Source organism: Eretmochelys imbricata, chromosome 12 (assembly GCF_965152235.1).
Source record: "Eretmochelys imbricata isolate rEreImb1 chromosome 12, rEreImb1.hap1, whole genome shotgun sequence".
Lineage (NCBI taxonomy): Eukaryota > Metazoa > Chordata > Testudines > Cheloniidae > Eretmochelys > Eretmochelys imbricata.
Window position 1 is genome coordinate 16,080,436 of NC_135583.1, and position 288,358 is coordinate 16,368,793.

At 41.3% G+C, this 288,358-nt stretch overlaps 2 protein-coding genes and 1 long non-coding RNA gene across 3 annotated transcripts; 2 read left to right on the plus strand and 1 right to left on the minus strand.

Moving 5' to 3' along the window:
• Nucleotides 1–3,968: 3,968 nt before the first annotated feature.
• Nucleotides 3,969–15,979, plus strand: SNX20 (sorting nexin 20). The gene is made up of 4 exons (XM_077831017.1): nucleotides 3,969–4,074; nucleotides 8,678–8,850; nucleotides 10,702–10,853; nucleotides 15,027–15,979. The coding sequence occupies exons 2-4, from the start codon at nucleotides 8,685–8,687 to the stop codon at nucleotides 15,693–15,695; spliced, it is 987 nt and encodes a 328-aa protein (XP_077687143.1). The 5' UTR covers nucleotides 3,969–4,074; nucleotides 8,678–8,684; the 3' UTR covers nucleotides 15,696–15,979.
• A 6-nt stretch (nucleotides 15,980–15,985) lies between these two features.
• On the plus strand, nucleotides 15,986–35,830 carry LOC144272724 (uncharacterized). Its single transcript, XR_013347652.1, has 3 exons — nucleotides 15,986–16,989; nucleotides 34,296–34,429; nucleotides 34,812–35,830. It is a non-coding gene; the product is annotated as an uncharacterized LOC144272724 (long non-coding RNA).
• A 61,846-nt stretch (nucleotides 35,831–97,676) lies between these two features.
• Nucleotides 97,677–238,437, minus strand: NKD1 (NKD inhibitor of Wnt signaling pathway 1). Its single transcript, XM_077831350.1, has 10 exons — nucleotides 238,413–238,437; nucleotides 238,237–238,269; nucleotides 237,863–238,014; nucleotides 151,954–152,011; nucleotides 121,448–121,554; nucleotides 118,750–118,845; nucleotides 107,226–107,373; nucleotides 105,729–105,813; nucleotides 99,303–99,433; nucleotides 97,677–98,251 (listed from the first exon to the last, which is right to left on the minus strand). Exons 1-10 carry the CDS (start codon nucleotides 238,435–238,437, stop codon nucleotides 97,677–97,679), a joined length of 1,410 nt encoding a protein of 469 aa, XP_077687476.1.
• Between the last annotated feature and the right edge of the window lie 49,921 nt (nucleotides 238,438–288,358).

Sequence of the window (288,358 nt, forward strand, 5' to 3'; positions counted from 1 at the left end):
AGACTGTATCATAATGCACATGCAGAAGGAGTTCAAATTAAGATTTCACAGGCAACCTTAAATCTGGTATTTCCTAATTTTTCAGAGCTTGACTTTGCATCCTTAATGTTCTTTTAATGTGTTTTTTTAATGTAATTTAGCAATTGTTGCAACACAGCATTAATTTAAAAAATCCTTGGGGCTGTCCTAGTTTATGCTGAGTACTTACTGTACTGGTCCTCACAGGTCTCCAGAACCCAGTAGATGCAAAATTAACACACAAGCAACAAAAAGCTCAGCTGCAGCCAGAATCACGGCTTGAGAACATAACTGTGGTAAACGTTATGGACTGAAAAATGCCCACGTTTAGGTAAAATGGAGAGAGGGCACAAGTAAGGACCCTCGGTTATTGTGATGATGTGTGAGATGGACTAAATTCAGTCTGAATGTCAGAATCCAAGGTGAGTTGGGTTGACTGCTTGTAAGGAAAAATATGTTTTCCTTACAAACGGATAAAATTTGTTGTGTAATTAGTGAGACACAATGAATATACAACCTCACCACAGTATCATTTTACACAATCACTTTTTAGAGTAAAATTGCACTTTAAAGTCATATTTACTTTATCAAAAATAGACAGTGCTGAAAAAATAATAAGATTTGTGCAGTATGTTTCCTTCATTTTGCAAGCTAAAAGCACATAATAACACCAAGTTATACTCTGTTAATGCTCAAGATGGCTATCTATACAAAGCAACAGCATTTTTCTTCATTATTAGGGCTCCCTTTGTGTTGCTATAGAATGCATCACTATGTCCATTATAAATCCTATTATCCCAAATTTCATGGGGTTTATAACTTGCCAATAAATACATTATACTGGGAATTTGGCATATAAATCTTAATCCGAGTATATCTTAATCACATTTGAAAATAAAATTGGATTGTTTGTTAAAGTTATAAGAATGAACCATCTAAAATATTAGGAGTGATTGCCTTTCCCATCTGTACTTCAGTAATTCAAAAACAAATTGAATATTTTGAAAATAAATTTGTAGTCCAACTACATTATGGACTGATCCTTTCAGGTATTTTGGGAGGGAAATGACTACATTATTTCATTTAGCAAATCTACTTTCTGTATATAGAATAGCCTCACTACTCAAGCTAAATTTAATGACTTCTATCACACAGATTTAAAGATCATAAATTTTAGCTGTACTTTTATGAAAAAATCACAGAAGGAACAAGGCGCCTGATTGTTATTTTACAGAACATTAAGGCCCCTTTATATCACTCTGGCAGAGTAAGTGGGCCTTAAAGTGAGTACATTATTAAATTAATCCCACTTTAAAGGCCCCACCTTTGTTTTAACATTGACACAAGAACACACTTTCCATCAAGGTGTGTAAATAAATTTCATGAATCACATTCTTGATGAAAGGAAGCGGACTACACTGTTTCTTTTACAATCTTAACTGAGTCAAAACAAATCTCAGTTTCAAATTAAACAATATTATACATTTAAACATTATACAAGTTAATATGAAGTCATTTTTTGTTCTGTATTGGCATTGTAGTTTGACACACACTTGTCACAATTTAATCAATGTACAGCAGCTGAACTTTTCTGTTTCGTCAGATACCTTGCTGCATTAAAAAAAAAACACAAAGGCAGATTTCTGGGGGAAACATGTAAGGTGACAGTTCCACACTATTTAAATATCAGTAATGTGATTTTAAAAGGGCTTCAGATAAATGTGTTGGGCATTTCTGCCTCATCTTGATTTTTCTGTCACTCAGTGTCTAATGAATCATGATATTGATAAACAAGGATTAGTTACACAGTTTGAGCCATAAAAGAAAAAAAACAATGGACACTCAAGTCATGTTTGCTAAGAAAGGGAACGGAGTGAGTACTGTTTGGTAATACAAATATCACAGCCATGAATTGACTGAGACATGGACATGGCTCCAGTAAACAGGATAATTAACATGTCAGGATCCTCAAAATATTAGCACAATGTTAACTTGCTATGCTCATTACAGGAAGATAACATTTTCAGAAAACTAGTGTCTTCACAAAATGTACAAGCTGCTTGTCTGAGACTTGTCTGAGACAAGCTGGCACCCACTACACTGTGTATTCTATATTTAAATATTTTTATGAATTTGAATCTGAATGGACAAATGTAGTCAGATGGCCAAATAAGATTTTTGTTCTTACTATCCCCAGTGGACAATAGCAGAATATGGAACAGATTTTTTTTTAAGAGTGAGGGCAATTTTCCATTGAAACAACTTACTAAGGGTTGGGATGGATTCTCCATCACTGGAAAGTTTAAATCAAGACTAGATTTTTTTCTCAAAGATATGCCTTAATTCAAACAGGATTAGTTCAGGGAAGCCCTGTGGTCTGTGTTACACTAGAGGTCAGACTACATGACCACAGTGGGCCTTTGGGCCTTATAATCTATGAATAACATGATCTCTAATGTGCACATGCTTGAATACAGCAGTCAACATAGCAGCTGATACCCCCAAGCCTCCCTCACTGGAACTGTCAGGTTTTTCTCCCTAAAATGAATACCACATTCCTTCCAGCAAGCTGAACTGCGCGATACAGTCTTGACATCTCCTATGGACGCTATTTTTATGTGCTGAAGTCATATGGACATAGGACTAGAAACATACCATTTGTCCAATAATACAATATAACATCACAATTATTTCTATAGTCCTAGGTACACCTGTATCATCTTTTAGTAGTGTGCACTAATCGGTATATACCAGACAAATGAAGTGAATGGAAGTATTTCATACAAAATGCATGATGAATGAGCCAGTGCATGTGGATCCAGGCATCAATCACTACTAACTTTCCATAATTTTTAAGTAGTCAGCTAAATTAACCTTTTAGAAAATCTTTTCTTCCCTCAGAATGTGTGCTACCACTATCAAAATTGCACTATTGTTCTGCATGTGAAAAATCAAAACCAATGTTTCACCAGAACACTCAATGTACCACTCAATACAGGTTGCAAGAATTATATTTTTTTTACAATAAGAAAAGGGTTCCCCCCGCCCCCACATGCTCCTCGTATTCCCAAACAGCTAAACTTGCTTAAACTTTAAAAAAAATTCACATTTAGAGAGAACTTGTTTAATCTATTTTTGTGCTCTTAAATCCATTTCTCATGCTTCATTTGATTATTTAAATGAAACTGGGGATATAAAGAGACATATTATTACATATTTATTCTGTTGATATTCAGAGTTTCATTGATATGCCAATTTTATTGTTGTTAATTTTATGAGATTGCTAATTATCATTTTGACAGGTTTTAGTAATCAAGTCAAAGTTTGAAAAATTATTTTTAGAGTCAATGAACAATGCTGGTAATAACAATGTGCTTATATTTCTGCAGGGTATTATATTTGGAGTTCCTTCTCTTGAAATAACTGAGCACATAGGTCTTAAAATGCTGAAAGAGATTATTTGCCACTTTCCTTTAGCAAGACCAAAGAGTATTCAGACCCTTGAGAACCATAAAATAATATGGCTACACATAAACTGGCAGATTTAAAATTTGAAATTCTCATATAGCTGTATATTATCATCATGAGTGAAAAAATCTTGTCTCCATTGAAGTCAAGGATTTCACCCATGGTTGTCTGTTCACAATGTAAGCAAATACATACCCATCTAACTTTAAAAGAGTTAGACTTGTGACAGAAACCAAGACAATCCAAGTTAAAGTTGGCATTATCTGTAACTTGCAGTGTTGTTAAAAAAAAAAAATTTAAAAAAAGAGTATAACAATGGGAACGGGATTAGGTTTATCCTGCTTGTAAACTATATGAAAAACGACTTAAGGCAGATAGCCATTTTCATTTTGAGGTAACCACCCACTAAAGCAACAAACCAGCTGAATGAGGAAGTCAGATTTAAGCAAGACTTCCTCCTTCCTTTTTGTAAAAATAAAGAACTTGTCTGCTGCAAGACAACAGACATGTTTTTCTGTGTTCTGAAAATAAAAAGCAAGGCTCCCATTGCAATCTCATCACCCTTGAAAACTCTTCAGAAGCTCAAAGGTCTGTATTTTGTGTGTTATATTTTATAATATTAATAAGCATTCAGTTAAATAACTTTGAATGGTATTTTTCAGTATAAATATTACCATGGAACAACCTGTTCAAAGCAACAGACTCTCTTTGTGCATGGTAGTGCAGATTTCACTTCATTGTGCTTTTAGATGTTAAGGTAAATAGTAGTTTAATAATTAGTTAAAATAATTTAGATTAATTTTTGTATGTTACAATGATAGACTATTCCTTCATATATATATATATATATGTAGTACTATACTTCTGAATACAATGAACAATGAAGTTTGGGCCTATTTAATCACCAGGGTGGCACCTTTAGAACCATTATATTTATGAGCATGTCAGCATTTCCGTTATACAATTATTTTTTCAGAGGTTTATATCTTGAACATAAATATCACTCTGCTGTAGCTCATCAAAACTTGCAGCTCAGGAGGAATATCTAGTTTAAATTTGATCAGCCATTTTTTAGTTTACAGGTGTTTAAGGTAAGTTTTATAATTTAATCTGCTTTTTTGTGATTCTTATTGTCACATTCCCATTTTTAAAAAGTAAGGTTTTTCAAGTATATAGTCTATAAAATGAACTTGTTTCTCTGGGATTTCAATGTAATAAATCAAACTGGTTGACTAACTGAACATTAAATAACTGGCTATTCTGAATGTGCAATGAGCAGTGGTTGACAAAGACTGAAAGAGCAGTGAAAACATTCATAGAACATAAGAATAGCCATACTGATCAGACCATTGATCCACCTAGCCCAATATCCTGTCTTCCAACAGTGGCCAATGCCAGGTGCTTCAGAGGGAATGAACAGAACAGACAGTCGTTGAGTGATTCATCCCCTGTCATTCAGTCCCAGCTTTTGGCAATCAGAGGCTAGGTACATTCGTAGCATGAGGTTGCATCCCTGCCCATCTTGGCTAATAGCCATTGATGGACCTATCCTCCATGAATTTATTTAGTTATTTTTTGAACCCTGTTATAGTTTTGGCCTTCACAACATCTGCTGGCAAGGAGTTCCACAGGTTGATTGTGCATTGTGTGAAGAAGAACTTGCTTTTGTTTGTTTTAAACCTGCTGTCTATTAATTGGGTGAGTCCTGGTTCTTGTGTTATGTGAAGGGGTAAATAAATTTTCTATATTCATTTTCTCCACACCATTCATGACTTTATAGTCATCTATCATACGCCCTCTTAGTTGTCTCTTTTCCAAGCTGAAAAGTCCCAGTCTTTTCAATCTCTCCTCATATGGAAGCTGTTCTACCCCCTTAATCATTTTTGTTGCCCTTCTCTGAACCTTTTGCAATTCTAATATATCTTTTTTGAGATGGGGTGACCCGAACTGCATGCAGTGTTCAAGGTGTGGTCATACCATGGATTTATATAGTGGCATTATGATATTTCTGTCTTTCCTTTCCTACAGGTTCCTAACATTCTGTTAGCTTTTTTGATTACCGCTGCACATTGAGCAGATGTTTTCAGTGTACTATTCACAGTGACTCCAATATCTCTTTCTTGGGTGATAACAGCTAATTTAGACCCAATCATTTTGTATGTATAGTTGAGATTATGTTTTCCAATGTGCATTACTTTGCATTTATCAACATTGAATTTCGTCTGCCATTTTGTCACCCAGTCACCCAGTGTTGTAAGATATCTTTGTAACTCTTCTCAGTTTGCTTTGGACTTAACTATATTGAGTAATTTTGTATCATCTGCAGATTTTGTCACCTCACTGTTTATCCCTTTTTTCAGATCATATATGAATATGTTGAACAGCACTGGTCCCCATGCAGAATCCTGGGAGACACCACTATTTACCTCTCTCCATTCTGAAAACTGGCCATTTAGTCCTACCCTTTGTTTTCTGTGTTTTAACCAGTTACTGATCCATGAAAGGACCTTCCCTCTTATCTGCTTACTTTGCTTAATAGCCTTTGGTGAGGGACCTCGTCAAAGGTTTTCTGAAATCCAAGTATACTATATCCACCTGATCATCCTTGTCCATGTTTGTTGACCCCCCCTCAAAGAATTTTAATAGTTTGGTGAGGCATGATTTCCCTTTACAAAAGCCGTGTTGACTGTTCCCCGACAAATCATGTTCATCTATGTATCTGATAATTCTGTTCTTTACTATACTTTCAACCAGTTTGCCCAGTACTGAAGTCAGGCTTACCAACCTGTAATTGCCAGGATCCTCTCTAGAGCCTTTTTAAAAAATTGGCATCACATTAGCTATCCTCCAGTTATCTGGTACAGAAGCTGATTTAAATGATAGGTTACATACTACAGTTAGTAGTTCTGCAATTTCATATTTGAACTTCAGAACCCTTGGGTGAATACCATCTGGTCCTGGTGACTTATTGCTGTTTAATTTATACATTTGTTCCAAAATCTCCTCTGTTGACATCTCAATCTGGGACAGTTCCTCAGATTTATCACTTAAAAATAATGGCTTCGTTGTGGGAATCTCCCTTATGCTCTCTGCAGTGAAGACCAATGCAAAGAATTCATTTAGCTTCTCCACAATGGCCTTATCTTCCTTGGGTGCTCCTTTAGTATTTCAATCATCCAGTGGCCCCACTGGTTGTTTGGCAGGCTTCCTGCTTCTGATGTACTTAAAAAAAAATTGCTGTTAGTTTTTGAGTCTTTGGCTAGTTGCTCTTCAAATTCTGTTTGACCTGCCTAATTATACCTTTACACTTGACTTGTCAGAGTTTGTGCTCCTTTCTTTTTTTCTCAGTAGGATTTTACTTACAGTTTTTAAAAGATGCCTTTTTGCCTCTAACCACTTCTTTTATACTTTGTTATTTAGTGCTGCTGGCACTTTTTTTTGTCCTCTTACTATGGTTTTTAACTTGGGGTTTACATTTAGTTTGAGCCTCTATTATGGTGTTTTTTAAAAGTTTCCATGAAGTTCGCAAGTATTTCACTTTTGTGACTGCACCTCTCACTGCATCAGGGGCTTGATCCAAACCTTTTTTAAGCCAATGGACTTGGAATCAGGTCCCTGCCAAGGAGAAGGGAGAGTTTTGTGGAATGCTGCTTGCCCAAGCCAGGGAGCAGAGGCAGCTCTCCCTCCGCACTTTCAGTAGAGCTGGGGAAGCTGCATTCTCTTCAATTCTGCTCCGCCTTACTGTCAGGGCGGGGTTAAAGTAAGTGCTTTTGCAACCTTGTAAATGTCTACTGACACAATAGACTGCAAGAGAGGCCATGAAGGAATTCCCCCACCTCTAAGTACAACATTGCATGATTGTACACAAAGATCCCTAAATGATGCAGAAGTGAGAACCAAGCAGTCTTGAGTAGCTCCCACTTCCTAAACATACTGCACCAGTTCACTCTTAATAACATCTTTCACTAATATTTTGTTTTACTGCAGGAATGGGAGCTGTGACTTTTTAAAGTAACCTATATTATTTGTCTTTCCGTCTTTTTTAGCCAAACTGTGAGCAAAAAAGTTCATCTCACATAACTGATCAAACACCAATCATTGACAAAGTTGTTACAAGTTTTTAAAACTCTTTCTTCACAATGCTATTATAAATAGTTATTTATATTATAGTAGTGCCTATAGGTCCCAGTTAGGGAGCTGTATTGCAGTACTGCCATATGGGAGCTAAGGCCCTATTATAATAAGCTCTATACAAACGTATAGTTTAAAACACACACACAAACAAAACCCAAGCCCCACCCCAGAGAGTTTACAAATCTAGACTGTGACAAGACTCAGCAAGCAGCTGAAACAGACAAGCAATGGGGACAGGAGGAACATGCTATTACATAATAAATAGAAAACTTAGTAATTTCACCTGCCTAGCCATTGACAGATTCAGGGGTTCATCTCCAATGCAGCAGGAGGGGTAACTTCCAGTTCAGGTCGACATTCACATGGACTGACTGAGCTAAAAACCAGCAGTGTTGCTGTGGTGGCAAGGCAGCAGTTTGCCCAGATACCTAAGCTTTCAGATGTGATTCAATGTATTTGGGCAGCTAGCCTGAGCTCTTGCCTATGCAGCTAGGACTATTAAATCTTGGGGGGGTAAACTCTCTAGCAGTTTGGCTCTTTCACTTAAGGGCTTCCAGAATTTGTTCCCGTCAACAACTAATCTGTGGCCAAGTCCAGAAAACTTTGAGGCAAAATACAAGAGGTGAAAGTCTGGCCCCAACGGCAAACATCCCATTGGCATCCGATTCAGGATTTCACCTTAAATACACATTTTATTTGGCACAAGAATTTTATTTGGCATAAATTCTTGCTTTTGTCTGTCTGATCTTAATTCCTGACAAAATGACCATGTAGGTACCAGAAATCTTACTGGCAGCTGCACAATTCCTTTATTGCTATCCCTTATGGATATTTGTATACAATGTCTGTTTCTTTAACTTTGTGTCAAAGCACATAGGTGTTGAGGAATTCGCAGCTCTGTAAGCTGCGGCCCACTGACTTTTTATTTATCTCAGTGGGAGTCAAGCCCTAACTCAGTGAAATAAACAATTATCTAGAATAGACTTTGGGAGACTTTTAAAGCTCTTAATATGTCTGATGATGAGAAGTGCATGATTTTGTATTCCTCCTGCGACAGCTTTGCAATGGACAGAGACCAGCACCACACCACAGAAGGAGGTCAGCGGGAGTGGGTAACAGACATATCTACGTGTTCTGCAGCCGCTCAGTCAGATGAAGAACAAAATGAAACCGAAGCTGAAATTTCATTTCAAGTGAACAATGACAACCCAGAAACTGCTGCTCTCTCAGGTTAGGCCCCACCATTCATTCTACATATTTTTCATGGAGCTATCAGTGCTATGTGTCTCATGAGTTACAAACAGTGTACTTAATTCACTCCTGCATTACTCCAGTTTTACACTGGCATCATTCTACTGAACTTGGAGCTACACAGGAGTAAAGCAATGGCAAATCAGGCTCTCTCTCTCTCTCTCTCGCTCTGTCTCTATGAGAAACACAAACTTTTCCTTTCAAAAGTCTTCTTCAAAAACTTACTGCGTTCTAAGCTACACAGGAGTGATCAAAGTTAGTTACCATCTGGTGACTCTTAGGTGGCCGAAATGAAATAAATTAGTGCTCTCAGTTTAGTTCTCACATACACCACAAAAATGTGCCATCACATTGCACAGAGACCAAGGAGAGAACAGGAATGAAAAGTGAATGACCATTTCCATTCCAGTGGTAGTCTCTTCAGGCCAGGGTGAAGGCTCGCTGTGGTATGGTGTGTGGGAACTTTTGCACTGAACTTGTACAATGGGTAAGCACTCCAATGCTGTCAATTGTGCAAATACATTTACTGGTAATTTTTTAAAGGTATGGGTTTTATTTAAAGGAAAACTGACTATTCATGTTTCTTTCTGTAATGCTGTTATGAACAGCACACCTTTCTTAAAACCATACATTTAGGAAAGACTGGGCCAAACCCTGAGGAAGTGAAACTCGTTTTAATGATATTTTAACCTAAATAGCAGGTTAAAACAAATCCAGCTATGTAAGGGCCTTTCTGGGCACCTACAATTTTAATGTGAAAAATATAAATGTTTAGTGATTTCCTTCTTATCCATTTGTGGCAATGCATTTCCATTGTTTGCAATGCTGAATAATTTGCTCATAATGATCTAGGTTGTCTAGACAAATAATTTCAGTGATGGAAAGTCAAGATATGCCTATACAAAACAGCAGTTGTAGTGGTGTCCCACGTTGTCCACACTGCTGTGCCGTAGTTCACCTGAGCAAAATTATCAGGACTGGATTCCAAAGACAGAGAAGTATCTTTCATTGCTAAAATCTAGTCCCAATTTCCCTGCAAGTTAACTTCCCAGCCTATTATACCCCATTTTTACATTTATTCTGGCTTTGGTTATGACCTAACTACTGTGGTCTAGATTGTAGCTTGGACCATGTGTACACAAAAAGGAGTTGGGGCAGTAAGAACTCCCTTTTTGCTCCTGCACTGGCTACCTGAAGCTGAAAAAAGGGCAGAGTATGGAAGGAATCTTGGCCTCACCCCACCCCCTTAGTCATCAACCCAGAGCACGTGACGAGGTGCAGGGGGTTTCAGAATTTGCTGCAGATATGAGTCAGCCATATAGTACCCCTTCCCTTTCTCCCCTGCCTTTCCCCACCCCCCTCCCCACCCCCCGCACTGGCCCAGCAAGAAGTAAACAAGACAACAGTGTGACTCAGAGGCACGTGTGAGTCGTGACCTCCCTGTGGCTACTCCTGAGAGAGTGCAGCCTGTTCACCTATAGTGAATTCACAACCTAGCTCTGCAATATGCTTGTAGGATATTTTTTTCACCACGTTTTCTTCAGGCAAAGTTATTGTCATCAGGATTTTACTAACAAGCCTTCATATTTTACAGTGGACTGGATGAGTTTAATTTTGTGTAATCAGTTCATTTTCTTTCAAATTTCGGAGCAACAGTGTTCACAATTAGATGTTCCTATTAGCCTTTATCAGTCTTAAAGGTAGTGATATACACATTATTCATGCAAAATCGTATCAGAAATTCAATTCTCCACTTTCCTGGTGAATGTAGACGGATTTTCTTCCCAGATGCACTGGCTACAACATGAGATATTAAACATATTGTTTTAGATACCAGTAAATCCCCAAGTCCCAGCTCTTCAATGACAACTAAGCAACTTCAGGACTACTGGAGGAATGAGAAACGTCGCTGTAGACAAGTCAAACTCCTTTTTGAAATCCCATCAACCAGAATCGTAGAACAGTATTTATCTAAATATGTGGTAAGCTAATAAATGAATTTGTAACATAATTTCATTCACTTTGCAGATGTCTGGACAGCATGGGTCTTTACCTGAAAGCCTCACTCAGGGCCAAATTTTGCAACTAGGGTGACCAGGTGTCCAGTTTTCGACTGGAACACCCGCTCAAAAAGGGACCCTGGCAGCTCCGGTCAGCATGGCCAACTAGGCCGTTAAGGCAGGCTTAGTCCCTACGTGTCCTGGCACTGCACTGCACCCCAGAAGTGGCCAGCAGGTCTGGCTACTAGGTGGGGGGCCTCAGGGGGACCACAGGGCTCCATGTGCTGCCCCCACCCTGAGCACTGGCTCCGCACTCCCATTGGCCAGTTCCCAGCCAGTGGGAGCTGGGAGGAGGCAGTGCCTGGGGGTGAGAGCAGTGCTTGGAGGCTCCTGGCCTCCTGATAGGCAGGTAGCCTGCCTTAGCCCTCACACTGCGCCGCTGACCAGGAGCTGCCCACGGTAAACCCATGCCCCAATTCTGAGCCCCAACCTCTGCCCCAGCCCTGAGCCCCCCCCCAACCCAGAGCACCCTCCTGCACCCCAAACCCCCCATCCCTGGCCCTACCCCGGAGCCTGCACCCCTCCTGCACACCAACCCCCTGCCTCAGCCCATAGCCCCCTCCTACACCTGGAACCCCTCATCCCCATCCCCACCCCAGAGCCCTCAACCCCCCCCCCCGTACCCTAACCCCCTGCCTCAACCTGCAGCCCCCTCCCACACTCCCAATTCTTTGGTCCCACCCCCCCCCAGCCTGGAGCCCCCTCCTGCACCCCAACCCCTCATCCCCAGCCCCACCCCAGAGCCTGCACCCTGAGGCAGAGCCCTCACCCCCTCCCATGCCCCAACTCCCTGCCCCAGCCTGAAGCCCCCTCCCACACCCTGAGCCCCTCATTTCTGGCCCCATCCCAGAGCCCTCACCCCCAGTGAGAGCCTTCACCCCAAACCCCTGCACCAGCCCAGTGAAAGTGAGTGAGGGTGGGGGAGAGCAAGCCACCGAGGGAGGCGGAATGTAGTGAGTTGGGGGTGGGGCCTCAGGGAAGGGGCAGGGAAGGGGAGGGGCCTCAGGGAAGGGAAGGGGCTACACTGTTGGGTTTTATGTGACTAGAAAGTTGGCAACCCTATTTGCAACCTTTGTTCACATTGGGTAGTACCTACTCTTAGAGTAAGATAGTACTTAAAGCAAGCATGGTTGGCAGAATATTGTCCTAAAAAAAGCCCTTCAACAAGCAGTTCATAATAAAGACTGCATCAGTGGGAGGAAAAACATTAACAGAGCTAGCAATTTGCAGGCCTTGTCTTCATTATTGTTATTTGTATTAGTAGCACGAAGCACCCCCAGTCATGTGCTAGGCGCTGTACAAACAAAAGAAAGAGACAGTTCCTGCCCACAAAGAGTTTAAAATCTAAGACTAAGACAAGACCTAGAGTAGGAAATTCATGCTGGTGCAAGCACATCAAAGCTACACTGGTGTAAGCCTCACATTGTGGCTGTATAACATACCTATAATTGGAGGTTTGCACTGGTGTAAGTACACATTTCCATATGCAGACAAAGCCTAAGGTTCCACTCCTACAACTAGACCAGCTTTGGACTGGATCCTCTTGCACACACAGTTCTGCAGTAGAGTATTTATTTTTTAAAGCATGAGTGAGAGGGGCAGGGACAATAGCAAGTGAATGAGCATGCATTTCCACTGTTGTGACATTTCAGATCTATTTATCAACAGTAAGGGAAAAAATCCCCTATTGATCATATCTAAAAACCCCCATGTTTTTATTAATCACATTTTCCAAGTAGTGTAAACAATTTGCTCTTTCATCTAACATTTGAATGTCAAGAGGGGAAAACCAACCCAATGGGCCAGATTCTGATATTCTTACTTGCTGTGCTGAACTCTCAGGAGACCTGGCTTCTATTCCCAGCTCTGCCACTGACTAGCTGGATGACTGTGGGCGAGTTACTCTGTGACTCAGGTTACTATTTATCTCCTCTGTAAAGTGAGGTAAACAGATGAAAAGTGCTGAGAACTATGTATTATTATTATTCACATTGGTGTACTGATCCCAGCGGGACTCCTCTTGGAATAAGGTGCTATTTAGCATGTGAGTAAAGGTTTCAGAGTCTGGCCTGGTATGACCTTATATTTTCAAAGGAGGTTTACATGCTCTACATGTTCTAGTTAGATTCTGTTACCCTTGCACAGGTTGAACAATATCTGATTTCCTGAGTAGTCCCACTGATTTCAATAAAAGTGCTCAAGGAATAAAGGTACCACATAGCGTGTGTGAGGATTGTAGAACTTAGCTCCAAGAGCTCACTAACTACTTAAAGATTTTTCACCTTAAAAAAATTGCTGCACAAATTTGAATAATGTCTTTATTAGAGGAAACCACCTTTTGCTCATGGACATTCCCTAAACCAGGGAAGAGGGGATAAGGGATGAAGTCATCTAACAGATTGTTTGTTGTGAATTATTCACTCAGCTGCCCTTGGTAGTCAGACTTCTTAAATCATCATTTTACATTCTATGCAATTTTCTTGCTCTCTTGCAATGTTGTTACGAATCTGCATAACCAGTAGGTCCTTTATTATCAGCAGGGAGCAAGGCAGAGTATAGGAAAACGTCACAGTGTTAATGAATGACAAGAGATCAGAGCAGTGGCACCTCAGCATTAGGAAGCTACAGAAAGCTTGCTAAAACTGATGATTTATCAGGCTTAAAATCAAAGGACAGAGAATGTATTTTATAACAGAATGAGGGAGATTCTTATGCTAGTATTGGTTTGTAACATCTAATGCCCATTTCCACAAAGGAGCAGTTTGACTTAAGCAAACTGTGGGCCTAAATCCATTTAATTCACTGGGAACAGGATGAGATTGTATGTGAGTAACGTCTAGACCCAATCTAAAACCCATTCAGCTGGTGTAAATTGGCATAGCCCAACTGACTTCAATGGAAGTACATTGATGTATACAGGCGGAGGATCTAGCCTAATGAGAGACTTCTTCAACTTCAGTGGGTTTTGGATTAGGCCCTGGGTGGAAATCTATTTGAAGAATATGTAGCATCAAAATTTTGTTTTGCAACTCTGAGGGGGGTGTGTGTGTGATGTTTACTAAATTCATTTTGCTATCAAGGTCAGTGCAAAATTCAGGGAAATTTATTCTTGAATACTATTAAATTGTGAATTATTGTATAAGAAGTGTTTCTGCTAGAGGCTGCTGAAGGATCTTGGATAGCAAACAGATTGTTTTAGAAAGGTGGCAGTCACTCTTGCAGTATTTACATAAAGTGGTAGGCTTTGCATAATAGGACAATGATTTAGAAAAAAATATCTCTGCAGTTGCTCCATCTCATTTTTGCATATACCAAATGTCCCCTCCAGCTCTCTCCTCTTCCTTCAGAGCATTAATAATGCCCAGTAATAGCTGATGCAAATATTTCTAACAGTTATAACCAATGAAAAATATATTAAATTCAATATTAGGCCTGGGAAATCCATTCAGTTGCTATGGATGATTGTTTGTAGTAACCATATGTGTTATTAAGGAGTACAGTTATATGAATGAACCATAAATTATTTAAAGGGCTCCTTCTAAACCTTTACAAGCAATTTGCTAATTTACCAGATTAAGGACCCTCAAGGTGCTGAGTGCCTTCTTACTGAAATCAAGTCCCTAAGGTGCCCAATATGCAAGCGCTACATGCAAACACTAAGTATTAGTCACAACAATCTGAAACAGTAGTGGTTAGGAATTACTGACTTAATGGACACCTATCTCAAAGACCTTGTTTATATTGGGAATGTGCTCTAATTCTAGCAATTGATGGTTAGTCACTGATGTAGCAGAACCAGTGCTGCACGCAGTCATCTAGAATGCAGATCAGCGCAATTAGGTGTCAATTGGTGCAATTTGCAGTGGGGGCTAGGGGAGGCTTTTTCAAGCAGGGACAAACTCCATTGGTGCAAATTGTGGCTTTCCTTGTCTACATTTGCACCTGCCTCAGTGTCAGTCCTATCAGGGCAAAATCCCAATACAGACAAAACCAAAGTAAAGTTTAAAATATGTTTGTCAACATTCAGCAAGACTACAGTTTTATGTAACAAGACTGAATATTTCTTGCTATTTGCTTTTTTTTTTTTCCTGCCAGTTGTATAAAATCATCATCATCCAGACAGGCAGTTTTGATGGCAACAAATCTGTAATTGAGCGTCGATATTCAGATTTTGAAAAACTGCACAAAAATCTTTTGAAGGACTTTAATGAAGAAATAGAAGATGTGACCTTTCCCAAAAAGTGCCTAACTGGAAACTTCACAGAGGAAATGATCACTGAGAGAAAATTAGCCTTCAGGGACTATCTGGGATTTCTGTATTCTATGAAATGTGTCCGGAGATCCAAAAAATTTATCGACTTCTTAATAAGACCAGAGATGGAGGAAGCTTATGGCTGTCTGAGGGGAGGCCAATATACCAAAGCTTTGGAAATACTTGTGCAAGTCATTGCTCTGCAGGAAAAATTAACCAAACACAGCCCTGTTTTAATAGTCCCTACACTCTGTGCTTTAGTTGTGTGTCACAAAGACCTAGAGAACCCAGCAAGTGCCTATGAATATGGAGAGAAGGCTTTACTTTGCCTACAGATGCATGGTGGGCACAGGTATTATGTTCCATTGCTAGAGACAATGATCACTTTGGCATATGAACTAGGCAAAGACTTTCTATCCTTGCAAGAGAAACTGGAAGAGAGCAAGGCAAAAAGAGACCAAATAAAAGTGTTTACCCTAAAAGAACTTGCAGTTCGAGAGTATATACAATGAGTGCAAGAAAAGATCACTGATCGTATTTCACTGAATAGCAAAAACGTGTGATCATGCTCCCATTGAAGAACATAGACTTCAAAATGTGTTTTTAAAGCAGTTTTGAATGGAGAATGCAGCTTACAACTACAGACAGCTAAAGTTAAGATTCTGATATATTTTACCATACTTTTTTAAGTTGAAAGCTAAAAGGGACACTATCCCATTTCTTTCAGAGTAACAGCCGTGTTAGTCTGTATTCGCAAAAAGAAAAGGAGTACTTGTGGCACCTTAAAGACTAACCAATTTATTTGAGCATGAGCTCACGAAAGCTCATGCTCAAATAAATTGGTTAGTCTTTAAGGTGCCACAAGTACTCCTTTTCTTTATCCCATTTCTGTAAGACAATGCTTACTACATTGTTACAAGTAACACCAATGCTTACTAAAATGGGAAGTAATTTGTGGCAGGAAAAACCACTTTTTTCAGTTTGTTTATTTTTGACAGTATTTTGTGTATAGCCAGTTTCACGGTTTCATCTGTATAGTCAGTTAAAATGGAACCACTCATATAAATAAAGTTATGCGAGTGTTTACATATTTACAGGATCATGGACTTTGTTACTAAAAAAACCCTTATGAACAAAGAAGGAAGGAGAAAATGTTTTTAAAATAAATTTTCAGGACCTATTATTTAAAGACCATACTGTCAGAAATTAGCTCTTATTTTTTTCTGCAACTATGATCAAAGCATTTTCAAAGACTACTCAGAAATTCACAATCATTTTCTGACTTTTAATACCATGGGGTATACTCCCATTGAAGTCAGTGGATAGTTTACAATTTACTTCAATGGGAGCAGCAGCTACCAGTGGTCATCATTTCACTGGGGATGGGAGTTACTTTTAATTTCCTTTTTAAAGCTGATATGATTTCATGACTTGCATTGAAACCACATTCCTGTTATTGGCAATTTTTAACAGAGCTCTTACTTGAGAGGAAAATTCATACCCCATGCAAAATACACCTAATGAAAAGGAACCACAAAAGAATGCTGTAGAGGGAACATCTGGCTAATACAATGGTGGCCTTTAATTCTGATCAAGCTGCAATACACATGGTTAGGATTTTGTTTAAAGTTATAATGCATTCATTTTAGAGCCTGTTATGACCTAGGGAAATGTCACAACTTAGCACTGACATGACAATTCTTTCAGGAGCCCCACCCACAGGTGAAGATGTTGAGCTCGCCGTGGTCCTGGCATTTCTGTGAAAGCTTCTGAAGTGGAAGTTTGAACACACTCGGAACTGTTCAGGTGTGTCACATAGTGCCTATGCTGCTGACAGATTCTCTTGGGAGGGACAGGGGCTGTTCTACCTACAGGCAAACTAGGCCGCTGCCTAGGGAGGCAGATTCTGTCTAGGGTGGCAAGGGCACAATGCACTCACACAAATTTGGCCTGGTCACCCCTCTGTCATGACCACCAAACTATCAGCAGGCTCCCTATGAACTCCCTATGCACCCCATCCGAGCTGAGAACCTCTGTTCTAGCGGATAGGAGTGGCACACTGTAGTTTTGCCTAGGGTAGCAGATTGTCTTGAGCAGCCTCTGGGGAGGGACCTGCACTTTTGGAACAGAAGGAACTGAACTCTATCCTTGCTGTCACCCTTAACCACATGGTGACCATTCTGTGAATCATCATGGCATACATGAAGTTCATATGTGTTCATGGATGTTTACAGCATGTAGATCAATATTGGGTGGCAGTGGTGTGGTCTGTTGCATTGAACACAGAATGGGGAATCAAGCAATAAAGAGTTAAAATCCCAGCAGTTCTGAATATTGAGTTCTAGACATTGAGGCTCAGATCCACAAAAGCACTGAGATCCTCAAAACCCCATGCTCAGCTGCCACCTAACTTTGGAGGTGCCTACATTTTCACAATAAAAGTCCTCCAGGTGCCTACGTTTCTGCCACTGGGCATGCACACAATGCCTCAGTGCCATCTCATGCTCAAGCCCCAGCACCAGCCTCAAGCCAGGTGAAGATAGCCGTTCCCTCGCTGGGTCTGCTCTGGTAGGTGTTATCAGAGCACACCTAACTCCACACAAAAGGGAGGTGGATTCTCCCCTTACAACCTGTATCGCAGTGATTAGGGAACTCACCAAGCAGGCTGGAAACACCCACTCAATTCTCTGCTCTGCCTGATGGGGAGAAAAGATTTGAAGATGGGTTTCTTCACTCTCAGATGAGTGCCCTAACCTCTAGACTACAGAATCACTCTCATTGGCTCTCTGGCCCAGTACATAATTATGTAATAATAATGTTAATATTATTAATAATAATATAATATAATATAATATTATTAATAATAATGTTAATATTCCATAATAATGGAACAGCTTCAACAGGAGAGACCGAGGGAGACCCATATTAGAATATTCCAGAGACTGGTGGAATTCTACCCCCCGCCCACCCACTCCCCAGAGATAACTTGGGGATATGCCTACATAGCCAAATGGAGCCTTCAGGCCCTAATCCTGCTATTGACTATATGTGGGCGTACATGTTGTATACTAATGAACATTACAAAAAAAGTCCTGCTGGAGAAAGGAAATAACAGATCTCAATTAATGCCTATTCTGTCTACACCCCTGTTGTGATGCCATAGCTTCCGTCTTCTGAAAGGGTACAGCTGATCATGCAGATAGAAGCCACGTCTACATTGCAAACTTTTACCAGCATAACAATGTCAGTCAGGGGTGTGATCCCTGGCCAATATAGCTATGCTGGCAGAAGCCCCTGCACTTCGGGGTTGTGGGGAAAAGGAGGGAATAAGCTATGCTGGCAAATGGCATTCACACTAGGAATGCTTTGCTGAAACTTGTAGTCGGAGCAAGGTGTTCCTGGTCTAGACCTGGCCCTAGCCTCAGGCCATCCATCATCAAGTGTCTTACAAAAGAGACACCAGTTCCCCTGCCTTATGGAAAAACTGTGCTCTAATTAGTAACTGAATTCAGGACATAGGCAGAAGAAAGAGCAATCTGTTCATTGTGTAGTTCTCCCATTGCGAACATCTTTACATGAAAGGCATTTTAATGTTGCCTATGTGCTAACTGATTGGCCAGGACTTTTATCATTCCCTAGAGCAGAAGTCATTCATCTCGAGTGCTATTCAGAGAGAATGTATCAACTGTCTAATTTAAAGTGCTGATTTTATTTTCTGCTGCTTTGACATTTCCAGTCAAGGAGCTTCTCATATGAATCGGCAAAACCAACTGTGCACAAATGGCACAGGGTCAGTTATGAGCCCATAAAAGGCTTCAGCTCAGTTTATGACCTCACCTCCAGTTGCCACAAACAAACCAACCAAATGCTCCCCACAAACTAAAGAAATACAAATATATTCCCTCTCCGGAAATGCTGAGACTATAGACCTCTGGTGACAGCACAAGCTGCTTATTAACAAATTCAAGGTGGACATTAAAAAATAAATACTTGAAAGAGAAAGGACAGTATTGTGGCTTGGGCACTGGATGAGGCAAATCAAGGGACCGGGATTCTACTTCCAGCTCTATTGCACACTTCATGTGCAATTTTTCACAAGTCACTCAACCTCTCTGTGCCACCAGCTAAAAAAAAAATGGAAAAATAATATTTCATTTCATAGTTTTTTTTTAAATGAGGCTAAGTTCATTAATGGGTTGAGAGATATTATGGCAATGAATGCTACACAAAAGTCTATAAAATATACAATAAAATAACTCCAAACTTTAATCTAGAAATGAGCATTAAGGAGAAGATAGTTGAAACCTATACAGGCCTTTTGCATTTATTTTAGTATTTTCTTAAACAGGAAAAAAAGAAATTCGCAGGCAGTAAGTCACCAGTCTAGGAGCCTATTGTTGATTCTATGATTAATAATTTATTACTAGTACAGTCTCATTTTAGAACTGGACATTGCTCTGGTTTCTACACTTACAAAAGTTACAAACTATTTATTTATGGCATTGGACTGGGGTTATTCCCTGATGCTGAATCAGGCTTATACAAAATAAACTCCTCCTAATTTCAATGCTATGTACTCCCAGGTTCACAGATACCAAGGCTTGATGAGACTATTATGATCATCTCTTCTGACCCTTTGTATAACACAGACTATAGAACGTCCCTGAAAAAAATCCAAGAGAATTTTTTTTATAAATCACATTTTCATTTAAAAATTGCCAGTGATGGAGAATCCACCATGATATTGGTAAATTGTTGCAATGGTTAATTACCGTCACTGTTAAAAATTACAGGTTTCAGAGTAGCAGCCGTGTTAGTCTGTATCTGCAAAAAGAACAGGAGTACTTGTAAAAAGAAAAGGAGTACTTGTGGCACCTTAGAGACTAACCAATTTATTTGAGCATGAGCTTTCGTGAGCTACAGCTCACTTCATCGGATGAGGGGGTATTGTTTCATGGTCTCTGTGTGTATATAATGTCTACTGCAGTTTCCACGGTATGCATCCGATGAAGTGAGCTGTAGCTCACGAAAGCTCATGCTCAAATAAATTGGTTAGTCTCTAAGGTGCCACAAGTACTCCTTTTCTTTTAGCAAAGACAGACTAACACGGCTGTTACTCTGAAACCTGTCATTATGCAAGAAGTACTTGTGGCACCTTAGAGACGAACAAATTTATTTAAGCATAAGCTTTCATGAGCTACAGCCCACTTCGTCAGATGCATAGAATGGAACATATAGTAAGAAGATATATATACATGAAAAAGTGGAAGTTGTCATACCAACTCTAAGAGGCTAATTAATTAAGATGAGCTATTATCAGCAGGAGAAAACAACTTTTGTAGTGATAATCAAGATGGCCCATTTAGACATTTGACAAGAAGGTGTGAGGATACTTAACATGGGGAAATAGATTCTCTTTGTGTAATGACCCAGCCACTCCCAGTCTCTATTCAAGCCCAAGTTAATGGTATCTAGTTTGCAATTTAATTTCAGTTCAGCAGTTTCTCATTGGAATCTGTTTTTGAACCTTTTCTGTTGCAAAATTGTCTCCTTTAAGTCTGTTACTGAGTGACCAGAGTGGTTGAAGTGTTCTCCTACTGGTTTTTGAATGTTATGATTCCTGATGTCAGATTTCTGTCCATTTATTATTTTGCGTAGAGACTGTCCGGTTTGGCCAATGTACATGGCAGAGGGGCATTGCTGGCACATGATGGTATATATCACATTGGTAGATGTGCAGGTGAATGAGCCCCCTGATGGCGTGGCTGATGTGTTTAGGTCCTATGATGGTGTCACTTGAATAGATATGTGGACAGAGTTGTCATCGGGCTTTGTCGCAGGGATAGGTTCCTGGGTTAGTGTTTTTGTTGTGTGGTGTGTGGTTGCTGGTGAATATGTGCTTCAGGTTGGGGGACTGTCTGTAAGCGAGGACTGGTCTGTCTCCCAAGATCTGAGAGAGTGAAGGATCATCTTTCAGGATAGATTGTAGATCTTTGATGATGCGCTGGAGAGGTTTTAGTTGGGGGCTGATGGTGACGGCTAGTGGCGTTCTGTTATTTTCTTTGTTGGACCTGTCCTGTAGTAGGTGACTTCTGGGTACTCTTCTGGCTCTGTCAATCTGTTTTTTCACTTCAGCAGGTGGGTATTGTAGTTTTAAGAATGCTTGATAGAGATCTTGTAGGTGTTTGTCTCTGTCTGAGGGATTGGAGCAAATGCAGTTGTATCTTAGAGCTTGGCTGTAGAAAATGGATCATGGATGGAAGCTGGAGGCATGTAGATTAGTATAGTGGTCAGTAGGTTTCCGGTATAGGGTGGTGTTTATGTGACCATCACTTATTAGCACAGTAGTGTCCAGGAAATGACCAGTCTGCTTGTGTGGACTGGTCCAGGCTGAGGTTGATGGTGGGATGGAAATTGTTGAAATCATGGTGGAATTCCTCAAGGGCTTCTTTTCCATGGATCCAGATGATGAAGATGTCATCAATGTAGCACAAGAAGAGTAGGGGCATTAGGAGATGAGAGCTGAGGAAGCATTGTTTTAAGGTAGCCATAAAAATGTTGGCATACTGTTCTCACCCACAACTATTTCACATGTGGGGACAATGTATACCTTCAAGTCAGGGGCATGGCCCCACACTATGCCAACATATTTATGGCTGACTTAGAACAACAGGATCTATTTTCCAAAAATCCATGTTGATTGACATTAATTATGGTCCCCTCCTTTAATTCTTGATTAGTTAAATCCTGCATCAGCTGCTCTGTTATCTTTCTCAGGATCGACATCAGACTCACAGGCCTATAATTACCTAGGATTATATCTTGGGTAAATCTTGTTTACCCTTGTGTGCCAATATTTTAAAAATTAACTATTTCCAGTCTTGTGGAACTTCCCCAGTGTTCCAAGTCTTATTGAAAAATCAACATTAATGGTCCAACAAATTCCTCACCAGGTCTTTTAAAACTCTTGGATGAAAGTTATCCGGAATTGCTGATTTAAAAAGGTCTAACTAACAGCAGCTCTTTAACATCCTCCTAAGATGCTAGTGGAATGGAAAGAGTGTTATTATATGATAACTACATCATGTTTTTTGGAAAATACAGAACAGAAATATTTATTGAACACTTCTGCTTGTTCTGCATTAGTATTGACAATTCTATCATTTCCATCTGATAATGGACCAGTAACATTGTCAGGAAGCTTTTTGTTCCTAATATACTTTTAAAAACCTTCTTTTCCTCTGTTCTACTGGCGACAGATTTCCTTGTGTCCATTTGCATCCCTTGTCAATTTTCTGCAGTTCCTAGCTTCTGATTCATATTCATTATTACAAACTTCCCCTTTGTTCCATTTGTTATATATTATTTGTTAATTTTTTATAGCTGCCTTTACTTTTCTTCTAAATCAATCATGGCTTTTGGGGCTTTTGATAAAGTGTTCTTAAACAATTCCCAATTTTCATTCACATTTTTCTGATTAAATTCTTCCTCCCATTTGATTTGGTTCATAATTGTTTTCAGCATTGTGAAAATATGTGGTTTGGACTTTATTCTGTTTACACATTTATAAGCATTTACAAGTGCGACCAAGTTATGATCACTTGTACCTAAGCTACCATTTAATTTTTAACTGTGATCAGTTTTTCTTTGTCGGTGTTACACCTCTTCTTGACACAATTCCCACATGTAGGATGCAACACTTTTTGAATTAGGAAATTATCTATAATATTTAGAAATTCCAAGGATGTTTTAGTACTGGAAATATGAGACCTCCAGCAGAGGTCACTCAAATTAAAGTCCCCCATGATTATGGAGCTTTTTTCCTTACCCATTATAAATTGTTGCATAAGGAGCGGGTCATCCTGTTCCCTAGTATGATTTGGAGGTCTGTAGCAGACACTAACTAATACCCATCTTGTGTTTCACCATAACCATTAAAGAGCATTTTCTTCTGAGTTATCAGTGACTCTGAAACAGGTAATGTCATTTTTGACAGAGTGCTACTCACTCTTCCTTTAGAGAATTGTCCACTCAATATTTCATGGATAGGTTATAACCATTGATTATAAAATTCCAATCATGAGAATGATCCAACTGGGTTTCAGTAAAACCAACTAGATTGAGTTTATTTTGCAATTAGCAATCCTAGCTCTGTTTGTTTGTTACCTAGACTCCTAGCATTGGTGTATAGGCAATTAAGCAATTTCTTCCTTTCATGTCCTTTGGTTCCTAAATTAATTTTGTTCTCAACATCTTGATTTCAGGTCAAATGAGTGCTCACATCTTCCCTCTTTTTACCTTCCCTTCTTATTATGTTATTAGCTTAACATCCTTCTAACTACTCTAGCCAGCCTGTCAAGGGGAAATTGGTTCTAACTATACAGCCCCCAGAAGTTCTAACTATTCTCTCCCCTAGAAGGTGGACCAATGTTCCAAAACCCCCAAACCCTACACAACTTACCTAGCCAGCAGTTCACTTCCAGAATCTTCTCCCTTCTGTCTTCTTTCACTCACAGAACAGGAAGGATCTCAGAGAAGATCACTTAGACATTCTTATTTTTAAGTACACTTCTGAGCTCCCTGAAGTCATCTATTATCTGCAAGCTATCCCATGATGCAATGTCATTAGCGTTGATATGAATCATTACCAATGAATCCTTGTCCATCAACTTCAGAAGCCTATCTGAGATCTATTTAGCACTTTTCATCCATAGATCTCAAAAGCACTTAACAAAGGCAATCAGTATCATTATCCCCATTTTGCAGATGGGGAAACTGATGAACAGGGAGGTGAAGCGATGTGCCCAATATCAGCCAGTAGGCCAAAGGAAGGCCCAAGAATAGAATGTAGGTTTCTTGAGTCACAATCAAGTGCTGTAACCACTGCACAACACTGCCTCCCACACATACAAGCTATGTATTATTGGTATCACCACTCAACAAAAACATCCTAACGTTTAGGTATTTTTCAGGGTGCCCTAAATCAGTGTTTCCCAAATGGTGGGTTGCCTAAAGTATTCCAGCTTGTAAATACACCTCTTTTGTGAACAATCACACTAACCAACACAGCTCAAATTTTTCTCGTATCAAATACTTGCAGCCAACTGCTTGTGATAAATCTATAAAAAGGGGGGAAAAGTTGAGTACATTTAAATTGATAAACGTGAAGAAATAGCAAACTGTTTGTTCAGGGAGGATTGTTATGACTATCATCCAATTACAAATAGATGAGAGAGAAAGTTAAGTGTCAGAAACACATTTAGAAATACAGCTGGTCAAAATTTTTCAGAAAATCTAACATTTTCCACAAGCACAAAAAAAAATAGACAAAATCTCTTTGCAAAAAACTCTAAACAACTCACCTTAGAGTGGTGGCATTCCTTGCGTCACTCCTGTAGGCATCATTTCAACACTGGAGAGTAATGTGACTATTTGCAATAACATTTTCTTAACATGTAACGCAGGTATGTGCTGCATGATGGATTTGACCCTTCCGGCATGATTTTACTCTTTTCACTGTTTGATGTTATTGGTGGCTCCTCTCTTTTCTTTAACATACCTATAAAAACTGTCAAGCCAAGTACAGAGCAAGAACATGCTAAAAATGGTATATTTTAAAAAAAAAGATCATCCAACCAACATCTGTCTGGTGTGTCTAGCAAACCGCACACTGCACAAATACACACAAACTAGGGAAAATTTTAAATAAAATCTGGGCAGACCATCCTTAAAAGTCCATTGAGAATTGCATACAATCTATTGAGCTTTGGCCCATTTCCATATCAATTATTAGATCATTTGGGGGCATTAAGTAGATAATACCCTTTACACAATTTACTAAAATAACTAGAAAAGCCCATGAGGATGCCTCGTTACTTATGAAACATATGCAGACAGGATGCTCCCTGTGCAACGCAGCATCTTGTTTACAGGAAATCCTGTGATCTTCCTTATCACATACTTATTATTAACTCTTGTTATCTGCTGCATCGCTAAAGGATAATATCTGCTTCCTTGTAGCTTAATAAGTATTAAATACTGTCACTGAATTTCAACAGCTTTGCACAGGCAGCACAAAATTCAATCTCAGGACATCAGCTGGACTTTAGAAAGACCATGGGCCCAGCAGCATCTGAGCAAATCAAGTCAAGAATGTTTATTTTCTGATAAGATCAAAGACGGGGACAAGACGTGTTGAAAAATGATATATCAGTTGTAATGGTGTAAAATACTGAATCTCAGCTCCTGTTTGTATGAGGAGAGCATCCTAAAAGACCGACCTGTTTACATTAAGATCATATTACATAAACTACACACAAACCGCGTACTGATTCAGATCTCATGCCAGTGTAAATTAGGAGTAACTCAAATGAAATTAATTAAATTACAGTGTGAGAGCAGAATCAGGCCTACTTTGTCTATAAATACATGCACAAGACACTTATTTTTAAAATGTATAGAGTGGATCGATATGAGATGTAGGTATAAGATATCATGAAACTTAATAAATATTTGCTAAGCACCTTAAGATCCTCGGATGAAAAGAACTATAAGATGTCAAATTTTATAGACATAGATTTTTTTTTATTTTATATATATATACACACACACACACATACATTTTTAAATGTAATAGTTTCTTACATTACAAATAGACAAGTGCCTATAAATCTATTGTTTGACAATGAAAATACTAAAGCACCCACTTTGGGTTGTGTTTCATACACTAGTATCTCTAAAAAAAATCAAACGCTGCTATATCCTAAAACTGTGTGTGAATTTTGACCGATAATAGCTCACACTGCACTGATTATCTGAAGTAAATTCTGAAGGATTTCACTGAAAATGCAGAATGTTAAATCCTTATCCTTTTCTTAATAATTACTGTTTCAAAGAGGTTTGTCTTTGCTCTGACAACTAGCAATGATACCACTAGATGGAGCTGCAGCATTTGCAAGAACACATACCTGGAAACTTGCACCATATAAAATGAATGAAAAAAACTTTTTTAAACAACAAAAGGATTAAAATGTCTGGAAAAAAAAATTTCTACTTAGAAAAGTCTAACATTTAAATTTTTAATGCACTTAAAATTAAAAAAAATAAATTGCATGAGTTTTAGAGCATAGTTCCTACCTTTCTAGTTGTCCTTAAGGACAATTTAGCATCTCTTTATCAGGCAGCTATATGAGCAGAGTAGAAAGCTGAAAGAGAAAATATTCTTGTCGGCTTTTAGACCTGGTGAGTTCAAAGACAGAGTCACTGCAGTGTCTCAGTTCCTACAGTAACTTTTCCTTCTGATCAAAAGGAACCGAGTAAAACTCGCAACTGTTAAAAGAACTATCAAATAATGGGGGGAGGGGAGTAAAACAAAATGAACCCATAATGCATTCTGAACAGTGCTAGGGGGAGTGAAAAGACTGTTCGTTTATTGGTTCCATTTTGCTTGTCAACATTCTCAGTTTTGACCCTGGGTTCTGATCAGGTTCTGGTTTTAGTTACTATAGAATATTTTTAAAATTCTATTCAATTATATATACACACACAATACACTCTCATTTATCCAAATGGCCTGGGGGATATCTGAAACTTTCAGATAAATGGAAGTGCCATTAACTATCATAGGCCTACGTGGGGCACACACGGGGATTCGGATAACAAGGATTTTCAGGTAAAGGGAATTTGGATTGTACTGTCTATAATTTCATCTTTTTCCCATTGTTACTTATGCTGAAAAGGAAGAGACCTCAAATCTGGGCAAGACTGATTAGATTCACCACCCACCCGTTTCTCCCTTGCTTTAAGTAACCAGACACCATAGATGTTCTTGGCACAGCCACTGAAAAATGTCAAATTGTGTAGGTTTAGGTGCAGTGGGCCTAGCTTTTCATGCATTGTGCTTGTGATTTCAGTGAGTTGCTGAAATGTCCTAGTTTTTGATGCTGCTTCCTTTCCCCCCTGCGTGCTGGCTGCAGACAAAGTTTGAAAGCATCCCCCTGCATCAAGATTCTTTTCTTTTTTTCTTTTTTTTTTCTTTTCCCCTTTCAAAGACAGTTGAGGCTGCCAGCTTTCAGAAGTGCTTAGGAGTCAGCGCGAGGAGACGGGGCAGTCCGGTACCAGGGGAAAAAAATCATGAAGACGATGTAAGAGTCTTTGAAAGAAGTCCCTTGGGAGGTGAAATCTTTGAAGGGGGTCTCCTCCTCCTTCCTATGCAATTTCTTCCTGCAAACCTGAAAAGACAGATGTAATCTCAGAAATCGGGAGGCAGGTTTGACTGTGACTGTCACCGTACCTCACCTCCATGAACAGCAGCTCAGGAGGGACTTCTGTGAATTCATTAATAATATACAGCACTTTTTGTAGAGTCTTACATGCTCAAAGCTCTTTACAAATCTCAGGCTAGATTAATCCAGGATTTATGTCTGCATGAACCGTGGCAAAGGGCTCTGGTGCCCAGGAGATTAGAAGGCCTGCTATGAAACTCAGTTCTGATGACATAAAGAGGACACACAGAAGGTGGACAGCCAAAGAAGAAACCCTGGGGAAGGGAAGTGGATAGTCAGAGAAGTGACTTTCCCAAGTGAGGGGAAGTTCACAGTTCTAGAGAGCAAAGAATTCTGGGAAGAAGTGAACAAGCCACTTTGGGCAAGGAAACAGAAGGCCACTGTTCCCTCTAAGCTGTGCACATATGCACGCGCACACAGATCCTAAACACCGCACACATGGTGAAACACCGCACGCACAAAAATTTGCACAGAAGAAATTTTTTGCGCACACGGCCTGTCAAAAATTAGAGGGAACATTGCAGAAGGCTCAAGCGCCAAGCCAGCTACTTACTTCCTTTTCCAGGACCCAAGGTAGGAGCTTCTGGGAGAGGGGGGACACAAGTTCCTTTTCATTTCTTTACATTCAGGTGCAAAGATATGCAAAAATCCTCCGATAAGAGCCTATATCCCAGAGAAACATGGGGAAGAAGAGAGTCTGATAAACCTTGTTTATTTAGACTTTCGTTATGCCAAGAGAGGAAGGGTGGAAGTAGCTAAACATAAAATAATGGTGTAATTTATATATTCCTGCACAACTGTGAACCTAGCCCAATAACTTCAGCTCCAAGTTAACCACAGATTCATTTGATCCTGTGTTTCCATTTGACTGTTCCTCTCAGGAACCAAAACCGGCATATTGATTTGTATTGTTTCTTCACAGCTTATTTTAAATCACGATTGGTCCTTACTGCAAGGAAATTTAAATCAGAACTGATTGAATTGGCCATTTAAAATCTATCATATTGTACAAGAAGCAGGATATCAACTCATGTTTGGAGGACAGTGCATTCTCAAATTCACTCTGTCATCCGCTCAGCACCTTAAACACTCATCACCTGCAGTCAGAGGCTGAGCAGGATCTGAGCTCCATCCTAAGAGGGTAAAGATACAATAGAGCAGAGATTAGACAAGGGAGAAATAAATACCACATACAAGAAGAAGATTGGGAACTGAGACATTAAGTGACTAGATCAAGGTTACCTAAAGTGTGTGCCAGAGGTAGGAATTGATCCACAAGCCCATCCACCTTTTACACAAACCTACAGCCACTATTTTGCTACCCCTTTTGTAAATGCCTCCCCCTTCTCTTTCCACCTTAGCAATTGAATTGAAGCTTCGGACAGTTCACACACTGGATCTTAGGCTTTGTAGCTGGACACATCTGTGGATACATAGAGTGGCCCAAATTTGTGTGAACTGGTCCTGAAAATAGCTATGAAATCAACACATTTTCTGTAACCTAAATCTATAGTGTACCTGTGCAGAAGTTCAGAAGAGCCCATTTAAATGGTAACTCAAAAAACATTTAAAATAAATCTAGATTTCCAGTGCACCAAAAGTAGGGTGACCATATTTCCCAAAGGGAAAACAGGACACCGAGCAGGCTGTCCAAAGGGTCTCCCCCGGCTCCCCAGGTCTAGCCCCAGTTGCTCGCCCCAGGACCCCCTACTGTAGGGCTGGCCCCAGCTGCTCGCCCGAGATGCCTCCCCCAGACTATCACTGGTCACTCAAACCCTGCCAGCCCCCTGCTTGAGGTTGTCACTGGTCACTCGAACCCTGTTGGCCCCCCCATTCGAGGCTATCGCTAGTCGCTGTAACCCTGCCGTTGTCCCCCGCCCCACACACACACACACTGGAACCCTTCTTCCTGTCCCATCCAGTCCAGCCTCCCGCCTGCACTGGGCTGGCATCTCCGCTTGCCCCCGCACTTTTTTGACAAAACTGGGCATTTGTCCCGTTTGCTCTTGCCTTACTGGCAAGAGCAAACGGTTAAATGCTCACTTTTGTCAAAGAAGTCGGGACAGCTGGGACAGGGCTTACAAAAGTGACCATCCCCACCAAACGGGACGTATGGTCACCCTAACCAAAAGGTATAACACAATAGAACAGAGCCTTTCTCTTCAGTGTTACATCTTCCTCTGAAAGGACACACCATTTCTGCTGCCAGTGCCGGGGTATCTTTATGTAACCCACGCCCACTCAGTGTGGGGCTCCATTCCCTTTTAGTGGTGCCTGGGCCAGGCGTATGAACCTGCCAGAACATTAACTAACAGAGCTGAGTCTTTTAGCTCAGTCATTAGAGGCTCATGCTTTAGGATGCAGGGCCCTGTTTCTATCACCAATGCTCACAATTCACCCAGGGCTGCAGGTTACCTTAATTCCCAAAGATGTACCAGAAAGCTTTGCACTGGCTGCAGGAGATGCAGAGGATTTGGGACAGCACCTAAAACCAAAGGCACCCACTGAACACCAGTGAACAGAGACAAAATCACAAGAGGTCGTGTGGGGCTGGAATGCTGCAGGCCCAGAAGTGGATCAGGATGGTGCTGGTGGTGAACAATCAGGGCAGTTCCAATACCATTCCTGTGAGAGATGGTGCCGTTAGGCGGTTGTCTATTTAGATTATGCCTAATGCTGCCCTGTCTGGCGATGCTCAATAACATGGTGGTAAAAACAGCTGCAGCACCACAATGGAAAATAAATTTACTCTGAAAAAAAAGTTTCCATCTGGCTCCAGCCTTGGCCACAGCAGAGAGTGTATTTGTGAGCACCAGCAATGGTCACCTGAGTTAGGTTGGTTCGCATCTAATGCATTGTTCCCCCAACTGCAGCATCTTGACTTACATCTTACTGGGTTTCCAGCTCTGTTCACTGCTGATTTTCAGGATGTGTTGACCAGACTGTGGCCCAGGTAATTCTCCATTTTTTCAGGTTTCTGGTTTGGGCCCAGTTGCTTCAATAATAGTCACATTTCAAATGCTCAGTATCCCCATTTAGGTGTTACAGGGAGAATTATCACTGTCATGCCAGCAAAACCACACTATCTACTGTACAACTTGAAATAACTGCTGTACATTGATTCTTCTCTGCATTCACTCATTTGATAAATCAGCAAGAATGAATGCCCTGTAATTATGTCTAGCAGCATGGAGCACGGCTTATCAGAGGCCAAATCCAAAGTCCACTGAAGTCAATAAGAGTCTTTCCACTGAACTCAAAAGGCTTTGGATCAGACCATAGTAGAGTCTATCCAGAAGCTGGTAGGTAATGTAACACATATATATGGCCAGCATTTTTATTTTTTTTTGCACTATAATAAACAATTCTGCCAGAGTTTACTTTTCCCATTGCTACAGCCCAGGTAATCTCTGTTTTGTTCTTGTTCCACTCACATTTTTCTTCATACTAAAGAACTTTAACAAGAATTCTGCTAAAACATATTGCTCAGACTTACATCTCCTGGACTTCAAGCCTGTCCTGTCTAATGTCACTATGTTTTTGGGAAAGCTGCTGCATTCGTATCTTTAATATTTGACAAAAACCTACAGCCTTAGAAAGGGCTTTTTATGTTTTGTATAAATTTACAGTAAATAAACGTGTGGTTCAGGCTATACATAGTTGTCACGCTGTCTGGAGTGGTTCTCAAACGTGGATGCTAACCTTAGGGCAGACCGTTACAAACCAGGGCACAAAGCCCAAACTGGTTGTGTGTTCTATAATTAGACTTTGCCAACCCAAGTATCCGCTGTGAACTCCTTAAGCATTATAACAGCCTTAACATGGAGTCACAGACAGCCTTCTTGGGAACTCCAGCTATCTTGCCACCCAGGCAAGCCTGGCTTTGTGATAGATGGTCCCTTACACCAAAAATCATAATATTCAGGTTACTCCCACTCCCAAAGGACCAGTCACTTACTCCAGTCAATTGTACCTTAGCTATCTCACCAAAGGTAACATTTGTAGCCAATACTGTAATAAGCTAACTGAAAATTTATTAACTAGGAAAAAGAAATAGGTTATTTACAAGGTTAATGCAGGTAAACACACAAACACACACTATCAGTTTAGTCTTAGGTTCCAAAAAGCAACAGAAGCTGCTGTAATGTGTGAAGCTCTATGTCCTTAAGAGCTAACCCAAGCTAAACAGCTTGGGTATCCCTTGCTTATGTTTAGAAATATTGCCCTCTCCAAATTCCCAACAGCAAAGTGATACAGTTCCTTCTGGTCAGGGATTTTTTTTCCCCTTCCCCCAAAGTTCAAACTGTGATGGGACAAGAGTTTGTGTATATCCTCTCTTATAGGTGTAGGGGCAGCAATCAACAAAGTCTTGTTCACTGATGTTCCACAATGGTTCGTTTGGTGTCTATATGTCTTCTTTTGTTGAGCAGGAGATGACACCTCTTGTGGTAAACTAGCATTTCACACTCCTTGACTATTTCCAGTTTCATAGCAAACACTTAGCTATTACCTTATAACCTGGGATGCAGATATTATAAGTGAGATTGATGCATGCAGCAACTCAGAAGCAGTTCAAAAAATGCAAACACTAAGCAAATTCTTATAAACTTAACAACTGTTTTAACAATAAAAAGAAAAGGAGTCCTTGTGGCACCTTAGAGACTAACCAATTTATTTGAGCATGAGCTTTCGTGAGCTACAGCTCACTTCATCAGATTCATCAGATTTGAGCTCATGCTCAAATAAATTGGTTAGTCTCTAAGTTGCCACAAGGACTCCTTTTCTTTTTGCGAATACAGACTAACACGGCTGTTACTCTGAAACCTGTTTTAACAATGAGAACACACAGGTGAGCCAGACTGGTTTTCAGCTATGCATTGGTCAGTGTTCATTGAAGCTTAGGGGCCTTGGCATGGGCCAGCATCTGGCCTGTCAGAGTCACAATGGTAACATATGAATCTGCCCTTCCTAATATGCTATGACTGTAGCTCATCCTGGCATTGTGGAAGCCAGTTGAATACATGATCTACACATGTCAAGTGGGTCACCGAGCACATGCATACAAGACATTCCAATAACCCACCATAACTGTACTGAAACTTGACCTCACCTTGCTCATTACATATCAGTAGTCTTAGATTAATACATAACAGCTCCTTGCCATCACAATAGGTTCAATCTCAAAGTCTGTTCGCGTAAGGGCCAACTGGTTCAGTCTCTCCTGTCAGTTCCTCCAATGTAACAGAGCTGTAGTTGGCCCTCTGCCTGTTGTAACTTCTAACTAGACACATGCATTAATAGCCCATATTTAGCTTTTTTTTTTTTAAATGACTCTTTTAGGAATTTGTTTGTAGTTCAGTGCTAATTTTAGCTTGATCAGAAAGTGCTCTGGGGATACTTGCATAAAAGGTGCCACAGAAATGCACAGCAGCTGAATCAAATTCAACACCATTTAAAATTAGCTACAGTAATAAAGAATACTACAGGGATTAAGCTGGCACGGTGTCTGCGTTGTAAGAAAATACCTGCATAATTGTGGCCTTTGTAGCTATGCAAACTGAGATAAAGGGAATGAAACCTCATGCTTCAGGGTGCAAGGTGATCCTTTGGTCAGGAAGGGATTTTGTGAGCATTACACAAAGACGCTACCACTCAAAAGCACAGGTGGGGTGCAAGACTAAAAATGGACAAGTGTGCAGCTATACTAAAGGTGCCAGGGTGTTCACAAAGCTGTGGAGGAAGAGGTATGTCCCCTTTATTCTCCTTCCTTTTGCAGGGGTCATGCCTGTATTGCACATTTTGGCAAGGTATATGACGAGAAGCCAGCTCTGCAGGCAGCATGTCAGCTGAACCTGTGGTCTGATCCTGTGAGACAACTCTTATCTTCCTAAACACGGAAGAAGAAATGGCACTTTGAAGTCAGAATGGGCAGTTAATGGGGCAGGGAGTCATACATGGAAAACTACAAGCTTTCAAATTTCTATCAACAATTTTCACTAACATCCAATAACTATTACCAACACCGAATGCCTCCTTAACAGATTCTTGAACATTCTCCCATGAGAGCCACTTTTTTGCCCCAATCCATTGTGCGACTGCTACAACCTTATTTTTATTTTCAACAATTGTCACTGCCTCACAGAATTCCTCTCCGACTCAGCTCACCTTTTAAAGATATTTTCCAATTGATCTAATCCATCCTTTCTACCTAAGAGCTTCTTTGCCTGTTTAAAAAAAAAATATCTAAGGATGCATGTAGAATGTAGCATCATTAACAATTCTTTAATACATACAAGCAAATCTGGCAACTTTATATCATGTTACTTCTTTGAAACATGCCCACAGACTGCCTTTTCCACTTTCTACTTAGCAAATCTTCATAGGGTTTTTAATACTCTTTCTACTTTTGCCATGATCAAAGGAATTGCTCTCCGTTTGCTTGTTCCTCTGATAAGTGATAAAAGATGTCAGTGAGACTAATGAGAGCTGCCTCCAGCTTCCTTCATAAAGCCCCGTAGAAAAGAAATCACAATGCATCGTCAAACCTGCTAGTCTTTTAGGAAATAAAGTGTGGGAAATACTAGGCACAAAGGCAATGGCCGGGGGGGCGGTGGGGGGGTGGGGGGGAGGGGGGCAAGGAGGGACTTTTACAAAAGAAACAAAAAAACAGGACAATAATCAGTAGAAAATACTTCTATCAAGAAACTGCATCTAGGTAAACTCCCAAATAGCAGTCTAGCGAGACTGTCTATGGAAGATGTTAAGAGTCTCATTGCTTTGTGTAATAGTATTCACTTTCTCTTTCTCTGCCCCCACCCCATACTACAGATGCTGAAACGTATTTAGCCAAGTATTTATGAAACAACAATGCTAAAACTTGAACCTAGATCCTGCAGTAGACCTTTGCACTTCTCTGTTGCATAGCTGGACACCATACGTTACCTTTTCAGGATCTGCAAAAGGTAAACTGTCATTGACTTTAGTGCGTATTTTGCATGAGTAAAGGCCACAGGACCAAGCCATTAATATAAATGTTTCTTAGTTTAAGAAGTAAGGCCCCGAACCTGCAAGAACTGAAAGCAATCAACACATCCCTGGATTGGGCCCTAAATCACTTATGTGTCCCTGGTCACACACCTTGGGATGAGGTGGGTGTGCCAGGGATAAATCCAATCAAGCCTAAATGGTCAAAGTTGTGAGTGTACTGAGATAAACTTCTAAATAGATGGCTAGGTTTTAATCTCAGGACTGAGGGGGGCAACTGGCTTTCTGAAAGAATGACTTGTCTAGTTTGCTGTTTCTAGGTTGCTTTGCAAACATCTTCTCTATGTTTTTGCTTCCCAGGTTGCTCCCTGCATTAAATCAGAGGTCTCAACCCAGCTTAGAAGCATAGGGGAAAGCAAAGAAGAAAGGTTGCCAACCCTGGTTGCTCATCTGAAAAGTTATCAACATTTTACCCCAAAGTCCTACTCGAAGGGAGCAGTTATGCACAAAGGAGAGGATTGATAAGGGAGATTCTGCAGAATCGTACCATCATCAGGTGGAAATATCTAGTTCTCGGTTGCTCTCTCTCTCTCTTTAACTGAAGCAATGGCTGAATGAAAATAAGGGAATGGTTTAGGGACATAATATGCTGAGCTGGGGGAGGCTGAATGGCAGATGCTAGTTAGAGACTACTCCCAGGGCTAGAGGTTACCCTGGTTCATCTTGAAGTCTCACCCAATAAATGTCCCCTACTTACATGATGTGTTTTCCCTTTTAAAAATGATGAAACTGGTGTCCCATAAAGAGGTACTTTTAGTTGAACAAGACTAGCTCCAAACATTTTCTCCATAAGGGCTGTGATAAATGAAGGGGGCGGGGGCCTCCCTTTTATAGACACCCAGCCAGCCAGTTATAAAATCCCTTTTTGTAGCTGTTCTCTACTTGCTTTACCTGTAAAGGGTTAAAAAGTCTCACTGCTATGCATAGGCAAAGGAAATGAGTGGGCACCTGACCAAAAGAGCCAATGGAAAGGCTAGAACTTTTTTAAATTGAGAAAAAGCTTCCCCTTTGTCTGTCTGTTTGTTCTCCCAGGGAAGAGGGGATCAGAGCAGTGATGCTGTAAGAAGCTTGGGGTCAGATATGAAAAATCATCAGTTATCATACCCAGAAACCACTCATTTGAAACCCCAGAGATGTAAGTAGATCAGGAAATGTCTAGGAAGACACAATTAGGTTTATCCCTTTTATTTCTTTATGGCTTGTGGATTCCTCTATGCTAACCCCAGTGCTTTTGTTTTGCTTGTAATTTTTAAGCTGGACCTCAAGAAAACTATTCTTTGTGCTTAATCCTTGTAATTGCTCTTTAAAAATAGCTGAGTTCCCAAATGAATTTTCTTTCCTTTCTTTTTTTTAAATAAAATTTACCTTTTTTAAGAACAGAATTGGATTTTTGTGTCTTAACAGGTTTGTGTACATGTTGTTTAGTTAGCTGGCGGCAACAGCTGATTTCCTTTTGTTTGTTTGTTTGTTTTCTCAGCTCTTCCCCAGAGGGAGGCTTAAAGGGCTTGAGGGTACCCCACAGGAAGAAATTCCCAAGTGCACCTTCCTGGTCTCTCAAAGGGGTTCTGTACTTGGGTGGTGGCAGCATCTACCCATCCAAGGCCAGAGAAAAACTGTAACCTTGGGAGTTTAATGCAAGCCTGGAGTGGCCAGTATTAAGTTTTAGGGTCCTTGAGGGTGCCCACCTTCTGCACTCGAAGTGCCAGAGTGGGGAATCTGCCTTGACAAGGACAATCTGAAAAAAATCTAACAATTGGTTCAGCTCCTCCGAGACAGAACTTTTTGTTACCTCGCCTCATCCCCACCTTCTTGCTCCTTCCATCACTAATGGCCTTGACAGCGGTATGCCCTTCGTTTTCCAGTTGAATTGATGTATCAAAAGGTCGTAGCAACATCATGCTTTCTGTGGACAACCTGCGCTTCAGCCCCCGGCTCTTCCAAATGCTTTGCTGATCTCACAGTCCTCCACATTGACTTAGACCTGCACTTTTCAGCAACAGCTCTCTTAAGTCTGCAGGCAGAACAGCCTGGCTGAGGGGTGGCCGCTGCAGGAGGAAATATGACTCTGTGGTAATGTGGGACTCATCTTGAAGAAATGCCTTTTCTGCTGCTGCTGTTCCTGACTCTCTTCATTAAGGGGAGAGTAACGCTGATGCCTGAACAGAAGAGAACGCTGATCTTTCTCCTGGGGCTATTTCTCCTTTATACTAATTATAAATAGAAAGCTTCTACAGAATCTCAGATACTGGAAACACATTTATTTTTCCAGGCAGGTTGAGGGAAGGTATTAAACTGGGCAAGTAGGCTAGGGGAGTGTAGATCTCCATAAACAGACAGACAGCAGAGGCAGTTTCTATGGCCATTAGCTTCACTGGGCAGAAACACCAATTAACACCATAGGTGAACTTAGCCCATGCCTCTGAGGCCACCACAGAACAAATTCTCAAGGTGTGTTCTCCTTGTAAAATGATGACACTGATAATAACTGTGCGACTTCATGAAAAGCATAAATAACAGATACACACAGGTTTTTCTTGCGGGATCAGACAGCAACTCTTCCCCACTGAAGAACAGAAGGATGGCTTCTGCCAACCTTCCTCACCATATTCAGTAAGTTTAGCCAATCAGTAAAGCAGAAGAAATACCATGCAATACGTCCCAGCTAACCCATTGTAATTCAAAGATGCACCATGAGAGTTGTATTGACATCCTGAGATGGGGCAAGAAAATCCCATGCACAATTTCAACAAAACTTGCACGGGTGCAAAAAAAACTTGCAAAAGAACACTCTATCACAAGCTCAAACCTGGGCAGATTTTTAGTGTTTTGAATTCTGGATTGACTATTTCATGCAATTCTAGTAACCAGTGGGGATGGATCCAGGAAACAAGACAACAATGTGACAGAACCTATGGATCCAAGTCTACAAATCTCAGTGAAGTCAACGAGGATTGAGGGCATTAGTAGTTAGCTGACAAGAGGTGCTCAGAACTCAGGATTGGACTCTATCAGGGAAAGGCAAACCAGTTTGAATGAAATAAGAACCAACTCAAGTCTCTGCCCAAAACTGGAACCAAACCTTTGGGGTTAAAAAAACCCCAAAAACCACACAGCTAACTTTTTAAGAACTATTCATCACTTTGAGATTTGTGATCCTATGTATTTTTGGGTCCTGTCCAGGATTTCAAAAACGCTAAACTACTACACAACTGACAGTTCTCGTATCTTTTCCATTCTACTTTTGCAGACAAAATAAGGGTCTTGTTTTGCACCTGTCTCTAATAGACAGAAGTTTAAACACCTAACTTAGTTTGAAATACAACTTAGCTTGATTCAACAAAATATTGCAGGGCATGTCAGGAGGACACTGACTCTGTTTCATGAAAACCATGTGCTTAATTTCCATACCTACACGGCAAAACTGACCACAGTAGATCCAGAGAGAACAGAAGCTGAAAATGAACCAGGGGCACAGCAATAGTAATAATCTCATTCTCAGAAGAATGAGAGGAGGCTGACTACTGGATTGGCTTGCTAAGCATGTTAAGCCTGTCAAGCAATCAGATAGACAGCTAAGTGTTTTTGGATGTTGACAGGCTGACCTCATATTATGCTCCTGAATTCTTGCCTCTACACAATTCAGTGATTCTATTGTTTACAGATTGCAACGCTAAACAAAACTTGGAACTAGCTCACTTTCCAAAAAGAAAACAAAACCAACAATTAATGCCTGTTAACAGTGATGCTGAGATAGCTGCTTTGGAATTAGAATCTCAGAACTCTTGTGGATTAGTGGATTCAGATTTAAAAGTATACCCTGGGTTTTTGATATTCCCGATTCAATCCATCAGCATTTTCTGTCCTCTGCAGTTTTATCATGAAAAATCAAGGGCACAGCTGTTCTCCCAGTACAGCAGCATCCAGCAGAAAAGAAAAAGAATATGGGAAGGTGTGGGGAGGAGACAAAGAAGGAAACTCAGGAAAAAATAGATTAAAGGAAAAGTGAAAGCAAGTGAGTTAGGATATACAGAAAAAACTAACACATAAAGAAGGCATTAAAAAGTGACCCTAAGATAGTTATAAAAGGTAAGAAATAACAGAGTTGGAATTGCACAGGAGGAAGCAAAGTACAAAAATTAAAAGAAAGGAGAGAATAATGAAACAGGGTCAAAGAATTAGAAGTTAACGAAATTGAGTGTAAAAGGAAAACGTGCATTGGAAAAAATAGGGAATAAAGTCTAAAAAGAACCAAACAAACAAGGAAAATTAGAAAAAGGCAGGAAGTAGCTAGAAAATTAAATAATAAAAGGTCTCAATTAATGTGAATTTCCATGTGGGACCCTGGAATGGTCCTCTTGATGCTTCTATGCATTGTGTATGTTGATACTCAGTAGTCAGTTTATGGCTTGTCCACAACTGACATGCTAGAGCGGCACAGCTGCACTACTGCAACACTTTGGCATAGGAAGCGTCTACACTGACGGGAGGGATTCTCCTACTGGTGTCGGTAATCCACTTCTCCAAGAGGTAGTAGCTAGGTTGACAGAAGAACTCTTCGGTCAACCTAGCGTTGTCTACTCTGGGGGTTAGGTTGACTTAACCTTGGATTTTTCTGACCTCTGAGTGATGTAGTTAAGCCAACTTAATTTTCTAGTATAGACCAGGCCTTAGCGATGTAACTCCCTTTTTCATTTTCATAAGGTAATTAGCAACTCTTTGAATTTACATAGCCCTTTTCACTGAACTATCTCGAACACTTTACAAAGGCAAATAAGTATTCTTTTTAGAGATGCCTGAATTTTTCAAAATTTGGAGTTTTAAATTATTTTTTTGTTAAAAACGTAACTTTGAAATAGGAAAAAAAAGTTTGGATTTTTTTCCTAGTTGCTTCTAATTATTATTCCCTTTTCATAGGTAGGGGATCTGAAACACAAAGCAGTTGAATGACCTTGGGCAAGGTCACACAGTAAGTCTGTGACAGAGTTGATAATAGATCCCAGGTCTCCTGACTCCTAATCCAGTACATTTGCATTTTTCTTCATTCAGGTAAAATACAGAACAGTACCTTCAGTAACATCTATGAGAAAAATTCTAAGACTATTGACTTAAAATTGTGAACAAAGGAATTGTTGAACAAAGGAATTGATGCAGTGGAAATGAAAAGCGAAAGGTGCTAGTGTTTTTCTAGGGGGTTGGGGCTGATTTTCTTATTGTTGTATTTTAAATCATTTCAAAGGCACCCAGAGTAGCTGGGACACACCTTTTTTTGTTGTATAAATTTAAAGAAATAAAATAATAAATTAGTATTTTCATGTAAAAGGATAAGAATGCTTGTAAGTCAGTACCAGAGATTCCACATACAATATCACAAAGACTGATATTTCAAGTCAAATATTAGCCAGAAGAGTTTATAATAGCAGTGTCATTGAAATGGTTATTCTTGTGAAAAGTTACATTTGATGGCTATTAGTTGGATATCTTGAGATAATTTAGGGTTTTTCTACATGGGGACACTCAGGAAAATTAATCTGAATTAACTAAAAGAATGAATTTAAAGTGGATTAGTCAAACCACATTAAACTCTTGTGTGGAATGAGTGTCCATACAGGGGTTTAATGCAGTTTAACTAATCCACTTTAAATTCAGTTTTAGTTAATTCAGATTAACTTTCCTGAGTGTCCCAGAGTAGACAGCCTGTAGGATTTACCATGTCACATCACATTATGGCTTGGGTGGTGCTGTGGCCCCTTCAATGCATTGGTCTTAGGTACTTAACAATGTGTTACTGTAGCTTAACATTTAGCACACATAGAGCACTTTGCCTCTTCAATGTTTCATTTAGTTTAACTTTTATTCTGTTTTAAACATTTCTAGCCAGACCTATATGTTACAGAAGCCCAATGTAATGAAGCTTTGTTTAACGTTGCATAGAAATAAAGGATGAAATTCATTCCCCCAACATAAAGCCCAAGAAGTTCAGGGAGAATGGGGAGATGTTTCAGAGTAACAGCCGTGTTAGTCTGTATTCGCAAAAAGAAAAGGAGTACTTGTGGCACCTTAGAGACTAACCAATTTATCTGAACATAAGCTTTTGTGAGCTACAGCTCATGCATCCGATGAAGTGAGCTGTAGCTCACAAAAGCATATGCTCAAATTGGTTAGTCTCTAAGGTGCCACAAGTACTCCTTTTCCTAATGGAGAGATGGAATCCCCACACACATACACTCGGCCAAACTTCCCCTCACCACCTCCACCCAATGTCCATGACCTTCTGCATCAGTTGTACAGAGTACTAGGACCACTGAATCCACATAAATGCAGACTCATAACCCCTCCCAGTCCTGTCCCTGCACTGCCACCAAAGTGGCTTTCCATGCCAACCTATTGCAAACACAGCAGGGGATTCATAGAGATAAGACCAGAAAGCACGATTAGATCATCTAGTCTGACCTCCTTTACATCACAGGGCATTACATTTCATCCAGTTTCCCCAGTACTGAGTCCAATAACTTGTGGCTGACTGAAACATAAGTTGTATTGGGCTTATGCATAAGCTTCCAAAAAGACATCAGGTCTTGATTTAAAGACATCAGGAGATGGAGTTTGTTTCAATGATTAATCACCCTCACTATTAAAACATTGAGCCTTATTTCTAATTTGAATTAGTCTAGTTGCAGCTTTTAACAATTGGTTCTTGTGCGTTTCTCAGTCAGATTAACGAGCCCATTGATACCTCGTATTTTCTTCTTGTGAAGGTACTTACACACTGTAATCACGTCACTTCTCAATATGCTTTTTGACACACTAACCAGGTTGAGCTCTTTTAAATCTCTCATTGTAAGGCATTTTCTGCCCCCAAATAATTTTTGTGGCTCTTTTCTGCACCCTCCCCAATTTTTCAACTTCTTAAAAATGGGGACCCCAGAGCTATATGCAGTATTTCAGTATCAGCCTTGCTAATGCCATATAGAAAGGTATAAGCATCTCCCTACTCCTACTCACTACTTCCTTTTATACATCCAGAGATCACATTAGCCCTTCTTGCCACAGAATCACACTCGTGGCTCATATTGAGGTGCTTGTCCACGATGATGCTTAAATCTTTGTCAGAGTCATTGCTTTCCAGGATATAGTCCCCCCATTATGCAGGGATGGCCCGCATTCCTTGTTCCTAGATATACAACTTTCCATTTGGCATTTTGTTTGAATGGGCCCAGCTTAACAAGCAATCCAGATCGCTCTGTGTGGCTGCCCTCATTATTTACCATTCTGCCAATCTGTATGTCATCTGCAAATTTTATGGTCAATGATTGTATATTTACTTTTAGATTGACAAAAATGTTGAATAATGTTGAGCCTACTCCTGATCGCTGCCAAACTCCACTGGAAACACCCCCATTCAGTGAGCGTTCCCCACTGACAACTTCTTCTTGAGATCTGTCAGTTCTTATTCTACGTAATGTGCTTTATTTTTATGGTATTGTGCTAAATTTTTAATCAAAATGCTGCGCAGTACGAAGTCAAATGCCTTACAAAAGTCTAAGTATATTACAGCTATGAGGTAACGTTTATCAACTAAACTTGTGCTTTCTTTAAAGAATGAAATCAATTTTGTTTGACAGGAGCCATTTTCCATAAAACCATGTTGACTGACATTAATTATATTCCTAACAAGAAAACCTTTCATGTCTTTGCCACTTGAACTCTCACAGGGCCAGAGATACATTACTACATCTCTGTCGTCTTTAGGAACTTTGGTAACTCACTTGTGTGTATGTGCTTCCTTGCTTTAACTTGTAATAACTCTTGTTTCTTTTACCTAGTTAATAAACCTTTAGTTAGTTTATTACAGGATTGGCTACAAGCATTGTCTTTGGTGTGAGATCTGAGTTACAAACTGAGCTGAGGTATGTGAATGATCCCTTGGGGCTGGAAGTAACCTGAATATTTTGTGATATTTGGTATAGGTCAGCAGTTCTCAAACTGCATTTTAATGGGGTCACCAGGGTCAGCATTAGACTTGCTGGAACCCAGGGCTGAAGCTGAAGCCCAAGCTCCACCCCCACACAGAGTGGCAGGGCTCGGGCTCCAGCCCTCCCTCCCCCGACCCGGGGCGGCAGGGCTCAGACTCCAGCCCCCCTCCCTCCACCTGGGATCATGTAGTAATTTTATTGTCAGAAGGGGGTTGCAGTGCAATGAAGTTTGAGAGCCGCTGGTATAGGTGACCAATTATCACTAAGTGCAGCTTGCCTGGGTGGCAATATATACTGAAGAGCCTAAGGGGACTCTGTGACTCCATAGTAAGACTGTTATAGCAATCCAGGAGATCATATTTGTTAGTGGGTTGTTGAAAGCTAATTTTAGAACATATCACCAGTTTGGGGGATCAACTCAGTTTTTGACAGTCTTCCCTGAGGTAGGCACCAATGATTGTGAGTTGTTCCAGACAGCATGACAATAGCCACCTAGAAACATTAAAAAATGTTTACAGTAAAATGAGGAGATTTTATAACCATTATGAATTTTAGCTGGTCAGTGTACAAAGTCATCATGATGGGTATTAGGCAAATGAGGATTAAAAACCAATAGGAACCTAATTACCTCATCCTCCTCCCACTCATCTACCCAGCCCCTCACATCTGCCTTCAATTGTCTAGGAGCCAAAAATATGAAAAATCAAACAATATCAATACATTTTAATGAAGTTATTACAAAAGTCATCTCCAAATTAAACAAAAAAAAATCTTACCTTTCCTGAATGATACGTATCTTTAAAGGGAAAACAACTGGTAATGGGCCAGTTTTAGCCCTTGCCTAAACAGGCATAATTCCATTAACTTCAATGAAGCTGCATCCACTTACAAATGGGTATGATGTAGTCCTATAGTATATTCTTTATTTCAAATTGTAAACATTAAATCTAAACAGTCTTAAAAGTTACAGTCATTTAAAAAAGAAAATCAGGTTGTTTTAAGATTACATTGCAATAAAACAGAGCTGTGAGGCACAGAAAGATCAGCGCATCCTCAGGGTAACATTTCCCTCTGTTCTACACAGGGTAGATCTCCACTGTGCATCGTCTGCATATGGAACTACTACAGACATCAGTTGAGGTTGTATGCATTGCATGAGTGCATAATTTGTTTAAGATCATTTTCTGTCAATGCAATATTTGGGTATACTTATTTTGCACTTGCAGGAGAATGGACAATATATTTTCCCCACTATTCACTTCTGTGGTCCTACATTCAAACAGATACACTCTGCAATATTTGAAAAAAGACAACTAAGGGTGCAATTCTGACCTCACTGAAATCAGTGGCAAAATTCCCAGTGACTTCCATGAGGCCAGGATGTCAGCCAGTGTTTCTCACAGGTGAACATAGCTGTGTCTAGAGGGCATGGATTGTCCAGTGCGTTAGCCTTCGTTGTGGGAGAGCAAGGTTTATTCCCCGCACTACCACAAACATCTTGTGTGAGCATGGGCAAGTCACTTAGTCTCTCTGTTCCTAAATTCCCCTATCAGGAAAATGGGAGGAAGAACTTCCTATCCTCTCAGGAATGTTGTGATGATAAAAAGATTGTGAGGTACTTAGATTCTAGGGTGATGGGGCCTGTAAGTACCTAAGATACCTAGTGAGATTTGAGATAAATCTTTTGAGGGGATTTGCTTATGCAGCAGGTAAGACTATTCTTTACCACTTGTAAAACATATTGAATACCCATGCACTTACATTTCTTGAAGCTTTTTCTCTCTTGTGCTTAGTCAAAAATTCACACATAGGGTGTGTGCAGAGGCATGTTTCACACATATTTTTGGCTGAACTCTGTGCAGTCAGAAGAGATAATCTACTGTACAGAAGTTTTGCACAAGAATACAAGCACGCAGAACTATAAGTCAAATATTGCTTTTAAAATGTGTAATTTAGGCATAAATTCCTAAGGAAAAATTAGTACCCTGCACATGGTAGAACAGGGTGCCCAGAGCAATTTGGAGCAAAGAGGTTATTATGACTGTAAGGTCATTACATAAAATAAAACATATTTTTTAGATTTATAAATACATTTAACATGCTCAGAGAAGACAGCAAATTATTAAATATTGGGAACAGATGGGGAAAACTTCAGACCATGGCTACTTGTATTTCCTGCATTTTACAGCTGTTTGGAAGTTTGGAGCACGCAATGTTTTAAACCACTCAAGTCAAAAGCTCACAGTGGACCAAATCCTGTGGCCTTTACTCAGTCTAAACTCCCACTAACTTTATTAATTCAGCTGAGTGTTTGGTTGAGTAAAGGCCATAAGATTTGACTTGGTGTCTTTACCTTTGCTAAATGAAAGAACTTATTTAAATCTGTTCAAGGACCCACAGCAAATCAGGGACAGAGCTGGGAATAGAACCCAATCTCCTGAGTCCCACTCTAGTGCCTTAACCACTGGACAACACTACCTTCTGTCTGATACATGGGGGACAAGCTCTGTCCAAAGTATTCCTGTCCTCAGCCCCACCCATGTCTTAGATGAAGAGGAGCTGGTATTTACAGCTCATAACCCTCTTTTCCCTTTGGCTTTAGGAGTATCATCTAACACCCTCTGCAACCTTCTGAACTGCAGATGGGGTGAAATGGCTCTTTCTTTGGAGAAGAAAAGTGACAGCTAATGCTAACTGCTAGAAGCATTTTCTTCTCTCTGAGGCTGTTGTGTAGATGGTCTCTTTATGGCTCTGTGTAAAAATAACAAAAACAGAGCAAACTGCTGTTGTCATTCTATTTCAAACAAAACAAAACAAAAATGAGTGGATGGATGCAGCCAAACACTATGAGCTTCCTTTTCAACCTGAAACACTGCCTGTGGGCCACATCATCCTAAGGACCCTTTGATATAAGATAGGAACTAATCCTAGGGGCGGATCCAGAATCTCACAGGTACCTGCTGATTTGCCAACTCATTGGTTTTAAAAGTCTCCCAACCTGCTGCTGGCACCTCTCCTCAGTCACTGACAGGAAGAGCTTCTCTGTGAAGGGCGATTTGCACAGCAGGAGCCCTGTAAAGCAGCTGCTGCAGGTTAAAAAAAAAAAAGAGGCAAATCATATAAAAATGAGCTGGGACGAGAGAACAGGATTGGGAGGGGTGAGGAGGCTTTCACTCTTCACAAAATGATTCAGGGAGAACACGGGGCAGAAGAAAAGAAAGTAAAAATAAGAAAATGTCAAAAATCCTGCAGCAGAATGAACAAGGGTTAGAAAGAGGTTTAAAAATGCCACACACTGAAGAGGTCATGGCAGAAGGAGGAAATGGGAGTGCCCAGAGAAGGCCAAGATATTCCTACATGTATTTTTGCTAAGCAGGAGCTAGCTACCTGTGCGTGTCCCACACTATGCCCAATCTACAGATGGCATGAGCTTCTCATACTTCTCACCCTGAGAGTCTAGCTCAAACGGCAGAGACTCGGTCCTCTCACAATAAATCTATCCTAGTGAAGTCAACACACTTCCCTTCCTAGATTTAAAAGCTAGGAAGAGGCACCTTTGTCAAGCCAGTATGAATGAGAGGAGCAAGAGTTGAAAGGAACAACTTCTGTAATAGGAAAGATACAGATGGGTACAGGGTATACAGTAATCACGAGAAGTAAAAGACAACGTGTGAATGAAGGACTTTATATCAGTTCCATGTAGGGGATTGTAATGTGCTTCTCTTCCCCACAGTAGCTGGGCTGCAGGTTGGTGGGGGTTTGAGGGTGGGGCTGGGGAATTGAAACAAAGTGGTCTCTTGCAGGTTGGAACTGCCTGTCACCAGTTCTAGGGGAAGCAGGTGCTTCTGTGCCAGGGCTCTGGCTGTAGTAAGGTTTGTTGGGTTTTTAAACAACATGGTCTCCCTGTTTTACACTGTATAAGAAGTGGGATGAGGCACCACCCCTCATTTAACGTACACTGGGAGGACTCACAGAAGAGTCCTCTGCAAATAAAGTCAGTTTCCAAAAAGTGTTATAGTTTATTACAGTTAAGAAGTTGGCAGGAGGAATGTTTCAGTAGGGAACTCCTCAAGAAGGGCTGGAGAATATATAATCTCGCCTATTTCCCAGCTCACAGCTACCTCTCCCTAACTAATTACACACCCCAAAACTGTTTTACCATAGTCTGCCTGGTAAAAAGTTACCATTTGGCTTCCCCTAGAGGATCATCATAATAGGATATGAATCACTTCATACACCATGCTTTACATCATAAAACACATCACTGGAGACTCCTCCTACTTTGTTTTTAACAAAGTATGGGCTAAACTAAAACCCTAAATCCAAAGATGCTTGAATTTTTGATATGTTAGAGGTCCAGACGCAGCTATGAAACTGGTAGCCCAAAAGCTCAAATTCTGCAATAGGTCAGACTCCCAATTCCAGATCCCATCACTTTGGGAAGATTCAAATGAGAATTTTGCAGCTTTCACCTCACTGTAATTTGAAGTAGATATAGAAATACTAAGTGTTAGAGGACAAATCTAGGTGCATTAATTTTATATTTTGGGGAATTTAAACTGCTGAGTTTAGGAATAATGTTCTTTTATTCTGGCTATCCAAGCTGTCTCCAGCACAGTCCATAAACTGGAAGAAACAGTTTCAATTTGCGAATGTGTAATTTCATACACATGTAGCTGTGTGCTGGCTCTTTAAACAATCCACCTAAACAATTACAGTTAAATGCCTCTGATTTTCTAAATCAGCTGGGGAAGATATTACACAGGGATATGGAATTAGTATCAGCTAACTTGTTAAAATTAGTCACGACCATAATTAAGAGTATGCACAGGAGTGACCATAAGAAAACCAGACATTTTAAAAGTATTTTTGGAGGTAAAGTTATACATTGATCCCCAGTGATAATGGGATAATGCTTCAAGTTTGCTGGCAGTACTACAAGGCTTTTGAACCATGAAAAACCAACCGACCAGAAGCTAAGCGAGAAAGCTAATCAGTTCCAGGGAAAGCAGGAATTTTTCTAGGTGTACGTCGGGGGAATCTTTACTGATATGAAATTAAATGAAAACACTAATTAAAAATTTTATTAAGCTATTTTGTTGTCATGATGCTGAGCAGAATTGTATTTTAGGAGGTTATGTCCCAGTGTCACACCCTGTCTTTAAGGTCACAACCTTAATTTCTGTTGTCACACAAGAAAATGTTTCTTCTTACTGTGAAAAATAAATGTAGCTTGAATGACAGCTGTGACCACAAGTGCAATGACACGGTATGTCCAAGCTGTCAAAAACTCATATCAGTATGAATCAGAAATACATGCATCTCCCGCCTATTAGAATTTGTTTTGCAGAAATGAAGTGGCTGTATTTGCAGCAAAGATTTTGGTGATAAAGAGCAATGCTGAATGATTATATCCGCTGCTGCTAGTGATGGGAGTGCTGGAATTAGGAAGCTTCTTTAAAATTAGGCTGATTCTCTGAAGTCAGTGAAATATCTCAACTTCTAGCATTCAGAGAAGAGTGGTTTTTTAAAATAAAATGTAGAAATAAAACAGAAGCATAGTCACTGGTTGCAGACTGGCACTGGAGAAAATATGCAGGGCTGGACAAGGGAAAAAAGTCGTTACACAATGGTGTGAAGTCAACAAGCACAGGGAAAAAAGTGACTTTTCTAATGGAGGAATTTCAGTGCTGCCAGACATGGGTGTTCATTAGGGCCAGAAGGGTGTGGCTGCATTCATTTCAAACCCACTCAGATGGCGTGGGCTTACAGTGCGCTCTTGCAAATGAACCCCTTGCATTTCACAAAGAGGCAGAACTCCTTCACATAATCAGCAATGCCAGAGGCTCAAGCTGACATGGTAAATACATTCATTGTCATGGCTGCATGCCAGAAGGTATGCGCAATACTTCTCGGGGCAGACATCCCTGGTACATCATGGCAGCATGGATGACCATTTCAGGAACAAAACCCAGTGGCAGGATGTCAGGGGGAGGAAGAGGAAGAATGGCAAAGCCAGGACTGGCTGTGGAGTACCAACCAGCACAACCAGTCTTAGAAAAAAGGAAGAGGGGTGGGGTTGGAAACGTGTGTTATTGTTGCCTTTGTTTTGTTATTTTAAACCACCTAACCTGTTGACTGATACAATATTTAGAAGGTGCAACAAGATGCGAGAGAGTCTTTGCACCATAGAAGCAAAAACAGTCTTTGCAACAGAAGTCATTGTGGTCTTCCTCCATGCCAATAAAATCCTCATTCTAAACTAAAAGAAACTCCTAGGGGTAAATGTACAAAGATGGGGAGAGGAAAAATAACCCATGGACAGAATTACCATGTTTCAGGCCAGATTCTCAGTTGGTGTATATCTGCACAGCTTCACTGATTACACAGTCCGAGGATCCACCCTTCTGTAACCAATGAATAAGAGAAAAATATTAACTTGAGAAGTTTAAGTAGAGTCCTTTGTGCAACAAATCAATTATCATTAGGAAGGGTTTATAGGAAAACTCATTTCACAAGGAGAGGAAAAATGTACATACAAAAAACCAAATGATTATTCTGGAAGGCAATAGACTAATTGGGTATTAAAACCTGAAAGAATACAACTCTTAGTTAACTCCTCATTAGAACCAGGCTCATCTCACTCGCCACCCCCAAAGCATAAATATGACATATTAGAAAATATCTGTGCTCATTTAAATCATACAAAATAGATTTTTGCTCTTTCCATATCACACAAAGTTCGTCTGGGAACAGAAATGCCATGTCAGCGTCCAGCTCTGAAAAGTCTGCCTTCAGAGATATCAATTTTCACCAACAAGTCTGTGTGACTGGGGCAACATTGTGGGAAAATATGAACCTATTCTTCCTCTTTTTGTGCTGTTTGCAGTGATTACCCTATCCTTTACATAGATTAGAAGGTCACAGTTAACCTACAGCATGGTTTACAGCCTCAATAAAAATAATAATAATTTAGCCAAGAGATCTTTTTCAACAGTTTATGTGCTAGTGAATTTATTGGAATGTGTAAGACCCTCTGCAAAGCCCCTTATTCTCAAATTACAGCTCTTAGACATATTTTCAAGCATTTCAATTTTACACTGTAATGTTATGTTGGCTTTAACCAGTATTATAGTGAGAGCAAAGGCAAGGCACACTTTAACTTTTCCTTCCCTACCAGTGACACCAGAACACATTCTCTTACTCATGGATGAAAGCAACTTTTACATTACAAATTGTATTAGCATTCTATCACTGGTAGCCATTTCGCTGGAAGGTGACATTATGGAAGTGAGCATTTAATCTGGCCACAATGCCACAGCTAAAACCAGGGCTGCCTCTCCTCTTCCTTCAGACCTTTGTATTTTGTCACTTTAGATTATGCATGAAATCCTGGCTCCACTGACGTCAATGGTAAAACTCACATGGACTTCATGGGGCCAAGATTTCACCCTATAAATGTCTGAGGGAGGGCCCTTGTCTTCATACCCATCTACAACGTGCCTGGTACACACCGGTAAATTAATAATAAAAATGTAATATGTATAACAATGGTGAATCCATCTGGAATGATGTTCCTATAGTTTTCTGCCTCATTAATTTTACTTAAAATCTCATCAGAAAACAAATTTTTCTTTCTTGTATATGGCTCTGTGGCAGTCTGTACCACTATGTTCACTCCTTTTACAAGACTATGATAAATTTTGTACGCCTTGTGAGGTATCTTTTGAAAATCATAATTTGCTGATCATAATTGTCCTGGTAAAATATGTGTGGCAAGTATGTATGTATGTATGTAAAGTTATAGGATTCTGCTGTATGATGTTACTAAGACATATTCCAAATCTGGGCAAACCAGTTCCTCAGAGACAAAAGGCAAACTGACAGCTCAGCCAGTCAATGAAGTCAAATGGACTATCACCTGGTTGAGGGCCCATTCATTGGCAGAAAAAAAAGGGTATGAGCAAGAAATTTACATCTTGGCAAAGAAACAGCTGGATGTTCCCATTCCCACAGACTGTCTCCTGAACCCCAACTGAAGAGGATTCTCAAAGAAGAGGGAAAAGTATAAAAATGGGGGACAGATGCCCCAACTTATTCCTCCCTTTTTCTCTACCCACAGCAGCCACAACATCTGAGGAACACGTAACAGTTTAGGACTGAGGGAGGGATCCTGTCTGAAAGAAGTTCAGCCAGTAAGACTCCTAAAGCATGTGCTGAGAAAGACTTTTGCTTTGAATTCACTTAGCTTGTTAAGTTACAGTAAACACAACTAATACCTTATTTTCTTGTAACTAATTCAGGCTTCTATGCCTCATTACTTATAATCACTTAAAATCTATCTTTCTGTAGTTAATAAACTTGTTTTATTGTTTATCAGTGTGCTTGGATTGAAGTGTTTGGGAACCTCCATTTGAGATAACAGGATTCATGCTTATCATTTTCTATGACATATGAGCTTGTATTGTCCTGGAGAAGGTTGGGCAGTACAAGATGTATATTTCTGGGGAAAAGTCTGGGATTGGGAACTTGCTGCAATGTAACTCAAGAGTGGCAGGCCATAGCACTCACTCAGTGTAGCTGGGAGTTATATGCTGGAGGCTGTGTGTGGTTGCTCTCACATCAAAGAAGTCTAAGAGGTACCCCAGGCTGGAGTATTGAGGGGACACAGCTGTTCAACAATCCAGATTGTACCTTGAGTATGTCACAGGCTCTAAAAAACTAATTCTGTCTTTATATTGGATAACTTTGTAAGGTATTTAGGGGTATAGGCTCCAATCCTGCAAACATACATGTACTTCACTTAAATCACATGAGGAGTTCCATTTCATAGACAATGCAAGTACTTGCAGGCTTACAGTTAAGCATGTGCATAAATGTTTGCAAGATCAGGGCCTTAGTTTGTATGAAAAATGCTAAATCAAACTGTATTTGATTTCAATGTGTTGAATCAATGTGGATATTAGTTACCATGAATAAAACATCTCCAATTTTACAATCAAGCCAAATTAATACAAGCCAATGAGAAAATGAAAAGTGACCCTAAGTGCAGCTGTGAACAGGCTAGTATCATTCTGCGGTGTATTAACAGGAGTGTTGTATGTAAGACATACGTCATTGTCCTGCTCTACTCGGTACTGGTGAGGCCTCAGCTGGAGTACTGTGTCCATTTCTGGGCACCACACTTTAGGAACGATGTGGACAAACTGTAGAGTGTCCAGAGGAAAGCAACAAACATGATCAAAGGTTTAGAAAACCTGATCTAGGAGGAAAGGTAAAAAAAACCTAGGCATGTTTAGTCTTGAGAAAAGAAGACAGAGAGTGGACCAATAACAGTCTTCCAACACGTTAAGGGCTTTTATAAAAATGACAGTGATCAATTGTTCTCTGTGTCCACTAAAGGCAGGACAAGAAGTAATGGGCTTAATCTGCAGCAAGGGAGATTTAGGTTAGATAGCAGGAAAAACTTTAACTGTAAGGTAGTTAAACATTGGAATAGGCTTCCCCAGAAGACTGTGGACTCCCCATTACTGGAGGTTTTTAAAAACAAGTTGGCCAAATACCTGCCAGAGATGGTGTAGGTTTATTTAGTCCTGTGCAGGGGGCTGGACTTGATGATTTCAAGTTCCCTTCCAGCCCTACATTTCTATGATTCTATATATCACAGTGATTTTATGCAACAATATTGTGATCTAAGTGATTCACAAAATATTTAGAGCATATCTAGCTTCACACAGCTCATTTTTGCAGAAAGACAGTTTCCTCTGGGAATCCCTCTCCGCACATATGTACCATTGGATTGTGAGACCCATTGCTAGAACCTATTTCCGCAGGCAGCAACATCAAGAAACAACAGATAGAACTACTAAATAAACGCATGTGTGTGACTGGGTTTCCACTTATTGCAGGGGGTGATGCTTAAAAACTGTCTCCAAATTGTTCTGTGACTAATTTTTTTTTACATTAGAAATAACCGGTCCTCACTTCTCTTGTTTTGCTGGAGGACCTTGGCAAGATCTTTGGAGGATGTGAGTAGAAGCATCACAGGAGGCTATGGAAAAATCATGGAGCAGGTCCTCCCAGAGAGGGGCAGCGAGCAAGTACTTGAGCAGCAAAGTGAGTAAGGTGCCTCCTTATTCCCCTCTCCACCCATGGTGGGACGTGAACTCTGCAGATGCACCTCTGAACTCTGGGTCTACACTGACCAAGGACAGCAACTGAGTGGGGTGCAGAGAAGGATCGGGCACATGAAAGAGACTTTTGGGTTGCTGGACTTAAGAACCTGAGGGGAAAAGCACGCTGCCCAACCTGTCAAAAACTCATATCAGGTTTTTTTCAAACACCAATCATTGAATTCAATAGGAGTTATGTCCTCTCAAGAAAGTTATATGTGAAATTCCTCAAGTTTATCTGAAAGATTTTCCATAATAAGAAAATGTCATGTCAAATATTTATTACAATAGGTCATAAAATGTTGTCACATTAAAATGAAGAGCGCTATCCATCTCAAGAGGAGTTATCATACACCACATCTTACATGGCAAATATCTTAAGAAGGGATCTTATATTGCTAAGGGCCAGATTTCTGAAGCAGGTAAATGGGCAGATAACATTTCAAAGAATTGTCTCTGATCTGCCTCAGTGGATTAGGACTTAACCCTTCAGGTCAGATTCTCCTCAGACACTAGTGTAGAATCAGGAGTAACTATGGAAGTCAATGGAATTACAATGGTGTAAAACAGTGTAAGTGAAGAGTGAAGTCATTCTGAAGTCACACGCACAGTCATAGGGTATCTCATACCAGGTAATGTCATACGGAACTGAGATTATAATAGACCACCAAGCAGAGTCTAAGCAATACAAATTAATAATAGTCACCAAGTAAATTTCCAGCACAGAGGTTGCCATGAGGAGATGGAGGTACTGTTATACCAATAAAATAAAAACCAGCAGGAGCTTATTAAAGGGGATAAGACAAAATGTCACATTTATTGTGAATACAAAAAGAATCAGTGTAGGCAGTCAATTACAGCTATAACATTTCATTCAGTTTCACATTCATTCACACATTTGTTCATACACACACACAGGTTCTGCAGCTGCTGTATAGTTACCAGTCCTGAATGTACCTTGAGTTCGTGGCTTGGGTTCGTAGCTTGTGGCGGCTAAGTGTCCAGGAAAGCCGGGCACAAGGAAGAGCTGGGTCTCTGTTGGGCATGCACCGATGCCCTTGCATGTTGGCAGCAGAATGTTACCCTTCAAAGTCTTCCATCTCACCTATCCTTTTTGTAGGCTTTAGTTTGAAACCAATGTCTATAGGTCTTACTGTGTCACGCTGCCTCTGGGTCCGGTGTGATTGATCACCCGTCAATTGCAGACATGCCTTTCAGCCTAGCACCTGGCTTTGATGTTTCTTCAATTGTACTTTTGTTCTTTTCTTTTGAGGGTGGACTCCTCTTCCTTTGTCAGGGCTGTTGTCTGCATCTTCAGAGGTTGGGTGTTTACACTTTATTTCATCCAGACAGGCTGGGGCTGGAGGTTGATTCCATCATCCATCCATACCTCATTGACACAGCTAAACTAAACGAATAAGATTACAGCAGGGTTTTGCAAAAATGAAGGTTGCAACAAGCTTTTACAAAATGAAGTGAGCATTTTAAAATAGAGTTTGGTACAAGTTAAAATGGAGTTTGAGTTACAATATGGACAAATGTAAGGAATAGCAAACAGTGAACTGAAGTTACAATATAGACAAGTATAATGAATGACAAACAGTGAGCAGAAATTACAATGTTGAAACAGTGTAAGTTTCAGCAATTTAAGTAGCAATTGGATTGAAAGTGAAACTCAATTAGCCAGTTATTGGGGTAACCGGTTTTATGAATGAATGTTGTTTCATTCATAAAACTTTGCTTATGAAATTATATGAATAAAGTGAACAATTAAAAACAATTTCATTGATCAGTTCTACAGTACAAGTTTTTAAAAGGGACCCCACCTGTGCACGAAAATTCCTTCTTGCTGGTTCAGCTCCTTCATCTCCTGCCATTCACAATCCAGAAACCAATGGAAAATATTACTTTTTCCAGTCATGTAACCATTAATACTGTGTAAATGATAACTCGTAATACTAGTGACTGTGTAGCCTTATGGCACAACCATTGCAGGGGCAAGGGGTAGCCTGGCATTTAAAACATTTTACCTGGCTCAATATGCTTGTGTCACCCTTAACAGCAGATATTTGCTGGACTACAACCTTAGCAGAACAGGGCCTGAGCCAATCCCACAGAAAGACTACAGGTGTTTCATTAGCAATAAGTCACACAGCGGGCAGGACGAGTTATAGGAAAGAGAAGCATGCTCAGAGACCCCTGTTATATAAAGAGGTCCTAAAGTTTGGGTGCTAAAGCCTAGCGCAGTTTACTTTCCTGAGCTGTCCTGCCCGACAGTGTCACACCAAAATAGTTCCCTGCTAAAACCTGCCCCTCTTTCTCCAGTTCCACGCATTGTACAAAAGGGGAGCCGTTCTTCCTTCCGAATAGATGGGTTCTTCTCTAGGTGGTAATTAAATCTCTCAGTTTCAGACCCAGGTTTATATTCTCTCCAGGACAGAGGGCCCACGCAAAGAATTGCACATCAATGAAATCCTTAAAACAGGGGGTGGTAAGGCTTTTTTGCAGGCTCTCTGCACTGTGGTAAATATCATCCAATATGAATTTCAGTCTGTTTAATTCCCAAGTCTCCCCATGTTACAATCTGTCATTGTGTTGGATCTGTAAGGCTGCAACATTCAATTACATTTGAAACAGTGAAATAATAAATTCTAAATTGTTTATGGTAAAATGTATATATATTTACTTGTGGATTTTAGACAGGCTGCGAAAGTTGGCTTTAAGCAGAAATTTAGCTGCAATCTCAGCAATGGAGTGGCTAGTCATTATTCCATGCTGGGCCAGATCTACAGAGATGTAAATCTGCATAGTTTCAGCAAGTATTTCAGTAACTATTCCAATTTATACTCATTAATGAGCTGGTTCACCATTTTTGAATCCCCACAGTATCCTGATACAAGTTTCTTTCTGAGGTATTCAGTAAAAATATATTCCTTTTACTGTAAAAGGAAATTGCTGTAAAATTAATTGATTTAAAAATTAAACTTCCATTAACATTGATGGAAAGTGTAGGAACCTCTCAGGGATGTACGTTCCAACAGTAGGAACTCCAGCTGACTATGCACAGGTTTCAGACTCCGGATTGTCATGGGGTAGCAGTACTTGTTTTAGAAGTCTCTCTCTTTTTTTTATTACTGTTGATCTGTAAAATAGAAAAGTATTCAGTCCAGCTTTCCTTTCCTTATCCTGATACATTATTTTAGAGCATCAGGAAGGATCTATATTGATGCTAAGGGAAGATATCCATCAATCTGGAAAGTGTAACTTGGACAAAAAAATTTCAGAAGTGATTTTCTCAAAAAAGACTTTGATATAATCCGATTTAGAATAAATGAGGCCAGTTTAAATAAATAAGTACATGAGATGATGATGATTTTTTCCCCTTTTATTGCAGTTTTCAGTCTAAAAATGCTTTACAAACGTTAACTACTTCAGCTTAACGCAGCAATATCCAATGAAACACATTAGATAAATTATATTTAAGCTGCTGCATTTTCAGTATTGTTGAACCCAAGCATTCAAAAATCATGAGTAAGACCTCAAAGAATCATGCAATTTCTAAAAATCTATAAGTTTAGGATTATTGTTTGGTTGGTTTGGGTTTTATTTGTTTGTTTTTTGTGCCTTCTGGTTTCTGAGTTGTTAAGGATACATCTGGGTCATATTTTCAAGCTTTTCTATATAATCATGCCCTCATGAAACTAGAAACATATTTGTTTAATGAAAGCTGAGATTCTCACCTCGTCACTTGAATCCAGGAGCTGGGGCTCTAAAAAATACCAAATATTGTAAAAGCTTGCTTTAAGATCACAAGAGTTGGCAACACTGCATAGCCTCTGAACTATTGCTGTCTGAAATTAAATGCCTCATCCATTCAACCAATGCACAGGAACATTATATATCCATTTAGGACAGGAAGTGAAGAAAAAAGTAGTTGAAACTGCAAGGGGAGGGGTTAATAATGTAACTATCATAACTGAAATCTGGCCAAGAGACCCCTAACTTTACAAAAGCACTGTGAGATTTTTAATGACAAGTAGTCAGGGCCTTGATTTTTCTTCTCATCCAAAAGTACATCACCACACCTCCAGGAGTACAGGTTGCCCTCGCAACACAGTCGGCCATTGGCTGAAGACCTGTATGGACTCAGAGGTACAGTGTTCCTTGGAAGCCTCCCATTCAAGTAATGACTCAGCCTCACCTTGCTGAAATAACGAGATTTTATGGCTATAATGCTAGAACCATTCTTCAGGAGGTCTCACCCTGAAACTTGTTCAGTGTTCTCGGAGAATAAAGCAGCCAGGGTAGCATTTAAGATTGCAACATCTCAGCTGATAAAAACAGGACTACTGTATTTCTGGTGAATGTGAGAATTTCTGGCCGGAGTTCATACAGCATTTTGATTTCTCTGCTTCCTCTTTCCACTGATCCCAGTGCTGTTTGCCGTCAGCCCAGATATTTGAACTAATCTATCCGTAACTATTTCTTGCATTCTCCTGTTCCCAAGAGAAAAAAAAAGATTTTTGCCTTTAAACTGACAGTGACACTGTACAGATGAGAAGTGATACAGTTATGAATCCCAGCTGTCTTTGGTAAGGAAAAGCCATTAACATTAGCTTTTTCTTTCTCCTTTTCATTTATATCTATTCGCTGGTTAGTTGAACTTTCTTTGTACCTCTTGAAACCCACTGTAGTAATTCATACTGATTGCAAGAGACATACTGGAAGACAGGATTGCAAAGCCGCTTATTTGTAGTTACCTCAGTTGTTGATCTCAGCCAATAAACTGCTGACTGATCACTGCAAATGTTTCTGCTTTAAGGAGATATGCAATGTGCTGATGTCTAATGTACTTTAGCTTCTATTACTGCCAGTCTTTTAGCATGACAGATAAACCTGTGAGGAAGGCCGAGGCTCAGAGATAGCCACAGTGAAAGTGACATATCAAGTCTATGGGGAGGTGTGGTGCCTGCCACATTGTTCTGAAATATTCCCTGCTGGCCTGTCTAATACATGTCATTGGCATCACCTCTGAAGTGTACCGTTATCCATTCTTCCAGCTGGTGCAGCTGCCAATGGTAAACCATGCTTCTAAGTTTTGTCTGTCAGAGCCAGCACACTTTTAAGGAGGTGGGTGGGAGGCAGAACATATTGCGTGCACATAAATATGGTGTAGGAGAGAAAATATTTTAGGAATTGCTCTGATTTCTGCCTTTAGCTTTATTTGGGTTTGAGTGGTCATGAAATCTGGCCCTTCTCCTGCTTTGCCCTAATTCCCCCCATTATCACCTCCATCATGTGACTGGATGGCAAGTTGTACGGTATCATATGCCCCAGGAATTCAGTTAATACTCTCCCTTGTATCACCCATAGAAAAGAGCAGTTTGTGACTTTTTTTTAACTCCACCCCCTGCAATATATCACAGTGCTTTGGGCAACATTTCAAAGAGACAGCTGCGTAAGTGATGTGTGCATGAGCTATACACCAACTTGGCTTCTCTCTCCGATGTGTTTAATCCCTGGCACTGCTAGCCACATACAACTTCACTACCTCATAAACCCAGATGGGAATGCTGATTTGGCCTCCATCTTGAACCTGAATTCCTAATCCAATCTGTATATGAACATCTTCTCCTTGGCTACCTCTAATACAAACACATTTAATACATACACACAGAATAAGCTGTGACTGTGCATCTGAGCACTCACAGACACATACACACATAAAATTTGCATCACATAAATTCACCCCCTGTGGATAGGACCCCAGAAGGCCTGTGCAACACTTAAGTCCCACTTAAGACTCCAGATCAGGGTGTAAGTAGAATATAAGTGGTGCACAGGTGTGGTAGGGTCAGTGGGCTGAATTTTGACTGCCTTGAGAATGTCTAATAGAAACAGAGAAGACTAACTGTATCGAATGTTCAGTTTTGAAAATTTTGGCTCTTCTAAATGACTTGGCCTGATATAAGCATAGTGTGGTACATTTATATTTTTTCCACCTATGTTCTAATTGTTTCTGTGAATGTACACTACATTTTCCTTCTCTAACATATTTTTGGGCCACATTCTCTCTCTTTCTGCATACTCATATGTGGTGAGTGTGCATTCAAGGCTAAAATGTACCCCTCTACGATTATGCTTAAATATATTGGTATATAATGTATTTAGATCAGATTATTTTTAATTTATGTAGCACCACTGGATTGCATGGCACTTCATAGCTATATAGGACCATTGCCGTTATCATCATGGTGACACTTACAAAGTAGTTACAAATCCAAAGAATTTATAATCTAAGGGCTGAATCCTTACTACCCCATGTAGTACTTACTGCTTGTTGAACTACTGATGGTAGTAAGCACTGAATATTGGATTACTCATGGTAGTAAGCACTATACTTGGCAGGAAGGGCAAAATCCTGGTCCCGTTGAAGTCAATGGCAAAACTCCTACTAACTTCACCGCAAGTGTTCACAGAATCAGCTGTTAAGCATTTGCTACTTAAATAAGCATCTGTTAAAGTTGAAACACTCTGGAGCAGCAAATTTAGATATTTGTTAATCCATAGGCATCGTCAGGAATACGCAGTCTTCACTGGTGACTTCTGAATTAATAGGAGGCAGCTAAACAAAACAGGTACTAAGTACACACTGGGGCGGCTCTCCCAATTTTGCCGCCCCAAGCAGTCGCTGCCAAATTGCCACTGCAGGACACGGACTGCCGTCCCGTTCTCAATGCCGCCCCAAGCACCGGAGTACACAGACGAATTGAGTTCCAGCTTTGCCTGCTTTGTTTACCAGGCACTAAGCTCTGTGTGGAACTCCACACAAAAAGACATCTATGTCTGAATAATAGAACTACAAATAAATGTATCATTCATTATAAATAACACTGCTGCTATAGATCTACTACCATATCTGAATAAAGTGTCTGGTTGGGAGGGACGGGGGGGGGTGTTAAATTTTGCTTATATATATATATATATATTTAAACAAGTGAGGCAATATTTTAACAGGTGACTGATTCTGATTAAAGCAGGGAAACCCTTATGAAGCAAAATTAATGGTATGGGTATAATACTGTAGCCCATAGGCTTGCCTTTACTATATTCACTGCCTTGCCTTCATTACATTTAGCTGCTTTCATTATATTCAGCTGTAATGCAAGAAACCTACAGTATCCTGTAAGACATTAGCTGAAGCATAAGTTAGCCTAAGTACGGTTATGTAGGCTGTAACCTTTGGCATAGATTCACAGATTTAGGAACTAAGGAGAGCTTGTTCAATGGTAGGAGACAGAATGATCCAGAAAGTACTACCATGAGGAACATGGAAGTAATAATCACAAATCCACGTAAGCAAAGAGCGACGGTGTGATCATGAGCTGAAATGGTAGTTACATGTATTAATATATTAACCTATAGAAGGAGGACCTCAACATTAGTAGATTGAAGAAATGCAGACAAGGAAAAGGGGGAAAACCCTACTAAATATGCATTAGATATAGCTGCAACAGCATAATATATTATAAAAGTTGCATCCCAGCCTGTGGGGGTAGGAGAGAGAGATATAGCCCTTGAAAGGGACCAGAATAATGGCCACTGGTGATGATGATAAGGAAGATAATGACTAACATTTCAGGTTGTCCTGCAAGGGATGGTGTGAGTATATGGATGTGCAGATGTACATTCTATAGTCTAGCTACCTTACTGAGTTAGAGTGTTTGTGACTTTGCTAAAGGTATTAATAAACTATTTGAAAATATAGAAGAGTTCCTATAGTGTGAGTGTTGCAACTGTGCACATCGGGGGTCTCAACTATATAGTAATTTTAATAATACTGGTCCTGATCTTGGGACAAACACCTGTCAACCCTCAGCATGATAACTGGGAATTCTGAGGTAACCAATATAATTAATGGATTGTCTATAGATCAGGCTACATTACTAAGTATTTCATGGAGAAATACTTGTTTAGGGTAAGAAAATCTAAAATTTTATATGTATGCCTATAGATTCCTATCCTAAATAAGGTTTTATCCATGCAATAGTTAAGTATCTTTTTTAGTATTATACCAACTCATTAATTTTGATTCATAAGTGCTTCTTTGGTTTAAATCAGAATTCATATGCCTATGGATTAACAAATTCGGGAGGACAGTCCAGCAGCAAGCCTCACCCAATGGAAAATGCCACTGCCATCCTTCATTCTTATAGCCCTTTCCATCTCTCCTGCTGCCTGACCAAAGCAGTGCTGTGTATGTATGCTAGGCATTAAGGGCTGTCATGATTCATTAGGAAAGAAAAAAGGAGAGAAAGAAAATGCCAGTGACCTTTGAAGGGGACATTTTCCTTATTGACAGCCAAGTAATGTCCTGATGAATGGTTGTTTCTCGATAAAAACTCAACACACAATTTCATGAAAAAAAAAAGACAAAGATTACGCTTGTCTCAAACCTATGATGATGTTTGTCTCACCATCAGAAACCATTACACAGCTTTCAGTAGCCGAGCACTGATGCCCCTGCTCCAATTCTCATTTGGAAATCTGGTACTACGCTGAAATGCTGCATCCTACTTTCCCTCTCTGAGTTCAGATTCCACAAGGCAAGTAACAACTGTTCACTTCCCGGGATGCACGATTAGCTGTAACTCCCTGTACCCTCTCTGAACAATTCCAAATCATCAGGGAAGGAAAATGAATGCATTGTAACAAAGAGGAGCTTTTCCCAAAAGTCGTGTGTGGTTGGTTACTATACAAAACACAGCAACAGTGATTCCTCTTAAACAGGAAGCAGATCCCCATTTTAGTCACTACAAACCTGTTGGAAATTCGTGTGATGTTTGAAAGCTGCCATTCTTGAGTTTCCCCTTCATTCAGAGATAAGGCATGACACTGAGCATGGGGTGGGACAGGGATGAATGGGATGTCCATTGTAACACACTATAAACCACTCAGTGATGGCAAGTCTTAAGGTATGTATGCAATGCTATAATAACCATGTAGGCCGAGGGTCTGAAAACAGGTGGTGGGCTCCAGCTGCCAAACACCCATCTTGACCTCATCAATAGCCAATAAGAAAACAGAGCAGAAACAAGTTGCAGATGGCAAATAACTTTAAAAAAAGGGTGGAGTGGGGAAGGACATTTAACTGCCAAGAGAAGGACTGGTAGAGGACAAATTAGCTACAATATCACCAATTCTGGCCCTACAAAAGGAAATTAAATGGCTTGCATAATTATCTATCTATAAAAAGAACGCACACAGCAGCAGAGCATTCAAAAGGGAATCAATAGATTCAAAAGAACTGAGAGTTCCCAGGTATAAGTAATGTGGCTATTGTCTGTAAAGAAGCTTGACTTCAAAGCGAATGTGGCCAGGGAGATGAGGTAGAAAAAGAGGACAACTACCAAGGAAGGCCCTCTAAAGCGGGCTCATCCAAAAAGGGGAAGTGGGGAAAATTGTGATTTTTTTTATAAACGCATTTTCCCTGAATTCTAAATGATGAAGATTTTAAAATGTTGTAAAAAATTAAAATTTGAACAATATTGACCACTCTGACAGTTGTCAAAAATTAGAGCTAGCAATTACACTAACACAAGTGCCAATTTCTTTTTTTAAACAAAGTTTCAAAATTGCAAACATTTCCATAAACTCCTTTGACAGACACCATAGTGGAGAGGTCTTGTGGTAGAGTGCCCATCGCCAGGATCACAGAATATGTACACACAGCTCTGCTGCTTGTAGTAATAATAATGCAAGAGACAAAAATGAGAAAAGTGAGATCCGGAGACTCCAGTGGACTATGTCAGTGTGATGGGGTCCACTCACTAGGGTGGCGCTTTCTGCTGGCCATCTCAGGGATTAGCTCAGGAACCACAGTGTCCTTTTCAAGACTCCAACCGTGTCACCATCTGTCTTTTCCCCCTTCTGAGGGGAGGGGAAGTATCTCTCAATTCTATAGTCCAACTACTTCCCCAGTGGCAAGTGGCGGGGGGAAACCCAGTCCCACCCACCAGTCCAGGGACCCTGTGGATCACAGCCACAGGCTGTGCCTCTTTCATCTCTGTCTCTGCTGCTTTAATTCCCTGTGCCACTTCCCCACAGCCCCAGCACCTTCTGCACCCTCTTCTCAGGGCATTTAGCCAGCTAGTCCCAATGGCCAGCCAATCCCAGCAGCCAGCCAGGAGCTCCCTCTTGCTTGCGGGGTCCTTGCTAGCAGCTTCTCTGCCCAAGGCACTTCCCATTCTCTCAGGAACACAGTCCTCACTCTCTGAGCATCCAGCAACCACTGACCCTGCTGTGCCCTGAAGCTCCCTTTTATGTGATGCTGCTGGGCCCTGATTGGCTGCTCCATGTCTCCCTCCAATTGGCTGCTTCCTGCACAGCCTCTCTAGGATGCTTGGAAGACTCACCTCCACTGCTCCTTTCTGGGATCGCATGTGGCAGGCCCACGAGGCCTCTATTAACCCTTTCCTCTCTGGTGTGGGGGTGAACACCCTACAACAGTCAGATAATCAGGTAAATGTTTTGGGCAATAATATTAGTAAAGTTCAAGAAGAATGAAATTAGGGGTCAGATAGAAAAAGATAGAGGATCTACCTTAACATCAACAGCCTATAGAGATAATAGCAGAAATTCAAGGTGCTGAGATACAAATACTGGATTAAAAAAATCTGTATTTCTAGAAGCCATTGTATCTACAGCCATCAAAAGACATTGAGCTCTACATAACAAATCTTCAGGATTATCTAAAGTCCAAAGTAGAAGGTGTTAGAAATCTGTGCCCAATGACACTGTCACAAAAGATCCAAGCAGGCAAACTCCATGTTACTGAGATATTCCTTGCCTGTAATACAAGTCATTAAGCTTTTTTTTTATTAGCAGTGTGACCCTTTCATAAGAAGGAAAATAATGTTGGACCTGGATAATTATGTTGAGGGCAGTGTTTAAACATCTCTGTGGTTAATGGGAATGAGGTAATGGAGCAGTGAAAATCCTTTAGGGACAGAGCATATACTTTGGACATGGGCCTGCACTGTGGGGTGGGATTGGAGCACAGAACTGACCCACTGAAGGGAAACTCTCGGGGGTGGGGGGAAGAGAGAGAGAAAGAGAGAGAGAGACTTAAGCAGCACAATCTCTCTCTGGTTTCCCAGTCAGAAAGGGGATCTGTACATGTTGAGCTTTCGCTCAGTATGGTTCAGCATGCTCCTCTATCTCTCAAAACTAGGTGACTGGACAACAAAATGGCAGATGAAATTCAATGATGATAAATGCAAAGTAATGCACATTGGAAAACATGATTCCAACTATACATATAAAATGATGGGGTCTAAAATAGCTGTTACCACTCAAGAAAGAGATCTTGGAGTCATTGTGGATAATTCTCTGAAAACATCCACTCAATGTGCAGCAGCAGTCAAAAAAGCGAACAGAATGTTGGGAATCATTAAGAAAGGGGTAGATAATAAGACAGAAAATATCATATTGCCTCTATATAAATCCATGGTACGCCCCATCTTGAATATTGCGTGTAGATATGGTCGCCCCATGTCAAAAAAGATATATTGGCATTAGAAAAGGTTCAGAAAACGGCAACAAAAATGATTAGGGATATGGACCTGCTTCTGTATGAGGAGAGATTAATAAGACTGTGACTTTTCAGCTTGGAAAAGAGACCATTAAGGGGGAACATGATTGAGGTCTATAAAATCATGACTGGTGTGGAGAAAGTAAATAAGAAAGTGTTATTTACTCCTCCTCATAACACAAGAACTAGGGGTCACCAAATGAAATTAATAGGCAGAAGGTTTAAAACAAACAAAAGGAAGTATTTCTTCACACAACGCCCTGTCAACCTGTGGAACTCTTTGACAAAGAATGTTGTGAAGGCCAAGACAATAACGGGGTTAAAAAAAGGAACGAGATAAGTTCATGGAGGATAGGTCCATCAATGGCTATTAACCAGGATGGACAGAAATGGTGGCCCTAGCTTCCGTTTGCCAGAAGCTGGGAATGAGTGACAGGGAATGGATCACTTGATGATTACCTGTTCTGTTCATTCCCTCTGGGGCACTTGGCATTGGCCACTGTCAGAAGACAGGATACTGGGCTAGATGGAACTTTGGTCTGACCTATTATGGCCGTTCTTATCTTCTCCTCTGTGTACTCCTAGCCCGTGACACCAACCCCTCCTCCACACATCCCTAGATGGGTTGGTTCCCCTGAGGTGCTGGAAAGGAGCAGTCCCTGGGACTTGCACATGAAGCACAAGAGAGTTAGCACCTTTCCTCACCACTCCCTTTCTATTCCCCATGCACTGGACCTAGAACAATCTGGCCTTTAGTAAATCACAAGTCAGCCCCAAAGACTTCCTTCTACAATCGCCTTATGGAAGCAGACTATTTCTATGTATCCCCACATCCCAGTTGCTTACAAAAGAGATGGACTAGAGTGATTCTCAACAAGGGGTACATGTACCCCTGGGAGGACGCAGAGGTCTTCCAGGGGGTACATCAACTCATCTAGATATTTGCCTAGTTTTACAACAGGCTACATAAAAAGCACTAGCGAAGTCAACACAAACTACAATTTCATACAGACAATGACTTATTTATACTGCCGCATATACTATACATTGAAATGTAAGTACAATATTTATATTCCAATTGATTTATTTTATAATATGGTAAAAATGAGAAAGGCAGCAATTTTTCAGTACTGGTGTGCTGTGACACTTGTTTTTATGTCTGATTGTGTAAGCAAGTAGTTTTTACATGAGGTGAAAGTAGGGGGTATGCAAGACAAATCAGACTCCTGAAAGGGGCACAGTAGTCTGGAAAGGTTGAGAGCCACTGGACTACACTATCAAAACTCTACTGCTTACAGTTGTCTCTCTATAGTGTTGTGAGCTAAATGCACTCCAGAATATTTTTAAATATATGGCCTGAGTTTTCAGCATGGCTGGTGGTTACAATAATTTCCCTGTGAAATAGATATGGGAGCCGTTAGTTCTAGTGGGGGAACATCTCTGCTCGCTATAGGCTTGATCAAGAATGATGGCCTTTCTTAGGGATGGCCTGATTTAGCCACACACTTTATTGCAGCATTTGGACTAGAAAATTGCCTGAGCATTGAACGTTTGCACAACCCAGCTTTTTTGTGTGTGTTTTAAAAACAGGAAAGTATTTATTGCATTTTAAGTTTCAGCAAATGACTTTTAAAACATAACATGTCACAGAGGCTCATATAAATCGCACCTGTAAGCGACATCTTTGCAATACGCTTGTCCATAGGATACTTGAAGCTATTTCTCACCAGCAGCCGTGATCCATAGACTTAGATGTTGTTAAAAAGCTTACAGGATCAGCAGGGCAACTGCTGCATCCATTAGAAACATGATACTAAGATGCTGATTAATACCAGGAGGGGGCTTTAATCAGCCAAAGCCATATGCTATTTAACTTCAGATGAAAGTGCAAATGATCATCATTATTTCAGAAAGAACGCATTTAAAAGAAGGGCGGAACAGCAAGTGGCATCTTTTCATCATTAGAGCTTCTTCATGCAGCCTCTTTCGTTGCCTAATGCTTTCTAAGCTTTTATGAACATCTGGCTCATTTCTTCATTATATAGGCGTCCAATAACAGTATGTTTGAGGTGGGGTTTTTAAGCAGAGCTATGCTAAACTTCTAAATATACAATTAATTCCTAGTCATTATAGTTTTCAAACTGGAGAAATTATCCTTCATTAACTTAATCACTTCTATTTTATCTTTAAAATTATATTCACCCTTTTATAATCCCTACATCTAAAGCCATTTCTTTCCTCCATGTTTTGCACGCTGTTTGTGTAAAGGTTTGCCAGCCATTTTCATTCCCTTGTAGAACTGAAGCCGTCAGTGGTAGCCCGTTTTAAAACAGAACCCTAATTCAGTGTAGCTGTTTTACCAGGCAGCGCTTCGGGGCGGGGGCAAAGGTGAAATTGGATCTGTAAAGAGCAAACCTTGGTTGTTCCCAATGAAAGTTCAGAGTGGTATCCCATCTGCCGATAGAAAAAAAGCCTTGATAATGAAGACAGCAAGCTAAGAGGGTTATTCACAAGCTTCCACTACATGTGGCAATAATTCACCATGAGTACAGCGAGCTGATTTATAAGCCTGCACCTTCATAACTGTGCCGGAAGGAGGAGGAGCACCCTCAGGATTGGGCTAGAATACATTTAAACTAAGAAAGGAACCCTCACATCATTTTCCTGACATTAGGTTTGTTCCTTGCCCTCTGTTGGAGCTTACATTACTGCACACTCACCAAATATTGGTCTCCTGTGGCTCCCCACCCTGACACCTCCAGCTTTTCCCTCTTTTTTTTTTAATACTAAGTGGTTGCATGAAGAAGACAACATACAACTCACAAGATGGTTAAAAGCAGCTACGTAGTCCTTGTCTGCACATGGATTAACTCTACTTTCACCAATGAGCAGTCCGCAACAACTGCAGCTGCATAGGTGTCCACCTCTGGTGTAAGCAGACAAAGCTACTCTTGGCATTGGCAGAGGGTGAACCGCCCTGGTGCAATTTGGGGCTGAAAGCACTTTATCCTGGACTGCATTAGTTGTAATGCAGTTGGTAATGGCACAGCTGCACAAGTGGCTACCACCACTGTCTGAATCAAGCTTTTCCTCAAGATGCTGATGGAAAAGCATGGCTGGCCAAGCAATACATTGCAGCGTTTCATTCCCATTGTAACATGCCGTTCTGACAACCTAGTTTTCATTTGTTCAATGCATCGTCCCCCTTCTCTGGGTGTCATGAGACACTGCAGCACAGGTCTCCTCCCTAAACTTTGGAGGACACCACAGTAATAATTTGCCACAAGGTTAATGCTACGTGTAATTATTAGGAATAATTATTTCCCACAGGGTCTACTGCCGTATAAAGGAGAACAAAAAAGACTGGTTTCAGAGTAACAGCCGTGTTAGTCTGTATTCGCAAAAAGAAAAGGAGTCCTTGTGGCACCTTAGAGACTAACCAATTTAATTGAGCATGAGCTTTCGTGAGCTACAGCTCACTTCATCAGATGTGCCACAAGGACTCCTTTTCTTTTTTTTAAAAAAGACTGGAAAATTCAGTAAATCTTCAAGAGCTGCAGTTGGGCCTCTTCCTCCCCCATGCCCTGTGAAACCAGCCGCAGTGCACTGAGGGCAAGAGGCATAGCGCGAGACCAGGACGCATGAGAAACTCCAGCATTCCAGTCAGGTTCACGGTGGGATAGTTTCTTTGGGTATGTCTACACTGCAATAAAACACCTGCGGCTGGCCCTGTGTCAGCTGAATTCGGCTCACAGTGCTCAGCCTGCCGGGCTCTAAAATTACAGGGTAGATGTCCGACTCAGGCTGGAGCCCAGGCTCTGGAACGCTGCAAGGGGGAAGAGTCTCTGAGCCCAGACTCCAGCTCAAGCCGGGATGTCTACACTTCAATTTTTTAGTCCCACAACACAAGCGCTACAAATCCGAGTCAGCTGATTGTCTCTACTTGTTCAGCAGGAAATACAGTGGGCTCAATCTACAGTCCTGCCCTGGCCACTGTAGTAATACAAAGCAGGCCAGAAAGGTAGCAGTTCTTCCTCGTTGGGGCCAGAATCCATTTGTGGCATAGAGCCAGCGTGACTGGCTCCTATACCCCCCAACTCTCGCAAGCCAATCCCTCCTGGAGATCAACTGCTACCTTGACACACACCTACAAGTGTGAGGAACGACCAAGTAAGCTCCTTCAGCTGAGCCTGAAGACTCGCCAACCCAGCCTCCAGGCAGATTTGTTCGCTCAGATGGGTTGCAGTAGGACTGCCTGATAAGCCAGCCTGTCTGATTGACTGAAGGGAGCCAGCCGGCCCGCTTTTAAGGTTAGCAGCAGGCCACTGGTTATTCAGTGCTTATGCCTGCAGCTGTGATCACTCCGGTGCCAGCCTTGTTGCAAGTCTGCTCCAGTGCTGTTTGCTTCTGTTTTGCATTGACACCTGGTTCCTGACTATAACTGACCCTTGATCCCTGGTGCCTGACTTCTGCTCCAGCTACTAGGTCTGACCACCCAGGCCCTGGTCAGGACAACAACTAGATTGTGCAGGGTACTTGAGATAGTGAATATAGTTTTAGAAGAAGGAACTGTGTTAAGAAACATAGTTTCATTTATGATGTGGCCAATCATCTCCTTCACCTGTTTGTTGTCTCCTTGACTCATATCTATTTTAGACTGTGAGTTGTTTGGGACAGGGACTGTGCATTCTTCTGTGCCTGTGCAGTGCTCAACACACTCTGAGAGTGTTCAGAAATAACAATAAAGAAGCTGGTCAGTCATAATGGTCTGTCCTTCTTTTCCAACAGTTCAGTAAAGAGTCGCCATGTTGTAAGAGCGATTGTCGCCAGGCCATCTGGTGTGCGTAAATGTCCCTGCATCTCTTTACACGTATGTAACACTTTGAAGGCTCCTCTGATTATTATCTGTTACTCCATCTTAAATGCTGTCAGTATTATCTTTTTTTCAGTCCATAGTAAGGGCACCCAAAGCTCTGAATAGGCACATCTTGGCATGCAGTTGTTTTTAAGATCAAAACTAAATCAATAAATACATAAACAAACACTAGCCCAAAGCAATGCAGCATCGAGAGCATTTGGTACTGGGGTGTAGCTGGGAGAGGAGGCTAGGAGATTTGGTCTAAAGGCACAAGTCCTCCTGCAGAGAAAAGCCACCTTGAACTCAGATGTCTCCCACCTGCTTCTTACAAAGAGGAGGAGAGGATAAAACAGCCAAGGGACTGGAGGGAATGGCCCCTGAACTCATGAGCTACCTGAAGATGGAGGAGAGAATCTGTTCTTTCTATTATGTATGGATTTTAAGCTTCTGAGGGAAGGGACTGTCTTGTCATTGCATGTTTCTACAGCACCTAATATGTTTGGGTTCTGACCCCTGGTGAGGTTTCTAGGCACTTCTACATTATACATAATAAATACTAGTCATAATCATTAGCGAGAGATGGGAATATCTATGGCAAGTAAAGGAATATTTTGGCAAATATGCCTCATTAAAGGGATGAAGAACCAATGGATTAATTTATATAAAGCACCCTGCCACCTCAGAATCTTAACTAAGAGAAGATCACACCAAACCAGATGATTAACCCTCCTAGAACAAACAAAATTGCTCCTGTAGAAGTGCTGAAGGGTAAAACTTTCTTCCTTCCAAAGTCTCTTGAAAATCTTGAAATTCTTTTCTTCTGTGTTGCATTTTGATGTTGCTCCCCATGAATATCCTTGTCTGACAATACTAACTCTCCACCTACTGCCTGACAGTAGTTTTAACAGTTGCCATTCAGAAGTCTCAGAGCCTGAAAGCTGATCTCTGTCAATAATTATATTTCCCAGCAACTATTTGGATACCTACCAAACAAATAAAGTATGTGGAGGTCTCTTTGTAACAGATTGACCACAATGTTAAAGACAAGAAGAGATGAGTGGATTTAATTTGACTGAAAGAACAATATTCAGAACAAGTACTGACGACTTCAGGTCTGAGATGAATTTGGTTGAAATTTTATAAGTTGAAAATTCAAATTAAAAATTCTTAAGAGCTAATCCAGCGTCACTGATGCCAAAAAGAGCTTTTCCCTTTACTTCAACCAGCACTGGCTCAGGCCCTTAAACCCATTAGCAAGCCTCACATCAAACTCATTGAAAGTACTGTGGGAGTGCTGTAGTCAGCTCTGCATTTGTGTTCTAGTAGATTATTTTAAAATATTTTCATAGAGAGGTCCAAACAAATTGTTCTCTAAATTGAAGCCCAAGCCTTTAATACAGAATTCTGTAGCAATAAACCACGAATGTTTCCTTTTAGATTCCCAGGGCCTGATCAGAAGAACATAGGATTTGCTATACCAAATTAGCTCAGTGATCTATAAAATGTGGTATTCCCCTCTTCAGGAGTGATCTGCTCCAATCCATCACACTTTAGAAGAGGGCAAAAGACATAATACACTCAGTACAACACTATAAATCTTTTCCTGACCCCTGCAACAATCAAATTAGACCTTGAGGTACAAGATTTGATGACAGCATCCTAGCAGCAATTTGAGTGGGAAGAGCAAGGAATCCACCTTTCCCCACTGTAGCCCAACACAAGTGCCATTCCTCTACTTCAAAGGGCACAAGGGTCTGCTCCCTTTCCTCTGCACCTCTAAGATGCATAATACTCCAGAAGGGGCAAAGGAGGAGGTGGGACTGCATACGAGGAAAGTATGAAACATCTTTGCAGAGGTAGTGTAGCTGGCATGTTCTCTCTGCATGCTAGGATCTCCAGCAAGAATCCTCCTAGAAGTCTTTGTGGGGTGGTTCAGCTCCACCCCTCTATTTATTTATTTTTTACAGGTGAGTCTTAAAATCATGCCAGATTAATGTGGCTGTAAATTAGCATTTGTTTTTTTAACCACTTCAAAGGGGATGGTCTATCAGCCTTAGCTCAGGGGACTGATCTTGACGACTTCACAAGATCCCTTCCAGCCCTACATTTCTGTAATTCTTTCATCCCCCAATTGAATATTTGTAGAATGATCTTCATTCATTGGTGTCCCCTTGAACCACCACCTTAATTGGGAGTAACATGTCTGGGTGTTAATTTTTGATTTTCCACCTACCTCTTCCATGTCTGTCTTGCTTCAACCCTACATCTATCTGAATCTCACTGCAAGACCTGGATGAAAGAAGAGGTCATCTTTTATCCAGATTTTTATGTCTCTTTATTCCATTTTCACAAAATAAAGCAGACAGCAAGATGTAAAATACAAGATGTGCCACTCAAAGTCATAAATAGCTTTCTGGACAGGATGGAGGCATCCACTCTTTTTATCTTTTCATAGAATACAGCACTCATGCAAGAATAAAAAATGATAAGGAACTGATGTTCTTCTGTGTTAGAGCCCCACATCCTTTCTTCTATGGCTCAGCAGATCAAGTCTTCATAACAATTTCCTGAAAGTATTGATCTGTTACTATCTAGTATCTGTTTCATAAACTGAGCAAGCTACCCATAACTACACTTTCATCTTGACACTTTCCATCCTCAAAGCCCTTTACAAACTACAGTATAATTAATTATTTCCAATTTACAGATGAGAAAACTGATGCAGAGAAATCAAGTGACTTGGCCAAAGCCATGGAAGGAATTAGTGATAAAACTAAGATTACAACTCTGCTCAGACTGCTAGACCATGCCAATCCAACTGGCTATTTCATAACCTTCACTACAAACCGTGTGATTTAACAAGGAATGAATATTTTCCATTAACTGATTTACCATTCAAAAACCTCTAATGGGTAAAACTAAATGTATTGGCATGTATTAAACCAAGTGGGATGGATGTCTCAGGCTAACTGATGGTAGGACCTTTCCTTTATGAGATGCCTGGTCAAATCTACCCCAAAGCAATAGTGCTGGCCTGTGGAACAAGTTGATGGTCTTAGCCCAGCTCCTAATGGAGAGATATCCACATTAAAAATGTCTCCACATTTCACACTAATTAGTACCTTTGCTGGCTGTGTTGGGGCTCATCTCTATGGTGAGGTAATGCACACTATAGCGGTGTCATTTCTAAAGTGCACAAATGAGTGGTGCGTTAATTGGTCCATGTAGACACGGCTGGTGCACAGGTTCCCTAGTGTGCTCTGACTTAGTACTATTCTAAACAGCACTTGCATTGCCCTTAGCTGAGAAGACAAGGACTGAATGGACATGGAGCCAACCCTGGAGGAGGTTCCTTCAGTAGACTCTTTGAGTGAGCCCATTTCGGTGTACCTGTCCTGCAAATAAGTAAGAATCAAATCTACAGAGCTCATCACTCCAGCATCTTTCATCAGCACTAATAATTATAATAATAACAAAAAATGTTAATTCAATACATGCCATAGAATAAAGATCCCCTAATCCTTACTCAGGCAAAGCTCCCAGTGACATAAATGGGTGTCTTATGTTTGGAAGAAGTGGGAGGTTGAATCCACAGAGTGTCATCCCATTCATTCCAGAACTGCTCAGGGTCCCTTGGCAATTCTCTTTCAAGTATTTTACTCAGTTACAATCTGTTAACTGTAAGTACAAATTGGGTTTAATAGTTGGTGTTTTCCTCTGTTTAACTGGACATATCATGCCATTTAGTTTAAGGTTGTGTAATGAGACCTCAGACACCAGATACATTTATTATTCGTTTCCAAAATATACTATACCCAATATTGTACTTTCCCTGGTGTTGTTTTTCCCAGGACGTACCATTCATCATATCAAATTATAGGTTGTCATCACATTAACTAGAGTGGGCAACACATTTATGATTGCTAAATAAAACCATTGAAAGGATGTTCATTTCCTTTAGAAAAAAGGGTTTTTGCAAAATTCCTTCCTTGGTTCCATGTGTAAATAACAAACATACAAACAAAAACAAAACAGAAAACAACAAAAAAAACCTCACACAACACTTTTCCTACTCTCTTAAACTTGGGCTAAGTAGAGTTTTAAGGTTTGCAGAGCTGTTCTCCTGCTGAGTGTTTCCTTTTAGATATGCACACCTCCTTGTTGGACATTCATTATCAAACCTTGTGTTTGCCTTTTATCTACAAGTCCTCTTCAGTGTTCAGCATAAGCTACATGGGCACCTTGCAGATTGACATTTCTTCATTCATGCTTTACCTTAAACAGCATGCGAAGACATCAAAGAAGAGGAGCCGGCTTTGATGTTACAAAATGAAAAACGCCTCATGATTTGCCAAGACCAGGGGAACTTCTAGTTTGCTCTTTTTCCCTTAAAGAAAAAATATTACTTTCCCCATGGACATTTTAAAATCTTTGCCTATTTCAAACCAAACTTATGTAAGCATTTTGTTGCCAACTAAAAAACAACCCACATCTTGTTTTGTACCATGAGAGCACGTCCCTGAACTTTTCAACTATTGTACATATTCTGTGGGGGAACGTCTGGGAAAGCAAAAATCATTTGCAAAACAGATATTTGCTTCATTCTTATGACTCTTATATGCTCCAGGAAATGCAGAATCAATCCACCAACACAAATACTTAGCACTTATGTTGCATTTTTCATCTGTAGATCTCAAAATGTCTAAAAGTACAAGTAAGCATTATTATCTCTGTTTTACAGAGGGACAAAATGAGGCACAGAACATTTGATTGACTTGGCTAAGGTCACATAGAGCCAGGATTAGAACACAGGTTTTCTGACTTGCAGATGGGCACCCTATCCATTAGACCACTAATTAAACAGAGCAGCCTAATTTTTTTGGGCCCAATTTTTGGTATTTTTAGAAAAAGCTGATCACCTGCCCTCTGAAAATCAGGCACCTTTTAGATATCCCAAGTTGGGAACCAAAACTTTGGGGGACCCAAAAATCTCTAGTCACTTTTGAACCTTTAAGGTTCGACTCTTCAAACCTTTATAAAAACACAATATGAAGCAGGCATATTTTACAACCATATTTGGGGGGAAAATGCATTTCCCTTTACTGGCTAGAAAAGAATCCAGCATCTTTATAGGATACAAGGCACACTCCTGAAAGGTGCTGTGCATCCTCAAATCCCTGCATAGGCAATGCTGGGGTGGGGCTCAGCATCTCACTAGATATAAGATGCTTATCACCCCAGTTATCTAAGCATTGACAAGATCGGGTCAACAGTACCTATGGCCCACGGCAGGAAGATGTCGCAGGCTGGGAGAGGCAAAACTGATTCAGGTAATGATTTATGACCCTATTGTTTTGAATATTTCCTCAGAATTATTATTTTTAAGGAACTAAGAAATTAACTTTTCTGAGGACATAATGAATCCAAGGCTAGAGAAGAGAGAGGTTCAACATGAACATTTGTAATTGATTTCCCATACCGCTGTGGAACTGAGAAGAATGTCACAAGAAGAGAAGATGTGTAGATTAATTTTCCTTTGCTAGAACATTGTCTAGCTTTGTCACCACATAGATATTATTCGTCTCTATTAACGCCATGTAAATAGCACATTTCCTTTCTCTTGTATGTATGTTAGAACTTGCAGATTAACCAAACAATTTCTTTACAGTGTCTTTTTTGTTTGCTGCTGGCAGGGTGGCTTTTGCTATTTTTCAAAGACTCTTCATCAGATGTGGAAAGCCAGGAACATGCACAAATAGTAAAGCAGAATAAAACTGATTTTCCTTGATATGTATTTATAATTTGTCCTCTTACTCCAAGAGGAAGGGAATGAAAACTTTGGTTACATTGTTTACCCTGCTGGCAGGGCCGGCCCTACACTAAATGGCTCTTCCATTTGTTAAACATTTGAATACCTTATTTTTTATTGCTTTTGTTGCCCATTTCATGACTTTGATGCAAGATTTGCATACATGATTTATCCCTGTCATATAAGATGATAAATTTGCACACTAGGATCTCTAAATCTGTATTTATTCATATCATATATAAACAAATACGGAATACCTGAAACATGTTACTTCAAGCATTCTATTTTCCCTTTTGGTGCTAACAACAAAAACAGCACCCTGAGACCAGTGCCCCCTAAGCCTGGCACTTTAGGCAGTCACTTGGGTCACCTGCCCCTAAAGCCGGCCCTGCCTACCGGAACTACATTCAAGCAACTGAATGCCAGTAGACCTTGGGTATACCATGGAGCACAGGTGGGCAAACTATGGCCCAGGGGCCGCATCCGGCCCTCCAGATGTTTTAATCCGGCTCTCAAGCTCCTGCTGGGAAGCGGGGTCCAGGGCTTGTTGTGCTCTGCATGGCTCCTGGAAACAGCAGCATGTCCCCCCTCCGGCTCCTATGCGTAGGGGCAGCCAGGGGGCTCCGCATGCTGCCCCCGCCCTAAGCACTGTCCCCAGACCTCCCATTGGCCAGGAGCTGTGGCCAATGGGAGCTGCACGGGCAGTGCGTGTGGACGTGGCAGTGTGCTGAGCTGCCTGGCTGCGCCTCCATGTAGGAGCCGGAGCTGGGACATGCCGTTGCTTCTGGAACTGCTTGAGGTAACTGACACCTGGAGCCTGAACTCCTGACCACTTTCCATGCCCCAACCCCCTCCATCCCAGCCCTGATCCCCCTCCTGCCCTCTGAACCCCTCCATCCTAGCCCAGAGCACCCTCCTGCACCCCAAACCCCTCATCCCCAGCCCCACCCCAGAGCCCGCACCACCCGCGGGAGCCCTCACCCCTCCCACACCCCAATCCCCAATTTAATGAGCATTAATTCATGGCCTGCCATACAATTTCCATACCCAGATGTGGCCCTTGGGCCAAAAAGTTTGCCCACCCCGCCACAGAGTCAGATTCTCTTTTTTAAAAAGAACAGCATCAATAAATGGTACTAACATAGCAACATATGTCAAACATTTATTATAAATGGTTCATCAGGAATGTGTTTTGGCCAGACTTGCTGCAGTAGAGCACTCCTTTTATTTTGAATTTAAGGTCTGGAATTTTCCAAAACAATGCTTCTAGTTAACGTACCTGATTTCTGGCAATACCATGCTTAAATAGCAGAACAGGCACTATCAGCCTTGATTACTTGGCACCAGCTGTTGCAGGTCCTGTACCTTGATCCCTAAGCAGCATATTGCATAGCAAGAAATACCGAGTGTGAAGGGGTTACCTCCTTGAACGGCCACTTGAGGGGCTGAAAGAAGAGAGCCAGAAGGGTAGTCAGATCCTTATGAAATCATAAGGAAAAGCTGCCATGCCTAGGTTGCAAAGCCTTCTGATGTTGCAGGGGTCTGTCAAACATTTAATCACCGGAGCGCCAATAAGTTGAGCTTTGTTGTGAATGCTGCAGAAAGCACTCGTCTGAGATAACATTCTGCCTGGTAATGCTCATACTGCTACATAAGCCAGAATGTGATCAAATATCCACGGTGATTTAGTCTAGTATCATCCTCCCTACTCAAAGGGATGCAAAATTTTCACTGCCACATAGCAATGAATTAATGTAACTATTTATTTCAGTTCACTAGAAGCCTGACCAAGCTCCCATTAACATCAGTGGAAATATTCCCATTGACTTCAGAGGGAGTTGGATCAGGCTTTACGAGGTGCTGAATGTCCTCAAATACTGTTGACGTTCATTCACAATTCCCTACGACTGTACCCTAACAGTGTTCATCGTGTCCTAATAGAGTTCTACATGTGTATTGTCTCATGGACACTACAAAAAATATCCCGCATTAGAACACAGATGGCCTTAATCATGTCAGACAAGCATACATTGGCATAGCAAGACTTTGAGTATCCAAGATCCAGGTTTTATTTTATTTGAACATGGAAGGTTCATGGTAGGGCTGGGAATGTGGGTTTGTATAAAAGGTTTTGGTTTGTGTCCAATTGGTAATGAGTAAACCAAGATGCTTTTGGTTTTGGCTTTGAAAAACTTCATAGCTGAGGTTATTTGACAAAACTGACATGCGGAGTGGTTTAGATTAAGGCAGTCAGGGTGCAGATGTAACACCCTGATTCAAAGGGTACGCTATACTAAACTGCCAAGTTGGCACCGACCACCCAAAACAGCATCCCCTGTGCCTGCATCACAACCCTAATCCTGGCCCAGCCCAGTGCAGAGGGGAGGCCCAACAGGCTGAGCGCTTGCCCAGCCCAACACTAACCCCACAGCGATGGCTCTAACCTGAGTAATGCTGTGACCCCACGTGGCAGGTTGCAATGCCCAGAGTGGGGAACTGGGCCCAGTCCCATGGTACAGGAGCCACCACTGCAGGGTGAAAGTGAGGCTAGCACGATCTCAAGCCACCCTCCCACAGCCTCCCCTCTGGACTAGGCCAAGAGAAGTGCATGTTTGCCTGTTTTGCACCCTTGGGTTCATGATTTCTGTGGCTACAATTGAACCCATGAACTCCAACTAAAGCTCCCTGAAGGCAGTACCATCACACCTGGCCCACCAAAGTTTGCAGGGCAAAGATAGAAACATCCGGGTTTGGCCATTCTCTATGAAATAGTGATCAACTCTTAGTCAGCCCACCTGCAGACAAAGAATCTTCACTCATTTTCATGTCTTGCTTTCAGGAAAATGCCTGACTAAATAGATGGATATTGTAGCTCACCTTGAAGGTCATTAGAGTTAGGCTCAAATGGACTGGGAAAATGAGAATTTACTAGTTATGTCAACTCAAATAATGCCCGCCGTTGTCTCACAAGAGTTCAACCCTGGAGGCTGATAGTATGGCCTTATTTAACACTGGGGAAAATCAGGGCCTCTAATAAAGTGGTAAAAAACCACCCAAGTCCTTTCTACATTACAGCTGCCATCTTTGCTACCGCCATCAGGTATAAGTACTATTTAATGTGTAAAAAAGACTGCAGGTACCTAGGCTAAAACATGGTTCCATACATAGTTATAACATGTTTTTTCTACTCATGCAGGCAAGAAGAAATTGTTATTAAAAAATTACTTCAACCATGTTTCAACATGGTTATTTCTGTAGTATAGACAGGGACATTTGAACAGTAGGTTGGTGGTATGGATGTCCTAGCCAAAGTGGGCATTATAAATATTAAAGATGACCAATGATGGCATTTTCACTAAATGTATAATTCATTACTGCATTTTTTTCATTATACAACCACCTCAATAGGTAATAGAATAATACAGGACAATATTTTTTTCACTCAACCATTGATTACATTATTGCTGAATGACTATTTCATTCTTTGACCTGCTCTAGCACATATGCTTATGAGGGAGACAACTATGCTATTTTATCAGGGCCATTAGGGCTGGCCAAACTAAATGGGTCAAAGGGCAATCACACGCTCCTTAAGTGGTTTCTTGAAATAAACACAGTTTGAAGACTAAAGTCTCAAAGTCTTTCCCTCGGCTGACTGTTCCTTGCTGAAGAATGGAACCACTCTTTGGCAGATATTTCAAGTGTCATGAAAAAACACATACATTAATACGGATTTTAAGGGGACTGACACTGCCTGAAAATACCATTGTTAGTACAGGTATTTTTTCAACATACATGGCAGATTTTTGCAGCACCTTTTGACTGGCTGAAGCCGTGTGTGTGACTTAACCTTCCTATTTCTGCCTTTTGGAGCTCAGTTTTTCTGTCACCATGGCCCTCCACTTTTGACTTCTCTGTAGGCTCAGTGCTGCTGACATTCATCATTATTCTGCTCTTTCCTTTCAATGCTACACCGAAGTGCCTGCTGTCTCCAGTGATATTCCCTCCAAGTCAAATCACTAGCTTATTCTACTTTGGCGGACTACGCATTTGTTGTCCTCTTGAACATTTCATTTAAAAACTCTGGTTTTGCTACTGTCATTAGCAGGACAAGAGGGCAGAGATTCAAAAATGTTGAACATGATCTATGCCAGGAATATAGAGGGGCTTCTGTTTCAGAGATGTTTATATTTCTATAGTATATACAACATCACTAGAGTTTCTTGGCATGCTGCATTTTAAGGCCATGTAAGCACCAAGATTTGCTTATAGAAATCACACCCCTAACAGCCCCGATAACATAGCTTCCTATCCAGCAAACACTGCACTCAACTCAGAATCCCACAAAAGAAGCATTAATACAATTATGTTAATCACATGATATTGAAGAGGTTTTTTTTTAGAGCTATGAGGGAAGGGTAAGCCAGGGAATATCCTTCACCGTCCCTCTGTTCCCAAACATTGAATAACATGCTATGCAGAAGATGTGTTTTTCCTTCCTTCATATGAACCAAAATAAAGGCCTGGTTTACACACAGATCTTGTACTAGTATAACGATTTTGGTTAGGAGTGTGATTTTTTTTAACTGAAATAGTCATACTAGTTCAACCCCCTAGTGTGGATGCCATTATACCAGTATAAAGGTGCCTTATATCAATATAGGTTATTCCTCTTCTCATAGAGGAATAATCTATACTGGTATAACTATATCCATGCAGGAGGGGAGGGGGGAGTTGTTCTACTTGAACGATACCAGTACAGTTAAAATGGTACAATTTTTATGTGTAAACAAGACCACAGATCAATGCCCCTTCCCTCCTCTCCCCCCACCCATCTAGTATATTAATGGCACTGGTTTGTACCTTGTACTTGAGCATTTCATAACTGTAGGTTCACTTTGCAATCTCATCCATCAAATCTAGCATTATATTACCAAAGTATCGAACAGCCCTAGTTCTACACTAGGACTCCATTGTGCTAGGGCTGTACAAACACATTATATTGTTTGTTTAATTGTAATTAAATAACAAATACTTAATTATTTTTTTAATGACTGTACACATGTGAAAGGGCACCCACCTCTTGAGCAGCTGGGTGCAGTCCCACTGTCCTTTTCTGCTGGCCAACCTTGGAGGGAGGTCTCCAGTGGCTTGGTCCTCCAGCCATGTCATGGAGTCCAAATCAACCCCTTCTGGGCTATTAAAGAGTCAATAAATAAACAGTCTCTTTGCTTTCACAAGGATCATAAGCCCTTGGTCTTGGCCCTTTACATTCAGCTTCCAAATAAGCCCTGTCCTCTTCTTGGGTTTACACCACTTTGCCTGTAGCCAGTCAGGGAATCCAGGCCTGCCCACTACTCCAGTTCCCAATCCAGGGACATTCTACACAGCAGCCACACACTGGTCCCTTCAATCCATTGTTGCTATTTCCCTGGGCCTCATCCTATCTGGCCCTTTTATCTCCACCCTATCTCGGGGCCAGTGCCCTCAGGCTCTTCTCTCTGCAATCCCAGCTATGTAAATTCAGGCAGCCATAAACTCTGTCTGATGGTCCGGCTCCTTCGGCCAGGGAGGGGCAACCTTTTTCATGCCTCTGGTCCCAGCCAGGAACAGACCAGCTCCTTTTATCTGAGCCTCCTGTACTCAGATTGGCAGTCATAGCCCCCGCAAGGGCTTGGGGGATAAGGTCTCTGCAGTTTCCAAGATGGCTGCTCTGGAGAAGCCTTTCTAGGCAGGCCTGGAGGACCCAGCTTTTACTCTTCCATTCCTCCCACATTGCTGCTTCCTGGGGCAGGGTGTAGAAGGACCACGGGGCCTCCTATAGGGAGCCGCAAAGGCCAGGTATACCTTGTCACAACACAGACCACAAGCATTTCCATAAGGTTTGTATGTTTTACTGAAATCTCCTGAGACTGACACAGCTACAACTATTCTGAAATTCTCAGTGTCACTTGTTAAACAGATCACAACACTTTACTGGACATATACATGGATAACAAAAACATCCAGAAAAAACAATGAGTCGTCTTTGTGATGTCTAACTTTGAAACTTTGAGACTAACAAATTTGGTCATAAGCTTTCGTGGGCTAGAACCCATTTCATCAGATGCATGAGTGGAAAATACAGGAGCAGGTATAACTACATGAAAAGATGTGAGTTACACGAATAAGGATTAAAATTAGATGAAATTAATTAAATGTAAAATAAAACATAACTGTTATGTTCTGATGCATCCCAGAACAGCAAAGAAATTGAAGCAAGACACAAAAGTTGCTCAAAACATGTAATAACCATGAACCAGTTAAGTCAGCAACAATCGAAACAAAATATAACAACAGTTCAAACGGCAGGTATCAAGCAACAAACAGGAATCTATAAGCAGCCAGGCAACAGCACACATGCATGCACACACACACACTCATCGCACCAACACAAAATGATGAGGTTTGGAAAGGATACAATCAGCTTCTATGATCCAATGCATAAGCCATTCTCTGACTAATGCAGGTTATGAAGAAACTTTCCCCAATGGCACGTTGTTCTACAGCTGCCGGATATAGGGCTTCTTACAGCTCCCTCAACTACAAACAGCTTCTTCAAAGGCATTTTGTGCTTACCACTGTCAAAAACAGGCCATGGGACTAGACTGACCCCTGCTACAATACAATTTGCTGATTCTTATTTATTACAGCTTTTAGATCTTTGCGTCTTCCTGTCCTCTGGGAATTTCATAAATTAATTACCAAAAGACCCATAATCAGCTGATCTCTGGCTATTCAGAACTCCTAGTTAAGGAAAGTTTGGGCCACTGATCCCATAGTGATCCATACCAAACATTCACAAAAAGAAATGGAGGACTTGTGGCACCTTAAAGACTAACAAATTTATTTGAGCATAAGCTTTCGGAAGTGAGCTGTAGCTCACGAAAGCTTATGCTCAAATAAATTGGTTAGTCTCTAAGGTGCCACAAGTCCTCCTTTTCTTTTTGCGAATATAGACTAACACGGCTGCTACTCTGATACCAAACATTGCACACCAATGATTCAAACCCTCCTCTCTAAAAAATTTCCAGCGGCTCTGAAATAAGAATCAGTTACTAGAAATGTGCAAGGCCCAGGGACATGTCAGAATGGTCACTTTCTCTTTTCTTGGTTTCCCCCCCACCCCAATAATATTTTTTGCATTGAAGTAGTTGCATGAAGAGAGAAAAGTTGAGCTCAGTAACACTCTTGCAAACAGAAACTAGAAATGTGAACTCCAGCCATAAACTGAAAGACAAGAGACTGCAAATGAAAACTGGCAGACTTAATGGTAATTGGTGTGCTACTATATCAAACAAAATTATACTGACAAGATTAAACTGGGTCTAACTATCTATCAGAAGAGGTATGAGTCTCACTACAATCACGATAAAATGCATGAGTAATTTATGCTCTTACTGTAAAAAATAATACTTCCATTAAATTCAATTCATGGCCAGACAGCAGAGGACATGACAATGGACTCTGTAAATCAGAAAAATGAACGCTGGCATATAGGTTGTCAAATCTCTCATGCACTCAGATGCTGCTCTCTAGGTTTATAACTCTCTTGAGGGAAGTTTGGCAATCATCACTGAGAATTGTAATGTTAAAGCTAGGCCCATGATATTACAAGTGAAAATGCATTTAGACTGGGTGCTTTGATAAGTGGATATTTTTTTAAAATACCAGTTAGACAAATGGTAGAGATTTAAAAATGTAATATCCATTTTACCAGTGTTATGGCATCACTGGCAATCAGGAATAAATTCCTTACCAGCCAGGTCACTTCCTACAGACTCCAGATTTAAAGCGGGACACTGTCACGGTTTAAATAATCATTTTCCCCCTTCCCTTTCCTTTGCTACTAACAATATTATTTGAACCACCACACCGGAAATGGTTTCCACTGGTTTCAAATGATCAAACTGGTCTCTCACCCCGTGGTGATTTATTTTCCACGCAAAACTGTGAAAAGGAAGAGTGATTCTTGCTCATATCCACCACAGGCTAGCATCGCCCTGCTTGTGAGAGACATGAACCTGAGCAGAAGCAATCTGGCACAAGAGTTGACTTAGTAAGTGCCAATAACATCAATATAAGTTAGACTGGGCCCTAAAACAAAGAATCAAATTTTAGAAGGACATGAATAAAAAAAAGACCAATCAAGGTTCTTGTCAATAATCAGGTAATAGAAATTTGTTTCTGCTTTTTGGTGGAATTTCTGACCATCGGATATTAGAGTTGGTTGAAAAATGCAGAAAAATTTGAGTGAAAAACAGCAAAAATCCTGAAACATTTCAAAATTTTGAAAATTAAAATTTTCAGCCAGCTCTAGTTAGTATAACTAAAACTGACAGTGTGTGTAATGATAGTGGGATTGACATGTATAACGGATGCAAGGTGTGCAAAATCTGCTGGAAGTATAGGGATAGACCACGCAGCTGGCTATTTTGATCAAAGTGGTAGGAATGCAGTTGATCAAAAAACCAGAAAGCACTGTTCTATTTGGTCTATAGGTTGCCACTTGAGAACCTAATTAGCATGTATACCTTAAATGGCTAGCTTTACTCTGATGACATACAGCTGTTCTTTTCAACATCATTGTCTTGTGCCTTTTTCATGCTGATGGGGCACTTTAGTAAATGGATGAGGTTAAGCTTGCTTTAAATTAACCCTCTCATACCATCATTAGTAGCCCCTTGTCCTCGTATTGCAAGCCTCAGGGGTAAAGCTGACTAAGGCTGGTTGGGCAGTGATAAATTGGTTCTTAGGATTACTTCTTCGCTATTAGTCCAGTTATCAGCAATGCAATAAGAGTTGGAGTGAACTTTAATCATGTAGTAGCAGTCATTAATTCTTTCTGTTTAGAAATACTGGCCCTACAGACAGCACTGCCATCTCTTAGATATGTTTCTGTTTTTTATTCAAGCTGGCATAGCATCTTTGTTTTTCTTCAAAGAAAGTTTTGGGAGGACTGTACCTTGCCGAGTGATCTTGTCTACAAAACCGAATTACACCATTTCATTGTGAACTGCAGTCCACTTCCTAGTGTCATGAATAGAAGAATCTTCTGCTTACGGTAAAGACCAGTTTTCCATGAGTTTTCCGTAACTAAGGACCCCACAGCACAGAATTAATAGACTCTTGACTGCTTCTTCCAGTTACTCATTCAGATGTCTGTGAACTATCAAGGTCACCCTGTAGAAAGGAAATTATTTTGAGATGATGTAATCTAATCCCACCAGACATATTGTTTCTACACCTCCCATTTTCCATCTTTCTTAGATGCTTCAGAGAGACATTGTAGGTTAGATTCACAAAAGGCTTTAGGCACCTACATCCCATAATCAGCCCTCCCTCCCCAGCATTGACAAAACCTCTGCTCAGCTGCCATCGAACCCAGGCAGTGCCTAAATTTGCTCAGGACCTAAGTTTTTGCAGTAAAAGTTCTCTAGGTTCCTGTATTTTTTGCTTAGACCTTGCCTACACAAAATGGGTGGGAAAGAAGAAGCTTTGTAACTTTCAGCCTAGTGGTTAGGGTACTTATCTATGAGACCCCCCAGTTCAATTCCCCCCCCTCACAAAGGCCAGAAGGGATTTGAACTGGGCTCTGTTACTGCTCAGATGAGTGCTCTAACTACTAGTCTAGGGGATATTCTGTCGGGAGTGGGGGGAGGGCTCTAAATCTCCCTTGTTGAAGTTGTTCCACTTGGTCCTGGGTCTCCCACCTCCCAGGTGCGTGCTCGAATCACCAGGCTGCAGCATCATTTTCATACTTGCTCATTCACTCACTCGCTCTCTGACCCAATGATTCAATTAGTCTCAGTGGAACAGCTTCAACAGGAGAGATTGAGGGCATTCTACATCAGAATATCTCAGAGTCCAGTGGTTAGAGCACACACCTAACAGGTAGAAGAGCCCAGTTCAAACCCCTTCTCCCTGACATGTGGAGTGGGGACCTGACCTGTGTATCTCCTGCATACCAGGTGAGTCCCTCAACCCTTGGGCTAAAAGTTCTGAAGGAGATCCTCATTCGCTGTTGACACCCACCATAACCATGTCCAAGTTTCTTTGTGAATCTAGCCTTAAGTGAAGAGATGTGCCAAGTTAGATTGCTATAAAACCAGACTTGTGCAATTAAGACCAATACTGCCCATAAAGTGGTTTGGTCAGTGTTGTTGTGGACATGCGGCTGAAGCCTAATATAACCACTTCTCCAGCCCAAACAACCAGTATGATGATTTTTTTCCCCTCAAAGGGCCAATTAATCAACACTCCCAGATTCCAATCCTTTTCACAATGGGAGCTGAGGGAAGTGGCACGGGCCGCAGGGACGTGCTGGCTGCCGCTTCCTGCAGCTCCCATGGCTGGGAACGGCGAACCGCAGCCACTGGGAGCTGCAAGCAGCCGTGAAAATGTAAACAAACTGTCTGGCAGCCAGCCAGTGGATTACCTTGATGGGCCACAGGTTGCCCACCACTGATCGTGATCATTTAGTCTGACTTCCTGCACATTGCAGGCTACAGAACCCACTCCACCCACCCCTAATTTCAGGCTGAGTCACAAAAGGCCTCAAATCATAAACTAAAGACTTCCAAGTTACAGAGAATCCACCATTTGCACTAGTTTAAACCTGCAAGTGACCCGTGCCTCATGAAGCAGAGGCAAAAAAACCCCCAAAACCTCAGCCAGGATGTAGCTCCACCCAATGGGAGTGACAATGTAGACAGAGCACTGGTATTCTTAACTACTGCTCAGGGCCACCTGAGTCCCATGATCACTAGTTGTCACACTGAGGGAAACAGTGTTGGGAGATTCCCCCTCTCTCCCCCGCAAAAAAGGATATCATAGACAAAGCCTAATACACTGATTGAAATGCATTTCAGGTCAGTAGTGCCTAAAAGCAGTTATTCTGGGATGGCCGTTGGCCTGAAGGATGTGAGTGGGTCATTTTCCTCACAGGAGTTCTACCACACACAACGAAACCCCGTGAACATCGGTCCTATTGGCACCACCTTTGGGAGCCTCTTCCAAAAGGCCATGGGCCACAGGGAATGAACTAACTTCTCAACCTTCACTTAAAGTCACTCTTAGGTTGGGATGGAACAGACTGCACTGCAGCTATCTGCGATCGTTCGGACAAAAAACCCAGCGTTCTCCTGGACAATCAATCTAGTGCTTTTCACAGTTCACTAGATTAACGACTAATAGTAAAAATAATGAAGAAAAACTAGAATGAAAAATGTTGTGATGCAAACATAGAAGAGAACAGTGGACTCTTGTAGTAATCAAACAGTCCTAGCACTTCAACACAACGATTGCCAATTCCATCATCGTCTACAAGGGGATCTTGTTACCGGCTGGATAAAACCCCCTCCTGTGCAAAACACCTTGCTGCGTTCAGACCTTATCCCCAGCTAGCAATCATTGTTACTCTTCAAGAACAGTGTCTGTAGTGTCAACCTTGGACTATAGCCCCTCATCCACTGCATCTGCAGCCAGTCTCCAGAAGGGACTAAAATTCATAGCAAAACCAAAGTCTTATACAGATCCCAAGCCCCACAGAGTTGGCTGTAAGCAATGCAAGTTCTTTTCTCCAAATAGACACTTTTGTTTCATTCATCCTTTCCTGCATTGGGAAGCTGAGAGTAACAGTCCAATGGAAGGGTAAGACCCTTTTTTTACTTGGTTGTTTTCCTTCGATGAATACAGTAACAATAAGTAACATGGAAGCATTACATCCAGTTATGCCCTTTCCTCTTAGATGTGGACATCACCTTGGGAAACTGTGTTTTAACTCCTATACTTGTTTATTGCTCGACATTAGGGGTAGGCAACCTATAGCACGCGTGCCAAAGGTGGCACACGAGGTGATTTTCAGCGGCACTCACACTGCCCGCATCCTGGCCACCAGTCCGGGGGGCTCCTCATTTTAATTTAATGTTAAATGAATCTTCTTAAACATTGTAAAAACCTTATCTACTTTACATACAACAACAGTTTAGTTATATATTATAGACTTCTAGAAAGGAACCTTCTAAAAACGTTAAAATGTATTACTGGCGCGCGAAACCTTAAATAAGAGTGAATAAATGAAGACTCGGCACACCACTTCTGAAAGGTTGCCAACCCCTGCTCTACATTGTGCCTAACTGTAAAAGTCATACAGAAGCTCCAGCTAATGTATGATGCAGCTGCCTGCCTTGTGAATGAGTGGTCCAGAGAGAGTATTTAGATCATGATTTCCTCTGCCCTGGCTATTTGCCCACTCCTGGGTGAAATTCAGGTTACTCTTCAATAACTATGATCCCTTAAATGAAGTAGGCATAAATGGCTTAAAAGACAGCCTCTTTGGACTTTATTCTCCCCTGCATCATCTCTGTACAGAAAGGCAACCATCAGGAACCCAAACAGCAGTCCCTGATTCTGTGCCAGTTGGATCTGGTATGAGTTAGAGCAACCCCTAGGCTGCTCTCATTTAAGACAGTTGTGGCTCAGCAGAGCAGCATCCTGCCACACACCTTCCCCCTCCCTGACATATCACCTCCCCCCTCCTGCATACCCTTTCACTGGAAGTGAGTGGGGTGGGGGAGAAGAGAAATGAAATCAGTGCAGGATCTGGCTCTGCTGATTGTATGCCAATAGGGAGCTTCTCTCCACAAGGGGACTTGTCTGTTGGTCACTTATGACTACAAACTGGCTATTTACAGTGCCAAGTGGCTGAAGCACAACTACAACCCACCATTCAGCCTCTGTTCATCCAGAACCCTTCATTCCTAAGGATGACGTTCATCGGTGCTATTGCAAGGCACTCTTAGTCGGGGCCATGTCTCTGGATGTTACTTTCAAACAATAGGTGAGACACCATAAGAATTTTTCTGAAAGCCCTCTGCTTGTATTGTTTCTTTTACAAAGAGCTATTAAAAAGTGAGCTTTCTTCTGGAGCATCATTTCCAGAAGCTGAATGCTGTCAAAATTCTCGATTCCATCAATACCCATAAGATGCATTGAGCACCTTATTTTTCCCAGCTGATATGATTCTGCAAGGTAATACTCCCCCAATGTTTACCACAGCAATGTCCTCCAACCCCCACCTCCTCCATTAGTCTTTGTGTGTCAATCTTTGTTTGATTTTTGTCTATACCTAGAAAATTTAATCCCTGTTCCCCTTCTTTGACAGTGACATTAACCTCGGGTACAGCCTGTCATGCAGTCCTACAACATGGCAGACTTTGATACAATTACAGCTTGGCTACCTATCTTAATTTATGTTACAATATTGCTTCAGTGATATCAGAGACAAACGTTTAAGTCACAGAACCTCAGTTTCAAACGAGAGACCTTGCATGCAAATGGCAGACCTGAATGTTTTCCCATCAATTTCTTATTTCATAAAAATCAATTTTTGTTGAGTTTTTACACTGTACATAAAAGACTGTGGCATCAATTAGCCTTAATTCTTCCCCCCTCCTTTTTTTTCTTTTTTGGAAACCCCTTTGTAGGAAAATCTCATATTTCAGCAATTTGCATTATCCACACAATCTGCTTTGAAGTTCTACGTTATGGTAAGAAAAGGATCCACTTATCTGCACATAAAAAATGTTCAAAGCTTATAAATTCCCTGAAACAGATGTACATTATCATTGGATTTGCCTCTCTCTCTTTGCTGTTGCATGGCTAATAGAGTTTCATGTGCCCTCTCACATCCTCTCCATTTAGCATCTTTTCTCTACAGAAGCATGCACCCTACTGTGCCAATCCACACTTCAAAGATTTCTGTCTATCTATTAGAAACAAAGCACAAAGTGAGAACATATGGCCCCTTTTAAATTTCCCACATTTAAGTCAATATCGTTTCTTTTCTCCTTTGGCAAAGAAACATAATAAGGTTTATCTTCTTCCTTCCTAAATCTGCTGGCTCTCTCAAACTGCTTGTGCCAATTCAGCAGTTACTTTGCAGTATCAAACTTGGCAGCACATATAAAAACAAAATCTCTAATTTTTTTAATTGCTTTTATTTCTCTAGATCAAGAAGATGCATTTAAATGATGAAAAAAGGACTAAACGTAACTGCACACTTTCAGATAAGTGGATTTTAAACCCATGAAAGGGCACAGCAGAGAGTCAATACCAAAACTGTCTTGTTCAAATGCCTTTCATAGTGACGATATGTTTCTAAATGTTTCCTTTCACCAACTAAAGGGACGGAAGCACAGTTTGGGCTCTAATCCTTTATTGAGTAAGAGGAGTTTGTTTTGTTTCTATGTTGCAAACATTCACAAAGACACAGCACTATGGCATTCAAAGAAGTAGTTGAGCTGACTGCCTCATTTAGAGAAAAAAATGGTTACTTAGCTTACAGTATTTGTGGTTCCTCAAGCTAATTTGTCTGTGGGGAGCCCAACCGTAGTGCACACAGAGCAGATCTGCACTCTGAGCAGAATCTTTAGACCAGCAGTGTCCGTCGGCATTGCTTTGCCCTATATGAGGGTAAGGGGGGCACAAGGATAGTCAAGGAGCAGGCATAGTCCCAATGATGGCAGCTGATCAAAAGATTCCACTCTGGTATGCATGAGGCGCACCCCCCCGGTAAGTGAGATCTACATGGACAAAGACTAGAAGAAGGAAACAAAAAACAAAATACACATCCTGAAAACACACATGCTTGTCCGTAATTATTTGTGGCATAGTATGCATTGAGTGCTTCCATGTGACCTTTCTGCGTATTATGGAGTGCTCTGGCTTCAAGTTTTCACATCAGCAATATTGATGTATCTGAAAAGACAAATTAACATTTATGCTACTTTTAAAATTTGCTTCCGGTGCTAAGGTAACCAAAACTCTGAAAAGAAAGTCCAATGTCCCCAAGATAGTTCACTACATAGCCAGGATTATTGATAGGAAATCAAGGGATTCCATAAAGATGCTGGCAACAAAATTTGGCATTTTTTAAAATGAATGGCAGTTATGTTGCTTCATACAGGATTACAGATGAACAACCAGATACAATAAAATATTAATACAAACTTGGACTGTGCTGGCCAGGGTAAGCACTGATTCTGCACATCCCCTACCCACCACGTTCCTAGCCTAGCCACAAATGAAAAGGAAAACAGAATGTTATTCAGTGCTCAGATAGCACAGACATGGTCTAAAACCTACAGGCAGACATGTAGCGAGGACAAGTCAATCCATAAACTGGAACATTGGAGCCTGATCACTCCTACTCCATTTTTTTTAAAGACAGCTGAGGTCTCAAGCTTATGACTGGTTCTTAGCATCATTTTGTTGGATCCAGAAGAGTCCTTTGCTAGAGAAACCTTTCCTTGATTAGCAGTGCTCTGTAAGCACTCCAGGGCCCAGCTTCTCAGCTGGTATAAACTGGCACTAACTCCATGTACACCTGCTGAGAATCTGGTCCAGATGCAGAAGAATCCCATGTGCGGAGACCTAGCAGGATTGGGCCCTAATAGATGGCACACCAAGAGGGGAAAAAGTGGTATCCCTTTGTTTAAGGTGATTAAATTTCAAAACCACTTCCTGACAAAGTTATAAAATAGCAGGAACATGGAGCGCTCACTACCACTTCTGCTTCCCTTCATTTCTGTGCTTAGTGCAAAGTTGGCCCAATTTTATGGAGCGTTTGCTCTGTTCCACGCCTAGTAAGGGGAGGGAATAAATTGCCTGGAGTCTGAAGTATTACAGTTTTCATAGCCTGGATTTCTAGTGGAACTTTCAGTATGTTGTAATGTTCTGTGTTTGAAAACTGGCTGAGCTAAAACAGCATTTTTGAGCCCAAATGGAGTAAATATCTCTAGGATACCATGGCAATGGGTGCATTATAAGTATCTATAGGAGACAAATATAGAGCACAGTCCCATGACCATAACAATCAACACTGGCCAACATCTTACTTTAGAGCAGGGGTTCTCAAACTGGGGGTCGTGACCCCTCAGGAGGTCATGAGATTATTACGTGGGGGTCACGAGCTGTCAGCCTCCACCCCAAACCCCGCTTCACCTCCAGCATTTATAAAAGTGTTAAATATAAAAAGAATAATTTTTTAATTTATAAGGGGGGTCGCACTCAGGCTTGCTGTTTGAAAGGGGTCACTGATACAAAAGTTTGAGAACCACTGCTTTAGAGCTAATCACTATAACATTTCACCATTTATCTTTCTTGAACTTGCATTACAAGTCCTGTCGGTTAACAAGCTCAAGTGGCACTTGATGTGTCTATCAACAGTCCAACCCTGTGGACAAGCAAATGAGGAACTATAAACACCCACTCCAAAGTCACTTTGCTGAGATCAGTGGAAGGACCATGGAGAATCCAGCCTTTCACAGAACACTGACATGGGCAGAGAAAATACAGGCTCCAACATGTGTTTGAATCTCTAAAGTTTTATTCGACTTTTTAAATTTGTTAACCAAAAAACAAGTTTGGCAAACATTTAGTAGAAATTAATACAAGAGAAAGTTACCAGTTGCATTGGCAAACTGCATTTTAAGAGTAAAAATCTGCTTTCTGATACATGGAAGGATTCCTCTTGGCTCTAAGGTGTAGCTGAGGATAAATTTGGGCTCAGATTGCCTGCTCTGATGAGTATTTGATTAGAAAATTGACCAAGGTTAGTGTGTTGTATTTTTTATGAACAAAAAAAAAAAAAAGAAAGAAAGAAAAAAAAAGGAGTGACATGCAACTGCAACTCCCTGTAGCCTCAGTTGTCAGCCAGATTTGAACCGAGGACTGCCATCATCAAAGCACAAAGGAGCATATCGAGTAGCTAGCACTTGTAGTAGCTGTTTGCTGCTATGCGGAGTAGGCCCTAGAGCAGTGATACAAAACACCCTTTACAAGCATCTTACACAGTGCAGCAGACAAAAGGCACCAAATTAGCAGCATGTCTGACATTGTCGTACTGATGCTTGTCCAAGTTAGTCAAACCCCACTGCACTGTTGTTGTTTGTTTGAAACATCTGTTGCTTCCTACCAGAGGCACAGGGCACCAGAAAAGGCAGACTACGGGTCTGATCCGAACTGTTATTTCCTAGGATAGAGAGGTTATATATATGCTCTGAAATGGCCTGATTTCCAGAAGTGCTGAGCACACCACAGCTCCTAGCTGCAATGGGAGGGGCCAGTGCTCATCACTTTAATATATCAGGATTTAGGCATCTATGTCTGTCTCCCCTTTGTGAAATGACTGTACACATCTTTATAAGGAGTTTGCCAGGTACTGGGGCTGCTATTCAGACAGAAGTTTGCAAAAGACTTGTTGAAACACATCCTCTGATAAAAAATCCCATGTGGAATGGGCACTGGTTTGAGACTCAGAAGACGTGAGTTCAATTTCCAGCTCTGCCACTTTGCGCAAGTCACTGCCATGCTCTGTGCCTCAGTTTCCCCTTCTATAAACTGGGAATAATGATACTTAGCACCTTTGTAAAGTGCTTTGAGATCAACTGATGAAAAATGCTATGTAAGACTTATGGCACCTTAGAGACTAACAAATTTATTTGAGCATAAGCTTTCATGAGCTACTGTAGCTCACGAAAGCTTATGCTCAAATAGATTTGTTAGTCTCTAAGGTGCCACAAGTACTCTTTTTCTTTTAGCGAATACAGACTAACGTGGCTGCAACTCTGAAACCTGTCATTATGTAAGACTTAGGTATTATTGTAACTGTGAGCCATACACATTGTAACATACAACGTTCAATAAGATACTGTGCATACAATAGTCTTCAGACAATGCTTTTCTTTCCTTCCATCTTCTCCCCCCCTCTGGTTAATATCTACTCTTGTTCCCTCTAAGATCTCCCTATGCGTTGCTTCCCAATCTCTCTTCCTAGCCCCACACAATAATCCATCTATGTATCTCATAAATCCTTTGATCTAAAACAAATAAATGAAAATATCTAATACAAATAATCACCATTATTTCGTTCTGTAGAAATGAATTAGCTGGAAATATAAAAAGATTAGAGCATGATTGACATTATTTAATAACCATGATCCAAAACACACACGAGATACAATTTAATATCTACTGCACAAATTATCAATTTAGTTATTTCACTTATCTGGTGTCCAGTCCAGTCTAGCTCCAATTCTCTGACCACCTAAACCAGGTATGCAAAACAGAAAGACACAGATACCCTTCCCATGTCAAATTAATTCATCAGCAGTCAAATTCTGCAGAGAAAAAATCATCACGTGATAAATCAAATCTGGGTGTTGTAGATAGGAGCAATGGAGAAGCTAGGAAATCTAATCCCAGAACGTAAATTCAATTTATTTTCTCTCCAATTTGTTTTTATGCAAGGGATTTTCAAACTGGTTTGTGTTTGGGTGCACTTTATAGACCCTCTCCTCCCCACAAGGAAAGCGGTCAGTTTTACTGCAATAAGTGCATAAACTCAAAGGGCCCTATTATACCCATCAGAAATCCCTGGCAATGTCTATACTGGAATATTGCATTATATTGGAATGTGGAATTATAACTAATGTGATGTTAAATATGACTTAGCATCCAGTGTAGACATGAAAATGTAATTTTTGGTCTTGATTAACTCTAGAGACTCCCTTTGGGTTAACCATGACCAACTAGCACATTTCTGACTATGTGTGTCTACACTATGGACTAAATCATATTTAATATCATGTTAGTTAACATGTTTTCTAACAATGCATTTTCCCAGTGTAGACAAAGCCATGGTGATGTCACTTCCCCATTCCTTTGGAACAATGGATGAAATATGGCTCTCAGTAAACCAGGGAGGTGCACAGCTATCTGTGGATGGTATTAGGCATTTACTGTGTGTGATGGCAATAGACAAGTCCTCGAGTAAAAGGGTTACTCGTGTCTTAACTTCTAATGTGTCAAAATTATCATTTTTGTCTGAGTGTCTTCTATGAGGCATACACTATTTAATTTCCAGCAATGGACATTTCTTAAAATGACCAGAAATGCTTTTGTTCTTGTTCAGGAGTTTTTTCTATTAACATCCTGCTGTACCCTTCACTAGCGATCATTAAGGTAGCAAGTCTGTCACGGAGTCAAAAATTATATGGTTTCCTGTTCATTTTTTTCCTACAGGGTCCGCTCTGCCAGCATGCCAGTGAGAGCTGTACATCTGCATCTGAGGGAAGAATTTGGCCTTACGTTTGTTTGTGCCTGGAAGATGTTTGGATGTTGTGAGGCTTGTTGGCAAAGCACTTTAAGAACCTCTGATGAAATGCTCCAATGAAGTACCTAAGCACTATTATTGTTCTTAATAAAATTATGAGCCTGGTTTTCCTATACATTTAATTTAAAATTATTAATCACTCCCAAAACCATCAAAAGAAGGAAGCAGAAAAGTAGATACTGAAAAGATTTGTCTGCATGGTGGAGATTCTAATCCCACACTCTTGGCATGAAATCTTGGTCGCATCAAAATCAACAGGCGTTCAGTGGACTAAGATGAGACTCGATATCTTCTTAGCTTCTTTTACTTTTTATTAAGCAAAGGAGTGACAGGAACATTGAGCTTCTTTGTTTTCAGAATTTGCCTGCCTGAAATTTGTAGGAGATAGGAAATTTGAATGTTGAGGCTAAATATTTTAAATATAAACCCAAGCATGCACTCTCCATTCTCTATGGCCCAACGCTGTTCCCATTAATGGTAACGGGGGCCCTTCCATCAGTGCGATTCCCTGATCTGTAGGCCCTGGCAGCAATCGCAGTGTGCCACTGAAATCCACAAAAAAGACCCCCAAAAAGTTATTTTCTGAACTAGTAAAACTTTAATTAACAGGAGTTTCTCTTGGCACAGTTTTTGCTATTAAATAAATAAAGCATTTAGTCAAAACCATCTCTATTTACTATACAAAATACTGAAAAGCAAACATTTTTAAAAGATACGGAAACTTAGGGTTCTGTGAAAAGAGCCTGTGCTGCTCGAGCAGTTATTCACACTTGATGCGTGTAACACAAATGCAACACGGTATTGAGCTACTATGTGTTCGTATGTGGCTGGTGCAAATTTTTTCACGTGGGGATGCCATGTTATTAGAATTCACTTGTACTTCACAGAATATAAGCAAAGCAGAGTCTGTCTTTTGGATATCAAACAATAAATCAGGTTAAAAGTTGTGGCTTACGGTCAATTGTGATTCGCTGTTCTAAGAGTCCACTTTCATTGGTCTTAACTTGGGACGTGTTTAGATTAGACGGGAGTTTGTTACGACTGCTGTTATCTTTTCTGGCAGAATATCTTTGGGTTTTAGAGCAATTCTTGCCCATTCTACATTCCTCCCTCTCCCAAGCCCCTGCTTGAAGCATACTGAATATATTCTAGATTTCCAATATTTTGGCCAGCAATGATCTGTGTATTTTTAAAAAAACAACAATTTCCTTTTGTTAACATTGCAGAATGCTGGCAAAGACGCTGCTGAAAAGAGAACAGCATCATTTACATCTCAGGAACAGATAGCATGGCACCCCTTTTCAGATGGAATGTACACTTGTGTGTTTGCATGCGGTATAACATAAGTCACTTGAATACATCAGACTTCGTTAACACTATAATATAAATAAGCTTATTCCTTCTACTAGACATGTAAATGCCTTTTTTTGCAGTCCATAATTATATATACATTGAAAAAGAATGATACACAAGCAGCAAAATAGGCTTAGACTAGAACAACTCAGTGGTAACTAACCAAATTTGTGGCCTTTTCATATTTTCAATACAGAAAATTCTGCATATAAATATTTTTGGACTTAGGAATTTAAAAAATAAACAGAACAGCATAGTTGTCACACAGATCAAACACACTTTAAAACATTTTGCTAGATTTAACAGAACACAATGTCGACGTCTAAAAAAGAAATTAAAATAAACCAGATTTTTAAAAGGGACAATAAGTCTAAACAACTGCTGATTTGAGGATAAATGAGATAGAACTAATTGCCCACAAGCAGTGATTCCTCTCCAATTCCACAAGCAGGCAAGGCTTTCCATATTGTTTTCTTTAAATGCTGATGTCTCTGTGTCCTTCCCTAGGACAGTATCCTTCTAACAGTTTTAATGCTCAGCAGCAGGGAAATCTCCCATCTTGAACTGATCAAGACTGTAGTTGCAACAAAACATGCCCTATTCATAAAGGGCCCTTAAAAATGGGGGATCGTAACATTTCACACGATACATTGTAGACAAAACACACAAATAATTAAAAGAAACTAAAACCAAAAGCAAATATGTTTGATAGAGCAGTTACATTTTTATGTGATCAGAACTCTACTTTTTAGTTCCAAAAGCAATGGAGCAGTTGCTATTTAGTCACTGTTGCCTGCACTGTACAAATGTCCTATAAATCTGAGCCTCAGAGAAAGCAAAACTCGGATTTACTGGCTTTTTTGTCACACTTTTTCCCAATTGCATTTGACCTTTAAATTTCTCAGCAGCCAATGATGGTCTCATAGGTCTCACCTCATTTTATTTTGTGGAATGGAAGCCCTTTGATATGAAAAGAGTGGTAGAGGCCAGAATGACTGCGAGCAGCGTTCTTTACATGTTGAATTGTCTTTACAAAAGGAGCAGAGCAACACTGTAGGTGTTGGGGAAACACAAATTGCAGGCACCCAAGAAAATGCCATGGGTTATGTGTTATATAACATACCTAAAAAGTCACTGCTGTAAGAAAAAAATAATGTTAATATTTAAACCACAGATTTCTAAAACACAAGAAAATGTACCTGAGAGTGTGTGTGTGTATATATATATATATATTTATCTATTTATATTTTTATATATATTTGCCAACATTTAAAGTGAGAAAGTATATTTTCCTCCAATTCTTTCTCAAAACAAAGAAAAACAAAACAAAACAATGAATGGTAGTTATGGCCCAAGCATTAAGGTTTAGTGATGGTTCTGAAAAACCCCATTTTACATCCACCTCTTTTCTTTCCTCTAAGATGGTTTCCCAGTGCAGAATGGAGAGTAAATAAAAGAAAAAAGGACGTATATTTAAACACTCCTCAACATCTAACAGACTGGACTGGAGTCAGGAAAGAACCTTGAAGGGAAAAAAAAAATATCAGTTGTAAAATGTAGCTCTGTTGACAAATATAGCTGATGTTTCCTTGTAATTATTAAGATAGCTTGAAAAGATGTGAAAGTACAACACAAACAGGCTACATGAAGGCAGTATATTAAAATCCCCTTGTAGCACATTACAATCAATAAAAAGAAAAGAAAATTTGAATAATACTAGAGGTAGCCGCTGTTTGTATTTTCTGTTATTCTGAGTATTTCCGGAGTCCAAACCTTCGAACACTGCTCCCCTGACAAGAGGCTTGTGTGCAATAAGCCGACATGGCAGACTGGTAAGCTAGATGTCTGCAGTGTTGTTTGAAGTATCTTTTTCTAATACAACAAAGGAAGTACTTGTAAAGGAAGTGCGTTGATGACCTGCATTAAATCACAGCTCAGAAAGCTATGGCTGTTTGCTGTTTTACAAGCCACTTAAAAACCAATATCAACAAGTTGTTAAGTAAGCTATGCAGTTTCACAACATATAAATAGTGTAAGTTTCAATGGTTTCATATAATTTCTAAAATATACGCTAGCTGAATATTAACAGAGTAACAATAATATTAATCATAATAATGCCTTAGTCTGAAGTCACAGGAAGGCGTTTCCTTCATATGGGGGGGATTCCTGGAGGATGTTGGTGGGATCGGTTTTATGTCTGGTAGAAGTGATGATAGTGGTGGTGATGCTCATGATGGTGATGGTGTTCATGTCTCTGGATCATTTGTCCAACTTGGCCTTCATACAAAATGACTGTGGGCAGGTCTCTCACCTGCTCTTTTTCCACAACTGTCCCCGGAGAATGAAAGGTTTTGCACATGTGATGATTCTCCTTTGCCCTCTGCTTATGTTTCTTGTGAGCCTGCTGGGACTGCATGGGGAGGTAAGGAAGATTCTGGCCCACCCGTGCAGATGGGGAAGCCATTGGCATGGATGCCCCTTGAAGAGGTTTATTCCTTACTGCCCTTCCAGGGTGAACAGAGCCTACATTTTTGCTCTGGACCTTGGGAGACCTAACAAAGTGCTTGTTTGAGTCCTGATTGCGCAGCTTTTGTTGTATTTCTGCAATCTTGGCATATGAGGCATCAGCCAAATTGATGTGGCTGGGGTCCACCACTTGAGATTTCCTATGGTGGGCATGGAAGATTTCAGGTTCATGAGAGCGGGATCTAGTCTGATTCACAACTCTATTTGGTGGGTCATATTGCTGAGCTGCTGGAGGAGATCCTAGAAAAGAACAAACTGAGTTAGTCATCTAATATTTCAAATTTTAATTAGCAGCATGCATTTGGCAGGGTTAAGTTTATCGGCAGAGTGGAATTTTCCTCGGGAAGTGAACATAATTATACCCGTAGCTGTTTAGAAAAAGTTGCATAAGTCTTTGTGACAGAGTGCTGGGCAAGAACGGTTGAGCCAGCACTCTGGTCACGGCAGCTCCAATCAAACAATGCAGAATGGAGTTGGTTAAACAGAGCTGTGCCTAATTTGTGGGGGGAGCAGAACTGGCAGGCTAATTAAGCCATTAGGCAGAGGTTACAAATAGGCACAGGAAAGAAGTAGAAGGCAGAAAAGCAGGCAACACGGAGAGGACAGAGATTACCCTTCGCTGCTTGTTGCAGGAGCTGGGGACTCCCTAGGACAGTTAGAGCAGAGCTGTATACAGAATGAAGGTGGTGGGACCCCATATTGTAAATAAACTACACAAGATGTTTGACCAGCACGAGGGTCTCTGAGCAGTTTGGTTTGTCTCTTGATTCTGATCTCCTAGTGTTCCAATTTGGCCTGATTCTTGGTAATTGGCTCCTGGGCCCTGGACACTTGGCTTGCACCCAATGCCATCCCTTAGGAGAAGCTACCCATGCCCCAGCTCTGACACTTTCTCTATTCTGACAAACTCTCCTTCTTGGACGTCCGTCTACATTGTATCAAAATGATGACATCCGGTACAGTAAAACACAGAGGCAGGGCAAAACTGCAATCCAAATCCCTTTGAATCTGGGGGTGCTGGTTCTGGATTGGATCCCAAAATCTGAAAGCAACTATTTTCTGATTCCAGCTCAGATGTGGCCTGCATCATCCGAAGCCTAGCCCTGATTTTGCCCCGGTCTAAACCTAATAAACTGGATCTGAAGAATGCTCTCCAAGCCCATCTCCAGTAAACAGCGATGGATCAATCACACAACATACTCATTATTTCTAAATTCAGTGGGCCCAATTCGGCCCGTGTAGCTGAAGACGGACCTGGGACAAAAGTGTGAAAAATCAATTCCTATATTACCTGGTCCAAATTTTGATGTATAGTTTTCTATTCCTGCAAGATCCAAATAGTGGTTTCTCCTTTCAATGTTCTCATCCACGCAATGGCGATAGCACCCACTCTGCTCAGGGTTGTTGTCAGCGGGGTGATATCTGTGGGCAGGAAGCAAAATGAAAATTCAGCAAAGCTTCTTCAAGTTGTTACTGCCGCCTCACATTCAAAAGTTAAGGGACACTTTGAAATGCTGGGAGTTACTTGCAAAGAGACACAACAAATGTCTGATGTTCTGGATGTGCCAGGGGCTACTTGTATAGGAGGGAAAGGAGTGTCTATGCAGGGCTGTACATTGATTCCATGATATTGCAAAACAAGGGATACTTTCAAATCTGCTTCATGCCAAAGCAGATAAAAACACTGTGAGGGTTTATTACATACGGCATAGTCTCTGTGGTTGGGCCAAACCATTCAATACATTCGCTAATCTGGGCATGCCAAGGAAAGTCTGCTGTTTGACATGGCTTTTCCCAGCTCTGCAGGGAGGCACTGGAATGAACCTGGTGTTAGATAAACGGTCTAAATGTTCATGTGCTTCCACTTTAGGGACGTAGGCAGGTGTATTTACTAGCGAGACACTGGGGGAGAAAGTGTCAGTGGAAAAAAATCTGAGATAATGCATTGCTTTTTGCCAAAATACGTTTAATAAAGTCAGATCAAACTCTGGCTTCATAATCCCAACTCCTTTTCCTGCTCAGCTTTGCAACTTTATTTATAGCAGAACTATTTCCTGAGAATGAATATCTGAAATACCATTTGTTTATGAGGGGAAAAAAAGTCAAGCAGGGGCTTACAATACTGTAGCCAACAATGCTCAACAGTTTAATTCACCATGTCCAGATGTGAACAATTTCTCTATTGCAACAAATGGGATGAGGAAAACACTTTTTTGATTAAATCACGGATTATCATTCAGGGAGGCACTTCCATCTCTGAGACCCTGGGATGGCTTCTGCTCTCCTTTACACCTCCCGGGAAACCCTACTTATATCAGTGGAAGGCCATGATTTCAGGCTGGTTCCAAAAAAGGGCTCAGTCCTGCATGGTGTTGAGTGCTCAGGCCCCAATTCAGCACAGCATTTAAGCTTTATCTTTCAGCACCTTGCAGCCTGCAGGATTGCGCCCTGTATGAGGTTGGTGTCTCAGTAGGGATCTCCAAGAGAGCCGCCTTAATAAAAATCCCCAATCTATCACAGGGTGTTAGATTCATTTGGAGGATTAAGTTTACATGGCTTTAATGTATGCAAATATTCTTGCATGTAACACTGCCTGCGTGGAAAGCCGTGAAACTTAAAAGGTTTTGAATATGGAATCTTTACACACTGGAAGTGACAGAAGCCACTGTACTAGCATGTCAAAAAGAACTGGAACAGGAAACTACCAGGCTTTTTCTGTTTTTGATAACTAATCAGCCCATACACCATATGAACCTCATCTGGATCTTTGTGGAAGTCTACAATTATGGCAGTTTAACTTGTAGGAACACAAATCAAAGAGTTTCAGCAGCTACAATTTGGCATACAAGTGCCATATATTGTGGCTGACCCGCCACAGCTCGTGGAGATCAATGGAAGTTGCATGCATGCAGCGAAGGCGCTGTATGGTTCATACAGTGTAGGAATAACTGTTTCTGGTCCAGCACAATTCAGCATCATTGTATAAAACTGTATAAAACGGAACTACCTGGGAACCAGTTTTTTTGGTACTGTAATGAATTCCATCCCTCATTGAGACAATGGGGAAAAATTACGCTAGTACCATCACAGCCCTGAATTCTAACAGCTTTTTTACATGTAAGATGACATTCAACAATGCAAATATACACAGTGAAGCAATTACATGTTGATGAGAGATGTGTCCCACTGCCAAGGAGAACTTCAAGTATTTCTGACCATTGGAGCTTCTGGCATCCATCCCCTGCCTGCTCCTTTGCACATACATGGAAGCATTCAGGCATCAAACACTTGATTCTAATCTTCTGCAGGATATAAGAATGTGTGGGTCTGAGAAAGAGACATTTGCTAATGCCTTTGAACAGTACGTGAAACCCTTTTCTGAAACTCTGAAGCGTCATTACGATGAGGAGTTCTGCCATTATATAACAGAACGGGGGATACAGCAGCAAGAATGTGTAGGTCAGGAAACTGCAAAGGACATTTCCTGAAAGCTGCGGTCTGAGAGAACGTGACATTTAAACAAGCCAGGGCTAAATTGCTTAAACAGGTCTGGGTGAAGAGGAGGGGGAAAAGCCAATATGTACCAAAGGAGACTGTGTATCTGTGAAAAGAAAAAAGAAAAGGAGTACTTGTGGCACCTTAGCCACAAGTACTCCTTTTCTTTTTGCAAATACAGACTAACACAGCTGTTACTCTGAAACCTGTGAAAAGAAAAGGAGGACTTGTGGCACCTTAGAGACTAACCAATTTATTTGAGCATAAGCTTTCGTGAGCCACAGCTCACTTCAAATAAATTGGTTAGTCTCTAAGGTGCCACAAGTACTCCTTTTCTTTTTGCGAATACAGACTGACACAGCTGCTACTCTGAAACCTGTGTATCTGTGGGAGAGGGGAAAGATATTTCAGAGCCTTGTTTTATATAAGTATTTTCCCTGTTGCCCAAAAGCAAGTATACACAACAACAGAAATGGGATGGCATTAACACAGCCAATGGTGTTCTCGCTGTCAGTGTTATTATTATTATGAGAGAGATGCTGGGTCAACCAACCATAAATCTGGATACTTGATCTGAATACTTGCATGAGCACTACAGGTAGAAGCTCTAGCCCATAGCTTCCAGCATTTGAAATCCCACCCCCAGAATACTTTCCCCACCTTAAAGGCAGGGATATCCCTGTCAGCTTCATTTTGAATATTAATAGAATCTTGCCTGTAATTCCCAGGAGACTGAAATCATGAAAATATATGCATCTAATACATGATTTCATTGCAACTCCAAAGGAGAGCCCCCACATTCACCCACTTGCCACTGATGAACATGAGGAAGACTTTCACAAGCTTAGCCATTTGACCAAGTTGAACAGAAACTCGGGGCTCATTCCTGCAACAGACACAAGGGTCAGATTCTTTGCTGTGTCCACATTTGGCAGGGTGTAGCAAAGAAAGGGGATTATCGGGAATTCAGTGTTGGGTGCCTGATGCTCTGCTTAGCCCTGTTTACTGGTTAGACTTGCCTAGGAAGGCTCTAACATGAACCTGCTGGCAATGGTACCCAAGGGACCATCTGCATCCCGTGGCAGAGGGGCAAAAAGGGAGCAGAGCTGAGAATCTGCCCCATAGAAAACACATTTGGTGCAAGTATGACTGCTGGTTTGAAATGGGATTAGTTGACATTCAGAATACAGCCCTGTCTTATTCAGAAGCAGCACCTTGTTCAATTCAGATGAAGGAACAACTTTTGAACAGGTTATGGGCTCTACATCTTAAGTCAGCTAAGATGTCTCTTCATGCAAATACATTCAAACTACTAAGCAAATAACAGTGGACTTGAATTTGCAAGGGGGGGAATTCCACCCTGAACTGCCTGCTCAAGTATTCATCCAAGAGCCCAGAGAGATCTTTGTGCTAAAAACAATTTGTATGGAGTCACGGGTAAAAAGGCAGAATTTGTTTTCTTGCCTGTAATTTTGATCTCTGAATCTGGATCCACTGCTATGGAGTATTTCTGTCAAATCCAGAATTGGGAGGCCCAGTTGCTTTTTGGGGTCTCGCACGCCCCCCACCAATGAACCTGAACACTCCCCCTTGCTGGCATATTTGTACATCCCCCTGAGAAAAATTCTCCTGAAGTCAAGGAAGCACAAAACTAGAACTTTTTTTCTTTGCAGCCAAAGAAACAATCACTACTATTGTGTTGATGGCACTTCAGCCCCAACTAACGTTCCCTTTTGCCCTAGCTTGAATCTTAAGACAACTTCATACTAACCCAAACATATACAGTGACCACAGAGAGGATTTCTCCAAAGCAGTGGATCTATATTAGGAGATACGAAAATTACAGGATTATAGATTTTTTGTTTAATTACCCATTTGAACAATGGAAATAACACTTCTACACTGAATTGCGAGGGGAGCATTTTTGTTCGCTGTACAAATAAAATAAGTAAGATACACATTGAAATCTGCCCTTGACAGATCTGTCTCAACTGACTATCACATATTCTGATGTTCAGTGCAGCATTTGTCTATAAGGCAGGTGGAAGATGTGAAAATGGGGCAAATACGTGCTTCTCTTTGCTAACCTTGCCAATGACATGACTAGACATTTGCAGAGGAACAAGGCCTATTCTAGACTGGCATCCAAACTAATATTGTGCATTCCTTCAGGGAGAGACTTCAAATAGGTCTGTTTTATCTTATCTCTAAAAGGCTACAACCGTACCTGCAGCTGTGCATAAAAGAAACTACTGTGTCTGTACTTCATTGGAAATGGATGCACCCTGAGTCACACAGGCAGGAATCCACAAAAAAACAACAGACAATTTTTTTTTCAAGTGGTGAAGGGCATCTTGAGACTTAAAAACAAATCCCCCCACCCTCATGCTAATTTTCCTTGAAAATTTACAGTGAAAGCATCAACCCTTGTGAATCTTGCTAATCTGTAGGTGGATGTTACCCAGTGACTGGCTAGTTTCCTAAGGGGCTATGTGTTCACAAGGGGACCCTGTGGCAAGGAGGAGGAATTTTTTCTGGCTGCTGGGAGACAGGATGGGTGGGAGTGTCTTAGAGGAAATAACTCTGCCTGCCCCTCTGCTAAGAACCCCTCCCCTCCCTTCCTTCTGCCTGGAGGTTTTCCCCTTCTCTACTGCCAGTTCCCACCTGCTTATTTCAGGCTGGGAGGGTAGCAGAAGAGGGGCAGGCCGGGTTCGGAGCTCATGCCAGGATGTGGTACAAGGTGTTAGCAAGGACTAGAACTGGCAGTGTTTGTTAATGAAGAGGTAAGACTGGAAGAAGGGCAGAGATAGATTGGAAGCTGTCTGCCCACTGGGGGGAAGCCATCTTCTGGTGCTTACAGGGGATGGAGTTGAGGGGAGGAAATTAAATTCAGACACAAGCCCACTAAGCAGAAGAAGCTGAAGGGAGGCATGGGTCCTTCTGGGCAGACTGGAAAGGGAAGGAAAAACTGTATTTATCTTCAGTACCTCTGTGTGAACGAATGAAGTCAGCGACCCGCTGTGCTCAAACACCTGAACATGTGATATGCTGGTTAAGTGCACGTGATCATGGCTGGAGAGGGTGGGAGTTTTTCCTCACCTCAGACAGCTGGTATCTTTTGCTGTTATGGTGGTTCAGTTTTCTTGTTGTTCTTTGAAACCAGGTTGCGTTCTTAGAAGTTGCTTATGAGGCCAGTGCCTGGAAAAGGCACTTTTATATATATAGAAATAGAAATGAACGTGTTGGTCCAGTGGCTGGCCCACATAGTGGGTAAAAGCCTGCTACTTAGCTGCAGCTAATAAACTTAATCGTTAACTTAAGTAGTAGGGGCTTCATCTTTGGAGCCCAGAGCCCCAAGGTATTTAGGCATCTATCTCCTACTTAAAGTAATGGGAGTTAGACACTTAAATACCTTTGAGGATCTGGGCCTGGGTGCTCAATCGCTGCTGACAACCCTAGTGACCATGGCCCATTAAAAGAGCACCTAGAATTGGTGGTGCGGTTTTAAAATATGATCACATCTTTCCTTCGTCTAATGGAATCATGTTTCTTAATGTGGCCTAAGTAAACCTGAAGGGAGATAAGGCTCCAAAGCAATCAGTATTCAATGTTAATTTCTCTATTTAAGATTCTCTCTCATTTTGTATAAAGCACCACTGGACTGGATGGTGATAACAGATGACATGTAAGAGAACAGGGTCCCTGCCCAAGCATTCTGTAGAATAGCTGGATAGCACAAAGGGAAAAGAAAAACAGACCGTGGTAGGGGAGGGGTGGAAACTGCAGCAAGGGGGGATGGGAAGGTTAATGTATCGTTTTGCCCAAACACAAGCAAAGACATCTTTTATTGAGATGCTCAGCTGATGCTTTTTTAAGTGAAATGTTCACCCAAACCTTCCAATAGGTTCTCAGAGGTAGGCGATTGTAAAGAAAAGCTTGTATGGCTAGAAACTAGAGACATAAATAACATCTTTCACTAAAGCTAGCTTCCTAGGCTTCCATGGGAAGACTCTGGATATAGACTCTGGCACTAGCTGCCAGTGGTGCCACACTTCACTAGTACTACTTCAGTAGTAATCCCATGGAATTTGCTGTTTGTTTCCAGGTGAAAATTCCCATGATTCCTCTGACTAAAATATCAGCAGCTGAAGCCTTTTGAGGTTGGCCATTGCCAGCTCAGAGATTCCTTCCTTTGTGTAGATGAAGAGTTCATTCCACTTACCTGAGAGAAGCCCGCTGCTTCTTTTCAGAGCTTCTCAGCTCTTCACTGGCTTTGCTCTCAGCTCTGTGCCTAGAGCTCTGCAAATCTGCACCCCCAAAAAGGAAAGTTATTTCATATTATTGATATCATTCTGTCTGGCAAATGTGCAGAAGTGCATAGATATTCATTATTAGCTTGCTGTTTGCACCAATCCATAATACATCATTAGGGATAAAATCGTCAAATGTGACAAAATGAGTTAGGAGCCTAAGTCCTATCCACTTTCAATGGGAGCTGGGTGCCCAAATCATTTAGGTTCCTAGGGGGAACATTTTCAAAAGTACCTATGATCCCACTGAAAGTCAATGGGATTTAGGCTCCTCAGTCACTTAAGGTGCTTTTGAAATGTTATCTTACTAGTTTAAATCAAGATCATACTCTGGGGCCTAGTGTACCCAAAGTTTTTGCATTGATATAACTGTTTTGGTGAAGAGTGTGGTTATATTGGTACAACCATGAGCATGGAGACACTTATACTACTAGAAAGGTGTCTTATACTGATATAGCTTATTCCCCTTCCTGTATGCGAATAGCTATACCGGTAGAAGCATCTTTATACTAGTATAACTGCCACTACACTAGGCTGGTGCTGGTATAGTTAAAGAAGTGTAACTTTTGTGTGGACAAGCCCTGGTAACTCTTTAATGTGAAAGAATGTTAGAATTACACATGATAGGCAGAATCTATTGCCCACAATGTCCCCAGAGGGCTAAGGAAGTCACCCTTGTGCATCTGATGACAGTATTTGTCCAATATTTGTACTTAAACTGATCAATATACATCAGTCATGACTATATCATTAGCAAGTATTTACTGATTAACTAGAAGGGCTAAACAGATTCTACATATTGTATAGCATGCATCTAAGGTGCAGTGATGTAGTTCTCTTTTCTCCTGTTGGCTTCCTAAGGCCTGGACTAAACTTGAAAGCTGTGTTGGTATAACTATTTTGGTTGGAGTGTAATTTTTTTTAAACCAACATATTTATATCAGCCAAACCATAGTGTGGATGCAGTTACACTGATATAAAACTGCTTTATACTGGTATAGTTATTCCTTTTCCCATACAGGAATAGATATATTGGTATAAAGCACCTGTATATCGATATAACGGTGTCCACACTAGGAGGACTGTACCACTTTAACTATACTGACATAGTTAAAGTGGTACAACTTTCTAGTGTAGACAAAGCCTTCATGTAGCTTGTAGTCTGTAACTACTGTGAATCAGAAATAATCAAACCAAATGAAACGATGAATTTCAAACACAGACTCCTAAGTTAGAGCATCCACATCTGAGGCCTCCAATGGGCAGTTAGAAATTACAACACGCCCAGAATCAGTTGCTCTTGATTCAGGTGTCCCTATAACTGATTTTTCTGCTAGGAAATGTGAACTGAAATCTTTGAGGGGAAACATTTTAGCAATATTTCACAGGGCAATATAGCATGTGCTTACCAGCAGGGTTTAGTAAGATACTCTTTTTCTTCTGACTTCCATCAGGTGCCACAGTAAGCTTCACTCGCAGAGTTTTACTGGAACTAGGGGAGTGGTTTACTGATGCATCAACTACCTCATAGATGGTATGAAGCAAGCTTGTAATGTCCTACAATTGGGATTGAAACACAACCAGAAAAATAATATTGTAAAAACGGGTGAAGAACCAATTCCTATGGTACTGACAAATTTAACCATTCTGGACCAATTAGGTGCCAAGGCATCCTCAAATCTCACTGAATTCAAAAGGGAACTGAGGGTGCTCAGCGCCTCGCAAAAGTACCGAGCTTCATTGAATCAAGTCTTCTGTTTCTCAAATGGGCATACCCTTAGCCACGTTTCCCTGCTGGATTTACAGATAAATACATCCGATCTTAGGACATCAGGTGAAAGCTATACAAGAAGTGTTTCAAGCATATGACCGTCTCTTCCATATTCCTTACGCTCAAATGGCATAAGTGTTATGAAATGGGACAGAATAGATCAAAACACCCTTAGAAAAAACACATAGTTTATTCACATTTTCCAAACACACACCATAAGCTGTTTAACTAGCAGTTTTCCCTACCAGTTTCTCTCTATTATCTTAAATACAGCGAAGGTATAAAATATTATTTATATAGCAATGGAAAACAGAGTTTGCACGACCCAAACAAGTATTTCCTTTTTTTTTTTAAAGCAGACCCATATCCACAATTTCCACAGCACATGATAGATAACCAATCCTGACCTCAGGAAGATGTTTGCTTCCTGTGATTCCCTTTTGATATCTAGAGATTCCACAGAACACATTATTGGTGAGTTTTAGACATCTAGAATCAGATTGATCCAAATTTCTCAAAACAATGCGGGTGTTTTGGGTCAACACACTACAGAGATAGGCCTGAGTCACAACATTTAGAATTGAATCTGAACTTACCCAAAGTTCAGGATAGTTGAAATCTGGTATTCAGATTCAGGCCTATCTGAATATATCCCTCTCTTTAGGTTACTGTCACCATTACGCAGTCTCGTAATAGGTGGGATAAAAAACGATGTTTCATAATTCAATTACGGCAGCTTTAGAAATTGCAAGTGTAGGGGCAATTCAGAATTCCTTTCCATAGCTGCAGTTCAGCCGAGCATTTATTTAAGTATGAGATTAAGTCCATCTGTATTCAGCAAAACACGTAAGTTTGTGCTTTACAGTAAGTGCCATTGACGTAAACAGGACTTAAGCACATGCTTAAGTGCTTTACTGAGCAGAAGCTGATCAGAAGCAGCATTACCAAATTCAAATAAGCCATTTGTCTCATACAGAAGGACTACTGAATCCGCATTCTTCTTACTTGATGTATGGGTGGAACATAGCCTCTTTTAGGAGCGGTGTTGCAAGTCAGCTCATATTTATCCAAACCAGTCAGCATTCATTAACATTACACAAATGTCCTTACTCCATACTACCTAGCTATTGCCAAGATGAGCAGGAGATCTACTGCTTTGCTCTTTACTTGCGATGGAGACAATTCTCTGAGTGAACTAACCCACATTTATTATTTATTTCTATCAGTACCAGACAGTCCTGTCATGGACACCATTCTAGGATCAAAGTGTATCAAGCCCAGCAGGCTTTAAAGGTCCCACTGAATACACTTGTAATAAATTATCTACCAGTCTCTCTGACCCTAGACCTATCCTAGAACAACGCCCTTTTCCAGGCGCCTTTGTTAAATATAACAAAACTGGTTCTGAGAAAGATGGAGACTTAGTTCTTGCATTCAATAAAATCTCAAATTCTATAGGATTCACTCATGGTTCAAACCCTTAGAAATGTAGCCTCAAAGCTCAGCACGCCCAGGTGAGCGCTAGCAGACACACCAGTTTAACCTGATGTAGTATATTCCCCTCTTTATCTAGCCAGCGTTAAAAGGGACAGTCAAATACTAATCTCCTGCACACGCTGAATATTTTGCAGTTAACAGACATATTCCTTTCTGTGGAACATGCAGGAAAACTTGAAACTATGGCTAAGGCAAATGATTTACAGTAGGTGAGGCTCCACCTTTTCTAGCCTGAAAGGTCTAATGTAGAAGATTCAAATTCTGCCCTGATTTACAACCTCTGCAATACTTTACAAAAGTCAGTGGAATTACTTCAGATTAAGGGTCTGATCCTGCTCCCACTGACTTCAACGTTTAGGATCAAGCCCTTACGTTGGTAGAAATAGAGCGGAATTTGGCAGCTTATCCATTCCTTCCACAGAAATCTCTCTGGTCTTTCCTCCCTAAAGGTATAAGGTCTGTCATAAGCTGTGCTGGTGGCCTGTTTTCACCCTTTTGACAAGAATCGGTGCCTGAAAGCCTGCATCAGGGAATGACTGACTGACTGATAATATCTCACCCACCCTCTCCTCTCACACTTTCATTATGTCTTGAAACTTACCCAAACCTACTAGAAAGTCTCTTAACAGAAAGAGCAGCACCTAACAGAAAGCTTCACAGGCTGAAGTTCTGATTGCAGCTGACAAAAAAGCAAAACCAAACCAAGACGGAGCTACCACTGGAATACCCCCTTTCTAAACTAACTTCTGGAAGGTCTCATACTATGCACCCAGATCCCGATTCACCAAGCCATGTCTATTTAACAAAGTTCTTAAGCACCTCCTTAACTGTAATGGGATTGATGCACGTATTTAAGTGCTTTGCTGAACAGAGACCTTATTGTTTCATTCCCCAACAAGTATTCTGCCACTACGTTCTCCCTGCCTTGGATACGGATAACCAACACAGGTAACGTTTCGTGTACTGCCAATTTTAATATGGTTATCGCTCATACATTTGTCCCCAACAACCTAATCTCCCTTTTTTGTTCCAATATCCTATATGCTTGTACTATTTGCTTGTTAACCCCTCTCATTTTACTCTAGAACATGCAAAGACAGAAGTTCTGTACTTCATCGGCTTTTTAAATGATTTTGTTTCTGTTACTGGGGGCTGCCTAACCCCCACACACCCAAATGCGGTCCCTATTTTTCCTCTTTCACAGTCTTGGTCTTTCCCAACAAACCCCTTGCTCAACATTTTAGGAAGTACTCCCAGGCCTTGTCAAGGCAGGCCACCTGTAATAAAGACACATCATGTACTCTCTGAGCCAGCAATATATCTACACCCATATCAGGTCTGAAAAATTTGCAACTCTCAACCAAACGGGTTTGAATTATCCCAAATTACTTCAGTCTATCCAGCCACCAGGCATTTTAACATACTGCACAACAGTCCCATTAAAACTGTGCTTTTCTATTGTGTTGCTGCCTTTCGTATTTTGTCAAGCTCCCCAAGTTTTAATATCTAATTCCCTCCATGAGGATAAGAACTTCTTTGCAATCAGGAACTCAATGAAAGCACCCTTCAGATGGGCATGAACCAGCCAATCAAGATCAGAAGTACCCTTTTGTAACCTAATCCACTTCTCTCTCTGCACTCTTATCACCTGTCTCTTAGATATCACCACCAAGATTTTTATTAAGGGATTCATTTACTCATGTTCCCTATTTGGGGTCTTGTACATTGACAGCTCTCCTATGGGCAAACCAGCTCACGCAACCACCAACTTTACTGCCCTGGCAACTTTCTGGTTGAGTTGCCTCCTGCAATCAGACCTCTTGGCCTCCTGACTGCTTGACAGTACCTCCTTAGAAAGGAGATCCTGAGAATCATCCAAATTCCTGAGGTAACCTTGCAGGACTGAAGACTCAGAATGAGTTGTCAGCAGGACATCAGCCTTGAACTATGACTGAAGCTGTTTCCCCACGGCGCTGTCTCTAGGGTAACTATTGTGGGGCTCATGTCTCTCCCAAATTATTGGCACCAGGCCCATCACGATATATGCTACAAAGCCTATAAAGGTCTTCCAAACATGCCTTACATTTTTCTCTAAGGAGAATTTTCGTCTTCATGTAACATGCCATGGTAACTGGGCAATTTATGCTCACCCTTGCAGCCTGTTCTGCTGATTGTTATCTGACTTCAAATCCCTTGAACAGCTATCTACAGGTGTTGACACAGCTTTACATTCCATGCACCAGCTATCGAGCACATCAGCGAAATTGTCCCCTCCTGAAGAAACTTGTCAAGAACTAAGGATAACAGTCAGGTACAACCAGTTAACTTCTTCTGGTGCACAATCAAACACGCTCAAGAAACCTCACAGCCCCATAGAGCTCTACAGGTCCAATTACCAAAAAAAAAACCTAAATTCCTTGACATACAAACCACAATTTTGGAAAATGCCTAACGCAGGGAAAATATTATCCTTTGAGCTGGTCAAAGTTTTTTGCATGAAAAGTTTTTCTATGCAAAAATGGCATTTCCCCGTGCCCCCAATAAAACAAACTTTTTGTGAAAAATTGTCACTGTAAAAATTTTCATTTTTGCAAAATTATACATTTTTTTACCAAAATACTTACCGAAATGGTTTCCAAATATGAAAAAAATAATAATTTTGATTAAAATATATGGCGTAATATTCACACAAAAAACCCAGTTTATTTTGACTGCTATGAAAAGGAAAAAACATGAAGGTTTTTCATAAAGTTGTTTCCTCGTTTTTCATCCAGCTCTCATAACACCAGCAAAGACAAAGAATTTGGAGGTGGGGCTGTGTCATTATAAATTACTTTCTGGTGGCTTTCAGTTGATGTGCTGAGATACCTACTGAAACTACGTACTGAGATTGCTACTATGATGTAACAAAATTAGGCTACAAAATTCCTTCTTAAAAGAAAAAAACTAATGCTTTTTGAAACTGTTTTAAGAGTTGGTATATGTCATACCCAGAATATGCGTGTGTCTCATTACAGCTGGGTCCCCCAAGGTGAGAATGTATTAACTGCTGTGTATTTTTCACCTCATTATATTTTATGGACAAGGCAGCTTGATTACAAAAGTATGTTTACAAGAGTAATGGTTAACAGGATTTTCAGAAAGTGTTTGCTTTGGAATTATTACAAAGTGTATAGTTAATATAGCTCTATCATACACGGTGCTGTCAAACATTTCTCCCACACAATTAATGACTCGCTGATAAGATACTGGCTGGTAGTAGTTGAGAACATTAAGAAAGTCTAATGTGTTTAGTAAACAAAAGTAACAGAAACTGACATTCAAATATTATGCACTGATTCCATTCAGAGCAGATTTTGATTGAGGAAGTCCTCCTTCAGGGTACTAATCTTTTGCTTCTAAGGAATGCTAATTGGCACACACTGAGAAGGACAATATTTCCTGGTATTTCCAGATCTCAGACCTGCTTGTCAGCGTTAGGTCTAGTTAGTAAACCAGCAATTCTGGATACCAGAGGAGGAGTTTTTTCCCCTCCAAATTAATTAAACAGAGAAGAGAAGTAAAAGGTAAATAATCTGTTTGACCCTGAACCAGAACAGCCATCCAGTTTCATATGTGACTATTAAAACGTAGCTGTGAAAGACATGGATGAGGGGACGTGTGTCTGGGTCTCCTAAAGGAGTTATCAAACCATTAGGACCCTGTCTACAGTGAGCTTTTTCTTAATGTTTCCGATTGGTGCAAATCCAGCAGTGGTAGCAATGGTGTGGGCTCTAGTGTTGACAAAGTTGCAGCCACTGCTGAGATTTTTATATAGAATTGCTCTAAAAAGGCTGGTAAAAGCAACAGTACCTTATCTACATTAGAACTCATCTCCTCCTCCTTCTGGTTGCTCCCACAGCTGGAGTTGCACCAATGGTAGCAAAATGGTGACAAATGTAGCAAAAAACAGCAAGTTACAAGATCAAGGTTAAGGACTAATTCAATAACATAACCCCCAGCCCCAGAGGCCAGCTGCCTTCTTCTGTCATTTTTCCGGGTCAGATTTGAGCGCTACTAATGAGCACAATGTGGGGCTGAGTTTTGAATGCAGATGTACTTAACAACCCTTCACCTTCCTGCCAAGAGGAATATGTGGAAAAATAGCACACACACCCTAAAAAAGTAGGAAATGTGAGAGAAAATTGGGTATTTAAAGTAATAGTCAAGGAACACTTAAAAATAGATGAAGAGAAACATTTGTATTGATTCTTTTCCCTTCCCGCTCACAGAGAAAAGTACAAATGTCTTATTTAGAAGTTTGTTTGTAGTCTGGATTTGCCAGCATTACAGATAGTATGTTTCTTTACTGAAACATCAATTTTTTATATTCATTTATCATTTTTGAAATGCTCATATTTGGGATCTGAAAGAGCATCATTTGGTAACCACCCAGCATGCAGTCTAAAAACCCCCTGCTTTTTACTCCTGATAACTGACTTTCTTGAATGTTTAGAATTGCGTAACCATCCTCTGACAAAACCAACCTTCATGAGACAGAGCAGATAGCAGAAAAAAGGGGTTGGCATTTCAGAAGTATAATTATATTCAGAGGGCTCAACATAAAACCTCATGGATCACAACACATTAGTTCAATTATCAAGTTTCAAGTCCAATTACAAATATCCATGTGAAGATAATTATAGTGCAGCTGTCAGTTCTCAAAAGGCCTACAGTACATAATGAATTGGACTCTTAATGCCCTATGGAATGAAGGGAAACATTATTATTTAAGTTTTATAATATCCACATTAGAGAGAAAGTTATCTCCCCCCACACCAAAAGGACTATAAAATGCTCTTCTGCCAGAACATTAAGAACAATATTATAAGTACAGATATTGAATGCTAATTTTATAATTTGCCATCCCAATAATTATGCTCCAAAATACATGGTGATATCATATCAAAGAAGAACGACTAGATCTGAACTTCTAATTGTAAAGACCAAGTCACAAACCATAACAGTCTCAAGAGGAAAATCAAAGACACATTAAGTTCAGAAGATGTTAAGATCCAGAGGAAATCCTGCTAAGATGGAATTTGAACACTCTTATGAAGATCTGTCTTTGTGAAAAACCCTGGGGGAATTTTATCTAGTTCTCAAATCCCCATCCTGTTTAGAATTTTCAAAATGAATACAGTCATTTTAATGCAAAAGATGTTTAGCCCATTAACAAAAGTTGCACTCCATCTAAATGACTTTCACTGAATTTGTTTTCACACTCTATGTATCATTTAGAAACTCTCTGGACATAACGGCCGATATTTCCAAAAGCAATTACTGATTCTGCATACCCAGTTTGAGACATCTGAAAGAGGTGTAAAGGTTGCTGAATCCCCACCCACTAAATATCAGGGGCCCTTTAAAAGTGTCTCAGTTGGGCACCAAAAAACTGTGGCTTCCAAAATCACTAAATCTCTTTTCACAACCTTGTCCCTGGGCCTTCTGAATTGTGTTCAGATTAAGTATGCAACACTGTGATCGTACAACGTTCATTTTACAAAACAACATGGATAGCTCACCAACTAAACTGAGATGTTTCAAAGATAGTCAGATACTCTAAGATGGTGGGCACAAACACCTGGACACAATAGATTACATTCTGAATCTCTTTTCCAGTATGAAATAAAATTTTATCCTACTATTAAATCCAACAACAAATCCAGGAGCCGCTCCAATGAAAACTTCACAGCAAATGGGGGTTGGGAGTGGTGATATTATTTTGATCACCAGTTCTGGACCATTGTTTGGAAAAGTTTACTGGTCCAGAAAGCATTTGCACTTATCTGCCAACCAAGCATTGTTAGAAGGCAACAATCTTCCTCACTTTGGGCTTGATCCTCCAGTGCTCTGACCATCCTGTCATTGATCCGGCAAAGCCCTAAGCATATGCTTAAACTTTAAGCATGTGTCCTTTGTCTTTAATGGGTCTATTCACATGCTCTAAATTAAGCATGTGCTGAATGTATTGCTAGATCAGGGGCAGGATGTTCACCAGACTGCGGGATCAAGCCCATTATTGTGACAGCCATATCTGAAGACCCACCAGATTGAGAAGTTGCAGGCCATTTGAAAACTGGAATTCCTAACTTTCTGGGGTCTCTATCTCAAATTACCAGCAGGAGAGTAGTTTGGGCTGGGGGGGGGGGGGGGGAGAAAACCTTTTGTAGTGATAAACACCCATTTTTTCATGGTTTGTGTGTATAAAAACATCTTCTGTATTTTCCACAGTATGCATCCGATGAAGTGAGCTGTAGCTCACGAAAGCTTATGCTCAAATAAATTGGTTAGTCTCTAAGGTGCCACAAGTACTCCTTTTCTTTTTGCGAATACAGACTAACACGGCTGTTACTCTGAAACCTGTATTTGCGTAAGGGTGACCATTAAAATCATACAAGTAAGATGGATAATCCAAATGACAATTTTAAGATTCAGAATCTTGCAACCTACTGGGACAAAAACAAGTGTTGTAAACAGTTGGAAAGCTTTCCACTGGTATATACTCTTGATTTCTAGCCATGGTCATATATGAAGAACTGCAAATTATCAGCCTACGTGGTCCCTTGGGCTAAAAGACAAATATTTGGCACAGATTCAGGACTGAATATAGCAAACCCCAGACCTCAGTCCCTGCACAGATTTGGTTTCAGTTAATATGCTGTCTGCTCTTGTAGGCAGAGTTAGAATGTAGCTGCAAAACATTCTCTAAGTACAGTCAAATTAAGCTCTCTGGTGTACCACAAAAGTCACAGATAATTATTGTATGCATAATGAAAAGCCTATGCTCTGTATGTTCAGCACATAGAACTCCTGATGACATTAATGGTAATTCCAGCCATGGGCTTAAAGGACACCCCTGAGTATTCTTCCATTTGTGGTTAAGGCACAGGCCTGGGACTCAGGTGATATGGGTTCAATTCCCAGCTCTACCTCCGATTTCTTGCATGATTTTGGGCACGCCACTTAATTGCTCTGTACCTCTGCTCCCCATCTGTGAAATAGGGATAATTCTCTCTCTCTCTCACCTATTTAGATATTAAGTTCTTTGGGGGCAGGGACTGTGTCTTACTAGGTGCGTGCTCAGAGCCTAGCACACTGGGGTCCAGATTTCATGTGAGTACACTATGTGCTACCATAATATAAAATAATAAATCTTAATAATGGTTCTCCTTTTAGATACTCTTCTCAAAAACCTGCACAATAACCTCATTTGGCAGATAGTTTTACTGTGAACACAAAAAGAAATTCCACTTCAGTCTCATGGACAACTCCTAGCACCATTTCTTGTTTATTACCACCACGTTTTCAGTATTTTTCCTAGTCCTGTTCACTCAAGACTTGCTAATTTTCAAAGGTATTGACTTAAAAGCAAAAGGAGAATGAAGCCTACAGTTGACCGTATAAAGACACAGAAGCCAATGAATGAGACTTTGCAAATAATCAGTGATGGTACATTGTATTAAATCTAAGTAAAAATCTAAGTTAGTATCCTTCCGTTAACTACTATTCTTCGAAATGCGTTGCTCATGTCCGTTCCATGCTAGGTGTGTAAGCGCCTCATGCATCGTTGCGGGACATTTTTCCCTTAGTGGTATCCGTTGGGATGGCTCAAGTGCGCTCTGGAGCCACGCACTTGTGTGTAAGCATAGCACCACCAGCCCTGCACCCTCTCAGTTCCTTCTTGTCTGTAACTCCGATAGAGTGGTAGTAGGGTGGGTTATGGAAAGGACATGAGCAATACATCTCAAAGAACAACAGTTACGGAAGGTTTGTAACTGTTTTTTCTTCTTCGAGTGCTTGCTCATGTCCATTCCATGCTAGATGACTCCCAAGCAGTAACCCAGGAGGTGGGCTCAGAGTTTATGAACGTGCTGATAGAAACCGCACTCTTCCAAAACTGGCGTTGCCATTCACTGCGGGCTGGAAGGCTGAGATGGCTGCCAAATACGCCTTAATAGATGAGAAGGCCAGGCCCTGTTGTTTTAGGTGCAGCAAATAGTCCAAGATAGACTTAAGGGAAGATCGAGAGGGAGAGAGATCATGTTCGGAAGCCCAACAAGCGAAACGTTTCCACTTGGCCAAGTACGTAGCCCTGATGGAAGGCTCTCTACTACCTAGCAAGACCTGCTGAACCTGTTCTGAGCGGGCCTGACCGTGCAGCATCCAGCCCGGGTCTTGTGAGTCAGGTCCGGACGGAGTGGGAGCGACAGTGGAGCTGCTACCAAGAGATCCAAGTGTGAGCTGAGCCAATGCTGGCGCAGCCATGCTGGTGGTATCAGGGTAACTATTACCTTGCCCCGTTTGATTTTTTAGAAGAACCTTGTGAATCATGGGAGTTGGGGGAAAGGCGTACAGTAGGTGGTCTGTCCATGAGATCAGGAAGACATCAGAGAGGGAACTTGGGCTGTGCCTTCGCAGCTAACAAAACTGGTGACATTTTCTGCTCTGCCTGGTGGCGAACAAGTCCACCTGGGGAGGCCCCCACTTTTGGAAGATGAATCTGGTGACCTCTGGGTGACGGGACCACTTGTGGTGAGAGGAGAAGGATCTGCTGAGGTGATGAGCCAATACATTCTCTGAAGAGGATTCTTCTCTCAGCACCCAGGGTGGAGCGGTACCTGCTTCTTCATCCATACGGTGGCAGGTGCTGGGGACCAGTGGTGTGCCAGAGATCAGGACACTGGGATCAGGTAGGGCTTGTCCCAACGCACCCTGCTCCCTCCGGCTTCCGGACGCCAGAGCTGAAGGTTGGTGGGATCGGAAGAGAGTGGGCGGTAAGAAGGAACTGAGAAGGTGTGTGGCCGGTAGTGCCCCTTATACTGGCACATAAGCATGTGGCTCCAGAAGACGCTAGAGCGGGCCCAACTGACACCACTAAGGGAAAAATCTCCAGCAATGGTGCACGCAGTGCACACACACCTGACATGACCAAGCACTCGAAGAAGACGCTTTCCATGAAGTGTGATTCATTCTAGTTAGTACACTTTGAAAAAAATGACTGCACTCTGTCCATATTCTTATACTGTGATGGGTTCCCTTATTTATTAGGGACACAAATGCATCCTGAAAATCTTAGTATGGACACATCTTCTACCAATAGCCACTGACTGCTACGCTGCAGTAAGTGTCACAAGGGTTATCAAGGAGAGTCTATAATTTGAAAGAGATGGCAGCACAGATCTCTGCCCAACGTTCATGAAAGGGACAGAATGGTACAGTCAGTACTATTGGGAACAAAATTCCGAAAGCAAACTTGCTATTGGGTTAGCTGAATTATGAAAAGTAGGGCAGGATACTGAACAATGTACATTTGCAGGGATTTGTTTTGACAATGTGTTTGGAGATTCAGTTGGTTCAGATTTTTCTCCCCTCAAATGCCGGTACTATTTCTTTTAAAGGCTAGTCCCAGACACTAAACAGCAACCAGCTTAAAAGGTGGTACAGTAATTCCAAAACCAGTAAACTATTGGTGGAGTTTGTTTCTGAGAGGGAAGGGTCCATGGAAACTGCTGTTGAAGTTGGCAGGAAATGTTTACTTCATAGGAGAAAAAAATGTTCCTGTTATAAAACACTTCTCTTGTTAGCAAATGCTGTATACAAAGGGGCAGCTATACTTTGCTTACCTCACGTGTGACTCTTCCGTTGTTATCAAAGTCATAGAGTGTGAAGGTCCATTCTTGCCTGTTATCTTCCTCTACAGACACATCACATTGCAATTCCTAAGAAACATGCAAAGAGCAACTGATTACCTAAAGCATAAGGCGTGCTTGCCGAAGAGGCTCAGTTTCTCTGTAAAAAAGAAGCAGTTCTCTTTATTCCTTCCTTTCTCGAGGGGAGAGGCATTTAGGATTTGTTCCTTGTAAGCTTCTGTCCACTGCACTGGAGTCTCATGACAAGAAGGTTCCTTTCCTAAAACCCTTGGGCTAAACTTCTTGAAACAGACAGACACTTTCTACTTTTACTTGTACAAAATACAAAAGTATGAGAAAGCTGCCTGCTGAAGTTCTTAGAACAAAATATAAGATTTCCCACTATAAAAAATCAGAAAGAAAAACTCCACGTAACTCAGGGAGAAAATAAAGAGATGGCAGAAACAGACCCACAGTATGAGGCATCATGCCACTGAATCAGAAATGGTCATTAATACAAAATGGATGCATGGTATAAACGCCCATTGGTAAAACTTGCCCTTGACGCAGATACTCAATGTACTTTATTAACTTTGGCAACCCTCTTGATGCTATCGAAGTTACAGAAATTGAATTTTATTCGGAACTGAGAGGTCAGAATCCCTTACCACAGACTACGTACTGTTGCCTGATCCTTACTTTAATCATGCTCCTGCTAGCAAGAGAGTGACTTGAAGAAAGCCTACAACAATCAATGTATATAAAGAAAACCAGCAACACCCCACCAAGAAAAAAAGACGCACTTTGACCTACTCCAGTCACCTGGTTGCAAGCCGCTTGCTTTCTCTTGAGACCTGTGCAATCCGAGTCAACCAGAGCCACAAAAGGCAAACAGAAAAGTTACAGCACAATTAAAATAAAAGCCACTGTATGTAAGTAAAATAAACAGCTCCAAATAGCTTCAGCATGATAGAGCTCAAAATACCTGGTTGATCTGCTGACTTGAAACCAATTCCCTACAGCAGTTAACAGTACCCCCATCCCCTGCTGAGTTCAAAGGCAGTCTTCTCTCTGTTGTAACAAGCCCGTCTGAAAGCTGCCAAGTGCCCCACACTCTACTGTGGAAACACAGTTTCATATTACACAAACATTCCCAGCCCCTTTAAAAGCCAAATCACATCCACCTCAGATTTAGACTTCTTGTCTCAACACTTGCATTTCTGATTCTTTTATACCTAGTCATAAAATGAAAGATTTACCATTCTCCTAGCCCCTAGCTTACAAGGTTAGAAAGCTTTGATTCTGAGAACAAACCAATACTTGGTTTCTTGCCACATATTAGTAGTTCCCTGTCCCATACTGTCTATGATCTTTATGTGAGGATGTGCCCTGCTTAGTTAGTAACATGGCAATCTTCCCAGCATTCGTCATGGAGCCTGGTACCAAGTGCTAACCTTTGTGGCATGCCAAGAACTACTTGGGAACAAACATAGTCTTTGCTGGTATGGTAGAGTTCCCCCTAAACTGGTACCAGGTGCCCACCAACATTCAAGCATCAGGGTACTGTTAACTGTAATTTGTCATGTCTTTCACGTGTGTGAAATGTCCATTACTCAAGGTAGAGTATAAAATCGAAAGAAAGAAAGAAAGAAAGAAAGAAAGAAAGAAAGAAAGAAAGAAAGAAAGAAAGAAAGAAAGAAAGAAGCCTGTCAACATGACTAAGATCATAGGAATACTTGCATTTCTCAAGGAAAAGCTGGCCTTAAAACAGTAAAAAGTAATTTGCACGGGGCTACCAAACCTTTTCCAGAGAAGCAAATGAATGTTCCAGTAACATTACAAGATGGCTAGATGGTCTTTTACATAATAATTGATGAATGCAAAGCTCATTAACATGCCAGACTGACAGCACTGAAAGGCAGAAGTTTGCCACGTCTGCTGGAGCACAGAGAGATGAAATGCATGCTCTTCTGCCAGTACCAATGTGCCTCCCTGTTCGTCAAGAAAGACAAACAACTCTCTAGCCGGATGACAGCATGTTTCAGTGCTCATATTTATTAAATCTCTCCCTTTATAAGCAAAACCTGCCAACTATGCACAATGTCTGGCAGTTTTATGATGTTTATAAGTCTACAAGGAAATAGGCCATCAGACGAATTCCCCTCAGGATCTTTATTCCCCCTCCATCTAATCAGATGAATTGCCAGTGTAGAAGGTCCAGGTTATTTCACTCTGGAGGCCCAGCCATGAAAGACTGATGGCTAAGGCACCTTTCACAAATATCTTTTACACTAGGCAGATTTAACTGAATATGATAGTCTACAAAAGCCAATATAAGGATTTGATAACATAGAGGGTGGCACATGAAGTTATACTTGAAAAGCTCACAAGTAGAGAGCAATGTCAAATTCTCCTTACCATACACTCCAGCTCCTGCGGAAAACTCATCATCATTAGGCTTTATTTGATTTAAGAACAAAACTTGCTAGCCACCCCTTAGGGAACATTAGCCAGGCAAATAGGAAAATAGAGACTCAAGACCAAATCCTGCTCTCTGATGTATATCAACCTGATGTACAATACAATCAATGGGAACTGCATACAGACAACTGATGGCCGCATTTGTTCCATAGGCTATTTATCTAACTTATTTGTTTCAGTACATTTCAACATTCAAAAACGAGGGACTTACTTCAAATTTTAGTTGTTTCCTGGAACTTGTACGTGTGTCACTTTCTTTCCCAGCTTTCTTTTCATCTCCACTGCAAACTCCATCTGTCTTCTCTGGAGGCAAAGCCACTGCAAAAAAGTATATTTAAGGAAAAATGTTTATGATGGAATGTCAAAGTAGTCTTATATCACATGAAACCGGATTCCTTGGTTTCAAAAGTCTCATAATATTTAGGAAAAAGAGAAGGAGTACTTGTGGCACCTTAGAGACTAACCAATTTATTTGAGCATAAGCTTTCGTGAGCTACAGCTCACTTCATCGGATGTACACAAGTACTCCTTTTCTTTTTGCGAATACAGACTAACACGGCTGTTACTCTGAAACCTGTCATAATATTTAGGGTGAAACCGGATTTCAGCAAACTTGAATGGAAGAGATGCTATTATACTTGATTTACTCTTAAAAAGAAAAGGAGTACTTGTGGCACCTTAGAGACTAACCAATTTATTTGAGCATAAGCTTTCGTGAACTACAGCTCACTTCATCGGATGCAACACGAAACATGTAGCTCACGAAAGCTTATGCTCAAATAAATTGGTTAGTCTCTAAGGTGCCACAAGTACTCCTTTTCTTTTTGCGAATACAGACTAACACGGCTGCTACTCTGAAACCTTTAGTACTACTGAGATTCATTGCATGAACTACTTCAGGAGAACCAAGCTATTGTTTAAAGCATTATAACTGTGTTTTTCACTTTGTTCTTGGCATTTTCTTTTTAAAAATACAACAGGAAAATTAATTTAAAAAATAGAATGACCCTTAACATAAAGTTAAAAGTTCAGATATTCCAAAAGCTAACATTTCTACCACAACATTAACTCACCTGTATTGCACATATGTGGCAATGTCTCATCCTCATTTCGTTGTTAAATTTGAATGCTATGTTTGGTTTTTAATAGTTCGTTTTGTTTTTTAAACCTATGGCATACCATAAAATATACCTGATTTACAGTGAAGACAAGTTAACAATGAGGTAGAAACCTTAATCTTTAGGATTTCCTGACAAGTATTTCACTTTTTTTGCTTTAATGTTGTATTAATGCCAGCCTATACAGACATATACTCACTAAAATTATTATACACATACTCACACACGACACCTAGATTACGCTGATGATTGGCGCTCTATAAATATCTGAGAAAGACAGAGACAGATATGGATAACTAAGCTCATTAGAGAAAATAAAGTCACTTCATGAAAAAGCACTTAAGAGGATATTGTATTATTTCTTGTTTTCTGGATAATGTGCTCACCACCACTGTATGCAGTGGATTCTTGTGCAGCTGGCTGGAAGAAAAACGGTTGTTGCCTCTTTAAGAGCTCCCCCTGCAAGTGGTAGCAGAGATGAATGAAGGGGGAATATTTACATGTACAGAGCAGGGAGGAGCAGAAAATGGCTGGACTGGAATGGGGAGGGTACTCCTTTCCTGCTGACTGGAAGAGGGGGCAACATTTATATCCTGTGCAGTCCCGGAGAAGCACTCTCTGTCACCTGGATCGAAAAACAAAGCTAAGAGGAATTTGGGGAAGATCCAAGATTATTTGGTCTGACATGTTGCAGGGCAGAGTGTGGTGCAGTGCAGTGAAGCCTCCCTGGATGGATAAGATCAGGAGATATGTAAATATGGAGGTGACAAAATACAGACATATCCAAGGGGATGGGTAATTCCATATTCGAACGTATCTTACTAGGCACCTGAGTTATTAAAGGAGGATGGGGTCCATCAATCCGATTGAGGGTTAGGTATATTTTTGTCCAGTACTAAGGAAGGAATCAGTGAATATCTGGGAACTTGGTGGAGGTGGAATTGAGGGAAAGCATTGCAGTAAAGGAAAGCATCCCTTAAGGGAACTGGAGAATTGAGGTTCGGGGCTTCTACGTCTGGTACAATAGGGAGCCAACCTCACTCCGTCCCATAGGTCTCTTAATCTTCATGCAAGGGGCAGGTGATGAGGTCCCAGCGGTGGAATGGCTGGGACCAGGTTGGGGATTATGTGGGAATTATTACAGAAACAATGATGATATGAATATATTGTTTCTAAGTGAACAAAGTTGTGGCCTAATTAAACAACATCCATTGCCTCCCATCTTTCTCCTCGCATGGCTGGACAATGCAAAGGCAGTGTGGTCTAGTAGATAGATCACTTGATGCTTATCTGTGCTATTCATTCCCTCTGAACCACCTGGCATTGGCCACTGTCAGAAGACAGGATATTGGCTAGATCTGACCCAGTATGGCCTTTCTTATGTTCTTATAGGGTACTGAAGTAGGAGCCCAGAGAAATGCACTCAATTCTCACTTCTGCTACTGACTTTGGGTGACCTTCCACAAGTTCTTTCACTTATGTTCCTGTTTAATCTCCCATCTCTTGTCTATCACATCTACTTATACTGTAAGAGCAGCCAGGGACTGTGTGTTCACACAATACTTAGTATACAGGGATGCCAACTTTAGTTGGAATCTTTGGGCACTACTGAAATGTAACAACTAATAATCATAAAGAATTGTTCAGTATTCTACTAAGTAACGTACAAGAACTGAAGACTCATTCTTCAGCGTAGCTTCCTCCAAAAACACAATACTGGAAAACATGGAAACGGAAACATGGAAAGCTAAGGTGCCACATCAGAAAAATGATAAACTATGGAAATGCACAATTCAGATCACCTGAACAACTCTAATTCTAGCCCTGTAGCACCACCCTAAGAACAATCAGAAATGGAGAGGTAACATGCACACTTAGGCTATCAGTGACTCTTAGTAATGACTAACCTTCTATGCTGACAGATTGCGAGCACCTCACTTACACTGATGAGTAGTTACTCACAAGAGTAACTCTTGTTAAGTCAATGGGACTAGCTGTGTAATTGTCTACTAATATGAATAACAGGCTCATAATCTGGCCCCTAATGACTGTACACTGACTTTTTTAAACCAAACTGCTCCTATATTACATCCTGTGACTTGGCTTCTTTAGAACCATGGACAATCCACTGAAAAATACACTTTGCCATTTCAGATATTTTTAAATGGGATATATTTGGAAAAAGACCTTTCCACTGGCCTTTTCCTCCAAAGTGAAGACACAGCATCTCCCCAACATTCCTCTCAATGGACCAAGGTGACTTCTCAGAAACACTTCCCTCCTATGGGTTTTTCTGCCAGAGGAACGAAGTGCCCTATTCTCTCATTCCAGCACTATGCTCTTCCAAAGATGTGAATGGAAGGTCTGCTGCACATGTGCGGAGTATCAGAACTCCAATTCACTGCGTGGAGCTGAGAGGAGAACAGAGCCAAATAGGACAGAATTACTTTCTGGTTTCAAGAACTATTATTCCAGTGGTATGTTTAATAACCTTTCCAGATGTACAGTACGTATGTTCAGATAGGAAGATTTCACTTTAATGTATGATTTATGTAACAGGGAAAAATGTACTCTGATAAATTAGACTCCTCAAAAACAAGAGTACTGTGGGAGGGGTGTGTGAAATTCACACGTCAGGAAATCTTTCCTTTGAGCTTCGCCGACCATTGTCTCAGAATGATCACTGGTCTTGTTGCTCAAGGGAATTTTCCTTTGAAATCAGTTATTCATTTCTGAGCTCTGACACAATAGAGATATGAGATAATCTCATCCTGATGTCAGATTTCATTTGACAAAGGAAAATGGGGTGCAAATAACACAGCACGTGTCAAAAGCACTGTAAGGGGAAATACATGCACGTGGCCAAGCAGTGCGCGAGCGCACATATACATGCATATGCCCGCACATATGAACTTTACGGTAACATATTTGAATAATCATTCCTGTTGTGTTGTCTGAAATTGGAGCCCTGTATTCTCTAATATGCTTCTTATTTCCTTCTTACTCTGGACTATTGGCATGCTTTGGTGTCTGCTGCTCAGTGTTGTGAAGGAGATACACACATGCTGAACTTATTTATAAATAAAATGTGAATGTCTGCCTGGGACTGTTCAAACTGGCAGCGCTGGAAAGAGAGATCCACTACTGAGCCGCATGCCAAGGTTCAGATATATTCACAATGTGAACTTCCATTCAGTCCTGCCAATGATATTAAAACTAGACCAGACCAGATTGCTATCTCAAAGGAGGGGGGAGAATTAATAGCTTCATGTTTCCAATGTCTGTGCCATCAGAAATTTGTCCATTTACAGTATATCATTTGTGCATAAATATTCACTTACCTCCCCACTCACATAACAAGCCATCACAAAGGACACACTATGTACACACATATATGGAAACATGCCCTTTTTGTTGTGGGAATCCACAACTGCAAAAATATATTTTTATTATTTCTCACAGGGACCATATCCTCTAAAAAAAAATTATGTTCTCTGTCAGAATACTGTGCGAGTTGAAATATTGCTATATTTCTTTAGAATGTTCTCTTTTCTTGTTCATTATTAACAGGCATGTATTCACATCTATGACCTTAAGATACCATAAAATGTTTCTGGACAATATTTGAGATTGGAAACACAATAAAGGAAAAATATATTAACTTGGAAAAATTGTGAAATTCCATTCTTTCATGAAAGACAAATTAGCTGACTTAAGTGTACTTGCAGATGTTTTCCTCCAAGGACTGTTAATTATTACCATCCAATTGCTCATAATTGCGAGACACAGAGAGAGAGATTATCGTTTTAAAGGTATGAGACTCATGTCTGCAGAACTAGGCTCTCAAAGTGTTACTCATTTTTAACAACAGAAATAGGTAACAATACCAACTTTTCTTTAAAAACCACCTTATAAATTACAAAACTAGATAAAGATAACTGATTTGTTCTTCATGTCATAGGCGCCAACTCTGTGGCTGCTCCAGGCCTGGAGTGCCCACAAGGAAAAAATGGCGGGTGCTGAGCACCCACCGGCAGTCCTGAGCACCCACCGGCAGTCCCTCTATCAGAACCTCCCCCTCCCTCCCCACGCCTCCCGCCCACCACGATCTGCTGTTTCGCGAGGTGTGCAGGAGGCTGGGGGGGGGAGGGAGGAGGAGCGAGGATGTGGTGCGCTCAAGGGAGGGGGCGGAATGGGGCAGGAATAAGCGGGGGGGTGGTGGAGCGAGAGCAGGAAGAGGCGTGTGGGATGGGGCTTTGGGGGAGGGGTGGAGTGGGGGCAGGGTCTGGGACAGAGCCAGGGGGCAAGCACCGCCCAGTACATTGTAAAGTCGGTGCCTGTGCTTCATGTAACAGAAAGCACTGGACATTTCACTTCAAACAGGTTGGTTTTATTGTAATGGCCAAGGCATCAGTCACGCACCTATGTCTTACAGCTTGGAACAGAAAGCTAATTAGAGATGCATTCAACATGAGGAGTGGGCACTTAAACTTTCACCTTAGCTCAGGTGGCCTGTCACTAAAGCACTGAACACTCTAGCAGACAATCTTTCCCAATACAAACATGGACACTGTTTCAGTCTGGTCTGAGGTTTACAACTGTACTAAGCATTTTAGCCATTTTGATTAACAGTGCTTCATCACAGGAAGCTGAGAAAGATACACTCTACTGCTGATCAAGTCTAATGCACAGCTGCTTAGAGATTCTGATATACATGACACTAGAGTCTGTTTGGGAGGACAGCAATTTCAGAAAGTATTTGATGAATCAAGATAGCCAACCTCTGAAAGCAAAAAGACTAAGGAGGGGCTGTGAAGTCCACAATGGTCATTTATGAATGGACATTAACACCAATTAGTTTTTCTTGTGGTCCCTAGTAGTTAGGTTTTGGGAAAAGAATGTAGAAAAAGAGAGGATCTATAAATGCCACCTCCCATTGTCATCATGTGGCACCAGCTGAGCCAGACACCCTTCAAGTGAAATACTACTGGACTGCCTCTTACAATGTAAAGCTTGCTTTCAGTGTTGTTGTAGCCATGTTGGTCCCAGGATAGCAGAGAGACAAGATGGATGAGACAAGATTGACCAACTTCTGTTGGTGAGAGAGACCAGCTTGCAAGCTTACACAGAGCTCTTCTTCAGTCCTGGGCAAGGTATTCAGAGTGTCACAGCTAAATACAAGGTGGAACAGATTGTTTAACATAAGTAGTTAACACACAACACAGACGACTTAAACTTCCCAATACATTTTCACTGCAACTTCAACCACCACCACTCATTAAACTCTCTGGAACACACCCACACCAGCATCAAGTTCTGGGACACCACAGTTAGCTTCAGTAATGGAACCCTACAGACAGCTATATACAAGAAACCCATTGATCACAACACCTACCTGCATAGATACAGTAACAACCTCAGACACACCAAGAAATCAGTTATCTACAGACAGGCACTCAGATATCACAGAATATGCTTCGAGGAGAAAGTCCCGGGATATACACCTTAACACACTCAAAACTGCTTTCATCAACAAGGACACTCCACCAGAGAAGTACCTCACATCATGGAATGGGCCACCCCAACTGCTCTGAGAGAACCTGTTTCAATACAGAAATAAAACTCCCTCTGACTGCGCACCCCTAGTATCACCTACCACCCCACATTGGAACTCATATGGTGTATCATCAAACAACTACAACCCATACTCAACAGGGACCCCATCCTGAAAGAAATCTGTCCTGAACCCCCCTCTTCTGGCCTTCAAACAATCCCCCAACCTCATCATCAGAAGCAAGTCCCCCATAGATCAGGACACACCTACTCAAGAGTGGCACCAGACCCTGTCAGAACAACAGATGCAAAACCCGCAGACATAGCTCCACTGCTACAATGATCAACACCCCTGCAACACACCTTTCAAGATGCATGGGTCCTACACATGCATATCACAACACGTGGTATACCTCATCCAGTGCACTAAATGACCCAACGACGACTATGTGGGTGAAACCAGACAATCATTTGAATGAATTCACAATCTTGAATGAACTCACACAGAAAAATGACAAAAGACAAAAACACCATATAACCTGTGGGTGAACACTTTTCACAAAGCAACCACTCTATAGCTGACCTATCGGTCCTCATCCTCAAAGGAAACCTTCACAACACTTTCAAAAGATTAGCCTGGGAGCTTAAATTCAGAATTTTGCTAGACACTGAAAATCATGGACTGAACCAAGACACCAGATTTATGGCTTATTACAAAAATGTATAACTCACTAGCTCCCCCTTTTTGTTCTATGAGTGCAGGGGTGTTAACTGGCCACTTCATCTTGAATGGTTCCTTAGAATATGTGCTATTTATGCCAAACCAGTGGTTTTCATTCTCTGATCCGCATACTTCTGGGGGTTCACAGACTATGTTGAAGGGGTCTGGGAAATGTTGTCATTACCATAGAACAGTGGTTTTCAGCCTGTGGTCTGTGGAGGTTCATAGACCATGTCTAAGATTTTCAAAGTGGTCCACACCTCCATTTGAAATTTTTTAGGGGTCCGCAAATTAAAAAAGGTTGAAACCATGCTGTGCTAAACTGTCTGTTCAATCTTGTACAGTATTTAGCTGTCACACTCTACCTTGCACAGACCTGAAGAAGAGTTGTGTGTAGCTTGAAAGCTTGCCACTCTCATCAACAGAAGTCAGTCCAATAAAATATATTACCTTACCCACCTTGTCTCTCTAATATCCTGGGACACACGTGGCTACAACACTGCATACATACTGTAAGAGGCCATTCAAGATGAAGTGGCCTGTTAACACCTCTTCAGACACAGGACACTTCACCTTGAATGGTCTTTTACAATGTGCGTTAACTACTTATGCTAAACAATGTGTTCCATCTTGTATTTAGTTTTGGCACTCTGGATATGTCAACTCTGCAATTAAAAACCCACCAGGAGCCAGAATATCTACACCACAATTAAACAGCCCCTTAACCTGAGCCTGAGTCAGATGACATTCAGTAATCCTGATGTTCTGTCCTCAACCTCTGAACAAAGCTGGAAGACTCCATGCCACACTGTTCCTACTGCACAGGAAACAGCTGCTTGAAAATATCTGCTGCTACCACAAATTACCAACAGACATTGTATCAGACCGGGTACCCCAGTTCATCTCCCAATTCTGGTGGGAATTTCTCAGACTCCTTGGCGTTGAGTCCTTCGTCCTGCAGACTAATGGGCAAACAGAGAGAGTCAATCAAACCTTGGACCACTATCTTCACTGCTTTCTGAGTGATCACTAGGACTACTGGCTCCCTCTGCTGTGCTATGCCTAATTTGCATGTAACAGTGCAATCCATGCCTTGACCTAACATAGCCCAGCCTTTGCAAACTATGGTATTCGCCCCTGCTTCCACCCAGACTTACCCGTAAGTTCTCCAGTATCAGCCACTGGTGAACCTTTCACCAACACCGGGAGCTCAAGGAACACTTGCAATCTGCCAAAGAAGCCTATAAACATCATATGGACCAAGACAATCGGGCTGCCCCCAATCCAGGTCACAGGAAAAAACATGCGGCTCTCCGATCAGAACCTTAAACCAAGCCACCCATCTGCCAAACTAGACTACCAACATCTGGGTCACTGCAAGATTACAGAATGGGCAAACCCAGGGGCCTTCGGGATATAGTTGTTCAATTTTAAAGCCCTACACTGAGAAACCACACCCAAACTGCTGCAACCTGCCACCACTACCCATAATAGTTCACAGACAGGAGGAGCACTTGGTCCAGTGAATCCTCAACTGTCAGTGAGTTAGGGGAAGACTCCAGTACCTGGTGGACTGGGAAGGCTATGGACCAGATGAGTAGTCTTGGAAATTGGTAGAGAACATCCATGCCCCGGACCTATTGTGAGAATTCCCTAGGAAGAACCCTGAGAAACCTGGCCTTGAGGCCCTTAGGAGGCCTGGGTGAGTAGGGGGGTATGGTCAGGACTCAGGACCTGAGACTCTGGACAACCTAACAAGCACTGCCAGCCTCTAGTTGGCTTGAAGAGCCAGGAGACCAGCTCTTAAATCCAGCAGCAGCAGTTTAGCAGCTGCTCAAAGGCTTTGCCCACGGTTGCACTAGAAAAGATCCTGCCCTGGAACCAGCCTTGTGCCTGCCTTGCTTCATTTCAAGGCTACTCTGACCCTTTGCTCAGTATCTGGCCTCTGTCTTCGGCTCCAATTCCTGACTTTGGCTCTGACCTTGGGCTTCTATTCCTTACTCTTGCTCCAACCACTAGACACGACAGGCTACATCCTGGACTCTGACACCCCGCTTCCCTCTCACATGGGTCAGTACTCTTCCCAGCAGGTACGTAAGGTTCAGTGGGGGGGAACCTCCTCCCATCTGGAGCTGCAGAGACTGACAGTGCCACAGGCCAATCACAGTTCTCCTTTGTGGGCTGGGCTCTGTGAAGTAACACTGGGGCCTGCTCAGAGCACAAGCTGCAGCCTATCCTCTGTGCTCAGGAGAGCTCCCCAGGATCATGTGGGAGCGTACCTAAATGGCACCCCCAGCTCCACCCACCTCTCCCCTTCTCAGTCCTCCAGATCCTGCTCCTCTCTCCCCTCCCCAGTCTGACCCCGAGTCCCCTGCTCGACTCCCCGCAGTCTCTTGCTCTCTCAGTTCTGCCCTCTCCTGTAGCTCTAGCTGGCCCCTCTCTCCCCACAGCCAGGGGAGTGCTTCCAGGGAATGGGGGGGGGGGGGAAGGAATAGATGTGAGGGGGCAGTGATAGGCACTGTGGGGGCAGGGTTGATGTGGTGATGACCCACCAGACCCTTCCTGTAATCCACTGTTTGGGAAATACTACAGTAGCAAGTTGTAAGGCAAAGAGGAGATGAAGGCATGAGGGCTTCAGCAAAAGATGGAGATGAAGCAGCACTGCTAAGGAGTAACGTTAAAGTGGTAGTGCTAAGCACCAGAGTTGAAGTTCTGGACCATAATAAAGGACATACTGGGTCAGACCAATGTCCATCTAGCCCAGTATCCTGTCTTCTGACAGTGTCTCGGGCCAAATGCTTCAGAAGGAATGAACAGAACAGGACAATTTTTGAGTGATCCATCCCTGTCATCCAGTACCAGCTTCCAGAAGCCAGAGACTTAGGGACACCCAGAGCATGGGGTTGTCTCCCTGACTATCTTGGCTAATAGCTATTGATGGATCTACCCTTTATGAACTTATCTAGTTCTTTTTTGATCCCAGTTATACTCTTGTCCTTCACAATTTCCCATGGCAACGAGTTCTATAGTTTGACTGTATGTTGTGCAAAGAAGTACTTCCTTTTGTTTGTTTTAAACCTGCTGCCTATTAATTTAATTGGGTGAATCCTGGTTCTTGTGTTATATGATGGCGTAAATAACACTTCCTCATTCATTTTCTCCACACTATGCATGATTTTATAGACTTCTATCATATTCCCCCTTAGTCATCTTTTTTCCAAGATGAACAGTTCCAGACTTTTTAATCTCTTGTCATACAGAAGCTATTTCACATCCCTAAGTATTTTTGTTGCCCTTCTCTTTACTTCTTCCATTTTTTTTTGAGATGATGTAACCAGAACTACATTGCAGTATTCAAGGTGTGCGTGTACTATGGATTCATATAATGGCATTATGATATGTTCTGTCTTATTATCTATCCTTTTCCTAATGTTTCCAAGTATTCTGTTAGCTTTTCACCACTGCTGCACACTGAACAGACGTTTTCAGAGAACTATCCACAATGACAAGATCTCTTTCTTGAGCGGCAACAATTAATTCAGATCCCATCATTTTGTATGGAAAACATAATCCCAACTATACAATGTGTATTACTTTGCATTTTTCAGCACAGAATTTCATCTGCCATTCTGTTACCCAGTCACCCAGTTTTGTGAGATCTCTTTGTAGCTCTTCGCAGTCAGCTTTGGACTTAAACTATCTTGAGTAGTTTTGCATCGTCTATTAAATTGCCACTGCACTGTTTACCCATTTTTCCAGATCATTATGAATATGTTGAACAGCACAGGTCCCAGTACAGATCCTGGGGGACCCCACTATTTACCTCTCTCCATTGTTAAAACTGACCATTTATTCTTACCCCTTGTTTCTTATCTTTTAACCAGTTACTGATCCATGAGAGGACCTTCCCTCTTATCTGCTTACTTTGCTTAAGAGCCTCTGGTGAAGGACCTTGTCAAAGGTTTTCTGAAAGTCCAAGTATACTTTATTCACTGGATCACCATTGTCCATATGTTTGTTGACCAGCTGAAATCAATAGCAAAACTCCCATTGACATCAACAGGTTTAGGATTTCACCCCAGATTTCCAGATACAGGAAAAGTGGGAGAAGAATTAGTCATACAGTCAGAGTTTAAGCCAGAAGGGACCACCAGATCATGTAGTTTGACCTCCTGGGTATTACAGGCTACCATGACCACCCAGCACCCACACACTAAACCCCTCAACCCACCAGTCCTTCAGAGTCAAGAACTGTCAGGACCAAAGGGATAGATAGACAAGAGAACCTAATATGCCTTTGCCTTTTCAAGTCTCTAATTTCTTTTGACGTTTGACAAATATGATTGACAACCCTAGATCACTGCATAAGGTCAATCAAAACAGCAGCCTACTTTGAAAGCTGCAATTACCTTCAAATTTCAATTTTTACGTTCTTCTTGAATACGTAAATGAAGAAACATTACCCTCCCCCGTAAGCACAGATTTTATTTTTATACCACTGCTTTGACTGAAATATATTTCTGAGATACTCTAACTTTACTTCCCTGAAGTTCTTCTCACATACCTGAGGATAAACATCCACAGAACAGAGCCAACATCCAAGCAACATTCCTGTTCCCCAGCCACGAGAGAAAGCACATGGGAAAACATGCTTGTGCTGGGTTGGTGCCAGAAGTGTGTGTTTAGCTCTCTTGGGTTGAAAGCTGAAGCTGATGAATTAGACACACCCTTCAAAACTACAAAGATTCAACTGCCACCTCTCATGCCTACTTTTGGGAAATTAATTGTCCTTCTCAAGTCTGGTAGGAAAAAGGCAGAACACAATTTAGCAAGAGCTGCAACAGTGACACTTCCCATTGGAGTGGGCTGAACGGTTCAGAAATTCAAGTTGTGAATATGGTGAGAAGCGATTTCATGCTATTTCTTTGTCTCGTGGCTCTTGGACAAACATCAATGACAATGTTCAATTACACACCGGCAGGTTTAAAAAAGCTGCATGATGTTGTGAGACTAAGAGTCCATTTCCTATTCAGAGGTGCTCATTAAGCGTGAAACATCTGTATATGACCAAAATGGGGTAGTGGCTGTGGATGATGTAGTCCTGATAGTTGAAAAAAAGAAAAAGGAAAAAAAAAAAAAAGCTACAATCCAAATTCCTTATAATCCTTCAGCCACTCGGTACCTATTTCTACTGACATGTCATCACGAGGAATTTCTGAACTGGAGTTCCCTTGAATGTCATCGGGGCCAAGTATTTCCATGGATAAATAATATCCAAACGTATGGTTTTGTGCAACAATTAGCTGACCGTTTCTAGCCTGTTTTCAATTGGATATAGCTGCATGTGATCTGAGTATTTCCAATTCTGGATACAGAATATCAGCAAGTTTCTGATTTTTTATTTTAAATGCAGAATATTTTCCAGTGTCTCTGTTTACATAAAAACTATCTGATGTCTAAAAGATGTCTAAGCATGTGGCAATCCAATTGCTCTCTACTGGCTGTCTCACTGCTCAAACATGCTGAGGCACCAAACCTGAATTCCACATACTCTCTCCACTAAACAGTTTGCAGCATTTTACCTGAGTATGGTTTCTATTTCCAATTAGCTCCCCAACTCACTATATTTCATCAACAGCAACTGCCAGATTAACTGCTTTACCTGACCACCTTCACCCAACCTACTTTGATGTTCAGTTCTCAAGCTTCAGAATACCTTTTGGATAAAGATCAGACAGCATTAAACAGAATTACTAATTAATTAAGCAAAGTTAAATTTTAAACACTGTTTGTTGTGTTAGCCAAAAGCCTGAACAGATCAGCCTTTTTTCCCCTCACTGGAGATCAAAAAGATCATTTTTTCCTCCTCCCCATCTAATAAAGAAAAAAAAGTCTTCATAAGCTTCGTTCAAGATGATTCAGGATGATACCTGTAGCAGCAAGATTTGTGTTTGATCAGTGAGCAAACCAAAAGTCACATTAGCAGGATGCAATTTGCTACCACAAGCTATATAATTTATTCTCTAGTAAAGAATTGCTTAAGTAAAAACTGACACTTTCATAGCAATCACTTACCACTTGCTAGTAGTATTATCAGCTGACAGATGAGGACATCAAGTAATAATTTGAAACTAAAAAAATACCCCTTCAAAGGCTGCTACATACTCGTTTTGGTTGGTAACACTGATAAAAATAACTTCTTACCAGCTCAAAATAAGTTGTAGGTATTTGTATGTGCACAATATTTGCAGTCTTTACATTTCTTTATTCCTTTAGATTTTTTTTTTTTTTTGGTCCAGGTGTCATAAGGAGAAAAATTCAGAGCTTAAAAAATCCTTTATTTAAATGAAGAATTAGTAGGGGGAATGTTATTAATAATGGAGTCTTTTATATCAGCCCACTCTCATCTAACTTAGATGTTCAAGGGGAATACTGGGTTTTTGCCACCTTGGCTATTATACCAAGGGCTCTGAAGATACCTGAACTGTGGACTATTGTCAACCAATTCATCAAAAGCACTTCCCATGGGGAAAACATCTTGACCCTCACCTATCTATTCTTTTAAAATAAGCAAGGATATAGACAAATCCTGTAACATTATTTTGGTTGCTATGAATCAAGTGTATGTTTGGCAACCTTACCTTAGTTAATAGTCTCTAGCTGATTTAGAATGCTACCAGCATTTAGTTTTAGACAACACTGAGTAAACTAAGCAGAGAATTATTCATACTGCTCTATAGTTCACACTTTAAAAATCAGTTTGTTCCTTTTATTATAGAGGCTTTTTAGATACCAAATCCTCAGGCTTTGTATTCCTACCCTTTGCATATTTTATTATGCAGTAGCACCAAAGTAAAATAGAATCAAATAGTGGTCTTATCATTAAGTAGCTGGGACTTGGTTCAATTACAAGCTCGGCCACAGATTTCCTGTATGACCTTGGGTAAGTCACTTGACTTCTTTGTGTCTAAATTCCTCATTTGTAAACTAGAGATAAAGATATTTCCTTCAACTGTCTTGTCTCGTTACTTTGTAAACCTTCAGGGAAGAGACATAAGCTATGTTTGTACAGGGACTACCACAATGGGATCATTATTTCACTGGTGACCAGAATGTGCTACTGGAATATAAGTAAATTTATAATAATAAACACAGACTAAATTTCACTCTCCAAAAATAAAAATCTCAATAGTTCAGGAGCATCCATCTTCAGTGCTATAGCATGTAACCTACATGGTTGTGGGTATTTTTCATCTCCTAAGACTTCCAAATGCCAACACGTGGCATGCAGAGTTCCATGAACTTTAACTTACCGTGCTCACTGTATTTTGGGTCAAAGGAATACTTACCAATTATTCACTAGGGTACAGTGGCTGAAAACATTTACACACATCTCAGTTTTATGCACATGTATTCCCATGTAATTCAAAGGCAATACTCAAGTGTAGAAAGTTAAGCATACATGTGAGTGTCTGCAGAACTGGGGCCTCAAGTATCAGGAGTAAAGTGCTTGAGTATATGACACAAACTTGCAAAACAACACTGAGTTTAAACTGTTTCATTTGTTTCCAATCCAAATTAAAATACATACTTTATAATAAAATCAAAGATACATTTGGCATATGAATGACAGGGCACCATCCTGGAAACATCACTTGTGAGCAATCCCAACAGACATGAGTAATCTCACTGAAGTCATGAGTAATCACTGAAGGAGCAGACCCTTACATTTTAGCATATGTGAAATATTAAATTACCAGATTCCAAAGAATGTAATCCACAAAGAGGGAAAATGTTTTGCTGTAGATTTTTTTCATCTTGCGTAACTGATTATGCACACGATACTGCCATTGATCTAGTGTAATACGGTATCAGTTGCCTTCTCGTATTGAAGGAGACACATTTGGAATCCACATGTAAGCAGCAAGTCTTGCTAAAGCAAGAAATTTGCTTCAGTTCCAGCTAAGTGAACAAAGGTAAAGAGAGTTAGTAAATGGAATACAAGGTCCACATTTTCCTCTAGGATGTGTGCACAGAGCACCCTTTACCCTCAGTAGGCATTCTGTAAGCACAGCAAAAGGCCAAATTTGGCCCTAAGTATTTTGCTAATTTCAGAGGATGGCTCTAAAGTCAATTCACAAAAAAACAGAGCTGTTTTGATTGAAGCAAAGGCAGTAGAAGTGGTTTTTATTTTAGGAACTCTGTACACTTCACTCCATACCTGCTAAATATCTAAACTACAGATAGAGGAGGGTAGGGTTAGGGAAAAAATGAGAGAGCTAGGCACACAAACCTTGAAGGAAGGGTCTGCAATACTTCACTGCTATTTTATTTCTTCTTCCAAGTAGATCTTTATTAACTTTGCCTGTGTGTTCACTTTTGCTATCTATTTTTAATCTGAAAATGGCTGCTGTTTTCCTTTGAAATAGAAAAGGCTGGCTCTTGTTTTTATCTCGGAAAATATTGGATTACGTATAACTGGTTTGCCATGAAGGATGGGAAAAATTCACGTTTGTGTTATTTGACCTAATAAACTAATTGTTGTATAATTCAGATACTAATGTAAATCATTGGAGGAGGTAAGATACCAAGAGCCAGGTTCTGATCTAAGTGTGCTCCACTCCTTTGACATCTGGAATTATGCTGGATTTACACAAGAGTAACGGAGATCAGAATCTGACATTTATTCTTGCAGTTTTACAAAATCTATTTGAATTAGAAGGTATATTTACAGCAACTAGCATCCTATTATTACCTGAAGAGTTTAAATAATTGCAGGAGAAATAAAATGGCAGCTGCCGTGACTAGCTGAGGTCATTTTAGACTCTTCTGAAGTATTCGTATGAATACCTGCACATTGCATGATTCATGCACATATCAAATATTCATTCCATCCCGTTTCTCTTTTCAATTCAAAGTGGCTGTAGAAAAGGGCCTGCTGATGAAAATGAACAGGAGGGTGTTTGTGGCAAAGCTGTCTATCATGGGCCAGCTGGCCCAACAAGGCAAGACAGGGCACAACTTGCCCACGACTTAGAAGCTATCCCTCAGCCTCACTGATGAACTGGCAACATGGGGCACTTAGTAATCCCTGATGGGTGTAATGGAGTTAGAGTGACTGACCCCAGCTGTGGAGGACTCCTTAAACAGTGCTGAGCTTAGCTGTTAGGGAGATACTACAGAGAAGGCAGGATTCTTCTGCAGGAAGGAGAACCCACTGGGAGCAGCGTAGGCTCCTGAGTGTGGGGAGCCCTGAGATAGGGCTCATACATATTGGAAGACAGGTAGAAGAACCAACATGGAGCAGAGTAGGTTCTTGTGGGAGAGGCCCAAGATAGGGACTAAAAAGATCCAGGAGATCCCTAATGGAAGTTTCCAGAGTCCCTGGAGAAGGGAGGCATTAGGGGAAGAAGCTAGATCAGAGAAGCTCTGGAGGTGCTAGGAGAAGGGGCCAAGCAGTACAGGACTTCAGTGGCACCTGAGAGAGGTAGAAGAGCTATTAGTTTGGGCATTTGATTTGGACTTTCAATTGGACCCCTGGGAGGGGTCTCAACTTTATGAGGAAGAGGAAGACCCAGGGAGAGGCAGATGGCCAGTAGCAGGTGCCAGGGACAAGTACCCTTTGTAGTATTGCACCCCAACCCAAGGGAGTGCTACAGGTGGTGAGTACACGACCTTACACTCTCCTGACAAAAACACCAATTACACCATATGTTTCTGTCAATTGGGCTTGTTGTAAAATGAAGATATGGATACACGGCGTGACTCAATGAGCATCAGTCCATTGACTTAAAATGACATTGGATCAGATCCAGATTGAGGAGATGTGGCTGTTTTGTGTCCCCAGTTATTAAAAATAAAAAAGATTAGAAAACCCCCATAATTCACAATGGATGTGAATAGGAATCTCTCCAGCTTCAGGAAAGTTCAGATCCAAACCTAAACTCTACAGAGTGTATGTCTATCTGTCTATAATGTGCCTGGATTGGTCCCTCCATCAATACAGTTGACTAGAAAATAGAGAAAAAAAATCATCAAAAATACTTTTCCTTTTTTTTTTAAATCAGAAAATGTCACAACCATCACTATTGCTAACACTTGCAAACCATCAAGATGAGCTTTTGCTCAAACTTTCCCCCCAAATTCACCTTCAGGTACTGAAACCAAGCCTGGAAAGTTTCAAACTCCAAACAGTGAAGATTCTTGGGTTGCTAAAATTCAGTTAAGAATAAGGTTTTAAAATGGAAACACTCAGGCAACCTTGAACCAGTGATCTTACTTTCAGTTCAGCTATAATACTTGTGATCTATAAGGCAGCTACGGTCTAAAATTTGTGTCTCCCCACAGTCCATCATAAAGCTAACCATATTCAAACACACACACACTATCTGACATTTCTATATTGTCTTTCATCCCAAAGCATGTTACTGCAGCCATAAAGCACTAATGAAATGCAGTCATCTCTTAATGCAGGATGGAACTTGGCTGATGTACAGCACACTGCATATCACAATCTAGAGCAGTGGTTCTCAACCTTTCCAGACTACTAAACACCTTTCAGGAATCTGATTTGTGTTGTGTACCCCCAAGTTTCACCTCACTTAAAAACTACTTGCTTACAAAATCAGACATAACAATACAAGAGTGTCACAGCACTCTATTACTGAAAAATTGCTGACTTTCTCATTTTTACTATACGATTATAAAATAAATCATTTGTAATATGAATATTGTACTTGAATTTCAGCATATAGTATACAGAGCAGTATAACTGTCTGACATTTTAGTTTGTATTGACTTTGCTAGTGCTTTTTATGTAGACTGTTGTAAAATTAGGCAAATATCTAGATAAGTTGATGTACCCCCTGGCAGATCCTGGCGTACCCAAGGGCTACATGTACCTCTGGTTGAGAACCAATGATCTAGAGGAAGAGGGGAAATCTTATAGAAAGATACTGTGGAAAAACCCTAGTCGTATAGAGCATGGCATGGGATCTTTAAAGTCTATATAGCGCATACAAGATTTCATTTTTAATGTCACAATCTAAGGACTCCCACACAAACTGCATGGCATTCAATCTTGGTAATAATATTACTATTAATCATAGCAGCACCCACAGATCCCAATCTAGATTAGAGTCCCATTGTGCTGTGCAAACACAGATGAAGACAGTCCCTGAGCTGAAGAGCGTCTAAAGGACAAGTCAACCCTTCTTATTGTCCCAGATAGTTAAGGTGTTTCAAAACGGAGAGTCAGCCATTAAACTACTCCATTTGTGTGAAATCAGACATCTTGTTTCTTAAGCTATACGACTGTAGATTTTTAATAAAAAGTGTTTCTTCTAATCTAAGCCATATTCACTTCTTACCAGTGGAACCTGGGCCGCAGACTTCAGTAGTGGGGGGACTGCTATGGTGCAGAAGATGCTGATAGTCTAAGGACAGGGCACCAGGAGATGTGCTATGGGTAAGCCCTGTCAATGAGGCACTTACAAAGCCCTAGCTAGGACTTAAGATAGCCTTCCCCTGGCATAACCCCCCTTGCCTCCTCCATGAATATCCTTTTTTCTCCCGCACATTTGTGCAGTTGCTCTCTCAAGAAAGACTCCTTTAAGAGCTGGGAGGGGGACCCCAAACCACCAGATTTTAGCTTCAGGCATACAAATCCTTAAGAGGGAATATGACTTTCCTCCCCTATAAATCTTTTATACAAGTAGTTCATGGCTGCACTGAATCACCTCGGCCATTCCCACAACAGGCTGTAGTCCTGATCACAGCACAGAATGCAGTGCACAGCAAAACTCTGAGGTTTCTCCAGAGCCCTGTGAAAATTCCTTCTGGATATTTTGGTTTACAAGTGCTGTTCCCCCCCCAAAAAAAAGTTTTAAACCCTTTACAGTACAATGTTGGGCACTTTGTATTACATCCTCCATTGGTTAGAGGACTTGGATTGCTGGATTCTGATTTACAGAGCAAGAAAAATCTGATTACTGGAAGTTTTTCTTTTCCTCTTCCCCTTCCCCCTCACCCCCACCCATGTTGGGAATTTCCATCTAACCAGAGCAGCTGGACTCCAGGCTTTTTTGAGAGCAGAAATATTGCTTGAGGTTCATTTCCACAACCCTATCGTGCTGCATTTACTATTTGCTTTTACTCACAGACTAGTTGTGGTTACACACACACACACAAACACACACACACACACACGCACACCCTTCCTCCTCCTCCTCCAAACAAATGATATTTTATCTTTTTCTCCACAGGAGACTAAGGTTGACTGCTACTTATGCTTTGAGGTTTGGATATGATTGAGATGAAACATCTGTTAAGAAAAAAGGTGGAGAGAGAGAGAGAAAAAAAAAAACTTTTTTCCCTCTAAAAATATCACGTCTTCCCTCCCACCCCCCCAAAAAAACTTAAAGCATGTGATGAAATTTAACTTTTAAAATATAACCCTGGAGCTACTTGAAACTATAAAAGTCTCCTCAGTATCTGAAGCAAGTCAGAATTTCCACTGTTCAAGCTGGGCTTTTATGAAGAGCAGACTTTAGAAAAAGCTGTAATCTGTCTAGGTAACAAAGGACACTTGTTCTGCCTGTTGAGGTAAAACTTTGGGTTTCTGTAGCGACTGCAGCAGAAGTGGAGTTGAAGCATACAAAAGCACCCTGACTGATACACACTTTGAATTTAGGACAGCAAGCTGGCAAAAGCAATATGCTTTTTACTGCAATTGCATCTGTGTGTCTGCATGTACATGCCTAGTGTATTTGTTAGGTTCAGCAAGCTGACAGGGTTGTTGTATCTAAAACATCCAGCCCAAGATCTCCTGGAATGTGACTCCCTTTACAAACTTTAAGGAGAGAAGGTTTCGAAATTTGACACCAGCTAGATGGGTTTCCTACTTTTGAACCCCCTGATGGAAAAGCAGCGACTGTTTAATCTTGCTACAAATCACGTCCTTGCATGCCATAGAGTCAGTCATGAGAGATGTGATCATGTGAAATCCCTGGACTTGACAAGAGGGGCTTCCAGCAGCATGCATATGGGGGGCTAAACAAAAGCCCAATGGAGGAGCACCCAGCACTCTAAAACCTGGCTGAAGTGACCACACCTCTAAAGACCAGCAAGAATGTGTTGCCTTGGCAAGGCAGATATTTTTGTGAAAGTCAAACACAACTGAACTGATTTTGAAGTCGTTGCTAGAAACAGGGTGTGAGGCCTATTGGAGGTGATCCTGACTGCAGGTTTCTAAATGGAACCTGACAACCACTTTGAAGGTGGGAACTTTGGAACCAACATCTGTCTTCTGAGAAATCAACGGTCAAAGCATCTTTGCAGTTATGGTGGCATAAATCTGGTGTCACTTGAGAGGGCAGGGGAGAGAGTGCCATTTTGACTCACTTTTCAGAAATATGTTTAATAAAAAACTCTAGAAGCCGTGGTCAAGACGACGAGAAAAATAACTGGCAATAATCGTTGCTGGGAAATTAAAAGTAGAAAAGGATCTTTGTTCTTCAAGCAGACTAAGTGAAGCCACTGATATTCATCATCTTTCCAAAAAGATTGGTTTCAAACTCTCAACTGATGTGTTCCCTTAATTTTATTTTTTGGTCATAATGACGGTTATCCCGGGGCAAAGTTGAACAACATTTTTATCCTGCTGCACACATACAGTAATATCTATCTTAGTACTGTACACATTGGATCAACTGCTTCTCCCATCTGCAACCTCACTGACTCCATGAGGCTGTACAGATGTAAAAAACGACATAATCTGCCTCAGTCTACTAATGGGCTGAACTGATTTTGTGACCTTTTGGTAACTCAGAACCAGGGATGTTCAAAAGCTGTAGCTAGAGAAGATATTTTGCCAGCTGAGATCTTGCTCATTATGTAAGCAGGGCTAAGGGGTCAGATAGTTTAATATTCCTGATGTTATTTGATCCTTTTTATGGCATCTTGGTATGTAGCTTGTCTGTAACTACAGAATAGTGGGAAACATTGCCAACATTGCGTGAAAGGAAGAGAGGTGGGAATATTCTAATGTATTTAAAATATTTTAAAAGTTTCCACATTTTTGAAGAATATTCAAAGAATTTGACCTGCACTCTGCAACTCCCTCACTCATTTTTTCACTTCCTCAGCTTCATCATGAAATTAACAAACGGTTAAGTTACTAATACGTTTTTAATTTTGTGTAACTAGTTACCTTTATGTAAAAGTCATTGGCAAGAAAAGAGGAGCTTTTACTGGTTTTGGAAAAAGTTTTGTATTATACCTTTAAAGGATCTCACCAGCATGGTCCAGTGGATAGAAAACTGGACTGGGAATCAGCAAGTCAGGTTTTTAGTCCTAGCTCTGCTACTGTGCCCTTGGGCAAGTTACTTAATGTCTTTGGTCTGTGTTTCTCAGTCTCTAAAATGGTGATACCACTTTGTAAAATGACTTCAGACCTAGAGACAAAAGCACTAAATAATTTGTAACATGTATAATCTCTCCAGACCAATGTAATAGGTTAAAAATCTAAGAGAAAACATTCTGGCATTTGAACTATGGGGAAAAGTGCAATTCAAAAGAATTTTAGTGAATGCTGGTGCTTGTAGGTGGTGCTGGATTGTCAGCTCTGGAGACTGAACTCCTACAAACAGAGAACATGTATAGTACAGTTAGACTGGCTTGCTATGCTCCCTGCTGAGCTATGTGTCTCAATTTTCCTGTTGGGATGCGGGAAGTGTGCAGGCTAAAGGACCTCCCCCAGCCTAAGGGGAGGATCCGCAAGGTCCAGAATTTCAATTAAGTACAGGGGACAACTAAAGATATAACAGGGACGGGAGTGAGGTCACAGGGCTAAATGAAGGGAACCTGATGGGGACACCGAGCAGAGAACCCGGGACACCGAGCAGAGAACCCTGGACAGCGCCCACTGCTCCTCGAAGGTGTCAAGGGAGCCAGCAGATGCCACTCAGAGGAACTCTGCCTAGATGCGTGAGTGGACGGAGGATCGGAAATAGGCCCCTGAGAGGAAGGGTCACTTTTAGAGGTGACAGAGTAGCTCATTTTTCATGCCCATTCTATCAGTGGTTTCTCTGCTACAATTGCCAGAAAGTGGCAGTTGGTACCAACTGTCACGATCCTCTTGGAAATGGACGGAGACCACTGACTGATTTCACAAAGGCTATGGACAGTAACTGGAAGGCAACAGCTTTTTATCAGTACTTTTTTACATCACTACAGTTGAAACAGTGACCCTCGTACAGTGGTTTTCAAACTTTTTAGGCTGCAAACCTCCTTCCAAATAATGCAGTTTACCGCATACCTCATCCTAGATAGGGTCATAATATTCCCATGATTAGACTGCCAAATCTCACTCAATAAAGTATGTTGTCCACCATTACAGGATTTTTCTCGCATACCCCCTGACGAGAGCTTGCATACACCAGTTTGAAAACCACAGCCCTAGAAGTAAAAGGTTTGTGATCCAAATACCAAACTCCTTAAAAGGAACGGCTAATGTTAGGGAACATTTTTACTTTTTTTAAGTGCTTTATACCATAAGATTTTCCTCCCACTCATGGCAAACAGCCTACCTGTTTCTTATAATTTCCTGGATCTTTGTCTGACCACAGGAAAACTTTGGCTAATCTACCAGGCTCATGTTCTTTGGTGACTTTTCTTCTATCTGCCAAACTAAGCAGTTTTTGCTTGGCGCCGTCCTCTGCTCCTTTTTTCTAGGTTCATTGGTGCCCTTTCCAATTTACAGTAACCAGCTTATCAGCTACCAGTCTGGGTGGAGACCAGCTGTTTTGGCAGACAAATGTAGCTACTGCGAGTGGATCAGTGTGCAGCTGAAGATGCATTTCGCAGGTGGCAGCTTTAATAGGGGGAGTTAATAAAGGAAAGATGGGCAATCTCAAAATTTTGCAGCCACTAAACAGATGATCACCAGAGGGGACCATAAACACAGGTTTTGCTGTATATGAGTAACACGCTAAGCACAGAGGATTATTAATAAACCATAAAAATGCAGAGTTAACTCATTACACACCAGATTGCTGACAATAAAAGAGCAACCACTTTAATGTACAATTAAAGGGGTGTGGGTTGTGATATTAGTGATGAATAGCTATTAAACTGTAAAGTCCTGGGGAAAGGGAGCCTTTCCTTCCCTGTCTGTAAAGTACCACGTGCACTAATGGCACTAAGTAGGTAATAACAGCTTGAAGACTATTAGGCAACCGTGCATGACTGCATAACTCATCTTTTGTCGAGTGATCCTTTCCATAGCAAGGTGCAACCTATGTATTTTCCATATATGCTCAAATGGTTTATATACTGCATGTAAACAATGCCTAGAAAATTATTTATATTTTCAATGTGAAAGAAATTATAACGTTCATAAATGAAGACACTAAATTATGTAGAGTTACTTAGATTTTAAAATTGCCGGGGCAGGGACTGTGCTTTTGTTATATGTCCATTGTCTAGCCCGGGGTGGCCAACCTGAGCCTGAGAAGGAGCCAGAATTTACCAATGTACATGGCCAAAGAGCCACAGTAACATGTCAGCAGCCCCCCGTCTTTCCCCCTCCCGCCCCCAGTGTCTCCCACCATCCCTGCAACTCCCGCCCGCCACGATCAGCTGTTTTGTGGTGTGCAGAAGGCTCGGGGGATGGGGGGGGAGGAGGAGCAAGGGTGCAGCTCACTCGGGGGAAGGGGCGGGGGCCTTGGGGGAAGGAGTGGAGCGGGGCCAGGGCCTGGGGCAGAGCCAGGGAGAGCAGTGAGCACCCTGTAGCACAATGGAAAGTTGGAGCCTGTAGCTCCAGCCCCAGAGTTGGCGAATGCAACGAGCCGCATATTAACCTCTGAGGAGCCGCATGTGGCTCCGGAGCCACCGGCTGGCCACCCCTGGGCTAGCACAAAGCTCCTAGGCACTATAAATAATAACAGATTAAGTAACCAAGGTATGCTCAAAAATATTTTACCTACAGATAATATTGCTTGTATCCATACCAGACATTTCAAAAAATTTCCTCAAGACTACGATGTACTGTGAGTGCACTTTAAAAGTTTGTTCAAGGTTCAGAGATAATATTCCTTCCAGTGAAATTCTCTATACATAAAATAGGGAATTACTGCTAAAAACAGACTGAGTATTATAAAAGTGTGTCCACTGTATGGCACATATTCTGTATTCCTAAATTCTGAATTACCAGTGACTGGGGGAGAAAAAGGAAAAAGAATCACAAAGAGTAGGTTACATGTGTGGCTCAGTTCATCTCCACTGACCTTGAGTTCCTTTAAGGTGCCCATTGACCATATAAGAGAAAATCCAAAATTTTCATTTTACAGAGCGGTGAAATCAAAGGCAGGTGCTGAAAATAATAGACAGTTCTGGTCAAACTGTTTCGTTCTGCATGGCACTCAGTAAACAGAGTAGCCACTATTGAGTTCTAACCTCTTGTCATGCGGCAACACTGAGTCAACAATCCGCACTCATGGCTTAATGCTTTTGATGTTTACTTTGTTCTTTCTATAGTTCAAAAGAAAGCACTAATGCACCAGTCCTTTTACCAATCTTAATCCCAGAATCCCGAGCCTTTTACTGTTGGCCAGTTAAGTCTGTTAAAACGAAAGGATTTGATCAAGCTTTACATAACAACACAGAAGTTAAATCCAGCTCTTTTTTGGACTGCTAAGACAGTTCTTTTTATCTTTGCTGCTCAGATGGCTTTTAAAAAAAAGAAAGGTAATGAACTTGGCTATGTAAAACAAATGAAGGAATTCAATTATTTCTCCTATTACCACATTGTCTTTTTAGTGTGACTCTTCTAAAGAACTCTGACTTATTCTCTAATCAAATCTCTGTGTGTGAATGCTATGAATCTCCCCCAATGGACTGTTGTGACCTGCTGGGCTTTTCTGCAAATCCATGAAATGCTGTTTTCTTCCTCAGTTTTCTTGATTAAAAAAAAAGCTAGATAACATATAATTGTATGTCAAAGTACCATCAAGGGAGTTTGGCAGTCCAGAAATATAGGGCCAGTTAAAGAGGACCAGGTGAAGGAGAAACAGCTCCAGGTAGATAAGGGCGTGTCTACATGGAGCAGCAATGTGCACTGGTGAAGGAGAAACAGCTCCAGGTAGATAAGGGCGTGTCTACATGGAGCAGCAATGTGCACTAAGGGGGTAGCGATTTCTAAAGTGAACTAATACACCACACATTAATTTGTTTACATAGACCCACAAGGTCCAGGATATGGTGTGCACTAAAAGATCTTGAGTGTGCTTTAATGTAGTGCTATTCAAAACAGAACTTTTAGTGCACACCAGCAGGGTCTTACACAGACCAATTAATGCACAATGCAATAGCACTTTTTAAATCACACCCCCATCGTGCGCATTGCTGCTCTGTACAGACAAACCCTAACACTGTAAAGCACCAGAATCCAGCACAGGAAATCTTCACCTGTCCCAAACTGCAGAGGGATAGCTCAGTGGTTTGAGCATTGGCCTGCTAAACCCAGGGTTGTGAGTTCAATCCTTGAGGGGGCCATTTAGGGATCTGGGGCAAACACTGGGGACTGGTCCTGCTTTGAGCAGGGGGTTGGACTAGATGACCTCCTGAGGTCCCTTCCAACTCTGATATTCTATGATTCTAAGTGCCAGGTTCTGCCCCTGCTGAAATAAACCATTGATTTGCTCACTCCTTCTCAACCCCTACAAACGCAGAGAGGAAATACAGTCCCGTGGTTAAGCTGATTGTCTGATAGTTGGGGGTTCAAATCCCTGCCCTACCATAGACTTCCTATTTGACCTTGGGCAAGTCATTTAGTCTTTTTGTGCCTCAGTTTTCCATCTGTACAGTAGTACTTCTCTACCTCATGGGGGATAAATACACTAAAGATGGTGGGGTGCTCATAGTACACTAACAGAGGGGGCCATAAAACTATTTTATGTAGTTAGATCTATTTATCTAAAATACCCACTTCTACTTTACATAAACAGTTTCTGTATAGAAAATTGTTAGAACGAGTTGTCCTTTGTATCCATAACCATGTTACAGAGCCACGTTTGAACTTCACTAGAAAGGGTTAGCTTCATTGCTGTTCTAATAGTCCGTTACCCCTGCAAGAGGAAGTATCCAACAGGACTCCAAGAAGGGGAGCGTGGATGCACTGAAAAGTCTGAAAGCATTTTGATTTGACACAATTAAGCCACATTAAAGAAACTGTTCTGGAAAAGTGGATAGAATTGTTACTAATGGGGAAAGCAGGGCACGTAGGTATCAGAAAGGGTCAGGGAAATTTGCTGTCTTTTTAGAACAAGACAACGCCTTCCCAGTGTGCATTTAAGCAAGAAAATCCTGAGAGAGAACAGTTACCTTCCTTCCAGCTGCAAGAGTGCCAGGGCAAAATTCTTCCCGGGGCTCCAGGGAGTGAGAAAGGACCGCCTACACTCATCTACCTCCTGCCCCCACTACTCAGCTTCTTCATACGAATGAGACACACTGGTAGTAATAATGTGAACTGCACTTCTTGGCATTGAGCTGCAATGACAAAATATAATAGCCTAAAAGTGCCAAGAGCAGTTTTACTCTCTAGTAAAGAATCCTGCTACTGGGTGTTATGTTTGCTGTACAGTGCAATGCCACAACCAAAAGCAAACCACGAATTAGATGTAGAGTTGTGTATTATGCACCACAGTATAACTAGATGAAAAAGACAAAATGAGACACATTGTGAATAGAATTATTAATTTTACTGGCTTTTCATATCCAGCATAAAATTGGCTTTTACTATAATTCTGTCTATTAAAAATTCAACAACATCTGCCAAGCATTACCACAGACATCACCTATACTAAATGGAGGTAAAAACTGTAGCAAGCTCAGATGTGGCAACTGTTTCCAAATGTTGGTTTAATAATGACAATTATTAATTATTATTTATATTACAGCAGCTCTCAGAGGCCCCTGCTGAGACTGGGGCCATATTGAACAAACATATAGTAAGAAATAATCTCTTCTCCAAAGGACTTACAAGCTAAACAGATGATACAGACAGAAGAGTGAATTATTATTTAACCCATTTTACAGATGGGGAATTAAGATGCAGACACTGTTAGAGTGGATGATCTTTTGAGTCCCAGTTCAGTATCCTAAATATAAGATGATCCACTTGACAGCTCTCTTATATAGTTTTACCACAGAGTTTGTTTGTTCCTCTGGCATGAACTACATATTTTTAAAAATAAAACCAGTAGCTGGCCATACTACGAACCCTAGCACTAATATAGATAATGTTATCACAACTCATTGAAGCTCAGTTTTTAATTCTATGCAAAGAGAGAAACTAAAATTCTATGTGAAAAAGTAGCTTTTAAATCAGCTGATGGTTTTAAACTAGTTTCTTTCAGCAATTCCACAACGCTTCCTGAGAGCTGGGTTTTGCCAACACCAACCCAACAGAAATGGACAGGTGTTACCCTGGTAATGGTCATTTTTACAAACTCTCTGTTTGATTTCAGCACATTATATCTACCGTTCATACTGTAAGGATAAGGCCTTCGTCTGCAGCTAGGTTAAAAGAGCAGCGGCCATTAGCCTAGAAGCAGGAAGTCACATCCTCACATTCCATCTAAATTACAATGTAATATCAGGCTGTTAAGAAGGAAACCCCCTCCTCATAGCACCCACTATCATCAGATAAAGAAACAGATCTTAAGATGGTTAAAGAAAACTTAAGTTTGCTAGCGTGCTGTCTGGCAAGAAATCATTTATCAACAATTGTAGCTGTGAAATCTATACTTCTTTATTGTTTTGTCATTATGGTCCCCACATCCCTATTGTTTGTCTGTATGATCTCTGTCTGGTTCTTTGATTGTTTCTGTTGGTTACATAATTAATTTTGCTAGGTGTAAATTAATTAAGGTGGTGGGGTATGATTGGTTAGAGAATTTTGTTAGGATTGGTTAGTAAAATTTTAGTATAATGATTGGTTAAGGTACAGGTTCACCCCAGGACTCCAGTTTCACTATATAAACTGGGTTCCAAAAGGAAGTTCTTTGGGAACCAGCTCCAGGACACAGCCCCAAGAACAAAGCTGCCAGACCTCAACACTCTGCCAATGACACCGTGCAGAAACTGGAGTCCCCCAGATGGATCTGATCCTGACTGGCCATGAAGAAAAGTTCGTCTGCCTTACTGGGAATGGTGAGCTCTGTATGTGTAGCATGTGCTGTCTGGTTTTGGGGATTGTTAATAAATAGAAGTTAGGTAGGATATTGCTGGGTAAGGTTCTTTCACTGGTAAAAGACCCCACAAACCCACAGAAAGGCGAGAGTGGGTGGCTAAATTGACAGGGTTACGCCTGAGCCCTAGGAACGGGGTAAGGGTGGGTGCCCCTAGAGTGTGTGAGTGACAGAGAATTTTGTGCAGGTAACAATTCCCTCTGCGGCACTTGGCATTGGCCACTGTCGGAAGACGGGATACTAGGCTAGATGGACCTTTGGTCTGACTCAGTATGGCAGTTCTTATGTTCTAATGCAGACCAATAGTTTACATGCCCCTTCTCATATAAATTAGGCAGCAGCTTCTAAATGAAATTTAAAACTTTATGCTTCCATCCCCAAAGGAATAGAGATGCTCCAAGAATCATTTGCTAGAGAAAAGCAAGAGGAGGCTAAGAACCTAGACTCACCACTCAGGAAGAAACAAGCAGAGAAAGTTCTACTGGACTAGCAGAGCAGAACTGCAGAAGCCATATTAACTGATGGGGGACATGTATTTTTGGCACCTTCAATTCCACCAACACAAAGATGAGTTCTGGATGGGAATCTTGACAAACAGTGAAAGGGTATGGGGTTATTGATGTGAAAAACTGCATAGGTGCCATCTAGTGCTGTGACCCCAGCAGAACTCACGAATTACTCAGAGTTGGATCTGGTTAGAACTTACAAGGGGGAAACCAAAAATATTGAAGGACTTGCGTTCTGTAAAATGAACTCTTCCACTATGTAGGTACTGAACAATGTCCAAATCTAGTGTTAGAAGACACCCAGCTTCTAACTGCAAAAGTATGAACTCATCATTCTAGATAGCGGTCTTAATGAATTCTTCCATTGGAGCTTCCGCTAAGCAACCTCATGCAGTATCCATCTCTAACCTTTTCAAAACAGGAGATTCATCTACAGTCTCAGTGATACCAAACCTCATTTACCAAGAGCACATGACCTTAAAATCCACGGATATTTTTATACAGAATCTTCTAACCACACACACAAGTAGCCATTATATAGAATGGTGGTATTGTCTAAATAATACTTGGTATGGTTCCTTACATTGAACTAAATGGGGACATTGCTTCCATTAGCCCATAACCTAAGTATAGTGCACAGCCAAAGTAACTAGCCACTGTGTAAGGGACAATCTCATAAGTGCTTCAGCAGTCCCATGGCTGTTGTGTTTTTGCTACACAGGGCAGGATAGCTAGTAGAACTACGCAGTTGAAAATCCAATGTCCTCAACTCTGCATTCCTCATCCCCATACCCAACCCATTAGGGTGCAAGAAGCCCCATTAAGCTGTGTTCTTTGGCACACAGGAGGGGTACAATCCTGCTGTTCCCTTCACAGCAGAGCTACACCATTTTCCACTACTGTGGAAATTACAGAAGAGGCAAGTTTAGCCTCATAGACCAGAGAGCTGCACAAATAATGACATCTGCTCTTTTGTGCAAGATGTGCTGAGCAAGAATCTCTAATTCTTATTGGAGATTAACAAATCTGGTCTCTATGCCACAATCAGACTGTGGCTACACATCTGCACTTGAAGCTGGGGGGTGTGATTCCCAGTGCAAGTGGACATACTCGCGTTAGCTTTCATGGAGCAAACAGAAGCCACCACAGCCTAGGCAGCAGTGAGCGATGGCACTGGACCAGCCACCCCAAGTACTTTCCCAAGGGGTCCCTGAGGGTTTGCACTTGGGGCAGCTAGCCCCTGCCACTGCTCACTGCTGGCTGTGCTGCCATGGCTACGTGGCTATTTTTAGTGAGCTAGCTTGATGAGCGCTAGTGTGACTATGTCTACTTGAGCTGGGAATCGCACTCCTAGCTCAAAGTGTAGACATCGTCTAGATTTGTGGATTTACAGAAATATGGTGTACAGGGTTACAGAAATATGGTGTATTCCTGTCTTATTAGCCACCAAAGACAATGACACTCCCCATACAGACTACACACTATTATTCACAGAATTCACACTTTATGACCTTGTTTGAATTTTCCAAATATGCCTTAGTATTAACCCAGGAGAACTGTTCTTCATGTACCTTCTAGACGAAAGTGTTCATCACCAATTGTCTCTCTGTAACCTTCACCAGACGGCTCCTGTAGAAATAAGAGGTACAAAGAAAAAAAAAGATTTAATGGCTTTACAAAACATTGAAACATTAATCAAATATCTAATCTGATTCCAAAGTTAATGACAAATGTTATAAACCATAACGCAACTAGCCCTCACAATGCAGTCATCTTCCTCATGCACATACGCACCATTTCATGAGTGCTTATGATAACAGAGAGAAAGGAAAAGGTACAGTTCTAAAAGTTTGAAGTATCCCATTCATGGCCAATATACCTTTACTGCAGAGATCGTTAAGAAACACAAAGCCAATAAAGTTGGCATTCACCTGGGAATTAGGGGCAGTGGGCAGGGACGCTGCTGCAGAAAGACAAGGGTAAGTCAGTATCTCTCCAAAAGGAGGACTGGTTGTATTCATTAGCTTATTTATTGAGGTCATCCAATCAAGATAAGTATCACTTCATTTCATTTTCTTAAAGAGACTGACAGAGGCTCAGCAATTTTTTAACCTTCAGAGACTGTACATTGCCCTACCTTTCTAAGTGACTTGTTAGCAGTTACCAACTGTCTCCTTTCTGCAGACCAGGAGGTAACTAAAGCAAGAAATAAGACCCTGGGAACTCTGAGACCAATTTCTGTACCCGTGTTTTTTAATTAGATTCTACAGAATGCACTGTTGTCTGAACAACCCTGAAGAACCTGAAAACTTCCCTTTCTCCTTGTGCATGTACATTTTAAATAAAGTTATGAACTGGTGGCCCAAATCTGCAGCCACCGCATGAGAATGAATCTCACTGAAAGGCATGATTGTGCTGGATAAAACTATAGGGTTTTTGCAGCGCCATCAGAGCAGCCATTTTGGATTTATTCTTCCAAGCAGCAAATCCCCACAACCTCTTTCTGAAGCTTTGTTTTTATTTTAAAATATCTATTAGAGCCCCTTCTTTCTTAATAAGTGTTGATGAGCACCAGCCCTTATCTCCAAAATAAACAAAGGAAGGAATTGGCATAGAAGGATGGGAAATGCTATTAAATGCTCCAGTTGGTCATTACCACATTTCTGCAAGAGGATGAAATCTCCAAAACTAACTAACTAAGGGCCTGACAGTAACATCCTCATATGTGTAGGCACAGACATTGGCATAAGGTGGAGAGGCAAGCATCAAAGAATTAACTTGAAGAAGTAGATGTAGCTGCCTTTGCATGGCACTCAAGGGTAGATTCTGTGCGAAGTCCTCACACTAACATCTGATTATACGAGTAGGTATGAAATCACACCATTAACATACCTATCTCTCTCATTTAAGCTGTACACACAGGACTGTTTGGAGGACATGAAAAGGAAAAAAAACCTTAGGAAATAACAGACCCTGGTTTTATGACGGTAACACAAAAGATTTGTGAAGTTAGGAGTTTTTTAAAATTAAGGGACACAAATGCACTTGTGAAAATCAGTGTTTACTTTCACTACTGTGTAAAAAAAAGTGTGAGGAGAGTTCTTCATATTAACGAGAACTTTTGACTTACTTGCACTATTAAAGCAGAGCTCAAGTCCGAGCCCTGAGAACACTAGGATAAGTTCAGTTGTGAATATCCTACAACTTTTAGTTTCTTCTTGCATTTTCAAATGCCCCTTTGAACAGGTACGTGTCATCATTTTCTTTGGGTCCCCGAAACAGTGCCTTCCACACTCAAGAGCACCTCCAATGACTGTATGGTAATGAGCTAGGTAGTGTAGTGACTATGCAGACAAGCATGGTACCATAATTCGTTCATATACCCCTACATATTTAGCAGCTGCTTTTGAACTGAGCAGAAATGTTGATTTATCACTTATTTTCTTAGAAAAGAGCCATGGGACAGCTGGACAGCTGCTAGTTATAAGCTGAAATCACCTTGCTTTTAACATTCCACCCACAGGGGAATAACTTCCACTCTGTAGCCCCCACCTCTAGAACTCCAACTTTAGCAGTATAGGCATTGGATAGGACTCCCAAGTGCTGATGCCTAATCTTGTTATCTTCTGGGCCAGAGGAAATTATGAAATCCATTGAACCATATTGACAAACCTTGGAGTCTTGTAACTTATTTATTTATAAGAAGTTTTCTTGGTCATAGCTAAATTACAAACAAACAAAACCTTTTCTTTTAAAGGCAAAAGGTATTTCACTGTAAAAAACAACACCCAATAAATAAGCTAATAAAATGCATCTTTAGCAACTGATACCTCAACAGGCAGGAACTGAGAAAAAGAATGCATAAGAGGGGAAAGCAAATAGTTAATATTCTATGAGTTGGACTCCCTATTTTCTCATTTTAATCATTAAATGGGCCTTATGTAAATATTTTTACATGCTAGTTCTAGCTTCACTCCCTGTAGCTCCTAGTTATTCAGTTAATTTATGGTAGTGAGTTCATACAAACTAAATTTTAAATAATTATTTTTCCCCTTAAGCCAAATTATTATGACTCACCAACTTCTGGGAATGTTTTTGTTGATGGTGTAAAGCAGTAATACTAGTGTTAAATGGCATATGAATTGACAACCCAGTCCTAAAGCTGACGACAGCAACACTTGCACAATTTACTGACATATCTAGACAGCTAGAACTCATCAGCTGCCAATTAAATTTGCTCTTTCGTGCCAGTAAGATTATGACATGCATTATTTCTGATAGACAGACATTTATGCAATAGAGGTGTGGGAAACTGGACCCTAAAAATATCTACTGTTATACTAAGATCTTACGGGAGAAACTGAAAAACTAAGCCACAAAAAGTTGCACTGATCCAAATATCACTATTGTTTTGGTGAACAAATTGCACTGGAAACAAGTATCACAGTATCTTTTAACACCCCAAAGCCAGGTGTCACAGCCTATATAAGTGCCATAATGTCCTCTGCTTATGAAAAGTGTTCTGGACATTTCACATATAATAATTCTCAGAAATGAAGAAAAAAGACAACGGCTCGGGGAAAGTTATCTACAACAATCCTGATTTCTTCTCTATTGTAAAAATATGCAGAGTTCTTCCAGTTACGCACCAAGTATTGTTTTAAAAAGATTAATTAGACAATCTCTTTCTTCAGGCTGAGATGGGGGAAATGCATTGGCTACACCAATTCTGAAAATGTAATATGACAACAGAGCCAGGCGACGGTGTAGCATACATGTTGGCAATGGAAAAATAAATGATGTTAATGAGAAGAGGCAGGACATTAATCAGATGAGCATACCCAAAGAAGAACATGAAGGAACGTCTTTAAAAAAACCAAAAGAAATATCTGCTTGATGAAATAGTAGTTGTGATGAAAGACCAAATTAAAATTCCGATCTTGCATCAGATTCTGCTCGCATATACCCTTCTGCTCTGCATGGATGCAAGGGTCCACATTAGTAGATTGTACTAGAGGACGGGTGCCTAAGAGAGCAAAAGCAACCATGTGTAAGTCTTAGATATCTGAGATATATCACAGTCCTGACACCGTGTTTTAAATCACAACACTGCATTTTCCAACTGGAACACCAAGTCATGAAACAACCAAAACCAGATGTACCCTGTGACATACTATATAAATGAGGTCAGCAAATGTTTGAAAGAGTAAAGAAAAGAAAAGTTTATGTAGAAGGAGTATTCCAGTGTGCCATTTCTATAGGTTGCCAAACAGGATCCCATCTACAGCAAGTGTTTGCACCTCAGTGGGAGTTTCCCAGATAAATAAGTTAGCCCCTGTTAGCTATCAACACAAATCATACAAAATGACTAAAACTCAAGCTCAGACATCTGCTTCAAAGCTGTTAACAGCTGCCTGGCTGACTTCAGCAGTAAAGACCTTGTGTCCCACATATTCTTTTCTGATAGGTGCCACTGTAATCAACTGAGATTTAAGGGGGTAGGAGTAGAGAGAAGAGTTAATTAGTGCAACTCCCTCAGAAATGCAGCTCAGTATATACATACATAAGGAAGAAAAGCCATTTTTAAAAGCTCCCTAGTCCAGACTTCTACTTAGCTGGTTATAGTCAGACAATCCCACCTTCTGCTCCCCTTTGCAGTAGGCTCGAACTCCACACTGAATTCTAAAACACTGGAAAGTCTATTTTTTTTAACCCCAATCTGAGCCCTAACCACTCTTCAATTTTAATACAGACATGATCTTCTGAATTGCTGAAGTCAAGACATTCCTTCTGGCCATCTCTAGGCTATTGGATTCACATCCCCAGCTATCTAAAATGCTGCAATCAGAATATTCTTCCTTTCCCATTGTTCTGTCCATGTCACTCTTTTCCCTCAACCCCCTCGCTAACTCTCCTTCTGCTAAGTTCCTTGTCTTTGCCTCCCAGGCTCCGCACGGTGGTACTCCTGTCTATATTTGAGCTCTCATCCCCTTCCATGGTTCCAAGCACCGCCTATTGACTACCCCTAGCATATGATGTGAAGGCATGACAGCGCTGAATGCCATCTGTATATCATTGGCAACTGAGCCCAAGAATTCTCTCACTTTTGCCCAATAGCCGCATATAGGTATCAATAGGCCAAGAGAGGATTGAACATTTTGATACTGCACAGGTGAGAGCGCCTTGGGGACAGAGGAGCTGATACACAGAAGTATTTGGGTACCTCTGGGTAAAGCTTTGAACTATTTCAGGGTCTTCCTTGATTCCAACCATGTTGAGTGCTGCCACAAAGTCCAAGAATATAAATATAGAACTATTGTCTTGTCCACGAGCATCATCATATCTGCTCCATATTCCGGTCTGAAATCCAGACACCTCTACCATTATAGCCTGTAGACAGATATATTTGGAGAGGGCTCTTTGCTAGCTTCTCATTAAATGTGTTAATTGTGTGAGTATCCAAACGACGAGTTATAGGTATAAATGGCCGATTGTGGAAACTATTACCATGATTAGGTGGGCAATCATAACTGCACCCCCAAGTTAAGCACACATTTTGGTCATGCATTGCCCACTTACACATTTGAAAATCACGCCTCAAACATTACTCTGTTCTTCAGTGCTACCTGCTCTGTAGCTGCCTGCACTAGGATTGTAAGCCCCTGGTGGCAAGGGCTTCCTATCGCCATGTTTATATATGTTTATTGAGTCATTGAGTCATTGAATCATAGGGTTGGAAGGGACCTCAGGAGATCATCTAGTCCAACCCCCTGCTTGAAGCAGGACTAAGCCCCAATTTTTGCCCCAGATCCCTAAATGGCCCCCTCAACAATTGAACTCACAACCCTGGGTTTAGCAGGCCAATGCTCAAACCACTGAGCTTTATGTTTATGTTTATAGCATTTTGTATACCTGCAGCATTATACAAATACAAATTTCTATCAATCCATTCATATCCTCAGCCTCTCAATGACAAAGCTGAAACAGAAACATCACCAGAAAAACAGCACAAAATTAACAGATACATGAACTATGCAGAAAACCACTCAGTGGAAAAGACACAACTACAAAGGCTAACACCCACACATGTATGCTTTAGTACAAGTCTAATCATTTCTCACCATGGGGCAGAGTTGCACCCTCTCCTATTTATGTAAACTCTACGTATATTTTTAAAAATTGCTTTTTTAAACGACTTAATGATGAAAAAAATTCATTGGGATTCTTCTTTCTGTAAGGCAAATGCAAAGCAGCTCACACTTGGGACAGAAGTCTAGGTGACTTCAGCTAGACCAGCATTAAAATATACATAGCAGCTGTAGTAATTCAGTTTATTAAGCAGAAGTGGCAAGCTCGAGTCTTTTGGGTAAAAAGATAAATTTGACTTATCTAACCCTAATTTTATTCGTCTGTGATCCATTACAACTGGGTTATTCCTCTTCAGATTCTAAGCGTGTAGGCTCCTTTTTAAAAAATAAATAAAAAATTTCTCTCTAGAGTCCCGATATATTACCACAAGGTACAGCTGTTCAGAGAACTGATTGCTTCACCAAATTCCCAGTGTCTTGCCTCCAGCTGAAGAATGAAGAGGCAACTACACCTGCTGGCACTATGTTGTGAAGTTAGAGAAAGTTTTTTTTAAAACAAAATAATAGCAATCATAAAGAAAACCTGTATCACTGTTGCACATCCTCTAATTGAGGAGCAACACCGATGTGCTCTGACGGGTGCCCCATTGAGTTGTCTTTGATAGTAATGTGAGGCCTCAAGAGGGAGTGAAAATATATACTATAGGGAGAATGTCAGCCAACCCCCATATAGAGGACCCTCAAAGAAGTGGCAGAGGAACAAAGGTGTTTTGCATAATCAGGCAAAGCTGCAGGTCGACTGACAGAAAGTGCTTTTGAAGTGCATGTTGCATCTGTCTTGTCCCACTCCCAGATCCTCAACACACCTTCCAACATGGTAGAAAGACACCAGTTTCACATCCCTCTGTGGTATTTCTCATACATTCCTCAGCTGCTGGAAAGCAGGTAGCCACAATACTGAAATGGAGGCCTTTCACCTTGGTTTTCAGCAGTTAGTAGAACCTTCCTTTTTATGTTCACTCATATAAATGCGCACACAAAAGCTGTCAGCCTGGTCAAGTTAGTTCAGTTAATTTGAAACGTGAGATTTCTATTACAGTTTGGCAAGGACTCTACAGAACACATACAGCATGAATCTGGGAGAGAAAAAACCCAAGAGATTATTAAAATTTTGACCTTTTGCATGCCTTCAACTTGCAAAAAACACCAGGAGTAAGAACTCACGTGTCAGCAAATAAAATTAGTAGACAACCAATGCTGTCTCTTAGGGGACATCTTAGTCTAGATGTTCATTGCAGATTGAATGTCACTGGTATTGGCACCTCTTGTTTGGGGTAAAATTGAAGTCAGGAGTTTCTATGTTTTTAGAAGCTGTTCCAAAGTCTTTCAAAATCACCTCCACCATGAACACTTATCACACTATTATTTGTGTGGCCTTTGCCTTACTATGCTGATTGAGATGTGTTTGGATACTCTATTCCAAGAACTTCTGATAGATAATACTGTCCTACCTTACACTGAATTTGAAGCTAATACACGAGTAGCTTTTCTGGAAATTCAAATATTACTGCTAAAGAACCAGCGCGAAAACTTTTAATCGGAAAAGAACTATCTCCAGATGAAAAATATCTAGTCTTCAAGATGAAAGGGAACTAAGACAATAAATCCACCTGCGGCTATATTTAAATTCATTTTAAAGTCCCTTCAGAGGGCCATATGTTCAGTTTTGAGATTTAGACATTTGCTGTACTTTGTTCTAACTATCCTCTAAGCTCTTTACCAGTGACAGGGTCATCAGTATTCTTTCCTTTCCCCCTGCCTCTTTTATCCTGCCTATGACACGAACTATCCTGAAGACCAGATTTAAAGGAGTAGGGGTGAGGAAGAATCTTCATCCAGTTTCCATGCTGGAGAAGCTCAACCAAATCCCCAAAAATTGTTGGTTTTTTTTTTTAGGTTTCCACAACAAGGCAGATAGTTTCTTTAAGACGGTTCTTTGAGATGGTTTCCAGGTGCCTTAGGATGGTGAAGCTGTATTACCCACTGTATGCTACACGGAGAAAAAAGCACAATGTCACTGTGTCAACAATAAACGTGGAGTATCGTGCCTCATTACGCAGCAGACAGCATTCGTTTAGGATGTGATCCAAAAATCCCTGAGGTCAACAAGAGACTTTCCACTGACTCCAATGGCCTTTGGATTGGGACCTTATAGATTTAGTTTGTAATTTTCAAAGTTTTTTGTGAGAACATCCAGATTGTCTCCCTGTTTGAACGCAGGTTCTCCCACAGCATAAGGCCTCGATCTAAAAGCTGCTCTAGATGGATAACTTCTGTTATTCTACAAGGCTCCTCTTAGATTCCCCAAATCTCTTCTTGTTAGTAGAGGAGGTTTTATTTAGGCAGCTCTGGTTGTCAGGAAACCTAAATTCAATTTCTGCTCTGCCACAGACTTACTCTGTGGTGCAGGATGAGATATTTAAACCGCTTTGGTCCCCAATTTCTAATCTGTAAAATGGAGTTAACGATACTTACTTTTGTGAAGAGCTCTGGGATCCATGGATGAAAATGCACTATTATTATACTCGGCTAAAAGGCACAGGTGTGCAACCCCAGAGACGTATGCTAACATTGATCCATAAATCTGTCAACAGGAGGTGCTGGCAAAACAGATGGCTCACATTCCTCCACTAACCATAACCCCTTCCCCCCCAGAAAACCCAGGTATGTCAACTAATCATTCTACAACAGGCAAGAATTTTACTGGGCCAGGAAGTCATAGCAAAGAACAACAATGCCACAAGCATGACTTCTAAAATTGAGTCAACAGCGTGCCCTGCGAGAGCACAGACATCAATAGCGTCAAAAGGCACACACTGCTTTCACCCCTCCTCTTTCCCCCTAAAAAAATGTAAGGCAGCCACCACGAGCCAGCAGGAGAGAAAGCTAAGGGAAAAAAGGATGAAGAAAAAGAGAAAAGTGGTCCATATTCAACCCTACAAGCAGCACAATATCAAAACCATGCTGAATGCTAAGCAGCACTAAGCACACAGGAACAGGCTAAAACATTGCCATGGCATTTGAAAAACCTGAATTAGATGAGCAGTGACATAGTGACCTGCAGGGTCAGAAGGATTACAAATGCCTATACAGTTGGCTTCTAAAAAAATTATACATGAGCGTTACCTTTGAGATAAGGAATTTCAATTGCCCTCTCAATAGCTGAAAACTAAGGGTACTAAATTTCCCTTGTAATGTTACTGTAGCAACAACAGCTGTGGCAGGCTTTACACTAAAGAATCTGAGTGCTGTTCTGATTCAGTGTTTCAGCAGGCAGACCATATTGCAATACAAGGACCAGTCTGCCATGCACATTTCCTTAAAAGGAATCACAGGGCCATAGTACCACATCAAAGCTAGAGAGTTTAACAGATTTCCCTCCCTCCCAGTCTTTGAGGCTGAGACTTCATACTCCAGAATTTAATATCTTTTTCCTCTCTCACCCCCCCCCAGCCCTTTTGTCTGCGTCTCTGTTCTCTAAGAGCTAACAGATGTTGATGCCATGAAGTTTCAAAGAAAACTTTTGATGCCCATATAACTCATTACAACTAATATATTCCAAGAATGCTTGTAGCTCAGGAAACACTGGGGTGAAAAAACCAGAGGAGAAGGGGCAAATGTCTACACTGAATAACTCTTGAGAGAAAATAAATAGTTCACTTCAAAGTCATTGGGGAATTCTTTAACAAGCTCTTTCTTCTGCAAACCACAGAACAAATTCAACTGAGCCTAGAATTCCCAAGGGGAAAGAAAAATAACCCCAAATAAATGGTGAAGCAGAGGGAAGTTAAGATGCCCTGTTCACCCATAAGCAAAATACCACAATCTGAAGGTGGGCTATTTCCAAGCAGCCCTGATTATGCCTGGTCATTAACTCACCCCTAGAAAACAGAGTTTGGCAGCAATAACTATAAAGAGACATACCCTAAAGTTTAAAAGAGCCAAAACAGTATGAAGAGCTTCATCAGCTCTTGTAATCATTGAGTTCAAGGATCTATTTCTAGTACAGCCTTCCAAAATACTCACCGGGACAAGGTGTTAATTAATTATTAATTAATTAATTAATTTTCTTTTACAGGAGAGGGAAACACTTGCTTTTTCAGCCGCATGTTGAGACTCGGGCAATTTGGTTTTGAGCCAGGGCTGGTAAATTGTCGTATCCATTTTGCATCAAAACCCTCTCTTAAGTTCTCTAACAAATCTCCACCCCCAACAAGCTGCTCTAATACACAGCTGCATCCTCCTTTCCTTTTGGTCGGAATCCTTCTGGGAGTAAGGAGGGGTTGTTTTGGGGGGGTGGGGGTGTTGGAGGATGGAGGGGGTGAGAATGAGATTACATCAATTTCCACAGCAGGAAGATCAGATTACGTGGCTGTGCACAACGCAGGGCCCAGTCTTGCATTCCTGACACAGGCAAATCTCCCATTGAAATCAGTGGGAGACCTGCCTGTATAAGGACTGCAGGACCAAGCACTCTGGTCAGAGAGCTAGAAACAGCAGGGTTCCATGCCTCACACCACCTCTATCAGCAGAATTCTTGAGACTTGGAATCTGTCCTACATTCGGAAGAATATACAATCCAAGTGCAAGAAAAAACAGTTACAGTATTAACATTCCCCCTGCCAACCCACAACCCATGAATTTTACCTAATCTAGGTAATTATGAAGCTCCCAACCCACCTGGTATCTGGGCACAAAAGGAGCAACTAATAGATACAATTTAATATTTTAAAAAATTCTAGGCTTCTCTCATTTTATAATTCATATGTAGTAACTGTAGATGAACAGAAATATTTTGTTTGTAAGATCTTTAGCATATTCATGCTTGGACTGAAGACAGAAGCGAAGAATGAAAGTCAGGTGGCCAGTCCTTCTTTTACAGCCACTGGAGTGCAAGTTCACTTTTTGGAATGGTGCAAATACACCCACCTCTCCATTCCACAATGCACAGAACTACTGCTTCTTCACAGCCCACTCACTTCCAAACACCAGCTAATGCATCTGCTTTCAACTGCAGAAAATCCTTCCTATGGCAGCTCACTCTTCACCATCTTCCCCCACTTCAGTTGCTATTGCCACCCACACATCTTTCCAGAAGAACAGTCCCAAAAATACACTGGCAAATAGCTTAGAAAAGACAGACACCAACTGTTAGATTAGATTTGTTCAGACTGAAAGATATATGTTCCTTCTCTTTCTGGTGCCTAGTAAAGTGCTTCTTCTTGCACATCTCTTCCACTGCACCATTTTGGGATTATTCAGTTCTCCTATGGAACAAAAAAGGTCAAGTCCTCAAAATATGAGGGTAGCCTTGCCAAGTAAAATACCATCAGACTGACAGTGCCACACATTTTAGGGTTTTACAGCTAAATGATGGACAAACATCAGAAGGTTCAGAGATCTGATTAAGCATCGATAAATTAGGGGCATAACAGAACCCCCCAAATATCATAGGTCTGTAAGATTGGGACTGCAGGTGAGGTAATGAGTCATCCCTGCTTGATTAAGCCACATGCAGTGATGTGCTAGGCTCCACCCAATCCACAAGCCAGGAGCTGGTCTGGTGACTCTGAGGGCAGGTATATAATAAGCCTCACGTGAGACAGAGCAGCCCAGTCTGCCTGACATCACTTCATAGGTTGCAATTCTCCTGTCTGATAGTGAAAAGAAAAGGAGTACTTGTGGCACCTTAGAGACTAACCAATTTATTTGAGCATGAGCTTTCGTGAGCTACAGCTCACTTCATCAGATGTATACCGTGGAAACTGCAGCAGACTTTATATATACACAGAGAATATGAAACAATACCTCCTCCCACCCCACTGTCCTGCTGGTAATAGCTTATCTAAAGTAATCGTCAGGTTAGGCCATTTCCAGCACAAATCCAGGTTTTCTCACCCTCCACCCCCCCACACAAATTCACTCTCCTGCTGGTGATAGCCCATCCAAAGTGACAACTCTTTACACAATGTGCATGATAATGAAGTTAGGCCATTTCCTGCACAAATCCAGGTTCTCTCACTCCCTTCACGAAAGCTCATGCTCAAATAAATTGGTTAGTCTCTAAGGTGCCACAAGTACTCCTTTTCTTTTTGCGAATACAGACTAACACGGCTGCTACTCTGAAACCTGTCTGATAGTGGTTACAGACATTACAGGCTCCAGCCTGCTCCAGCCCTGTTCCGAGTCCTATACTTGTTTTGATCCTGCTCTTGACACCTGATTGTGGATCAGACCTCTGGCTCCAGTTCCCAGCCTGACTGCCACTGCACTGACCACTAGACCCAATTGCCATTGCTCCAACCACTAGGTGTGACCATCTATGTCTCAGTTTCTGACACTACAAGTCTCCCCAAAACAACCAGATACTTCCAAACATTAGGCAAAGAGGGGTTGCTCAGTGCATTAGCAGCTTTCAAATCTGACAATAACCATCTCTACTAGGTGCTCTGGCTGCTGTGTCATTTTGACACCCCAGCAGGCATTAAACTGCAAATTCATTGTTGCCATAACACCCGAGTGGGGCAAGCCCCTGGGCATCAGAGAAAGGACTGTTTTCTTAATATATTGTGTATTTTATCAGAGTTTCTTTTATCCTTTGAATAGTGCTATCCTTCAGCCAGTGCTAACTATAAACAAGACTCCCCCCTCCACGGGAGGGGGGGGGGAGGCAAAGAACCTTTAACAGGGTATAAAAGAATAACCTCAACGGGCGGATTCTGGGCTCCAGCTGGGTTCTACAATAGCTGGGATATCACATTGAAATAGTTTTCGCTACAGGGTGAAAAATTAGTAAGTGGCATTTAACCAAAATTACAGTAACTTGTGTTTTCCCCAAAAGCTAAAAATTTTCTCCATGGTAAAAAAACCCCAAAACAGAATCTTTACATTAAAAACTAATTAAAAAACTAGGTCTAAAATCCTTAAGCATTTACTCATTGAAGCCAACAGAAACTGCCTGAGTAAAAACTTTGGGATTTGGACCAATAACAACAATACTCTGAACTTGCAAAGTGCCGTGTTACTGCTTTCCATGTTCAAAGTACTGCCCAAACATTAATTAAAAGGGAAGTGACATGTCCAGGTTTTTATTAAACTTGCTGGACTATCTCAGCTGTCAGAATAATTTTACAGCTTACGCTCAATTTGAGAGTGTAAGTGACTGTTGCTGGAGTTTGCATGAGAAAAGCCTTGAGACCATCCAGGGCATAAGAGCTTCCAGTCATGGATATTTCTCCTTCATGCATGCTCATCTCTATGGGCCTTCTCTCTGCAGCTCACAATTCTCTTCCATGTTATCATGTTAGCAGCAATTAACATTCCTTGGATTTCTCCCCATCATGTTTTATTTGCCAGAGAAACAATTAATCCATTTCTAACTGTACGTCTCCAGCCTTCAAGTTTTGGAGGTTGTAGCTACTCAGTGTCACCAACTCTCGTGATTTTATCATGAGTCTTGCAATATTTGGTGTTTTTCTTAAAGCCTGAGCTCCTGGAATCCTGTGATTATACCCAAGTGTCTCATCTTATATTAAAAACATTAAGTTTCAAGCCCTCATGGTTTCAGATAAAAGCTTGAAAAATGAGGCCCACAAACCAGAAGGTAAATAAAAATAACCCAATGTTTATTACTTTTTGGAGTCTGGCCAGATTCATGATTTTTTAACACTTGGGGTTGGCAATACTGCAGTGTCCACGTATTTCTTAATAAGCTGCGAATACATAAGAACTAGACATAAACCACTCTCAAAACACGCCTACCCCTGCACATGAAGTTCCTACTGTACACACTAGAGCTGTGTTACAGGCAGACAATTCATTCCTCTAAATACAGCAAACTTCATGAGCTGGGACACATTTGAGAAATCCTCATTGGGGGCATAACTATCATTCTCTGGGTACAGACAGCTCTGAACCCAGTGGGGCCAGTATGGTTTCATTGGGTGAGTGGGTAGAGCAAAGGCAGCCCAGACACCAATTTGCTTGGGGTTTGTCTTCACTGCAGCCTTAGCTTAAGGGTTCCCCTAACCTGACTCCTGCCCCCACACAAAAATCGCTAGCTTGAGTTAAGCAGTTCTTTAAACTCAAGCTAGCCGGCCCGTCAACAGAAAAGGGCTGAAGCTTGACTGCTGCTAACGCTTGAGCTAGTGATGTAGTGGGGACTCAGTTACACTGTGCAGCTGTGACCGCACAAGGCTAATTCAAGAGGGGTTAACTCTAGTGTAGATAACTTGAGCTAACACTGCAATGGAGACAAGCCCTTAGCTATCACAGTGATCAGCATGGTAGAAGAATAGAGCCCGTTTAACAGAGATGGGTCATCTAGGTCAGGGAAGAACAGGCTCATGACTTCTGTTCCAGAGACCCCGGTTCAATCCCCTCTGCCTATGACTCACCACGGAGTGTGATGTTGTTACATATGCTCACAGATGTAGTACAGGAGCCCGAGGAATGTGAGGCTGAACGTCATACGTCCTGCAGGGCCACAGACTGAAACCCAGCACTAGTAAGAAGTCAATCAAATGAGTGAATTTGATGCTGTAAAACAAGTACAGGAATAGAACCCCCATTTCCACAGTCCAGTCAATGATGTATACTGTACCCTTCATGGCTCACACCAGCTTTGTCTGTCTGCCATCCTTATCAAGGCTGCAAAGTGCTTCCACACTGGACGTTCACCCTTGTAGCACACAATAATGTTTTCTTCAGTCTCCCAGGCCTCTGGCTTGGCCACTGCTTGTTCCATCATCAGCATAGAATGCTGCTTAGCCAAAAATGGTATTATCTCTTGGGGTCACCAGTCATCTCCTCTCTCCATAAAGTGTGTGAGGAAGCAGGAGAGAGGGGTTAGAGTACAGAAAAGTCATCACAGGGCCAAAAAATGCCAATAATCGGGACGTGAGTGAGTGACATGAATTGGAGTTTTAAGACTCTCAGTAACAGAACTAAAAGTTTCTTTGGCTTTGTGGCAAGGGTTGTGATTTATAGCAGTGTTTACCCAGAAAGACCAGTTGTAATCCTTTACAGTGTTTACAAAATCTTTTAATATTTTCCATGTGGATCAGACACTTTTGGGGAACAGCTAAGTAGAGATTACATGTAGAGCAGCAGTTGCAACTGACCCCTGCGCTGCTATTAAAGGGACATCTTCACCTTAGAAATCACATCTGCTGGGAAAAGCTATACCTACTGTTGGAACAACAAACACCTGAAAGAGACTAAACATGAAACTTTGTTCATTTGACTCTACACAGAATCATTTTCACTGTTTCCTCTCTTTTAAGCTGATTGGTCTGTTTCATCTGTTGCCATGTGAAAGATTCACAACAATAAAAGAGGAGACAAAAACTATTTTCTTCAAAAGTAGGAAAATATGAGTTTTAAAGCCATAAACATGCTGAGGGGATTGAAGAACATGTTGATACCCCAAACTACTTTTATTTAAAATTTTAAACATAAACTAGGACAAACACTTCCCACAATCACCATTGCTTCCCCCTCCCAAATCTATGCTCAATTATTTTATTTATAATTGACTAGGTTTCAAGTCACCCTTTAACTTCTCATACCGAAGGGAGTTAAAGTGGACAGGATAGATGCCATGTCCCACAGCAGATGTAGCTCCCACTTCACATTAAAAGGGTCTGCAGAAGGCAGCACAGAATACTAAAACAGGGCATGAACTCCTGAACCTCCAGCAAAGAAGCAAGAACAGAATTCACTCTGCTACTATGGTAAGGTACTGTGGGCCTGATTCTGATCTCAGCTATACAAGTTGCATGCTGCTGTTAAGCTAATGGACTTACATCTGTGTCACGGAGAGCAGCATCAGGGACCCTTTTTTTTGCTGGCATGTTCTAACCCAGTTCCGGTGGTAGTTAGCTAGAGTATCAACACTTCTGACATCAAAGTAGCTTTGTTTAGCTTCAGTCCAAAACTCTTAATATTGTGCTTGTAGAGAAATGTAAAGAACCCCGCCCTAGAGAAAGATGAAAGGAGCCAATCTCCCCTTTAAATTGCCAAGCAAGCCAGGGCCTTGACTCCCTTTTCAATGGGAAGTCAAAATGTCTGACTTCAATCAGTTTGTATAAACCAACTTTTGTTTTTCCTTGTACCCAAATGACTCCACTCTTAAGGATTTATTGTAACTGGATTGCTTTTCTACCCAGCAGGGAGCTGTAGCACTCGCAAAGCTGTTCCACACAGTAGGTTTTCCGCTGATTGAATTTCTAGACTTTCAGCTCTTCGGAAATGTTTGCTCTTGTACAAGCTGTCAGAGGGAAATTGTGTGCAGTCGATTTTGTCTCAGCTAACCCTGAGCAGGGTTCCATATACAGCCGGCAATGTGGCATTGAAAAAAGGAGAATCAATCAAAATGTTAAGGAAAAGAAAGTCTCTGCCACAAAACAAAAACCAAACAGGGTTGGGGGAGAGGGGAAGTGCATGAGAAGGAAATCATTTCCTTCTATATGAATACTGGAAAGAAGCAACAAAATCTAACACTCAGAAAAGCTTTTGTTTAACACTATCAAAAGTTAGGGCTGAACAACCACTCACTGGACTAAAGTGGCTGCTTCCATTTAAACAGATGGCACATAAATAGTCTTCGTAGAACTGATTTTTTTTTCATTTAATTCTGATGGATAATATCAATGTTCATTGTTCAGACTCTATAAAAATGACCATTAAATTTCCACAGTTGTGCAAAATTATTAGTTTTAGTTTTATTTAAATTTTCACAGTTGCAGGAAATTATGGGAGTCAGACAACTATTTAATTACAGTCAACACTGAGATTCAAGAAGTCAACACTTTATAAACTCTTAAAACACAAACCGTCAACATCACATGTCAAAATATACAAAGCAATATCCTTAAATTAACCAATCATACTTGTTTTTACGATTCATTGGCTTGCCCATTTGTAACAAGCCTAATTCAAAAGACTAAATCAATGGATTTTGACTCTAAATTCTCAAGCAGCATTTTTCTGATTTTGGCTATCTGCAAATTCTGATTATCGTCAATGGAAATATTTCTTCAGTTTGTGTATGTACAGTGAAATCAACGTTTACCGATAAAAATCTAATCCTTCCAAGCCTGCACATAACAAAAGTGCCAATGCAGAATCATGACCAAGACCAAACCAATGCACAAACACCTCATCTTTTTGGACAGTCCACCCTACAGATAGAGCCATGGTTTTGTAACTGTTTATGGCATCATCACCTTGATTGTTTTCAGTTCGTGTCCACAGGCCAGTGAACTTGTATAGTGACTGTGTAGGTATGCCCATGCCTTTTATGCTACCTAATTATGGTTGTACAAATGCATTCTGGGAAAACATGGGCCGCTATCCCAGAGTGCTTCAGCTGCTGTTCTCATCAGACAGCACTGTGGATGACTAGGCAAGAGGCACTTCCTTCTACCATACAAGTTTTGCAGATTTCCTACACAAGTGCCACAATCCTCTGCATTCTCAGGCTACATCTACATTTGAGCTGGGAGGCATGATTCCCTGCTCGTGTAGACGTGCTCCAGTTACTGCACTAAAAATAGCAGTACAGGCAGGGTGGCATGGAGAGCTGCTTGGGCAAACCACCTGAGTATGTACCCAGGGGGTTTGGGCGGATATGTACTCAGGTGGCTACCCTGAGCCGCTACCCCAGCTACTGTTATTTTTAGTGCACTAGGTTGAGCACAGCTAGCGTAGGTATGTCTAGGTGAGCTGGGAATCACACCTCCCAGTGTGATGCAGACATACTGACAGTGCATTGTCACCTTTTCCCAATCCCTGACACCTGCCCAGCCATTCAAACCGCTACTACCCCTGCTCTCGGTGACAGCTGTGTAACAGCCTTGAGCCTGCACAGGGGAGAAATACATACAAAGCAATCTGAGGTACGACATGAGAAGGAGAAAGCAGCACATGAAGAGCTATGCATTAAGGATCTCTTAAAGGCCCTGTGTACACTAACTTTTTTGTGTCGGTGAGCCTTAACTGTGTTCCTGTCACCAGGCTAAAGTTCGGGATCACCCAGGGTTTTAACTTATTTACAAGGACATGGATAGTTCTGAGTACACTACCATTTTTAACCATTTGGTAATCTGGTCAACTGACAACTATGTTGTAACCAAGTCCCCTGGCTCTGATACAGGGAAGATTCCTCAGTAGATTTGGATCTGATCACTCTCATATTAGAAAATTATGGTCAAATGATTTTTTTATTCAGAGAGTATTGCAACTGATGGGCTATTCTTTCACGATGCACATTAAAAGCCTACCTGTTACACAAATCTACCCTGAACTGCAGTTTTCTTTTCCCTGGGTAGGCCTGAGGCCTTGTCTATACTAGAAAATTCGATCTAAGTTACGCAATTTGAAATATGCAAATAGCGTAACTCAAATCAACATAGCTTAAATCTACTTACAGCGGGGTCCACACTACACAGTGTTGACGGGAAACACTCTCCCATCGACTCCCGCTACTCTTCTCGATCTGGTGAAGTACAGGAGTCGAAAGGAGAGCAATCTGTGGTTGATTTAGTGGGTCTTCACTAGACCTGTTAAATCGACTGCCAATGCATTGAAGCCCTGAGAGGCATCCTTGAAAATAAAGGTCCTGAACCTGCTTTCCAGTGGTGTGGCCAAAATCCCACTGATTTCAATGGTGCTAGATCAGGCCCTAACATCCCACTGCCTGGCATTTTTAGATGCAACCAGAAGGGTGAAATTTACCATAAAACAAGGAATAATACAAGTAGGGAGGATCTGCTGCCATTTCCTCAGCCTCTGTAATTTTCCCTCCCCATTTTCTTCTCTCACTCTTCCCCTTCCAACTCCCACCCCATTTCACTTATTGTGTGGCTTAGCGATTATCCTGCTCTGTTCCAACACACCTCCCCAAGTCAGCACATTGCCTTCTTTCTCTTTCTTGTCTGAGCCGGTCATCTGTGTTTCTAATCAGCACAAGAGCCATGGCAAGCCCAGATGATGAAAGGGAAATGTCTTGGCTCCAAAGACTTACTGGAAGGGCCACTTGAGTGATCAAAGGCACGAGGCACTGCTGTTTGCACTGTATTAGTTTAATGAACCCCATTAAGTGCTCAACAGATTGGATAAATAGTCATCTGCCCACTCCACAACATTTTCTGAAAGTCAAGGAGTTTCCCCCATCTTCTGTTTTATCTTTTGGGTGCTTTTATTTCTTCTTTTGGTCAAAAGGAAAAACATTTAAATAAAAAGAACAAAAAAATAAAACAAAGAGAGAGAAAAATAACTGATAAAATAAGAAATGCCAGCTTTGATCAGTCTTCACAACTGCTTCTATTAAGATTTACTCCAGCTGTCCCAGTCATTAATGTGTTGTCACTACTCCGGTTCAGGAAACTGACTCTAGAGCTGCAATAATGCATAGCGGCTAAATAAAGTGTTGCCTCTGAGCGAGATAAGTCATTCACAATTCACCACAGTTAAAAGATATTGCTTTCCAGTTAAAGAGACACTGTCAACTAGACCTAGTTTTGTTTAGAGGGAGATGAATAAAATACCCATTAGAAATAGAAAATAAGATTAAATATTTCCAAGCGTGTGACCGTCTACAGGCTATGGCAAAAATAGAACAGAGGTTAGTCTATTTTTCCCCCTACAGCCCAAAGAAGGCCTCAGAGCTGAAACAACCTCTTTAATCTCATTATCTATTTCAAGTATGTATTTTATTATGTTCTTCAGTGTGCACAGGGCCCAATCCAGCTTTTCTTGCTTAAGCATGCTGGAGATGGCTCTTATATAGCACCCAATATTATTTTTAACCAAGCATCTTATTCTATTATAGAAAGTTTAGCTTTCTAGATTTAAACCCAGAACCAGCTTTTAGGACCCAGGAAACATGAGGTCAAACCGGGTCATCCAAGTTGCATGACCATGGCAGGGGATCTGCTGCTCGGTGTAGTGATCAGTCTCCTCCACAGCAATAGCAAACACCACTGTGCTCTCAATTTGCCTACTCTGAACAAAGCCCCGCGAGGCCATCTTCCCACTTCTCCTAACCACATCAGGACAGAGAAAGAGGAAGTCCCATTGTATCCACCCCAGGGAGAGAGTGGAAAGAAGAAGGTGAGGATCAAGGAACTATTGCGAAGATTTGGGGAAAGGAGGACAGAGGTTAGAGGGAACCCAAGAATAACCTCAGTGAGGATGCCCAAGACACTGAAGTCCCGCCCCCCCCCCCCCCCCCCCATTACAGTACAGTAACTCCTCAGTTAAAGTCATCCCGGTTAACATTGTTTCGCTCCTGATCAATTAGAGAACATGCTCGTTTAAAGTTGAGCAATGCTCCCTTATAACGTTGTTTGGCAGCTGCCTGCTTTGTCCACTGCTTGCAGAAAGAGCAGCCTGTTGGAGCCAGTTGGTGGGGGGCTTGGAACCAGGGTGGACCGGCAGCTCCCTGTTCCCCTAAATTCCCTGTGAGGCAGCCGCTCAGCAGGCTATCAATTGCCAGCAGTTCAGCTGTCCCTCCCCCCACTGCCATGTGCTGCTCCTGCCCTCTGCCTTGGAGCTGCTCCTGGGAGCCTCCTGCTTGCTGTGCAGGGGGGGGCGGACCTAATGTCAGGGTGTCCCCCTCCCCCCTACTCCTGCCCCCCCACTTACCCCATGGAGCTTGCTGGCAGAAGCTGCTGTCTCAACTTGCTGATCTACTTAAAAAGACAATGTACTTAGAGTGGAGTCAGCGTACTTAAAGGGGCAATGTGCATCTTTCTCTCTCACACACACAGGATGTGTGTCTCTGTCTGCCATGCTGTACTCCCCCCCCCCCCCCGCCATTTGTGCTGCCTTGTAGAGTGTGAGGCTACATTAACAAAAATGTGTAACCCCTGAGGGCTCAGCTGTTCTAGTTCATCATTTAGCAGTAAGGCATTCCCTGGGAAATATCCCACCTTCTTCCACCCTCTCACTTCACCACCTCAACCAAGCTTCACAATCATCATTGCTGTGTACAGTATTAAATTGTTTGTTTAAAACTTGTATTGTGTGTGTGTGTATATATAATATAGTCTTTTGTCTGGTGAAAAAAATTTCCCTGGAACCTAACCCATTTCCCCCCCCCCCCCCCATTTACATTAATTCTTATGGGGAAATTGGATTTGCTTAACATCGTTTTGCTTAAAGTCACATATTTCAGGAACATAACTACAAGGTTAAGCGAGGAGTTACTGTATATTGTTTAAAGAATAAGAACATTTTTCTACCAGTGGTTATTAGCTAGTCAATGAATGTTGCACCAAGAAATAACTCCATATGTCAAGGAGTTTGAATGTGACTCATGCCATTTTATTTGAGCTGTGGAATTATGTAGAATATAGACAGTGCACTGGATCCTACTGCACTGAAGTAAATGGAAGTTTGGCAACCAATTTCAAAGAGGAATAGGGTCCATATTTCTTTGATATAGCATAGGCTGTATGCAGAGCATCTGCCACGCCTCTCCTTGCCCTCACTTTAGACTATAATGTATTTCCAACCACACAAATCTGCTGTTGATCCTCCTTTTATTTATTGTAACCATTACGTTCCATTTATACCTGGAAATTATTTATTTTGCCCTTTTATGAAGGGGAAAAGTGGCTTCACGCAGACTCAATGAGCTGACAACTACAGAAAGAGGTTGAGAGAAAGCTGGGAGAAAGCTATGGGTCTCTGTACAAAAGGAGGAGAGGATGGGATAGTAGAGAGAAGGCGGAAAACAGATAAAGGACAAATAAAGGACCCGATCCTGCAAACATTTACACAAGTGCTAAAACATACTCCGAAGCAGTTCCACTGAAACCAATGTGACTACTCACGTGAGCATAGCTAAGCATGTGCTACATGTTTGCAGGATCAGGAGCCAACTGAATCCTTAAGAGCAATGAAAACAAATGAGATAATATGTGTAAGTGAAATGTATCACAGTAAGTACAGTATCATACCATAATATCTATAACTGAACAGAAAAATAAAATGTAGCAAAAATTGATTGAAGAGAAAAACAGCTTTAATAAACTAAGCCAAGTAACAAGCTTTAATAGCTAAAACCGAAAATCTGCTGGGATATCGGAGTTAAATAATAAACAGAGGGCAACAGAAAAAGGTTGATGAAGTTTGCGCCGGATTCCCTCTGACACATCTTCATCTCCATGTTGTCTATTTAGGGCCAGATCCTGCAAACACTTAATGTCTGATGCAAAGCCCACTAAAATCATATGAGTCTTTCCATGAATTTCATTGGGATCTGTCCCTTAAGCACATGCAGAAATTTGGAGCTCAGTGGGACTATCACCTGAGTAAACTTACCCACATGTCGAAGTGTTTGCAGGATCTGGCTCTTTGGGCCCTCGTCTTACTATACAGTTTTAAAACACTGACCATAATTTCAGGTGCTATCTAATTAATTATCAATCATTCCACGTGTAATGGAGAAGATATGGGATGTTGAGAAACCATTTGATGCAGGCTGGTGTTATTGAGAAATAGGGAATTATGGCAAAAATAGAACCACTTAAGTAACTGAAAAGAGATGGCCCTCTGGCTGACACTTCAGGGAATGACCACAAAAAAAATCCCAGTCGCCTAGTGAGAGAAACTCCTTTTATTAAACATGTCAGTCCACACGATATGCAAAGCAAGGCTATGCATTCTACTTCTCCTCCGACCCAGCATAGATGTTGTTTTGAAATGTTAGCGAATACAAGAGGAAACTGGATAAAATAAACTACAGTTCTAAAGCTGGGGTGGGAGCTTCAATGAACATGGTCCATAACTGGCTGGTACTGGGGGGTCGGGGAGAGGCAGAGATTAATTCGCTTTCCAAGATAACAACCCTGTGCAAACATTGTCTAGATGCAAAGACAAGGATGCCTACATGATTAGCTGGCAATGCAGGTACCTCAGCTGGCCACGTCAAAGTAACATGGGGGTATAAGGGTATGACTGACAGAAGTGCACACGAAGATGGAACTGGGATGGGGGAAGGTTAGGCTGACTTGCTGATGTGTGGTAACCTTAAGAGGTGAGTGACAAACACAGGGTCTCTAAAAGAGGGGAGGCTTTTATTCTCTGACCTCCTCTGTAATTTAAAATTATTTTGGCCTCCTTAAACAAGCCTGGGTGCAGGCCTGGGCATTTGATATCATTTGATCAATGCTCTAATTAACTTTGTTTCATTTTAAGAAACTTCTGGATGTTGGGCCGCGTCTGGAATAGTTCTTGGCACTTCTGTGTCTCATCACTCTTCGAGACCTCTGGCAAGAGGCAGAAGGGGGGAAATGCTACCTGACTCAGGGCACTTTCTCAGGGGCTATAACCCAAGCATGGGTGTTACATACGAGCTGACCAAAGTCAGTAAAGGTGCACAGGGACAGCCAAGCATCAAAAATGAGAGGAATAAGAACCCTGAAGGTTACTCTATGGTTATGGAAAACATTGTGAATGCTGAAGAAGCCTCTCCCACTGATTTCTGATCGCACAAATTTAACTGTGAGTGGAATCTGAACCATGGAATTCCAAAGCAGCATGTGTGCCCTCCATATTTCAAGGCTCGGTTCAAAAACAGACTCATCTCCATTCACAAACCAAAGCAAATCTCCTTGGAGGAGCTCATTCTACTAATGTATTGGCAATGAATGTCCAGGAAAGAAATCTCACCAGTCCCCAAGCCCAGATAATGAGATGATGTCCCACCCTCACGTTTTCAGACAGTCAACTTTGTGTGCTCTGAGATTTGTGGTAACATGCTGCCTGAGCCAGATCAACTCTGTGTGTGTGTGTGTGTGTGTGTGTGTGTGTATGTGTGTATGTACACAGACACATACATACACTGTGTGTGGTTTCCAAAAAGGATGCTCTCACATCTCAAACAAGTGTGATCGTCTTGGTGTTATCACCACAAACTGAACTCAGGACTTCCAGAGCTAAGGCATGAGACCTCTACATCTTGACCTTGAGGATTAAATCTCCGGGAAGGCACCTATAACAGACTCATATTCTCTATGGATCAAGCACAGAATGGGAAGCATAACACACTAAGAAAAGTGGATTGCACCTTTTTGCCCATTTGAACCATTATGTGTTGGAGCCACTTAAATATTGGAAGTAGGTCCAGTGGGGGAATGAGTAAATGTCACGGTGAGTTAATCCATGACATGTCTCTGGCATCAGGACACATGGACACCACCTGTCTTAGATCATAAGACAATGACTTTGATAGTTCCATCACACAAGTTCCACAACTGTTAGCCTGTGCTCAGGATGGTCAGGGATGTTCCATGTAGGCCCACCATACATGGATGGGCAGTGCAGTGTGGTGGGAAGCTTGAACACGGCTCACTTTCACTGGACCTGTCTCCAACTAGTTTTATTTCCAGTTCATGGAGTTTTCATGACAGCTACAGAACTGTACATCCAATCATTATCAAACCAAAAAGAATTAATGGAATCTTTATTAACAGCTTTCTTTTGTCAGTCTTTTACACAATGCCTACAAAGCAAACTTCAAGGCTGATTCCCTTGCTACGGGTTGGGTACTACTTTGCATCTTGTCCGAATCCTAACTGTGCCCAATAAAGCTCTATTTATTTTACCTTGGGATCTTTCCATCAGCCTGTTTTGATGGGCAGAGCTCCTTCTCCTCTGCTTTGGTGTCTTTTCCATTTTAGGGTAACAAACTTAAAAGATTTTAAAATAAATAAATAAATGTAACAGGAAACTCTCATGGCTTCGAGATCTCACTTTCTCGGGAGAATTTAGGACAAGAGACAATACTAACAAATACAATTTGTACCAGACTTTAAAGACTACATACGCAAGCCAATGATCACACACATACATAAATTCATGCCATGAATTCTTTTTATGAGCTTGCTGGAGGTAACACAAGAAAGCTTGAATTAAAGCCTCTACTCTTTTTTCTACCATATTATCATTTTATTTACTTTTGTTCCTGCATTTACTGCCTTGGCTTTTCACCTCAACAATGTGAATACTGCTGTGTTCAAAGAAAAGAGTAGCAAGCTATACATTTTAAGGCTGATATCACAAATACATCCAGAAAGAGTCAACACAGAACAATCTTCACAAACAGTTACGCAGTCATTAGGGTGCACTAGACTACATTTGACCTGGTCCCCAAATAATACAGTGGCTTTCAGGTCAGAAATCCCACTCTGGATATATTCAATTGCACTGATAGAAAATGGTGGTTCCTTCAGAATAGACACTATTCAACAGGCAATTGGAAATGCTAATTGTTCATTTAGCTACATGGGTTGTGTGTATATAGATACCACTTGCTTGCTCAAGTTTTGCGTGAGTACAGAACAGGCCAACAAAAAACACAGCACCAAGGTCTCAGTCTAAAAGCTAATTAAATAATAAAAAAGTAAAGAAAAAAGGAAAAACAAAAACCCCAAACTCTCTTGCCTGTTTTAAAATTTATAAAACTGTAAAGAAACTCAGAGGTTTACTGGTTTAAAATGCTTTTTGTAGTCATGTAAATCAAATAAAAGGTTTGATTTAAGAAATGGAATTTGGCAGGGAAGGAGTTCCCAAAGCAGGTATTCACGTTGCCTACTTGGAAGAACTGTTTGGGGTTTGTTTATTATATGTATATGTAAAATGTTGAAATTACTCAAAATGTTTAACTCTGGGCAATGAGTTTTGTGCTCGTGTAGCAACTAATCTGTACTCATGTCGGCCCTGAGTCAGCAAAGGGCTTGCCTAACTTTCAGTATTCGAGCAGTCCCATTGACTTCTCACAGGCTTCAACACATAAGTGCTTCAGCTAAACTGGGGCCACAATCAGTTTTAAACAGAATGCCCTTAATGAGGATTTACACATCAGACTGAAAAGTCTCCAGAAAACCATTCCGGCCTGTAAAAACAAGTCATTCACCTGCCTAACCAGTATATTTTTATTTTGCCTTTAAATAAAAACCTACCACACACCAAGTAGGAATTTACACACAAAGAGTTATTTTTAACATACTATTATGAATCTATCTAAATCTGGAAATAGCAGAGTGAAGCCTGGTGTCTCAACCCACTCCTGACTTGCCGAGCCTATGTACCACAGACAAGAGCATATAATCCCTTGGTGTAGAAAAACCCCTTCTGTGCTCAGCCTGAACTCTGAATGTGCTGACTTGCTTTTAAAAAGTACCAGAGCCTCATCATTACTTAGGCCAAATTCTTCTCTGTTACAGTGGATGTCAATGGTGTTATTCTGAATTTGTACTGGTATAACAGTTAAATTTGAGACTAAAGATTAAAACTAAGATTTGCCTTTAAAATTAAATAGTATAAGACATCTTTTGGTTGCTAATCATCAGTACTAGCATCAGCTAAGATGGAAGAGGTCACCAGTATTTCCTTCCCATCTTGGAAGTAAGTTGTGTGCTAAGATAATGGATAAAAGGAAAAGATTTACCACAGAAATACCACACAGTTCTCTCATCCCCAGCTAGAGTGAATATAAACATTTTGCACTATCAGCATCTTAATTGTGCTTTAAAATGGGATTTGTTTATTAAAAATAGGAGGATGACTTGGTTCTGGGGCTAGTCTTCCAGCATAGCAATGGTGAAATAATTATTCTGTTACTGCTATGCTGGTATAACTCCACCATGTGGACAGCCTAGTTTGGAATAAAAGTTCGTCTAAAGTTATTGGTTGAGTTATACGAGCATAGCTCTAGTGGAATATTCCACTAGAGCTGTGCTGGTCAATTTCCCTGTGTAGACTAGCCCCTAGGTGTTTTGCCCCCACACCAAGCAGTCCTTCTAATTTGACAATAGTGAGAGTTTTGTCTGAGTAGGGACTGCAGGAACAGGCCTATGGTAATTACTCTGAAGTTACTTCTGCCACAGCAGTAGATGCTGCTAAGGGCTCATCTACAAGAGAAAGTTGCACTCATTTTATACTATCGGTGTGATTTTAAATCGATTAAGTTAAACCAGTGCTGATTTAGTTAAAAAGCTGTCTGGACATTTACTTGAGTTTAAACCAGACTTATTTTAGTTTATCTTAAGTCTATTATGAATCATTTTAAGCTAAAACAAAATAAACTAGTCTTAAACCAAAACAAGAATGTCCCCAAAGGGGTTTGTATTGGTTTAAAACTGGTTTAAGTTAAACCAGTGCAAGTTTCTCATGGTAGCAGCCTAAGATAATCAGGTATTGTCACACCAGGATTCAAGTAAACACAGCAACAGCCAGAGACAAATGGAAGGCTGTTTCCTACCACCCTGTACACGTAGATTATCAAAAAGTAGAGGAGGCACAGCCAGAATTTCCGCAGCAGGGATTCAGGGAGAATAGACTTGATCACAAGTCAGTTTACCATGAGGGAAAGACTGCACAGGAAAGGGGAGAGCTAGTGAGTCTATTTCAGCACCAAAGAAACAATCCCCCTCAATGTTCCTCCAGTGTGTTGTCAAAACTGACCTGTGTGAAATTTAAGAAGAGAAAGGATATAAATCAAGGGGGGGAAAAGTAATAAAATGCTCCCGGCAGACTTGATGACATGTTGATAATGTTCTCGTCCCGGAGTCAGGGTGACACCAGCCCAAAAATGATCTATAGAACTAAGCCCACATACCAACGATTTACTGGCCTAACGACAGTTTTCATTGATCAGAGGCCAACAATTACTGGATCCCATCCCGTTGCCTATTTCAGTATCAGGCTCTGGCTTACAATCAAAACACTACCCCTGCTTCTCCACAGTTCATGTGCCAACTTTGCACTGGATGCTCAAGCCAAGCAAGAACGATATGTAAATCTGGCAGGTGTTTGGGGCATACCAGTGCTGCTCACAAGCCCAGACATAAAAAAGAAAACAGCAGAAAGGCTAGGGGAGTCCCGATCTGCTGCAGAGAAGCTGCAGGCTCTGCATAGTACACAGTAAACAAGTCCCAGAAACAGAAGACATGTCTCTCAGGCAGCAACAGAAAAGCCCAATTATTTTCTCTCACTATAAACAAGCACATTCTTTATATCCCCTCCAGATTGTCTAAAGACATCTCTTGCCATTGGAGCTTACATCAAAAGGCACAAGAACTTACAAATAAATAAACTAACTGGTACTACCAATCACATAAGGGTTTAGGGATATTTTTAAGTGGAGGCAGCCAATAGAGAAAAGACTCCTTTCCATTCGTATGGAAAATAGATGTGCTAAACTTCGCTGATATCTGCAAGGGCAAATTCAAATAGCCATAATTAAACTGTTGGGACAAGATGAATAAGACTCATAATGTGTACAGGTGCTAGCAAATATATATTTTTTTCCAGCATATTTTAAACAAAACCAAGTGTGTGCCATATGTTGTGGCCTATTGGCATCTATCCATACCATGCTCAGCAGCCTGAGGGCTGAGAATCTCCGAGAGTGTCCATCTACCACTGTTGTGACCCAAGCAAGTGTTGGACAGAGCTAGAAAAATAAATCCCAGTGCCTAACTTAAAGCACGTGACTGCCACATGCTTAAATGGTAGGCCCATGCCTAAGTACATTGCTGAATAAAGGCACTTATGAAGAGTGATGTGTTATCCTATAAAACCCAACTTTCCTAAACCCGTTGACATAAATAAAAGACTTGCTCTCTTCCACCCTCCCACCCACCACCCGCAATCTTTCTCTAAATACTGATTTAGCCAAAGTTCACAACAGAAACAAAAGCCACTTAAAAATTCCAAAAAGGGAAATGCCATCAAGAGCACTCATAATGGAAAAAGATCCATTTTCCATGAATAGTTGTCATTTTAGTAGTGACTTTCTGTTATGTAATGTAGCTTCAACATTTAGTCGCTACTTATTGGCAAAGTACAGGAACAGTTTTGATTCATCACATGGCTTTTAAAAATATCATCTGTGTAAAAAGGGCACTGTAATCTTGAAATCTAGTCAATTCCAAAGAGTTATTAGTATTTTCAGGTATAACATCGAGTCCCCAATCCCACAGCAACTAGTACAGAGGTATGTTTTCCCCAACCACATTGTCTTTTTGGTTTTTTAAACAGTGTTTCACCCCATCCCACCAGGAAAATGGTGAGACTGACGATACACAAAGGACTGCCAAGATCACAGACTGAAGAGACAAGACGTTTTCCTTCTCTCTGTTTCTGTGCCAGTAGATTGTGTGGGTTACTTGTAACAACAGGAAGAAAACCTTTCAGACAGAAATGTGATTGTTAAATTGAGAGCATCAACCTCTATGCAAATCTTGCACTCCTCAAAGGAGGACAGATTAAAAGCCAGAAGACTGATGCCCTCTTTCCATCCACAGCTACAGCATTGACAACGGCAGTGCAAACTTTTCCTGGCTGTTCCTGCCTCACAGCTGAGCTAGAGGAATCGCTCCACATAGTACTTCAACCTCTGTGTCTACTCACTCTACTGTGACTGCCAACCAGTGCTTAATATTATTAATTATTTGTCTGACGGTAGTGCCTAGATGCCTCAATCATGTGTCAAGGCTCCATTGTACCAGGCATTGTTCAAACACAAAAAGAAGGTCTCTGCCCCAAAGAGCTTACTTGGTATTGGTCGCTTTTGAGGCACAGACTCTTGGCTGCTAGATACTCAAGTGAAACCCCAACTCATTCTGCAAAAAGAACATTCAGATCGACACAGCCCTGCGGGTGATGGCAAACTCTGAACAGATTACTTTAGCAGGGAGAAGTTCTGTATGCTCTTTTATCAGTCTCCATGCAGCTCCCCAGTGCATCACTACTTTAAAAAATTGAAAGTATTTTGCTTAATACAGGCAGGTTGTTGACAGCAACTCTGTAGTATTTTCCATACCACAGGAATTAATAGAGTGGACAGAATATCTGCAGGGCCTAGAGAACACTATTATTTTCCTCTTAGCAACAGCCAAGTGTTATACGATATGTCCTCAAGGAATGCATATCTCTTTCAACTCCCGCCCCCAGTTGCAATCCCTATCTGTATTTTGAACCCCTCCTTCGGTTCATAAAAACATCGATTTTTAACAGCTGCAACATCTGTAAAACAGCTTCAAATTTCAATTTTTTTTTTCAGTTCACCATGGAAGTTCCAGTGTGTACTTCTCCAAATAACAACATCACAACAATGTGGAGACTGACAGTGAGAAATACCTTCCTTCATTAACAGAGATGAAGGACTAGTGAGCTGAGCACAGGACTGGGAAGTAGGAAGCCTTGCTCACACTCATCTCATCTGTAAATGGTGAAAATACCTACCTACATCACAGGACAAAGGAATAATTGTCGAGTACATTACAGATGAGCACTATATCATCATCCTGATGTGTATCTAGTCAATTCCAATTACATTTTGATCACCAGACTAAGCATATGTGGGTTTCTTCAATGCATATCCCCCTACCCCATCATAGCATAGTTTGCTTTCCCTTTTCTGCTAGTACTTAGGGAGTCTGGTGTTCATCAACATGCCCTTCTGGTCAGGCATCTGTTTCAGCTTCAGCTGATCTGTGAAGAAAGGTTCTCATGTTCAAAGAGGCCAAATTATTACCTGAAGAGGGTCCCCAGATCAGAACATCTGCTGCCAGTAAATAAGTGGGTTTCTGAATATCAGATTTTTGGAGGACCAGAGAAGTAATCTGTTTATACAAGGCTTGAAAGGTTTACCCCATACCTACTAGCCCAAACACTAACCAGGACATAAAATTCCAGTGAGGCCATTCCCCCATCCCAAGGCCTTTGCCTTGTGATTTAAAGGAATGAGCAGCTGTGTACTGCTCACTATACTTTAATTCACTTAATTTAGTTGTATGATAGTCAATCAATTTTCTATCAATTACATTTTTTAAAATGTTACCTATTACTAGGGTTAATCAAATAGCAGAAAAAATATAACATATTATTGAATAAAATGTCACTGGAATTTGTTGAATACTGTATTTGGCCAAGTAAACTCTGGCCAGCTATAGAACTAGCCCAATAACACACAAACATATTTGTCAGATCAATTTATTCAAGGAATAATGGTGAATTTTTTGGAATACAACATCAGTTGAATACTATTCAAAAAGCCCTACTCATTACATCGCTCTTGCTTTTGTTCTAGTTTCTCTCTCTCCTTGGCTTCACTCCACTGTCTCTTTTTTATAACCAATCTTGGTGTATCTTTTTCTGAATTATCTTCCGTCTCCATGTCCCCTCTCCCCCCATCGATCGTTCTTCTTTTTCCTAACCTTATTCCATCCATTTCTCTCTCCTTCTCACCCACACCCCAACAACTCACCCACACACAGTACTTCGAGATTGTGTCAAACACATGGTGGAAAAAAGATTTAACCTACTAGACACAGAAAGAACATAAGGACGGACATACTGGATCAGACCAAAGATCCATCTGGCCCAGTATCCTGTCTTCCAACAGTGGCCAATGCCCGGTGCTTCAGAGGAAATGAACAGAACAGGTAATCATCAAGTGAGCCATCCCATTACCCATTGCCAGCTTCTGGCAAAGCACCACTGTCTAGGGACCACACCCAAGTGAGAAGCCAACCCTCCTCTTCTTAGTTGCAAGGAAATGAGAGGTTACGGAGATTTTTATAGGGGTACTGTCTCTGGGCCCTGATTAGGGCTCCTTCTTTCATATCAGCTTTAGCTAGTAGATACCTGATGAATATGAAGCCCACACTCCTATTCTTTGACATGTACACCAAGTTATTGGACAGATCCTGACCCATGCTAGAGTCCACTTTGCACCACACTAGTGACACAAAGAAAACTTAGAGTAGTCCTAAAAGAGCAGATGAAAATTCTCCAGATGCCATTCCAAACTATGCTGGGGACAATGTTATTCATTTTTCACGCTTCTGAAACTCGGCAAAGCCGAGAGCAGCAGCAGAGGCACTGGAACTGTCTGCAGACTCAAGAACAGATCATTCCTTTGTGCATGACTGATATTACTGTACTCTGTTCATATTTGCAAGGTTAACTTTGCAATCACATGGGCTAGAAGTTTATATTTTATAAAATGAAAGCTTAGATTCCACAGAAGCTGCTGGCACTCTCTGGATAAAAGTTCCTCAGATCCTGCAAGGACAATTTTCAAACCTTTAGGTGTCTGGTTTGGGATACATGGTGAGCATCAGAGAAAGAACTGCAAAAAGCAGTAACATTCAGAAAGCTAAGCTGGTGAACTGACACATAATATACCCATGCAACCTTTCATCATTTGTTCCTGTATCTTTTATGATCCTGAAACCAACGAAAATGACACACAAAACATAGTCGCCCCCAACCAGTCCTACATTTCCATATCTCAGTTTGGTTCTCTGCCTTTTCTATTTATTAGCAAGTTTCACTCTTTTGGCAACTGACAAAGGCCCAAAGTGAGGGACACAAGAAAAATAAGATGAAGGAAACTTTAAAAGCAAACAAACAAAACAAAATCTGTGGGATTCATTCCTTCAGCTTAGATTGCATACTAGACCATGTCCTATAATTTCATCATCATGATCCCACGTGGCTGATGTCAATAATTTGCAGCAACAGCAGAGAGAGGAACCACAGAGAGGTCTGTGCAGGATTGAAGTAAATTTAGATCTAAAATGAGGGAAAGTTGAGGCACAGAGTCATGGTAGAATATGCAATTAAGGTCGTTCTGGTTTCTTGTTACTACAGCAGGTGAGGGTTGCATGCAGGGCTGATCTCTGCAAGTGACTGCAAAGTAACTGGCAATTTTTTCAAGAATCTCCACTATGTCCAAGTAACAACTGAACAAAAGGTAGTTAAAATCCTTCTCATCCTTACCTTGACAGTGTCTGACAAAACAAGTTTCTCCGTATCGATTTAAAAAATCAAGGCAATTTTTCTCTTATCTGATCAAGAGCCCATGTCACCAGGTCAATATCAATGGAAGATCTCCATCATCTATTGCAGCCAGCCTGCCCAAAAGGCAGTTTTTCCTGTATTAAACTCTACAGTGAATGGTCGGAGCTGCAGCTATATTTAGCCAGTTCATGCAGAAACTGTTTCCGCTGTCTTCAAAAGGCATATCAGGTGCTGGTGCCTATTTTTAACAGGTCTGAACTTCCCAAGTGTGGTGAGCCGTGGGTTTGGGCATTCTGCATTTAATGGTTGAATGGATTGAGCTAATTAACCACAGGTCCACCCAAAAAAAAAAAAAAAAACCAGAACAGAAAAGAATCACACACACACCAAAGAAGAGGACCAGGCTATCATAAAGGCAGCTGAAGATCACAGGAATAGGAGCTCCTCCTACTTCAAACACAGGTATTCAGAAAGGGATTTTTCTTCTTATCTATTCTCTTAATATACAGGTGAGCCCTCTTCCTTCCTGCAGTGAGATGACATCATCTTCTGTTCGAGAAGCTATCAGATACTTGTAAGGTAGATGCTGAAGTGAAAAACTATTCTGCTTACAAAAACTTGCCCCAATAGTTAAAGGATATTATCTTACTAATATTTTATACTTACTTTCATCCAAGGATCTCTAAGTGTTTACAAACATCAGCTAAACCTTGCTAAATCCCTGTGACACATACGTATGCAGGAGAGCAGGAAGTGGTTATGTCCATTTTTTAGACAGATAAACTGAGTCATAGAGAAGTTAAGCAACTTGCCTGAGGTCACACAGTGAAAAAGTGGTACAATGGGAACTCGAAGCCAGGAGTCCTAACAATCAGCCCCACATGCTAACCACTAGCCAACACTTCCTTCCAGATAGAATAATGAAGATTATTTGTCCGTCCCGCCCCGCACCCCCAACACTCTCCCATCGTCTGCATATGTTGTGAGACATTATATGCACTGTATAAAGCTATAATCACTGTCTTGCCACTACTTTGCCATTCTTGGAGGAAAAATGATGGCTTAAACTTTTTCCAGTGATGTGAGTGATCTTCCTTCCCCACTGCTTACCCTGCTAGGATACAGTGCTCCCAGCCTAATGGGGCTGTTCCTTTAACCAGCGCTGCAGCAGGAAAAGGAAGGATTTTCTCCCTCTGTTCAATTTAGAAAGCAGATACAAAAAGTCATGAGACAAGCCATAGTCTCAGTACTAGACTGAGAAGTACTATGGGTGCTTATCTAGTCCTCTGACATATGAGCAAAGAATCCAGACATACAGAACAAGAAAGTCAATGGATAGAAATCCTATCTATGGAGAATATTTACCTACAGCTGACAGTGGGTGTCACGTACAGTTCTAAACCTCCTACCCACAGATAATTCCTTGAATCTCTGCCCAGTCCTATCCTAACCAACTCTCCACCTCTCCCCCCTCCACAAATTTAGGAGTGCAAAGGAGGCCACATTTTGCAGTCAGAAGTTCCTAAATCCACTAGTTTTTAGTAATGTTCGATTAAGGCTCACATAATCCCTCATATGTCCTACTGGATTCCAATTTACTCTCTTCAGCACAATGGCCTTTCATAAAGCACCAATTAATAAAGACCAGCTGGCAGCTTTTTCCCCCCCACCTGCTCTTCTTTTTCATCCCCTCTATCTTAGCTTATGACTTCCAATATTTCTTTTGATAGTGCCTTTCCCCCTCAAGTTATTGAATGCCTCCTTTGTTTTTACCATGCAGGGGTGCAGAGTTCAGAACCTGCTCATTGTTAGATACACCAGTGACAAGCCACATACATACCATACGAGTGTCTTCCACAGAAGTCTGATATTTTCTCCACCGGCTAACATACTACAACTAACCATTTTCATAAGACGAGGAGTGCTAAGGCACTGAGGGCCTAATCTTGCAGGCCTTCCTTACTGTTATACATTCAGCAGCAACCAGGTTCTCAGCACTGTAAGAACATTACTATGTATTATTAGTAGAACAGTAGTGGGACCAGTCAGAGTTGAGGCCTCATTGTACTCTGTGCTATACAAACAAAAAAGGTAAGAGACTGTCCCTGCCCCCAAGAACTTACAGTCTAAAAAGACACATGATGCCAGATGGGAGAGTAGAATAGAGAGAGAGAGAGACCATGTGTGTGTGCGTAAGAGAGAGAGAAGGACCACAAGGTTCCACGTGCTATTAGCAAAGTTATGTGGTTGTTTGTTTAAATAAGGTAAGCGAACCAGGGATTTACTGAATCAGTTACGACTTCTACTCTGAAGAGCAGAAGTGCTTAGGAAAGGAATTCAATGGATGTTTGTCTGAATAAGGACTGTGGGATTTGGCCCCATTTTAATTGTGTTGTAACTAGAACGTTGTTGAAGATTGTTCGGCTTCCTTTATAACTTACAGCATAGCTGAGATATGCAAGTTATTCATCATTCTGTACTTGCCATCTGTATCATATCATACACAGCACATTCATCTATGCTTTCATTCATCATTCATCATCTCAGTCAGCATTCTTATCGGCAATATCCCCTTCTTCTGTCCTCCTCTGCTCTGCCAGCTTGCCTTCACTTTTGACATCTAACGGAGTCTTCCAGGCTCACCAATCTTGAGACCATTTCCTTCACTGCCACACCCAAAACAGTTACACACTAAAAACTAAGCACAGGGTTTTGTTTCTTTTAATGATGTTTAACTTACACAGCCAGCTTTTTAACAAAGTATGTTCAGCCTTGCTTAATAACTTAGTAATGAAGTAGAATCTGATTAAAATGAACAGCCATGGCACTCACATATTTATTTCTGAGCAGTTAAAAACCTCAACAAAGTATCTCTAACTTACTCTAAATTGTTTCATAAGCAGAAAGCAGTGCATGGGCAGCTCCTGCCCCTGTGTTTGGTTGAACCTACAGATTCTCTCCCCCTCCTTTTTAATCAACCCCAACAGAAGAGACAACTCTTTTTTAGAAGAGAAATATTAACTAACAATATGCATGAAAGCTGTTATACAACACTGGAAGGACAATTCTTCAAATTAACTGTAAAATATCGATCCCAGTTCCTATCCCTGTTATGACAGATTTATGCCCATGCGCACCCATTGTCTTGGATTTACACGGATGTAATACAGATCAGAATCTGCCCACTTACCCATCACCTACTGTACAAATTCAAAATCCATTGTCCAACTCTCTTCTCTCACCACTCACACCAATTTCAATGGAGTCACATCAATATAAGTGAAAAGAGAATCTGGCCTAGAGCCTTTTAAACAGGGCTCAACTCAAGAACATCTGGTAACTTGTGGAACTCTTCATTTTACAATCCAATTTTTTCTGGACAACGGCTACTCATTCATCCGATGACATTCATTCATGGAACTGATTTAAAAGACGAACAGTTGCCTCTGGCAACACTACTCAGAGGAACAGTTCCTGTGGCTCATTCAGTAGGATATCTTTCAATATGAAGATTCCATAAGAATGTAACTGTTAACTCATTCTGTTTTACAGTATACTTTTTCTGTACTCTGTGTGTTTTTCTAATTATATTTTGGTTTGATTTTTCCTTTCCTTCGGTCTGAACAGCCATTCATTAAGGTATGTGATTTTTTAAAATGAACCGTTTTCCATTATCACGCTTGTTCAAACTTAATCTAGTACAATCAGTAGAAAAAGAAGAAAGGGCATGAAATGAAACACAGAAGGTTGAAGTCATAAGACAGCTAAATACTATAGCGACTCAGAGAGTGTACTTTCTATTAAGCAAACCATTGGGGCTATTCCAAAATTTGCTTACAACTGGAAAATAAATAAAAATGACTAGATTTCAAGTTGACAGTGCCTCTATAATGGCTGGCATTAGAATTCTGAAAAAGTCAATTTTTCCTATACAGAATTTGGTACTGGCATTTTTATCCCTTCAAGTCATGGGAGTAAGTAACACCCTCCTCCCCAAAACTTTGCTTCAGTCACTTTCAGATAGATAGGCTATTTAGTTACTAAAAATTTGCAAAATCACATATCTTTGTGAAGTTTTGATAATGCATTCCATACTCTTTTTAAATGGATCATTTTATCTGGAAAAGTGGCCTATTGTCCACTAGAAAATGGACTCAATTTTGCTAGGAATATTTATGTCCTTAGCAAGATTTGCCACAGGAATGAGGCCTCTTTCCAATTTGATACGAAGTGTTAAAAATATTTAATTTCAAATTATTTTGCATGTTAACTGCCAATACTATTCACTTTTCTAATTAGCATTTAGATGGTGTTCATCAAGCTGAGCAAAGCATACAGTGAAGCAGAATTGTAGGAAGCTTGCAGTAAAACCCTTAAAAAAAAGATACGAAGTAATGCACATTGCTAAATAAACATCAGATTTAAAGGAAGCAGAAGCTGCAGCTCATGCAAAGGCAACTGTCCCAAGTGGGTGTAATTCTGAGATCTCAGCTCAAGTGTCATTTAGGCAATTGAGAATTCTTGGTAGTCTTTGCACTTTCCATAAATCTATAACCCTTTCGCTGGCTCTTGAGACTCTCCCATGTGGTATCAAGTGGTATTTGAGCAGATTTGGGCAGACAGCCCTAATTAAACTGTAGGAAAGTGAGAACGGGTTTTTTAAGTTCCGGGCCAGACTATATTTGGTTAGCAGGCTTTAAAAAGCATGTTTGTAAAGGGATACTGCAGTATAGGAAGCAGCCAGCCTTCACCCCCCATTAACCCTTGACAGGTACAACTTAAAGCTGAAACCTCACACCTTCCCTGGTTTAGCTTTAAGTGCTGAGATATGCACATAGATAATTCTTGGATTCCATGGGTTTATAATTCCTAGCTCCTGTCCAATGACAAACCACCTAGTGGTGTTTATTTTTTGAACACACTAGTAATCACTCCCCTGTCTTAGCCTCTGAATGCCCATTTCAGCAGACTACCCCTGTTTGTGTCACAGTGTAACAAGCATGAAATCTAACTATAAACCAAGCCTGGCCAGATTCATATTAAAAGGGACAGGGCCAAGCGGGGTGGGGGGGTAATGAGGGAAATCCCAGTTCATAGCTGTGAAGATCCTAAATCCTAAAGAGCTACGTACAAGAACAAGATTACATGTCCTATCAAAATCCATAGGGATTAAATCACTAAAGCTATTATGATACAGGACAATGAACTCCGTTAAACATGGTGTCTGCAAAAGGAGCCCTCTCCTCTCAAAAGAACAGAATTTGTGCAAGTAGAAGAGCCAGCATTGTCTTTTCTTCATGGCCAAGAAAACTTTAAAAGCTGGGATCACAGAAATCCAGTTGGCTTCTGCATTTAATACGTTGTGCACAAACAAATTATGAATGTATTATCTGTATTACAATAGCGCCCAGAGGCTCTAACTGAGACTGGAGGCTCATTGTGCTGGGTGCTGCACAACACACAGGAAGAGAGAGTCCCTCCCCAAAGAGAGTCTTAACACACACGACAGACAAAAAAGGATGGGAGGGGAAACAGAGGCACAGAGCTAGAGTTACTTGCCCAGAACAGACAGTAGATCACTGGCAGAGCCAGGAATACCATCCAGCTCTTCTGAATCCCAGCTGAGCGTGCCATCCACTGGACACCAACACCATCCCAGGTTACAGATCATCATACTTCCAGAATTATGACAAAGGTAATTTTCCTGTTGTCCCCCTTGGCTAGACATGAATTGGTATGGTCTGGATGCAAGTACATGTCCACACATACACCAGGTACACACACAGAGTGCTGAGCAAGACTGGCATTCCTTTCAAAAGGAAAAGTCACATTTTCATTCATTCCCACACACGAACTGGAACTCTTTCCAGCATAGGCGGTGGGTATAGGAGGCCAGGGGAGGCTAAGCCTCCCCAAACAGCCAGCCCGCCGCCTTGGGAGCATGCCGCTGCCAAAAAGGGTGGGCACCCAAGCCATGTCCCCACCCACACTCCGCCCAAGGCCCTACTCCCACTCATCCTGTTCCCCTGAGGCTCCACTTCTTCCCGTCCCTCTCTGCCTGCTGGAGCGAGAGGGGGTGAAGAGGTGCGTGCGAAGGGCAAGCGACTGGCCAGGCAGGCAGGGGGGACAGGGGAGGGGGTGAAGAGGTGTGAAAAGCGGTCAGGAGGGGCCTCAGATAGCGGGCCGAGTAGGTCCAGTGGAGGAGCATGAGCGGGGCTTCAGGCAGAGGAGGTTGAGTGGGGCCAGGCCATGGGGCGGGGCCACGGTCTGGCAGCGCGCAGTCTCCCCAAATGGAGGAGTCACGCACTGCCCGTACTTTCCAGGCTTGGCTGAATTGGATAGGACCTGTTTGAATCAGTGTGGAGGGAGAGAATAACCAGACAGAGTTCTGCCCTTTCGAAAGTACCATGCTTGTGCTGTTCGGAAATGAGAACTCTCCTTGTGTATTTGTTGCTCTAGGATGTGGCAGAAACTTTACTGTTGTGTAAAAAGGGAAGCTACCGGGGAAACAGGGACATTGCTAGGGCTTCTAAGCTCTTCGGTAGTACAACTAATAAGAACAATACAACACAGAGCAGAGCTGGCTTTGGGGGGCGGGGGAGCTAAAACAGATGAGCCAGGAGGGAAAGGAGCAGATATGTCAGAGGAGCAGCAGATCTGTGGGAGGAGGTAGAAGAGAGCTTCCCAGAGGGGCTGAAGTGAGCAACTGAGTGGGAAAAAGGGAAGATGTTGGGGAAGTGGAGGACTGAGGAAAGCACCAGGCAGCTCAAAGTCCTGACAAATACAACCTAAGGTATTAGTCATTGGCTTCAAGTAACTCGCATTTGAAAAAATGCTGGCTCTGCCAGACTTTGCACATCAACTCAGGCAGTCACTCTAATCTCTGCGCCTCCGTTTCCTCATCCAGTGATAATAGTACCTCCCTATCTCATCAGACTGTTGTGAGCCTTTAATGAATTAACATTTCATTTAAAATAAAGAGACAGAGCTGTGGTCAAGCGGCCGGAGCACTCGCGTAGAAGCCGGAAAACCCTGAATTTTAATCCAAGTTTTGATAAGGCTACTGCCATGGCCATGGGAAAGTCACTTAACCACTCTGCCTTAGCTTGTCCATCTGTAAAATGAAGACACTTCCACCTACCTTGCAAGATTGTGATGTGGATTAATGTTTGTAAAGTAGTAGACAAGAACTATGATTTTGTTTTTGTTTATTTGTATTACCTAGAAATCAATGGGTAGCAGACAAGCTGAGCCTCTGTACTAAACAAAACATATTTAGTATCCTACCTATAAACATACACACAAATTTATGTTTCCTGCATACAGCTCTTAAGCTTATGAACTAGTTTAATACACTGAGCACACACTGAACAGGGATACACTAATGGTAGGGTTACCATACGTCCATATTTTCCAGGACATGTCCGGCTTTTTGGTTCTTAAATCGCCATCCGGGAGGAATTTTTAAATATCTAAAAATGTCCAGGATTTTGCCATTATTATTTTTCCCCAAAGAAGAGTTGATCATTCAAGAAAGAGAGTGAATGTTGATCACTCGAGAGAGTGCCCGCTTTTTCCCCCTAGCTCCCAGCACTTGTGCTGCGAAACAGCTGTTTCGTGCGGCTGGCAGAGACAAGGGGGAACGCAGCGCGCTCAGGGGAGGAGGCGGGGTCAGGGCGGGAATTTGGGGAAGGGGTCCAATGGGGCAGGGAGGGGCGGAGTTGGGATGGGGACTTTGGGGAAGGGATTGGAATGGGAGCAGGGAAGGGGTGGAGTTGGGGCAGGGCCGGGGGTGGGGTGTGTGAGCAAATACACTCCCCCGCTCCCCCCCACCGCCGGTGGAGTGTCCTCTTTTTTGAATGTTCAAATATGGTAACCCTAACTAATGGCTACCATGTAAAGAGCATACCGTTAACTCCAACGTTCTTAGTCTCGCCTCTCTGTGTGTGTACACGTACGTACACACACACATCCACACACAGAGTGCTGGGCAGCCTCCATCACCAACAGTAACCCTACAAGTCTAGAAGCTCTCTGGAAGAATGAGGCATTCAGGAAGTACGCTGTATTTACAGAAATTCATGTGACTATTAAATCCATTCGAAATGCAATTTTTCCCCATAGGCACACATGCAACATCCCTTTAGTCACCCACACTAACTCGCCTGCAATTTCAGACCACCTAGCCTTCCAAATCCAATTAATACCATCACTAGTAATCTTATCCTTAAATGAATACAAGTTGCTTCAGCACAATAGACACCACATTGCTTTTAGGATCAGTGGTAGAATAAGGTTTGAAGACAATGACCAGATTTTACATAAAACAGAGACAGAGTCTGGCTTATGGCTTCTCCAGCCTCAACTTTTTCCATCAACTATGTGCTGCAAAAGCCTTGACAGGAAATGAAAGTTTAATTGCCTACAACTGCTGAAGTCTCAGCACAAGGCAAGAGCTAATAAAATACGCTAATTAATTCATTGTGCAGAAGCCTCCCAACACTCTTTTCCCATTTTGACATGGCCAGCATTGTCTCTCTGTTTAGTCTTTTATTTACTAAGTTGTGTTGTGTATTAAAATTGTCCAGAAAATGATCTAATAAGGACAACAGCATAAGGAAGGCTAAAAATTATAGCAGGGAGTGCTAAAGGAATGACCCACTGTCCTCTATCTGATGCTTAATTAGGAATTTCTGTGAAAAGAACACAGTCAAAGCAGCATAATCTATGTACAGAGCCTGCAAAATTGCTCTTCAGCACTGTCATTTGAAAAGAAACAAACGTCATACTCCTTAAGTATGAGAAAGTCAACCCCCTCATACTGGAGGTGAAAAACAAAATGAAGGTTGAGCAGATATTGCAATCCTGTTAGTCAAAGTAAAGCACACTATGTCTTCTCTCTTCCCAGGCAGGGAATACCGGGATAAAAATCTCAGCAAAAGCAGCAGTCTAACTGAGCTCCAACCTCCTTGCAGGCTGGGTTCTCCATGTCAGCATGCCAAGCCAGCTGGGGGAATGGTGTGGTTTATCCTTGGTAAAAAGAAAACCAGAATTTGAGTAAAACATGCCACAAGTGTTTGCTGCCAGAGAAGCAGCACTCAGGGGACCAGGATCTAAAACTATACAGGCTTTCAGGATGGGTCGTGACTCCAGGAAGAACCATAAAGGAGAGAGATAGAAGAACAACAAAGAAAAGGAACATGAGGACACACACACTAGGTAGGAGTGAGGGCAAATCCTGACTTTAAATGGGAGCTGTGAATTGTAAGGTTCCATTAGTGCTGCAAACTGTGGGGAGAGGACAACCTGAACTCCAGCTGGTCCATCCGGTTCAGACACTGGTGAAGGAGCTGGCCCCACAACAGTGGTGAGGAGGAGCAGAGCTGACCACCCCACTGCCCATTCAGGATTGGCCCTGCCCGCCATCATGACAGGGGAAGCAGCAGGGCCAACACCGAGCGAATGGAGTTGTGACCCCCCTGCACCAGGTCGCAATGCCACTCATTAATTTTTGGCCCCGCCCTGCCTCCACCTCCCCATCATGATGGAGGGCCAGCAGGGCCAAACCTGTGGGGTGGCCAGCACTGCGTCTCCTCACTGCTGTTGTGGGGCCAGCACACATCAGTGTCTGAACCAGCGCAGCAGGAGTTTTGCCGATGTCATCCCGGAGCTGGACGGGAAGCTGCAGTGAGTGCCTGCATGGGAGAGCTGGCCAGGAGAGCGTTGGTGAGGTTTGCCTGGGGCCCAGTGATGGGTTAATCCGGCTCTGTCTGCATATTTCTAGTTCCCAACACTTCTTCAAACCAAGACTACAAGTCTGATTTGCTCCAGGAGTTTCCTCTAAAGTTCACTTGAAGTTTCAGATTTGGCCCAACCCAAGAACTCCAAGCCAAATTCAACAAAAACCCTGTAAAACTTGCCCATTTCATCACAAAAAAAATTGTTGGAATACTCTTTTTGCTCTATTGCTGTGTCCAGTAAAGGTAATATTCTGTCATCATCTCAACAGGACAGGACCTCCATGCAGAGTAGTTGCACTGTTTGCTCCCAAGTGTTCATGTGTGGCAACCCAAATATGCATTCTCGGCTTCTCCCTTCACTTCCCAGTTGGTAGTTGTTCCCAGTTCCCTCTGAGTGGTGAGTCACTGCACGGCAACGAGCAACAGCAGCTACAGAACAGCAATGCAAGATTCTGCGCTTGAGTCATGTGTTATGCTATAGGCTGCCTTCCCTGTAAGAAGGAAAAAGCAGAGCAGAAGAGAGGGAGGGAACAGAAGAAAAAAGGACCGGTGAGAAAAGGAATGGGTGGGGGAAGGGCAAGGAAAAAGAAACTCAAGGACAAAGAAGAAAATATACCATCCCCACAGGGAAAGGAGGATAGAGACATTTAATCTGATTCGGAAAAGAAGAAACAAAGAGAGGAACTGGCGCAGAGCCGAGTTGCACAGAAAAGGTAGTAATAACAATTCGGGTCCCAGAATCAGAATGCCACCTCACTTTTTCACAGAGAATTTTTCAAGACACCAGATTTTAGAAACAAGCTACCAAAAGAGGCATTTGGGTCATAAGATAAACACGCAATCGGCTCTCCCTGCTAACGAGCGTTTTGGGGACATAAGGGAAGTAAACTAATGAGGAAATCCCAAGGGGGAATTTCTGCTTCAGAGTTCCTGGGATACTTCCTAGTACCACTTGAGTTCAAATGGAATCTGACTCTTCTCTAAAATTTTGGGCATAGCTGCCTTTTCAATTTCCCTTTGATGTTATGCCCAGATGCCTCAAACTTCTTTGTTCCCTTCTTTCCTGCCAAGGTATTCTGAGCTCTTAATCCTGTCCTATCACCTATGCTAACTGTGGCAAACCACAGTTGTATGAGGTTTGAAATATAAGAAATGCAGCCCTCACTATCATGTTATCAGTACAGGAAACATATTTTTGACAGCCATAGAACAGTTCACAGTTCATCAGCAAATGGATTTCACAATATGCCTTTATCGTAACAGCAACAAAATTTATGGAGCACTAAACAATAAACTTGAATATTCTCTAGTCTGGGGTCGTATGAAAACATTTTCAGAATTTTAACACACATCAAATTAGAGAGCTAAAGACAGCTAATTATTTGCAGAATTAGCATTTTGAGGGTCTTTTTAAATGTTTGTTCTCCCTTAATTAAACCAATGTAAAAATTAGGCTGATGACTTCTGCCTAGTAATTAGTGGACTATACATCCCAGATACCAAAACCAGCTAGCGTTTTGACAAAGTCTATTTCTGTATACGGCTGAACACCTTAGAACTCAGCGATCACAACACAATGACAGTCGAGACACACAGTAGATTGGAAGGAGGGATGAGATAAAAGTGAGGGAGGGAGGAGGGTTGGATGGATTATGAGTAAATCCCACTTCATTTTACTTTTATCTTCAGACGTCAACAACAACTAGGAAAATGATAATGGCTATTTGAAAGGTATAGTGTCCCCTTTGCACATTCTGTCTCCATCTAGCTTTCTTCCCCGATGAGATCCTCGGAAGATGATCCTATTTTAACAGGTATGCTCTTTTAACTTCCGACACTGAACGTTAACAGGGCTTGTGCCACAGTCATCACAGCCGTCAACTGACATATTTGTGACTGAAAAAAGGAAATTAAGACTGAACAACTTGCACAATTACTGAACTACAGATTGTTTATTTCATGATGAAGATTAGCCCAGAACAACAACAATCCTAGATCCAAGCAACCCCAAACTTTGAGATCTTGCCATGTAGTTTATGCTAAATTGGACAGGGAATCTGTTTACATGCAACTATGACGGAACAAAGTTTTAGAATACAAGTAATAAATTGTGTCTTCTTCGTTTAATCATCTATATGTGTTTTACAGAGGCATTTACAGGTGTGTGTGTGTACGTGTATATCTATCTATCAAAAAGTATGTGTGCCGATTTTAGGTGTGCTATTCTTATTCTTATACAAAACGGATACTTGGGGCAACTTTGTTAAACACAATATACACAAGTATTTGGTTCAATATTGATACATACTGATTACACAATTAATCTGTGGCCTTAGCTTTGAACATTCAGATTGTTTCAATGCAGGGAAATGGATAAAGGGTAATTCCAGCTACAATTATTCTGTTTTGAGGGAACCTGTTTTTTGAAAAAAACTGTTTCACTAGAAGGGCTCCATGTTACAAGTCCATTCATCCTGTCGACTTCCTTCCCCACAAGAAAGCCAAAGCAAAATGCAGTCTCTTCATTTCCACTTACTAGAATTTTCCGTGGAAACTGTCTTTTGGAACCATAAGAAGATGCCTCATCATGGTTCCATTCAACAGCTGACTCCTCTGTCTTACATGGGCATTCAGTGAGATTTGGTGATATCCTAGATAAACCACCCATTTCAGACTTATGTGGGTTCAACCAGAACAAAAAGGCCTCGTTTAATGCATAATTGCAGATTCTTCATCATAGATTCATAGATACTAAGGTCAGAAGGGACCATTATGATCATCTAGTCTGACCTCCTGCACAACGCAGGCCACAGAATCTCACTCACCCATCTCATCAGTTCCTCTTTCATTCAATTGAAAATACCCCTACAGCTCCACAGCTCACGGACAAACTGTAGCAAGTAGAGCTGGTAAGAATTTTTCTGAAGGAACATTTTTACATTTTCCATCAGAAAGTTCGGATTGTGTCGATTTTGATGACATTCCATTTCCAAAAGAAAGATTTAAAAAAATGTTTCAATAAGGGCAAAAATATCAACAACTCTTTATTTAAAATATTATATTATTTTGTATAAAACAAACAAGTCATAATTGTAACAAAACGTTCCAATCAACCCAAAATGAAGGGGGTTTTGAAATTTTATTTCACTGGAAATTTCAAAATATTAAGTTTTCATTCTATTTTGGAATGGAATTTTTTTTTAAATCACATCAGGGAAAATCCAGTTTCCATCTGGCTCTAGTGGCAAGCCATTTGAACCTGCTGTTTGAATGCATGCTCTGCATGCAGAAATCCTACTGATGCCTGTGTGGACCTGTGAAAGGATGTAGGCCTAAAACTTTACCTAACAAAATGAATAACTGGCTGGTTTAAAGAGGAAAGGTCGTACTCAGCAAAGCTGGTGCAGGGAAGTGTCAAGAAAAACCCTCCTCAACCACATCGAACAAGTCTACTGTGGGCTGGAAGGGATGCATCCCTTTATAGACCCGAGTTTTCTGCCCTCCTTTGGGCTCCATCAGGGGAAGAGCTTTAATTCACATTCCATTCCACACAGCTGCAGAGTTTAAGGCCAGAAGGGACCACCAGATCATCTGCTCCAAACTCCTGTACATCACAAGCCACCAACACCACCCAGCCACCTGTACACTAAAGCCAATAACTGAAATTAGACCAAAGTATTACAACCGTCAGGAGAGGAAACTAGTGTGTGCCACAGGCAGAGAATAGGTGGGAACAAAGTGTCTGAGGCCCCTAACAATAACACGACATTGCTTAGTGAGATATACCCAGATGATCCCAGCACCCACACCCCACGCTACAAAGGAAGGTGAAAAAAACCCAAGGTCGTTACCACTGTGACTTGGCGGAAACCTCCTTCCTGACCTCACTTTTGGCAATCACTTCATAGGCGCCGACTTCCACTGTTCCCACCCCTGGCCCGGCCCCTGCACTGCCCTCGCCCCTCCCCCATTCCACCCCTTCCCCAAAGTCCCTGCTCCCTTCCCGCCCCCATTCCACCCCCTTCCTCCAAGTTCCTGCCCCTGCCCTGCCTCTTCTCCACCTCCTCCCCTGAGCGTGCCGCATCCCTGCTCCTCCCTCCTGGGAAGTCCTAAGTGCTAGAAGGTAGGCGGAGGAGCGGGGACACGGCGCGCTCAGGAGAGGAGGCAGAGGCAAAGTAGAGGTGAGGTGCAGGGCCGGGAGGGGAGCTTGGCTGCCGGTGGGTGCAGAGCACCCACTAATTTTTCCCAGTGGGTGCTCCAGCCCTGGAGCACCCACGGATTCGGCGCCTATGGATCACTTAGACCCTGAGCATGTGAGCAAGCACCAGTGAGCCAAGTACCGGGGGGGTGGGGGGGGAGAGAGAACGAGAAATCACTTCAGAGCACTGGCCCACTCAAGGGAGGCAGATAGACACTTTCTGGCTACTCCCTCTTTTTCGGCCAGCACTGCTCACATTTGGGGACCCTTCTCCCCAATGCTCCCAGAAGTGGAGAGTAGAATGACCAGTCCCAAAAACCTTACTGAACAGCAGCATGCAAGCATCCCCCACCAAGTTGGGCTCTATGGGTACACATTCCCTGCACAGACACCCCACATCCTGAACCTCACAACGGACTTGGCCCTGCTACAAGAGGGCCCTCCAAAGCCATTAAGGAGCAGACAACATTTATCCCTCAGGGCACAGCGAGCTGCTTCCTTTCTCCTCCAAGGAGCATCCACTCCGAAGTCTCTCTATATCTCAGTTTTCTCTGTCAGCACTCTTAGTCCATGTCTACACTGCAGTGAAAAACCCATGGCTGGCCCATGCCAGCTGACTCGGGCTCACAAGGCTCAGGCTAAGGATCAGTTTAACTGTAGACGTTCAGGCCTGGGCTCTAGGACCCGGCAAGGTGGGAGGTCACAGAGATCAGGCTGCAGCCTGAGCCAGAATGTCTACACCCCAATTCAACAGCTGTTTAGCCCAAGCCCCACAAGTCAGAGTTTGCTGGCATGGGCTGCCACAGGTATCTAACCGCAGTGTAGACATACTCTTACATGCCTGAGACTAATATCAGGCTTCACCTGTCTTGCTCCCACTCTGAGCCTCCATTCCCACATGCTCTTGGAGCGTCAGTGCTGGTAGTAAGTAGGATGCATCTTCTGACTAGCACACGAAGCATTATTCTCCAGCGTGTACATCTGTCATCTGGCCCTTTCTGGAAGCAAGTTTTTCACCTGCTAGCACTGCAGGAACTGTCACAGTCCATTAGATAGATCTCGGACACCACAAAATAGCACATTCATTTCCATTACAAAGAAGTTTCCATGTTCATCTGGATATGTCTATTAAATATGAAGGAAAGATAAATTTGAGCAACTGCCAATTTTAAAGCTTTGTGTTCGTTAATTATTATTTTTAAAAAATAACAAACAGGGCCTAATCCACATTATGGGCAAACATTCTGCAAAATTTTATTACAAATCCCAAAGCTGTTGACAATTAGATTGCAACTTAGAAGGTTTTGACACAGCCTGAATCCTAGGGTGATTATAATTGTCTCACTATTCCCTTCTGCTCCTTACATCCATTAGTTGAACCCACCTGTTGTCTTTTGTCTTACAAAGCATAAGACCTTCAGGCTAGGGACCATCTTTTTTGTTATGTGCTTCTATGGTGCCTAACACAATAGAACCCCAATACCTAGTTGGGATCCTTAGGCACTACCCACAATATAAAAAATAGGATCGGTTTGAGGGTAGAAAGAGAAATAATCATCTTGGTGGCTTCAACGTCTCTCTAGTCTTCTCTAAGCAAGAAAAATATTACCATTTCCTACCCTTGGGGTTTCATGTGCCCTCAAGTTTGATGATAAACTTTACTAGGCCCACTCATAAAAACCAGGTAAAGATCAAGGTTTCCTCATGTGGAGGTTTATGATGCGATTTCACTATTTTACAAGACAATTTTATTGCAGTGTTCCTTAAGCAGCAGTTTCTTGGACCCACATGTATCCCATCGCCATTACCAGATGTGCCTCCCTCCATCCATTTGTAAAGAAAGAAATTCTGCACAAAGAAAATCCAGAAGAGCTAGAATTCTGTCTAATGAGAACAGCCCTGGGACAAAGATTTAATAGTTTAACTAAAATTACATTCAGAACATAATTAGCAGAAGCTCTGAACTCACAAGCTGTGGCCCATGAGCTCTAATTAGCTAAGACACCCTTTATAGTCAAGTGCAGCTTAGGCCTTCTCGAAGGGATGTAGTGTGAATCCTCTTATCTGAGGGAGCATTTGAGTTGCATATCAAAACTTCCAATGGTTCAAATGAAATTTCGCTTGAGTATGGGCTGCAGGGTTTGAACCAATAACATTGTAGCAGTGACATACAACAATATGCTCAATGTGTGTAGTGTAAGTCTTTTCCCACATTTAAACATTGATGGATGTGGAATGTTTTAAAATACATTTCTATTATATACACATGCAAATGCACACACACACACACACACACACATATCGGACAATCATTGAAATAATATTTTTTCATTATAGAAATGAATAATATTTGAATGTCCATAGCACCTCATTTTAGAACATTTCAAAGCATTCCACAAGCTATATATACCACTGTCATACCACACCTTTTGGACAGATGGAATCAACCAAATGTTGCACAGTAGGTTGGATAATAAAGGGTGGGGAAAGGGAACATTTTGGCCAAGGTCATCAGGGCAAATGCCGCCTATTAGGAAGAGTATTATGGGATCTTTAAAAGCAATGCAGAAGAGAGAATTTTAAAGATCTCATGTGATAGATCTCCAGAGAGTGAAATGCATGGTATTTAATTTATCTACCTTTGAAGGACAAACACAGACACTGCCTGGATTTGAAACTGTAGCTGCAAGGAATCTACAAGATTGAAACCTGATGTTTCATCCACTTACACTACTCCTGTTCATACTCTGCATCCCACCTGCATAAATACATATTTACTTCATCAAACAAACAGTAGCATAAACATGTACTATACTAACTATCCACTCACTTTTGGACATAGCTGCACAACAATGGAAATGACTTGAAAACATCCCATAGAGAATATTAACATAGTAACTAAGGCCCTGAACCTGATCTCATACCTGCTCAGGGTCCCACTAGATTTAATAGGACTCTGCTTAAAATTAAGGGTCTGCCCTGTCACATCAATTTGCAAGATCATCAGGGCTTTTGTGGTCAACTGGTTACATAGAAATTACCTTCACATATTTGGGGTATGCATTATACTTTGCAGAACACAGCAAATAATGAAAATGTGTAAGAATCCCAAAGCACTTTGCAGACATTTAAAATGATATATTACAGTAATAAGATACTACAACATTAAAACATCTGCTTTACACATGGATTCAAATCAGCCTTTGTACCAGATGACTGGTGGATAGCTAACGTAACACCGATTTTCTAATAAAGCTCCAGAGGCAATCCTTGCTATTACAGGCCAGTAAGCCTAACTTCAGAAAACTGGTTGAAACCATAGTAAAGAACAAATTAGTCAGACACATACATGCACACAATATGTTGGGGAAAGTCAATACAGCTTTTAGAAGGGGAAATCATGCCTCACCAATCTATAAGAATTCTTTGAGGGAGACAACAAGCATGTGGACAAGGGTGATCCAGTGGATATAGAGTACTTAGACTTTCAGAAAGCCTTTGACAAGGTCCCTCACTAAAGAATCTTAAGCAAACTAAGCAGTCAAAAGATAAAAGGGCAAGTCCTGTCATGGATCAATAACTGGTTACAAGCGAACGAAGGGTAGGAATAAATGGCCAGTTTATCATGACTGGTGTGGAGAAAGTGAATATGGAAGAGTTATTTACCCCTGTACAAAACACAAGAACCAGGGGTCCCCCAATGAAATTAATAGACACTAGGTTTAAAACAAACATAAGGAAGTACTTCTTCATACAGTACATAATCAATCTGTGGAACCCATCACCAGGGGATGTTGTAAAGGCCAAAAGTATAACTAGGTTCAAAAAAGAATTAGAAAAGTTCATGGAGGATAGGTCTGTTAATATCTATTAGCCAAGATGGTCATAGATCAAACCCCAGCCTGGGTGTCCCTAAATCTCAGACAGCCAGACACTGGGACTGGATGGGTCACTCAATATATTGCCCTGTTCTGTTCATTCCCTCTGAAGCATCTCATATCAACCCCTGTCAGAAGACAGGATTCTGGGCTAGACGGACCATTGGCCTGACCAAGTATGGGCATTCTTATGTAGGCATACAAGGCCCCCATTGGTATGAATCCATACCTTATAGCAAGCTACTAAGGTGGCTAACCACCTATAAGAAATGTCGTTCTTTCCAGTTTTATAATATACATGAGACCCACACAACATCAAGGGAAACCTTAACTGGGGTTATAGAAAACCAACTCCCAACAGGTTGAAAGCAGTAATAATAATAAAAAAAGTCTGAAGTACATCAAAGTACAATATTTAGTTCTGCTTGTATGTGTAAAGAAGCCAGTTTCCCTTGAGGATATAGAGTTGTGATGTTTGCCCCAGCACAGCGCTGCTTCCATTAAACCCGTAGAAAGAGTTCAAGCCTCATGATAACTTTGCAACTGCTGATCCAATAAGCAGCTTAAAAGACTCTTGATCTCTCAAAGCAAATTTTTTGCTTCAAGTTTCAAGTTACATTTCCTATTTCAAATGACTGAGAAAAGGAGGAATCAAGAAAAAAACTGTCAAAAAAATGAAGAAAAAAAATAAAAAGAAGGGCCTGGATTCTGCAAAAAAATTACCCAGCAGAAATTCTACCAAGTACACTCCTTTCTCCCATCCTATTCAGCCCTACACATGAATAGCATAGTCTAGATAATTAAGCCCCTCCTCTCCAATACCCATACACGGAAGTGACCTCTCTGCATAAGGTCCTCCTCCCCTCCCCTCACACAGAAGTGGGTCTCAACAGAGTTCACAGCATTATCTCCCCACTCCCGCCCCCACACACCATTTCTGACCCTTACTGGCTGCTCCAAGGGTCCAAGGGGAGTGGTTTCAGACTAGGCAGGCAGGGTGAAGGAGCAGATAGGCCAGGGGCAGGGCCAAGATGGACGACAAGCATCATCCTTCCCCAAGCCCCATCTAACCCTCCAAGAGAAGGGGCTGTTCTATCTTTTCCACGGAGGACTGATGCAACTGGGAAGACTGTGCTGCCAGGGAACTGGGAGGCTTGCTGCCAGGAGCTGATGCAGAGACAGAGTCTCTGGGCAGGTTGCCCTGGTTTCCTGGGGATCCTCCATGTTTCCTAGCAGACCCCAGCCTATTCCACAGGGGAGACAAAGCCTTGCTCCCGACAGAATGGTGGCGGTGGATTCTCCAAGAGGGTAGCAAAGGAGATTTTCTCCCTACCCCAGACTCCCTTTCCATTGGTTTTGCCATAGGCAATGATACAACTCCATATTTTGAATCTACAGCTTGTTCACAGAAGACAGCTATTGGTATAGGCCATTTCATGAATAGCGCTGCTTCCAGGCTAAAGATAGAAAGATCTTGAAATGACCTAATAGAGGTTTTCAAACATCATTGAAGGGACTGACAGAGAAGCACTGTTCAAGTGGGTACGGAGCTCAAAAAACTAGGAGCAAATGGAACTCAGAACCACTTCATGCAAAGAGTGATGGGAAACAGTGCAGAATAGAAGAGTTAAAGGGAGATCTGATTCTGCTCCCAGTTAGGTGTTAGCCCAGAATATATGCAGTGACCTGCAGCCATACACACCTTATGTGCAGGGCATACTGTTGGCAAGGGAGCCAACTGGGGGCCAAGGCCACCCGGAGGAGGAACATCACCCCCCTTTTAAAGGGCCTGCAAACCAACTGGCACTACAACCCAGTGCGTGGGGTCACAGCACCACTCAGATTTGGCCCAGCTGTCCCTCAAGGAGGCCCCTGCACACCAGGTTACAACCTCACTCACTGAAATTTGGCCCCGTGGCCCTTCCATGATGGTGGAGGGTTGGCCAGGCCGAACCTGACTGGCGCTAAGTCACTAAGTCACAACACCCAGAGCAGGGAGATGGGCCCAGCCACAGGACAGGAGCCCAGCTGTTGCTGTGGGGTGAGGTGCCGCTGTGCATACAAGCTGAAAAAGTTCTGGGGCTTCCCTAACTCCCTAACAGGTGCAAACTGCAGTCACACCTGCATAATTGAGATCAGACTCCGATACCTTGAGAGACACGGTGAACAAGTGAGAGGAAAATTAAAATAAATCCAACCCCACATTTGCAGTATTGCCAACACCCCAAATTCAAAAATCATTAATCAGACCCATCAGAATGGCGAGATTCGCTTAACATTTAAGAGATATTTTTTAAAAAGATTAAATTGTGTTTTTCTGGTCTGTCTTTTGAACTCCCCTACCCACCCTTTATGTGTGTCCGTCAATTACAACATGACAAACTGTTGCAAATCTATGATGATTTTGGCCTCAGCTGCAGGAGCTCTCACTAGAGACCCAACTGAGATCAGGCCCCTGTTGTGCTCGGCTCTGTACACAATAAGAGATCATACGAAGCATGGTAGTGAATTTGTGGTGCGGGGGCTGGAACTGAGACTCACCAAACTCATTTCACAGAGGAGCTACAAAACATTTATTAATGAGGAGCCCATTTTTAAAACCCTGCTGAGATGGGCAGGATTTGAACTGTTGACCTACACTGAAAGGCTCTATAACTCATTAGCAATGCCCTGAGACATCCAGTCCCCTATCAGCACTAATATGCTACCTGTGAGCATGAGGCTGCTTTTTGTACAGATCAATGTTTACAATCAACTTCTGATTTTTGGGAAGTACACAGAGGGTACGTCTACACTGCAATGAGATGGCTACGGCTGGCCCATTAGCTGACGCAGCGTAGAGTAGGGTTGCCAACTCCTGGAGTCTGCCGTCATCTAAGATTACTCTTTAATTAAAGATTATGTCATGTGATGAAGCCTCCAGGAATACGTCCAACCAAACTTGGCAACCCTAGTGTAGAGGTTTGGGCTTGGGCTGCAGCCTGACCTCTGGTACCCTCTCTCCTCTCATGGTCCTAGAGCCCAGGCTCATGCCCAAACCCAAACATCTGCAACGCAATTAAACAGCCCTTTAGCCTGAGTCCAAATCAGCTGGCACAGGCCAACCGCAGGTGTCCAATTGCTGTGTAGACATACCCGGAGGGGGTCTCCCAGTCTCTGGACACATAGGCAAAGTCTCCTGCACAATGCTCTGAGCCTCAAACACTTTAGATCTGCCACGCCCTATTCTTAAGGGGACAAGCCCATTAACTGGATACAAATAATAATAATGCAGTAGTAAATAAGGATTGTGAAGGGCACAGAATTATTAACGGCAGTCAGTGAAGAAGCTAGGACTAGAAATCATGGCCTCTGGGTTTGTAGGTCAGTCAACTTTCCACTAGGCTACAGGGCACTATGGGGGTAGTCTGTCTGTCTGTCTCCTCCCCTGACCCTCCCCAAAATTGTACAAAGGCTGCAGAGGCCAAAATCACATGCCTTACAATAAAGTTGTGAGAGTTGGCAATGCTGGGCATGCTCCTGTGGAACGGATGGCCTGCATTGTATAGCACATGTCCTCACAAAGCTAAGCAGGTCCTTCCACCCCGGGTGAACTAATAATGAGCCACTCTAACGCAGAGCCATAAGGCGCTCTGCGTTTATCTATACATCTTACATTTCTCTTTTATTAGCTTCAAACAACGAGCGTATAGAGAGAACAGTGACAATACCAGACATTACTGTCAATCTCCACATTCCTACAGCGACTAAACAGTGTTGCCTCTTGATGCTCAAGTCTGCATTTTCATTAACATTGCTACGACCTCTGCAACAAAATGAACACGCCTGTGAAAAGGGGGTGGATTATAAAAGCTTCAATCATGTAGAACCAAATCTTCTCGTATTTTTGTCTGTCCAGCCCCAATGGAAGAGGCTGCATCAGTTTAAATAGAATTTGGCCCAAATCCACTTTATTTGTGGCATAAGGGATTAGGAGGTGCGGGTGGTACTTGGATGCTACACTGATTACTGAGATGCTAAAGTGATATGTGTCACTGCAAAGCAGACTATAAATAAAATATCCAAATGGTTTAAGTCAATGGGAGCGCACACATGCATCCAAGCATAGTATCTGGCCCATAAAATGGAAAACCAGCATCAGCTCTAACCACAACACAAATGGATGCAATTTTGTCAGGTCCAAATACAAAAAAGCAAATGAAAATGACAGAGCCAGAATGCTAAAACTTCAAAGAGTATCTGCAATAGACATCAAAATATTTCCAGAAATTATAGAAAAACATCCTTGAAGATAAGTAATGGAGAAGTATAAACCTGTTAAGATAATTAAATTGTCCAGAGTAGCAAAGGTAAAATATAGTATAAAAGTTGAGCTGTTAAAAAGTGATCTGTTGCCCGGATTAACTTCCTGTGTAAAACACCTTCTAATTAACTACAGCATCCCTCTTAAATGAATGCCCACTGAATGAATAGATTTTCTGCTTTGCAGAGTGATGAGTTAATCATATTTGTGCCATGCACAAATCCAGGCAGGTTATCTTGCCAGCTAGATTAGTGAATGAGGGCTAAGGCTGCGAGTTTGTCACGGAGGTCACGGACTCCATGACTTTCCAGGACCACCGTGACTTCTGCAGTGGCGGGTGCAGCTGGCCCAGGGGCTGCCTGAACCTTGTCCCCCTCCCACAGCAACAGGAGTTTGGGTGTTGGAGGGGGCTCAGGGCTGGGGCGCAGGAAGGGGTGAGGGCTCTGGGCGGCACTTACCCCGGGGGGCTCCCCGGAAGCGGGGACATCCCTCAGTTCCTAGGCAGAGGTGAGGCCAAGGGGTTCTCCACACTGCCTCCACCCACAGACACCACTCCCACAGCTCTCATTGGCCGTCGTTCCCAGCCAATGGAAGCTGTGGAGCCAGCACTTTGGATGGCAGCAGTGTACAGAACCCCCATGGCTGCCCCTACACCTAGGAGCTGAGGGGAGGGGGACATCGCCGCTTACAGGGAGGCGTGGAGAAGGTAGGGAGACTGCCAGCTCTGCCAAAAAAAAAAAAACAAACCCAGCACCCACGGCGCTCCTGGGCCACCCCACCCAGTACCCCCAGGTCACCCCCACCCCAAAATTTAGTCAGGGGTATATAGTACAAGCCATGGACAGGTCATAAGCCATTAATTTTTGTTTACTGCCCGTGACCTGTCCATACCCGTGCCTAAAACATAGCCTTAATGATCGCACCTTCATGCAAAATAAGTTCTATAAAACATGTGGTATGTGAAATGACTCAATAATTGAGCAAACCTGCTCCCTCATGAACAGCCCTCAGATTGTTGTGAGAAGTAAAATGAAAGCAGGGCACTCTAGTCCTCAGGAGGATACTCAGCTGAACTTTATGCAGCCAGGTCAGTGAAGTATTTGCACATAGTACTGAGTCGCACCTTTCGATTTCTATTTGAGGTTTTAAAGCAAGGCTTATTAATTTATGATCACCCAGGGAATGGAACAGACTTCTGAAAATAGTGGTGAAATCAAACACACTACCTTTTCTAGTCCTTGCTTGATGACCTCCTATCAGAGATGGTCTAGGAGTTTTGCTAATAAGGAAGTCCCTGTAAAGCAGGCAGGTCTAGGCAACCTATCATGAGTCTCTTTTGTGAAAGATGCGGACTCTGAACAAGCTAGAATATGCGAACAAAAGTGAACTTCGACCTGATTCTCATCCCATGGTAGATCCCCTCTATGGCAGGGTTCCTATGCTCTAGATCAGTGGTTGCCAAACTTATTCCGCCGTTTGCGCAGGGAAAGCCCCTGGTGGGCCGGGCCGGTTTGTTTACCTGCCACGTCCACAGGTTCGGCCAATCGCGGCTCCCAGTGGTTGCGGTTCGCTGCTCCAGGCCAATGGGAGCTGCATGTCCCTGTCCAGAGCCTTAACCACAGGGTCATGCCTATTCTCAGGCTTGGTACCAAGCACCTATATGGTCTAGCTTTATATCTATACCAGTAATAACCTATTTAATTGCTCTAGGACCACATATAACTGTAGCTGCTCATCCTCTGTCATTGTAGCCTCCAAGACCTGGTCTTGGATGCCAAAGATGGAGTTCCACTAGTCCATAAGTATTCCAGTGTAAGAACAGGTAAACAGAGCTCACTGGAATCCATGCTTCCCATATCAGAACCCCAGCGCCTCCAAAGATGGGGAGGCGGAAAGACAAATTTAATTTGATATTAAATATGGAAACAAGAAAACGTACGCTATAAGTATAGAAAATGTCCCTTGTCAGCATGGATGAGATATTATTTTCCACAAAACACATTTACTACTGTATGCCTTATATGAAAAAACCTCCACGAACCTCAGCCTGGAGCATATAATGGTTTATGCAACAAATACTTGTGAAATGCCTACTTAAAAAGTTAAACCCCTTGGAGGGCTTGTGAATCTTTTAGTTGTAATGCACCCATGGAGGATTTTATTTTGTATCTGCCTAGCCCGAAGTTAAGAGTACTTTCTGAACATGTTTGCTTTACGTGAAGCTAAAATCTGGGTTACTTGAGGGAGGGCAGAGGAAAGTCTAATAAATCTTACAATATACTTCTTGGCAAGAAAACTACTTACTGGTGTCATGAAGAAACAACTTTACTGCTCTCTAAAGAAATATTGGTTTCAGAAGTTACTATTGTATTCAAGACACATGGAAGCTGCATTAAATCAAGCTGTGAAAAGTACTGGGGTTACACTTAAAAAAAAAAAATCCTGAAACAGATCCTGACATATGAAGAAAAAGGAAAAAGTTTCTGAGGCTTCCATAAATTCTGAGAAGAGGAAGTTTAAAACCTGGGTGTTCTGTTTCTTAAGTCACATTCCACAAGGAAACAGATTGGTTTTATGTATACACTTTTACTACTCAAACTTTAGTGCTTTTTTTATTTTTACTTCTATTTTCACAGAGTTTTTTATATATATAGCAATTTAAGGAGCGCCAACACTCTACAGCATTGCTAAAATAGAGAGAATGCATTGGCTCTGAGGAAATCTACAGAATACTGTTTTATTCACATCTGGGCAAATGCCCTCAGCTGTTAGCCCACACCACTACTACTAGGTATCCTAGTTACTATAGCAGTGTCTACGAATACATCATTTAATTAACTCAGACAAGATCAATCAAGGCCACAGGCAGCAGGAAAGTGTGCTGTCAGCTTCCTATGTGCCTCAGTCTCCTCCCTCCAGCAATCCAGAGGAGAAAAACTGGAAGGCCCAAACTCTAAGGGGAAAAAAAAGAAACAACACACAGAACTAAGTGAACTTAGAGATTGTGAACAGAGGCAGATTGGGGGGAATGGAAATGAAGTAGTCTATCTACAGAACAGACAGCATAGGCAGAAGCAGAGCTACCTTCTCCCATAATGCCACACAGGTACCTCAACCTGTTCTCAAGGGACCATATGTACCAGGGGGAAAAGGTGAATTAATTCTCCTGGCCCATTCATTCCCCTGATTCTCTGCGAAGGTGTCCATCAGTCAACACCAACTGCCACAGCCCCTATTCTATAGGATACTGCTTCCCAGAAAACAGTTTCCCCAGAATTAGCAATTTGAACATACCAGTGTAGTGAGCCAGTAATCATGGATCTGCTCCTGTAACATTTACTCACCTTGCTCATAGATCCTATTGAAGTCAAGCAAATAATTTGTGAGAGTAAATTTAGTCATACAAGTAAGGGCTATTCGTTTGGGTTAGAGTTGCATGACTGGGCCCTAGTTCACTCTATTTGCTTAACTTTCAAGTCTCCCTTTTTTCCTAACAGAAGTATAAGGGATATTTGGGCTTTGGGCCAAATTCTACTCTGTTATACATGTGTAAATCTGGAGTTACTTCACGATTTATGTGGAGCTACTCCAGATTTGTATCTTTGTAAGAGCGCACAATCTGTCCCAAAATATGTAGGGACTGCTTGTTCAGTGCTGAAATGCAGCCATTTCCAGGCTGGAACACAATAGCTGTTTAACAGTGTACAGCATCATTACAAACCCAGATTTTTTTCTTCAGAGGGAAAGGACACAAAATTACTTAGAGAATATTTAAAATTTATGTGTTGCATTGAAAAAAAACTGTATATTGTTTTAAATTGGGAAGAAGTCTAATTTGGTCTTTAAGGTGTTGCATTTTTACCCTCAGCCCCATCCCACTGAAAAGAAAAAATAAATAATGCCTGACTTGTATTCTCTCACTTTGTTTGGACTAAACTGCAGGGATTTTGAAGATTTTCATCTAATGTTCTAAATATCTTGCTGCTGATGTATCCAGCTGTAAACTCCTTTGCTGATTGCTATAAATTGAAATTAACAAAATGACAGATTTTTAAAAGCTTTCAAATCCAAAGAAAAGTTTAATGAAAACTTTAATATAATTGTCTCTGCTCTGCATGTTACAATGAATATTAAATGTCAAGATGTTGCCATAAAAGAAGTGGGCTTTCTGTGGTAGTAACACTGATTATCTCAGACTACCTGGGATACAGGATACTCGTGTTCTTGTTTTATTTGGTGGTATTTCTTTTTAATCCCTCTTTTACGTTGAAAGCTAATATAATGCACGTAAGAACTAAGGGTTGGTAACTTTTTTGTCACTTGGAAGAATAGCTCTAAAGCCATTTCCCTTGTGATCTAGTCTTCCAAAGTGACAAAATGTACCAACCCTTAGAGTTCTTCAGTGCATTATTACATTAGCTTTTTAAGTTAAAGAGGGATTAAAAAGGAACACCACCAAATAAAACAAAAACACAAGTATCTTGTATCCCAGGATACTCTAAGATAAATTACCAAATAAAACAAGAAAATACCAGACATACTGGATTTAAGTCCAGTTTTATCTCCTAATTATTAAAAATGTATGCTGCCAAATGCACCAACCATTACAAGAACAAAAAAATCAGATCCAACTTTGCAAAAATGTTTACTGGAGAGGCCTACGCTGAAGGCTCATTTTATAAGCTTGGAAGCAGTTCCAGAGCTAATGTTATACATCTCAAAGGAACAAGATAAACTCTCACACACTTGCATTTAATATAACAACAACAGCAACAAATCTAAAAACACCAACAGTCTTTGTCCAAAAAACTTAAGAGATTTTACAGCCGAAGCAGCAAGACTGCAGTAATGACTTGTTCTTATCAGAGAAATTTCTGCTAATAAGCACAAACAAAATTTTTGGCAGAAATATGCTAACCCTTGTGTGTCAAGAGAGAGAAGGAAAAACAGCCTGGATCTCAAGAGGTCAAAACAATCACTTGTTCCATACAACAAAGCAAATGTTTTGGGAATTTCAAGAAGAGTCTTGTAGAACAAAGGTTCGACCCCTTCCATATTGTCTCTAGTTTCCATGGTTTTCATTTGGAAATTGAAGCCAAATGGCATCTAACAATGCAAGATTTAAATTTCCTGTCTTGAAGTGTGTGTGTGAGAGTGAGAATATGAATGTGACACAGACAACAGACACAAACTACATTTCAAGAGTCAAGCATATGTAGTGTTTTCACTTTCTACTTAAAGAAATAAAAGGTTCTCGCAGACTAGATAGCTCTGGAGATTAATATGGGAGACAGATTCTTTCACTTCCAGTCTGCTTTTTAATACCTGGCCTGGTTAATGGTGTTTGAAAGTTATTATCCTGTAGGTGGCCTGTGTTAAATGATCTGAAGTGCTTGGTAAACTGGGCACCAGCAAACAATAAGTGTTCTGTGAGTGCTCCAGAGGTGAAGCACCCACAGAAAAAAATTAGCAGCCAAGCTCCTACTCTTCCCCCAGCCCAGTGGCCCTGCTGATCAACTCCTCCCCCTCTCTCCCAACACCTCCTGCCTGCTGCGATCTGTTCCGCGGCGTGCAAGGGGTGCTGGGAGGGAGGGGGATGAGGAGGGACAGGGTCCGCTCAGGGAAAGGGGCAGAAAGAGGTGGGTAAGTGATGAAGCGGGGGTGGGGCCTGGGGGGAAGGGGTGGAGCAGGGTGTGGGAAGAGGCAGGGCACGGTGGGGATTTGGGGGAAAGGGTGGAGTGAGCGAGGAACCTGGGGTGGAGCGAGCGAGGAACCTGGGGTGGAGCAAGGGTGGGAAGAGGCGGGGTGTGGGCTTGGAGGAAGGGGTGAAGTGGGGGCAGGGCCTGGGGGGGAAGAGGGAGGTGTTGAGCACCCCCGGGGTAGAGAGGAAGTTGGCGTCTACGCTAAGTGTAAATGTGTACATCTAGGAACAAAGATTGTAGACCAAACTTACAGGATGGGGCACTCTATCCTGGGAAGCAGTAACTCTGAAAAAGATTTGAGTTTGAGAACCACTGAACTAGAAGATCACAACAGTCCCTTCTGGTGTAGAATCTATGAATAAAGAATGAAAGGCAACCATCGAACCAACCAACAGAACAGCAACCAGTATTAGCCAATTAAACTCTTCTTTTTTGGGGCTCTGTGGGGATGTAAATGATACACATCTGACCTGGAAGAAAGAACATGGCAATACACAGAAGGCTTTACTCTCCTACCAGTGCACATGCACATGCGAAACTGTCATTCTAGTGCAAAGAGGCTTTGCCATCACATATAAAAGGGAATATACCTGTGGAAAAGAACAACTATGTGTGGGATTTTCTGCAATGTTCTCTCTAACTGTTCCATCCAAGTCAACCACTGAGAATATAGTTAGGTCACAATGTTGAGCATTTTTGAAAATCCCACCCTTAGTTTTTCCTCTCAAGTATCTTCAGTAAAGACCAAATCCTCCAACCCTTCCATGCATGCACAAGGTCTGAAACTCAGCAAAAATAAGTTTCTGCTGAGCCGGGATAATGGGAATTTGAATCTTACCTTAGATATTTTTGTGTTCCCAAGTGTGATGTTATTCATTGCTTCTGATGAATAGAGAACAGATCATACACAGTCACAATTCCCTGTTTAGAAGGATGCTGAAAATTCCCCTCTCTCTTATAAGTTCACACTCAGAGTTCTCAAGAATACATGTAACATCAAGTGAAAAGCTGTCACTCAGACCATTTCTCTGACTGATGATGGAGAGATATGGCTTGTAGTATTTACCCACTGCTCCCATAGCATGCGAATATATATATATAGATACACACACACACCCCAAGTCATTTTTAAAACAACTATTTCAATAATAAGTGGGTTCTCCACAATTATATTTTCTTCTCCTGAATGCATAGATAAATAGCCCTTTGCTCATCTCTGAATCTGGCTTTCATGGGTACATCATCAAGCAAAGTTCTACCCAATAAAAACCGTTCTGCAAAACTTAATAACTGCATCTACCACACTTTGTCTGACATTCAAAAACCTTGGAAACTAAAATATGGCAAGAGCTGAACTTATTTCAACTTAATGATGTCATGTCTATTCATGCAGTCCACCTTAACGTCATGATTAATTTACTGCAAGTTCTACACCATAGTAAACTTAAAAATAAGTTATCTGTTCGCACAGTAAAACAATGCCCATGCGCTAGCGGCTAGCATTTGGCCACGATGGCTACTGAACTGCACTCTGTTTAATGAATGAGAGTAACCAGAATAAAAGCCACCAATGCTCAGATCTGTTAACAGCTTTAAGTTCTTTGCAACTTCCAGTAAGCCATATGTCAAGGTGACATTGCAAGTTGGCTTGTCATCACCCTTTTCCTGCCCTTCCCCACATGTAGTTTCTCAATTTAAGTGACCTCTTAGCTGGTGCCTCAGCAACAGCACTATGGTTCCCTTTTAGTTATTCAGTCACTTTCAGGCCAACATTTTCTTTGTAATTTAAGAGAATTAGAATCCACAAAGCAGGGGGAACTACCCATCATTGCACAACTTTTCTATGTACTATTTGAAGAGCACTCCTACATTGGATGCATTTCAGAAATGTAGCTCTGAACTTGGATCATAGCTCACTTTGCTTTGTATCATTTCCCAGGGCCATGCCTTAAAGGAGAAAAAATTTCCACTTTCAGTCTCTCAATGGAACACAGACTCCTTACTGAAGGGTGAAACCTCATTTAAGTCTTACGTCCTTGACTCAGACATACACATATGAACTGTCAAATCACTTTACCTTTTCAATGGAAAAGCTTCCACTGCACAGGCCTACTTTGAAAATGTCTTTCATTAGACTCCCATAAATTAGAGATGGAAACACATTTCTCTGTAAATAGAGTATCTTTCTCCTGTCCCACATGATACATTTTGTAAGATTTATTTCAGTTTTAAAAGCAAAACAGGGTCTATCACTTCTTTTGAAAGACTGCTCTGCAACCTAAGACATCTTCACCATTAGGCAGTTTTGCCTAATATTCAACCTAAATTTTCTTAATTTCATTTTATATTCCAAGTTACACTTCTTTGTTGCAAACTCATATCTAATTTGCTGCCTTCTATCACCTCCATGTCTCTTTAAGCTCTGCTGCTTCGCAGGCTTCTCTCTCTTCTTTATTATCAATTTCCATATGGATTAGCTTGCCTTTTCCTAAAACGACGCTCCATTTCATTATTTTTTTTAAATCTCCATTTTTCCAATCACTCTAGGCCCCCTTTTATCACTTCTCCATCCTAGTTGCACTTCACAACAACGTCTAATTTACTATATCTGCAAATGTCATTAATGTGCTATTTATTTCCTCTATCAAATCATTCATGAATAGGTTAAGTAAGACCTAGCCTAAAGACCCTGCAGAACTCCATTATGCACCTCATCCTGAATCTCGTATATGGCCTTTATCATGGGCTTTGGTTTATGGTCTTTCCATGAGTTTTCAGTCTCCATAACAAAGTTCCTACCAAACCAATCTGAATTAAATTTTCAATAAAGATATTGTGATGCACAATATCAAATGCCATCTTTACATCTAAATACAATTAGATCTACAATGTGCCCCTTCTCCGTACTTTTGTTATTCTACAAAATCTGGCAAGTTGTATGCTTTATAGTTTAGTTCCCTTCTAGATTTGTATATTCACAATATTTGTTCCATTATATGACTAGAAATAAAAGTTTGGCTTATGGAACGGTTAATTGTCAGGATTCCTCCTCTTCCCTTGACTGAAAATAGACAATATGTCTGATTTCCCACCTCCATTCTTATGTAACTTTTCATTTGTTCAGAACTTTTCAAAGTTAATTGCCAGTGGTACAGTATATTCATTAGTAACTCTCTGAACACCCTAGGATGTGTTATCAATTGGATGAATGTTCAGATTTCCCAGGTAGTCTCTCTGCTTTACCAATGGAACCAGCTTGCAATGAAGGCCCATTTAAAAAGGCGAACAAGTGAAGGTGGGTGGCTTCTTACTCAATGCTCATGTACTTTTAATGTGCACAAGCCCATTCTATAAAAATCCACAGATCTGTTACAAGTGGAACAGGAGAAGCAATCGCTGTTCCAGTGAAGAACAGGAAAGGGAGAAAGCATAAGGTAGTTTCTGAAGAACAGATGTTTCCTGCAATGCTCCAAACAGAACAGCAAGTGACATCTCAGCTAGGGGCCTATTCTAAATTCATTGATGTCACCCACCGACTTTCAACTAAGGCCAGAAGCAGTGGACGCTCCCTAAAAGTCGGAGGGGGGCCCACTGGTGCCTAAACTATGGCCCCACCCCCTGCATGTCTCCTTCCACAGGGGCCCCGCCCCCACGCCACACCTTCCGCTGAGACCCCACCCCACACTGCCCCTTCCCCCCAAGACCCTGCCCCCCCTTGCTCTTCTCTACCTCTCCCTTCGCTCGCCCTTACAGCTGGTAAAAATTGAGAGGGCATAGCCCCCCCCACTTTTAAAAGTGATGGGGCCATGACCCCATGGCCCGCCCCCGGCCCCCCACCCATTCCAGCACCCCTGACTGGGGCCCTAAGGTTTCAAAAATCAGAAAACAGAACACAGTCACATTAAAATGCCTCTAAACAAGTAATTATTTTGAACAGGGCCTAATCCTGAAGCCTTTGCTGTCAACTGGAACAAGCCAGAGAAAGGGTACTAGGACTGGGCCCTATAGTGTGACTGCATGGTACCGGAATGATATGAGTAGATTAAATTTATGACTAAATCCCAAATATTAGAGAATCTATTTACACTGGCATCTACAATTGAATCATACTATATTGCTCTCCATTACACAATTATTAATTGCCCATACCAGGGACTACTGAAGCCAGTTGTAAAATCCCCTGTGAAAACCAACATCATCAAATGCCTGATGAGCATGACTTCATCACAGAACCACTGAACATTTTCACACATTATCATCCTCTACTCAAAGTAAGCCTACTCCAGGATTATGTCAAGTGCTGCAGATGTGGACTGATACAATGGGTAATGTCCCACAATGGATCATGTCCAGGACCTGGTCAACTGTTCTTGTTTCCAGCTCATGCATTCATGTCTCACTCTCATTCATAAAGCACTAAGATTCAATCCAAAATTCCACACATATTTAAAACACCAACAGACAACCATATAATGTATTTCTCAGAAGAAAACTTAAACCAGGATTTTCCAACTGGATTTGCATGGATGGATTCTTGAATCCACAGGGAGTCCCGCTGACTTCAATGGGGTTCAGTGAGGGTGAAAGGGTCAGCTCACATGGACACGTTGCAGGATCAAGTTTAATTAGCAAAAAAAGAACATTCAATTTTCAGCTTAAGATTTTTGGTTCTGTTTTTTAATAAACCAACTAGAAGCATTTGTGCAATGGAGCATAATGAGCTACAGAAGCTGAAGTAAAACCAAAGAAATAAAATCATTCTTAACAAAATGACATTTAATGGTAGAAGGACATGTCTTTTTTTTTCTTTTACATGATGTACAAGGAATGCAGTCTCATATTTTCATTTTGAGAGACTAAGCAGAGAGAGAATGATTTTACACAATCATTTAGATTTTTCTTTTACAAATATCTTGTTGCCCTTACACACCAGGGTGCTCAATGGGTTTGCTTATCAAAGCAGGGTCTGCCGGGTTTGGACCCCTGAAGACAAGAAATACTTTCTAAAATGAAAAATGCTCTGAAAAAGCAAGAATTCTGCTGCTAAAACATTGCATCCATAAGTTCTAAAGCCACATTTGAAATGTATCTCCCTGATAACTAGAGACAGACTCAAACCAAAACCACAACTATGGAGGAAGTTTGGATCCAGATCTGAATTTCACAGCTCACGTCCCATCTCCATTCGTAGCAATAGTTGGAAAATGCTTTTCAAACTTCTGCAGTATTTGCTCCATACACAAGAATTGTGTTTAATAGCACACCTCATGGGATTTGTTTTGATTAGTTGTCCAAGCCTTTGATTCAAAGTCTATAAATAGTTAGCTGCTGAACAGAAATGAAGAAATGTGCCCTGATTGAGGCCTCCCTGCTCATGAGGTCATTTACCTTAATCCTGCTTAACTTTATTGGACTCTACACAACATATATCATTGGCTGTAAAAGAAGTCATTTATACATAGTTCTTAGCCTTTCCTTATTCACAAACTGGAAATAGTGAAGCCAAATATAGTGTACAACAATTTGAGGAGTTGGATAATACGTATCAAGTCCATTCACGGGAATTCTTAATTGCTAGATAGGCAGGGGCATAAGTGCTGGAACTAGGGGTGTTACCACAACCCCCTGGTTTGAAGTGGTTTCCATCATATACAGGGTTTCCAGTTTGAGCCAGTGGCTCTCAGCACCCCTATACAAACTGTTCCAGCACACCTAGCCAGGGGCAATTCCCTCTGATACAATCAACTGGAGAGTGTTTTCCCTGGTTACTATGGGCGGGCTACATTGTGACTGTAGGCTCAGCACAGAAGAAGGAGTCAGCTGATTGCTGTGCTGTCCCGGCAGCAGCCTGGGATGGAGATTGTGACTCTCTGGGTCACAATCTTCCTTCTGGTTTTCTCATTGCCCCAGGGAGGGAGTAAACTGCAGTGGGTCTGCAGACACCTGGCAGGTTATACACTGCCCGACGTGGTATGCCACCAGGTGGGGGGAATTGGCTCCCCCTAGGATTACCATATTTCATGCTCCCAAAAAGAGGGTGAGCTAGAGGGGGGTACCTGCAGCAGGGGTACTCACTGGAGATGGGGGGCAGTGTTGCTACCTGTCACCGTGGCAGGGTGGCTGGCACAAGCCCAGGACCCAGTGTTAGTTATCAGTCAGCACCTCCCTCTGGGACCCCCTCCCAGGGCTGGAAAACCTGGACATATGGTAACCCTAGCTCCACCAGCAACTAACTCATCTACAAGGAGGGCGGGAAGTAGCAGCTCTGCTGAGTCTGTGTCCCCTTCTGCAATGCTACTCATGGTGTGGTTAGCCAGCATCAGGGGATGCCTTACGCCTCCTCACTCCCTTGAAAGTCTATGCTAGCCAGGCCACGATGTGGCTTTTTATTTCCCCACTAATGTTCAGCTATTGCACCATGTGGCATTTAAAGCAAGTTTACAGCCACAGAGACTACTGTTAAAATGGAAATATCTAATTGATCTGTTTTGGAGACACAAAACAACTGGGGGGGAACAATCTGAGAAAGAGGAATTTGCTAGCTCTATGTCAAAGAGGTCTCTTTCTTAGTCCTCACAGGGAAATTAAAAAAATTCAGCACAGGTTTGATGCACAGACTAACTACAATTATTACAGCCAGATTGGCTGCACTTTCCAAAACCACACAGTTCCTGGAATAAAATCATCCCTATAATCCAATATTCATCAGAGACGTTTTCTTTACTAATGCGCTGAAAGTGCCCAAAGATGCTGTTAACTCTTTTACCAACGGATACAATTTGTTTTAACTCTCCTAAGCTTTATATAAAACAGGACAAAACACTTTTTTTTTTTTTTTTTAAAATCAAGCTTTCAAGTCAAGATGAGAATGCGGCTGACTACCACACCCTTGCATCTGCAGTATAGACTTGCTGACAATTGCTGGTATCAAACAGGATGATAACTATATCTTCAATACCACACATTTAATTTTGGTCCATGTTATTTAAAAGAGCAAATGTCTTCTCAAGCAGAAAATTAAATAACAATGACTAAAAAGCCTTGGAGTATCCATCTCTAGCTGTCACTCGCCATTTCCAGACATACACAGTGGTGACACTTCACTATGGAATGCTAGGAAGAGGGAGTAGTTGCTAATTAACCTGTAAACTTGCTCCACTTTCAATACTGAATAATACAAAAGCCCACCAGCACGGGAGGCATGCTTCTCCCTTATTATAAAGCTCTCCATTACAAAGCCACTCCCCAGACAAAAGACTACTGCTCTGACTCACAACTCCACTTCAGTTCATTGTAAACATTTTGACATGCATTTCGCTAATACGCAATCTCCACTGCTCCCAAGAATAACCTTACAGAGAGGGTCATTTCATTATTTAAGTGAACACCACTGAAGGCTCATCTGCCCACAGCTTAAGGTCTGACTGGCAAATCAGAGCTGCTTTTGCAATCACTGATGAAATAGTAAACGGGACTCTCTTTCCACTCTCCTTGATTATACCCACATAGCCCCACTGAGAAAAATGTCACTTATTGTTAACAGTGTCAAAGGAGCAGCTTTGCTCTCTTCCTATATTATTTTATCTATTTCAATGTATATACATACTGATAAAGAGAGCACCTATCCTTAGACTGTAGGCACCTTGCACATATCATAAATACACAACCTCATTAATACCCCAACATAGCTTAAATGAAGCAGTACAATTCAATATAACCTCTACCAGCACATCACCCTCTCCCTCCAATACTCCTTGTAATTTCCTCCCCCACTGACTCCCTCCCATTTTCAATTGCCTGGGGGAAAAGATGAAACTTTGCAGCATGCACCAAATTCTAAAGAGGCCCCCACCACATGGATCAGCTGCGAACACCCACCCCCCTCTCATTTATATTAGTGGTCTTCAGTTTGGGCACCTCTGCTAATCTCAACAGGGGTAGTACTCCATGGTAGTCTTTCAGGTAAGTATATACTCAACCATTTAGGGCACATCTTCACTGCAGCATTAACTCAGGTGGTCAACACCCAGGTTAGCCTAACTCGGGTAAGAGTGGCAATACTGCAAACTCAGTCTTGAGTGTGTCCACTCCACTATGTCCACACTGGTGCTGCATTTGTTTGTGCAAGACACAAAGACATCAGTGGGCATATCCCATGGTTCATAGTGTTGCTGCCACTCTATGATTCTTTTTCCAGTGAATTGTGGGAGAACTTCTGGGCACACGGGGGAATTTTGGGAGAACCTATCTGTCCTTATGGGCACATGTGGGAGAGGGGGAAGAATTGTGGGAAGGCACTGGAAAATTATCAGCATTTGAGTAGTTTAGTCTTCATCCTTACTGTGGGTGGGTTACCAGTTCGAGCATGAGCAGCACTTAGGTTTTACCCTACACCCCATGACGGGCCAGCTGGCTCAGATGTTAAGCACCCATACACTTGTGAGAGGATTTTGTGCGTAGATGGGAGACAGGTTAGGGGTGACACCTGAGCCTTTAGTGAAGACTAAACCGCAGGCCTTAGTAAGTCAAAACCCAACACTTTAAAAATCACCCAAAAATCCACAAGCAGCCAGTGGAGATCATGGAGCATGTCCCGTTTATGCTCCTTGCAACATACTCCACTTACCAATTGGGCTGCCACGTTCTCCCCATCTTTGGCCTGTGGATGGTTTTAAGATTAGGACAGCACAACGTTTGTCAGGTGAACTCAGAACTGAAGTAAGTTTTAGTCAGTGTGGAGATGATTATAGACACTACCAGAGTGTGTAGCACTATAGTATCTGAACGCTCCTACATCATTTGTTCTTGTGGAAGTACTGTCCTCAGTGGAAGCACAGCTCCTCCTCCTCCTTCAAAGCTCAGTAGAAGGAGCAGACTCCACATTGACTCATTTCCAATTTGTCTGGGAAAACGCCTACACAAACCAATGAGACGGAATATCAGGAATCAGCCTGATCTCTGGAAAATGTCAATTCCACAACTGTGGGCATCACCTGGAAAGCCTGAACATGCCATTTCCCCCTCCAACGTGTAACCTGAGATCTGAAACATCCCAGGAAAACACAGATGCTGAAGTAGGGATAGAGAGTGAAATGTGGTCAATGAGATAGCGACAGCCCATTCCTGGCTTTGTAGATCAAGCCCAAGACATTCATTGGGATGCATAATTGGATAGGCAACTAGTGTAAACCACAGCACTGGTATGGTGTTTTCTCACTGCTTTGTGCTGCTTTTCAGGCAGGCCACAGTATGCTATATAACAAGACAGTCCTCCTTCTCAGAGCAGGCACAGCTTGTATAGTCTAAACTAGAGGTGATAAAAGCATGGATCATCACAGTTAGCTCCCAGTCCAACTGGAAAAGGCACAGTCTCCTGCTCAGCCCCAAATGAAAGGTTCTTGCACACTACTGCTCCATGGGTGGTCAGAAGCAGAGCCTTGCAGACCACTACTGTTGCACACCCTTTTTGTCAATTAACAGGGTAGGCGAGAACAGATTCTTGTGGTTTCCTCTGTTTTGCCTGAATTAAATCGGAGTCAGCTGCAGTCCATCCACATCCCCATTTTTTTCAGAAACTGGGACATTCAGGAGACTACATAGTCCACCCTCAACCAGAAACACGCAGCGCTTGGCGTCAACAGCGTCTTAGTGGTAACATAGCCCAGAGCATCCTATGCTCTCCCACAACAGCCACACACAGATGTAGAATAAAATGGTTGCAGAAATGTGCCTTGCTGAGTCCTCTGGGAGTTGCCAGACACCACTCTTGGGGATCTTTTGAGAGAAAAGAGCGGTGCCAGCTTAACACAGCTCCATCTATCGCCATCAGATCCTGTAAGGGAACCAGCAGAAATTCATCATCCTGTCCAAAAAGGCATAAGAAACTATCCATCAGTTCCACCAGCTCTACTACACTGCCATTTCCTGATCTAAAAATCGACTGGAGTGGATCTAGCACTCCGGAGGAAGTCATGTGGTCCCACTGGTCACCCTCTACTATCTTCTTAAATAATCTTTCCCAAGAAGGATGATGGAAAGAGAAAGAGCAGTAGCTGACTAAATCACTGCCATCAAGTGATGGTTTCTTGAGCAAGAGCTGCAGTGGTCAGTGTCTAAGAGTTGATCATAGCTTCCCCTGCTGCAGTGGGCAGCCGGGCGGTACAGAGGTTCATCTCACATGTGGCCAACAGGCATTAGGCCCTCCAGCTCCAGAACGGCCCAAGATTTGTGGAAAATGGGTGGGTGGCAGTATAACCCTTTCTTGCTGTGGTTGGTTATTTCTGCAAGTAGGATGCATCCTTACCAGTCCTTTGTACACAGACTGACGAACTGCTCCACTCCATCCACCTTCTTGTTACAGGCATGAAAGTCTAACCCTTTCCATGATCAACACTCCTCTGCTCTGTTCCCCAGACCTAGATCTCTACTTCTTCACCCAGGGCAAGGAGGTTGCTTCTTCTGCATTATTGCCTGATGCACTTATTATAAAAAGGGAAGGTATGAGGCTGAAGCCAGAGTGAACATCATGATGTGTGCATCTTCTAAAATGTATTTTCCCTCATGCTTGTAAAAGATGATGATTTCATACCATATATACTGGCAATTTTTAAAGTAGGAAAAAACATTATAATATAATAAGGTGACAAGGAACAGAGAGAAAAATCAACAAAAAGAAAATCCTCTCCATTTTTCTAATGTTTAACTCTAAAAATCCTTCATAAATTCTCTTTAAACCTTCAACAACAGAAAATTCACCATTCTGCTGATGCTATCAAAAAATTCACCCAAAGAGGCTCTCTTTAAAAGAAAATGTTATAAGGGAAGGAAGTGGGGAAAATGTAATGGAATATTTCCTACTAATTAAACATAGCTTCATTAGTGTGATGGTATAATGTCCACTTGGCCTTATTAATTGATTTAGCTTTGAAATGCTTAGGTCTTCATCACTGATTGCCACAATGACATCCAATTAAAAGCAAACTTAAAATACATTTTCAAAAACAACAACAACCCAAAAATGATTTTAATGCAGACAAATGCAAGAGCTTTCTGTAATACCTCTGTGATTTCTAATGTTGCTATTAATTTTTAATACAGTCTTTAAATTCCAATGACTCGAGTCACTAAGGAATTCTAAAGTACCTACAATCCTCAGCCAAACAAGGAATGCTTTCATCTCCTTGCCTCAGAATCGTGAAGTATAAACTCCAAACCTCTGTGCAGAAGGAATTTTTTAAAAGAAGAGTGTATTTCTCAGGATGATGATGCTCTACCAAAGAGCAGCTCAGTTCCTTTGTGTTAAGAGACCAACAGCCCTTCTTACAATATTTCAAAGCAGCAGCTGTGACTTTGAAACTAGGGATTTATTCTGGCCACCTGCTTTAAAATTAACCAAAATAAACAAGTTGGGATGGTCCAGAGTCATACCCACAGGATGGAAAGACAGCACAGGTCATTTCATGTTAGAGTGTCAGATCCTGCAGATCACTAATTTCAGTGTGTTGTTGTCTCTGTGAGGACTTCTGGATCATGCCTGAAATGCAAATCTAACTAACTGGTTTTTAAGGACGAGCTTGAGATGTCCTTACTCATGATGAGTAATACCTCACTCCACAAGTAGTCCCCCACTAGCTTCAATTGGAGCACTCCTGGCATAAAGTACCGTGCGTTATCACATTCTGACCCTAAATATTTTGTTTGCTTTAGTAGTAAACATTTTTGTAAGTTATTTAACTTCTGTAGCAACAATGATAAAATAGTAATCAAAATTTTAAACCCTTGTGCTTTTCAACATCATTAGCCAATTTGTTCTGGTTTGAAAAGTTGTATCAATGCGGTAAAAATGGCATCCAACAGTGTTAACTGTTGCTTCAGTGGAACATCAGAATGGCCCTCACTACACAGCTGACCCAGCACAATACATATCAGTTCATCTACATAGATATCTCCAGGCCTGATCCTACTCCTATTAAAGTCACTTGATTTCAATGGGAGTTGGATCCAGCCCACAGTTCATAATGACTCAGTTGCCTATTGGCTAGTGTCAGCCTTTTTTTAAAAACACATTAATATTAAAAAGAAAAGGAGGACTTGTGGCACCTTAGAGACTAACCAATTTATTTGAGCATAAGCTTATGTGAGCTACAGCTCACTTCATCGGATCCTCACTTCATTTCTTTTTGCGAATACAGACTAACACGGCTGTTACTCTGAAACCTGACATTAATATTAAGTTATTTCAGAAACGGATTGCAAGGAAAATGTAACGGATTTCACACCCCCAAACTCTCTTTCCAAACTACAAAAGAAAAAGCAACATTTAAAAATAAATACTCAGATTCCTAAAAGTCAATTTAAAGAAAATGTTGCTAGAAAAAGCAGGCTAGTGGCAGAGGATTTTCCATTTTCTACTCGCTTGCGGCTTGCTCACTCATTGCACACTGCCCATTTGCAGATAAAACTTTGACTAAAGTAACCAAATGTAACATTAACAGAGCCGAAGTGGGAATGTGCACAGTTCTCTCAGTGACGACTGGCAAAGAACCCACTCCTTCAGCTTTAACTTCAGGAAGAGGCTCTGGAATTGAAAAGGCTGCTGTGTGTTTGTTTTTGTTTTCCCTTTTTTTTTTTTTTTTTTATAAATTACTCTTCCGTTTGATGTCTATTCTAGCTCTCTTTTTAAAAAAAAGACACACATCAGGTTAAGATGAAAACTGCCCACACGACAAGTTTGTGTTTACAAGCTTAACAGCAAGTTTCATTTGAACACAGGTCAATGCGGCTCTAAGAAAACATCACATACCAAAAATCACACATGGTTAGAACACATCACGAGCAGAGAGGAATTGTGGACTCAGTCCGTGAGGCACCGAGCCAGTCTGAGAAGCCCTTTGAAGTTAGAAAAACATCCTCTGGTCAGAGCACATTTGTGAAGCCGTGGGACAGGCGCTTTAAACAACATTCACTCTGAGATCACCTGCGGTGTACTGGTGGATAGGCGCCTGTGTAACTTTAACAACATAACCCTTTATACTCCAACAAAATCACTCTCTCCAAACTATATCATATCAACAGTATACAGTCAAAAGTATTGCATGGCAATCCCTGGATCATGCAGCTCTCTCTAGAACATCATTTCAGGAGTTTCACTAAGGTATGTAAAGTTTGTGCAAAACTTACTGGTGAACAGAACTTCATTAATGGATGAAAAACAGTGTTTTATCATCAGTCAAGATGGCAACAACTGAGGAACTTGGAGAAGCATGGGGGTTCACCAGTATGGCCAATGGAAATCCATGCTGCATCAAACCCAGGATAAAGGTCAGCTTGCTAGCCCCTGGAGAAGTTGCACCCAAATACCATGGGGATCACATTTTGTTTTGGCATTATTTTAATGACTAGGCTATTTGCAGCCAAAATCTTTTCTTCTTTTCCTCCTCTCCATAGCCAGAAGCTGAGCCCAAGCACCAGAAGAACCTCTTTCGAGCGCTGGTCTTGCAAACTGAGCCTTGTCTGCAGACCTCTGTGCCTCCACCACACGTGGAAGCCCCACAAACTTCAGTGGCATGCTGCTCAGTTGTAAGAATTTCCCCACATGAATTGGCTTGCAGGGTTGGAGCCTTGAAGTGGCAATTCCATTGAATTGGGTCAACTGCCCCCTTGCCCCTTCACTTTTTAAAACTAAGACAGCTTTATCCTTCTGGCCGAAATTCTGCCCTTAACCATGCCTGAACAGGTCCCCCTCAAATCAGTGCATCTGCACAGTTATACAACTGAAGGCAGAATCTGGCCTACAAGTTATTCTAGAAAAACACTGCAATTTGAGAAGACAACTAATTTTTGCCTTTCTATTTATCGTGGGTATAACCAAACCACAACCTTTTTGCAGAGCTCCTCTTGATGCTGATGGAAGCGCTGACTCTGCAGTAATGATAAGATAGGGCTCTCCTTCCTTGCTTTTAATATGCTCTTAAGAGTATGAAATTAAGGTTTTTCTTATCTACCAATTTGGCCCTTCTCCATTTGGGAAGCGCTCTGTCCTGTCCCGTCCATCCCTGCCTTCTGCCTCCCACCCCGCAAAGAGGTGAAATTAACAGCTTTTTGTGTTTCAGTTCCTTGGTTGTGCACCAGTATTATAGAGGTTGCCATCAGAAACGTTTCAGAGTAGCAGCCGTGTTAGTCTGTATCCGCAAAAAGAAAAGGCACCTTAGAGACTAACAAATTTATTTGAGCATAAGCTTTTGTGAGCTACAGCCCACTTCATCGGATGCATTCAGTGGAAAATACAGTGGGGAGATTTATATACACAGAGAACATGAACCAATGGGTGTTACCATACACACTGTAACGAGAGTGATCAGATAAGGTGAGCTATTACCAGCAGGAGAGTGGGAGGGGGGACCTTTTGTAGTGATAATCAAGGTGGGCCATTTCCAGCAGTTGACAAGAACGTCTGAGGAACAGTGGGGGGGAGAATAAACATGGGGAAATAGTTTTACTTTGTGTAATGACCCATCAACTTCCAGTCTTTATTCAAGCCTAAGTTAATTCTATCCAGTTTGCAAATTAATTCCAATTCAACAGTCTCTCGTGGGAGTCTGTTTTTGAAGTTTAATTTGTTGAAGAATTGCCACTTTTAGGTCTGTTACTGAGTGACCAAAGAGATTGAAGTGTTCTCTGACTGGTTTTTGAATGTTATAATTCTTGATGTCTGATTTGTGTCCATTTATTCTTTTATGTAGAGACTGTCCAGTTTGGCCAATGTACACGGCAGAGGAGCATTAGCACATGATGGCATATATCACATTGGTAGATGTACAGGTGAACGAGCCTCTGATAATGTGGCTGATATGATTAGGCCCTATGATGGTGTCCCCTGAATAGAAATGTGGATACAGTTGGCAACAGGCTTTGTTGCAAGGATAGGTTCCTGGGTTAGTGGTTCTGTTGTGTGGTGTGTGGTTGCTGGTGAGTATTTGCTTCAGGTTGGGGGGGCTGTCTGTAAGCAAGGACAGGCCTGTCTCCCAAGATCTGTGAGAGTGATGGGTCATCCTTCAGGATAGGTTGTAGATCCTTGGTGATGCACTGGAGAGGTTTTAGTTGGGGGCTGAAAGTGATGGCTAGTGGCGATCTGTTATTTTCTTTGTTGGACCTGTCCTGTAGTAGGTGACTTCTGGGTACTCTTCTGGCTCTGTCAATCTGTTTCTTCATTTAAGCAGGTGGATATTGTAGTTTTAAGAATGCTTGACAGAGATCTTGTAGGTGTTTGTCTCTGTCTGAGGGGTTGGAGCAAATGTGGTTGCATCGCAGAGCTTGGCTGTAGACAATGGATCATGTGGTGTGGTCTGGATGAAAGCTGGAGGCATGTAGGTAGGCATAGCGATCAGTAGGTTTCCGGTATAGGGTGGTGTTTATGTGACCATTGCTTATTAGCACCGTAGTGTCCAGGAAGCGGATCTCTTGTGTCGACTGGTCCAGGCTGAGGTTGATGTTGGGATGGAAATTGTTGAAATCATGGTGGAATTCCTCAAGGGCTTCTTTTCCATGGGTCCAGATGATGAAGATATCATCCATGTAGCACAAGCAGAGGAGGGGCGCTAGGGAACGAGAGCTGATGAAGCGTTGTTCTAAGTCAGCCATAAAAATGTTGGCATACTGTGGGGCCATGCGGGTACCCATAGCAGTGCCGCTGATTCGAAGGTATACATTGTCCCCAAATGTGAAATAGTTATGGGTGAGGACAAAATCACAAAGTTCAGCCACCAGGTTTACCGTGACATTATCGGGGATAGTGTTCCTGACAGCTTGTAGTCCATCTTTGTGTGGAATGTTGGTGTAGAGGGCTTCTACATCAGAAACGTCTAACACATGGAATAGGGTCAAAGAACAGCTACTGCTATGGAACTAGAAGGGACCTCACAATATATTTGTGGTTACCAAAAGACATTTCTTATTGTTTGCTGTTAAGTTATTGCCCCATCCAAGGTGCTCCTCACTGCAGTATCTTTAATTCCATAGTGCCCGTCGTTCCAGTTCTGGGCCTCTTGGCAAGAATCAGAGGGTGCCACAGGTGAGGAATAAGTTGTATTGGCAGAGATGTACTTTGGGCATGAACTGTGTGTTGTATGCGCATAGGCTAAGCGCTGGCAGAGCTTGCATTTCCCCTGTCCTTATTAAGGGCTAAATACTACCTCTGGATAAGAGCACGGGGCAGCCATGGCATTCAAAGGACATTTAATAACCTAAGTCTGCCCTGTGCTTGCTGTTAGTTAAGCACTTTCACAAGCATCTGTTTCATCCAAATGAAAATAAATTACAAAAAAAAACCCAAACCCACCCACTCCGCCGCCCCCCAGAAAAACCCCAAACAGTTAAACCAACCATCTTGAAATGACTAGGGGTGTAAAGTCTGATGATCACATTCTGGATAATCACATTCTGCCTCCTTATAATCCCCCATGCAGTCTCAAATGGATACAGTATTCTTCCTCAACTGTTGTGTTTAAAGTGTCTGCTGCTGTGTAGCTGCCATGCTTCAATCCATCAATGGCTGCATTTCCATGGTAGGTGAGAGGCCACCTATAATAGTTCTAGTAGTAATAATAGGAAAAATTTGCGACCCAATTTTCTATGGCCTGGTCTACACTACAGCTGCCAGCTGATCTAAACTGCGCAATTTGTGTTACGTTAGTAGTGTAACTCAAGTCAACGTAGCTTAGATCTACTTACCACAGGCTCCACACTACACTATGTCAATGGGAGATGCTCTGCCCCCGACATTGCTTCCACCTCTTGTTGAAGTGGAGTACAGAAATCGGAGAGCTCTCTCATCGACTGAGCATGTCTTCACTCGACCCGCTAAATCCATGCCGCTGCAGTGCCGATTTAGCTCCATAGTGAAGACAAGCCCTATGTCACATATTAGTCCAGAGCAAAACGGTTAGTATGTGTCTTCAATCAGCCATGAACAACCCCATTTAAAAAAAAATGTTTATTACGGAAAGGTGGGTGTGACTCATAATGGAATCATATAATAGAGCTCACTGGACTTAAAAATTTTTAAAAAGTCAACCTCCAAACCATTAAAAACAGGGATGTGATGTACCAATGGGCTGCTCCCACTGCACTAAATAATACCGTAGCTAAAAGCCCTATTCCTGATTATCTATGAGAATATAAACTGCAATGTAATTGCCAAAATCCTTACTGAACTCTCAGAGAAGAGTGACTGAGTAAACTGCCATGATTGAGAGGAGAAACGCTGCCACTACAGGATCAGTGCAATCCCTGGTGGATGAACAAGCTGTTAGTCTGGCCATTTTACTCCTCCATCCTCACCAGCTGACACTGCAACGAACCTGATCCAAAGCCCACAGAACTCAATGAAGTTCCTATTAACTTCCGTGGGTTTTGGATCAATCCTTAAGGGTGTAGGAAAATAATGTGGAGGTTTTACAGATTATGTAAATAAGACTTGCTCAACCCCCAAAGTTACTTAAAAATAAAACTATCCAAATATTTTATTTAAGGCATCTTAAAGACTGCTTTAATACATGCATCCATATTAGGAACAAACCCTTGTACATAAGCTTTACATAAATAAAAAATAGTTTAAACGGAGATAACCCGTAACATTTACCCTCAAAACAAAATTAAATATTCGGCATGACTAAATGGGGGACAGTATTTCCATGGGAAAATATCAAATTATTATTTATTTTTCTGTAAGTACTTGTTTTGAAAAGTATTTCCTCCCCACCTGGTCTTAGGCTAAAAGCCACAGTCTGCATTTAAACAGTGTGTACACTTTAGAAAACTATGAAACTTCTTTTTTTAAAAGCAGAAGCATATGAAATTATTTCATCCACTTTTCATATAGAAAGTCTACAGCTGACCATAAAGAAATAGGCAGGCTCCCAGTATAAACTTGCTAGGATTACATCAAAGACCTTCCTCTAGGATTAGATGACTGATTTCTTCAATGCTTTTTAGAATTTCTTCCAGGATATTTTGGGTTATTGCCTTAGACCTTGCTCAGCTGGAGTGACAGACATTCTCCTTGCTAGATTGTGATGTTCTCTCTTTCAGGGGAGAGAATGTCTGTAGCACATACACACGTACACTATGTGAACAGGGAGAGACAGAGAAAGACTTGGAAAGTTCACAAACAAAATTTGTATTTATTGTTTTAAAAAGAGAGAGGTTTATAATGGAAACAGTGACACAGGCTTAACCACAGCAGCTTATGCAATCCACAGATTGCCTTTTACTCTAGGATCTCAGGATCCTGTGTTCCTTGCTTAGGAAAACCTCTCACTGAAGTCAATACGAGATTTTCCTGGACAAAGAGTTCAGGATCGAGGCGCTATATAGGCACTTGTGCGCCACATGGCACTTTTGCATAAGACTTAGTTTTACACTCACTATCCTTTTTACTTATCTCTTGGTTCCTTTTCCCTGCATAATTAACCCTGGTGGAAATATAGACATTTTCAGCCAGGACAACAAGAAATAGCTGAGACCTTAGCTACCACCATCATCTCTTTGGAGAATCAGACAGCAAACTATTTCTGAGGGCACCTAACACGCCCTCCTGCATCCCTCTTCCTCCCCCGAGACAAATCTGTCACCTGGGTACCACACATAAGTCACATGAGACTGTGGATCAAAAGATCCAAGTCTGCTCCAAAATCCCATTCCTCCTGCAAGACAATACTTTGTACTCTTACTTCCCTACTGAGATTATCCCCTTATTTTATACCTCACAGCATGTGTGGCTGCACCCAAGATCAAACACTCATGCATGATTTTCTTCCACTGATCTTGAGTCACAGAGTTATACTTTAATGGGAACCTCAATATACTTAATCCTTTAAAGCTGCCACGCTAACAGCCCCAAATGCATTAAATTCCATCATAAGCACAAAACACAAAGTATTTCTCGGGGATGGACAGCACATAGACTGTGCTGACCACATGCCAATCCATCTAAGATCTAACGTTGCACATGCTGTGTACATTTGCTAGACTGAAGCCCAAGGTTAGTTGGCAGAAAATCTAGGCACTTTAGAAGTTTTATAAATTAAATTCTGTTCAGAATAAAAGCAGTCCCCTCTCCATACTTCAGAGGAGATCCACGGATTCACAAGGGACTCTCATGGCAAGTGACACAGTGGGTGGATGCTTCTAGTGACCGGCTTTAAATCCGAAGTCAGTAACATCCAAAAACGAGTTTGATGGTCTTGCCATCATAATACAATTCAATCTCTTTAAAAGTAAGACACAGTCTGGCCCATTTCAGTATGATTTGCATATTGGCACTCTTCCGGAGAAGGCATTGACCCAAACAACAAGGGTACCAGGGCCAGTCTAGAGGCTAGATGGTTGTGGAAAAGCATAGATGACACTGTACCAAATATTTCAAAGGGGGCTGCTTTCTGTGTCCATATTTTTTTTTAAATGTACCTTCATCAACTTCAGCTATAAACTGCCACTTATCTGAGCACATAAGTCAGTAAATTCATATGTACATTTTAGTTTGTGCATATAGTTACCCCCTTGCATTAGCAGATAGGACTGAGTTTACACATGGAGTCAAAAAGGCATCGTTTTCCCATAGTCACTTTTCAGAGCTGAAGTGTACCTTAATATATACCACAAGTCTGAGACTCTTAGTCTGTGTGTTCAAAGTAACAGGTACTTTCACTCAGCGCAAATGGCGGGGAGAGTGGGGAAGAGAGGTGACATATTACAAAGAATTGCTCCAAATATTTCTTACATTTCAACATCTGCCATTTACTTTTCTACCAACTTCGGACGCTAACATTCATGAAGCTTAGCCCATCCACAAGAATTTCTATAAAGGCCAACTGGTGGGAGGTGAACCGACTGCACATTCTGATTTGTTTTAAAAATCACTGAACAACAATTCCCCTCCTTCAGAATAAAATCAACCCTTACACAGTTTCAATACTCAAGGACTCCTCTTTCCTCTGTTCCTAACCCAGTTCAAAAGCAACCATTCAAGTCAACCGAGATCATCTTCTGAGGGGTGCTCACAAATATCCACTTACTTGGCTCCTCCGGGGTCTTATTATAGATCTTAAAAAAAAAACTTACAGCGGAACCTTCTGTTAATGAACTCTAGTGTAAAGAACATTTCCATATGTCCAGAATGTAACAAATTTCTCATCTTTGTTGTAAGCAAGAACTTTTAGTATAAAAGCCTGGAAAAAATTATTTACATTTAAGACAATATGGAATATAACACATCATTGTTCTATTTCATCCTAATTTACAGAGGAAGAGAATGTATTCCATAAAACAGCCCGCCTTTCATGAGAAATAAGCTTGCATAAAGCCAGGAGGTGCTATCTGTTACTGGAAAGCCTAAGTGACATAACCTTCCCATGTCACTCAGATTTAGACCTCCTTCAGCTACTAAACAGGGTATATTTCATCATTATAAACATCAATCTCAGTAACTCCAACTTCCATATTTTTCATTGTCTGAAGAGATCAAATAAATTGATTTAACAAGGTTTGTTTGCAGAGACTTCATGGGCCATTTAGCTTTCCAATCAACATCCCAAATTGACAGTGCACCACATTTAATCTAAAGTATCTTTGAAACAAGCCCAGATGAAATGCAGATCATCTCCCATCTACCTCCTCCATATTGCTCAAGCAAGTCAACTTTCTAATTTCATAACACAAAATATTTAATTTATGATTTTCTTCATATGTCAATTTAACCTCCGGCACATAGCTTTGAAACCATGTAAGGACGTCTAACACTTTCCATATGGCTGCTGCATTGTGGCTTTTAATTGTACCAACTGGTATCATTCAAGGATAATTCCCCTGGAATCCAGCTTTCTGCTACAGTACTGGCCAATTCACTAATCTCATCACCATGGCACTACTACTTTCAGAGCTTCTTTGATTGTTAGTGTTCATAGTGTAATTTTCCCAAACCAGCACTGTCAAGATGTACTACGTGCACCAGTAATTAAACTGTCTTGGTTTGTTGGCACCAAAATCTCAACAGTACTTAGGGCTTTTCTCTCCTATCTCTTTCACTGCAAAATTTGGGTGAATTTGTTTTGGTCTACTACACCTGATGCATGCAAAATTAACAATTATTCAAACCCTAGCAATACCTAGAACCGATAAACCCATTGTTAATTTTAACCAGGTTTCCATAAATCAATATAGTATATTAGTTACAAAATGCCAACAATGAGGTAGACTATGTGCATACTTGACAGGAGGCAAGTTAAAAGAAAAAAGAACATTTTAAGTAGTCACACAGCAATATAGTAGACAGATAAATTATCCAATAGATATATACTTGTATTGCTACCATGACAAGAAAAGGTCAGCCTCTCAAAACAGAGTTCTGCTCATGAGATGGTCTCCAAAAATATTGCTAACTAGTGTTTAAAATTTAACTCTACCATTTTAATGGCCTTCAAGGCAATGTGAATGTGGACAATAAATCATAAAATGATTTTTAAGGAATTGTGTTTTCATTCAGCACACATGACCTATCTACATGTGTGCTTTACAGACTGTATCTGTGTACATATACACACGCATGCTTAAACACACTATTAAACAGATCAATCTTTTTTAAAAGAAAGATCCTGTTAGAAGAGAATGGAAGCTGACACTTTGCGGTCTATTCTCTTCTCAAACAATGCATGGAATGCCCATTAATGTCAATGGAAGTTACAGGCATAGAACATATGGAAAGCATGCCCCAGTCTTAAAGCCAGTGATATCTCTTAGTATTACATTCTGTACTGTTCCCAGCCAGGGGGGGTGCAATCCCACTGATGTCAAGAGAGTGGAACATGCAAATCAAGAGCAGTATAAAGTCCTAACAATATACCGGTACCTAAAGTCTTTTCTAGTTTTCCCATCATGGTAACTTCCAACTTGGCTCAGTAGGTACCAGTTTGTTTCGGACTCATACAGGCAATTAAAAATGACAGATTTTTCAACCCAGAACTCCGATTTTGATGAGACACTCTAGTAAGAAACTAGTAAAATTTGTTATGGCTTTGAAGATAAAAGTAAATTGAATTAAGCAAATGCTATATTTAAAAATTTCCCCTCTAGCACAAAGCCGCTTTTTAGTTTTAAAAAAAAATTCAAATAATGGTGGTTTGCAGAAATAGTTTGTAAAAATAAACAAGATGAATAAATGAAATCTGTTAAAGGATAATCCGCTCAGTGACAGGAAGCTTTTCCCTTTTTCTCCAGCCTCAAGTTAACTCCTTCATAAGGTAGCAACAAACATGTATTCTACTTCCCTAAAAGGCTTTGTAATGTACAACCCCAGTGGTTTCAATTAACATTAAAAATAGACGATAACTCAAGCCATCATACTTTTCAAGGATGCCACAAAATTGCTTTTTCCTTTAATTCAGTGTCACGGACCAGGATGGCTGCAAATTAACCCCAGCCTACATAGTAATCAAAAAATGTAGAGCACAGCAGCCCCTGCTGGGCAGGTGTCAATGCTTTAATGAGATCAGAGCTCTTATCCCAGAAGAGAAGGCTGTTTACACACCACTTTACCCTTGTTCGTGCCTTCACCCAACAACAATTTACTACTACAGCCTTCTCAGATGACTGATGCATTTGGCAATAGCTGGACACTAATTAGTTTTCTCCTCATGACTGTTGGGGGTGGGGGGGGGAGATCAGCTGAGCAAAACTTGTTCCAATCAGGAAACACTCTAAATTACAGTTCAGTAATAGAACAGCTTTTGAATTTTTGAACCATGCTTCTGTCAAAAAGTTCAAGATTCAGTGTACACAAATATTTCCCTCAACTGGTTTATGAAACTCATCCATGTACATTCAATCTTATATTTTAAGTGAACATACTAAACTTTATTTAGCTAATTTACTCATTCCTTGTTGCTTTAAAACAGCTACATTAGTGTCAACTTCCCTGGAAGACAGAAGTGAAGCCCATTTTAGTGGCCCTGTTCTTGAGAAAACAGCCTGCAACTGGTTTATATCCTGATTTATATGTAATGTATTGTCAGGTTACTCTATTATGAACAATTTTTCACCAAGACGATCCAAAACCTCCAAAACTTTGGACCAAGACGATCCAAAACTTCACAGCACAATACTGTTGAGTGCTCTCAACTCTCATCGAAAGCCAAGAGAAGATGCACAAAATTTCACAAAATCAGGCCCAAAACGATAAACAGATAATCATGATTCTTTTTAGAAATTCCTGAGAAGAGGCTCAATAGTGAACAAAAATATTCCTAGAGCCACTGATTTTTCTCTAATGTAAACTCAATTGGATATTTCCCTGACTCCACACGTTCTCATCTCTTTCTGATCTATCTACTCCTACCACAAACCACAATAGCATATGATTTTTCACTAAAATCATCATTAAAATATGATTTTTTCACTAAAATAGGTTTTAATGGAAAACCAAACTTTCAACCATGGCACAAGCACAAAGAAAAAACTTTGATTGATTCAAGTGTTTGGGTATGTACAATTGTTATGTAGCATTCCATGAAATTGATTATAAATATTAGTCACTTCTACATCTTGAATAAACTAATAACTAAGATGCTAGGCTGCAGTCCACTTGATAGTTCAGGGGAATGGACTAGATGATCTTTTGAGGTTCCTTCTAGCCCTGCATTTCTATGATTCTATGATATCTTGGGATATCGGAGAATCAAAGATAGGTCTCAGAATTGGTCTTGCAACCTTGACTCCATAACCTTTACACACAGCATATCTGTTTCGGCTATACCTCCTTCCATATGACATAAAATTCATATTTTAAGGAACCTTAATGTAACTGTCACAGCCATCTTCCAGCAGGATGCCAATAGCATTAAAGCAATTAACAGGCAATGAGGCCATATATTCAGGGCAGTATCAGGCCACCATTATTTTGAAACATTCTGCACCAAACTACATATTAGGAGGTAAAGTCAACACCCTCTATGGAATAGTGCATTCAAGCACATTTCAAATTAACTAATTTTAGAGGACAGTAAAAAGTATGGATAATTTAGCTAATTGCTTAATTAACTAAGAAAAACAATGACTTTTTACTAATATATATAGAGATAAATAAAACTCATGGAGTAAGAGTTTTGCAAGTCTCTCAAAGTATCGTTGAGATTCATAAAACTTATGTTAGAATTTGTGAGGTTTTCCCTATATTTTAAACTCATGTTTTCTTTTTGTATTCAGTTTAAATTTGAGACTCTCCTTCCTAGACAAACCTGCCCGTTAAGGGTAGAACACACACATCTCAAAAGTTTGACTTGCAAAAGTGGGTTTATCTGAAGAATAATTGTAGGCAGAATTATTATATTCTATTTATTGATACAGATTATGCACACACTGTTTTAAGTAAGAAATTCTTTCTCCCACTGTCATCACATTTTCTCCAACACAAAACTCCAAGCCAAACCCTCAAACCAATGGTGGCTAAGAGAGTTTAACAGGGAGCAAAATTAATTTGTCCACTGATAATAAATAACACTTATATAGCATATTACTCCTTTCACCCAGCCTCCAATGATTTCCAAATTATTTATCAATTCTCACAAGAGAAAGGTTTTAAGATTATAGACCCCCAAGCACAAGAGAAAGGTTTTAAGACCCCAACATAGTCTCTTATCCATTCTCACATCTCAAACAAGAGGAAAGGTAAAGTCCAGATGTTAAGTAAAAACTGCACCATTTACGACGAAATGTCTCCTCACAAACACAAAAGTTTGCAGGATGTTTGGTGTTGCTGCCCTAACTGTGTTTTCTGACACACATTCCTGCACTGGGAAGCACAGATTCTAGTCTCCTCATCTCTCAGGTTACTCTTCCACTGACCCAGTTTAAGGGTTTGATCCAAAGCACATTGAAATCAGTGGGAGTCTTTCCATACACTTCAGTGAGCTTTGGATGAGATCCTAAAAGAGTAGATGGACAATATTTGAGAATCACGGTCTTCTACTCCCCCATCATTCCCTTGAGTTTCAAGGGACAGCATTAAGAAAGAAACCTACAACCCCACTCTTGCCCAAACTTTACCCGGAGGATTTAGGGTGAATTGGTTACATAGACTTCCCCCAAGCAGCATGTGCACACAGATGAGCTGGGAAGTGACAAGTGGCAAGCTCAAAAACTCCTTAAAAAGAAAATCACCCATGCACTAATAGCGTGACCAAATCAGCAAATAACACTTTTGGAAAGTAAAAAGGCTCTTTCGTGGCTCGGCTCTCCTGAACTCCTATGTCAAAGAGCCACAGCAATAGCTCTCTGCCACAGACAGTAGCTTCTCTTGGTACGTTTTGGGAGCTGGGCGCATTCCAATGGTTTTCTGTTTGTTCCTGTTTGCAGTGGGTTTTGTACTAATCGTCCGGCTAATAAACTAGTGGGCAGGTGCTTGTACTTCTGGCAGGCTCTTATGCCAGAGCAGACTTTGTTCTGGGATTCTAACCTTGTCAAAGGGGCACAAGGAAAGAAGCCACCCACCAGGGCAGCCCCTAAAAGCAGCATCTGGGCAAAGCAGAGCCTCCTCACAGCTGATCCTGGGAAGGGAAGGGAGAAAGGGGCTTGGGCTTTTAGTGTTTGAAGAGGGAAGGGGGAGTGGGGGAGTTTGAGCAGCTGAGACACTGACATACCCTGGTGCTGGAGAGCCTGCAAACAGCCCGGTGCTGGCAGCCTTGCAGGAGTCCCGTACTGCTGCCCCCGCTGCTACCGAAGTATTTCTGCTTCACCATCCAGTCCTCAATCCCTTTCCGAGCTAGAGAGGCGTTCACTGCAAAACTATCACCTAAGGAAAGCACAAGAGACAATGCCACATACTGGAGCAGCACACCCATGCCCTCTGCCTGCCCCAGGGTGGGAGTGCTGGGGGGTGGGGGGGTGGACCAGCACCTGGGGTATAAACCTGAGCCGGCCACCACAGTCCCACCGAACCCGCCGCAGAAAGTTTGAGGGGAGAGAGAGGGGTAGGGGGATGTGAAAGTTACCAGGAATACAGAGCCATCCCTACCTTCTGGACTTTCTCTCGGTTTACAAACGGCAGCTAGGCAGGTCCATGGGAAAGTGTAGGGGAAAAAAATAATACAGGAAGATCATTAGACACCAGTATAAAAAAATCACAACAAACAACACGCCATCCAAACAAGGGGAAAAGGGCTGTGGGAGTAGCAAGTGAAAGGAACTAACCATGTTTCGAGTGAAGTTTCCCCATTTCTCTGCATTGATCTGCAATTGCGATTCATTGGACTGTTTTCAGTGGTGGGTTTTATATATATATATATTTATCTATATATAAAATCCCAACGTTTTTAGAAATCCATGTGCTCCAGTTTCCCCCCTGCTAAAGCAAAAGCAAAAATCAAATCTCAGTTCCCCTTCTGCAGCACGGTCCTGCGTTCCTCCTCTCTCTGCTGAAGTCTTTCTCCTCTCTCTTCTCTTTTCCCAAAGACAGAGGCGGTTACAAAAGACCTTACTTCACCCACCAGGGAACATGATTGACACCTCATTGAGATTAGACCACTTGCAGGCAGCCTCTGGATTCCTATTGGACTGAGGCGGCACATGAAAGGGAATAAAGATCCTTTTGGAGTCTCAAAAAAAAAAAAAAAAAAAAAAAAGGAGCAGCAGCAGCTCTAGTGCATTTCACTTCCAGCCAGACACAGGCAGCAGAGCACAGAGCCACAGAGAAAGCCCAGGAAAGGCAAAAGGAGGAGGCCTCTTTCTAATAACTGAAATGTGTTTGCTAAATCCGATGCACTAGTTCATGCAGTTGCAGGGAGGAAACTTTGGGAACGTGCTGCATGCTCGAAACGTACTCAGATCCCCATCATTCCCCACCTTGAGCTGCAGCTTTCCAAATTTTTCTTCCCCTCAGGGCTGAATGAGGAAAATATACCACCTCTGCCAGCCCCTGAGGTTGCACATTTTAATAAATGGTGTCTATTGAATGTGTTTATTTTTATGTTTTCCTCCGATTGGTCCTGATTCTCCGCCCCAGCCAAAGTGATTTCACTGCAGACATAAAGCAGGGTGGGTAATAAAAGTGGCTTTATGCCAGTTTTGCAGTAAGTAGATATGGGACTAGCTGGGAACTGGAGCAGTCCTTGGTGCAAACTACAACAGCCTCTGGGGCTGCTCTAATTGAGGTTCTGCTGAATCTGCCCTATAAGGCTGACCAGCAGCCCAGAGCAGGCAGGAGTGCAATGTGCTCCAGCAACACACCCTATGCCTCCCTTATATGCCTGTGGCTTCAAAGGGGATTGTGGCAGGGGACAGTTTCACTAGCACTTCAACACTGGGGAAGCACCCATACTCCAGGAGTATTCCATGAGGGGAATAACAGTATTCTTCCAGCTTTGCGGCCAGCTCAAAGGAGCTGTAAGGAACCCCAGAACCGGGACCATCAGCTTCCACAGGACTTGACAGCACTCAGACCTCACAGGATTAACCCATCGGGCTGCAGGACTGGACTCAAAATCCGTTTATTAAACATTTTAATTACCCATTACTGTGCTCCCTCCGAAGCTAATGTCTCATTGATCTCTGAGAGTTTTCCCTGCATCAGGACCACAGGTCTGGATACTTCTGCTATATTTTCACTGTTTAAAAAAAATCTTCATATGAATGAGCTCATACCCCAGAGTAACATACTGCCTTGTTGTCACCAATGCAGAATGCACCCGTACCTGGAAATTTAATACAAATGTATACCTTTTTGTAACTTCTGCAAGTTATCCTTCAGCGTAAAGTTAATTCAGGCACTCAGATACTAAGGTGATGGGCACCATACAACCACATAGCCCTTGATTCTCAATTTCCTAATTTCCAGGAAAGCTGGAGTGTTTTGAAAAGTGCAGATATTCTACAGGTTTAAGGTTCAATCCCTTACTCATGTGCGTCTTTCCTCACACAAGCCATCTCACTGAAACCATTGCTCACATGGGAAAGGTTTTGCAGGTTCAGGTCCAGAGATGTTTCTTAATGGCTTAGAGTGGTGCACAAAAGCCTCAATCAGCCTTAAAAAAAAAAAAAAAAAAAACATAAATCAAACTTTTAAAAAAACCTTCTCTTCCTTTTCCAGTATTTGGGACAGTACTATTGTTTTACAGATACGATACATCAAAAAACTTGCAGTTTTGTGAAGAGAATTTTCAGAGTCATTAAAAACTTATTTCCTTCCTTCTGCTGGTCATTATTTTTTATTTTATGAAAATCACATCTCCCTCGGGATTCTTGTAGTTCAGCTAAGAAAGATAAAAGAGAACAAAGAGAGCAGAGTGATTACTAGTTCAAGTTTTGAGAAAGAAAAAAATTGAGATTTCCAAGAATTTTACTCTACACACCACTATTCAAACTATACAGGGGTTGATCCAGATGGGTCCAGGCCAAAAAATTCCAGTCTACATCTGTGTTTTCAAACACTCTGATTTCAGGGGAAACGGGCTTGGAACGCATCTCTATTAGAGAGTCCAAAATGTATGTTGTGAAACTCTGATGTGAAGTGACTCTCCAAATCACAATCACTATCGAGACATTAACTAAAACTTTTAATAGCTGATTGTTCCCTGGATAATGGAGAGAGAGAGAGATATTTGCTTTCCAGATTATTTCAACTATTTATCTGTCTAGCAAAGAAAACTCATGAATTGCGATGTTCAGTGATTGCAACAGCATCAATTGCTTGTCAAATCGCCAATAATTTGCATCTCTTTTTGAATCTCTTTCTTTTTATATATTTTAATAATTTATTTGGGCCATATCTTATGTTATGTATTTGTTCCTTTGAAGACTGCTTCTTGTTTTGGGGAGAAGAAAGGGGGGGGGAGATTTAGATCAATCAGACTCCTTGGGGCTTGAGACTCACCTGTGAAAATTCTGACAGATATTAAGCAATTTGAAATTATAATATCAGTTCTATTTTCCTCCCAGCTTAGCCTTTTTTCTTAAGCTAAATCAAACTCTGACTTACTCAGGGTTACAGTGACTATCTACAAAATACATTTCAAAGAAATAAAAGGGCAATTAAAAAAAATGCCCTGCAATATTTTTAAAAGGGACTCTATCCTGCAATGTTCAACTCTTGAAACAAAATGAGGCCCCAGTTCTGCCATGAGCTCAACACAGCTGTACCACAAGTCCTTGCAGAGCCCCCATGACTTCACAAACAGTGTCAGGGTCCATCTGTGCAGACATCATGACAGGGTCAGGGCATTATTATTTGTAACATAATGTATGAGCTTTGCATAATTATTGCTGAAATATGGGACAAAATTCATCCTGTATTGATTTGATAAGGGATATTAGACACTAAGATCTTGATCCTTCAAATTGCTGAGCTACATTGTTACAGAACTCAGTCTGCATAGGAGGTACTCAGCAACTTGTGGGATCAGGCCCCAAATTATTTTGCCCCTTAAAATAAAGGATAGGTGGCCACCATTGTCAGGGTGGAGTACGAAAGAATGCCTGCTGTTTTCTGGTTGAACTTCATGTATGTCTTTAGATACCTTTGTATTATTCTTCTTAGCCATGGTAACAGCTTCAGAAAACGATCACCTTCCTTTCACGTGCTCTCTGTTGGTCTCTCTCTTACATACACACACTTCCCTGTATGTGCAGAAAATTTCCAGATGGGGACCTCAGTTGTTTCTAGCTCTATTGTACTTTTGAGGACTCTTTGTTCCATTTAGGAATATAGAAATAAACAAATAAACACAGTAACGTCCTTTCATGTTTTCCCCAAGCATTTGTAAATTGATTTTCATTGCAAACTATCACATTCAAGAGGGCTATGGTTTCTGTGTCACTTATCAATCCCATCAGCCATAAAATTTGCACTGGAATTCACCTCTTTCAGAAAAAAATGTGTCACAGAATCAGATATTTCTAGCCTGCATGGTTGTGAAGAAAAGTTTGAAAAACATGAATGGAGTATAAATGGAAGCAGTGATAGAAGTGTGACCTACCCCATTCATGTTCACTCTGAAACCTAAAGATGTCAAGCTGGGACATCCTGAAAGCTGAGAATTTGGAGACAGAATAAACTGAATTTTATATGAAATAAATAATATGGGGACTAATACACTGATTGCATTACTAATTTTCATATCTAATTCAATAAAAAAAAATCTCACATTATTAATTTATCTGAACCAGCTGCAGAATTTCTACCATTGCCACAGACCATATGGGACTCTGACTGTGACTCTACCTGAAACGCCAAATGAAATCTCATACTCTGATATGGATCTTTGGTTTCAGATCCATTCAGAAGCCTCTTTTTTACTTACACTTTGAAACTTTTTCCAGCAGAATTAGACACTATGCTTCATGGGCTTTATTTCAAGCTGAGATGTGAACCTCTTAGTGTACTGTCATCATTCATGGACAGACTCTACCACTTTTATTTACATAGAGAAGTCCCTTCCTTCACAAATAGGGAACTGTATCAGAATCTGGCCATTAGCTTATATTTATTTTCTGCCAGTTTGTGTTTTATGTTTCATCTGAATATTCTCAGGTATCAAGTGTGCTACTGTATGTTCTACAGTCATACCAGTTCAGGGCTGTGATCTTATTAGAATTCATAAACTAAATAAGACTCAGACTTCACTACCTGCATGGAAGATTTCCATGGAAAATCCAGGTGCTTCAGGAAAATGTGATGATGATTTACTAGGTGGCATTATTCCTTTAGAGTCATTACTGAAGTAACGCTCCAGTGTGGGTCTAGGAGGCACAGAGTTATAAGAGGTTCTATCTTTTGGTTGAGATATTATAAGAAGTCCTGATTAATTATGATCAGTAATGATTTTGCAACAACAGGCTTGTCATATAGGAACATATCATACTGAAAGTAAGGAGTTTCTCGTGAAAAATCTAGGTACATAATATGGTCCATATATGAGGTTGTAAATAAAACCATATCTGAATGGGGCCTCTAGGCACTGCCACAATACAAATAAGTAATAACAATTATTTTTTAACTACGGAAAGAAAGTATTATATATTCTTTATGGGCTAATTCTTGAGGTCCTCTTTCAGTTTTGGCTCAGGCAAATTCCAATTGACTTCAGTGTCATTTAGCCTGATTATATATATGGTATACAAACTGAATAGGCCCTCAAGATTTGTCTCAGTAGAATTACAATGATCCTCATAACTGCAGGGTCTTTGAGTTACACAAAGCCTTTTGTTTTTTTAATTCGAAGGAGTCAGATGCATGTTAAATAGTGACATCTAGTAAACTATCAGAGTAAAGTACATCATTCATAAAGCTGTACCAATGATTAAAAGGTCTCTAATTTAACACTGTGACCCCAGTGGAATTTTTGAAGTATGAAAGCCATGACGTATAGTATTATTCATTGCCTTTTTATTAGTGCTGACTGTGCTACAATCTTGCAGAGTGTATAGAAAACCCTTTTGAATCTAGATACAATGTAAATATGTTGAGGATGGGAAATAAATTTCTCTCTCCAAAAAAGTAGTACAGACAATCACACTGGGAATTTATTTTCAACAGACAACAGCACAGTAAAATTAATGCTCATATTTGCAATCGAAAAATGGATATGTAGGATTGGAAGAAATCATGTCTGTAACGTTTGCGGTTGTTTTAATGCCCCAAGAAAGAGTGCAGTGAAGTGCATCAAGGTGCTAATGTAAGGCAGCATCGCCAACACAACCTGTAAAAAGAAAAGGAGGACTTGTGGCACCTTAGAGACTAACCAATTTATTTGAGCATAAGCTTTCATGAGCTACAGCTCACTTCATCGGATGCATAAAGTGGAAAATGCAGTGAGGATGTTTTATACACACAGACCATGAAAAAATGGGTGTTTATCACTTCAAAAGATGCATCCGATGCAGTGAGCTGTAGCTCACGAAAGCTTATGCTCAAATAAATGTGTTAGTCTCTAAGGTGCCACAAGTACTCCTTTTCTTTTTGCGGCTACAGACTAACACGGCTGCTACTCTGAATACAACCTGCGTCTATTTTGATTATGTATTTGAACAGTTATTTTCGGTCCATAGTTACAGGATATAGGCAAAAATCAGGGCTTGCATAGCGGGGCACATATTGCCAGGTTGCATGTGGCAATGTAAGATAAGACAGCATGAATGGGGTCCAGGCTGACCATGAACCTGAATGCCATCCCAACTAGTATACGCAGCAGATGTGCCTGGAAGGAATGTGGCCTGAATGAAAGGAGGTTCATCAGAGGCAGCAGTCAGTGGCCATGCAGGCTGGTGGAGCGGGGGTGATTGCACCGTGCAGCACTCCACATTTCCAGCCTGCCTACGGCTTTTCGAAAACCCAAATAAATTACGGGAATCGCTTCTCCTTTATACACTACTTTGTTGATGTGCTCAAAGAGTTCCAGTGAATTCGTGAGCACCATTTTCATTGAGAAAAATCATGCTGACTTGCCCCATCGTATCAGGTTCATCTTTTTCTATTCAAGTTATGTTTTTAACTATCATTTCAACAATTTTCCCCAGTACTGAAGCCAAGTTCACTTGTCTAATTTCTAGGATCGCCTCTAGTTGCTTTTTAAAGCCGGGCACAACATTTACTACCCTCCAGTTCTCTGGTATTATCACTGATTTTAATTGGATATTTTTGTTAGCAGCTCCTCCAATTGATAGTTCCTATAGAAGAGCACTTGACTATATTTAGTCCCATCTCAGGTCCCGGAAACCTGTTGCCCTTTGATTTATCAGTTTGTTGAAATTTTTTAAAGGGACAGCTCAAGAAAGAGTGCACAAGAAACACACTCCAGTTACAGGACTGCAGGCTGGGAACAAGCTGCTTTATTCAGCTATATAACAAACAGAGAGGGAAAATACACACCAACAGAACAAGGAAGGGAGGGCTAGAGCACAGTTCCAATCCATAATACTCTGAAGTAACCCAGTCAGCCCCTTGCTGACCACTCTACTACATGCAGCATTCTTCTCTTTAGAGTCCTCAGACTGAAAAGAGTACCAACAGCTCTACAGATGGTTTCCCTCAGACATCATTTGTGGCAAAGGCTGCTACACAAAAAGCACACTGTTTCTCTGCAATGTCCTTATCCTCCTTAATTGTCCCTTTACCCCCTGCTTGTGCAGTCAACTCTTCAATTCTCTCACAGGCTTCCTCCTGCTGATATATTTTACCCATTTCTTGTTATTTGACTTTATGTCTTTGTGTATTTGTACTTTGAATTCCTAGCCCTCCTCATTTCCATACATCATTTTATCTGCCATGGTTCATGTGTCTTGCTATCACTCGGATTGGATTTTCACTGAAGGATACATATAGTTGACTTGAATAATCTCTTGAATGGTGCCATTTAACCATATTGGTTTTTTCCCCTGTATCTTCACACCTCCTTTTTTGGTTTGGGTTATGCATGTCTTTTGTGACTATTTCAACTAGCCTCTATAATGAGGCTATGGAGTTTAGATTTCCTCACTTTTGTCTCGCTTCCTCATTTCTTTTTTAAACCTCCCCCTTATTGAAGGTTAATCCAGTCCTGGTCTCAGGCTCGGCCCTAGTGGATAGGTGTCAACATCATGAACACTCTCACTCCAGTGGTTTCTTTACTGGCTGCTTCGGCAGAGATTCAGAGCCCAAATCTATCTTTGGGAGTAGGGGGGAAAAGGATGTAAGGGAAGGAGATGCTCCAAGTATTCCTCCGAGACAGAAAAGAGTAAATTGTGCCCTCTTCTGCCATCAAATCCATGTGCGTAAAGTGAGCAGCAACCAGTTTCAGTGAAGGTGGCTGTGCCGTATAAGGAAGAAATCATGTGTACATCTCTAAAGATGCCACTTGCGCAGGACACTCATTCCCAACTCTCATCTCCACAGCATGAGACAAGTAGAATTCCCCAAGTGCTAAAGGGTTTGTCGTTCCCAAGAGCTGTAGTGGTAGTCAGAAGGATTTGGAGCTGCCCCAGCCAAACACACTCTCACAGCAGAGGTGATCATACAGCACTTAACACCTCCACCTTGGGAGCCTTCCAGTCGGCTTCCTCATGACCACAGCACCACAGGAGCCATGTCTCTTAAAACTATTTAATTTATTTTGGTGACCCCCATGAGCTCCGTGGCTGCCTTGGCCAAGGAAGGAAGACTGTTCAGTGACTTCAAACAGTGTTTGTGCAGCAAAAAGATGTCTATCACAGATGAGCACATTCACATTCAGATTCAGGGAAATGCATCCAGAAAGTGCTAATGGCAGTGTGAGTTCTGTGACCTTGCCAGATTGATCCTGGTTCTCTCTAGGATTGTCCCAAATATCTGCAGTGATGCCTGTCCTGGAGGCAGGTCTGAGGTAATCAAAGCTCTTGGTGCATTTGGAGTGCTTTCTTTGAGATAATAGCATTGACCTCGACACTGGTATCCTCCAGTACCTCTTTGCTTGGAGGACGTGGTGCAGCCCCTGTGCAGATGTCAACACTCACCTCACCACATGCAGTAAGCTGAGAGGTAGCAAGATGGTGATAAGGGAAACAAAAAATGCTGTTTGGACACAGATGGGCCATAGGACTCTTCTAGTGCCAAACATCTCTCTATTCCAGAGCAGCAGCAGCCTAGAGACTGTGTCCGGATCTAACGTTCCTACCATTTTTTAAGTAACTGGCTAAATCAGCAGATTTTAGTAGGCCCTGGTTGAGGAATCTCATGGGTCCTGGAATTCCTGTCCAATCCCTATCCAGCCCTTGGCGTCTATCTCGGACCACCTGGTAAAGGTGGCATGACATCTCACAACACTCTTCCCGTCAGGAAGATGGCCAAGGAAAGTCTTCTCTCGGAAGACACCATCAGCTAGCTATCTATCCCATCCCCAACACAAAGGCCAGATGGTGGAGGTGGCCACAGCCAGAGGGAAGACTGGCCAATTACAGGACACTGAGTGCCAAAACTCTGAACGTTGGCAAGGGGATTTCCTTGCCTGAAGGGTTTACCAGTCCATGGTTACAACCCTACATATTGTAGACTACCACGTTCTCGTGGGAAAAGGCCAGGCTGAGCTCAGCAAGACAACTCAGCTTTGGCAGAGTCCCTTCCACAAGAGAGACTGTGCACAGGGCCTGGCTAGGTGCACGGTGCGGGTGCAGCCTCTGTTGCAGATAATATGAGGTGCTCTCCTAAGCGGGGGGTCATCTGCAGGTCTGCTTCGCGGAAGGGCTCTGTGTTCCACCAGCAGGAGCTCTAGGACTGTGACAGAACTAGTGGGGATTCTTTTGTAAAAGTTTCCCCAGTGTAAACATGGGCCAAGAGGTTCTAGCCTAAATAACCTGAACTTGCAGTACATCCCACCCATATGACATATTGTGTAAAAAGACCAACTCTTGAGCTCTTTTAAAGCATTTCTCCTTACTTTTTTCTTCTGGAGAGTATTTTGCTGAGATGAAATTTACTAACTACTATTATAATGTGCTGAGAAAGTAGAAAAATAACTTAAGTCAACATCATGTACAGTGTGCTACACATTAAATAAAAAGGGAGGCGAAATAAAAAATAGTGCCATGACTTCAATAATCAGAGTCTTTTTCCTTTAGCATCTAAGAAATGACAAGTGAGAAAGTTTTACTATAGAAGAGGATTTTTATTTGCATTTCTTAACAATAAGGGTGGTTTATACTCCACCTGGTGTCTTTTCTCACATCATCTTTTATGGGCTTCTCTCAGTGACAAGTACCTTTGTGCAAAGGGTTTTTTTTTCTCTCTCTCCCCCCTCTCCAGTTCTAACTCTCTAGCAGGCTTCAGCATACAAACACAATGGAAGCATTGAAAGGAAGACAGTGGGACACCTCCTTTGATCTTGTGTTCTAATAACTTGTGTACGTATGTGTCCAAAAACAATGCTCCAAGGCTTTTCTCCTGAGCGTCTGCTGCTGCAGCCCCAAATGAAAAGAATACTCATCACAGGGGCAGTGTAATAGTTAAACTGTATTCAGAAAAATATAGTACAGGAGAGTAGTGTAAACAACAGACTGTAAACTCTGCTAAACGCTTTGATGGCTGAAAACAGCCCGGCTCCTGACAACAGACATAGGTCTGTTCAAAGCAGACACTGGGAGGGTCATCATTAAACCATACAGTTTCTTATTACTTTTCATATCCATTCTGGAAAATACCCATTGCACTCAGACAAAAGAAATGTGGCTTACATTAGGGGAGATGTCTGTTGTTGGAAAATGCAACTGAGCTCCTCCTTATCGGTGCTGCTCACTGGCTTTTTTGTAAGAGTTAGTTCAAACAACAAACCTGGATTGTTTATTTGTTCATTTATTTATTTATGAGGCTCTTTCTAATTAAGTGGATTTGGGGAAAAAACAGCATGAAAAAGGACCAGTTGTGCACAACTGTAGATACAGATAGAGCACAGTGCTTGTGCAAAGCTTCCCTTATGCAAGCAATAATCAGGGGAAGGAGGCAAAAGAGAAATCTGGCTGCTCAATCAAGGCCCTATTGTTTACATGCGCACACTGCATATGTACACAAAAAGCAGAGACAGACCCAATCCAAAACTGAGCCCATGAACACCCTTTAACTTTGGGAAGAGGATGTTGGAGTCAGAATGTGGATCCAAATTTAGCATCTGGCCCTATCTCCATAACAAATGGAATAAAACTTCAGAGAAAGGCACCCACATGTTGAGGGCAGGGGTTGTGTTTCTTGATCCAAACATAGATCTGAATTGGACAGCTTGGGTAAAGTAACCCTAGGGCTTGATTTTACTGCCACAGTCCTGGTTTTCCATGTTGTATCCTGGTGGCCCAGGAACTTCTTTCATGCCTTGGCTTTTCATTTCAACGAAAGGGGGGATTTTTCAATAACTAAAACATTTTTCAGAGTTGGATGATAAACTCATTCAGAATACCATGTGACTGGAAAAATCCCTCCACTCTGAGATACGTGTCAGCGTCACCATTGAGCCAAAACTGGCAGCTGCCACCATGAGTAGCAAGCGTTTGTCACCCTAAAATAAACAGTGCCCCAGTTTATAATCTTAGAAGTATGGGCAATTTAAGCTTGGGACAATTTTTCATTTGCTTATCTGTTAAATCTTTGGTCACTATTGGTTTTTATCACTACATCCTTGTTTACACTTAGGAATGGCCCTGAGACAACAATTGGTTTGTGGAGAACAGAAGACTGGTCATAATGGGTCACACCAATGGTCCATCTAGTCCATATCTTGTCTTCTGACAGTGGCCAGTGCCAGATGCTGCAGGGGGAATGAATGGAACAGGGTAATTATTGAGTGATCCATACCCTGTCGTCCAGTCCCAGCTTCTGGCAGTCAGAGGCTTAGGGACACCCAGAGCATGGGGTTGCATCCTTGATCATCTTGGCCAATAGCAAAGAATTCCTTTAGCTTCTCTTGTCTTCACTGAGTGCTCCTGTAGCACCTTGATTGTCCAGTGCTCCCACTGATTGTTTGGTAGGCTTCCTGCTTCTGATGTACATTAAAACACTTTTGTTATTAGTTTTTGTGTCTTTTGCTAGTAGCTCTTCAAATTCTTTGTTGGTGGTCTAATTATACTTTTATACTTGACGTGCTAGAGTTTACACTCCTTTCTGTTTACCTCAGTAAGATTTGACTTCCAATTTGTAAAGGATGCCTTTTTGCCTATAGCCACTTATTTTACCCTGTTGTTTAGCCATAGTGGCTTTTTTTTTCGGTCCTCTTACTTTTTGTGTGTGTGTAGGGAGGGAAACATTTAGTTGGGGTCTCTATTATGGTGTTTTATGAAAGTTTCCATGCAGCTTGCAGACATTTTGCTCTTGTGTCTGTTCCTTTTAATTTCCATTTAACTAGCTCTCTCATTTTTGTGTAGTTCCCGTTTTTGAAGTTAAATGCTACTGTAGTGGATTTTTTGGTATTTCCCTCCCTACAAGAATGTTAAATTTAATTAAATTATCGTTGCTATTACTAAGCAATTCAGCTATATTCACCTCTTGGAACACATCCAGTGAGCCACTCAGGACAAAATCAAAAATTGCCTCTCACCTTCTGGGTTTCAGAATAAGCTGCTCCAAGAAGCAGTCATTCACAGTGTCTAGATATAAGACATCTATGCATCTTATCCTGAGGTGACTGGTACCCATTCAATATAGGGATAGTTGAAATCTCCCGTTATAACTGAGGTTTCTGTTTTTGCAATCTCTCTAATCTCCCCGAGCATTTCACAATCAAATTGGAGTGGGTGCTATGGTTACGCAAGGATGCGGGGAGCAGCTGAAGAGACCAAAGGTCATTCTCCATTTTGGAATGCGGAGCTCTGCACTGCTGGATGCAGAACAGGCCCGTGGTAGGCTGCAGCTCACAGCCAGTTCTCAGTGATGCATTATGCAGTGTTTAAATAGAAATAATTTAGTTGTTAAATAAAAGCACTCAATGCCTAATAAAAAGAACACAGAAAGCCTTGTCTAGACTTAGGGATCAGAACTGGTGAGCTATACCAAATTACCAGCCAGTGATTGCCCAATCAGCACTACTCCTGTGATTGGGCAAGACCTAAAGCTGTTTAAATGAGTTGCATTTGCTGAAGCAAAGAGAACTGGTGTCTCCCTTACAGTGCATTGGCCCTGATGCAACCTCTGTAGCACAGACAACTTCATTTAAACAGCCTTTGTGGTCTATGTTCTCTAGTCTAAACCATTCAAATGGCAACAATAACCGGTTTCATTTCAAAAATGCCCCCTTTGCTTTTTCCATTTTACAAAATACACCTATTTCAACCTCTAGGCATGTGCATTAAAATATAACACAGTCCTAAGGGAACTTGTGAACAAAATTCTCCCCACCCCAAAAGGAAACTTAACAGCTCCCCTACTCCCTCCTTCCCACACACACACACCTCCAGGCACCAGCTTCTGAGTGGATAAATATGAGATGATCAAGTAAGCAAAATAGACACCTACGTATTTTATTTTACAGTCCATTTATTTTTTTCTCCTCTTAGCTTTTGGTGATGTAAATGGATTCTGCACTAAATGCATTCTGCACTAAATGCAGTCTCACAAAATCCCATGGACATACCTGCCATATAAACCTTAATTGCTGTGTTAGTGCTCAGATATGATGGGTGCCTTAGAAATACTTAGGACTACTGAAAGAAATGTATTTTTCCTACTTTGAGACACATTTGTAAGAAAGAGGGAGCACAAATCATGGCGTCAACGGGTTGTAGCAATGCTCGTCAAATAGCACTATACATGCCCTGCCCCCAGTGAAAAAAAATCTGTTTTTGGCTTTTCCGTGTCTCTGTCTTTTTCCTTCGGATGATAAAGGAAGTGAGGGGTATGTGTGGGGGCGGGGAGGAGGAACCCTGTTTTGTTTTGTTTTTCAATTTAAAAAATTGGAAATATTCACCAAACTGAACATTTTCCCTAAACATTTTTGTTTTGGATCAAACAAACAGTCCTTTATTCTTCAACAAAATATTTCAGCCAAAATTTTTCCAGCTGGCCCTAGTCATAAACCAGCCAGATTGTCCCCCTCCAATACAGGAGGAGTCCGAACAGTCATACAGTTGGCTCCACACCACTGCCACTGTAGCCCTCAGCAGAAGCTATGCTGGGGGAAAGAAAGCATGTCCAGGGTATTCCTATTCCACAGGTATTCCTGCCTACCACAAAAACCCATAGGGGACCATGGACAGCTGAGCACAAATTAGGGCAGCCCTCAGGCCGCACCAGTATAGAAGACAAAAACAGGTGGCGTAAAGCTCTCTCCCCGCTTGGTCTCTGCACCAAGCTCAGCTCAGGCCTTGCCTACATGAGAAAGGGTTTGTCAATAGAACTATAGTGGCAAACCTTCCTAGTAGAGCTGCTGCTTATATCAGAAAAAGAGTTTTTTGGCCACTGTAGCTTATACCATTTTCCTGAACGTCGACTCTAAAGTTTTTGCTGGCATCATTCTATCAGTTAAGGGTGTGATTTTTTTTTCACAACCCTAACTGACATTGCTATGCCAGCAAAACTTTTAAGTGGAGTCCAGGCCTCTGCCACAGAGGTGAACTTGGCCTGCAGACCTCATATGGATGTCAAGCAGCACACTGTCCAATTTATTCCTTGGATGGCTGAGCAGCTGTATAATAACCTACAAATTATTAAAAGAAAATCTTGCTTCAGAAAGGGTTTCCGCACATATTTCTAGAGTGTTTCCTAATGTGAATGGGAAATCGTTAGTCGAACTGACTTTCAAACTTTAGAAGCCAGCCTAAATCTTTGTGTGCAGAGTACACCTCGGTCTGCTCCCCTTTGTTGAATAAATGCGGTATAACTCAAAGCACTCAGCGCAGTTCTACTGAAACCAAGGAGACTTTTTACTTGATTTTTGATGGTATGTTCTGCATTTTATTTATTATAAACTATTATATTTTCCATCCCTCATCTCTCATATAGCACAAAATGTATCCCTGGAATTATGGCCTCCTGACAAACCACTAAGGTGTTGAAACATATTGGGCCAGCTAACTACTGCAAATCACGAGTAACTCTACTAAAAAAGACACCTAGTGTCAAATTGATGCGAGAGGAATAACAGGCCCATAACATTTACATTTTTTAATTGCACAGATGCCTCTACCCCGGAGCTGCAAGTTGGGGGTACAAATACGCTGATCTTTCCCAGATGAAAGTTAGAGGTGGGATATGGGCCATAATTATGACTATGCATTTCATAATATATTTAGCAAATGATCATATAGACGACCACCGAAAAATCTATCAGGAAAGGAAATAACAGTGTATATTTAGAGCCAAGAAAGATGGATTAAAGGGAGAATTTCCATGGTTTCCTGACACTCATTAACAAGTGTTAAAGAAGAGAATGAGCAAGTAAGGGTAAGAGAGGCAGCTAGTACTAGTTTTTAATACTGTAACAAAAGGGGTGAAGATATGAAAATAACAGATGTTCCTTGAATAACTATCTGTGGTTATTTATACTTAAAATTAGGTAGACAAATCACATTCCAGACTGATTATCTATACCTGCCTAACCCCCAGTGTAGATGCAGCTATGTCGACTTCTATCAACATAGTTACCATCACTCAGGGAGGTGGTGTTCCTACAAGAACAGACAAACCCCTTCCGTCAGTGGAGGCTGTGTCTACACTCCAGGGTTATGCCAGCATAGCTATGACGACACAGCTATGACAAAATAGTCTCCATAGTGTAGAGATATCTTGAGATGGGATATCACAGATAGGACTAATTACGCCACTGAAAAATGAATATTGCAGTGTCAAAGGAACTTAAATGTGAATAGAGTTGACAAAGGCAGATGGACAGTTAGCATTACACACGAATCCCTGTCTCTAAGCAGTACAGTAGGATAATACAGAATGACGTGGATTGTTTGACAAACAGACCACAAGCAAACAATATGTAGTTTAATATGGCTAAGTGGAAATGGTATACCCTGGAACAAAGAATGTAGGCCATACTTCCAGGATGGGGGACACTAACCTGGGAAGAAGTGATTCTGAAAAAAATGTGGGGGTCATGGTGGATAATCAGCTGAACATGAGCTCCCAGTTGGATGCTGTGGCTAAAGGGGCTAATGTGACCCTTGGACGTACAAGCAGGAATCTCAAGTAGGAGTAGAGAGGTTATTTTACCTCTATATTTGGCACCGGTGTGACTGCTGCTGGAAAACTGTATCCAGTTCTGGTGCTCAAAATTCAAGAAGGATTTTGAAAAATTGGACAGGGTTTAGAGAAGAGCTACAAAAATGATTAAAAGATTAGTAACGCTGCCTTATTCATTTTCTTGAGTCTTATCTATTTAGCTTAACAAAGACAGTTAAGGAGTGAATGCGCCCTTCAGGGTAGCAGAGAAAGGTATAACATGATCCAATGGCTGAAAATTTAAGCTAGACAAATTCAGAGTGGAAATAAGGTGCAAATTTTTAACAACGAGAGTCATTAATCATTGCAACAACATAACAAGGGTGGTGATGGATTCTCCATCACTGACAATTTTTAAATCAAGATTGGATGTTTTTCAAAAAGATATGTTCTAGGAATTATGTTGGGAAAGTTCGATAGCCTGTGTTATGCTGGAGGTCAGACTAGATGATCACAATGGTCTCTTCTGGCCTTGGAATCTATAATTGAGTTGTAGTGGCTTCCTATATGTTGCAAAGTGGCTGGAAATAAAAGGAGCCACCCAAAATATTGATCCAGATGTGCAGACCCCGGCCCAAACAACTTTGTGAGCAGCTGCACATTTGCATTCGGCAGCATGTACCGCAATTGTGTGTGCAGCTCTGTAGAGCTCCACCATTCATGGGCAGCGGGTATCATGGGCTGGGGGAGGCTGAGCCTCCCCAAACAGCCAGGTGTGGCCCCAGCCCCAGTCTGCCCCAAGTCCCCCTCCTACATCTCGCTCTGTGGGTGGCTCTTTTCCTGTGCCATTATGGCCCCAGCTGGGGCTGGCACTGGGGCCGCACTGACCGGCCACCCGGCACTCCGGGGGGGCTGGGGCCACACTGCCCAGCCTCCTGGCACTCCGGGGGAGGGAGGGGGGCTGGGGCCACTCTGCCTGGCCTCCCGGCGCTCTGGAGTTGGGGGCGGGCTGGGAGTGCTAGCCTGGGGCAGGGGCCAGCAGCCACAGTGTGGAAGGGGCCCGGGCTTCAGAAGGGGCAGGGCCTCAGGTGGAAGGGATGGGGCTGGAGGGCTAGCCTCCCCAAGCCAGCGGTTCACCCACCACCTATGCCACCATTGCAGAATAATCTATTAGAGATGCCAAGGAAGAGAGAATCCTCCTTACCCCCAGGCCATAGACTGGCAATAGAACTACTCTCTGGCTGCAGCCACTTTTCAACTGATCTGGATGGGGTTGGAGGTTAAAACCCAGGTTCTGCTTTAACTTGGGCTGGAACCCGACCACTCTGTAATGAGGATGCAGGCTAAATTACTCATTTGCTGATAGTCCTCCAATGCCCTTCCCACAATTCCCCATCCCCCACCTCCGAAGGACAGACAAGTTCTCTCATAATTGACTGGGAAAGGATCTTAGAGCATCTCAGTACAAAAAAACATAGGATATGCCCTCAGACGCAAATGGTCAAGTTCAGAAACACAGGTAATGTTCCATAATATAGGTAATGCTTTACTGTGAGGATACTTACACCCAAGTGAGGCTAACCTGGGTGCTCAGCCCAGGTGCTGATCACACAGGTTAACTGTTGCTGGAGCCACTCTCTTGTCAAAAGTTTCATGAATCTACCACCATGAATATACCTTTTTTCAACATTTTGACATGATAGCAAGTGAAACTGAGCAGTTTAATTTGAGTTTTTGAGATTTTACGTGCATTCAAACCAGAAACATCACACAAAATTCAGGGGGCATGAATCAACACAAATTAAAACTAAGAACCACTGAAAACTAAAACTTCTGTGACTGACATGGCTCCAAAAAAATGCCCTTTATGCTCATATGACACATCATTAAAGATGTTGAAACAACAGGAGTACTGTTAGGGTGACAGATAATTGAGCCATTAGAACAGAGGCTCACACACTTTGGACATCTTAATAGAGAGGTTGCCCCATGGACTACCTCCCCTACCAGTCATGGTATCACAGGCCGCCTCGTCTTTGCAAGCGTGTAACATCCATACAGCTACAGCAATTGCTGCTTGAAAAATAACAGCAGGAAATTATTTATGCATTTTTAGGTTCATTTATGTGATTTATCTGCTGGAAATAAGGAGCAGAAAGCAGCACCATATGACCAGCCAGCTCTCCGTAGACCACCAGCACAATGTCCTTAGGCCACAGACTGAGAATCTCTACGTTAGAACATCTCTGGTTCTGTAATGAAAGTGTGAATCACAGGAGTGCTGGCAGGAGGCTAATCTTTCATTTCCTTCCCAGTCACATGACACTGATTCGGCTTACAAAAGGGTATACAGCAGTTGGTGTCCAATCCCATCACAAGTGTTGCAACTGGCCTTTTATGTCCATGCTGGTCCAAGATTTCACTTTCACATGAGATATTAGCTTTGCAAGAGCTTCAATTGCATTTTACCTCAACTGCTCTGATCTTAACTTTCAGCCATTAGGAAAATTCAGTTGCGATTTCCTGCGTGGATTTTAAATAAATACTGCAAATTACATTCCTGAGTTTAAAAATGCTACAGTGCTCCAAGACTTAACCAAGTTGGAGGTCCAAAGTGGAGCTGCGTGGGGAATTCTGCAATTTCCATTTTTTTTTCATTGTAAAATTAAAACAACATTTCTTAACATTTCCCACAAAATAAAATTTAAATTCAAATGATTTCAGGACAATTGCAACATTTTGTTTTGATAAAATAGACACATTTCATTTCAATGTTGAGCTTTTTAAAATTTTCTATTCTACTACATACAATTTTTAAAAATGAAATGAAAGGTCACATTGCAATGAAAAAATCAGAACGTTCTGTTCCAAAAAGGTTGAAATATTCCATATTGACCTCACTGAAATTTGTTCCAATTTTTTATCTAATGAAAATTTTCTCAAAAGCAAAATGTTTGGCTTTTGACAAATTAGTGCTTCCCCCATGGAAAAATTTTCACTGGAAATTTTCTAACCAGCTCCAGCCAGGAGCATATGGGGAAACAGGGAATATATTTATAGGGCTGGATCTTGCTATCCTCACTCACCATACTCATTGAATTGACCTCATATGAGTAATGGCCCCTTGGGCAAACAAGGGTTAAAATGTCAGACCCTACGTATCACACATTTTCAAAATTCACATATATTACATCTTAAACGACACTTTCCAGTCCTGCTTCTTCTGGCTTTTTATTTGCCTCACATGGCTCATCTTTCCAGTGATTTCAGTGAAGAAATATTCTTTAACTTCTGAAATGTTTCACTCCCTCATTCCTTTAATTCTATTTTTCTCTTTTTTTCTTTAAGGTTTTAATTCCTATGTGGTAGCATACTCCAGGGTGCCTCTGATTATGCTGAACATTTTGGCTAGTTAAAGTCATTTGGCTTCATCTCATGCATCCCAATGCTTACAATGTTTATGATTATTTCATTAGAATGCCAGGATTCTTTTCCTGTATGCTATATGAATAAGACTCAGTGTGCTAATACAGTGTGAACAATCTCAATGTACAGCATCAAAACTAACATTGAATGAGAATTAGTAGCCACATCAGATACCATAAATCATGGTCATCCACAGTCATATAGTAAAAAGCAACAGTGAGTCTGTTTATTTCTCATCTGACTTTATGAGTGTAAAAATCTCTTTGAAACCATTATATTTTCATTAAAGCAGAGCTTGCTGGTACCAGCATCTCCTGCATTTCCTTGAGTTCCTTCTCTGCAGTCAGGATGGGCATCTGACCTTAAAAAAAATCCAAAAACCCTTAAATTTAGAATATATGAACCAGGCTGCCTAGCCATTCTTCTTATTTCTAAAGGAGATTAAATGCAGTTGAAGAAACTCTACTGGACTCAGAAGCTGGATCCTTTGCAAGAAGGGGTGACACTTTCTCAAAAAGAAAAAAGTCCACACACTAGGACTTTTCAAGTGTTTCAGTACAAAGGAGCCAAATCTAAAGAGCAGGAAACCATTCTGTACTTTCAGAATAATGTGGAAAAGACAAGCAAGAGGCTTTAATACTTGAAATGGTCTTAAATCCAAAAGAAAGATTTGTAATACAATATCAATAGGGGAAAAGGGAAATATCCCAACATAATGTTTTCCTTATTTCAAACATGATATAGGACAGACAGCATAGGAAGGGAGCATTATCCTTAAAATAACAGAGAAACCCACCGCCATTTAGGTTGTTAGCTCTGGGAAGACTCAGGCTGGGTGTCCAATCAGAGGACCCACACTTTATGCCAAGTCTTGTTTCAGATCCATTCTGCACCAACTCCACTGAAGGCAAACACAATTAGGGCATTCAGCATAAGACAGTAGGAGATCCCCTTTGATGTTGGGATAAAATGAGGATATGCATGGTTTTGTCCAAAATGACAACCATCCCAGGTTTACTAATGGGTATCTAATAGAAAAAGAGAATTTTATGATGCTCATTAATTACCAGACTGTCATATGCTTCTGGCAGAAAGAAAGTAATCCTCTTCTCCAGATTAGACAGCCACCACAAAGGACTTCAAAGAACTTTCAGTCCCCTCCCCTGAGAGCTGCCTTGCGTAAACCTCACAGTGCTAACCGTGCAAATTAAAAGAAGGGAGCAGCTGACAAACCCTTCCTGTTACAGGCGTAGTGTATTTCTGCTAGCAGTTCAGACAAAAGTCTTTATTCAACTAAGAGACGCACAAATTTTCTAAACATACAAATGCACTCTAAAATACACATTAAACTTTACAAATTGTCTGGTTAACAATGTTTTCCACTCTTACTTTCAAGCCCAGAGTTATGTGCAGTGAGGTTTTTTTGGTGACAATGGAAAGATCTTGTTAAGAACAAGAAAATGCAAGTGAAATACATTGTGAAAATGCAAGTGAGAAGCTGAGACATACAGTCCCATTTTCACCAGATATGCTTCTGAGAGAGGAGCAGTTATGGGATTCCTCCTTCTGTTGGCTGACCACTGTGGGGTATGAGTGGCTACAATGTGATCTCAGATGAGAATGAGATTAAAGGAATTAAAGGATTAAATAATTCGCTGCATTTATAATACAGTGACTTGCCCAATCTTACACAGCGAATCACATGAGAATGGCCGGACTCATTCCCCTGTTCTGACCCTAGGCTACATTCCCTCCCTTACTGCTAAATTTCTCTAAAATCTCTTGATAGGTAACTTTTCTCCCATTGAGCAAATTCTCTGGACTTTAAAGCATGTAATATATTGGATGTCTTTACAATGGTCACCTATTGCTTTTAAAAAGGTTTGAAAGAGCTATGCAGCCTGAATTGGCTCTCAGGGTGACATTACAAGTGGCAAATGGACTAGCCCTGATAACTTCAGTTGTTTTCCTGGATGTCCTGAAAATCTATCAGATTCAGAGTTACAGATGAGAATGTCGTGTTCTTGAACATATTTACAAAACACACTCTGCATGCACCCATTTAAAGACTCAAGTAACATTCTGATCAGGCAAAAACCAACTCCCATCAGCCCTATTATTGAGAATGTAAGTGTAGAATTTCAGTATTCTTGTTCAAAACATTTTCAAAGTGGTGCATATGTTCTGGTCTCACTGGGACAGCCCCAGTTTTCCACATGATGCTCCTGGAACTTCTGTAAATTCTGTTTTTTCATTACATCAATCAAAAGATTTGGATATTTTTGTAAATGCAAAATGTTTGTCAAGACATAGAGTTATCCCAAGTAGGAATGCATCCGATGAAGTGAGCTGTAGCTCACAAAAGCTTATGCTCAAATAAAGTGGTTAGTCTCTAAGGTGCCACTAGTACTCCTTTTCTTTTTATCCCAAGTAGAAGTGGCCCTGTATCAGGGCCAAATAGTCCAGTGGAAGGAGTGTTCAATGTGATGACAGTGTTTGGAATGAAGAGGAAAGATAAATGAGTGCAGACACTATCAAAACTGTTCTGTTGCTCAAAGCAAGTGTCAATTATGCTTGTTCAGTGTTTCATGATAAACTCATTCAGTTACTGGAAAAAATTCTTCACCCCAAGAAATACACACATGTTGCTTTTGAATCAGAATCAGGTATTACCACACCAGCACATTGGGGGGGGGGGGAGGTGTATTTTTTTGTTGTTGTATGAGTAATTACACCCAAAAAGTGAAAAACAATTGGATTTTGGCTGAGAAATGTTCATTTCTCCATGAATACCAAAAAACTATCAAAGAAATTTTTTGCTAAAAATCCCTTTTTCATTTTCATTGATATTTCTGGAGGGAACAAAAAAACATTTCCTAACAAGCACTAGACTTAAACCCATAACTGCCACTTTGCTTTATAAGCAAAAAATATGTGAATTTATGGAGAGCCCCTTTGCTCGGTAGATTTTGGTTGGTTGGTTTTTTTCAGCCGCCAGGGATCCAGAGCCTGAACTCTTCTGACTTGCAGAGGGATTTAATGCAGTTTCTCTACTATTTGTCCAGCACAGCATTTCCTGCACTTTGCATCCAGTGGCAATTGTTGAATTTAAAAGTGAGATATTTTCCGTTTGTGCAGTAAATAGAACCTGAACAACAGATTAGACAAAGCTCTGTCTTCTGTGCATTGGGAATGAATGTGCAGTCTGAGTTCTATAGGAGTGAGAAAGATGGAGCGCGCATTGCTTGTCATGATGACAATCAAACGAAATGGAAATATGGCAATGTGAATTCTAGAGGGGCTCTACTGAGCTGGAGAAACTTTCCCATTTGGATCTCTACAGCTTGCCTCCTGTCCAACCCACTCCCCCTATAGAACTTCTAAAAAAACCCATCTATTACTTTCTTTCCTGTTGCATCCCCTTGATGATGTCCTGCTTTTCCTATATCCTCCCATCGGTATCCATTGTGTTGCCTGGGGATCAGCTAGAATACCTCTTTAGTTAGTTTTAAAGTCCAAATAAACAAAATAAATACATTGTTCTGTGTGGTCCACTGCAGCTGACCAGAAAACAGGAACAAAACAGTCACAATTTTTTCCTTCTATTTCCTCCCAATAAATATTTTCAGACCAGATCTATTGGCTACCAAAAATGGAGAGGTCAGCCATACCTCTCAACCTGCCAAGGTCCAAGGGTAGGACACAATTTGTGACAAAGACCCAAAATGAGGGACACGCACCCAAAAGCGATTCATTCAGGAAGCATAAAATTCTGTGAGATTCATTCCTTTAGCGTAAAGCACTATCACCTCAGTTTCGTAATTCTGCATTTCTGATGTAAATACTTTTCGTCCATAAATAGACAGGAGAGCATTGAATTTGTGTAGCATGTAGGCAGCTTTGGCACTAAAATACACGACATCCCTCAAAATCAGGCATTTGAGAAGCCCATGGATCACTGTTCATAGTATTAGGTTTCAGAGTAGCAGCCGTGTTAGTCTGTATTCGCAAAAAGAAAAGGAGTACTTGTGGCACCTTAGAGACTAACCAATTTATTTGAGCATAAGCTTTCGTGAGCTACAGCTCACTTCATCGAGTACATTCAGTGGAAAATACAGTGAGGAGATTTATATACACACAGAACATGGGTGTTATCATACACACTGCAAGGAGAGTGATCACTTAAGATGAGCTATTACCAGCAGGAGAGCGGGGGGGGGGGGGGGGGGGGGAGAAAACCTTTTGTAGTGATAATCAAGGTGGGCCATTTCCAGTAGTTGACAAGAACGTCTAAGGAAGGGGGGGGAGGGAAGATAAACATGGGGAAATAGTTTTACTTTGTGTAATGATGACCCATCCACTCCCAGTCTCTATTCAAGCCTAAGTTAATTGTATCCAGTTTGCAAATTAATTCCAAATCAGCAGTCTTTCGTTGGAGTCTGTTTTTGAAGTCTTTTTGTTGTAATATTGCGACTTTTAGGTCTGTAATCGAGTGACCAACTGTGTCCACATATCTATTCAGGGGACACCATCATAGGGCCTAATCACATCAGCCATACTATCAGAGGGACTGAAGTGTTCCCCGACTGGTTTATGAATGTTATAATTCTTGACATCTGATTTGTGTCCATTTATTCTTTTACGTAGAGACTGTCCAGTTTGACCAATGTACATGGCAGAGGGGCATTACTGGCACATGATGGCATATATCACATTGGTAGATGTGCAGGTGAACGAGCCTCTGATAGTGTGGCTGATGTGATTAGGCCCTATGATGTCCCCATGTTTATTTCCCCCACCCCCACCCCACTGTTCCTCAGACATTCTTGTTAACTGCTGGAAATGGCCCACCTTGATTATCACTACAAAAGGTTTTCTCTCCCCCCCCCCACACGCCCCTCACCCCCAGCTCTCCTGCTGGTAATAGCTCACCTTAAGTGATCACTCTCCTTACAGGTTTCAGAGTAACAGCCGTGTTAGTCTGTATTCGCAAAAAGAAAAGGAGTACTTGTGGCACCTTAGAGACTAACCAATTTATTTGAGCATGAGCTTTCGTGAGCTACAGCTCACTTCATCAGATGCATCTGATGAAGTGAGCTGTAGTTCACGAAAGCTCATGCTCAAATAAATTGGTTAGTCTCTAAGGTGCCACAAGTACTCCTTTTCTTTTTACTCTCCTTACAGTGTGTCTGGTAACACCCATTGTTTCATGTTCTCTATGTACATAAATCTCCCCACTGTATTTTCCACTGAATGCATCCGATGAAGTGACCTTTAGCTCACGAAAGCTTATGCTCAAATAAATTGGTTAGTCTCTAAGGTGCCACAAGTTTTTCTTTTTGTTCATAGTATTGATTCCCCATGAAAATAACCACTGATTTCTTTAGAGTGCTCTTCCTCTTTCCTTATTGTGAGACCCTGAAATCACCATCGCTTTCCTGGATGGATCAGCCTCTGCAGATAGTCACTGACTTTTCTGGGATATATGCCTGAAGAATGTGCCTCCATTTGTTAACCACTTGCTTTAGCAAACATCATGAAAGGGTGGTTCTTTGTTCTCAGCAAGGGAAGAGAATAGACAAGATTCTTTGTTCAAAATGAAATGGGTGTAATCCTTAAACCATCAAATACTGTATGAGTAAACACAGTAGATAATCTCTACTCAATGGAGGATTTATTTGCCCAGCTAGGGAGGGTACATGGGGCACCCGATTTGCCTGGAAAGCGTGAAGAGACCAGCGTTGAATCTGTCTGCACTTTATCAGAGTGGTAGTTCACAAGGCGGCCAGAGACTAAGGAAGTTATAGCATGACCCTGAGAAAAAGCTAAGAGAGAACTAGCTTTTTGGTGAAGCACTGGGTGGAAAGAATTCTCTCTTGCTAGTCGAGTCCTACTTACGTTCAGGGAAACAGGACCGTGTGTGTACATTCTGCTTTTTTATGAAAACTGGCTAACTGCTTAGGTCAAAAGTGGTGTGTAAGAGGAAGCCCTTGTGGGATGGCTTGCCACTGCAGTCTCCTGCCTCAGTTTCCTGGAAATAATTCACTCACAGCGAAAAGTCTTAAAAATAATATTCTCTTTTTGGACTCTAATTTATTCAACATAGTCCAGCTCCCAAAATAGCTCCCTTTTCGCACATCCCTAAATTCAGGGTTTTCACAGCCCTTCCTCCAGGGACTGTGTCCTGACAGAATTCTCTGCTCCCTCATGGAGCTAGGAGCCTCCCTTTTGATTCACCCATCCCTTCATCTGACCACTCCCTTAATCCTTTGGAGGTGGCTCTAATAACCCCAAACATCTCTCTGGTCTGGCTGGGAGAGAGGAGAGCCTTGCCCTCTCCACTCGACAAGGCTCCTGGTCCTGAGCCCTTAGAAGACCAATAGCCTGGGTTTTTCCTATATCGTCCCCTTCCCAGACACTAACTATTCCTTTGGAACATCTTCCTTTCCACCAATGGCCATTTTGGTTATTCTGGACACTTGGAATGGAGAAACCGATATCTCAACCGACCTTTCTAGCCGTACAGGGCCAGTACCCCATCATAGGGTAACAACATGAACTTACTTGAAGGAGTGTCTCCTCACAGAAACAAATGCTTAACAAGTTAATATCAGGCTCCATTTAACACTGGAGGGTGCTAAACAGAATCACATCTAAACACAAAACAAATATGAAATATAAAGCTTTTTTCTCCTCTCAGAAATGTAGCTTTTCACCGAGCCAAAAAAATGTACAAAGATTACCATAGTCTTATTTTTTTTCTGACCTCTAAATTTAGGAGGACCCCCCCATGGGACTCACAAGCACTTTCCACCTGGAATTGGAGAGCACCACTCAGCTCAAATCTCCAGTGTTTCTTGGTAGCTACTCATTAGGGACTTTCACGCTCAACATTAAAAAAAATATCTTCCAGGCTGAACCGAAGCATCATTCCCTCGCTCATGGTCCTATACTCTCTAGCTCATTCGGTGTCTAGCTACCCCTGTCAGCTAGTGGATCATGCTTCAAGTGCAACCAACTGTATGTGAACAGGAGGAAACTACAAGTGAGGTCACTGACGGAAAAAGAAATGGGGTTAGCTCTGAATATGGGAATATCCAATGCTGCAACCAAGTGCACGGCCAATATAGCTCAAGGTTATGCTCGGAGAGCAAGGCCCAACTTATTTCATTGCTGCAGAATTTGCTGTGCATTTTTTTGTAAAATTGTGCACTGGAATCCAAACTCTTTAAAAAAAAAGTTACAGGGTTTCTATGGTTGTGAAGAAAACCTTGGGAAATAGAGCCAAATGTAAAGCTGGGTAGCGATGTCTCCCAAAAACAATGGGCCAGATCCACAGCTGGTGTGAACTGTGTAGCTCCAGTAAAGTCAATGGAGCCATGCCAATTTACACCAGCTGGGGATCTGACCCAGTGACTCCGGGAAGTTTGTTCAATGCCCATCTCAGCTCAATGGAATGTTAACACTGAAATTTAAGGTTTCAGAGTAACAGCCGTGTTAGTCTGTATTCACAAAAAGAAAAGGAGTACTTGTGGCACCTTAGAGACTAACCAATTTATTTGAGCATGAGCATAAGCATGAAAAAATGGGTGTAACACCCATTTTTTCATGCTTTGTGTGTATAAAAAGATCTTCTATACTTTCCACAGTATGCATCCGATGAAGTGAGCTGTAGCTCACAGAAGCTCATGCTCAAATAAATTGGTTAGTCTCTAAGGTGCCACAAGTACTCCTTTTCTTTTTACTGAAATTTAAAGATGAGTCTTTGAATGTCACCAGTGAAAAACATTTCACTGATGGATATTTTAGCAGAAACATCCAGCCACTGTGCTTCTCCTACTATCCCAAACTGCCTCCCTCAGCTCCACAGGTGCCCAGCTGACCCCTACCCAGATACCAGAACATCCAGCTTTCCCCTTCCCAACGTCTAAATGCAGTTACCCAATCATTCAATCAATCAATCAATCCAAAAATCTAAACTGTATTGAAAATTAAAGAGTGGGGGCAGTATAAAATAAATGGAATATAAGATGAAAATGGACACAGGCCTATTGTACAGAGTGTACCATTCATGAATCATACTTAAACTCATTTAAAACTTGATTTTTTAAAAACGTAAATGAAGCTGCTATAAAATTTCCAGCCTGCTATTCTGAATCTCCACTGAATCTAGGAATCTTGATGCAGAATTTAATGCCCCATTGCCAGGGAATACACACAGTCTTCAATAGCAGCAGTTTTTAAAAGACTTGAATATCGAGGGATGCATTCATCCACAGGTGCACCTTCACCTTTTGAGGTCCTGAGTTATTTAATATCTTCAGTGGGTAGGATATTTGCAACCTCAACAAGAATGATGCAATTTGGGGTCCACAATTTTCAATTAGGCACCTGCATAAAAGTGGTCTGCCAGAGGTTTTGACTTCAGTGGAACCAGTGAGTGCCTAGAACCTTTGAAAATCAGGCCTCTTGATATGGATTTAGGAGCCCAATTTTAAGCAATTTTGACCTAAGTTTTTTTAGCCCTATGTTGCCCTTGCAATAAACTAGAAATATTGTACATCAATACATGATGGCAGAGGTGGTGCCAGCCCACTAGGTGCCATAAACAGGAATACTTTGCCCCCACCCACAACATATACTAAAAAAAGCAAATGGGGCTGCTCAGGGCCCTAAACCATTGCTTAGTCTGCTTATGCCAAGCACCAGCTCTGCATGATGGACACTTTCCTGTAATGCTCTCTTCATAATCCCATTAAGGGACAAAGATGCCTGCCGCTTCCAACATCACCCTTCTGTCTAACCCACCATCAGACTCTTTTTCACTTTCAAGACTTTTCCAGGTATTGTATCCATATCAAATGATAGTCAATCTAAAGATGCCAATGACAATCTTGCTATTGCACTTCCCTATATCAGCTTCGTTCTTCATTTTCCGACAAGCTTGCTTTCAGCTCGCTTAGAAGGTAATCCCTTCGTTAAAATAGCTGTCTGCATGGCCAAAGCAATCTTGTTTGTTTATTACTGAGAATGTTCGCCCTGTAAATATGATGGCATCTTTATCTCAAACTAGAAAATCATTCCTGGCATGGGCTTTGGGGAATTAGATTTGGGGATTATTGTTTGCATCTTGTTTATGGTGGTGTTAGTGATAACCTGAAGCATCTGAGATATGAATGGCAATAGTATAGTTCCCAGCCAGGTCCCTCTGAGCCAGGGAAATCTGCCAGCCCACTGCAGCACCTGGCCTTTCTGAAGAGTCTTCCCCAAAGGTCTCCTCCTGCCGTGGTCCTTGGACTCCAACTCCTTCCTCTTGGTTAAAGGATTCTACAGCCCTCCTTCATGGGGCTGTGCCGCAATTCAAGCAGGCTTCCCCAGCCCACCAGTATTCAGGCTCAGAGCCTCCCTTGGTTCTGACTCAATTCTCCCCTGGAATTCTCCTCTCCAGTCTGTCAGTCCTCTCTCTCCTTCTGGGAATTACCAAACAACTGGGGTTTATCATATTCATTTGAACCCAAACCTTTTCAAACTCTAGGGCTTTTGAATGCTTGTGAAACCCGTTTGGACAAGTTTCACAACTCCAGCAGTGCAAGTAGGGAGGTCTGGTCCTGTACACCATACCAGCAAGATATGTATAGCTGGTACGGCGTTCCGGAAAGAGGAGGAGCAGAAGGTGGGGCCGCTGGACAGCCCCAGGCCCACAGCTCCTCCAGCACAGCTGTAATGCCCCCAGCCCTTCCACACAGGGTCTCTTCAGGTCTGTACAGCAGCCAGCCCCGCCGGAGGACAGGGCTGGGGGTAGTACAGCCGTGCTGGAGGAGCTGCAGGCCTGATGGCCCCACGTTCTGTTCCTTTCCCTGCTGTGGCTCCCAAGAGAGCCTTGTGGTTCAGCTGGGGGCCGTACAGCCCAGCCACCAGAGGAGCTGACAGCGTTCTGCCCATTCCCCACTGCGGTTCCCGGGAGAGCCCTGAACCTCAGATGCGGGTTGTCCTTTGCGGGGCTGACGGCTGTACAGACAGAGAAGACACTGCGTGGTAGGGCTGGGGTGGTACAGCAGCCACGCCAGGAGGAGGACAGAGCCCCATCCTGTCCCCAGGTAAGGGGGGTGGACCATGGGAAGGGGATGGGGAGAGCCTGGGGGGCCTGGGCTGGGGGCGGAGCAAGGAGGAGTCAAGTGGAGAGGTCATGTGGCCGCCATGGTGTGGGAGGCGTACTGGTCAGAAATGGATTCTACTTGCACCATTGCACAACTCTATTATATAATCACACATATAATCAGAGATTATGGATGTATTATGTGCTTAGTGCCATGAAGGTGAAAGCGCCTGTCAATGGCCTGACACATACTAATATCCGTGATATCTGATGGAACATTTCTATATCAAACCTTGTGGGAGTATAGTGACTAAGGAGTCACTGCCTCATTATTCTAATAGCTCTCTTGGATGTTTTTGACCAAGTGTGCGCATAAACCTGTTTTGTGCATGCAAATAGTTTTATGCACAAAACCATGCTCAGATTTAACATGCAAACTTTTGAAATACTGTAATTAAATCATATTCCATTATAAAAGACCATTTAAACCTTGAAGCAAAGTGCAATCAACAGCTTTGTGAATGTTCGGCATTATCAAACATTATCAAGGTTATCAAAACATCCAGGAAGATAATGCATGCTAACAAACATTACAGAGTGCAGTTGAATTTATACCATGATTGTATTAATCTAATGGAAAGTATCCTAGTACCTGTAACGACAGTACCAATTCATTACAATTTATTTTAGTTCTTGTCTTAGCAAGGATGAACTGATACAAGTCTAATTTCTTAGATGTTAGCAAGTATTTCACCAATTAGAAAGCAGAAGTCTAATCCTATATACTGTTGTTATAATTTAACCAAAAATCCACTCTGACAAGGGATTCATGCAGATCTTATGCTGTGTAGGCCATGTCTTCATTATTTATAGAACCATGTTAAGCATAACTAGGGCCTGACACACTAACACAGCTCAGAACATCTGTACTAGAGTATTTTTCCTGGCAAAAGCGTTACGTCAACCATGTTGGTCTACCTACACTTATCATGCTGCACACCTGTGTTTGCATCTGTGAATTCTAAGAAAATCTGAGAAGCTATTCCATACTGCCTGAGCTACCAGTATAAGGTTCAGAAGACAGTGTGTTTTACACATATAGTACTCTTTCAGATGTCCTTCCGTAAACACCGGAGAGGTGGGTAAACTGGCAAAGCCAGTTACACAGAAACAGTTAGGAGGTCTTGTCTGCATTGTAAAAGAACTATGTTAGAAACTAACCTCAGCCTGATAATTGTGATACAGCCCCACTCAGGAGGAGGGTCAAAACAAGGATTGAAACCATATTGGCTGTGATTTTCAAAGCTACCTAAGGAACTTAGAAGCCCAGTTCCCACTGGAATGCCAAGAGAGTTGGGCACCATGTTTCACATGGACATAAAACGTGTTTTATGGAATCACTGTTACCAGCTTAACCTGATAAAAGCCTTTTGTGTAAATAGCTTCATACCAAGAGATTTGCATACAAAAAGGGAGGAAAGAATTACAATGGAACAAACACAGTCATGGCAGAAATGGACCTATGGCTTCCTTCGCTGTTTATCATAAAAGGGTCAGTACTACAGCTGTTTACTAGGAAGTGGTGCTTGGGCAATGTGTAAGAGAATTTGAGCCGTAGGTGCAGACCGCATAGATGTTTTCATAAAATCCCAAAGCACCCAGCTGCCATTTCCAAACACTTGCCAAGCTCTCAAGCGTTTCAGCAACTATGTAAAGCCTTGGCATCCACACAACAACATTATACAAAAAAAGTCTGTATTCATGGCAGGGCCACACTGGAGAGTGAATGACACAGACTCTGGGCACTGGATAATGGCCATTTTGAAAGAATGACCATTGAAGATAAGGAGCACTCAGCATATCCATACATATACAGATGGTTCAAGATAATAAGAAAAAGGGAAAGGAGGAGTTTCGAGCAATTGCCAGGGTCATATTCAAGTTCTCTCCCTGCCTAGTAAAAAAACCACATTCTTTCAATAAATGTTTTTCCCCATTTAATACATAATGATTGCCCTCTCTGGCTTCTGGTGCCCCTTAAGACTCATCCAGGTATGGAGAGTGTTTGTACACTGAAAATAATCCCAATGTTAATGTAAAATTGAAAGTGCATTTTCTATTTTAAAAAATCAGCAGAATAGCTGTTAAGAAGATCTATCTTTCTAATGATCCTCTTGAGGGTCAGAACAGCTAATCTGTTCTGAGGACTGTAAAGATAATATTAAACACATTGAAAGCTTCTCAGTAAATCAAAAGGTTCTCCTGCTAAGCAATACTGCACACAAATCCCACTGATTCCTGGTCCAAAAGGTTGGCTACTTACAAGGAATTTTGGCACGGGGAAAGTGACCCAAGAAGGATTCCTGGAAAGGTAGTAGTTCAGTTTGGTATCCCGCACTTTCTCTGTCAAGCTGGTCTTAGTTTTCTTGTTTTACATTTCAATAGGAACAAAAAAGGTAGAAATGCAAGAACACTTTGGCAGCGAGATCAGAAAAGTAACAATTACAGCCTGCACGGTCTGCAATATTACAGTGCAACAGCTTAGAATAGCATCACAGGAAAGGTCCATCAAATGGTCGAGTGGAGCAACTATAAAAACAGATCTGCAATTTAACCTTCCTCTTGACACCGCACGAGGAATATCATAAAGAAATAATTAGCTATGGAGAACGCACACTTAAAATCAAAAGCCCTCCTTGTGCCTCTAACACTCTCTATGAAAAGCTAGAAATGAAGCTTCAGTTCTCTGAATGTGAACTGATCAACTCAGATAAAGAACCATATAAGTAGCAGTTGAGTAGTTCTATGTCATTAGCTATCTGCCTTCTCTTCTCCTACTCAGCAGTAAACATATTTCAAAAGGCCAAATATGTGGGACAATGGTAAAACAAACAAAATAAAACACTGGCTCCATGGCCATACATGAACATACAGTCTGTCCCTTTGCTGGCTATAACTTGTTTATTAAATGATTTCCTGGGAAGGCCATTTGATAATAAGCAACAGGAAAGTGGTGCAAGCATCAGACATTAGGTTCCTTTAAGTCTGGACAGGGAATGGGGGTGGAAGTTATTAGAGCTCATTCTTTTCACTTGGGAAATGAGAGACTAGACAAAAGGATCAATCACTCAACTGGAAGGGCATTAAATCAACCAGAAACCTGCAAGAAGAGGACCAAGCAGATGTAAAAAGTTAAGATTGATAGTACTCTGTTTATGGCACAAAGAAATACAGACTTCAAGATCAATTGCATTTCAAAATAAAAACGTTATGAACCAGAACACTCTGAGCTAGCTCAGATGTTTAGCTGAACTGCAATAAGGTGATGAGCCATGGTACAATAAAACAAGCTCTAAACTTTAGATTATATTTTAAATTACCATGTGCCTTTAAAGCCAAATGTCTATATAATGACCCTGTATTATAGAGGCAAGAATAACAAGGAATTTTTTTAAAAGTCCTGTACTTTAGGGTGGACTATAGTTAGGAAACTTTAATGTTCCAGGGTTTTATAGTTTAAATTATGCTTTAAAAGTCTGTGGCAAACAAATACATATGACATTTTTGGGCCTGTAAACCACTAATCCAGTGCAGTTTTTATTCTAAGAATGAAACAAATTACTGTTTTCTTGACTTTTTTTCTCTTTGAGCAATAGATGTTTTGATCCTTAAGAAACTTTTTAGAGAGCTGTCAGTAATTTAGGGTTTCTCTTCCCTCAATGAAGCTGAGCTGATTCTGATCCAGCCATCTGTCTAATGAGGTAACAAAGAGTGCCACAACTGGGGATTTGAGAAAGGGAACTGCAAGCAGGACTGGCTCCTGGGTTTGGTAGTTTAGGAACAGAAGGACAGTGCAACCTGTTGCTCAGAAAGAAAAGGAACTTAAGAACTGACATCAGGAATCATAACATTCAAAAACTGGTAGGAGAACACTTCACCCTCTCTGGCCACTCAGTAAAAGATTTAAGTGGCAATTTTGCAACAGAAAAGCTTCAAAAACAGACTCCAAGGAGAAACTGCTGAGCTTGAATTAATATGCAAACTAGATACCATTAACTTGGGTTTGAATAGAGACTGGGAGTGGCTGGGTCATTACACATATTGAATCTATTTCCTTAAGAATCCTCACACCTTCTTGCCAACTGTCTAAATGGGCCATCTTGATTATCACTACAAAAGTTTTTTTCTCCTGCTGATAATAGCTCATCTTAACTAATTAGCCTCTCAAAGTTTGTATGGCAACTTCCACCTTCTCTGTATGTGTAAAAAGAAAAGGAGTACTTGTGGCATCTTAGAGACTAACCAATTTATTTGAGCATAAGCTTTCGTGAGCTACAGCTCACTTCATCGGATGCATACTGTGGAAAGTGTAGCTCACGAAAGCTCATGCTCAAATAAATTGGTTAGTCTCTAAGGTGCCACAAGTACTCCTTTTCTTTTTGCGAATACAGACTAACACGGCTGTTACTCTGAAAGATCTTTTTATACACACAAACCATGAAAAAATGGGTGGTTTACCACTACAAAAGGTTTTCTCTCCCCCCACCCCACTCTCCTGCTGGTAATAGCTTATCTATTAAAATGTCATTTCCAGCACATATCCAGGTTTTCTCCCACCCCACCCCCCACAAACCCACTCTCCTGTTGATAATAGCTTATCTAAAGTGAAAAGAAAAGGAGTAGTTGTGGCACCCTAGAGACTAACCAATTTATTTGAGCATAAGCATCATGCATCCGATGAAGTGAGCTGTAGCTCATGAAAGCTCATGCTCAAATAAATTGGTTAGTCTCTAAGGTCTCAACAGCAACCACATACCACACAACAGAACCATTAACCCAGGAACCTATCCTTGCAACAAAGCCTGTTGCCAACTGTGCCCACATATCTATTCAGGGGACACCATCACAGGGCCTAATAACATCAGCCACACTATCAGAGGTTCGTTCACCTGCACATCCACCAATGTGATATATGCCATCATGTGCCAGCAATGCCCCTCTGCCACGTACATTGGTCATACTGGACAGTCTCTACGTAAAAGAATAAATGGACACAAATCAGATGTCAAGAATTATAACATTCATAAACCAGTCGGAGAACACTTCAATCTCTCTGGTCACGCGATTACAGACATGAAAGTTGCGATATTACAACAGAAAAACTTCAAAACCAGACTCCAGTGAGAGACTGTGGAATTGGAATTCATTTGCAAATTGTATACAATTAACTTAGGCTTGAATAGAGACTGGGAGTGGCTAAGTCATTATGCAAGGTAACCTATTTCCCCTTGTTTTTTCCTACCCCCTCCCCCTCCAGACGTTCTTGTTAAACCCTGGATTAGTGCTGGAAATGGCCCACCTTGATTATCATACACATTGTAAGGAGAAAGAAAAGGAGTACTTGTGGCACCTTAGAGACTAACCAATTTATTTGAGCATAAGCTTAGTGATCACTTTAGATAAGCTATTACCAACAGGAGAGTGGTTTGTGGGAGTGGGGGTGGGATGGGGAGAAAACCTGGATTTGTGCTGGAAATGGCCCAACTTGATTATCATACACATTGTAAGGAGAGTGATCACTTTAGATAAGCTATTACCAGCAGGAGAGTGGGGTGGGGGGAGAGAAAACCTTTTGTAGTGGTAAACACCCATTTTTTCATGGTTTGTGTGTATAAAAAGATCTTCTGTACTTTCCACAGTATGCATCCGATGAAGTGAGCTGTAGCTCACAAAAGCTTATGCTCAAATAAATTGGTTAGTCTCTAAGGTGCCACAAGTACTCCTTTTCTTTTTGCGAATACAGACTAACACGGCTGTTACTCTGAAACCTGTCTGTATGTTTAGATATATGCCTTTTTACTATATGTTCCATTCTATGCACCCGATGAAATGAGCTGTAGCCCACGAAAGCTTGTGCTGTAATAAATTTGTTAGTCTCTAAGGTGCCACAAGTTCTCCTGTTCTTTTTTTGGTACAAAATGGTTTCAAGAGAGAGAGCAAGGAAAGAAAGGGAAAGAAAAAGCACCAACTCTCCTTTCAGTAAGTTTACAAAAGTCTAAGTTTGGCAAAGTGGCTTTGAGTTACAAATTTCCCATATGGGAATTAAACATGTCTCAAATGATTGTTACTAGTATTATTTGTACCTAGGAGAGACCCCTGCATAAAAATAGTTGTGCAACTTCAGAGCTACTATAAATAACCACGATTGAGTTGATTGCAGTGTAACAATGAAAACCGTTCACCTAGGATCTCGCTTACATTTTCATGACTATGTTTCAGAGTAGTAGCCGCGTTCATCTGTATCCGCAAAAAGAAAAGGAGGACTTGTTAGTCTCTAAGGTGCCACAAGTCCTCCTTTTCTTTTTTCCATGACTATGTTACACACTGCAGAACATTTTTAGCCTATCAGGATCTGCCACATTCTGACAGGCAAAACATCAGACAATATTTTCTGTAACCTTGCGCCGGTGAGATCTGAATGTTTGATTAATTATTGTGTAGCAAGATGACAGAGACACTAAAAGTTAAAGAGACCATCCACAGCTCTTGGCCATCTTTCCACTTACTCTGATCATGCCCAGAGCTGCTCTGAATTGCACTGGCTCGATCATTTCTCTAGGGACCATTCTACCAAAGGAAAGGCACCAGACCGCAGCACAGCCACAGCCCTGGCCAACCTGACCCTCTGCAGAGGGAGAAGGGAGCAGGTTGTGTACAGAAGGGCACCCCTGCTTTATTTTATGAGGGAGTTCTCCTACGTCAGGGATATCCCCAGCTGTGTGGGTCACAGGGGACGAAATCTAAGCTGATGATCTGGACCCTAGTCCAATATGAAGAGCAAGATAACATGATGGCACCATCATACAGATTTTAGAGACTAGGAATTAATTTCAGGCTAGACCTAAGCTATGTAAAGAAGCTAAAAGGTATGGGCATGCTTCTGGGTACACTGAATTCTTTTCTGTAAGATTTATTTGGTCTGAAATGAGCTGAATTCTCCCAGTCCTGGCTCTGTTGTCTAGAGAGGTGGGAAGCAGATGATGCCAGAGTGCCTGAATTCTTTGCTACCTAATTTATGCAACTGCATTGGCGATGGATCTTGAAGCTGTTTTCCCAACTCTCCTGGTGCCGAGATAAACTGTTAGGATGGTATATGTCAGCAACAGCTGAGGCTTGAATACATGAGGAAATTTACAGGCAGAATAATACCAGTATAATTCTGCCACTGTAACTCACTCTTATTCTGGAATGAGAATATCCACATGGGGCGTTATACTGGTATAACCAGAGCAGTGTATTATGGGTCTTCTTGTACATTTCCCCACATAAACAAGCCAGGAAGGCCAAAGAAAGGACAGACTATGGAAACAACAGGGAATTCCTCGCCCACTTTAGAGATCAAAACAAACTCAGATGCAGTCACAAGGAACCACAACTGTGCTGGTGCAAAGCTCAAAATTAAATGTGATAGTGTTACCCATAGCCTCTTTAAACTGCCGTGTACTTTTCCTATATTCCCTCCCAAAGCACTGCTGGGCAAGACACTGCAACTTAAAATAGAAACTCTCTCTTTTTTTTTTTTTTAAATCTTCATGCTGGATTCAACCATCGATTCCGCATTCCAGACTCTCTGACATCACTGAATGCATCTGATGAAGTGAGCTGTAGCTCACAAAAGCTTATGCTCAAATAAATTGGTTAGTCTCTAAGGTGCCACAAGTACTCCTTTTCTTTTTGCAGATTCAGACTAACATGGCTGCTACTCTGAAATCTGACATCACAGTCACTCTATCCTTATTGATGATTTTAACTGGACCCACAACAGCAACCTGTAAAGTCAGAGTTCCATTAAAATATTTTTTGTCTTGTCATCTGTTAATCAAGGCAGGACACAAATCCCACCTGCAATTTCCAGCAGAATGAGCCTATTCCAATTGTTCATGTTTTACTGCTGAATAGCCCAATGATTCTCTTGCTCTCCTCTCTTTGGCATTTCCATGGGCTTTCAGATGGTTGCTTTTAAACTCAGTATTGTCTGTTTTCTAGCACCACCCTTTCCTTTTTTCAAAATGTTCAATTATTGTGTTCGTTTGACTGTCAAGTGGATGATTGGCACCTGGTTATAGCGTCTCTTTAGCTCCAGTTCAGAATGGAACTGGCATACACAGGATTATTTAAACTTCGACAGAGTGTTTGTCCCCCTACAACACACACAGCTTGATTGTAATCTCACTTTGCTACTGATTTACATAGGTGTGAATGAAATCAGAATCAGGCCAACACTGCCCGCCCATATGAGCATACAGGTTACATGACAACAGAGCTCAGACAGATTCAGTCTAGAAGATGCAGAGAACAGACTTAGCATAGAATTAAAAGAGAAAAAACGGGCGGTGCTGGCAGGAAATTAGCATTTCTGGGCCTTGTAGTGAGATTTCATGATATATAGGTTGGCTTGGTGCAAAATTTAAAATAAAAATTTTAAAGTACAACCCAAATTGCGTCTTTATTCATTTTATACAGTCAACATTTTATATAGTCAATTCTAGGACCATTGTCCTCCCTCTCTTTCCCCCTCAAAAAAAAAAAAAAAGCCATAGTGCAGAGAATGCATGGGTGGATGGAGATAGAACTCTCTAGAGTCACCCAGCACTGCTCCTGGGCCAGGAAGAAGGAGGCTTTTGAGAGAAACATTAGGCACTTCCCTCCCAAGAGGCTGAGTAGACTTCTTTGACAGCTGTCTCCCGGGTAATGGCGTAGACCAAGACCAAGATCTAATCTTGGACCACATAGTTAGAGCTTTTATGGTAGACTCTGCTAAACAACCACAGGTAGCTTTTGTTCATGTGATATTGTTTCTTGTTCTCTCTGGGACTTACATTTTATTTTCCAGGCTTCTAAAGTAAATTAAAGTTACTTGATCTCAAAATAGTGCAGACTGATTTACTGCTACTGCAGAGCCAACAAAGAATACAGACATATTACTTTTGTCTAGGCCCCATAAAAATAATAGCCTATTTTTGCAGATGCGAGGGACATGTTGTTTTCAAGCATCATGTATTGTGTGGTGTCCGGCATTACAGAAGTATTTCAAAAGTGTCAGCCAAGTTTCAAGAAAGCCTGTCCACCTTTATGAATTAAAACTTGGAAGTTACTCTGACATTAAAAGCTGATCATTTAAGCACATTTTCAGATTTTTTCCAGTTTTTATATTCATGTTATTTGCTGGAACCAATTGTAATGAGTTGATTGCTGAATTACAGCAAAGCAGCTGCTCTCACTATGAGTCTGTGCCATATTTAGCATTCAGATTTTCATAAACAGGAAAAAAAGAAAAACGTAAAAGATTTTTATATAAAATTTCTCAGAACCTTTTGTTTATTTTTAAATCGCTCTGAATAATCCAGACGTCACCAGCAACCACACTACAACAGAACCAGACTCTTATGCTTTTCATGCGTGCATTCTGTCAGCTGAATTTAAAAGCTGCTCCCTTAACTCAACAAGAAGCTTTTTAAATGATGTATTGTCCTACTTTTTCCACACGGAGAATTTTTCATTACCAGCAGTGGACCCATCTGTATTCCACCTACAAAATGTTCTCCCATCACTTGAGATTTTCATTATTCTACTTTTCAGGTCTAAAAAGTTGGTTTGTTCCTAATGCGCCTGATATAAATAATTTGGGAGAATATCCTGAAGTATTTACTCAGGCAAAATTCCATTGATTTCCATGAGAGAGTCTTGTCTGAACAAGGACTTCAAGACTTGGCACATTATCAATCCCAGCAAATGGCAGGCGAGAGTTGATGCCTAACGCATGTTCTTGGAAGGAAACGACTTGGCTCAAGGTCCATATTTAAAACAACACATATTGTATAGCTTAAATTCTGTAAGACGCAAGAAGAACAAAGCTTAAGTAGCTTCTAAACACCCAGATCAGAGTTCATATTTAGTGCAAATATACTTTACATATCTCAGCGTATCTAGTCATCTAGTAATGTGTATAAAAAGATAGGCAGCCCTTAATGTGAAATGCAATCTTGTTTATATATAGATGTCTAGACTGAGCAATATAGTACATATTTTCATGAGTTAGCGAGCACAGCCTAGCCCGCAAGTGTCATGTGACAATTGTAAAGATTTGGAGAAAGAGCCACTTACTTACAGCATTGAACTAGGAACTATATTAGACTAGGGGAAACAGCATTAGCCCTAAAGTTCCCGCCTTTGCTCCACCGTTGAGTTCCTCTGCCCCATCTTGCCTGGCTTTTTGCAACAGATTTAAAGAAAAGAAGTGCACACGCCCTCAAGAGGTGGAGCGCAGTGAAGAGAGGAGAGAGTTTTGTATACAGCTGCTGCTCATGAACATAAATGGAACATATGCATTGGCTAATGGCACAGATTTTATTTACATCGTACCAGAATTTTTAAAAATAAATTTAAACAAAAACCCCAAGTCTAACAAGCCTAATAAATTGTGTGTGAATTGAACTTCCAACTAAATCACGTCATCTGCTTCAGTTAGGGCCACAACATTCTCGTGGAGGAAGGTCTATTTTAAGCCAGCACAGCAGAAAGGCTGCTGCTTAATTGGCTGCCTGTATGGGGTGTTATGCAGTGTAGTTGTCAGTCCCAGGATATTAGAGAGACAAGGTGGGCGAAGTAATATCTTTTATTGGACCAACTTCTGTTGGTGAGAGAAAGAAGCTTTTGAGCCACACAGAGGTCTTCTGTGACGCTGGGAGTACCATTCCCAGACCTGAAGAAGAGCTCAGTGTCGCTCGAAGCTCATCTCTCTCACCAACAGAAGTTGGTCCAACAAAAGGTATTACCTCACCCACCTTGTCTCTCTCTCTCTCTCTCTCTCTCTCTAAGTATGTAGTGCTGTAAATTAAGAAATGGCAAAAATCCCTTTGCAGACCACAGACTATCATCTGCTTCTTAAACTGCTACATGAAGGACATTGCTCCTTAATGGAGAAGAAAACTGTAGGTCATGCAAGTGATGATATTTCAATAGGCTTAAAATTCCATCTGCCCTATAAGGAATTTCAAGAGTGGCTGTAAAGACACGCCTTTCCTGTAGTACAGGTGGAATTTTAAGGCTTGAGGACTGTAGCATGTTAATTTCAAGTGTTCTCTTATACCAGTGTCTGTTCAGACTACCATATAACATTTTCAGGATGATGCAGAGATAAGAAGAAATAGCTTTTCAAAGCCTTGTTGGCCAGTTTTTGCCAAATGAAAAGTATGTGTCCAGAGCAGATCTCTTTTGATATAAACTCCAAAGGCCAGGTTGAACTCCCAGACGGGAAGATTTTCTGCTTTATCTTCTGATTTTTCCCCCCAAATATGTTAATTTTTTGTTAGGCACGTTGTTCCTTTAAGGCGAGACCTTGCTACGTGCAACTGGGTGTAGTGTTTTCGGCCAAGTCATTCTCTAGTTAGAAGAGAATCTATTGGCTAACAATAGCCATGGGGAAAAATATCTAGACCCTAATAAGACCTCACCCCCTTTGGACTGTGCTAATTTACACAATTTTATTCCCATTCTAATGATCGAGAATGATTTTATTAAAGCTGTTTGTAGCTACAGATGTTCATGTGATCATCTCGTGACGTTCTTTTCTGCATTACAAAAGATGGCTAACATCTCCCATTTTTGTCCAACTGAAATCTTTGGGAGAAAAGGAAGGGGATCAGAAAATTAGCTAAAAGAATGACAGTCAGGCGAGAGGGGGAAATAGGCAGAGGCAGAAGAGAAAAAGGCCCATTTTTGTTAGAGAGGCCAATATTTCTACTTAATTTGGGGTGGTGCACTGATATCAGGGTGATAGGCTTCTTACAGGAGCAGATATAGAGGCAACTTGACAATGAGGAGGTTCCTGGTGTGTTGAGACCACTGCCTATCATGCTGACAAGGACTGTCTCATTGTTCACTTGTGCTCCCTGTCTGGCTGTATACACCTGCTCTTTCTTGTCTTACATTTAGACTGTAAGCTGTTTGGGGCAGGGATCATATTTTTGTTCTGTATTTGTACAGCGCCTGGCACAGTGGGGTCCTGGTCCACGACCGCAGTTCCTAGGTACTACAGCAAGACAAACAAACAAATAAATAGGGACAGGAAAACGTGAGAGGAGAGGGAGCAAGGTGGGATCTGGAAAGGAGAGAGGGACAGAGGTGGGGTGGGGGAGGAAGAGCCTGAGGGCAAGAAAGTGAAAGGGAGGCTAGAGGAATACAATCATAGAACTGAAGGGATAGAAAGGACCTCAAGAAGTCATATAGTTCAGCCCCCTTAGCTGAGGCAGGACCAAGTATACACCAACCCTAACAGGTGTTTGTCTAACCTGTTCTTAAAATCCTTCAATGATGGGAATTCCACAATCTCCCTTTTCAGAGTAACAGCCGTGTTAGTCTGTATTTGCAAAAAGAAAAGGAGTACTTGTGGCACCTTAGAGACTAACCAATTTATTTGAGCATAAGCTTTCGTGAGCTAGAGCTCACTTCACAATCTCCCTTGAAACCTATTCCAGTGCTACAATTTTTTGGAAAAAAACATGGGGTTGATTTCTGTTTATTTTTAACTAATTAATTTAGTTAATTTAATTTAACTAAATTAAATAGTTAACTAATTTAAACTAACTAATTTAACTGTTTAATTTTTATTAAGACCAGGTCCACACTCAAAAAGGGTTCTTATTAATATAGATGCAGTTTATACCACCAAAAATGAATTTTCCAGGATAGCTTATCCCGGTTCTCCAGGTGAAATAAGCTAACATGGAAAATCACTTTTATGTTGGTATAAACTGCATCTACTCTAGGCTTGTCTTAGTATAGAAATGTTGACCAAAAACCACCACCACCGCCCACTCCTAAGTGATATTGCTACACTGGCAAAGATTTCCAGTGTAGAACTGGCCTAAATTTATAATTAAATGTATTATAGGACAGGGGCACAGTGTAGCGACAAAGTAGGAAGGGATTGGCTTAAAGGAAAAACAAAGGAAGAGAGAGGGTTATTGAAGGAAGGGAGGGGAAGAATAAGAGGAGCATGGAGGGCAGCTGGAGTGAGGAGGAAGTAAGGAGACTGAGGGAAGAGGTGGCTGGATAAAGCAGCCAATCCACAGAGAGGAAAGAACATCCAGCACAAAAGCTGCTGATTTGTTTTCCTTTAATGTTGCTTCAGAGTGAGAACTTTGGGATTATTTCTCGCCCAGGTATGTATGTATATCAGTTTCCCCTAAATAATTATTTTCCATCATGACAAGCTGGCTTCATTCTTACTGCTTGTTTTGTTCAAGATGAAACCTGACATAAAAACTTAAAAGTGAAAATGCTTTGTGTGCAGTGTAGTCATTTTTTGCAGTGACACACAATAGTTTCTCTGCTACAAAACCAGTGGTAGATGGTGAGTAAGCTAGCTCAGACGTGAAATGGTACTTACGTGCTGCAAAGGTATATCCCTCTGAACACCAGTCTTTTGAATTGATCTGAACTCATTAACAGAGCTGGCTAAAATTTTTCACACAAAGGTTTTGTGGGGTTGAGTGGGCTGTGTCAAGAAACAGGCTTTTTTGAAAATTAAACTTGTCACAAAAAATTGTTGACTATCAAATTGTTCTGTTTTTCACAAGACCTATAGCAACATCATTTTGATATTGTTTTCAAAATTAGAAAAAAAATCATTTACTAACATCTCAGTTTTCAGTAAGAAAAGGTGGTTTTCAGTGGGGCTGTCAGGGGCAGGTGAAAGAAATTCATTTGGGGTGACTCAAAACAAAAGTGTTTGAAAATTTTCAAAGTCTTGAAAAAACTTTAGTCTCATGTTGACTGAAATGTTTGTTTTGATCTTGAAATTTTAAAAATATTTTTAATTTTTTTACAAAACAAATTTAGGGAAATTCTAAAACAAAATGTCTTTCCAAAATGGAAAGACAAATTGTTTCATTTTAGAAATGTTTTTTTTTTTCTGTTCTTTTCAAAGTCATAAATTGTTTCAGTTAAATCCAAATCTGAATTTTTTGGGCAAAAAATTAATTCAACTCCAGCTTTCAATAACTAGTCATTTTGTACTGATTTTTAAAATAAGTTTGATAAAGGCTTTGATAAGCTTTCTATTAAAATATTGCAGAAAATATAGTGAAATAAACAGAAAATAAATGCATCTGGAACCTACTGCAATGGAAACAACTTTCAAATATAACTTTTTTCTCCCTGCTAAATTATTTTTCCACTTTTTGATTGACTCTGCTCATTGCCTAGACCGACGGTCTGTCAATGTATGTATTAATAAAAGCATCAGTGAAATACTTGTAAGGGCTTACAATGAAAGTACATATGCACAGTTCACTGCAATTTGAAATTCACAATGGAGAGAGCCAGCACAAGGGTTATGTTCCACATAAGTCTTCAAAACAGGGCTCATGTGAGATATAAGTAGTACATACTTCTTCTCTTTACGCTCTGGTGAATTATCCCCTTTAGTGAACAGGCTTCAGAGGGTACAAGAGAATACTTATAGGTAGCTACAGAATAAAACTAATAAAAATGTCTGAAGATTAAGTCTTACACCTAAGTCTATTTTAAAATATCAGGCATGAAGCCACAGTATGTTGGAAATTTTTTTTAAAAAGTCTACATAACATATTGCATCAGAAGTGTTTACTTACAGATAATGGAGAAATTCACACACTTACTAAGTAAAATGATATTCTCTACATAAAAAAGCATTTTATGGTTAAGGTTTCTTTATAAATTTCTCATTTGTCATTATTTGTATCTTTTAATTATGTAGCCATTCATTCTTTACCCATATCAAGTTCAAAGTGGAACATTCAACCAGAACCTCACCACTAGAGCTGGTTGAACTTTATCTTTCTTTTCTGTGAACAATTTTGCAAATGTAAAAAATGTTTTCATTTTGAAGTTTTCAAGACAGAAATATTTTGGAGTTTACAAATTATTTCCTGGCTTCTGAAAACCAAAATGTTCCAGTTACCCAAAATTTTCCAATCTACATTGATACGGAGCTGCAATAAATGTATTGAGTATTCATATGCACACTCATCCAATCATGGAGTCAGGAAAACACCACATGACAACATGGGATCACCTGTATTCAAAATGTTACAGAGTGGCTAACTAAAAACTAAAATAATTTTAAAAACACTAAAAATAATTTTAACATAATTTTTAAAAAGTGAAAAATAATGCACAAAAACATTTTTTTAGACATTCAGTGAAGTCACCAAGGTATAGAAAGGATGTAGAGAAACTAGAAAAGATCCAGAGGTGCGTGACAAAGATGATCAAAGGGATGGAATGCAAGCCATATGGACAAAAGCTGAAGGAATTGGGTATGTTTAGTTTGCAAAAGAGGACATTAAGAGGGGACATAACAATGGTCTTCAAATACTTGAAAGGCTGCCATAAAAAAGATAGAGAAAAAATTGTTCTGTCTTGCCACAGAAGGCAGGACAAGAGGCAGTGGGTTCAAACTGCAGCATAGCAAACAAATTAAATCTCAGGAAAAACTTTCTAACTATAAGAACAGTAGGACAATGGAACCAATTGCCTAGGGAGGTCATGCCTAGGAAGGTCATGGTCTCCTTCACTGGAGATTTTCAAAAGGAGGCTAGATAGCCACCTGTCTTGGATGGTTTGACACAACAAATTCTTCATTTGGCAAGGGATTAGACTAGAAGACCCTTGCAGTTGCTTCTAAACCTATGGTTCTAAGGTAGCATTGCATGATTCCAGTTTTATCAAACTCGAGTCCCATTCCCTTGTCTGTTTGGTGCTGTGTTTGACTTTTGTAGAAAATTATAGATAAAAATATTTGATATGCTATTACTAAATGCTAAGAGTCGGACCTCAAGCCACAAAAGCAAGTTGACTAATGGATTGTCTACAGAGGGATACTCAGCAAAGTTATGACAAATTAATTAATGTGTGAAGTTAAAGTGCATTCAACCCCTATGTGGATGTTCTCATTCAGAAGTAAAGTGGCTTCGAAGGATAAGCTATAGCAAACCAAAGTTACTTAGTTAATTTGTTTTAACTTTTCTGAGTGTCCTTATGTAGACATGCCCTCAGTTCAACTAGAAGTTCCCCAGTGACGCTGCACTGATCCGATGGACTGGAGCCCATTTAGGGCTGTATACTATCCTTCCTCTGCATATGGAATTTCCTTTGATGTCAATGGTAATTGTGTGAGTTGATCCACAGTACTTTGGTGTCTAAACTAATCAAGGTTAGGAGGCTCCTGCAATATCTAGATACACAGCAGGAAGAAGAGGCTCAGAGATAATACTGAATTCCCTTGCTTTTTTACCTTTGATGTTATTTTAATCTAGTTTTGGTAGGGGATTTCTTTCATTAGCCAGTTTGGTTTTTACATTAATAAAATGAATGTTATAAAAGGCAAGCCACTAGTTCTTTCTTAAAAGTGGTGCTGTTTACTTAGTTATGTTGGTACAAAAAGTCCTCATACTAATCACAGATTCTTAACTGTTTAGGAAATTGAATAATTACAATTATTATTTATATCCAGTAGTGCCCAGAATATGCTACGTACTATACAATCACATAGAAAGGCATAGGACACATCCTGAACATGTCCATTAAAAACAGAGGATCCATACCAATTTTACACCAGCAGAGAATTTGATCCTAATATAGCACAAGCATTCCAATAGGAAAATATAGATTTAGTTTTAGAAATCTTTAAAGCCATATATTCTGGACTTTTTCATATATACAACAGAGACATAACAGATCACAACTGCTCCTAGAAAGCTAAGATTTAGAGATATGTTAGTACATTTATAGAGAATGAAGTTTAGACCTAGCACTTGCTGGAAATGTGTTGACAGTGTTTCAAAACCAGTTACAGAGGCAAAGGGATAAAGAGTTGTCCAAATCTAAAAATGTACCCACAAATGCAAATAGAAAAAACAAAGGATGTGGTATATATTATGTTTACTAGCCCTTTATTATGAATTTCAGTCCCTCTTTAACACTTAAATGATTGGATTCAGTCCCCAAATATGCACAACAACATTAATAGGACACCTTTTTATGTCATCTTTCAATAAAATATCTAATTTGTGCAAAGAAAACATTTACTAATGCCCCCTGCTGCTGTTTTTTCCCCTCTCCATTTTCTTTGGATTCTTCTAACTAAACAACATAGTCCCTACAAACTTTACAGAGAGAACTTCTCAGTCTCTTTTGAAATGTTAAAAATAAACACATAGTCTTTCAGGATAGCCCAACTTAGCTAGGCCAATGGTAGCTGATGGGACCATTAAGTTCTGTTAGCTGCTTCCATTCCCCAGTGCTGCCAGCCTGCCACAGAAGATTGGGCACAGGAAGAAGCCGCTAGTCTTGCTCCTGAGTCACCTTCAGCTGCACATCTCTCTATCTCCTTATACCCTCCCACTGTAACATACAATAATTTAAAAGGTGAGTGGATAGAGTAATGGGGAATGGTGGGAAAGAGATGTGAGTGGACATTGAGGGGTGAGATTCTGAGGGGTTTAGGGTGCAGGTGTATGGGATGGAAGCAAGGGAGACTTTCTAGGCCATGTATGGGAAGGCAGGAGGAAAGACTGCCATGGTGGTAGCATGGGGGACATAAGGGCTCAGCAAGGGGACATAACTCTTACTGTTAATAGGGATTGTATCTGTGTGATTAGCAACATTGGTAAAGACTTGCTTAAAAAAACAAACAAACAAAAAAAAAAAACAACCTGGGAAATTCCCCCAAACAGAAAACTTTGTTAAAAGCATGTTAAGGTTGCTCACATGCTTGTATCAACACCACAATGATAGAATAGCCAGAAAATCACTAAGTCACCACCCTGAAATAATAAATTTTCCCTTTGCCACATCACCCATGAAGGCTCAATTTAAATGTGTACCACAAATTAAAAAAACATAGTAAGAGAACCAAAAAAGTGCTACTGTGGCTAAACAACAAAGTAAAAGAAGCAGTGAGAGCCAAAAAGTCATCCTTTAAAAAGTGGAAGTTAAATCGTAGTGAGGAAAATAGAAAGGAGCATAAACTCCGGCAAATGAGGTGTAAAAATATATGTAGGAAGGCCAAAAAAGAATTTGAAGAACAACTAGCCAAACACTCAAAAACTAATAGCAATTTTTTTTTAAGTACATCAAAAGCATGAAGCCTGCTAAACAACCAGTGTGGCTACTGGATGATCAAGATGCTAAAGGAGCACTCAGGGACGGTAAGGCCATTGTGAACAAACTAAATGAATTCTTCATGGCTGAGGATGTGAGGGAGATTACCAAACCTGAGCCATTCTTTATAGGTGACAAATTTGAGGAACTGTTCCAGATTGAGGCCCTAGGACCAAATGGTATTCACCCAAGAGTTCTGAAGGAACTCAAATATGAAATTGCAGAACAACTAACTGTTGTTTGTAATCTATTTAAAAAGGGCTCCAGAGGGGATCCCAGCAATTACAGGCTGGTAAGCCTAACTTCAGTACCAGGCAAACTGGTTGAAACTACAGTAAAGAACAAAATTGTTAGACACATAGATGAAAAAAATTTGTTGGGGAAGAGTCAACATGGTTTTTGTAAAGGGAAATCATGCCTCACCAATCTATTAGAATTCTTTGAGGGGGGGTCAACAAGCATGTAGACAAGGGGGATCCAGTGGATATAGTGTACTTATATTTTCAGAAAGCCTTTGGCAAGGTCCCTCACCAAAGGCTCTTAAGTAAAGTAAGCTGTCATGGGATAAGAGGGAAGGTCCTCTCATGGATTGGTAACTGGTTAAAAGACAGGAAACAAAAAGTAGGAATAAATGGTCAGTTTTCAGAATGGAGAGAGGTAAATAGTGGTGTCCCACCGGGGTCTGTACTGGGCCCAGTTCTATTCAATATATTCATAAATGATCTGGAAAAGGAGTAAACACAGAGGTGGCAAAATTTGCAGATTATACAAAACTACTCGAGATAGGTAAGTCCCAGGCAGACTGCAAAGAGCTAAAAAAGGATGTCACGCAACTGGGTGACTGGGCAACAAAATGGTAGATGAAATTGCATGTTAATAAATGCAAAGCAATGCACATTGGAAAACATAATCCCAACTATACATATAAAATGATGGGGTCTAAATTAGCTGTTATCACTCAAGAAAGAAATCTTGGAGTCATTGTGGATAATTGTCTGAAAACATCCACTCAATGTGCAGCAGCAGTCAAAAAAGCAAACAGAATGTTAGGAATCATTAAGAAAGTGATAGATAATAAGAGAGAAAATATCATATTGCCTCTATATAAATCCATGGTACACCCACATCTTGAATACTGCATGCAGATATGGTCGCCCCATCTCAAAAAAGATATATTCGAATTGGAAAAGGTTCAGAAAAGTGAAACAAAAATTATTAGGGGTATGGAACAGCTTCTATATGACAGGAGATTAATAAGACTGGGACTTTTCAGCTTGGAAAAGAGATGGCTAAGGGGAAATATGATAGAGGTCTATAAAATTATGACTGGTGTGGAGAAAGTAAATAAGGAAGTGTTATTTACTCCTCATAACACAGGAACAATCTGTTCTGATAATTACCTCTGGGGCACCTGGCATTGGCCACTGTTGGAAGACAGGATACTGGGTAGATGGACCATTGGTCTGACCCACTATGGCCATTCTTATATATTAAATCAGAATGTATAGGCCTTCTATCTTTCCCCTTCCCACAAAACGTGCAACCTTACTTTCAGCCACAAACATCAGCTATTGAGGGGGAAAGGGCAGGAAGCCGCCATACTTATTCAACATTGCTTTAGTTAATACTATTACAAAAGAATGGTGAGCACTAATACAAACCATTCCCATTTAAAAACAAAAAACAGAACACCGACAATTCCTTCCCATCATTCCTCACAACACACTAGAACATAATCATCATCAACGGAAAAGCTGCACCATGCTCTAGTCATTTACTAACAAACACCAAACAACATTCCTAACAATCCAAACCCATCCATGTTTGAACACCCTCCATGTGGTGGAGTTCAAGTCTGGATGGAGAGAGGAATCATCTGAGTAGTAGATATGGGTGAGGTTACGTGGCAAAGGTACAATCTATAACCATGATTCAAGGGTTGGGCAAAGGCTTAACTAATGATTTCCTGGCTTTTCTCATGCTTGTGTTGCTTGTAAATGCACACTTCAGCAACCTGTCTGTGGCTCCTAGTTTCGCAGGGCAGGGGAGAAAATGTGGATCAGCAGCTGTACTTCAAAAGCCACATGGGTTTCAGATTATTTTGTTCTCCTTCATACATTTTAATACTAGAAAAGAACACATGGCCCATTGTCTGGACATTTTCAAGGCTAAATTTTTGTTTGATTATTTTCATCCAACTACTCCTAGTTACAAGTCCTTGTAATACTATGAACACCTATTCTCCTTCCTTTATATTTATACCCTCCAATTAGTTGTAGGCAGTTATGTTCCTTCTTAGTCGTTGTATAGCGAAGTTATGCACATCTAGTTCTTTTTCTAATGCTCTTTAATCATGTTTTTGGTTCTTACCTGAATTTTCTCTAATTTGACAAAATGTTGCTGATTTTAAGGTGTCCAGAGAAGCAAACCGTATTGTAGGTACACTTTCACTGCTATATGGAGAAGTCCTTTCTATTCAGGTTCTTATATCATCATGCTATTTAAATATGTCAAGCAATGAAGTTTGCGTCACCAACACCTTTCTGACACCATGACATTGTGCGTCTGCATAGGCAATCCAAATATCACCTCACTTTTTAAAACTGTAAGCACATCACTGTAAGCACATCTTCAATTTGCTATCCATTTTTATGCTTTGACTGAAATTCACACCAGTGCAGAGAGCCTGCATAAGGCTGTATGCGCTTAACATAAAGCTTATGTTAGACACAGTGCCTTGGTGACGTCGGTTCTTTGTACTGTGATGAATTTCACTTTGTGTGGACTGGACAAATACCCATGTTATATATATTCCTTGGGCAC

Bases quoted from the DNA above. Each gene is read 5' to 3' on its own strand.
- NKD1 (XM_077831350.1), bottom strand. From the start codon at position 238,437: ATGGGGAAACTTCACTCGAAACATG. The intron at 99,434-105,728 runs GTAAGTGGAATG...TCCTGCCCACAG, and splicing joins AAGCAGCGGGCTTCTCTCAG to ATATCACCCCGCTGACAACA. The intron at 98,252-99,302 runs GTAATATAGGAA...GTTCTTTTCTAG, and splicing joins TACATCAAAATTTGGACCAG to GATCTCCTCCAGCAGCTCAG.
- SNX20 (XM_077831017.1), top strand. From the start codon at position 8,685: ATGGACAGAGACCAGCACCACACCACAGAAGGAGGTCAGCGGGAGTGG. The intron at 8,851-10,701 runs GTTAGGCCCCAC...ATATTGTTTTAG, and splicing joins AGAAACTGCTGCTCTCTCAG to ATACCAGTAAATCCCCAAGT. The intron at 10,854-15,026 runs GTAAGCTAATAA...TTTTCCTGCCAG, and splicing joins AGTATTTATCTAAATATGTG to TTGTATAAAATCATCATCAT.